This window comes from Salvelinus alpinus, chromosome 8, assembly GCF_045679555.1.
Source record: "Salvelinus alpinus chromosome 8, SLU_Salpinus.1, whole genome shotgun sequence".
Classification (NCBI taxonomy): Eukaryota; Metazoa; Chordata; class Actinopteri; order Salmoniformes; family Salmonidae; genus Salvelinus; species Salvelinus alpinus.
The window spans coordinates 31,959,570-32,216,132 of NC_092093.1; the positions used below are offsets into that span (position 1 = coordinate 31,959,570).

The following is a 256,563-nucleotide window of genomic DNA, read 5'->3' on the forward strand; positions in this document are numbered from 1 at the left end:
CACTTTAAATTCCCGAGCCTATATCTGGTCCCAATTTTCCCCTGCTCTCTGCCATATCAAGAACTCTCTCCTAATGCAATGCTGTCACTGACTGTTTCATGCAACAACATTTGAGTCTTTTGAGTCTTCAAACTATTCCCTGCTGCTCCAACCAGGGTGTGAGACAGCATAGAAAGGTTGAATCTATTCTTTCTCTCAACCCCAAAGCATTACATCACTGTCATACATGCTCAGGTGGATATTACGGTGCAAGGTTACCTATGGAAATTGCCAAGGCTTACAGTGTTCATATTTATGCAGGAAGTACTCAAGGAAATGAATGAAATCAGTCAGAGACTGGCCAAGGTTAACTACAAGGCAACGACCCCTGGGGAGTGTTTCAGTGAATATCTCACATTAATGATGAGGCCACAACTCCCAGGAGCACACTACCACAAACCCAAAACAGACCAAATCAAGAGGTGGGTCGGAAGAGTGGCCTAATAGGAAAAGCAAAGATTGGTGTTTAAAACAATAAACACCATAGATGTAGATGGACAACACACCTGGCCTAATCTGTTCTACACAGAGCCGCAGCACCCCAGTTGAGCATCATTTATCTGGTTCAAGGCCCTTAAATAAAGTATGTCATGAGAAAGAAATAAAGTGCTGATATACTGTAGCTGTTAAAAGAGCTCAGAGGGCTGGATTGAGAAGGTAAAATAGTGTGTTTGAGGAGTGTGGTGACTTTAGAGAACCCAACAGTTTGTCAGGGAGAAATGGATGGAAGCTGGGGGATTGGCTGACCATATTTTCTTACTCAGCAGCATGACCACAAAACAATATGATGAAAAATACTTCCCTTATATGACACGTCCGTCCACATTACTTCCCTGGAAATCGACAACAGTATTTCATAGAAAGAGGAACAAGCCTGCCATCTATGGGCAAGTCATAAATACATTTCTGCCTATAGATAACCACAACACTGGTGCAGTGGTCTAAGGCACTGCATCTCAGTGCTTGAGGCGTCACTACAGACACCCTGGTTTGATTCCAGGCTGTATCACAACCGGCTGTGATTGTGAGTCCCATAGGGAGGTGCACATTTGGCCCAGCGTCCTCCGGGTTTGGCCGGGGTAGGCCGTCATTGTAAATAAGAATTTGTTCTTAACTGACTTGCCTAGTTAAATAAAGGTTCAATTAAAAAAATTATATTGAAAAGAAATTGTAAAACATTACACAGAACTGTCAGACCATCTAACATTAGATTTCGAATCTTATTTTTTAAATGTGACATTTTCGGCCTGTAGATCTACTTCAAAAGGCATCATTGATCAAGTTTTTTTTAACAGCATCATATAGTTAAATGTTACTTTACAGAAACAGCAGTCACTAATGTTAGAACAACATTAATTCCACTTCAAAAACACACATACACATTGCACCATACTGTAACATGTAAATATATACTTTGGCAGGAAACCAGGAGTCCATGCATCTGCTGGACTTGGTAACAAAGATCTTTGTAACAGAGCCCATGGTAACATTCTTCATGTATTTGTCAAATCTGCAGTTTAAACACAGTCATATCAAAACAGTTTAGAAACAGGCAGTATAGAAAATGGCAAATCCTCAGTGGTCGGCTTACCTGTGTGATATTAGGTCCTAAATTGTAACTGAGTATTACACAATAGTCGTCATATATCAGAGTAACAATGATGTAACAATGATGCTCCAGAACCATAGCAGTTGGATATGTAACGCTGCCTATGTGTATTAAACTGATGTAAACAACATATGCCTCTCATGGAACATGTTTGGATATTTTCCCCTCAGCATATCTGATGAAATCATCACAAACCTTTTGGCTTTGATCACAAGAGGGGCTGTCACTTATTCCAAATCTGTTTTTATAATATAATCAAATAGTAAATACAATTTCTTATCTAGCCAGTGTTTACTTTATCTTAATAGGCTGGTATCCTCAATTGGGTCCATAAACAACATGATCCGACCAACTTTTGGAACAACGGTTTCCCCGATAAACACATACAAAGGCAAACGATCCCAGTGGAGGAGAAAGGGAGAGGTCCACACCACCCATAGCCACGGGAAGTAGGGGTTCTGAGGGTTCTGCAGCACCCCCTGAAAAATCATAATAAAACAAATATATTTCCCCCCCCCCAAAAGTAGTGCACTGGGCCTTTACTAGTCCTGTATTAGCGGCCCGATATAACCATCTGTAGTGCAGGCAAACATTTTGGTTGGCAATTTGGTTGGCAACCTCCAGAAATTATTCAAGCGTTGTCATATACAAAATTCGAAGAGCTTGTGTGTATGAAAAGTGTCCCAGATGGTAGCCCTGTGAAGTCCCTTTTAAAAAACGATGACAAACAGCCTTTGTAGTTGGCTAAGCTGTGCTCTCCTGGAAAATGTGGCATTATGGTAATGAAGGCAGAGTTTACTCTCCAGAGTTTTCATTGGCCCACGAAGTGAATGAATTACAGTCGAGCATGGACAGCTTTCTGAGTGGGACATTTTCTCCTGAACAGAGAGAGAAAAAAATCTACCATCAGGACTCATACACTTGTGTTGCGTAATGGAAACCCACTATAGGTTAGCTGTCATGCATGTGCCAGTGCCACATCATCCAAAGTGGGTCATAAAAATGTATGTAACAAAAAGTGTAAGTAGGCCAGCCCTCAGTATTATCATAATGTCTTCTGAGGAGAAACTGATGCAGCCATTTGAAATGAAACAGCACTTTAACAAGCCTATGTGACCCAAATAGCATGAAATACTGTATACCATCCTCTTATCTAACTTCCTGTCAACCCATCTCTATACATCTCTTCGACTACAGTAATAAGCAGGAGACGTGGACTGATCTGACTCTGATTTGATATAATTCCACTCTTACCCAATGTATCTTCTAAAGAGTTCACAGCCATCTTGTTAACTTTGAGACTGACTTGATCAGCTCTGAAGTTAAAGAACAACTTGTTAAAGAACAACTTATTCAGTCAGTAGGGGAGAGTGGGGTAAGTTGAGCCAAAGAGTTAGTTGAGCCACCCCTTTTTCCTAGGGAACCATACACAAAATGAATCATGTGGCCAAATACTTAGGAAGAGGTCATCATTTCATAGAGTCTGTGAAGGAGGAAACCCTATGGAGAAAATGGTAAAAGCAAGTGCGGTAAAAAAACAGATTTTCACAAAGTAAAACTAATTTGACCTAGGAGCTACAAAGATTGTTCAGCCTTGAAAACAGCCATCCCTGCCTTCCCGACCAGCCTAGACAGGTAGCTAACATAGCTTACTCATACACCTTATACACAAACAAACAAACAAACACACACACACTGTAATTCACACAGGTTCCACCTCTAACACCTCAGACCATGACATCAATCACATGTACTGCATCTTCACTACAATGACATGTCAAGTTACAGAGTTACACCCAACCATTGGCATGTTTAGTTACAGAGCAACACCCAACCAATGGCATGCTAAGTTACAGAGTTACAACCAACCAATGGCATATTAAATTGTTAAGTTACAGAGTTACACCCAACCAATGGCATGTTAAGTTACAGAGTTACATCCAACCAATGGCATGTTTCGTTACAGAGTGACACCTAACCAATGGCATGTTTAGTTACAGAGTAACACCCAGCCAATGGCATGTTTATTTACATAGTTACACCCAACCAATGGCATGTTTAGTTACAGAGTTACACCCAACCAATGGCATGTTCAGATACATAGTTACACCCAACCAACGGCATGTTTAGTTACAGAGTTACACCCAACCAATGGCATGTTTAGTTACAGAGTTACACCCAACCAATGGCATGTTAAGTTACAGAGTTAGACCCAACCAATGGTATGTTTAGTTACAGCGTTACATCCAACCAATGGCATGTTAAGTTACAGAGTTACACCCAACCAATGGCATGTTTAGTTACAGAGTTACACCCAACCAATGGCACGCTAATTTACAGAGTTACATCTAACCAATGGCATGTTTAGTTACAGAGTTACACCCAACCAATGGCATGTTAAGTTACAGAGTTACACCCAACCAATGGCATGGTAAGTTACAGAGTTACATCTAACCAATGGCATGTTTAGTTACAGAGTTACACCCAACCAATGGCATGGTAAGTTACAGAGTTAAACCCAACCAATGGCATGTTAAGTTACAGAGTTACACCCAACCAATGGCACGTTAAGTTACAGAGTTACACCCAACCAATGGCACGTTAAGTTACAGAGTTACAGCCAACCAATGGCATGTTTAGTTAGAGTTACACCCAACCAATGGCATGTTTAGTTACAGAGTTACACCCAACCAATGGCATGGTAAGTTACAGAGTTACACCCAACCAATGGCATGTTTAGTTACAGAGTTACACCCAACCAATGGCATGGTAAGTTACAGAGTTACACCCAACCAATGGCATGTTTAGTTACAGAGTTAGACCCAACCAATGGCATGTTTAGTTACAGCGTTACATCCAACCAATGGCATGTTAAGTTACAGAGTTACACCCAACCAATGGCATGTTAAGTTACACTTCAGACCATTCCATGACATCAGTCACATGTACTGCATCTTCACTACAATGACATGTCAAGTTACAGAGTTACACCCAACCAATGGCATGTTTAGTTACAAAGTTACACCTAACCAATGGCATGTTTAGTTAGAGTAACACCCAACCAATGGCATGTTAAGTTACAGAGTTACACCCAACCAATGGCATGGTAAGTTACAGAGTTACATCCAACCAATGGCATGTTTAGTTACAGAGTTACACCCAACCAATGACATGTTAAGTTACACTTCAGACCATTCCATGACATCAATCACATGTACTGCATTTTCACTACAATGACATTTCAAGTTACAGAGTTACATCCAACCATTGGCATTTTTAGTTACAGAGTTACACCCAACCAATGGCATGTTTAGTTACAGCGTTACACCCAACCAATGGCATGTTAAGTTACAGAGTTACACCCAACCATTGGAATGTTTAGTTACAGAGTTACACTCAACCAATGGCATGTACAGGAGGGGACTAAGCACGCACCCCTGAGAGTCCCCCGTTTTGAGGGTCAGCATGGCAGATGTGTTGTTGCCTACTGTGTTGTTGCCTACTATTGAATGCTGAGCTGTAGTCAATGAACAGCATTCTCACGTAGGTGTTCATTTTGCACAGGTGGGAAAGGGTAGTGTGGAGTGCAACAGAGATTGCATCATCTGTGGATCTGTTGAGGCTGTATGTGAATAGGAGTGGTCCAGGATTTCTGGGTTGACGGTGTTGATGTGATCCATGACCAGACTTTGAAAGTATTTCATGGCTACAGGTGTGAGTGCTATGGGACGATATGCATTTAGGCAGGTTACCTTGGTGTTCTTGAGCACAGGGACTATGGTGGTCTGCTTGAAACATATAGGTATTAAAGACTGGGTCAGGGAGAGGTTGAAAATGTCAGTGAAGACACTTGCCAGCTGGTCAGCGCATGCTCTGAGTACGTGTCCTGATAATCCATTTAGCCCTGCAGCCTTGTGAATGTTAACCTGTTTTACCCACATAAGCTACAGCGTGATCACACAGTCGTCCGGAACAGCTGGTGCTGTGTTACTTGCCTTGAAGCGAACATAGGTCCCGTGTGGCTCAGTTGGTAGAGCATGGCGCTTGCAACGCCAGGGTTGTGGGTTCATTCCCCACGGGGGGACCAGGATGAATATGTATGAACTTTCCAATTTGTAAGTTGCTCTGAATAAGAGCGTCTGCTAAATGACTTAAATGTAAATGTAAATAGAAGGAATTTAGCACGTTTGGTTGGCTCGCGTCACTGGGCAGTTTGGATATCCCTTTCTAATCAGTGATAGTTTGCAAGCCCTGTCACGTCCGACGAGCATCAGAGCCGGTGTAGTAGGATTTGATCTTAGTCCTGTTATGACGCTTTGCCTGTTAGATGGTTAGTCAGAGGGTTTAGCAGGATTTCTTATTGTCACGACTTCCGCCGAAGTCGGTCCCTCTCCTTGTTCGGGCGGTGTTCGGCGGTCGACGTCACCAACCTTCTAGCCATCACTGATCCATTTTTCATTTTCCACTGGTTTTGTCTTGTCTTCCTTCACACCCGGTTCCAATCTCATCAATTACATGTTGTGTATTTAACCCCTCATGTCCTTGTCGGAGATTGTTTGATTCTATGTATTGTGCAAGTCATGTGTTCGGTGTGCGACGGGTTTTGTACCCAAGTTTATTATTTTTTGTATATATTGGTTTTGGAGTTTTATGAGCACTTATTAAACGACTCCGTTTAAACCAAGTTCGTTCTCCTGCGCCTGATGTCCCTGTCACCAACACGCACCCTTTACACTTATAAGCTTTGTATGAGTCTCTGTGTAAAGGTGAACTAGAGATTTTCTTCCTGTAGTTGCACACTTGTAGAAATTAGATCAAATGGATTTCAGTTTTCCTGTATTAAAATCCCCAGTAGCATTTTCTTGTTTGCTTATGGACCTGTACAGCTCGTTGAGTGCAGTCTAAGTGCAAGCATCGGTTTGTGGTGGTAAATAGACAGCTACCAAACATATCGATGAAAACTCTCTTGGTAAATAGTGTGGTCTACAGTTTATCATGAGATACTCTATCTCAGGTGAGCAAAACCTAGAGACGTCCTTAATATTAGAGATTGAGCACCAGCTGCTGTTGACAAAGAGACACATCCCACCTCCCCTGATCTTACCGGAGGTTGTTATTCTGTCTTGCCGATGCACGGAAAAGCCCAGCTAACTATATATTATCCATGTTCTTGTTCAGCCACAATTCAGTGAAACATAGGATATTACAGTTTTTAATGTCCCGTTTATAGGATAGTCTGAAATGGAGCTCATCCAGTATATTCACCAGTGATTGCACGTTTGCCAATAGAACGGAGTTTAAAGGCGGGTTATCCACTCATCAGGTATCCCGCTCGCCGCCCTCTTTTAACGAATGACGTGGACTTGGGCCTGGTCCAGGAAGAGCAGTATGTCCTTCGCTTCCGACTCATTGAAGGAGAAATCCTTGTCCAGATCGAAGTGAGTACTCGCTGTTCTAGTGTCCAGAAGTATTTTTCAGTCATAGGAAACGATGGCAGAAACATTATGTACAGGAAAATATCAAATCAATGCAAAAAAACACTAAATAGCACAATTAGACTGGAGCCCGTAAAACGGCGGCAAACCCCTTCAGCGCCATCCAGTGTTCATATTGTTTAACATACAGTATGTCAATGTTCTAAAAAGAGTGCCCCAAAGGACACTGTTAAGGTCCTAAGTTATTTGCAAGACAACTACTGGTATTATTTAGTCACGGTACACATGTTTCACTCAAAACCCTGCATTTCCTCTTCTCTCTCTCAGTCTGTCTGTCAGTTTGTCTGTCTCTCTCCCTCTCTCTTCCTCTTTCAGAGCTCAGGGGACACAGAGAGCTTAGTGACCTGGCAAGCAGCCAGTTGAGAGCCAACTGAGCTTCAGTCTCAAGCCTGAAGAGGACACTGGGTAAAAACAACTCTGTTTATACTGTTTACACTGTGCAGGCCTTGGTCAAATGCATTAAGGGAATGTACCACCACTTACAGGCAAGACTGCCATGACGCTCCAACTTAACAGAAACTGTGCCAACACTTCTAATGCATTTCAGCTATGTAGTATGATTTTATACATTTAGTAGGTACCCTCATCCCATCATTGACCCTCCTCTCCACCACTCCACCATCTAAACCTCTCTCTGTCCCCCATCCTAACCTCTACCTCTCCCTTACTCCACGTTCATCCCTCTCTTTCTCCTATCCCCCACCCCACTCTCTACCTCGCTCCTCAGGTTTTCTGTGAAAAAATACTACACAGAATGCTCACATCTGAGAGTTGGCAGTGGCAGTGTCATCTACAGCCACTAGACGGCAGTTTTCATTGTGTCATATAAACCAAGAGCAAGAGTGTAGACATGAAGCCAAGGTAAGGGTTATAGCTATGGCTAAGGTAAGGGTTCAGCTAGGGTGTAGACATGAAGCTAGGATTAGGGTTAGGGCTAACCCAGGATGTGGACATAAAGCTAAGGTCAGGATTAGGGCTAACCCAGGATGTGGACATAAAGCTAAGGTCAGGGTTAGGGCTAACCCAGGATGTGGACATAAAGCTAAGGTCAGGGTTAGGGCTAACCCAGGATGTGGACATAAAGCTAAGGTCAGGGTTAGGGCTAACCCAGGATGTGGACATAAAGCTAAGGTCAGGGTTAGGGCTAACCCAGGATGTGGACATAAAGCTAAGGTCAGGGTTAGGGCTAACCCAGGATGTGGACATAAAGCTAAGGTCAGGGTTAGGGCTAACCCAGGATGTGGACATAAAGCTAAGGTCAGGGTTAGGGCTGACCCAGGATGTGGACATAAAGCTAAGGTCAGGGTTAGGGCTAACCCAGGATGTGGACATAAAGCTAAGGTCAGGGTTAGGGCTAACCCAGGATGTGGACATAAAGCTAAGGTCAGGGTTAGGGCTGACCCAGGATGTGGACATAAAGCTAAGGTCAGGGTTAGGGCTGACCCAGGATGTGGACATAAAGCTAAGGTAAGGGTTAGGGCTAACCCAGGATGTGGACATAAAGCTAAGGTCAGGGTTAGGGCTGACCCAGGATGTGGACATAAAGCTAAGGTAAGGGTTAGGGCTGACCCAGGATGTGGACATAAAGCTAAGGTAAGGGTTAGGGCTAACCCAGGATGTGGACATAAAGCTAAGGTCAGGGTTAGGGCTGACCCAGGATGTGGACATAAAGCTAAGGTAAGGGTTAGGGCTAAGGTTAATGAATAGTAAGTTAAAATGTTGTTGACAATGAACATCTACTGAACATCTTCAAACTATTAATTTAGGACTATCCAAATAAAGTGATAACGTTCACGTTTGTTGTAAACTAGAGTTGTCGTCCAGCTGACTGAACCCAGACCACTCTCAAAACTTTTCAGAGAGTGAATTGAAGGTACCTGCTTGGATGAGTTATACAGCGAAGCTGCGGACAGCAGGGATGTACTGCTTCTCTGTAAAACCCTCACTGGCCTCCTCACAGAGGTACTGACATACCACCTACAGAGGACACACACACAGGAATTCAACACCACAGTCAACTCACACACAGCCACTGACAAACACAGAGTGGCACTATCCAGAGGAATGTGTAAGTGCAGTGCTGCTTTGTAGACACCCAGTAGTAACACTATAATATGACAATGCTCTGGTTATAGAGCTCCCTCTACTGGAGACTGAGCATGAAACAAGTTCATATTTCACAATATAGGCAAGACAGTTTGCCACTGTGAAATGCATTTGAAGCTTTTCGTACCTCTATCAATGTCCACAATACTGCTCAATCATCAGGTCACTACAAGTCTCTTGAGCGCTTTGAGTGAAATGTAAGAAAGATGTTATAAAGCTATTAGAAAGCTATCAGGAAGTATCATGCTCAGATAGAAACATTACATTATTGCTAGACAGAGGGCCAGTGTACCTGGTAGTGTTAAAGGAATGGTTCCAGCAAGCCATTGAAGAAGGAAAGTAGGGGCTGACCTCTGTCTGTCATCACTATGTCCTGCTGCAGCATCTGAACAGCACCAGTCTTCACCAGCAGGTAACACGGCACCTCAAAGTCCTGCAGGGATATTCCCATAGGCTGTTGACAACATGTAAACTATACTTGAAAAGATAATTACATATGCGCAATGAACACTTGTCTTCTCTCAAATACATCGTTACAGTTGTTGATTAGCTAGCTAGCAAATTAGACATGACATCAGTCAACACACCTCAAAACAAGACATGCGTCAATAATACCCAAGATAGAATGAGCTGAAACGAGACACCTATGATTCCCCACATGGCAGCTTCTTGTCATTGTTGCTAGCTATCTGACTGTTCAGAATCATAACGCACGCCTTCCAGTCACCATATATTACACAAAAATCATCACTCTGCATCTAAGTATTTCCTGGACAGTGTCCACAGGACAGAGGATGAAAGAGACAGTTTGAAAAACACACATTCAAAACCTCAGCCATGCACCCTATTGGGACGACATAAAAGCAGCTATATTGAGTGGAAACAAACTGGGACTATACATTTATTTCAACCCTAATCAAATATTTCTAGTAAGTTTCTTCGGGTCCATGAAAAGCGCTATATAAAACCTGTGTATTATTACAAATGAGAGCAACAGCCAGGCACTCACCCTTCTTGAAGGAGGCTGCAGTGTGCATGGCCACAGCCAGCACGGTGGGCCGTAGGAACACGTGGGAGACCTGGTTCCTGTAGGAGGCACAGGAGAGCACGCTGACGGCCCGGTTAAAGAGAGACTCTTCTGGGGTCACCGGGCCCTGGGGCTCCCCCACCACCAGACTATCCAGGCCCCCTGAGACACACAGCAAGCTCCTATGAAGAGCCAGGCTGGACGACACCACCTTAGTTGTGGGAGCATGGTCTGGAGGAGAGAGAGAAAAGACAAAGACAACGAGAGACAGATAGACAACAGAAAAGGGAGTCAGACAATGTAACAAGGTGACATGAGGCCCAGCAGTGAGCTCCGTCTGGACAGGCACGCCAAGGGTGTCTAACTGAGACGATCCTACAGACACAACATCTTGTCACAACACCAGTGACTCATTAAGGATGGCAGGTGACATCCCCAAAGCAATGACAAGGGACTCATCTGAGGCCTTGAAGGGCCATGAGAGCACCATCTGGCTCTGGTTAGCAAGCCGAGAGGTTCACACTGAGCTAATTATATATTTTGACATCAAAGGGAACTGGATATCAAACATCATATTGCATCAGGAGCAATGGGTGTAATAAATCATATGAGTCCAATCAAAGTCAGTGAGTGAACTGAGTTTCTGAACATTCAGATGGCTCATGAAACACTTTTGTCCGGGAAAGACTTCAGCAAGGAAATTAAGATTCATTCCCTGGCTAAATTCCAATACGACCATATTGCAATCAATCCCCTGATTACATATCTTGGGTTTTTGCGGGGCAGTTTTTTTAAAAAGATAATTACATTGCCTTTGATTACATTCTAAAGCAATGTGTATGACATTCACTTGCTGCCTGGAGTGGCACCAGATGTGCTGCATTTATATTTAGGCTAAGTTGTGCTGAGGCTACATCAATAACAAAACACTAAGCAACAGCAACAAGGAGCTTACTGTATCATTTGAGGTCAACTGGAGAGTTAAAGCCAGAAGCACAATAAACGTGGAGTTAAGAGTGCCTTTGGCTGGGTTTGGATCCTACCAGACCAGTCCAGGAAGGCACCATAGGACAGGGCCAGGTTCTGCAGGAGGAGAGAGGCCAGTCCAGACGCACTATCCTGTAGGCCGTGTCGTTCACAAACTACTGGGTCTCCTCCAAGGGCTTCATAGGGATGTGTCTGTAACAGGATAGGACTCAGTTAGGAGGACCAGTGGTTACTGAGGAACATGACAAACCAACTCAAATTAAACAGGGTCTCAATTCAACAACAAAAAATGACAAAAACTGAGAGAAAAATACACTTAAGTGATAGTGGAGAGAGTTATCAGTTATCGAAAGTTATGAGTGTAAGGTTTGTCCGACATAGCCCGTGATATGGGTCCGCTAATACAGGACTATTAAAGGCCCAGTGCACTACTTTTGTGAAATATATATTTTTTTACAAAATATAGTCACAGTCAAAAGTTTGGACACACCTACTCATATACAGGTTTTTATTTATTTTTACTATTTTCCACATTGTAGAATAATAGTGAAGACATTACAACTATGAGATAACACATATGGAATCATGTAGTAACCAAAAAAGTGTAAAACAAATCAAAATATATTATATATTTGTGATACTTCAAAGTAGCCACCATTTGCCTTGATGAGGGCTTTGCACACTCTTGGCATTATCTCAATCAGATTCATGAGGTAGTCACCTGGAATGCATTTAAATTAACAGGTGTGCCTTGTTAAAAGTTCATTCGTGGAATTTCTTTCCTTCTTAATGTGTTTGAGCCAATCAGTTGTGTTGTGACAAGGTAGTGGTGGTATACAGAAGATAGCCCTATTTGGTAAAAGACTAAGTCCATATTATGGCAAAAACAGCTCAAATACGCAAAGAGAAACAACAGTCCATCATTACTGTGAGACATGAAGGTCAGTCAATACAGAACACTTCAAGAACTTTCAACGTTTCTTCAAGTACAGTCGCAAAAACCATCAAGCGCTATGATGAAACTGGCTCTCATATGGACCACCACCACAGGAAAGGAAGACCCAGAGTTACCTCTGCTGCAGAGGATAGGTTCATTAGAGTTAACTGCACCTTAGATTGCAGCCCAAATAAATGCTTCACAGAGTTCAAAGAACAGACACATCTCAACATCAACTGTTCAGAGGAGACTGCGTGAGTCAGGTCTTCATAGTTAAATTGCTGCATAGAAACCACTACTAAAGGACACCAATCAGAAGAAAAGACTTGCTTGGGCCAAGAAACATGAGCAATGGACATTAGAGCGGTGGACATCTGTCCTTCGGTCTGATGAGTCCAAATTTGAGATACTTGGTTCCAACCGCCATGTCTTTGTGAGATGCAGAGTAGGTGAGAGGAAGATCTCCGCATGTGTGGTTCCCACCGTGAAGCATGGAGGAGGAGGTGTGATGTTGTGGGGGTGACACTGTCAGTGATTTATTTAGAATTCAAGGCACACTTAACCAGCATGGCTACCACAGCATTCTGCAGCGATACGCCATCCCATCTGGTTTGCGCTTAGTAGGACTATAATTTGTTTTGTCAACAGGACAATGACCCAACACACCTCCAGGCTGTGTAAGGGCTATTTGACCAAGAAGGAGAGTGATGGAGTGCTGCATCATATGACCTGGCCTCCACAGTCACCTGACCTCAACCCAATTGAGATGGTTTGAGATGAGTTGGACCGCGGAGTAAATGAAAAGCAGCCACCAAGTGCTCAGCATATGTCGGAACTCCTTCAAGACTGTTGGAAAAGCATTCCAGGTGAAGCTGGTTGAGAGAATGCCAACAGTGTGCAAAGCTGTCATCAAAGCAAAGGATGGCTACTTTGAAGAATCAAAAATAAATTTTATTTGTGTAACACTTTTTTGGTTACATAGTTTTGATGTCTTCACTATTATTCTACACAATGTGGAAAATAGTACAAAATTAAGAACAACCCTTGAATGAGTAGGTGTGTCCAAACTTTTGACTGGTACTGTATATATTTCCTTTTCTATTCGGATTTTTCAGGGGGTGCTGTAGCACCCTCAGCACCCATACTTCCCGCGGCTATGATGACAGGCAGGACAAGGTCATAGGTGTACAGAATGTAGGACATCAACAGGAAGTCCATGTAACTACAGTGACTGGGGAGCAGCACCACAGGATGCTCCTGGATGGCCTGTTTGAGCTGAAGAAATGAAGAATGTGTGGATATGAATTAACTTTATTAACAGGGAAAATAGTTAATATCCCACATGCCCCATAATCCTTAATGTACTACTTTGCATTACATTCATAACAGACCTCAGACTCAGAATAGTTGCATTAATACATGTTAATACAGACATGTTGCAAGATCGTTTTGAAGTCCTTGCTAAGGGTGAAGGCAAAGAAGTGGACGGTGCTGATCTGGAGCCGGTAGGCCATCTCCTCCAGAATGACACAGGACTCTTCCTGGATGATGTCAGGGGCTTCGCCAGACTCTTGTGACACCTGGGCATGATCATCAACCACAATTTTAGTCTACATGTGTAGATGACAAAATGTGTTGATCAAAGTGTGCAGGAATGTAACTTTGTATTGCTTTGCATGCAGGGTCATACTTGACCTTATCACTAAGGGTTAATTCCATCCCTTCAGTGTTTAAACCAGTTTGACCACCAATGACTAATGTCTTGACAACTTTCTCTGAAACTGCCTTTGGGGTTAGGCAATGCATGTATTATAAGGTCAAGTATGAGGTCAAGTATGCCTACCAACTATGCCTACCAACTATTAATAATACATGCATTGCCTAACCCCAAAGCCAGTTTCAGAGAAAGTTGTCAAGACATTAGTCATTGGTGGTCAAACTGGTTTAAACACTGAAGGGATGGAATGAACCCTTGAGTGATAAGGTCAAGTATGACCCTGCATGCAAAGCAATACAAAGTTACATTCCTGCACACTTTGATCAACACATTTTGTCATCTACACATGTCGACTAAAATTGTGGATCAGAGGGGTCGAGATGTCACTGTGGTGTGAGGCTCAATAGAAACACTGAGATTTTAACACTTCACAACCTATAACAACCATGACAACCTTTGCACATGCGGCCGATGGTATTAATTACCTACCTGATTAATCACATAGCGTAGTTTATCAGAATAGACGATATTCTTGAGCATGTTTGCATTGCAGGGAGTGAGTCCCTTGTAAAGAACCGGTGAATATTTCAAGTCGTTGGAGTTCCTCCTCTCTTCCAAAATGTCTTCATAGTCATCTCTCTTTTTTAGCGTCGGTTCCCTTTGCTGTAACGTTAAAAACACAATGGCAGCTAAATATGTTCTCAAGTCCGATCCAAGAGTTGAACGAGCACAAGATGGCGCGCGCGAGCAAGATGAAACATTGCGCGAGCAAACGCAATCGAGAGAAGAAAATGGGCACGCGAGCAGACGGGTCCAGCGAGTGCACGGGTCAGTCAAGAGCGCACATTAAACTTAAGAGCTTCATTGTCACAGATCAAAAATAAAACGTTCTCAATTGATCAAATTGCTCTCTCAAGTCTTGGCACCTTTGGGTTTGGATTTCAGGCTGATGGAGGTTTAGTTTACCGTGGATGGGTGTCTAGAAACCTTCGATTGGTCACTTTCACTGGAATGATGGATGAACTTAAAAAATGCCTACCATTGGCCAGTCCAGTGTTCGCCAGTCCATTGGCCAGTCCAGTCTGTTTGCTATGCACTGCAGAAGTTTCTGTTTAGCTAAGTGTTGCCATGTTCGTAGTTTTTCAGTCAAATTGGGCTACTTTGAAAAAGATGTCCCAGGTGAACAGGTATTGGCCACGGGTTGCGCTATTTCTAAATTGCTATGAATGTATATATATATATATACACTACCATTCAAAAGTTAGTTGACACATAGAAATGTCCTTGTTTTTGAAAGAAAAGCACATTTTTTGTCCAATAAAATAAAATAGATCAGAAATACAGTGTAGATATTGTTAATGTTTTAAATGACTATTGTAGCTGGAACCGGCTGATTTTTAATGGAATATCTACATAGGCGTACAGAGGCCCATTATCAGCAACCATCACTCCTGTGTTCAAATGGCACGTTGTGTTAGCTAATCCAAGTTTATCATTTTAAAAGGCTAATGGATCATTAGAAAACTTTTGCAATTATGTTAGCACAGCTGAAAACTGTTGTACCGATTAAAGAAGCAATACAACTGGCCTTCTTTGGACTAGCTGAGTATCTGGAGCATCAGCATTTGTGGGTTCAATTACAGGCTCAAAATGGCCAGAAACAAAGACCTTTCTTCTGAAACTTGTCAGTCTATTCTTGTTCTGAGAAATGAAGGCTATTCCATGCGAGAAATTCCAAGAAACTGAAGATCTTGTACAACGCTGTGTACTACTCCCTTCACAGAACAGCGCAAACTGGCCCTAACCAGAATAGAAAGAGGAGTGGGAGGCCCCGGTGCACAACTGAGCAAGAGGACAAGTACATTAGAGTGTCTAGTTGAGAAACACATGCCTCACAAGTCCTCAACTGGCAGCTCCATTAAATAGTACCCGCAAAACACCAGTCTCAACGTCAACAGTGAAGAGGCGACTCCGGGATGCTGGGCTTCTAGGCAGAGATCCTCTGTCCAGTGTCTATGTTCTTTTTCCCATCTTAAACTTTTATTTTTATTGGCCAGTCTGAGGTATGGCTTTTTCTTTGCAACTCTGCCTAGAAGGCCACCATCCCAGAGTGGCCTCTTCGCTTTTGATGTTAAGATTGGTGTTTTGCTCTGATAGGTTGGATAAATAAAACCGTCCAATGTGAAGAATTGAAAACAGTGATGAAGAGTTGCATTTTTGTTGCATTTCTAGGAGTTTTGCAGAGTTCATATGAAGATACAGATTGGATAATTGATGTCCACGCCTCAATCAACATAACCCCAGGAAGACTACAGAAAAAGATACTGACGAGCACATTCATATCCCATCACAGTTACTCATTTATTAATTTTAAAAAAGGAAAAAAAATACATTGCTTTTTGCTTTTCTTTTACACTGTATAATATGAAAACAATGCCAAGTACAACGCATTTCATATACAAACCACTTAGAAGTACAAAACGTTTACATTGTAGGAGAGATGAGAACTAAAGAACATACACATGAACAGAATTCTAGAAAAAGAAGCACAGCTTTTTGTGGACACATACTGTGGACATAGATGCCACAGTGTCCTAAAGGACCAGTTGACATTCCCCATGAGGTTTGGTGGTGCACCCGGCCTAGTTCTCTGGTAGTGTGGCAGTGAGGGCAACAGGCACCCCAGGGCATGAGATGCGTGCCTGCCTTTAGAAGAGAGATGCCCCACAGACACTGCAACATCTCCTCCCCCCACATGCCATAGTCAGGGTGGGTACAGTAAACATGGGAAAAATAAAAAGATTCAAATGCAAACGTAATCTGACAGTAGTGACTTTCTAGCACCATTTTTTGGTTCTTTTTTGGGGGTTCACATTCAGAAGCAGGCTACCATGTTGGGGAGGGGAAACCCATGCCAAACACACTAATATACAACACTTAGAGAGGATAAACTACTATCTGCATTTACTACTAAGGTTCTTTTGATATTATGGTCTGCAACTGCAGTGTTTTTTTTGTGCCATTTCCATAGTGATTGCTGAGAGGCTACATGGACCCCATTTTGTTTGCCTTTGGGGTTTCGTTACACCTCACACTTCCCTATACTGTAGTTGCCGTCACAAGCACTAATTCCGTTTTATATGAATGTCTTCATAAAAGGGACGGTTCTGTAATTGACAACATTCACTTGGAGACACTTAACTCAAAATGGGGTCCACTTAACCCAAAATGGGGTCCAATAACTCAATACATGCTGGAATACAAAATGGCTCTAGCCAATGATCAGTCCAGCCTAACAGCTGTCAACATTTCATGTACATTTCCCATCCATTTTATTTACCCTGGGAATGGTCACCTCCACGTTTTAGCTATGGACATACTTTAGTTTCATCAGACAGTCTGCTCTACATCATATCAACATGTTTAATGTACAAGGCAATGGTTCTGTTCAGAAAACACCATTAACACAGCTAAATAACCCCAATATTAGATTTAAAGACTATTAAAAAATGCCAGTACTATATTTGGTGTTTTTACAAAGAGAAAATATTGCGAAAGCAGTACAAATCATTTTCACCAATAGTGTACCACAGTGCTTCAACACAGACTCTGAGCAGAATGTTCTTCTAATGGCAATAGCTTTGGTATCCTTAATCCAAAAACATATTACCATTTTGGATTAAGGGCACATTACTTTGAAGCAACACTTTTAGTAGCAGAAAGAGATCAAGATGTTCACAAAATTATAATTAAAGAATATAATACAAAACTCCTAACTGCATCTAATGCAGATTTATGATATACCTGTACGTGAACTCAAACATAATGAGGACATGGTCAAATCTAAATGTGGGATAATAAGCCCGCCTAGTATCTACAATTCCATAAAGATTCCCTCTGACAAATCACAAATGCACTGCTTAACCCTCTTCATTCATTTTGTCATCTGACATGGCATGTTAATATGCTTTAGCCCCATAAAATGATTTAACGTGTCACATAAAGATAAACGATATACTGTGGTGAAATTAATCTGATGCTGTAATGCTAACTCAAACTCTAGGGGGCAAACTGTTATTGTACTGTAATAGGTTGTTTGAAAGGCTTCCGTATAGCACTGTTGTGCATTGTTTTACTATATACAGATAGAGTTTTAAGTTAACTAGTTAGCTTAGAATACATGCTTGGGAGACAGTCGTATTTACAGTTTCCTTACATATCATGCAAACTTGACCCTCTGGTGGTCTGTCAATACAATACTTTTAACTGATTTAAAATACCTTTAACAATACCTGTTCATTCAAACATCACATGAGCATACACCCTCTTAATAAATATTTCAATAGTGTAGTAAAAGTCAATGCATTAAACAATAAATACTTTGAAAGAAGATACTATCTGCTGTATGTAGATAGTTTGACAACATACACATGGCAATGTTACATCTCAATGTCACAGTGGTTTGGCTTCACTTCGACCCAAGTTTTGTCCTCTAGCGACAGAATTTTGTGTTTGATAAGATACAGTTTGTCCTCTGATTTGTCCCTTATACTGATTTGTCCTTTATACTGATCTGACCACCTTTACTCTCTTATTGAAAGTGAGGCTGGGGTGAATTCCATTTCATTTTCATGATATGGAATTTATAGGGTATAAAATCCCCAATACGTCATTTTCAATTGACCAGAATTGAAACTGAATTTACTCCAGCTCTGGCAAGGCTTTGTAAAGTTGAAAAGACAATACAGTATATCACCAATAATATGTCTGAGAAAATCTATTAATCTCTATATATGAGTTAGATAGGCTGACGTTCCGTTTCCTCTAAAGAAATAGGAGTATACAAACTCTCTATGAACTAACCTGAGAGAAGAAGATGAATACAGTAGAGACATTGTACTGTAGGGCATCTCATGACTCTACCCTAGTATGGGATTTTGTTTCAGAGATGCACTTAATTAAAGCACCCGGTGGCATTTTGACTGTAAACACAGAATCTGATTGTACGGATTGAGATTAAATTAAGACTTGGAAAATTATAAAAAACAATATAATTGATGTACAAAAGTCCCTTGTATATAAGATTCCCTCTAAGGGTGATATTTGATCATAGGCATTGAACAGCATAAGATATATAGTAGAACTAAGGGGGGGGGGGTGGAGCAGGAGGAATCCATGTTAACATTGGTGGGACTGTGCCTAGACACCTTGGGAGGCTACTGCTGCTTAATATTCTTTGGCACCTCCATTCCTGTTAGTAGGGTGACCTGCGAAGGACAAACAGTTCCAAATGAGATCATGACAGATTAAACTGCTGACTCGAGGTCCAGGATTTGAACCACAGAGCTCATTAACTCAGCATGATGTATATTTGCTGGTTAGTAACAATTGAAAAATATATATGTGTACAGCCTATGTAGTTTAGCATATCCTCAATCTGGAGATGAATTTCATTTATAAAATAAGCCGATAATCCTTGAATTTCGAGACAAAACTATCTGAATGAATTTCTGAAATCTAATCAGCTCTGTCTGACTATCAGTGCTCACCTGGACATTTCTGTTGATGCTGACAGCAGGCATGAAGACTCCCTCCAGGTTCTCAAAGGCCACGGGGCCATGCTGCTCTTTGTTGATGAAGAACGTTAGAGTGTACTTGTTCAGATCCAGCAGGATGCCCACAGTGGCTCCCTTAGAGATTCCCCCCTCGGCCCTGCAGAACACACACACACAGAGAGTCTAGGCCTAATGTACTATATCAAAACAGATCACACAGGCCCTTTGAGAGTGGTCTGGGATCTCTGATGGGTAGAGGGATCCCAATGAGTCCAAATACAGTTTGGAGCAAATGGCTTTGAGCGGATAATTGTTTTCTCTATTCAAGACATTAGATTTGACCTAATTGCTAAATCTTTCGTGTTTGTATGTAGGCTATGTGTGAATTGATGTACAGTAAATCCCTAATATATTCGGAATACTTGTAGTCCAACAAATATATGAAAACATTCCCAAGCTTCTCCTTCAGGGTGTATATCTTTTCTCCATTCCAATGGAATAAAGAAAACAACCTTAGGCACTAAGTCAATAAACGCATCCATATCCAAACATCTGAAACACTTTGGCAGTGCAAAGCCGTATGTAAATAGTTACACTCAAACCAGTCAACTCATTGGAAACCGCAAAAGCCAGCAGTGTTTTTGTTTTTGAGAGTGAGCAGCTCAAACAACAAAATGGTGGACGTGTGAAAGTGTGCCCCCAGTCAAACAGCTATGTCACAAAGCTAACTGTAACGGCTTTCGTTGGTGGAAGGAGAGGAGGACCAAAATGCAGCGTGGTACGTATCCATAATATAATTTAATCAAAAATGAATACAAAATGAACAATAGAATGAAAACCGACACAGTCCCGTATGGTGCAAACACTGAAACGGAAAATAACTACCCACAACCCATAGTGGGAAAACAGGCTACCTAAGTATGATTCTCAATCAGAGACAACGATCGACACCTGCCTCTGATTGAGAACCATACTAGGCCAAACACATAGAAATATAACGTACAGAACAAAACATAGAAAAACAACATAGAATGCCCACCCCAACTCACGCCCTGACCAAACTAAAATAAAGACATAAAAAAGGAACTAAGGTCAGAACGTGACACTAACTGGGCTCTACAGGGGCTTCCAGAGAAATCCGCTAGGCTAAAGAAACAAACAAGCAGGATTGCGGCACGATCAGCCTTTGATGATTACCTGACATACAGTACATGTATCGTTGGCACTTTAATGAGGGAAATGAGTGAGTCATTGTGGTTGATAGGCTCCAACGTAACAGCTGACAGGAAGATAAATAATGAGGTTGGAGAAACAAAAAGATGATGTGCTATGAAAGACAAAAACAGGGAAACTCTTTAATCAGCGACTGAAAATAGTAACTACTACTGTATTATTGGTTTAACGAGGAAGGAGGATTCTGCTCTGGATATTCATGTCCCTGGGGCTACTGTAGGTTGCTAAGCCTGTGGCCTCTTTGTCTTTGAATCTATGTATAATATTACTCTATGTTACCCTGTGTAAAATTCAATCAAAACGGATATTCACAAAACATAAGAGGACTGCCCTGAGAATAATCTCTTCCATTTCCAACTAACTGCCTGTCACACCCTGATCTCTTTCACCTGTCTTTGTGCTTGTCTCCACCCCCCTCCAGGTGTCGCCCATTTCCCCCATTACCCCCTGTGTATGTATACCTGTGTTCTCTGTTTGTCTGTTGACAGTTCGTCTTGTCTCGTCAAGCCTACCAGCGGTTTTTCCTGTACTCCTGTTTTCGCTCTAGTCCCTGTTTTCTAGTTTTCCTGGTTTTGACCATTCTGCCTGCCCTGAACCTGCCTGCTGTTCTGTACCTTGTGACACTGCCCTGGATTACTGACCTCTGCCTACCCTGAGCCTGCCTGTTGTTCTGTACCTTTCGGACTCTGCTCTGGATTACTGACCTCTGCCTGTCCTTGACCTGTCATTTGCCTGCCCCCCTGTTTTTGTAATAAACTTTTGTCACTTCAAACTGTCTGCAACTGGGTCTTATCCTGAGGTCTGATACTGCCTGCCAAGTATTGTAAGTGCGTACGTGTTTTAGTCCTGACAGCATGACACACAAAGCACATGATGGCTATTTCTAAACTCTGAAGCTGCGGAGGAGTAGGAGTCAGCCTTCCTCCCCAGAGATGTCCCACCTACCTGTTGGTGTGGGAGTTGTTGTGCATGAACCAGCTGCGGTTGTTGTCCACGTACATGGCCCAGGCCTTATCATCCTTCCCCAGCATCATGTCCTTCATCGTGTTGATCCTCGCCACCCCGAACGCAGGGTCCGGGTGGTTGTCATAGCGATCCACCCTGAGCTCCCAGTAATGGACCCCCTTGGAGAAAGCGGCTGTCCCCAGGACCACACGGTCATCGTAGCTGTTGCAGCTCACTGTACGGTTCTCATTGGTCAACATGATGTCCCTGTGAGCCGAGGTGGGGTCGAAGGTGAACCAGGCCACTGCAGGAGAGACAAAGTAGAGCAGTAGGAGGAGTCAGGGCAAGATAAGAGCATTTCCAGGTCTCTAGGGCATGGCTGTCTTGAGTGAACCTCATTGGAGGATGGAGCCCCATAAGAGCATGAAACATGATGCCATTATAGAACGGCACGGTCAGCTAGGACCCCATGCTGGGCTGTATACTGTGAGATGACACATGAAATATTCACAGAGCACCACAAAAAAATTCTACTTCTCATTTAAAAGTCAAGCACTGGATTAATTTTCATTCAGCAGCTCCTTGCCCATAAGGCACTGCTGTGTCAAACCATTGCAGTGTATTGCCTTAATTAGCCCCATTCCTCAAAGAGGCACTGCTATGTTAGAATAAACAGTTAACTGGCACACGACAGGCACTCACTAAGGCCTCCACATGCAGAGATCCATTGTTATTGCAGCTGGCAGAGCCAGAGCTGGAGCCGCCTGTACTCTGCTCAGTCTAAATTCTCTCCTTGTCCCGCTGCTCTGTCAGCTCAATCAATGGCATCAACAACCTATCCTCTCTCCCTCTCCCTGTCCATCCCTCCACTCCCCATCCCAGTAATGGGAGGACAGGGAGAAGGAGGAGAGGGAGAGAGGATAGGCAGTTTATGCCATTGATTGAGTGCAAGGCTGGGATGGGGAGTGGAGGGATGGACGGGGAGAGCACGGCAATGCGTTGACAGCTGGCAGGCTAGAGTAATCACAGTCTGGCACTCTGTCGCTGTGATACTTTGCTAAACTGCGAGACCACTTCCACAGTCTGTCAGCCCTATATCAGAACTGGACATCTCTTTAGTGGAGCTCCTTCAGCTCTGGCTCTGGCATGGTGTTTACTGCTCTAAACCTGGAGGTTTCTGGGGGCCCAGAGCTGACTAGTACCACCACACCCAGCCAGGACAGTGACAGATTGCACCAGTCACCAGTTCTAATCCACCATTGCTGTGGAATAGAACTCCGTAGTTAAGGACACAAACAAGAGCGTTGATGGGAGGGCGAGGCTTTGTCGGCAAACAGCAGGCCTGGATGTCCCAGAGGACTAGCTCGGCTCAGGAGCGGTGAATAAAGAGTATCATTCTGTACCCCGGGCACTAATTAAGCCTGGTGTCCCCTGGTCCCCAGTTGGATGGGGCGGGGGGTTCTTCTCTTCCTTCCCTTTCATGTCTACAGTTAGGTCAACACAAAGTGACAGAATACAGAACACCCACCATCAGATGTCTTCAGCACCACAGTCTTGCTATAGGGCCCCACCCCGGTGGAGTTGTAGGCCTTGACTCTGGCGTTGTAGGAGCTGTTGAAGTGGAGGCCGTCCACAGTGCACACGGTCTCCTTCCCTACATACACCTCCTGGGACACAGAGACATACAGTACAGCACAGGACCATCTGGCGTTAGTTAGAGCTCTGACTGCAGCATGTGCACTATGAATAATAAAATACGTGGCAGAAGCGACAACTGTTATCTATAGGAAACGGGTAGGACACCCTACTGCACATAGAATTACAGTGGAACTGTATTACGCATATTGAAATGTGCCTGGCTAAATAAAACACAGCTCATGCAAACCTTTCATTGCATAATGAGCATCAAACGTTTACATTCTTTGACTTAATCTACTGTTAAAACACCCGAGCGTGAAGTGCTCCATCCTAGTGTCAGACTACATGGAGCGTCGGACATGATGACACGTTCTCTAATGTGTGAAGTGAAGGATTATCTGACCCTGTATTGACCCCCGTTGCCGTCGTCGAGCTCCAGGATGTAGCCTTCGATGGGGTTGCTAGGGGGCACAGTGACCCTCCAGGCCAGGGTGGCACTGTTGTTGCGGGTGCAGCACTTCTCCAGCTGCAGCAGGGGGGCCGGGGGCACCGTGGCAGACTCCACTTGAATAGAAACGGATGGCAGGAACATCACAGAGGAGTTAACATCTATCTCTGCATGGATTGGTTGTGGTTGATAGTTGTTGTTGTTGTCAGGCAGGTGAGAATATTGTAAGGGAAGAGTGCGGTAAAACATGCATGGGAGGAGAGCACTCTATCCCCTTAACGTGGTGGGCTGGTGTGGGCTGGCAGGTCTCAAGGAGGAAAAGGGGATTTGGATGATCATATAGCAACTCTGAAATACCTCCTGCGCTCTCCGTCTCTTTCAATCCACCTGCATGCATTTGTTTCAATAATGGAGTCTCCTGAATATCTGAAACATGATATTGGACATGGGTTGATGTGTGGTGCTTGACTTAGTTTGCAACATAGTGGAACTGATCAACTACTGTGCTTTCTCAGGGGAATGCTGGTTACATTTCCCATGGTTTCAAATCTCATTTGGTTTTATATGACGTTGTATTTGGAGCAGACTAAGTTGGTAACTGTGTATGGGAAAATCGTGTCTGCTTCAGTAGACAGATATGGAAAAGTGTTGGAGCGAAATGAAATACATCCTATTTATATGAAAAATATATCATGGTATTCTAGGACATTGCCAGGGGATATACTGTGCACTATAAATCTTCCTCAGGTTTAGTCAAGCACAATATTTAAATAGACTAATGAAAAAATTGCTGTGGACACATAGTATGTTTGAATCAGATACTCAGAATATTGAACTTGCTCACATCAACTAAGCATTTGGAGTGTGAAACATGGAGACCTTTTTGGTCAGTTTTGCTAAAGCATTTCTACCACTTCACCAAACTATAAAGCACAGAATGAGTACAGGTGATGCATATCACAAGAGACAAGTGTGTCTACTTAACTGCTGAACAGCCATACAAAAATACATTACAGGCACACTTGAAAGATGAGTCCACTGCAAGACTATCTAACAATGTAACAATATACTGTATGAAAATGTGTACGAATAGACTCACACTACGCAAACAGTAGCAAGTATATGAATATGACTTAGAAATGAACACATATTGGTTACCTTTGCTCTGGACAAAGTCCAGCTGTAGTATGGTCTGCAGCAGGGGGTCTGTGTTCAGGGTCAGGTCAAACTCAGGGCCCACCTTGGGCTCCAAAGCCCCTTTGACCCACTGGTCCTGAGACGACGTCACACGTTTGATCAGCGCATCTGAGATCTACATAGAGACACACAGCAGGGGAGAACCGCTTCAAACCAGCTACAACTCCAATAAAAGGTTCAGCTACAGTGTAATATACTATTACAAAGTGCAACATGGTTTTAACAGACTTTTTATGGTGTCTCTGAGGCTTTGTGCTTCTTGAAAAATGCCAGCTGGAAATGTGCTGCATTAAGGTATAGCCAACCCTGTAGGTTACCAGCTTTTGTAAGGATTTATATAAGCTTTTATGATACAGAGCACAGATTTTGTTCAGGGGTTATAAGAAACTGTACAATCAATATCGTCATAAACATTTCAAGGGGGGAGGGAAGCACCAATTTACAGAAGAGAGTCTTTCATCTCTATTTCGTCTTATTCAGACCGTTCTTTTTTTTTAAAAGAGGAGAATCAATGGCTTCCAGCTAATGGTAAGGGGAACTGAAGACGACAAGTCAACGTTTAACTCGATAAGGGTGTCACATATCAATGTTAACCATTATCAGGTTAACCTTTATCAGCGCAAGTCAACGAGTATTGGTTTGGGATGACCTATTTATTACCTATTAAGTATCAATATCTTCATTCACATTTAGCCAACAACACATTTTAATCAACATCTTGCTACAAGCTTATCATATACACTCTGAATCAATATTTATTAGTATAGTAAAATATATAAGCGGTTCTTTCAAAGGTCTTGATGTTAAGAATTTTTATGGCTAGAGTTTTCTAATGATCTTTAAATTATTTGTTTTCAACCCGTTTTAGGAAAAATATTTGGGGAAAATAGTTGTTGGCCTTAGCATTTAGCAGTAGGAAACAAGGACATCTGAGGGGAATGTGAGGGAAGTCTCCTCTGTGTGAGGCAAGCAGGCTAGCCTCATCCACAGCCTGTCACGCCCTGATCTGTTTCACCTCTCTTTGTGATTGTCTCCACCCTCCAGGTGTCGCCCGTTTTGTTCTTCTAACCTACCAGCGGTTTCCCCCTTGCTCCTGCCTTGTCTATATTCCTGTTTTCTACTTTTCCCAGTTTTGTCCTTTCTGCCTGCCCTGACCCTGAGCCTGCCTGCCCTTCTGTACCTTTGCCCCACTACTCTGGATTACCGACCTCTGCCTGACCCCGAGCCTGCCTGCCGTCTTGTAACTTTGCCTGCCCGTGTTCGAATTAATAAACTTTTGTTACTTCGACATTGTCTGCACCTGGGTCTTACCTTCAAACATGATACAGTCTACTAGCAGAGCTCTAGCCCCATTCATCCATACACCACTACTGTACCTGCAGGAAGCCACTGGGGTCGTTCTCTTTGATCACCTCCAGACAGTACTCCATCATTCCCGTGGTCTGACGCAGCTTCATAGTGCAGTGTGTGATCTGGTCACGCACCACCTGAACACAGGAGAAGCCAGGAGGACACAGACGGGCACCCTTTAATGTAATATTAATACTAGGCAGGCATTTCACACACACATACAGACACACACACATGCACACGTACACACACATACACACACACACACTCGCGCGCGTGTTTTTCCTTTTGGCTAAACACAAAGCACTGGGGAAAATGGATTTGGGTGGGTGTCAAAGCCCTTCATTCACAGCTAATTGAAATTCAGTGGACTGTCAACATTTTATGAGCCTTTGTTTGGGCAGACCACTTATACTTGCTCATGTGTTTAACTTATCTTTGCATTTCTGTGAAAAAGTATGGATTTTTGTGTTTATAAGATTATAAATGAAAAGGTCAGAAAAGGTTGATTAATTGGAAGGTATTTAATCACTCTATCAAATTAAGCCTTAGAATTCAAAACTAATGTAAGAAATAATTAGATTAAGCCACTGACACATTCAGGCCATTAGCCTATCATTAATTCAATATTCATAAACCTGTCAACCGGTTTCATTATTTAAATAAATCCATGAAAAATATTAAAAATTAAATAAGCATAAAATGAACATTCCTGAATGGTAGACAGAATAAAATAACCCCAAAATATAAACAGACCAGAGGACAGTCATGTCTATCAAATCATAATTAATATACATTTAGGTAAATCAAATCATATATAACAACTCAGATTGAATTTACTATATAATCCTTACATCACGCAACATTAAAACAATGCCACTCCAGCGGTCTATGGATTATGCCTGGACTAGACTGTCACGAGTCACAAAAATGACTCTCTCCCTGGGAATGTGTAGTGTGGCGAAAGAGACCACTGATAAAAATACTGCTGACAGATTAATGGCTCGGATGAAATTAATTAGAGTAGAAAATGACGTTCACCGGCACACAAACACAACACTCCAGACTATTGAACAGGGGGAAACAAATGCCCTCCAGTTGGGATTGCATGATAAAAAAAACATTGTCCTGTAGATGACATAAAGTAGTTATTCTCAACAGATTACGGTCACAACTGTTCCTAAAAAAGGATTTCATTAAACAAAGCTGACAATCCAGGATCTCTTGGTTGAGAGTTGAGGAAAGACTGACTGCATCGCTTCTTTTTTTAATAAGAAACAATAATGTCTTTTGTTTGCATAGTCAATTTACACACAGCACCGACACACACACCACCAGACGTCTTTTCACAGTCCCCAGGTCCAGAACAAATTCAAGGAAACGTACAGTATTATACAGAGCCGTGATTGCATGTAACTCCCTTCCATCTCACTAGTGAACAGCAAACCTGGTTTAAAAAAACTAATAAAGCAACACCTCACAACGCCTTTCCCCATGTGACCTACTTTTTGTGTGTATGTACTGACATGTATGTGTAACTGATAGATACACACACACGCACACTACATGTTCATGTTCTTAAATGTATGTGAGTTGGATTTTGTCTTTAATGTATTTTTCTTTTGTGTCAGACCCCGGTATGACTAGCTGTCGCCATTGGCATTGGCTAATGGTGATCCTAAAAAATGTCATAAATCCAAGTTAATCACCAACCATCTATCTCCACCATACTGTGGGAGATAAGATGGTATTGATACCGAATGCTGTCAAGACAATTACTCTTTACTGGCGTTACCATGTGGTAGTGTACTAAACTCCAAAAAGCTCTTATTTTCCCATTGTAATCTTCTGAAAAGGACACATCAGTTTGACATCCTTCATCATAGTGAAATGAAGAGACCTTTTTTCTGCTGTGTGATGCTGCAACAGTCCTAGCTGCTCTTCAGCTTCAGCCCTGCTAAACACAACAGCTGTCCTCTGGAGCCCCAATCCCCAAGCCTGCACATTGAGCCTGGGCTTGGATCCATGTGACCCACTAAGAACTTAACACCAGCCAGCCTGCAGGCCCAGGCCCTCCGCTGAGGCTTCAGGGGGAGAAGAGAGGACAGGGAGGCAGAGAGGACAGAAATCTGCGTCCAGATGCACCTCGACCTGGGCCAAGACAAGTTCACAACCTTGGATACCCTTTGTGACATGAAAGAGCTGCCAGCTGAGGTACTTAGGGTTGTAATATGAATCATTTGTATCTATTGATCATCTGTGTTAAGTATGCAAAGTATGGTTAACATATCTGATGCAGAGAGTGTACTGTGATTATTGTTATCAATAAACCATGGCCCTGCTGTGTTTGTCCGCCCATCTGAATCCTGCCACCTGTATGTTACAGTCAACATGACCTTGTCCCCAGGATAATGGTGCACATACAATCTGAGCTTGGGAAGAAGTGTCTGGGGCAGTCAACATGACGTTGTTATCCATTAGCCGTCGCAGCGTCCATCCTTCTGACCCACCTTGAGCTTGTACTCCCTCTCCTTGGTGACCTTGGTGAGGAGCTTGGCTTTCTGCCTCGTCAGAGCCTCAATCAGGGCGTCACACTGAGCCACCAAGCAGGCCTCGAACTCCACCCCGTTCTCCTGCGAGGGACACAACACAACACAACGCTCAATAAAAGAACAGGGAGGTACAGGAAGGTACAGGGTGCTAGGGCCAGGCACAGGGGGGACAGGGGGGGGGCAAGGACACTAGCGGACTACATATGATAACACCACAGTGATTGCTGCTAAATCTTCCATCATCACTACTGCATATCAATAATTTACCTAAGCGCAGATGAGATAGTGAATTCTATTCTAGCTACACTCTGCACCTCAGTTTAAGGATGAGGAAAATGGTTAAAGACTCTAACTCTACTGAGCTGAGCAGAGCTGGGATTTTACTCAAATACAATCCCCTCAACCCCAGAATAAGAGTCTTAATACACAGCATTGCTGCGACTGATAAGACATGGCAGTGCAGTAAGTGTATAAAAGCTGTGATAGGCTGGGGCAGTCCATGTGCACAGCAGCCCTTTCCTACTTTTGCTCTTAGCGTGGTCACAAACAGATACTTTTGTTCCCACCGGGCGATAAGAAGTGCTTTAAATGTAGTGCCAGTGTTCGTTGCAGAATAAAAAGAGTCCAGAATGTGACATTGTATGATTCTGGAGCATCCTTCCTCTTTCTTTTTAGTATTTCGTTAAAGCTGACAGGCACAGGTAAGTAGGTTATGGGGAAAACAGGTTAAATTGATATTTCTATACATGTTGATATTCTCATTTGATCTACCAGACACGTAATCAAAAAGAGAATGTTACCTGTATCTGCTGAAGCATGTTCTTCAACTGCATCAGGAATTCCTTGGCATCCTTGGCTTTATCTGACACACCATTCAAAGCTTGGGAGAGTTGACACTGTGAATGAAAAACTGGCAATTATTAATCCAAAACTAATCAAAACACTCTCCATGTCACTTCTCTAACATGTTATGATTAAAGCCAATTGTCCCAGAAATATACAGTATGGGCAGTAATTTATACTAATTAACCCCGTACTTAAGCCCAACCACACAGCAACGACCTCTGAGGTCATAGTAATCAAGGAGATTACAAATTCAAACGAGGGCCTCAAAACCATGTTTAGAGGTCAAACCTTTCAGTAGATCTGCTCTGAGCTGAGGCTCATGGACCATGAGTGAAGGGTAATCATGGTGTACACCAACCCTGCTGTGATCAATCTGGCCCGGATCCACACCTCCCTCTTCCCACCTCCCTCCCGCTCCTCCCACCTGCCCCTATTCCTCTGGGTTTCTCTATCAGTCTCAGTCAGGGCTTCTCTGGGGCTGGGCCTCTATGGGCTGCGTGCGTCGGGTTCAGGAGGGACACAAATCAAGCCAGCCCTCCACGGTTCATTCATGTGCCATCTGGCCCAGCAAGCTGTCTGTCCGCGCCGCTAACAAGGGGATGAGTGATTCCGCTCCCCTGTGTGGTTTCTTTCCACCAGGGCCCCAGCCACAGCTCCAGACAAGACAAGGGGGCCGGCCCAGTGTTTATCGGCTCAGCCCTTTTTCTCTCTGTGACACTGTGTCAGGGTGACCTCAAGGGGTCAGGGGGAGGGGGCTGGTGGCCCTCCTATGGGGAGAGAGCCTGTCACTTGACAACCTCCTGCATATCACCAATTCATGTCCTTTCACTGGGTTGTGCTCGTTTATCCTAACAGTGTATAATGTGAGAGTTTGATTCAATATGGACCAGAAGGATGCTACTGCTTAACATGAAAACATTATCAAGGGACCCATATCGTCAAGGTTTTATCAGTCTTGTCATGAGCCCCCCTTGTAAGATGTAGTTATTCTTTATGAGCTAATATTAAACTTCAGTGTAATTAGGATCGGGATGCTGCCCTCGTGTGGCTCAGAACTGGCAATGACCTCATTAGTGGTGGTGGAATACAGCACCAGCCCCTTCCCTGTCACTAAGGATGACAGGTCAGTTATAGCAGGAGAAACCTGTTAGAGTAATATCCCACTGGGCAGAGTCGTCAATTCAACGTCTATTCCACGTTGGTTCGACGCAACTTCGTTGAAATGACGTGAAAAAAGCGTTGATTCAACCCGTGTGTGGTCAGTGGGAAGGGTCATAAGATGAAAGGTGAGGCTCTATTTAAATGACTCATTTTAAAAAGTACCCTTCATTGTAAATGTATTTCCTCCAGACAAATAGGAAGAGGCATCCTTTTTCCTGTCAGCAGCATTCTTCCTCTGAAGGAGCCTCAGTAAAGTCATCGGAGAGAGAACACTTAAGTAATGTGCGTGACATTCAAGAGCAGAGGGTTTCAAGTAGGGGGGAAGGTGTGTTATCAATTTCTAACGCAGTGTTTGGGGATCGGAGTAAGACAATACATAGCTGCAGTGTTGATCTGCGGTGTTGACCTTGATTCCAAATGGGTCCTCAGGGACACGCCAGGAGGACTGGGTCATATTCAGGAAGCCCCACCGCCTCCACCTCTTTCTCTTTCCCCTCTTTTTCCTCCATCTCCTCCGTCCTCTCCTCCCTCACTCAGCAGCTGTGTCATTAGCGCTCCACATCTGGATGAGAGCAGAACCAATCTCCCTCCCCGGCTCAGCCTCACACAAATCCTCTGGCCGTGTGGCACACTGCTCCACCACTGATATTTTACAACATGGCCACAACAGCCATCACAGCCCAGCATGGCCAGCACAGCCCCATCACAGACCAGCACAGCATGGCCAGCACAGCCCCATCACAGACCAGCCCAGCATGGCCAGCACAGCCCCATCACAGACCAGCACAGCATGGCCAGCACAGCCCCATCACAGACCAGCACAGCATGGCCAGCACAGCCCCATCACAGACCAGCACAGCCAGTACAGCCAGTACAGTCCTGCTACACCAAGCCTCTTGTTTCATTTGAAGCATAGCATCAGAGAGATTGCACACGCTGCCAGGCAAATTAAGAACAACCCAAATAAAGCATTAAATCAGAGCACACACAATATTTACCAGTTTAGGAACATCTCCAGAGGATGATTCAATCGAAAATGTAGTAAAAGTAATATTGCCTTAACAATTGATCAAATATTGATAGGATTTGCTACATTAATATATTGCGTGTATGAATATGCAGAATATGGACACATTTCATGATATTAAAAACCAGTACAAATTACATTTGCAAGGAATAATTAATTATTTCTTTTTTCATACTAAGTGACAGTGTTACAATCATTGATAAACGCAAAGTATAACATCTATTTGAGATATCACATATTGTAAAGCTCGTTACATACATTTCAAAAGGTAGAGTCATGTTATCCATTAGGCCTCATTTTCAGCAACAGTCTGGTAACTTGCCTCCATGTATCCATGGTAACCCTTGAGGTATGCGCACAAAGCACTACACAAAGGTCTTGTCCAAGCACTCATTCTTGCCTCTAAAAATAGCTCAAAATGATTCTCCTGTTTCTATGCCTTTGGTTACAGTAGTTGCACACATATAGTATACTCATCTTTTATGCCTGGCTACCCCATCACCAAACATTTATTCAACACAACATGGACCAAGTCTTGTGCACTGGGTACTGTACAGCTAGAGTAATGCACAGCACATATATTCAATGGGATGGGAGATACTGCACTGTACTTAACCTACATTCTGGAGCCAATGCCGTTGCAGGGTCTGGGAGAGGGGCTCTGTATGCCTGAGGTAGCAGAACAACCCGTCATTAGCTACAGTACCATTAGCTACATTAGCTACAGTACCATCTGAATCAGCCAGCTGACCCGGCCAGACTCTGTGCTCTTACTTGGCTAGCCCTTTCCTGTACTGTACTGTACTGTACAAGCTGGGGGCATCCTCTCCTATATGAATCTCTTTCAATGGTCAAAACCAAAGACTTCTGTATCTATTCTTATCCACCTAACCGCACTGGAATGTAGCCCCATCCTCCATTATCCAATAGTACTCTACAAATGCGTTGATCAGATTCTATCCATGACTATGACATTGGTCCATAATTAGGTTGATGTAGTTCAAATGTAGGCCTTCCCAATATGTCATCCTTTCTCTTATTGACAAGATAACAACCCCATTTCACAAAATGCGGAATTGAAAAGAGAGGAACCATGGTTTCTTTCATCTCCTAAAAGGTTCTTTGTGGTCATGTATAATGTGCAGTATTTGGGAATTCAGGACAAAACTAAAGGACCTGAGTCAGTTGTAGTGCTGAGTGATTAGTGCTTTTTGAGGTCAGTTCGGTTTCGGTATTATAATTTAAAAAATAATAAAGTTTTTTCAATTTCGGATTCAATAGAAAATTTTTTACATTAAATGCACTATGCATTATGTGGGTTGAATGCTGTAACAACACAGAATACAACATTTAATCCAATTCCGTGATGGTAGAGACTGCCCATTTACTGCTTATCACTTATTAACCATCATCTATTCACATGACTTTACTTCTGTTGTTGTGTATATTACATTTGTTTTATTTGATGACTTTATTATTTCATTCCATGTCATCATCTGATCTCTATAGCGCTGCTGCCTGTGCTGTCTGACAAAATCACTATTTTAGAAGTTCTTCAAAGTAAATAAGGCATACTTTTATGACTGCTGAATACCAACTATCAATCACTTGTGTATTTTCAGGTAGAGATACAGTAGGTCGCGAAGCAACTGCTCTCTATCACTCTTAATCATCTTCTGTCTCTTTACTGATGTCGGTCAATAAGTTGTTAAAACATTTTTTTAAATACTGACATTTCGGTTAATTGCTCAGTAGTAGTCGGTTGGGCCCTTCACTGGACTTGGCAGGGCCCAATTGCTCATGCCTGCTGCAGCCTGGTGAGCAATGCCCTGGCCTTGTGTACACATGTGCAGAGTTTGGTACCAATGTGTGGGGGCTTTAAATATACTATACACTGAATCTGGGTGTTTCTGCTTGGCTGCCCACAGGACATCCATAGGAAACTTCACTACCGTGACTTTTCATCCAATCCCTTATCTGAGGCTTATCTGCTAGTAAATACATATTCATGATGTATTCCCAGCAAGCATTTTTGTCACTCACTCACACTGCCACTGTTAAAGGGGAGACAAATGTCATTGATACCCTAAGGCAGTCCCTTGTTTTCCGTTTGTTCCATTTGACATACTGTAAATAACATAAACACAACTTGACATTACTTTCAAATGTTTGTAAAAGCATCCAAGGAGGAATATAAGATTGACTACTGAAGGTCCAGCAAAAAACGAATGGGGGCTCTCATTCCCTGTGGACGTGGGTCAGCACACACAGGCGTCTCAATTATCAGTACCATTATCAGGATCTCTGCAGCATGGAGGATGACAATTGCCTCTGAGACACAATCTATCTGTGGTCATAAAACAATCCTCGGAGGAGTAGCCGTTCTCTCTCTCTCTCTCTCCTTTCAACACTGCAATCTCCAAGCCCTCCTACCCTAACTAACAGACTGGTTGTTGAATCTGTTCAACTGAGTTTTCTGTCAGCTCCTAGAAGAGGACAGTTGATAGGAAAGCATGTCAGAGCTTGAGGGTGGATCTGGAGCTGTGGATGGGAAGGAATGTGAGTAATAGGTTTGTATTAGTCCCCAGTGTCACAACAAAATCCAATCCAAATGACATAGATAGCTGCCTGGTGCAGTAGAATCATTCAAGGGGAGGCATGCAGAGTAGACCCAAACCAACATCTACAGTGAAGAGGGATAGTGTAGCTTCAAGAGGACTCAGAGATAATTTGCCATAATAGTAGGCCAATACATTCATGTCCTTTTCATCACCTAATGTCTCCCTCCATCTCTCCCTCCCTCTCTCCCTCCCTCTCTCTCTCTCCCTCTCTCTCTCCCTCTCTCACACACACACACTCCCTCCAACCTGAGCAGAGCTCACTTGACCATCCCATTCTTGTCAATACAGATTGTTGGCCATAAAATACAGCACAAAATGGACAGCATGCTGGAGTGTATTCGATCTCACTCAACTCCAGGAAATATATTAACTAAGCACTTCTGCATTTGGTATTTATAGGGCTCATCACTTATAAACACCGCTTCACACTTACAGTATGTGATTTTCATGGTCCATTTGTGGGACAGTAGGCTAGTGTGATAAAGGTGAACTGTATTCATAACAACCCTTATCAGTGAGTGGGAAGGAAGCATGCTGTTTGATGGGAAGAATACCGCAGAACTCTCCAAATCACACAAAATCTACAATTAGTGACCCAATTTAATTGGTGAATTTGGGTGTGATAGATCAATGTGCATCTCTACTATCTATCAAAGTGTTAGTCTGCCTATAGGCATCCTATGCCTCTTCACCATGTAGTGGGCGCTGAGGAAACCATGGGGCATATTCGCAAATTCAAATGGCAAACCCAGAGCTGTTGGCAGGAACAATCTGGGATAGAAACTGGAGAACAGTGACCTGACACTGGTGAGTCAGGCTATTGGGCGGATTTGTTTTCTTTCTCTGTGATTAGGCTATACAGTGTTGCTGCCTGGTTACTGTAAGTAAAGGCTACCACTGATGCACTCAGTTGGAGTGATTTAAATGGCACTGATGACATGTGATGATGTGATGCTGCAGAGCAGCTTATTATGATGCTGGCCAAGGCCATCCCCACCGCCTTCATCCTTACCTTGTGCTGTTTCCACATGGCAGCTAAAGGTTTTAAATCATGACTCCCGTGCTTGCCACCCTCAAGACACTTCATACACACTGGAGTCTTGCAGTTGACGCAGTACATGCTAAAGTTCTCCATGTCATGGTCTGCACACGTTCCTTGTTTGCGTATGGTGCCGGCGGGCATCTGCTGGCTTCCAGCCGCGGGCGATTGGGTCGGTGGCAGTAATCGATGTTTGGCCAGCGGTCCACGGGAAGGGTGGCATCGCTGCTGGCATGGTGTGCAGTAAAACACGTCGCACTGTTCGCACATCACAGTGGCATCGACAGGGTTGCGGTCACACAGCTGACATTTCACGTTGGCAGAGCGGCTCTGCTGATAACGAGACACGATCGCCTCCAGTAGCCAGTTACGTGGGAAGCCCCTCAGTCCCCGCTCATCCAGAGAGACACTACGGTGACAGAGAGGACACGTTATGGAGCAGTGGCGGTGCACCAGAGTCGGAGGAAACACCCGTATCCCATTTGGAGACTTGAGGCACGGCGTGTATGATCCATAGCCGCTGTCCGTTTCACTATACATGCTCATTTTGTCCATATCCAAATAATCGTAGTCCGAGTTCCCGGAGGCACGGTTTTGCGGAGGTGTTTCGCCTTCTGGGGTCTGTACAATGATATTTCGGGCACACGCCAAACACACATTGTGTGAGCAAGGTAAAAGAATAGGATCCTTGAAAAGAGAGCCGCAAACGGGGCATTTTAATTCTTCATCCATCGTGTCTTCTATAAAACGCTCCTCACACAGTACACAAGAGCAGCGATCAATGAAAACAGACCAGCACTATATGACACGAACAGCTCCCTCGACTGGTTTACGCAGGCGCGCGCGAGGGGGGGTTGTTGGCGTTGTAGTCCGAGTGGATGGGTTCTGAAAACGCATCTCCACAATAACAAGTTCACTTTGAACAAAAAACTACAAGACCCGTAATCCAAGTGAGCAGCCGTGAAAAGTATTGTGGAACCAAGTCACACCTTGGTGATAAATCTGTTATTAACCAGTATCTAACCCAAAGGGTAGCAGTGGCACCTGCCCTGCACATTTCCGAGGCTATTGAATGTGCAATGCATATGTTGGTGGCGATTTTATTTTATTTAGAGTTTCAACCTAATCTTTTAATGAAATTCAAGATGCATGTTCTGAATTAATAAAATTGCCAATTTTCCCAGAACGTTTCCCTTTTCTCACTGACATACATACGGACAGAACTACACTATATATGCAAAAGTATGAGGACACCCCTTCAAATTAGTGGATTTGGCTATTTCAACCACACCCGTTGCTGATAGGTGTATAAAATCGAGCACAGGTCATGCAATCTCCATAGACAAAATTTGGCAGTGGAATTGTCACGGCCGTCGTAAGAAGTAGACCAAAGCGCAGCGTGGTGAGCGTACATATTCCTTTTATTTAGGATGACGCCGACAAAAACAATAAACAATACAAAAACAACCGTGAAGCTTAAGGCTATAGTGCCACAAACAAAGACAACTTCCCACACTGAAAGGAGGGAAAGGGATACCTAAGTATGGTTCCCAATCAGAGACAACGATAGATAGCTGTCCCTGATTGAGAACCATACCCGGCCAAAACATAGAAATACAAAATCATAGAAAACAAAAACATAGAATGCCCACCCCAAATCACACCCTGACCAAACCAAATAGAGACATAAAAAGACTCTCTAAGGTCAGGACGTGACAAGAATGGCCTTAGTGAAGAGCTCAGTGACTTTCAACGTGGCACCATCATAGGATGTCACCTTTCCAACAAGTCAGTTCGTCCAATTTCTGCCCTGCTAGAGCTGCACCGGGCAACTGTAAGTGCTGTTATTGTGAAATGGAAACATCTAGGAGAGACAACGGCTCAGCCGCAAGGTGGTAGGACACACAAGCTCACAGAATGGGACCACTGAGTGCTGAAGCGCGTACCACATAAAAATAGTCTGTTCTCCATTGCAACACTCACTCCCGAGTTCCAAACTGCCTCTGGAAGCAACGTCAGCACAAGAACTGTCCGAGCAGCCGCTCACAAGCAGTGGAAACACGTTCTCTGGAGTGATGAATCAGGCTTCACCATCTGGCAGTCCAATGGACGAATATGGGTTTGGCAGATGCCAGGAGAACGCTGCCTGCCCCAATGCATAGTGCCAACTGTAAAGTGTGGTGGATGAGGAATAATGGTCTGGGACTGTTTTTTAAGGTTAGGGTCCCTTACTTCCAGTGAAGGGAAATCTTAATGCTACAGCATACAATTACATTCTAGACGATTCTGTGCAAGTGTTTGGTGAAGACCCTTTCCTGTTTCAGCATGACAATGCCCCCATGCTCAAAGCGAAGTCCAAACAGAAATGGTTTGTCGAGATTGGTGTGGAAGAACTTGACTGGCCTGCAAAGAGCCCTGAACTCAACCCCATCGAACACCTTTGGGATGAATTGGAACTCCGACTGCAAGCCAGGCCTAATCGTCCAACATCAGTAGCCGAACTCACTAGTACTCTTGTGTCTGAATGGAAGCAAGTCCCCGCAACAATGTTCCAACATCTAGTGGAAAGCCTTCCCAGAAGAGTGGAGGCTGTTATAGCAGCAAGGGGTGACCAACTCCGTATTAATGCCCATGATATTGGAATGAGATGTTCGACAAGTAGGTGTCCACATACTTCATGTACTGTATATCTATCCATGACTCACATGCTTTGCATACGAACCCGTTGTTCTTGCCAGATTGGTTGGCATTACTGTGTCACTGTCATTGAAATGTGCAACTGTCAGGCATAATTAACCAGTCAGGACAATATAATGTGTCCTCTGGCCCTAACATGTGCATTGCAGCAGTTACATCCATTGTTGCAGTTTATAAATCAATTGGTCTCAGATTACCTGAGATCCAATCAAAGGGCTGTCATATTAGGATTCTAATTGCTTCATACAATGGGAAAAACATCACAACATGAACAATTCATAATTAATGCTTTGTATGACACAAACCCAAATTAGACAATCAAAAAAAGACTAGCTATCTTTAATTTCATGATTTCAAGAGTAATCTTTGATTCCAATTATGCAGGAAATATGGTAGCTGTCACAACTCTCTCCCCAAAAATGTCAATCATATCCATAGCAGTTATTTCAAATGGAAAATAATTGTCTCTCGAAATGCTTCATCACACAGAATATGATTTATCACCTTGCCTACTATGTGAGTTTGTTACAATAAGTTTCACTGATTCATTTGGTTTGCTCAAAATGAACCACTTGTCACGATCGTCGAAATAACATTTGGACCAAGGCGCAGCATGATATGGGTCCCACATATTTTTATTTTTGAAACGCACAAACCAATAAAAAAACAGCAAACTATACGTGAAGCTATGGAGTGCTCACAGGCAACTACACATAAACAAGATCCCACAAAACACAGTGGGGAAATGGCTGCCTAAATATGATCCCCAATCAGAGACAACGATACATGGCTGCCTCTGATTGGGAACCATACCAGGCCAACATAGAAATAAAACAACCTTGATTACCCACCCTAGTCACATCCCGACCTAACCAAAATAGAGAATAAAAAGGCTCTCTATGGTCAGGGCGTGACACCACTCAGCAAGTGGCTGAAGAGCGTCCTTGAAGATTCTGCACTCTTCGTGTCCTTTCCCCAAAACACATGTAAATATTGGACGATAAATTGTGCCTTCCTGTATTATACTTACAGTTGAAGTCGGAAGTTTACATACACTTAGGTTGGAGTCATTAAAACTCATTTTTCAACCACTCCACAAATTCTTGTGAACAAACTATAGTTTTGGCAAGTCGGTTAGGACATCTACTTTGTGCATGACACAAGTCATTTTCCCAACAATTGTTTACAGACAGATTATTTCACTTATAATACACTCTATCACAATTCCAGTGGGTCGGAAGTTTACATGCACTAAGTTGACTGTGCCTTTAAACAGCTTGGAAAATTCCATAAAATGATGTCATGGCTTTAGAAGCTTCTGATAGGCTAATTGCCATCATTTGAGTCAATTGGAGGTGTACCTGTGGATGTATTTCAAGGCCTACCTTCAAACTCAGTGCCTCTTTGCTTGACATCATGGGAAAACCAAAAAAAATCAGCCAAGACCTCAGAAAATAAATTGTAGACCTTGACAAGTCTGGTTCATCCTTGGGAGCAATCTCCAAACGCCTGAAGGTACCACGTCCATCTGTACAAACAATAGTGCGCAAGTATAAACACCATGGGATCACGCAGCCGTCATACCGCTCAGGAAGGAGACGCGTTCTGTCTCCTAGAGATGAACGTACTTTGGTGCGAGAAGTGCAAATCAATCCCAGAACAACAGCAAAGGACCTTGTGAAGATGCTGGAGGAAACAGATACAAAAGTAGGTATATTCACAGTAAAAACGAGTCCTACATCGACATAGCCTGAAAGGCCGCTCAGCAAGGAAGAAGCCACTGCTCCAAAACCGCCATAAAAAAGCCAGACTACGGTTTGCAACTGCACATGGGGACAAAGATCGCACTTTTTGGAGAAATGTCCTCTGGTCTTATGAAACAAAAATAGAACTGTTTGGCCATAATCACCATCGTTATGTTTGGAGGAAAAAGGGGGAGGTTTGCAAGCCGAAGAACACCATCCCAACCGTGAAGCACGGGGGTGGCAGCATCATGTTGTGGGGGTGCTTTGCTGCAGGAGGGACTGGTGCATTTCACAAAATAGATGGCATCATGAGGCAGGAAAATTATGTGGATATATTGAAGCAACATCTCAAGACATCAGTCAGGAAGTTAAAGCTTGGTCGTAAATGGGTCTTCCAAATGGACAATGACCCCAAGCACACTTCCAAAGTTGTGGCAAAATGGCTTAAGGACAACAAAGTCTAGGTATTGGAGTGACCATCACAAAGCCCTGACCTCAATCCTACAGAAAATTTGTGGGCAGAACTGAAAAAGTATGCAAACAAGGAGGCTTACAAATCTGACTCAGTTACACCAGCTGTCAGGAGGAATGGGCCAAAATTCACCCAACTTATTGTGGGAAGGTTGTGGAAGGCTACCCGAAACATTTGACCCAAGTTAAACAATTTAACGGCAATGCTACCAAATACGAATTGAGTATATGTAAACTTCTGACCCACTGAATGTAATGAAATAAATAAAAGCTGAAATAAATAATTCTCTCTACTATTATTCTGACATTTCACATTCGTAAAATAAAGTGGTGATCCTAACTGACATAAGACAGGGAATTTTTACTAAGATTAATTGTCAGGAATTGTGAAAAACTGAGTTTAAATGTATTTGGCTAAGGTGTATGTAAACTTCTGACTTCAACTGTATATGTTCTTATTCTTATATTTGATTATTTCTTATTGTTGTTGCATTGTCGAGTAGGAACCTGCAAGTAAGCATTTCGTTGGACAATGAATACCATGCGTATCCCATACATACGACTGATAAAACTTGAAACCTTTCTCAGAACTGCAGTTAGAAGATTTTAAGGGGTGGGGTCAGGTTATCCCCAAAAGCAAGCTTCACTCCCATAGCCTAATCCCAGCATGTAGTTCAAGGCAGGGCACAAATTTCAACCAATTGAAATATTTTAAATATCCAATCCATTACCTATTTTGAAAATCATGAGATTTGCAAAGCCTAGGTCCAAAGCTATATTATAAAGTCTAAATCCTTTTTCACCATTTGGCTCAATAATCCTTACAATTTCTATTTTTTTGCAGAAATCAAAACAGTATATATAAACTAATGGTTTTTTCAATAAACTGGACAAAATTGTTATAATGCATTCCCTTTTTATTTTGTGAGAGAATTTGTGTGATACCAGTGTTTTTCAGAGGCGCATTTGTACAAATCAATAACATTGTCAATGCATTAGGATAAAACATTAAATCAGTCATCCTATTGCAGTTAGCCTACTATTCATAATGCTATATCATCAAGCATAGAAAAAATAAGGGAAATTCAAAATTACAAACTATCTCGATGTAATTTTCTTCAACATCATATTAAAACAGAAAGAAGCATCACTGAATAGCCTATACGACAGAAGTAATAGATTTCATAAATTCTGGCCAAAGATTTGAAGTTCAACAGTGTCATCAAAGTGCTGTTCACACCAGGTAATCATCCACCCACTAGACCTGAGACATAGTACTATCAGGATTGACACGAATGGTCCGTCCACTCTTTCTCAAGTCTTGTAACTGCTTAGCAGGTTTCCCCACTCCTTCCTCAAACCTCTTCTCCACCACAGGGAGTACAGTATCGTGAAGGAAGGACGCATTTTGTAGAATGAAAGCTTTCTTCTCTGCCTCCTGTTCACACCGCAGGCTGTAATCAACGTGCTGTACAGCCACAAGAATGATCTCCCTCAGGCTCTCCAGCAGCACCATGTGCAACTCTGGGAAGTAGAGCTTCAGCCCCTCCTCTAGGAAAGCCATCATCTGTTTGGTGAAGGCCACGAGGGTGTAGCTGAGGTTGACCCAGCAGTCGTCTCCTGTATACTGACTGAAGCTGCTCATGCCGCAGCTGCACATTTCCTCCTTCAGCTTGGTCAGTGCCTCTGGAGTCATCAGGTTCATCTTCCTCCACATCTCCTCAGAGTTGCGGTGCTTGGTGGCCTCAATGATGATCTCCTTGTAGCTTTGCAGGGCTGACTTGATGTCTTTAACCAAGAGGGACTGCAGTGTGAAGGTGAGGTCCAGGCCAATCTCACTGAGCTGCTTGCAGTGCTCCTTGGCCACCTTGACACACTCAGCTGCAGTGGAGAGGCTCTCTTTGCTGTCAAACACCTGCCCACTGAATGCATCCACAAACATCTTCATGGATGACCGGGACCAGACCACAAATGCAGAGTAGCAGCCTGTGTTACCGGCAAAGTCCATCTCAAATTCTTTGGCAGTCTCCAGCAAGCTAGTGAAGAAGATGTTGCAAAGCTTGTGTATGTAGAGCAGAGTAGCCCCCTCAATGCGCAGCTGGCGGATGGCGGTCTGCACAGCAGCGGCTCGGTTCTTAAGGAAGAGCTCACAGGCTTTGGTGGGCTGCCCCAGCCGGATTAACTGAGACACGGCCCGACGGGTCGCTTTGGGTCCTCCGCGGAGGGAACGGTCAGGAGAAAGCTCAAACACCAGCACCTCCGTCAGCTGTCGGACACGCTCATCCACCTTCACCCTGAGGTTTTTCACCCTCAGGTTGACAGGCTGGTCCTTCAGGTAGTCATTCAGCTTGTCCAGGAGGTCCACGCCACCTTCAAAGTCCCGCTGGGCAATGCACACGTCCAGGTCCTCGGGAAGCTCCTGGATCCACTCCAAGCTCAGATCCACTGCCTCCTCTGAGTCAAAAGGGTTGGCCTCTTTGTCATCAAAAGGGTTGGTCGAAACCGAGGCTTCTGGTCTCACAGGTGAGTTGGGAACCTCTACCTCTTCCTTCTTGTGTTTTTCTTTTGTCACTTTGTTTTTCTTGGTCTCATCAAGGATCTCCAGCCACTCCTTTTTAATCTTGCTGTTCTCTGCCTGAAATATGCGGCTTTCGGGGAACATCAGGATTTTGAACATGTCCTTCATTGGGGGGTGGTCCTTCACGTTGACAATGGCAAAGTTCTCCAGATCATACAGTGCATTGTATTTGTACTTCACTGTACCATGGCGATTCGCTAACCAGGTGGCAATGAGAAGGCAGTCATTCATCAGGAAGGCATGCACTTTTTGAAGTTGTGCCATGTTGTCCACATCATATTCAACCAGGTCGCCATTGTACACTAAAAACCTGCCTGGGGTGTCCATAATGTTTTTGCACCCCTCCACTTTCTCAAGCAGTGTAGTCAGTGTTCTCTGTTTCACTTCCTCTGTGTCTTTAGGGAATGCTGCCAGCATCTCCTTCGCAGTTTCATCCTTATCTGTTGAGAGCAAAGACTGGGTAATGCTCTCCATTATACTTTTCTGCTCTGTCAAAATATGACTCAGTTGGTACATCTCACTCTCCAAGTATGAAATCTCTTTGGCAGTTTCGATGAACTGTCTGTAATTCTTGTAGACATTTTTCTTCAGGTTTTGAGCCGTTTCATCTGCCAGTGTCTGTATTTTTTGACGATGTTCCTGCAAATCTCTGTCGCCATCAGATTGTTGTGAGAGATGCTTGACATAATTCTGCGGGTCGAAATTAGCTGATTCTAATTGCTTGCGCAGTCTGTTCGCCTGCTCTGCCATCTCCCAGGTTACTGGGTGTCTTCTTCTGATTAAAAAAAAGGTGTCTTTTTCTGATTAATATACATAAATATGTGATGTTTTTTAGCTGCTGCGCTGACAGGAAATATGTTAACACCCAAAACACAGACAGAACAACTTCTTTGCCCAAAACGTCACGAGACGGAAATTAGGTGGCCAATAGAAGGTCTATGGTTTAAAAAATAAATGTAAAATAAAATAAATAAAATAAATTGTGCGCTTAGTCATTTAAGTTATAGTCATATTGAGAGATAAAAATTACAGTCAACATTTGTATTTTATAAATGTTCTTTCATTTCAGCGTATTTATATAAAATCCCGAGTAACTATTTAGTTGGACAACATTTATTCGCGAGTGCCACTGTGGCGGAATAACGTATCCCAGAGTTCCCAACAGTACCATAGAATGAAGGATACCACCGTAAACTAGGAAAGCACTTACACAGGAAGTATTTTGAAAAAGAGCGAAAACATTTTTTCTGTAGTATTGCCCGTTAACTAGCTAAATAATTACAGAAATGAATCTACATTTAACTTAAGCTGAATATTGAGATACTCTTACGTAGATATAGCTATATGACAATCAAATTGATTAGACCGCGATGACAGTCATCTGATGGTTGCTAAAGTTAGAGCTATCCAGCGCCAAATCATATGATTGGGTTTTGGTGCGTTCATTAGCCTACTGGCTAACGTTAGCTATTTAGCTAGTCAACGTTACAACACAAGCTATCTAATTTAGCTATCTTATATCCATCTAACTTGAATTATATGTTCATTCATCAGTAGTTGAACATGGACGAAGATTTCCTGCTTGCCATTCAGCTGCAAGAGCAATTTAATTCCGAGGCATCCACAAATTCAACAAATGATGACAACAGCTATGGCCAAACCACCAAAAAACGGAAAGTTGAGTCTAGCAGCGATGTCATCCCCTATCCACGTCCATCTATTGCTCCAGAGAAACCCATGTCAATCGTGGATGAGTCGTGGGAGACGCTTGACCCAAGCCCAGATGTGAGGGCGATGTTCCTGGAGTTCAATGACACGTTCTTCTGGGGAAAGCTCAGTGGTGTTGAAGTCAAATGGAGCCCCCGAATGACACTGTAAGTCATTGTTGTATCAATCATCAGATATGATTCACGTGTTTCTGATTGGAGCTCTTACATTAGAACATGTTGCCCATTCACTATCCGTGTATAACTCGAACTGTGATTGTTTTCTTGTGGTTAGAGTATTCCCTTATGTTATATTATTCAATGTATTTTGTCCCCTCATAAAATCTTAAATTGTAGGTGTGCAGGTGTGTGCTCTTATGAAGGACGAGGTGGACTGTGTTCTATTCGACTCAGTGAACCTTTACTGAAACTCAGACCCCGTCGGGATCTTGTACAGGTACTTTGACTAACAAACCTGAACCTTCTCAGATTGATAACAATTGTATAAGATTTAACACATGCAAAGTGGCTGTGGTGGCATTTATTCAGTATAGCATAACATGAAAAATACTCTGTTATTTATTCCAGACACTTCTGCATGAGATGATCCATGCACTGCTCTTCGTGACTCTAAACAACAGGGATCGTGATGGGCATGGACCTGAGTTCTGCAAGCACATGGACAGAATCAACCAAGCTACTGGCACTAAAATCACAGTAGGTTCTTCTCTGTGTCCAGTCAAAGTGTACTTGGTGTTGATATGCATCTGACTTCTGAATCAACGGTGTTCCACCAGGTCTATCACACATTCCACGATGAAGTGGATCTCTACCGTCAGCACTGGTGGCGCTGTGATGGGCCCTGTCGAACTCGCAGGCCTTACTTTGGATACGTGAAGAGGGCAATGAACCGTGCCCCCTCAGCCCAAGACACATGGTGGGGGGACCACCTGCGTTCCTGTGGGGGGACTTATACCAAGGTCAAGGAGCCGGAGGGTTATGGAAAGAAAGGCAAGAAGACAGACACCAGCCAAGGCAAGACAGACACCAGCAAAGACAAGAAGCCTACAGACAAGCCCACAAGCAACAGCAAGCCTTCCAGTACAGCTATTGCAGGTAATACATGTCTCTTTCTCGTTTGATGAATGCTGAGAGCAGTAATATAATTTATAATTCAAAATATGGCTTAGTGAATGTGTCTTGGTGAATCTACATTTTATTTCCAATGTTTTTGTCTCAGGCTCTGGTTTACAGGACATAAGGAATATCATCCCATTCAGTGGCAAAGGCTTTCTGCTTGGAGGGAGTTCGCAGCCATCGTCATTTCAACTCAAGAAACCTATTGTCAACAGTCCCACAACACCCTTCACTACTCCTGTGTCCCCCAGGCTTGTGCTGTCACCTCCAGCTCAGGCGACGGCAAAAGGAATTGACTCGCCTGGACGGCCAGGTCTGAGCTGCCCACAGAAGAAGGGGAGCACAAGCACCACAACTTCCATAGCAGGGGGAGCACACGGTCCATTCAGAGGACTGAAACCCCATGTTAAAAAATCTGTCAGCAACACCAAGGCATTTGTCAACATCAGTGGCTCACCTGTTAGGATTTACAAATCCAACACCACTGTGTCCAAGCCACAAAGTGACTCCTCAGACACTTTCAAGACCAAAACAGAGCAAAGGTCTGTCCAAGACCTCTTTAACGCCAGTGGCTGGAAGTCTGGAAGTGCAGCTAGTTCTAGTACCTCCACTGCCTCAAAACCTCCAGATGAGACTAAAAGTGCATTTTCAACTGTGGGTGGTTTGAACTTTGGACAACCAGCCAAAGCTGTCAGTTCCTCAGACACCAGACAACTGGATAGCCATTTCTCTGGTGTTGCGGCCACATCAAAACCTGCCGTGTCCCTCGAGCCTCACCCCTCAAAATATTTCAAAGGCCCTAAAAAGCCTAGTGGAGTCAACATTCCAGTTTCTAGGAAGAGGCCTTGGGAAGACCGCACCTCTGCTCACATCTTTGACTTCTTTCAGCAGACAATTGGTGAGTCATCACCATCCACGTCAAGGAGTACAAGGGAGGACATTGCCATGCCGACAACCCCAGCAGCCCATCCTGCAGTTCAGAACAACTCTGCCAGCTCTGCAAGCCTTACTGTGAACGTCAGCTGCCCTGTATGCCAAGCCATGGTGCAAGAGTCAAAAATCAATGGACATTTAGATTCCTGTCTCTTGTGAGAACTGAAATGTGAGGAGAATGCCCTGCAGCTGTTTTATATTGCACAACCTCTAACAGGTCTAAGCATAGGTTAAGTTGTATAGTTTGTTTCCCTGAATTCAAAGCCGGTTTTGCTAATAAGTTGAAATATCATTTGTATCTCATGTAGTACTGCTGTAATTAGAGATAAAGTTTTCCAGTTTGCATCTCCTACATCATGTAAAACCCTCTGAAAAACCCTGTTGGTTTAAGTCTTAAAGAAGAACATCTGGACTGCACCGGGTTGTTACGTTTATGGTAGTTTGCAGAGTGACTTGTGCCTTAGTAGATCCATGTAAATATTTCCAAAAACGTTGATCAATTGTGAAATGCTACCTCAGATAACCATGTTTAAGAAAATGTTCCAAATGTTTTAGCATTGGTCTTCGCTCATGAATAATTTATTTCATTGGTGCCACTTTGACTTGATGGGTCAAGGCGATGTTGCCATTGCATAGGCAATTTGCTGCGGTCTTGAATTTGGAAAGTGTCTTCCTGGTATGCTGATCGGGCAGTATTGAATTTCACACGTGCTTGCTATTCACTTCTCTAGGCCTTAGAATTCGTCACATTCGACAGGGTCAAGTATTTTACAAGGGCATGTGCTGACTCATGTCATCGATAATAGTTTAATGCCTTGTTCAATGGAAAGCACTAATGTGAATTTCTCTTAAGCCTCTGTAAATTATCCGTAGTAGTAGTGTGTAGCCAACCAGTAACAAGGCTGTTATTGAAGATATTTAGTGTTTTAGTTGTCTTGTTTTTAAATTGTCATTGGTAATACCATCATTGAAATAGTATTAATGTATTTGCAGATTATTTTCTGCATGTGTGCTGCTGATATAAATGTTAAATTGAATGTTGGATTTGTTTTGTTTCTGATGAAGTAAGACCAACGTTCATGTTTTAATTGGAATGTTTATGAAGGGAAAATTAAATGTTCTTACATACCTTCTATGTGTCTTTTGACTGAATGAGTCCTCCTTCCTCAATGGCAGACTAATAGAAATCAATAAGATGGTCTCAAATACCATTTCATCATATAAATATACTAATTCAATTAACTGAAAAATGACATAATTCTCAGACACATACTTCAATGCCCTTACATGCTTAGACACATTTGAATAGAATTCCTGCCCTCCCAGGGGCATAGAGCATTGTTGAGAATCCTCTTTTGATTCACATTCAAAGAGTACAGGAAGGTGTTATGGGGACGTAACTAGACCGGGCCAAGAGAGCAATGACAGTTTCTGAAAAGAAAAACTGCTTGTGCAATATAATACCAATAGTGCTATTTTTGTCTGTGGTCTTACATGTACAAAGGAAGGTTTTCCCTGAATGATTTCTGGTTCATTCTGGAATAAAATCAAGGCATATGTTATTTGGGGAAGGATGATGCAGGGGCAGTGGGGTGAGATATGTCATGGCAGAGGGGCAGAGAGGGAGGGCAGTAGAGTTCAAGGCACAACAATGAGGCAGGCAGCTGTGTCACAACTTCTGCTCATCCTGACCTGCTAGATTCTGAGGACATCCCAGATGATTAGCACAGTGAAAAATAGCATACAATGCATTTTAGTGAGAAGACACACAAATGAGAAGCTCTAAGATAAGTTGCACCTGTTTCCTCTAGCCTGTTTTTAAAGCACATGTCCACAGGGGTAAATTCATAATCCGTTCATCTTGAGTGCACTGCAGTCAAAAGTCACCAACACTTAGGAAGGCCTAATGGGGTAGTCACTCAATAACTGTCCTTGTCTTGACTGTGCAGTGTATCATCAAAAACACATTGTGAGTACATTTCAACTCGTATTGACGCACTGCCAATTCATAGAGTATAAAATAATGTTTTTTAAGTAAGGGAATAAATTGATCATTTCGTTTTTCACATTTACAATTACACATAATTTGTTGAGACCTTGCTTCTTCAATGACATCTGCCCTAGTATAGGCCACATGTGCCTCTGTTGGGTGGGCTTTGTCTCTTTGTTGAGGGGCTGTTAATGAAACAGGACCATGGTTGGAAATCCCACCATCTGTCCTTCATACTGAAAACCTTTGTTCTGCAGACACATGTCATGAAGACCTCAGCCTAAGTAATGCCTTTTGAACTATTCTCAGCCGTATTCATGTAGCATATGTCATGTTTGTTTCTTTGCGAAGTGTGCCATTATACTAAACAACATTATATCAATGCACTTGTATCCCACAATTGGAGAATTGCAAGAAAATAAGCTTGATAACTTTCATTTGATAAAATATGAAATTATGGCTATTAGGTGGTTCCTCATTATCATTGGTTACGTTTACACAGGCAGTCCAATTCTGAACTTTTTCACAAATTGGCCTTTTGCCCAATCACAACAGATCTTTTCACAGCAGGTGTTTTTCAGAGCTGATCTGATTGGTCAAAATACCAATTAGTGAAAACAAATATCAGAATTGGACTGTCTGTGTGAATCCAGCCAATTGTCTTATAAATAAATCAAATCCTCACACTGTAGAGCTGAATTAGATAGGAGCGTCTCTAACACCCCCCCCCCCCCCCAAAAAAAAAAAAATACTGGTGAAGGTTGTAAATATTCAACCACACTTTCCTGTCCGTCACCGTGGGTGACGCCCAATCCAACTAGAATGTGTTAAAGGGACAGGAAGTGCGAGCCAGAGCCATAAAGGAGATTACGGCTGTTGGCGTCAACGAATAATTCTACTGTTGCATGGTGCTCGTCGGAGAGGCGAATTTCTTTACCGAATGTGGTTATTTATAACCACTAAAACTTCTTCCCACTAAAGTATTGAATTTAAGGTAAAGGTATAACGATGAACGGTAAATCGGCAAACGGCACAGCGGGCGGAACACTGGCCTTCATTGAGGGGCTACCCCCACTGCCGAAGAGCCTGAGCGGCTTGCTGAATTCAAGCGGCGGGTCTTGGAGAGAGATGGAAAGGATGTATGCAAAGAAAACCATGATCCAAGACGACCTTAGTCGTGGGCGAAACAATTCCGACAATCTGCTTGCGAATAAACCGGCCAACCTTGATGCGGCTTTAGCACTCCTCCGAAAAGAAATGGTAAGTGGAGGGGATGTGATTTCTGATTGCAAACAGGATCGTGATGGGTTGTTTTCAATCTCATTTTACAAGGCAGAATGGTGAAATCACGAGAACAGCTGTTCTGACAGTCACGAAATTACTCCAAATGACTTCATTAATTCATGGTCTAATTAGTACCGTAATTTTTATAGTCAGCTGAAAGATGTAAACAGAAATTTTACACTAGCAGTTTCTAATTTCTGTGATAAGATTTGCAACACTGTAGCCAATACTCAACGGTGGCAGGACCACGATGAAACATGATACATTGTTGTTGCTTGTAGGATTTGATGCCAGTTTGGGTTTCTTTGATAGCCTACAGTCTATACTAAATTTGTGAATTTGATTTGTGAACAGATGTTTCTTTGAGTAGCTATTTGAAGGCTTACAAATCGAAATGAAATCCTCACTGTAGGCTTGTCTTATGATTAATATTTTATCCCATAAAATATTGATTGAGTGGAGAGAAACAAATATTTCTAGCTGAAGGCAGGAAGTAGCCCTTGATCATGACTGTTCCATTACACTACCCAACTCACTGGATGAAGCTATCTTCTGTAGGGTGGGAGCCGCGACGCTCGGTCTGAACATTAACAGGCATCACTTGCAGTACGGTTTTGGAAGCATAAGGACTTTCTCATTTATAATATGAAGGAGCTATTATCGGCGAAACATAATACAAAAAATGTTGCATTGATACATAACTTTATAGGGGTAGTGTTCCCACACGGCCATATTTTATGCTACAGCACTTGTTTACGAAAACAGATTGAATACAGAGTTAACTACCTTCTAATTAGCTATCTGCGTCTAATTGGCTGTCTGCAGAAGACAGAAGCCATACACATGTTGTCACTGAAATACTGTCTGCTGCAACTGTTAAAATCGGTTAAGTGAGCAGTAAGTGTGTATTTTGCACTTGGGAAATTATTTAGATGTATTATGAAAGTAGGGGGATTTATGTTTCAAGAACTAAACTACAATTGGCAACTGATTCACCTTTTGGATGATGGAGTTGGCTTCCTGAGCCAATTCGCCCTTTAAACAGAACATTTAGATGCATAGACTGCACCTTTACTCCTTAGTTGTTGGGTAGAGAAGAAGCAATGTTAGGCTCCTTTAGTCCAATATTGGGCTCGGCATGAAGTACCATCTGCTCTTTTGTCTAATCTCTAAAGTTTAGGTGAGCACTTAAAATAATCCTGGTTTAATTTTGTATTTTCCAGGTGGGGTTGCGTCAGCAGGATATGTCTTTGCTGTGTCAGCTCTGGTCCCTTCACGAGTCAATCCAGGAGTACAAGGGCAGCTGCCATGACCTCAGCGCCGGGCACGGGATAGAGAATGGCTACTTTGATGAAGATGATGAATACTACCAGGAGACGAGCACAACACCAACTGACCAACCGGAGGGAAGTGAGGCGACGTCTCCCAAAAACGGGACTAGCAAGGACTCCTGGCTAGGAGACTCTTTCCACATCACCATCTGAGAGACTCATGAGCTGATCTGCTTGACTCCACACATTTGAGGCAATATGCTTTTTTTAATAAAGAGCTGTGCCATGCATTGTTTTGCTGGCTTATAGTACTTTTTCCGCAGACCTTTTCATACAAATATATAAACAAAGGTTCATTATTTATTATAAATTATAATATGGTCTTTTTTTTCCTCATTACTATGGACATTTTTAGTTGAGTTTTTTTTTAATGATTCGTTGTGAGTACTTCCAAGCTCTGTCAACACAATGTTTACAGGGTTGAATTCCCAGAGACTGGGAAGGTCTTAATAAACAAAAGGGATGGGATTCCTGTCCCTGCAATCAGTGCGGGAGGAAATGAACTTTTAGATGGCATGTAGTGGCAATGTTGACTGTTATGGATTTGTGGACTGGGTGGAGTAGGCTGGAGAAAAGTATAGAAATGTGAAAAAGTATTAAAATGCTGGAAACGCTTACTTCTGGAATGGTTTATACCGGGGTAAGTAAGCATGTGCTTCTTCGAAGCCCTATGGTGTGCTTAATTTCATATTGTGCTGTGGCTCTCCATACCTTTTCAGTTAACAGTTCTTCAGTTATCACCATCGTAACCATTGTTTTCATTTAACAAATCAATACAGGGTACTCATGAATTCATATATTGACCCCACTAGGACATGCATTTAGTGCACGTATGGCAATTGTGTCCATTACGGTGTTCCATAGCCAACTGACACCAAGTCTGCACTCTCAACATTTAGCTGCGTAGACTGCTCATCAAAATAATATAGGCTAGGAAGTCCATTCTAGAAGTGAAATTTAGCTTTTGTATCCAGACTTTTTGTTGTGTAAACTGGTCCACAATTCATGTGTTTGTGGTACGCAAACCAAAGAGTACAATTGACACACCTGGGCTGAATTGTAATGGGTTTTAGGAATGATATTGTGCAATGTTCTTCTAGATGCTCCTAGTCAGTTTTATTTTTCTTCAGTGTTACACAATATAATGAATGTTTTGTAGTACAGGAGGTTGATCTGTTTAGACATGTGTTTTCTTGACTATGATTAATGCCATTTGACAATATACACACCAGCGGATGACTGGAGGTCAGATACAGCAGGCTTTCAAAATGGGGAGTTAAAAGAAAATATCCTTGGTAACTATGCCTCAATGTGTTATGTACTAAATTTTCTACCTCCAGCTTCACCGAAAATGTATATATTACTGCCACCAGCCCCACATTGAAAGTCAGTATTACAGGATAGCATCTCTTATTTTTCTGCATCACACTAAACAGAAATCTCCACACTTAGTGCCTTTTGTGCCTTTAGGTCTCCAACCTTGGCTATTGCTGTTATCTGTCCCTTCATCTCACAGCACTTTTCTCAATCTGGTCATGTCTTTCGGACGGTCTGATGGCACACGTGGTGCATAGTATGCTGTAACTCCAGCACAGTTACTTGTTCAATTCCCACCGTAAAAGGAAACAAGGTTTCTTCACCAGCGTCAATAATCCAGAGTAATACAGATGTGAAATGTATACAACTGCATCCCGATGAGATTCGGTTTCATGTGGCGATATCCAGATGAACAATGTTTTTGTGCATCTGCATTGCTTACTGTTTGGGGTTTTAGGCTGGGCTTCTGTATAGCACTTGGTGACATCTGCTGATGTAAAAAGGGCTTTATAAATACATTTGATTGGTCTTGATTTCATCCAATCAGAAATCTGTTCTTTTACCACAGTCATTTCAAGGAGTTAGCGCTGAATCAGAATCTACAGAGAGCCAATATAGGCCTCAAGCCAAGGAAATTAAACTTCAATCTTAGCAAACATTTTACGATCAAAGTGTGAAGAACATTGATGTGTTTTAAGTTTAGATTTGCTTCTCTACTCAATGATTTCAGTCCATATTTTGAATGAAAAAAGTCAAGATGAATGAATCTGTTATCTACGTAATATGAATTTCATCTATGATGTATATTTGATTGTTCCCTCTGACAGAACTCAAAGACAATATTTGAAGGTTATGTTTTGTTTCAATCCATTCCTCATATTTGTTATTTTTCAGTGAATGACCATACTACTGTTTTTGGAAATTTGGTTTTATGTGATAGTTATACGTATGGATTTAATAAAATGACTTTACTCAGATTTGTCTGTTATTCCTGCATGAAACTGTTATTCACAGGCAACTGAACACAATTGTCTACTTTGTAGCTCTAAAATGAGCTTTGGCTTTACAGGTCAGCATGCACCACTTGATAGGGTATTGATCAAATGCCACCTTTGGCACCAACAGAACATTGCATCATTGCACTTTAGAGTGACTTTGGATAGTTTATTATAGCTGCCATAGAGACATTCTTCTTTGACTATGTTTAGAGAATTGTGCGCAATTTCAACACTATTGCTGTTTGACAGTTTAAAGAATGATTGTCTTGTTCAAAATAAGCACCAATTAATGTATATGAAGTGTGACATGTAACTAGACATCTACTGTATATGTACTGCTGAAGATAACAGTGTTTCTATCTCATAGTGAAAACTGAGAAGCAAAGCTTCTGGAATGTCCTGCTCAGATAAAGTAGCGAGCTATTGCACAATCTGGCTCTGCAAGTGTTTTCTTATTAGGTCAAGGCTCCGTAGACAAATCATGTGAACAACACTGGTGGACCCTCAGATAGTTTCCCTGTTACTGTATCTTCTCACAGGCAGTGAGCGTCAACCGTCGTTGTCATATACCAAGTAACCCAGCTGGGCAGTTAATATCAGGGCAGAACTAATCTCCTCTCCACACACTCAGACTTATGTGTGTTCCTCAGAGTACAGTATGGGCTGCATGTATTCAGATGAGAAGTGCCCTTTTGGAATGCAGCCTGTACTGAACACGACTCTGTGCTGTGCTGTGCTGGGCTGAGCATCTGTTGAGGAGATTGTGGTGGATTAACATAATCTTCATTGAAAGTAAATCCAAGGTACAGTATGCGTGACTCTGCCACACAAGCACTGGGCTATGTGCAACCGGGCTGTGTCAACACTCAGACCACAAACACACTACTCACCTCAAAGCTTAATCAATTAATGGGAAAAAAACAATTAAATTCCCTTGGTTTTACAAACTCCAGAAAACACTCAAGTATAAACCATGTAACTAGTACAGTTTAGGAGTTTTCAGATGAAGTAGTATACACCATTCATTTTTCACATAGGGGATTTTACAAACACTTAAAATAAGGGCTGTGTTTTGTGTAGGATCATAATAATGGAGCACACTTCTTATTGCTTATTTCACATTTCTAGCATTGGGCTGCAATAGAATTAAGAATGGAGTCAATGGAACGGCATCAAACACATGGAGGCTATGTGTTTGATATATTTGATACCATTCCACTAATTCCGCTTAAGCCATTACCACGAGCTGTCCTCCTTTTGTTTTTGCCTTTAGTAACCTTCTGTTTTATGTTACCATATCATACTAATTTGAGTGTCCCGGATTTAGATTTACTATGTTATGTCTAGTCTATGAGACCAAGTTGATTAAGCATAACAATTTGGGTTAAGGGCCTTGCTCAAGGGCCCATCGGCAGAGTTTTCACCAAGTCGGCTCAGGGATTCAAACCAGCGACCTTTCGGTTACTGGCCCAACGCTCTTAATTGCTAGGCTACCTACCGTCCTTGGTTAACTTGTCTAGAGCTCACAGCTTGGCTTTGGCACAGAACAGTCAGCTCTGCTTCAGTGATCCTGTCTGACTTTTACTCTCTGAGCCCTGGACCTGGCTGGAATTATCATCATGAGCTTACACTGAGCTCTTGTTCATCTCCTTCACTGACATAGAGAATTATAAATCACACATGATCTATTCTTCATGACATCTTTTGTCCCTATGAATCAAATGTTATTTCCCTTTAAGGGCACATTTATACACTGGTCTCAAAATTGTAATGCCTCTGATGTGATTCTTGTTATACTAATCTGATTATCCAGACTCATGATCAATCACTTCACCAGAGGGGTATACTGCAAAGCAGGATCAATAAGCTAGCTAACGTTGACAAGCAACCAGAAATTACTATTGATTACTATTCATTAACAAAGCTAAACTTAGATACACTATATGACCAAAAGAATGTGGACAGCTGCTAAGTATGTGGACAGCTGCTTGTCGAACATCTCATTCCAAAATCATTGGCATTAATATGGAGTTGGTCTTCCTTTTGCTGCTATAACAGCCTCCACTCCACGCTTTCCACTAGCTGTTGGAACATTGCTGCGGGAATTGCTTCCATTCAGACACAAGAGCGTTAGTGAGGTCGGGCACTGATGTTGGGCGGTTAGGCCTGGCTCGCAGTTGGCGTTCCAATTAATCCCAAAGGTGTTTGATGGGGTTGAGGTCAGGACTCTGTGCAGATCAGTCAAGTTCTTTCACACCGATCTTGACAAACCATTTTTATATGGACCTCGCTTTGAGCATGGGGGCATTGTCATGCTGAAACAGGAAAGGGCGTTCTCCAAACTGTTGCCACAACGTTAGAAGCACATAATCATCTAGAATGTCATTGTATGCTGTAGCATTAAGATTTCCCTTCACTGGAACTAAGGGGCCTAGCCCGAACCATGAAAAACAGCCCCAGACCATTATTCCTCCTCCACCAAACTCTACAATTGGCACTATGCATTGGGGCAGGTAGACTTCCCCTGGCATCCGCCAAACCCAGATTCGTCCGTCGTACAGCCAGATTGTGAAGCGTGATTCATCACTCCGGAGAACGCTTTTCCACTGCTCCAGAGTCCAATGGCGGCGAGCTTTACACCACTCCAGCCGACACTTGGCTTTGCACATGGTGATCTTAGGCTTGTGTGCGGCTGCTCGGCCATGGAAACCCATTCCATGAAGCTCTCGACGACCAGTTCTTGTGCTGACGTTGCATCCAGAGGCAGTTTGGAACTCAGTAGTGAGTGTTGCAACCAAGGACAAACAATTTTTACTCGTTACGCGCTTCAGTCCTCGGCGGTCCCGTTCTGTGAGCTTGTGTGGCCTACCACTTCAAAGCTGAGCCGTTGTTGCTCCTATATGTTTCCACTTCAGAATAACAGCACTTACAGTTGAACGGGGCAGCTCTAGCAGGGCAGTAATTTGACGAACTGACTTGTTGGAAAGGTGGCATCCTGTGATGGTGCCGCGTTGAAAGTCACTGAGCTCATCAGTAAGGCCATTCTGCGGCCAATGTCTGAAGATTGTCTATGGAGATTGCATGCCTGTATGGTAGATGTTATACACCTGTCAGAAATGGGTGTGACTGAAATAGCAAAATCTACTAATTTGAAAGGGTGTCCACATACTTTTGCATATATCATGTACATGTTATTTTTTTTAATCAATTAGACCAAACCCATTTTAATCTTATCTTAAAAAATATACAGTACCAGTCAAAAGTTTGGACACACCTACTCATTCAAGGGTTTTTCTTTATTTTAATATTTTTTATACATTGTAGAATAATAGTGAAGACATCAAAACTATGAAATAACACATATGGAATCATGTAGTAACCAAAAAAAGTGTTAAACAAATCTAAATATATTTTATAATCGAGATTCTTCAAAGTAGCCACCCTTTTGTGGAATTTCTTTCCTTCTTAATGTGTTTGAGCCAATCAGTTGTGTTGTAAAAAGGTAAGGGTGGTATACAGAAGATAGCCCTATTTTGTAAAAGACCAAGTACATATTATGGCAAGAACAGCTCAAGTAGACAAAGAGAAACAACAGTCCATTATTACGTTAAGACATGAAGGTCAATCAATCCGGAAAATTTGAAGAACTTTGAACGTTTCTTCAAGTGCAGATGCAAAAACCATCAAGCACTATGATGAAACTGGCTCTCATGAGAACTGCCACAGGAAAGGAAGACCCAGAGTTACCTCTGCTGCAAAGGATAAGTTCATTAGAGTTAACTGCACCTCAGATTGCATCCCAAATAAATGCTTCACAGAGCTCAAGCAACAGACACACCTCAACATGAACTGTTCAGAGGAGGCTGCATGAATTAGGCCTTCATGGTCGAATTGCACCAAAGAAACCACTACTAAAGGACACCAATAAGAAGAAGAGAATTGCTTGGGCCAAGAAACACGTGCAATGGACATTAGACCGGTGGAAATCTGTCCTTTGGTCTGATGATTCCAAATTTGAGATTGTTGGTTCCAACTGCCGTGTCTTTGTGAGACGCAGAGTAGGTGAACAGATAATCTCTGCATGTGTGGTTCCACCATGAAGCATGGAGGATGAAGTGTGATGGTGTGGGGGTGCTTTGCTGGTGAAATTGTCCGTGATTTATTTAGAATTCAAGGCACACAACCAGCATGGCTACCACAGCATTCTGCAGCGATACGCCATCTCATCTGGTTTGCGCTTATTGGGACTATCATTTGTTTTTCAACAGGACAATCACCCAACACACCTTCAGGCTGTGTAAGGGCCATTTGACCAAATACGAGAGTGATGGAATGCTACATCAGATGACCTGGCCTCCACAATCACCCGACCTCAAACCAATTAAGATGGTTTGGGATGAGTTGGACAGCAGAGGGAATGAAAAGCAGCCAACAAGTGCTCAGTATATGTGGGAACTCCTTCAAGACTGTAAGAAAAGCATTTCAGATTAAGCTGGTTGAGAGAATACCAAGAGTGTGCAAAGCTGTCATCAAGGCAAAGTGTGGCTACTTTGAATAATTTGTTTAACACTTTTTTGGTTACTACATGATTCCATATGTGTTATATCATAGTTTGTATGTCTTCACAATTATTCTACAATGTAGAAAATAGTAAAAATAAAGAAAAACCCTTGAATGGGTAGGTGTGTCAAAACTTTTGACTGCTACTGTATACTGTATATGCCACCACCAAGCTGCCACCACCAAGCTTCACTGTAGGGATGGTGCCAGGTTTCCTCCACATGTGATGCTTGGCATTCAGGCCAAGATTCAGAGAATCTTGTTTCTCATGGACTGAGAGACTTTAGGAGCCTTTTGGCAAACTCCAAGAGGGCTGTCATGTGCCTTTTACTGAGGAGTGGCTTCCATCTGGAAGGTTCACCCATCTCCAGAGGAACTATAGAGCTATGTCAGAGTGACCAACGGGTTCTTGGTCACCTCCCTGACCACAATTCTCCCCCGATTGCTCAGTTTGGCCGGGCAACTAGCTCTAGAAAGAGTCTTGGTGGTTCTACACTCCATCCATTTAAGAATGATGGGGGCCATTGTGTTCTTGGGGACCTTCAATGCTGCAGACATTTTTTGGTACCCTTCCCCAGATCTGTGCATCGACAGAATATTGTCTCGGAGCTCAACAGACAATTCCTTCGACCTCATGGCTTGGTTTTTGCTCTGACATGCACTGTCAACTGTGGAACCATATATAGACAGATGTATGCCTTTCCAAATCATGTCCAATCAATTGAATTTACCACAGGTGGACTCCAATCAAGTTGTAGACACATTTCAAAGATATTCAATGGAAACAGGATGCACCTGAGCTCAATTTCGAGTCTCATAGCAAAGGGTCTGAATACTTACAGTTGAAGTCGGAAGTTTACATACACCTTTTTCACAATTCCTGACATTTATCCTCGTAAAAATTTCCTGTCTTAGGTCAGTTAGGATCACCACTTTATTTTAAGAATGTGAAATGTCCGAATAATAGTAGAGAGAATGATTTATTTCAGCTTTTATTTATTTCATCACATTCCCAGTGTGTCAGAAGTTTACATACACTCAATTAGTATTTGGTAGCATTGCCTTTACCTTTCTTAACTTGGGTCAAACGTTTAGGGTAGCCTTCCAAAAGCTTCCCAAAATAAGTTGGGTGAATTTTGGCCCATTCCTCCTGACAGAGCTGGTGTAACTGAGTCAGGTTTGTAGGCCTCCTTGCTCGCACACGGTTTTTCAGTTCTGCCCACAAATTTTCTATAGGATTGAAGTCAGGGCTTTGTGATGGCCACTCCAATACCTTGACTTTGTTGTCCTTAAGCCATTTTGCCACAACTTTGGAAGTATGCTTGGGGTCATTGTCCATTTGGAAGACCCATTTGCAACCACGCTTTAACTTCCTGACTGATGTCTTGAGATGTTGCTTCAATATATCCACATAATTTTCCTGCCTCATGATGCCATCTATTTTGTGAAATGCACCAGTCCCTCCTGCAGCAAAGCACCCCCACAACATGATGCTGCCACCCCCGTGCTTCACGGTTGGGATGGTGTTCTTCGGCTTGCAAGCCTCCCCCTTTTTCCTCCAAACATAACGATGGTGATTATGGCCAAACAGTTCTATTTTTGTTTCATAAGACCAGAGGACATTTCTCCAAAAAGTGCGATCTTTGTCCCCATGTGCAGTTGCAAACCGTAGTCTGGCTTTTTTATGGCGGTTTTGGAGCAGTGGCTTCTTCCTTGCTGAGAGGCCTTTCAGGTTATGTCGATGTAGGACTCGTTTAACTGTGGATATAGATACTTTTGTACTTGTTTCCTCCAGCATCTTCACAAGGTCCTTTGCTGTTGTTCTGGGATTGATTTGCACTTCTCGCACCAAGGTACGTTCATCTCTAGGAGACAGAATGCGTCTCCTTCCTGAGCGGTATGACGGCTGTGTGGACCCATAGTGTTTAAACTTGCGTACTATTGTTTGTACAGATGAACGTGGTACCTTCAGGCGATTGGAGATTGCTCCCAAGGATGAACCAGACTTGTCAAGGTCTACAATTTATTTTCTGAGGTCTTGGCTGACTTCTTTTGAATTTCCCATGATGCCAAGCAAAGAGGCACTGAGTTTGAAGGTAGGCCTTGAAATACATCCACAGGTACACCTCCAATTGACTCAAATGATGGCAATTAGCCTATCAGAAGCTTCTAAAGCCATGACATCATTTTCTGGAATTTTCCAAGCTGTTAAAGGCATAGTAGTGTATGTAAACGTCTGACCCACTGGAATTGTGATAGAGTGAATTATAAGTGAAATAATCTGACTGTAAACAATTGTTGGGAAAATGACTTGTGTCATGCACGAAGTAGATGTCCTAACCAACTTGCCAAAACTATAGTTTGTTAACAAGAAACTGGTGGAGTGGTTGAAAAATGAGTTTTAATGATTCCAACCTAAGTGTATGTAAACGTCCAACTTCTACTGTATGTAAATGTATTTCTCTTTTAATTTGTAGTAAATTCGCAAAATGTCTAAAAACCTGATTTCTCTTTGTCATTATGGGGTTTTGTGTGTACATTTATGAGGTTATTTTATTTTTTAAATCCATTTTAGAATAAGGCTGCAACATAACAAAATGTGGAAAAAGTCAAGGGGTCTGAATACTTTCCGAATGCACTGTACAGTGGGGAGAACAAGTATTTGATACACTGCCGATTTTCCAGGTTTTCCTACTTACAAAGCATGTAGAGGTCTGTCATTTTTATCATAGGTACACTTCAACTGTGAGAGACGGAATCTAAAACAAAAATCCAGAAAATCACATTGTATGATTTTTAAGTCATTAATTTGCATTTTATTGCATGACACAAGTATTTGATACATCAGAAAAGCATAACTTAATATTTGGTACAGAAACCTTTGTTTGCAATTACAGAGATCATACGTTTCCTGTAGTTCTTGACCAGGTTTGCACACACTGCAGCAGGGATTTTGGCCCACTCCTCCATACAGACCTCTCCAGATCCATCAGGTTTCGGGGCTGTCGCTGGGCAATACGGACTTTCAGCTCCCTCCAAAGATTTTCTATTGGGTTCAGGTCTGGAGACTGGCTAGGCCACTCCAGGACCTTGAGATGCTTCTTACGGAGCCACTCCTTAGTTGCCCTGGCTGTGTGTTTCGGGTCGTTGTCATGCTGGAAGACCCAGCCACGACCCATCTTCAATGCTCTTACTGAGGGAAGGAGGTTGTTGGCCAAGATCTCGCGATACATGGCCCCATCCATCCTCCCCTCAATACGGTGCAGTCGTCCTGTCCCCTTTGCAGAAAAGCATCCCCAAAGAATGATGTTTCCACCTCCATGCTTCAAGGTTGGGATGGTGTTCTTGGGGTTGTACTCATCCTTCTTCTTCCTCCAAACACGGCGAGTGGAGTTGGACCAAAAAGCTCTATTTTTGTCTCATCAGACCACATGACCTTCTCCCATTCCTCCTCTGGATCATCCAGATGGTCATTGGCAAACTTCCGACGGGCCTGGACATGCGCTGGCTTGAGCAGGGGGACCTTGCGTGCGTTGCAGGATTTTAATCCATGACGGCGTAGTGTGTTACTAATGGTTTTCTTTGAGACTGTGGTCCCAGCTCTCTTCAGGTCATTGACCAGGTCCTGCCGTGTAGTTCTGGGTTGATCCCTCACCTTCCTCATGATCATTGATGCCCCACAAGGTGAGATCTTGCATGGAGCCCCAGACCGAGGGTGATTGACCGTCATCTTGAACTTCTTCCATCTTCTAATAATTGCGCCAACAGTTGTTGCCTTCTCACCAAGCTGCTTGTCTATTGTCCTGTAGCCCATCCCAGCCTTGTGAAGGTCTACAATTTTATCCCTGATGTCCTTACACAGCTCTCTGGTCTTGGCCATTGTGGAGAGGTTGGAGTCTGTTTGAGTGTGTGAACAGGTGTCTTTTATACAGGTAACGAGTTCAAACAGGTGCAGTTAATACAGGTACTGAGTGGAGAACAGGAGGGCTTCTTAAAGAAAAACTAACAGGTCTGTGAGAGCCGGAATTCTTACTGGTTGGTAGGTTATCAAATACTTATGTCATGCAATAAAATGCTTAAAAATCATACAATGTGATTTTCTGTATTTTTGTTTTAGATTCCTTCTCTCACAGTTGAAGTGTACCTATGATAAAAATTACAGACCTCTACATGCTTTGTAAGTGGAACACTTTGACTTTCTCAATTACCAACACTGAGCTAGGTATGTGTATTTTATTTGGAAGGATTATTACAGGGGTTTAAAACCAGTTTTGACATGTCCTTAAGGCACATCGGTGAGTTTCACAAGCAGTGGAATCTTTCAAAGCATGGATCTACAATTACCCGCGACCACCTGAGGCCTTTCATAACACGTTCCCACTGTTTGAAAGCACTGGGCTGGGTCAGCACGCAAGGCTTAAGGAGATCTCTGTTTATTGGTTTTAACAGTATGTGCCCTGAGAACATGTGGGGATGAATCTCTGTTCTAGCACTGCAGGCTGCAGGTTGTTAGCTTCTACTTGACATGCCTTCTTGATTGGATAAGATACTGATACTCAGTATTTATTCAGGATACACTTTTTAATCTTCTCTCCTCTCATTCCACATGTGCTTGAAAGGCAAGCGGTCTAAAAACAATGACTGTTTGTCATCCTGGACCATTCAGCCTGACAGATGCTCAGATCCAGTTGAGGTATCAAGGTAAAGATACCAAACAAAACATTCCAAGGCAAAGTTCACTCAACAATGTAAAGTCCTGTTACAACTTGTGAGCACACCATGCATCTTAGCATTACATTTGAACCCGAGTTATGGCAGGAATGAGAAACATGTATTTAAAAATATATATATCACTGTAAAAAAAGGAAGAGAGAAACAACAAATGAGACCTGCTGGAAAAATCAGTGCGTTATCAAAAATATACTTTTATTCACACTGACTTTAGGCTCTGTCTGCATACAACAACAGCATTTCCAGTGGACAGATTTGTGTGCTTTATACAGTTAAGAAATACTAACAAAGCAGCTGGCTTTGGTCAGGAAATATGCAGACTGATATCTGGCTATGCACTACATAACCGATTAGAAGGTCTCAAGGGGCCTTAGCACATAAAGCCAGCCTCTGTGAGCATGTGTGTCAAATGCTTATCATTCCACGGTTCCTAGTCTTAATCATACAGGCTTGATCACCAAGAGAGTATTGCTCTTTTTTACAGCTTAAATTCAAAACAATTTAAGACAATAAATGTGATTACTGTAAAGCCCATCAATGCAAGTTCTTTCTGTAACACACACACACACACCTGTTCCATACCAAAGTATGTTTTGCTTATACACAGCTTGTGGTTTTTGCTTACACAGCTTGTGGTTTTTGGCATTGCATGGAATTAAGAATACATTCACTATGTGCTACCTTGCTTTCTATAATGGTAGATATTTTCACATATAGCCTCAGGAATGTCCCGTGTCCTCAGTAACTCCAATCCCAACAGAGAGGTTGTTGTCAGGTCCACAGTGTCAGTATTTGCCTAGAAATGTTTGGACAGTGACACAGTTTTGTTGTTTTGGCTCTGTACTCCAGCACTTTGGATTTGAAATTATACATTGACTATGAGGTTAAAGTGCAGTTTAGGCTATCAGGTTTTTTTATTTGATTATTATAAATGTTTTGGGTGAACCGTTTAGAAATTACACCACTTTTTGTACATAGTCCCTCCCTTTTAGGGAACCAATGTATTTGGACAAATTCACTTATATGTGTATCAGCAGTTTAGTATTTGGTACAATATTCCAAGCACTCAATGACTAACTACATCTAGCTTGTGACTCTACAAACTTGTTGGATGCATTTGCAGTTTGTTTTGGTTGTGCTTCAATAGAAATTAATGGTAAATAATGTATTGTGTCATTTTGGAGTCACTTTTATTGTAAAAAATAATAGAATATGTTTCTAAACACTTCTACATTAATGTGGATGCTACCATGATTACAGATAATCCTGAATGAATCGTAAATCATGATTATTGAGAAAGTTAGAGGCATAAATATCATACCCCCCAAAAAAATGCTAACCTGCCCTGTTATTGTAATGGTCAGAGGTTAGCATGTCTTGGGGGGTATGATATTTGTTCTTCTGTAACTCTCATTCATCATTATTTACGATTAATTACAATGAAGATTATCCATAATCATGGTAGCATCCACATTAATGTAGAACTGTTCCAAAACATATTCTATTCTTATTTACAATAAAAGTGACTCCAAAATGACACAATACGTTATTTACCATTCATTTCTATTAGGCACAAAATAATCTGAAACACAACCAAAACAAACTGCAAATGTATCCAACAAGTTGGTAGTCACAAGCTTGATGTAGTCATATCATGCTAGGAATATGGGAACTACTAAAGTTTTGAATACCTTAATACACATAAGTGAATTTGTCCAAATACTTTTGGTTTCCTAAAATGGGGGCACAATGTACAAAAAGTTATGCAATTTCTGAACGGTTCAACTGATATGAATGAATATGGCCTCAAATTAAAGCCGACAGTCTTAACTTTAAAGGCCCAATGCAACTATTTTTTATAACAAGATCAAATAATTTCTGGGTAACAATTAGGTACCTTACTGTATTAGTTTTCCATCAAAATTAACAAAAATAGTTTTTTTTAGCAAACAAATATTTATCAAGCAGGAATTTTGCTAGACCTATCTGGGAGTGGTCTGAGTAGGGAAGAGAAAACTGAAAACTAGCTGTTATTGGCAGATATGTTTGGAATTCTTTGTTGTTGGTTTATTAACCAATTACCACCTGCTGATGTCACCAGGCAAGCCAAAGCTCCCGCTCATGCAAACCTGCTGATTTAGAAGGTCATGTGTAGATTTTTATTTTCAACCAGAAACAAATCAGGAAATAACACTGATAAAATTGTTTACATTATTACAGTGTCAGTTTCATCAGCTGTTGTACAATATGATACAAAACAGGGGGAAAAAAATCATTTTTCACTGCACTGGGCCTTTAACATCAGTCATTGTATAATTTAAAATCCAAAGTGTTGTAAAAAAAACTGTCACTGTCCAAATACTTTTGGAAATCACTGTATATCACTAGGCACACTCCACACAGCACTGCCAGTTTCTCCTCACCACTCTGGTCCAGGGTATAATAGGTGCCATTGTAACAGTGTGTTCTTCAGGACTGGCCTGAAACAGGTCACTGGAACGGCAGGAAGTCCTGTATGCTCCATGGAAGCGTCTGCAACGCCTGGGCTACGCACGTTTCTAACAGCAGACCCACACACACAGCCATCAGGGAGAGCCTTCTGCTGCAGTTTAGAATGACTGGAAAAGAGAGAAAATGATCACATTTTGCAAGAACACAAACATGACAATATGCAGGAAAAGTACTTCTTCTGAACATCTTTGAAATCATGGTAAACTCCTACTTGCTGTAGAATAGAAAAACATTTATACGAATGAGATTAAAGCCCTATTCGCACGGGACTAGTATTACTAGAGAACGTTGATTATATAATTATTACCCCAGAATGTCCGTTATTCGAGAGGACGATTCGGACGGGATTAGTTCTTTCAAAACTGCAGCCTGTAATTCTTAATTTTTTTCAATATATTGACAGTTATGATGGAAACCTGGAGTTTTTTTCCTAGGTGTGAAGATATTTCAATAGGTCCAGGCCATAACAGGGCTACACTGATAACTTGAGCTTGGTTCCCGAGTTTCTAAACCATACCAGCCATCATTGGTATAGTGTCGCCATAATATTTGAATTGAGGAAGTGTGATCATAATCATTCGGATATTTTAGCGATCCGCAGTAGATGTCCTAAATGCCCCCCAGCCTTCAGACGTGAGCTAAACAGTGCACATGCACTTGAGATGCGTTTTATGGATGAAAAAGTAAATTTATAATTTCAAAAAGTTTAGGTCAGTTGTATGCTGCATTGCCATCTATTAACAGCAAGGGTTACATTTAATAGGCACAATATTTTTTAACTGATGCATTTGGTAGTATTCAATTCATGCGCCCAAAACATCGGAAAGTATTCAGACCCGTTGACTTTTTCCACATTTTGTTGTTACAGCCTTAAATCTAAAATGGATTAAAAAAAAAAATTTAATCCTCAGCAATCTACACACAATACCCCATAATGACAAAGCAAAAACAGGGTTATAGACATTTTTGCTAATTTATTACAAATAAAAAACGGAAATACCTTATTTACACAAGTATTCAGACCCTTTGCTATGATTTTATTTTAAATTGTATTTTTGTTTATTTATTTATCTAGGCAAGCCAGTTAAGAACAAATTCTTATTTACAATGACGGCCTACGCCGGCCAAACCCTAACGACGCTGGGACAATTGTGCGCCGTCCTATGGGACTCCCAATCACGGCCGGTTGTGATACAGCCTGGAATCGAACCAGGGTCTGCAGTGATGCCTCTAGCACTGAGATGCAGTGCCTTAGACCGCTGCGCCACTCGGGAGCTATGAGACTCGAAATTGAGCTTAGGTGCATCCTATTTCCATTGATCATCCTTGAGATGTTTCTACAACTTGATTGGAGTCCACCTGTGGTAAATTCAATAGATTGGACATGACTTGGAAAGGCACACACATGTCTATATAAAAAGGTCCCACAGTTGACAGTGCATGTCAGAGCAAAAACCAAGCCATGAGGTCGAAGGAATTGTCCGTAGAGCTCAGACAGGATTGTGTCGAGGCACAGATCATTCTTATATGGAAGAAGTTTGGAACCACGAAAACTCTTTCTGGAGCTGGCCACTCAGCCAAACTGAGCAATCGGTCAATCTGACAGAGCTCTAGAGTTTCTCGGTGGAGATGGGAGAACCTTCCAGAAGGACAACCATTTCTGCAGCACTCCACCATTCAGACCTTTATGGTAGAGTGGCCAGATGGAAGCCACTCCTCAGTAAAAGGCATGACAGCCTGCTTGGAGTTTGCCAAAAGGCATCTAAAGACTTTCAGACCTTGAGAAACAAGATTCTCTGGTCTGATGAAACCAAGATTGAACTCTTTGGAATACCAAGGGTCACGTCTGGAGGAAACCTGGCACCATCCCTACGGTGAAGCATGGGTGGCAGCATCATGCTGTGGGAATGTTTTTCAGCGGCACGGACTGGGAGACTAGTCAGGATCGAGGGGAAGATGAATGGAGCAAAGTACAGAGAAATCATTGATGAAGAGAGCTCTGGAGCGCTCAGGACCTCAGACTGGGGCGAAGGTTCACCTTCCAACAGGACAACAACCCTAAGCACACATCCAAGACAACACAGGACTGACTTCGGGACAAGTCTCTGAATGTCCTTGAATGGCCCAGCCAAAGCCCGGACTTGAACACAATCGAACATCTTTGGAGAGACCTGAAAATAGCTGTGCCGCAACGCTCCCTATCCAAACTGATAGAGCGTGAGAGAATCTGCAGAGAAGAAATGGGAGAAACTCCCCAAATACAGGTGTGCCAAGCTTGTAGCGTCATACCCAAGAAGTCAAGGCTGTAATAACTGCCAAAGGTGCTTCAACAAAGTACTGAGTAAAGAGTCTGAATAGTTATGTAAATGTGATATTTCAGTTTATTTTTTATAAATTAGCAAAAAATTATAAAAACCTGTTTTTGCTTGTCATTGGGATATTGTGTGTAGATTGATGATGAGGGAAAAAAACTATTGAATCAATTTTAGAAAAAGGCTGTAACCTAACAAAATGTGGAAAAAGTCAAGGGGTCTGAATACTTTCTGAAGGCATTGTACATAAAAGCATTCACTGTGAAAGTTGATACATGTAAGCCGTTCATATATAAAAACTATGTGCAGCACTTTGTTCAATTTATCGAATCAGTTATTGTTTTCTTGCTCAAACTGTGAGCAACACCTGTCAAACTCAGACATTACTCTCAAAACACAGGAATGTCTATTCACAAGGGACTAGTATTTTCAAAGGACTTTGGAGTTTGCCAAAAGAATAGTAGGTTATTCTGGCTGGAATTGTTACTCTCCTGCCATCCCAAAATTACTGACATGGCAGATTTGGACGGGACTAAAATGACAGACGTGGTGTTTTGTGCTCGTGCACACAATTACATTACCCAACGTCCCCCAGTAAAACGAATCCCATACAAATAGGGTTTAATGATTAAATCAACTTATCAAATCCATTGCAGAAATACTTCCATTTAATCATTATTGTCAGGAAACTGAATAACCCATCAGTGCAATAAACAGATACAAAAATCCAATAGGCCATTATCCTGTGAAATGTGACAAATCACAGCGGCACACAGAGACAAATGCTTGCCATGCACGGCTGATTGTTTAACAAAAAAAAAAAGCATAATGCAAGAGTAAGCCAGTTAATTAATGGATTAGCTTTGGACAGTTTTGGAACTATTTATAAACTGCCTATTTTAGTAACTCTAGGGAACAACTGAATTCATGTTCTAACATAGATTCAAGCTAGGAGTAAGAGCTGCCATCTGCTGGTGCACACTAGTGCTCCTAGCCTCCCAATCAATACCATGTGAGCTGTCCATTTACCCTTTAATTGAAAATGTGGTATCTATGGTGATTTATGTACACTATATATACAAAAGTATGTGGACACCCCTTCAAATTAGTGGATTTGACTATTTCAGCTACACCCGTTTCTGATAGGTGTATAAAATTGAGCACATGGCCATGCTATCTCCATAGACAAACATTGGCAGTAGAATGGCCTTACTGAGGAGATCAGTGACTTTCAACGTGGCACCGTCATAGGACGCCACCTTTTCAACAAGTTAGTTCGTCAAATTTCTGCCCTGCTAGAGCTGCCCCAGTCAACTGTACGTGCTGTTATTGTGAAGTGGAAACGTCTAGGAGCAACAACGGCTCAGCCACGAAGTGGTATGCCACACAAGCTCACAGAACAGGATTGCTGAGTGCTGAAGCGCGTAACATCTTTGTCCTCAGTTGCAACACTCACTACCGAGTTCCAAACTGCCTCTGGAAGCAATGTCAGCACGAGAACTGTTCATGGGGGGATTCATGAAATGGGTTTCCATGGCCGACAAGCCTAAAATCACCATGCAGAATGCCAAGCGTCGGCTGGAGTGGTGTAAAGCTCGCTGCCATTGGACTCTGGAGCAGTGGAAATGCGTTCTCTGGAGTGATGAATCTCGCTTCACCATCTGGCAGTCCGACGGATGAATCTGGGTTTGTCAGATGCCAGGAGAACGCTACCTGCCCCAATGCATAGTGCCAACTGTACAGTTTGGTGGAGGAGGAATACTGGTCTGGGGCTGTTTTTCATGGTTCGGGCCCTTTAGTTCCAGTGAAGGGAAATCTTAAAGCTACAGCATATAATGACATTCTAGATGATTCTGTGCTTCCAACTTTGTGGCAACAGTTTGGGTAAGGCCCTTTCCTGTTACAGCATGATAATGCCCCCGTGTACAAAGCGAGGACCATAGAGAAATGGTTTGACGATATCGGTGTGGAAGAACTTGACTGAGCCCTGACCTCAACACCATCGAACACCTTTGGGATGAATTGGGACGCCGACTGCGAGCCAGGCCTAATCTCCCAGCATCAGTGCCCGACCTCACTAATACTCTTGTGGCTGAATGGAAGCAAGTCCCTGCAGACAATATTCACACATCTAGTGGAAAGCCTTCCCAGAAAAGAGGAGGCTGTTATAGCAGCAAAAGGGGGGACCAACTCCATATTAATGCCCATGATATTGGAATGAGATGTTCGACGAGCAGGTGTCCACATACTTTTGGTCATGTCGTGTATGAAATAGGTTATATTCTAGTATCAATAATGAGAAATAAGAACTTTTCAACCAATTTTCCCTCCAAATCCCTCGCTGAATTGTCAAGAACAGAGATGGAGCTAAATGTGAGTGACTAATGGGAGCTTTGCAACACTGATGGAGGAATTGTTTAATGTACCTCTTATGGCTTGAGAGTTGGACGTGAGCACAAACAGCTTGATGAGGCTGAAGCAGAGTGGGGAGTAGTCATGCTCCCATATGACTGCAGGGATGAGCAGGACTTTGCCATAGCTGGACAGCAGGAGGGCTTTCAGCAGTAAGCTCAGTTCAAAGTCAAAGCCAAGCAACCACTGCACCAGCCACAGGAAGGACAGCACTCCGACAGAGAACGCACCCAATTCTGTGGACAAATGAACATGAAATCAGCACCAACCATCAGAAGGCTGTCATTTGTATGGAATGAATGTGTAAAGAAAGCAGGATTTGTCACTTCCCCTACACTTGGAAACATTGTTATAACATTGCTATTAACATTGTCATATGCATGTTTGCTAATAAAATGCATGAGTTGTAGTAATAATAATAATAATGTGGCTGTTATTTTTCCATGCTTTATATACCCACCAAGAGCTGCCACCCCAAACATGCCATAGAAATCCCATTCCTTGGTGTATCTAATGATGTCTGCAGGGTCATTGCTCTGTTCAGATCCCTGAAGTTGTGACCACCTCAGGTAGGCCTCACACAGCAGGCAAAACACACACAGCTTCCAGTGAATCTGTGGAAGAAACCATCAACAAGACATGGCATCATTTCTTGAGTCTCTGTCTGCAGAGTAAATGCAAATGCAATGCAATGTAGATTAAGCTGTATACATTGTCTAAAGCGTGCACTGTACTCTGACTCTAGTGAATAGCTTTTCAGTGTCTTACTGTACTTACGTTCAATGTAGTGTTGAACAGAATGTGTCTGAATGCTTGAGTTTTGCATAAAATGGCATCAATCAGAATAATGACGGGATCATATTCAATATACTTGTCTACAGGCTTTTGGCAGGATCCCTGAAAGAAATAGAGACAGACCACAAGCACTGACTTGCCTAGTTAAATAAAGGTTAAATTAAACATTTAAAAAGCATTTCTCCAGCTTTTATGGCTAAACTAGATATCTAGCTTACTGTTTTCTCTGTTATAAGGGTAGAGACCCAACCACTAACACTTACTCTATATACATTTCAGCTAGCTATCCATCATCAGGCATCATAACTTGAATAGAAACAGAGCAGAGAAACCCAGCTAGCTAAGTTACACAGCTGGCAGTCACAGGTCCCTTTGGATAATTTCTAGCTAAGCTTAGCATCACCAGTTAGCTAGCTAATATCTTCACCAATAAATCAACATGAGCCAGCTAGTCAACTCACACATATGGTTATCTTCAAGATCCCATTTTTGTAATCTCTGTGAAGCTCGTGCGCGTCCTTATTGCATTCAACACATGTAAACCGCTTTGCCATTCTGTTTTATGTTGGTAACGATATAGAAACCGGCTTGAAAAACCTGACTTCCTGGATTTGTGCGTGATTGGTTGGGAGTTGTAGTCGTTTGCAGTTTGACTGGTAGTTCAGTTCACGATGGGGAGTAGGAACACGGGAACTACATTACCAAAGCTCCAGCGCTCCTCACCTACACATCAAACACAACATGGCACCTGCTGGTAGTGTTGTTGTGGTAGCTCTCTCACTTCTGTACTTATCCCGTGCTATATTTTCCACGGAATACCTCTCTACACTCACTTTCTTCAATAGCGAACTGCACAAACATGGTTGCAGCTCTCCGTCAGAGTGGGAGGAATACACAACGGATTGCGGTAAGCGGTCTTTTAACACAGTTTTGCCACGTCCTCGTAACTCGCTGTGTAGGCAGCTAGCTAAACTAACCAAACCTATTCTTCCGCACCCGTTGACAGGAAGTTACATAGTAAGCGAGAGAGAACTCGTTCTCTCGTAGAGGTTAGGATTTGATTGTAAAGGTCAGGGTGGAATCAGACCCCGCAACTAATCTTTCAAGACTAACAGAAAGTATTTCGACAAGGTCCCCAGTTTCCCCGAATAATGCAGTGCTATGATATCCTTATGTATCTAAGTTTTTAACACGATGCCAGCAAGTACACGCCTTTCCTGAGCGTGAACGTAACCCAGAGCGCACCTCAAAGCTCGCGCTGACTCATTCATTGTCTTGCTGGAACAGGTTATGTATTGGAATGTGCATTGTAGCGAAAGAAAATCAAATTGATTTGCAAATTAATAAAAAAACATCCAGCTGAATGAATGAGATCATCCTATGGGTTTCCCACTGAAGTGTCACAACTTGTTTAGGCTTTTATGACTCAAATCAACAATACAGGATTAGTATTTGATGAGCAGTCCCTTCATTGCAGGTAGAAGCCTTGAATCCTGCCAATGTTTGATCCTTATACACTCAGGGCCAGTTTATTGGGTACACCACCCTGTTCACAAAAATGGTTCGCTCCTACAGTGTCACGTGGCCATGGCTTGCTATATAAAGCAGGCATCGAGGCATTGAGTTACTGTTTGATTCAACGTTAGACTGGGCAGAACGAGTGACTTAAGTGACTTTGAGCATGGTATGATCATCGGTGCCAGGTGCCCTGGTTCCAGTATCTCAGAAACGGACGACACACATGACAGTGTCTAGAGTTTACCAAAAATGGTGCGACAAACAAAAAACATTCAGCTGGTGGCAGTCCTGTGGGTGAAAACGGCTCGTTGAAGGAGAATGGCCAAGATTGGAGCAAGCTAACAGGCGGGCCACAAACAGGCAAATAACAGTACGACAGTGGTGTGAAAATCGGCATCTCGGAACGCACAACTCGTTGGTCCTTGTCACGTTTGGGCTATTGCAGTAGACGACCACACCGGGTTCCACTCCTATCAGCTAAAAACAAGAAGAAGCAGCTCCTGGGCGATCACCAACATTGGACAAATGAGGAATGGAAAAACATATGCTCTGGTCCGACGAATCCCGGTTCTTGTTGCGTCATGCTGATGGAGTCAGGATTTGGCCTAAGCAGCATGAGTCCATGGCCCCATTCTGCCTGGTGTCAACGGTACAGGCTAGTGCTGGTGGTGTAATTGTGTGGGGAATGTTTCCTGGCAAACGTTAGGTCGCTTGATACCAATTGAGCAACATTTCCATGCAGTCTGTTTTAGAGGCAAAAGGGGGTCCGACCCACTAATAGATGGCTGTACCTAATAAACTAGTGTGTGTGTGTGTTTTTATACACACACACAGACACAGACACACACACAGACACACACACAGACACACACAGTCAGCAAAAATAAGAAACGTCACTTTTTCAGGACCCTGTCTTTCAAAGATAATTTGTAAAATCCAAATAACTTCACAGATCTTCATTGTAAAGGGTTTAAACACTGTTTCCCATGCTTGTTCAGTGAACCATAAACAATTAATGAACATGCACCTGTGGAACGGTCGTTAAGACACTAACATCTTACAGACGGTAGGCAATTAAGGTCACAGTTATGAAAACTTAGGACACTAAAGAGGACTTTCTACTGACTCTGAAAAACACCAAAAGAAAGATGCCCAGGGTCCCTGCTCATCTGCATGAACGTGCCTTAGGCATGCAACAAGGAGGCATGAGGACTGCAGATGTGGCCAGGGCAATAAATTGCAATGTCCATACTGTGAGACGCCTAAGACAGCGCTATAGGGAGACAGGACGGACAGCTGATCGTCCTCGCAGTGGCAGACCACGTGTAACAACACCTGCACAGGATCGGTACATCTGAACATCAGATCAGTGCTCAGACTGTCCGCGATAGGCTGAGAGAGGCTTGACTGGGGGCTTGTAGGCCTGTTGTAAAGGCAGGTTCTCACCAGGCATCACTGGCAATGCAACGCGAATACGACTATCACCCCTGGTGAGACAAAACCACGACTCGTCAGTGAAGAGCACTTTTTGCCAGTCCTGTCTGGTTCAGCGACGGTGGGTTTGTTCCCATAGGTGACGTTGTTGCCTGTGATGTCTGGTGAGGACCTGCCTTACAAGAGGCCTACAAGCCCTCAGTCCAGCCTCTCAGCCTATTGTGGACAGTCTGAGCACTGATGGAGGAATTGTGCGTTCTTGGTGTAACTCGGGCAGTTATTGTTGCCATCATGTATATGTCCCGCAGATGTGATGTTCAGATGTACCGATCCTGTGCAGGGGTTATTACACGTGGTCTGCCACTGCGAAGACGATCAGCTGTCCGTCCTGTCTCCCTGTAGCTCTGTCTTAGGTGTCTCACAGTACGGACATTGCAATTTATTGCCCTGGCCACATCTGCAGTCCTCATGCCTCCTTGCAGCATTCCTAAGGCACGTTCACGCAGATGAGCAGGGACCCTGGGCATCTTTCTTTTGGTGTTTTCAGAGTCCGTAGAAAGGCCTCTTTTTAGTGTCCTAAGTTTTCTTAACTGTGACCTTAATTGCCAACCGTCTGTAAGCTGTTAGTGTCTTAACAACTGTTCCACAGGTACATGTTCATTAATTGTTTATCGTTCATTGAACAAGAATGCGAAACAGTGTTTAAACCCTTTACAATAAAGATCTGTGAAGTTATTTTGATTTTTATGAGTTATCTTTGAAAGATAGGGTCTTGAAAAAGGGACGTTTCCTTTTTTTCCTGAGTTTGTGTGTGTGTGTCACCATAATGACCAAGTTGGCAGCAGTCTGGGTGCTTTGTTGTCTGATGCTGTATATTTCCCTACAGAGTCCTTTATTCTACAGTTGGAGGACCCAGACTGTGAGGAAGGAAGCAACCCACCATGCGAGTCTGTCTTCTCTCTCAACGCAGAGAAAATCCTGGTGAGATGCACCAAATTCACTGAGATCTCAGTGCTTTTGCCTGGGCATTTCTGTTTGACTGACTCATTGTAGTGGAGTAACTACCGTTGTCTTCATTCAAACAGAGACAAGCCAAGTTGTTCATAGAGCAGAAGCGATTCCCTTTTGCAGTGGACAACCACAACACAAATGAGGAGCTTGGTAAGAAGTTATTCCTGAAAGAGTTTGGTTTGTGGAGTGTTAGCTATACATTGCTTGACTCTCATTATTCATTTCATTGCAGCTATAGGATATGTTCTTATTGGCAATGGCCTGTACGATGAAGCCATCAAACACTTCTCCTTGTTACTACAGGTTGGTTAACATTCATAGATGCATGAATTACAACACTCATCTTTATACATGTCTTGGTCTGGCCTTCTTGACAGTTGGAATAATGCATCTTTTTTGTTTAGATAAATATATTAATAGTAGAGAGACAGACGTACAGACTTCATCGTCCCCCACGATTAAATCGTGGAGGGGACTGTCGATTTGTCTCCGTTCGTCACACTCAAACTCTGACAGCGCTGGCGCGATTTTGACTAAACTTGGGTGAATGATGCGTCTTGCCGTAGAGATCCTGCATTTACTAAATTACACTGATTGGCCATATGGTGGCGCTATAACAAGCGATTGAAAATGCAAACTTTGAAAGGTCACGCCCCTCACCCCGTTTGAGCTAAAGTCATGAAATTCAGTACGTAGGTCCCTCTCCTCACAAGGAACAAATGCGCCTCAGGGACCCATAAGTCCCGCCATGATGGCTTTTCCACCATTTTGAATTTTTTAAACACTTAAAACAGTACTCTCCTAGCAAAGAATGACCAATCCGCACAAAACTTGTTATGTGGCATCTAAGGACAAAGTTCTCTCAATGCAATATTTTCCAGACTAGTACCTAAAATAACATTGACCAATGAACATTCACGTGGGCGTGGTCTGGCACATAAATGCATATAAATCAGTCACAGATAATCATACTGTAACAACATTTGGTACACATGTTGCAAACACTGTCAAGACACAACATATGCAAGAACATTCATATCGACGAGAACATTCATGGCACTATAACGGGCACATGTTTTGTTACTGTCAGTGTAGTCTGCTTTGAATTGTTGCCACTAATTGCATCATTCGTGGGGGACGACATGTTTACTGTTGCGTTGTTTACGTTACAATACTTCCCCTCGTTTCTCCCTGCTTTGAATATGTTGTGCGGTTTGCAATGGAGGACATATCAGTGTGTGTTGTCCTCTACTAGGGGGATCCAGAGGTAGTCAGTGCCATCTACGGGAGAGGGATAGCATACGGGAAAAAGAGTCTGCAGGTAAGTGATCACAGCGGCATGATACTAGTTCACAGAATGTTGATACCAGCAGTTTTATTCACAGCAAATGTTTTCAGTATGACACATCATAAATAAAAATCTAATCTGCAATGCTCAGCAGTTAGCATATGTGCTTGTCAGTGGATGTGATTGATGAAGGCTGCGAGTGGCCTTTTTCTTTTTTTTGTCCTGGTGTGTCCAATAGGGGTCACACTGTCTCTTCTTTTCTCCTTCTATGGAAGGACATCAAGAATGCAGACTTGGCGCTGTTCGAGTTGAGCCGAGTCATCACTCTGGAGCCCAACCGCCCTGAGGTATACGAACAGCGGGCAGAGGTGAGGATAATGTTAGGCCTGTTAATGCTTCATGGGTCAACCCACTGTTTGTGTTATACCTGTTAGGGTATTGGTTTTCATTGGTGTTTACTATCATGCTTGAATTGCATGTCTGTTTTAAAATGGAGCAAGTTTCTGTGTCACCCCATGCAAAATGGTTACAAATGAGTGAGGGTGGTATTATTCTCTCAAGCAGGCTTAAAAAAAAAAAAATCTTACACGGGAGGCAACTACTGTTGTATTAATGCTATGCCTTGAAGTAGTCTAGTTACTAGACCATTAGACCATTTGGATTTCATGTGTGTCAAGTTTTACTTGAATAATATACTTGCAGATCCTTTCTCCGCTTGGAAGGATCAGTGAGGCTCTGAGTGATCTCTCCAAAGCCATCCAGCTCCAGCCCTCCGCCCGCCTCTACAGACACAGAGGAACTCTGCTCTTTATCGCCGAGGTCAGACTGACAAACCATGATCTGTATATGGGGCCTCTGATTGCTGGTGTTGATATATATAAAGTTTCCATAGTTGGTTTTCTGATTTTGTTTTTCCCCGAATAGGATTATGTGGCAGCTATGGAGGATTTTCAACAGTCTTTGGATCTGAAGAAAAACCAGCCCATTGCCATGCTATACAAAGGTCTAACATTCTTCCACAGAGGAATGCTAAAGGTATAGACATTTTTGTAGAAAACCATAGTTGCTCAACTTTGAGTACTGCCAGTGTAACCCGTTTTTGGTTAAATCACTGCATGTTTACGACACAATCTTGTCCCCCCATTCAGGAAGCCATTGAAACATTCAAGGAGGCCCTGAAATTAAAATCTGACTTCATAGATGCGTACAAAAGTCTCGGACAGGCCTACAGGTACATTGGGGAGGCTCTATGACCTGCTTTGGTTTCAACCTGGTCTGTTCACATCGTGGTCAGGAAAAGGACAGGGCCTTAGTACTCATGGGCCAATGCAGTGAGTGATCCCTGTGTCCTGTCTGTAGGGAGCTTGGAGACTTTGAGGCAGCTATGGAGAGCTTCCAGAAAGCCCTGATGCTCAACCAGAACCACATCCAGTCTCTGCAGCTGAGAGGCATGATGCTGTACCACCACGGCAGTCTCCAGGAGGCAGTCGGCAACTTCAAGGTAATGGACGTGTCGCACAGCTTCTTTCTCCGGACACGATATCAGTCTACCAATTACAGTACAGCTGAACTAGTTATTCTGCGTCTACCCTCTTATGATAACAGACTGCTTTACTGTGCGCTGTATGTGCAATAGTACTGGCTAGGATGGGGCTGGCCTGCCATTCAAATGATTCTCATTTGCATCAGTTTTTCTAAGCATGCTGTCTAGAGAGAACCCCCTCGGATCAATACTTGTCCCACTCCCTTTATAACATCAATCCAGCCGTTACAAGCGTTTCTGCTAATGCTTTGTTTTCACTGTGGCATCAGGCGGTTGATGGCATCGCAGTCTAACGAGCAGCAGTGCCGTACCCCTGATCAGACTCGTGTCACGTAGGCCACACTTTGACTGTCGTCATCATTCCATATCCTCTCTCTGTCCCCAAGATAGCATTTGGCAGTGTAAACGCCCTGCTTATTTGCATACTGTCCCATCAGCAGCCCCGCTGTGGCGACTCAGTAGGCCTCACGCGTTACTATGATGGTTACTGTTACCTCCCCCAACACATCACCTTACATGACCGTGTCATGTGCTTCCTAGGCTGCCTGTGGAGAATGTGTTTTGGTGGGGTCATGACTCACCGTGCTAGAGCTGTTAGCCTCAGGCTGTTCACACAGTCAACACCGAAAGGTTAAGTGACTGCAGTGACATCCACTTTGAGTCAGAGTTATGCATGTATGAATTTGAGGTTCCCTCCCTCCGTTTTTTTAATTCTTACACCTATGTGTGTCATTGGACTTGATGTGTAACACTTCCGTGTTGTGTTTTTCAGAGGTGTCTACAGTTGGAGCCCTACAACGAGGTATGTCAGTACATGAAGGGTCTGAGCCACGTGTCCATGGGGCAGTTCTATGAAGGAATCAAGGCTCAGACTAAAGTCATGTTGAATGACCCTCTGCTGGGCCAGAAGGCAAGCTCGGAATATCTCAAAGTGAAATACCTCCGAGGTGAGCGTAGCATTAGTGACCTTAGCTGACTAAACACCACAGTGAAGGAAGTTTCTGATGAACCAACAGAGTGGAGAAGAGACCAGGCTTTCTGGAATTCAGCTAAAATCGATTCACCCAAGGTCAATTCTTAAAAAAAAAAAAATGAAAATCTTACTATGTACCTATGTTTGTCCTCTGTAGTTGCGTGCCTTTCTTTGCTGAAATTCATACTTTTTCTGTAAACGTTAATCAAATACAACCACCGACTGTTTCCTTGTTGAGATTCAATGGCCGCATGTGCACTGAGTTGCCATTTTAGAGCAACAGCAATGAGCAAACAGTCGGCGGTTGTATTTGATTGTTTATTGAAAAAGTGTGGATTTCAGCAAACGAAGGTAGGCACGCAACTACGGAGGACAAACATGGGTACAAGGTAAGCATTTCATAATTGAAATGTAAGTATTGACCTTGTGAGTCGATGTAGTCTAAGCTGAATTCCACAAAGCCTGGTCTCTGCTCCACTCCATTGGTGGAGTTCATCAGAAACTTCCTTCACCGAGGAGTTTAGTCAGCTATAGTGACCTCTGAACTAAAATTTCAACCTGAAGCGGAATGTTGTGTCTTTGATCATTTCTTGCCTATGAAGAAATGGTTAGAATTTTCCTCATGTCATTTCCCCCCACAGAATACTCTCGCTACTTGCACTCACATCTCGACAAACCTGTGGCAGAATATAATGTTGATCAGGATCTTCCAGGAAACTTCAAAAACCACTGGGCAAAACACCTTCCTTTCCTTATAGAGGACTATGAGGAGCAGCCAGGACTGCAGCCTCATATTAAGTGAGTTTAAAGGGATAGAACCTGCTGCTGACTGAACATAGTTCAGTATTTTCTGTCAGGTATAATAGTAGTATAGGCTAACTGATGGGTAATGGAGCAGGCTCATTTATAGTAGATGACTTTGACCTACTGAGTGTTTGTGCTATTCAACCCATTTGTAACCTGCCCAACTGATCTTGTTTTGTGCCTTGCCGTTGTAGGGATGTTCTACCTCAGAACTTTGAAAGCTACAACACTGAAGTTCAGAAGCTCATTTGCGCTGCTGATCACCTTGGTGCCCTTATGCAATACGACACACCAGGATTTCTTCCCAATCGCAGAATACACAGAGGTGGGTGAGATACTGAGCACATTTGAGTTCAGCCTCAAATCTGTTGTACATTCTTGGCTGAAATCAGATGAAGTAATTTTGTCAGTTTCAATGTGACTATTAGCCCTGAACAACATGTCCTTTGTTAAAAACAATGTGCATGCTGGAACTCATTTCAAGATAACAAACTATTGTACATGTTGGTCTTTCTCGAATACATATTGTCTCACCCCATCCTATGGCTTTAATCCAGTAGCTCCATAACAGTATATTTCCAAGTTCTGAAATTGAATGTGTGCTGTGTTTCAACTCAATAGCCATGGGCCTAGCAACCCTGGAGGTCATGCAGGCTATGCAGCGCACCTGGAGCAATTCAAAGGTGCGAGTCAACGGCAAAACCAGGCAGATGCAGTGGAGAGACATGTTCGATATTGCCGTCAAATGGAGGAGGTGAGGCTTGGGTGTGAGATTGTTTTATAGTCACTTTTTTAAACAAAATGTTATTACCACAATGGGCATCTGCAGTATCAATTACCACCCTGTCTACTGTTTCTGTATTGTCAGTCTGAGGTTTGGTACATGTTTCAAGTCATTGTGGTATTCTGTCCCTGTGAAGGATCGCTGATCCAGACCAGCCTGTTCTGTGGCTGGACCAGATGCCTGCCAGAAGTCTCAGCCGAGGGTTCAATAACCATATCAACCTCATCAGGTAACCTAAAGGAAAATGACATCAAATCGTCTCAAAGATAGTCGCTGTGTAAATCTGACACACAACTGTTGAGTCAAGTTGTATTTTTAGATAATCCTTTTGATTATGTGGTTTACCTGTTTTGTTTGTTTCCACAGAGGACAAATCATCAACATAAGATACTTGGCCTACTTTGAAAACATACTCAATTTCATCAAAGACAGAATATTGGTTTACCACAGGTGTGCCTTTTTAAAGAAAATACAGATTGTTTATTAGAGAAATATTTTCTACATGGTGATATACAGTGCATTCGGAAAGTATTCAGACCCCTTGACTTTTTCCACATTTAGTTACGTTACAGCCTTATTCTGAAATTGATTAAATTGTTTTCCTCATCAATCTACACACAAAACCCCATAATGACAAAGCAAATGTATACAAAATAAACGTATACAGACCCTTTACTCAGTACTTTATTGAAGCACCTTTGCCAGCGATTACAGCCGCAAGTCTTCTTTGGTATGACACTGCAAGCTTGGAACACCTGTATTTGGGTGGTTTCTCCCATTATTCTCTGCAGATCCTCTCAAGCTCTGTCAGGTTGGATGGAGAGCGTTGCTGCACAGATATTTTCATGTATCTCCAGAGATGATCGATTGGGTTCAAGTCCGGGCTCTGGCTGGGCCTCTCAAGGACATTCAGAGACTTGTCCCGAAGCCACTCCTGCATTGTCTTGGCTGTGTGCTTGGGGTCCGCAGGGATGGTGCCAGGTTTCCTCCAGACGTGACGCTTGGCATTCAGGCCAAAGAGTTCAATCTTGTTTTCATCAGACCAGATAATTTTGTTTCTCATGGTCTGAAAGTTCTTTAGTTGCCTTTTGGCAAACTCCCAGCGGGAGTCCCAAACTCCTTTTACTGAGGTGTGGCTTCCGTATAGCCACTCTACTATTAAGGCCTGATTGGTGTAGTGCCGCAGAGATGGTTGTCCTTCTGGAAGGATCGCCCATCTCCACAAAGGAACTCTGGAGCTCTGTCAGAGTGACCATCAGGTTCTTGGTCACCTCCCTGATCAAGGCCCTTCTCCCCCGATTGCTCAGTTTGGCCAGGTGCCAGCTCTAGGAAGAGTCTTGGTGGTTACAAAGGTATTCTATTTAAGAATGATGGACGCCACTTTGTTCTTGGGGACCTTCAATGCTGCAGAAATAGTTTGGTACCCATCCCCAGATCTGTGCATCGACACAATCCAGTCTCAGTGCACTACAGTCAATTCTTTGGCCTTGTGGCTTGGTTTTTGCAATAACATGCGCTGTCAACTGTGGGACCTTAAGCAGACAGGTGTGTGCCTTTCCAAATCGTGTCAATTGAATTTACGACAGGTGGACTCCAGTCAAGTTGTAGAAACATCTCAAGGATGATCAATGGCAGCAGGATGCACCTGAACTCAATTTTGAGTCTCATAGCAAAGGGTCTGAATACTTATGTAAATAAGGTATTTGTTCCTTTTTTTTCCTATTTTTTTTTTTGGCAAACATTTCGAAACCTGTTTTTCGCTTTGTCATTATGGGGTATTGTGTGTAGATTTATGGGGGGGAATAATATAATCCATTTTAGAATAAGGCTGTAATTTAACAAAATGTGGAAAAAGGGAAAGGGTCTGAATACTTTCCAAATGCACTGTATGTTGACTTACTGATGCGTTGTCCTCAGGGCATACAACCCAAGAGGCCTACTGGAAGTCAGACAAGCACTGGAAAATGTGAACACGGTGGAAGACCTTATCCCCATAATGAAGGTAATAAGAACACAGGGTTAGACATACAGGGGAGGTTTAGGAAACCCTCCGGGCCTGTCGATAATACCCGTCAGTGGCCCGCTTGGGCTAGTGATTTCTGTTGTTGTAATAATGCTATTTTTAATCTAAGCTATATAATTGATTCAAACAACTAAATTCCCGAAGCTGTTAGTTTGTTGATTATTTATCACATGCACGTTGCACACGCACAGCCTAGATAATTTGTCAGGCAGAGAGAGTGCGCAGCTCTCAAACAGCTGGTTGTTTGGTGGAGCAGCTCACCAAAGACCGACAGTGATACAGTAGGGGTAGGAAAGATGTTCCAAGTTATATCTAGCTCACCAGTAAACGCTAAGGCAAGATTTTTGAAGTTCAAAGTCTTGGTTGAATATTTGCGATGCACAATGCAGGCATCATTGAATATCCGACCATGAAAATCAGACATTTCCTCAAGGCTATTTGGACCTTTAAAAGTCCTTGATGTTATTGCCGTTTTAGAGGTTCTGCTGCTCCAATAGCAATATACTTATTCCGTGATTTCATTTTTGATCGGTTTTTAAGAGAGATGTTGCCGCTTTTGTTTGTTTCAATTGACGGGTGTTGCGCTAGTCTGTTGCCTTTTGTTAAGGTAAAGCCGAGCATTATGAGCAAGAGAGACAACGTCAAATGTTGGCGACAACTTGGTTTTCCATACAAAGCGTTCAATTACAAAGGGTACTAGTTTTTATATCGCTTTCTCGTTTTAAAACATGATACAATAACCCCTCAATAACTCTTCTCAAATGGCGAGACCAAGTAAAGCTACCACACGGACAGACTTTATTAGTGTGTTTGTGTCAGGATAATTTATTGGGGCATGCTGTATTTAGTCAGTCAATGCCCACATTATTTTTACATATTTTAGAATGTAAACATAATGTGAATGTCAATGTATAATTCCATTGGGTAGGGATATTAAAAATGCATTATTCATCAAGTGGTAATGCATACTTATTTTGTATAATGTGGTTTTTGTTGGGGGTGGGGCTGGGATCTATAGACTAACAACAATGAAATGTAAAATGTAGGTCCTTGAATTTGGCTTGCCAGTATGAACTGTGTATACGGCTACTTGCTTAGCCTGCAAATTAAATCTAAAATCACTTGCTATTGAAATTATGGGAGCATCATTCACTTTCCTGTCAGATCTTGACTCTGGACAGTATTTTTTTTCATTTGCGTCAGTAGTTTTCAGTTGGCGCTGTCCTGGTGAGCCACTGGCAAATTTACTTGAATGTCGAGCCCTGGAACAACACCCTGATAAGAAAATATTGACTCCTCAAATTCGTATGATAGTGTTTTCGGTTTGAGGCCTGATGTATTCATGGGAATAGCATCTAGGAACTACTGAGTGGTGTGTGTGTGTGTGATATCATGTACATCAGAGTTGAGATCTAGGTCAACTTGGCATGTGTTTCAACGCTGATAGAATGTCTATGCTGCTGTTTTGCCTTTCTATCCTGAAGCAGTTTAACAGTAAAACAAGAGATGGCTTCACAGTTAACTCCAAGGTGCCCAGTCTAAAAGACCCTGGCAAAGAATATGACGGCTTCACAATCACCATAACGGGAGACAGGTCAGTTTATTTGGTTCTAATACATGAGTAAAGAACTGAGCTCTTGACATTATAGTCTACCTCCATTAGTGGTTTACCTAAGATTTTCCAATCAAATGGAAATTTGAGAATTTTCCCCATCATGGTACATCATTTAATGTTCAAAAAATGGCAGGGTTTGGTATTGCAACTTGGGTTAGTTGAAAGCAGTTAAATACATGTAACTGCCAACATAATGGAAACATTTGAGTAAATGAGGGATACAAAGTATATTGAAAGCCGGTGGTTCCACACAGCTGTGGTTCCTGAGTTAATTAAGCAATTAACATGATTAGGGTCATGTATAAAAATGCTTGTCAGGCCATTTATTTTGGCTACCATGACTATGCCCCCATAGGATGACAATGCCCCCATCCACAGGGCACGAGTGGTCGCTGAATGGTTAGACAAGCATGTAAATGATGGAAACCATAATCCATGGCCGTTTCAGTCACCAGATCTCAACCCAATTGAACACTAATGGGAGATTCTGGAGTGACGCCTGAGACTGCGTTTTCCACCACCATCAACAAAACACCAAATTATGGAATTCCTTGTGGAAGAATGGTGTCGCATCCTTCCAATAGAGTTCCAGACACTTGTAGAGTCTATGCTAAGGTGCTGTGAAGCTGTTCACCGGCTCGTGGTGGCCCAATGCCCTATGTAGACGCTTTGTTGGTGTTTCCTTTATTTTGGCAGTTAAATGTTATTCATTGAAGCACAGGTTTGTTCATTTGAATTCACAGCTCAGATGTTTCTGTCAGGGAACTTTTAACAAATGTTCTAGGTCTGTTTGTTGACATTGCATTCCAGTTACATTATGTTGTAGAAAAAACTAATCCTTTCCTTGCTAAAACCATGTTGAACAGGGAAATAAAATCTAACTTTCCCAAAAGCCCCGGAACCAGACAATCAGTCCATTTGGGGTTGCAGAACAAAAACACCAGAAACTGCAAGAGGCAAGAGCTGCAGTGAGAAACATATTGTATAGGATTCCTCAAGTGTGGAATATTATCCCAAAAATAAATGGTTTCGTTTGAGAAATGAAATATAAACAGCCTAGCCCCTACGGTGTAGGCCGTCATTGTAAATACATTTTTTGTTCTTTACTGACTTGCCTATTTAAATCATTTGAACCGATATGAATTCTTTGTCATTCAGCTCAAACTTTCTAAGACATTTTGAAATGAAAGTCTTGAAATACTATGATTCAGCTTCTCCTCAGCTCTAACCCTGTAGCTTTCACTAAAGTGCACCTTGTTGTCTGTCCCTTGATGAATGTCGATGTACAGTACCACGGCGGTTGTACAGACCATGTTACACACCACATTGTTTGTTCAGACGGTGTGTATTTGTGTGACCTTAGAGTGGGCAACATGCTGTTCTCAGTGGAGACCCAGACCACAGAGGAGCGCACTCAGCAGTACCAGTCTGAGATTGAGTCCATCTACAAAGACCTGACTGCCAAGGGCAAGGCTCTCATGCTGTCCACTGAACTTGGGGTATGCTCTCTCTCTCTCGATCACTTGTTTTCCATTCCCTCTTTTCTTTTGTCTGACTGTCAGTGTTGGCTTCCAGTTGTGAAATGAATTGCCATCTCAACAATTCGATCCATAATGTTGCTCTACTATCTGATGTAAATCCAAAATTGTCCTTTTGTCGTGTTGATAGATTCACTCTCTACCACAGTGGACAGTTTTGCATGAGGCTACCTAACCTGTTCATTATTCCGTTCCTTATTAAACTTAGTAGATTCCTCGCAAGTTAACTGAATTTTAACAAACTTCAGATATGACTTAATCATGACGGCCCACATACAGTATCAATATCAGTTTCCCATGGTTGTATAATGATATTACCTCTAAGTGGACCCTGTAGTATGAATTGGTTTTGTTTTCTCTCTTTCAGGATGCAGATGCAGTGTGTAATTTAATTCTCTCGCTGGTTTACTACTTCTGTAATCTTATGCCCCTCTCCAGAGGGTCTAGGTAAGGTGTTATCCAAGTCATATTTTCTGCTGTAACCATCAAGACATGATGTAACGACACAGTTTTCAGTTTGGTTCTGTCTGAATTGTGATTTTACTTTGAAAGGTTTTTTTAGTTATGAAATCAGTCTAAATTCTCTATATTTTGTCCCCATTTCCCTTTACAGTGTTGTGGCATACTCTGTTGTCATGGGAGCACTGATGGCCAGTGGGAAGGAGGTGATAGGCAGAATCCCCAAAGGGAAGGTAATACTGCTGAATAGTTTTGCTCTACTTTACACCACATCATTATAATACATTACATTTTCCAGTGGTGGAAAATGGGTTATTCATAATCATGTATACTATATGTATTTATCAATGAGCCTGTTTTTAAGCATTTTCCTTGTTTATGATTTTTTTTAAATTCCTCCAGTTGGTTGATTTTGAAGCCATGACAACACACAGTCCTGACAGCTTTAGTAAAACAGCAAAAAACTGGATGAATTTAAAGAGGTGAGTAGCTCGGCATATCCACTTGCATCACCTTTAAACACATAAGTTGGCCAATTATTTATTTCAATGTGTATTGATAACCATATACAGTACCAGTCAAAAGTTTGGACACACTTACTCATTTTCTTTATTTTTACTATTTTCTACATTGTAGAATAATAGTGAAGACATCAAAACTATGAAATAGCATATATGGAATCATGTAGTCACCAAAAAGGTGTTAAACAAATCAAAATGTATGTTATATTTTAGATTCTTCAAAGTAGCCACCCTTTCCCTTGATGACAACTTTGCACTCTCTTGGCATTCTCTCAACCAGCTTCATAAGGCATGCTTTTCCAACGGTCTTGAAGGAGTTCCCACATATGTTGAGCACTTGTTGGCTGCTTTTCCTTCACTCCGCGGTCCAACTCATCCCAAACAATCTCAATTGGGTTGAGGTTGGGGGATTGTGGAGGCCAGGTCATCTGGGGGCGGCAGGTGGTTAGAGCATTGGGCCAGTAACCGAAAGGTTGCTGGATCGAATCCCCGAGCTGCCAAGGTAAAAAAAAAAAATCTGTTCTGCCCCTGAACAAGGCAGTTCCCCGGTAGGGCTGTCGGTAGGCCTTCATTGTAAATAGGAATTTGTTCTTAACTGACTTGCCTAGTTAAATAAATAAAAATCTGATGCAGCACTCCATCTCTCTCCTTCTTGGTCAAATAGCCCTTACACAGCTTGTTGTCCTGTTGAAAAACAAATGATAGTCCCACTAAGCTCAAACCAGATGGGATGGCGTATCGCTGTGGTTGCCATGCTGGTTAAGTGTGCCTTGAATTCTAAATAAATCACTGACCGTGTCACCAGCAAAGCACCATCACACCACCACCTCCATGCTTCACGGTGAGAACCACACATGCGGAAATCATCCGTTCAGCTACTCTGCATCTCAAAGACACAACGGTTGGAACCAGAAATCTCAAATTTGGACTCATCAGACCAAAGGGCAGATTTCCACCAGTCCATTGCTCGTGTTTCTTGGCCCAAGCAAGTCTCCTCTTATTATTGGTGTCCTTTAGTAGTGTTTTTTTTGCAGTAATTTGACCATGAAGGCCTGATTCACACAGTCTCCTCAGTTGAGGACAGTTGATGTTGAGATGTGTCTGTTACTTGAACTCTGTGACGCATTTATTTGAGCTGCAATTTCTGATGCTGGTAACTCTAATGAACTGATCCTCTGCAGCAGAGGTAACCCTGGGTCTTCCTTTCCTGTGGCGGTCCTCATGAGAGCCAGTTTCATCATAGCGCTTCATGGTTTTTGCATCTGTACTTGAAGAAACTTTCAAAGTTCTTGAAATGTTCCGGATTGACTGACCTTCATGTCTTAACGTAATGTACTGTTCTCTTTGCTTATTTGAGCTGTTCTTGCCATAATATGGACTTGGTATTTTACCAAATAGGGCTGTCTTCTATATACCACCCCTACCTTGTCACAACACAACTGATTGGCTCAAACACATTAAGAAGGAAATACATTTCACAAATGAACTTTTAACAAGGCCCACCTGTTAATTGAAATGCATTCCTGCTAACTACCTCATGAAGCTGGTTGAGAAAATGCAAAGCTGTCAAGGCAAAGGATGGCTACTTTGAAGAATTTCAAATATATTTGGATTTTGCTTACTACATGATTCCATATGTGTTATTTCATAGTCTTCACTATTATTCTGCAATGTAGAAAATAGTAAAAATGAAGAAAAACGCTGGAATGAGTAGGTGTGTCCAAACTTTTGACTGGTACTGTGTGTATATATTTATTTTTTTATATTTATTTTCTTAGCCTACCAGTGTGGTACCAGAGTCTTCCGTCAGTAGCAGGAACCTTCCCAACGACTAGAACCATGATTGAGGTCCTCAACACGGACTCCACATCGCACTGTCCAAAGAAGTCCTAACACCACTTCTTCTGATGAGAACAAGGGCCTGTCTGTCTGCTCATAGTCTCTGGCCAAGCTCAACCCCCAAAGCACAACGTCTGTCTAAACATGATTCAGAGCAACTACATGTTGTTCAGGTATGGCCCTATGTATGCAATACCAGCAAAACCCTAGGGTCTAGTATGTAAAAGCTACGAAATGTAATTAATTACATTAATTTGAATGAGGTAATCTCTCGATCGTGATTGGCACAATTCTGTTTTTAACAACCCTCGCAGCTATTCAGTTTATAAGCAGAGAAAGATGTTAACTTAACTTAACTTCAGGGCTATGCAGTTCCACTTGGGATACTTGAACATTTAGAAAAGTGAAGCAATCTTTTTATTTAGTCTTGTTGATATTGGACAGTGTTACTCTGTGCCATTGCCATTTTCTGGAATTGTTTTTAACTTGACCCAAAAAGGGCACGAGGAAGGGTTGGTTTCAGGTTGTGTCCAACTTGTTTTGGGTTTATTTTGAGACATCTGTGATTTTCATTGTTGCTTTTCTTTTTTCTGTAAAATGTTTGTAAATAATTTGACCATGGTCTTATAGACACAACATTAGAACAAACGTTCAGGGATACATTTTGGGGATTTTGTTCAATTGCTCTGAAGAACCTCATGTCAGGACAAGCTTTGGTTTTCAGTTTATGTTCCCCACTTACCCTTTTACTGTTAATGACAGGATAGAATATGCATTGCTTGCATGGGTCCTTATTGAATGAGCTCCAGAAGATCACATCCAACAACAGAGAAAACTGCTTAATTGACTTTTTTTGGCAGAACTACTGTTATAATGTTTCCATATCAATGATTGTGCTGAATTGCTGGGATTTTTTAAATTTTATTTTAGCACTGGGTGAATTGGCTATGTTTATTAAAGCTCAAATGTGGATTTTTAAGCGAGCAATATGTCCCATCTTGAAGTTTTAAACTTGAAGGAATGACATCTGGAGATTTTGGGGAATTGGTATGTTCAATACAATTGGTTGACAAATGAGTGGTTTGTTTCTTATTTCAAGTCAACCAGAGGTGATAATTATATGTTTATTTACAGTTATGCCACATCACCCACAAAGATGTTTAATTAATGAGCTTGCTAAACCTTTCCAACACACCTTACTTGTACTTCATGATTCAGGTCAGCAGATGTCGCACAAGTGCTCCTAAATACTGTAAACCACCATCCCTTAGCCAAGTCATGTGGTGTTCGATAAGCAAGGATATGGTTTGCTTGCTTGCTGCACAGTAGCAGTTAAACACTAGTGATTCTGCTCTGCTGAAGGTGCCTGACCGGGTCTGAACATGGCTGAAGATATCAGTGAGGCAGAGGATACTCTTATTTATGGTTTAAAAGCCTTGAATACTATGGGAAGAATCCTACTTGAAAATGGCAAGCAAGAAGCAGCAGGTACAGTATATAACGTTACTACCAGTATTTCTGTAGCTATCTTGTTCCATTACCTAGCTAACTGTCACATGTAACCTACGCAAAATTGTAAAGTGAGCCAAGAGCAGCAGACTATAAATAGCTATTAATATTGACAGTGTGGTGTCTGTAAGCACTAGAGTGAATTCTGCTACCATCATTTTTTTTTTTTTTATCCCCCTGAAATCATCTGATACATTACATGTAGCCTACAGGGCATGTTCTTTTAAGTAGGAGAGTGTGTTGGGGATTAATAATTGAACAATAGGGAACTAAGCCCTGTCATGCATTTGCCAACACTGACATTTTCACAATCGGCTGGCTACATTGTTACTTTGTCATTCCTCAGGTTCCATTGAAGATTTTGTCCCAAATAAAATTACAACTTTATTTGGACTAATGACTTGTGCTGCCAACTTCTACAACAGGTGGGTGCATTTTAGAGATGTGATGCCAACCTCTACAACAGGTGGGTGCATTTTAGAGACGTTGTGGTACCAACTTCTACAACAGGTGGGTGCATTTTAGAGACGTTGTGGTACCAACTTCTACAACAGGTGGGTGCATTTTAGAGACGTTGTGGTACCAACTTCTACAACAGGTGGGTGCATTTTAGAGACGTTGTGGTACCAACTTCTACAACAGGTGGGTGCATTTTAGAGACGTTCGGCCTACTTTATTTTCTTTTCCTCATTTGTTTTGCTGACATACTGAGGGTTGGGGTCATTTTGGTTCAATTCTGCTGAATCATTTTGTTAACATTTGTTAGTATTGGTGTGAAGAAGAGGATCGATGCTGAAGACCTGTGGAAGAAGTCTTATCAGTGAGTTTGAAGATCAAGTATCAAACTGTGTGACCTCAAATCTGCAAACAAATGTTATTTTAGATGAAACTGACACCTCTCTTTGACAGACACCTCTCTCTCCCAATATTTCACCAGCCATGCCAAGGTGCAAGAGCAAGTAGAGGAGCTCCTGCAGTTGGAGGTTAGTCTTCCAGTCTGCACAATGGTCCATTGTTACCTGTGGTTGAGGTGTACCCTTGGAAAGACTTGAGAGATGAGGGTGTGTGTGTGTGTGTGTGTGTGCTTTTGCTCCTGAAGGAGGAATGGGATGCCTTTCTGGACCGCATAGACACTGAGCTGAAGACAAGTGACAAACGGCTCACAGGAGGACCAACTTCACAGAATCTGAGTGCTGATACACCCCTCACAGATGCCAGGAGTGGAGAGTGAGTCAGCATAGATAGATACTGAACAATAATATAAACGCAACATGCAATAATTTCAAAGGTTTTACTGAATTACAGTTCAAATAAGGAAATCAGTCAATTTAAATTAATGAATTACGCCCTAATCTATGGATTTCACATGAATGGGAGTACAGATATGCATCTATTGGTCACAGATAACTTTAAAAAGGATAGGGGCATGGATCAGAACCAGTCAGTATCTGGTGTGACCACCATTTGCTTCATGCAGCATGACAAATCTCCTTCGCATAGAGTTGATCAGGCTGTTGATTGTGGCCTGTGGAATGTTATCTCACTCCTCTTAAATGCCTGGCTGTGCGAAGTTGCTGGATATTGGTGGGAACTGGAACACGTTGTTGTACACGATCCAGAGCATCCCAAACGTGCTCAATGGGTGTCTGGTGAGTATGCAGACCATGGAAGAACTGAGACATTTTCAGCTTCCAGGAATTGTGTACAGATCCTTACGACACAGGGCTGTGCATTTTACTGAAACATGAGGTGATGGTGGCGGATAAATGGCCCGACACTGGGCCTCAGGATCTCGTTACGGTATCTCTGTGTATTCAAATTGCCATTGATAAAATGCAATTGTGTTCATTGTCCATAGCTTATGCCTGCCCATACCATAACCCCACCAACACCATGGGGCACTCTGTTCACAACGTGACATCAGCAAACTGCTCGCCCACACAACACCATACACATGGTCTGCGGTTGTGAGGTTGGTTAGACGTACTGCCAAATTCTCTAAAATGACAAGTCACCTCGACTTATGGTAGAGAAATGATCATTCAATTCTCTGGCAACAGCTCTGGTGGACATTCCTGCAGTTAGCATGCCAATTTCACGATCCCTCGAAACATGAGACTATGGCATTGTGTTGTGTGACAAAACTGCACATTTTTAGTGGCCTTTTATTGTCCTCAGCACAATGTGCACCTGTGTAATGATCATGCTGTTTAATACGCTGCTTGATATGCCACACCTGTCAGGTAGATGGATTATCTTGGTGAAGGAGAAATGCCCACTAACAGGGATGTAAACAAGAAATAAGAGAAATGAGCTTTATGTGCGTATGACATTTTTTGGGGATATTTTATTTCAGCTCATGAAGCACGGGGACAACACTTTACATGTTGCGTTTATATTTTTGTGAAGTGTATTTAAAAAAATTAAAAAAATCTCCGAAGAACTAGGAGAAAGTTACAGAGAAAATCGTGTCTGCTATTTAGACAGAAATTACCCAAACAGACCCTATGTTGTTGTGTTGTGCAGGAATGTGACTCTGGGACTGTACTTTGGGAAAGGGGAGAATCTGCTGCTGGTCCTGATCCGACACTTTGGATGACTACCGTGACGCGAGCACGTGGCTGAGCTTGCGACCCAACAGGTCAGTCAATCTGAGAGGAGCGTATCTCCTATCATCTCTCAGTGCTTCTGACTTCATGTAACATCACCTACCATCTTTCAGTGCCCTTAACTTGTAACGTCCTCTAGCAGCCTAGTGTCAGTGCCCCTATTGTACTATGTATCTTCAGTAGGGATGGGCACGAGTACTCAAATATTTTTGACTACTCGATTCAAGGTTTGTATTTGATTTTTAATAATCAAATACAAGTACTCAATGTAGAAATGCAACTATTTAGCAGGTTGAATTGATAAGCACTGACAAAATGTCAATCTCTAAGATGATTATTGTTTGTGGAGTATGTAAAATGCAGTGAAAACATTTTACATTTAGTTTTCAGTTGTGTAAAGCATAGCACAAACTTATTTTGCATTTCAGACCCATTTTATATGCTAACAAGCGAGTACTTGAGTACATAAAATGATTTGCACAAGAGCACTGGAAACACAGACATTCTTTCAAATGCCAATCCTTCATTTTCAGGGACTTCTAGATTCTCAGTCAGCTCGGGTACTGGTGGTCTCTTTTGGCTGTCGGGAAGGTGCTCAGATTTGGCTAGATCAGACGGGCTGCAAGTACGACATGCTGCTTGACCCAGAGAGGAAGGTAAGAGGTGTGCTGCCACTATAGAAGGTCACTCAGGGTTGATCATGACCTATTGACCTCTGGTAGCTGAATGTAAAGCTTTTATGTACTCAGTATTATGCCAATGTTTAGACAACTGGATACATATTCTCTGTTTCAGATTTACAAGGCATTTGGCCTGGGATCTTCCTATTCAAATGTGATGAATTTCGACTCCTTGCTTCAATATGCAGAGTATGTTGTGTTAGGCCAAGAGTTTCCTGACATCCCACCACGTTTCCTGGAAGACTTCTATCAGGTATTTCAGATTTTTCAACACCGATACCGATTTATTGGAGGACAAAAAAAGTCGATACCGATTAATCGGACGATTTTTAAAATGTATTTGTAATAATGACAATTACAACAATACTGAATGAACACTTATTTTAACTTAATATAATACATCAATAAAATCAATTTAGCCTCAAATAAATAATGAAACATGTTCAATTTGGTTTAAATAATGCAAAAACAAAGTGTTGGAGAAGAAAGTAAAAGTGCAATATGTGCCATGTAAGAAAGCTAACGTTTAAGTTCCTTGCTCAGAACATGAGAACATATGAAAGCTGGTGGTTCCTTTTAACATGAGTCTTCAATATTCCCAGGTAAGAAGTTTTAGGTTGTAGTTATTATAGGAATTATAGGACTATTTCTCTCTACCATTTGTATTTCATATACCTTTGACTATTGGATGTTCTTATAGGCACTTTAGTATTGACAGTGTAACAGTATAGCTTCAGTCCCTCTCCTCGCTCCTACCTTGGCTCGAACCAGGAACACATCGACAACAGCCACCCTCGAAGCAGCGTTACCCATGCCGAGCAAGGGGAACAACTACTCCAAGTCTCAGAGCGAGTGACGTTTGAAACGCTATTAGCGTGCACCCCGCTAACTAGCTAGCCATTTCACATCGGTTACACCAGCCTAATCTCAGGAGTTGATAAGCTTGAATTCATAAACAGCAGAGCTGCTGGCAAAACGCACGAAAGTGCTGTTTGAATGAATGCTTACGAGCCTGCTGGTGCCCACCATCGCTCAGTCAGACTGCTCTATCAAATCATAGACTTAATTATAACATAATAACTCACAAATACGAGCCTTAGGTCATTAATATGGTCGAATCCGGAAACTATCATCTCGAAAACAAAACATTTATTCTTTCAGTGAAATACGGAACCGTTCCGTATTTTATCTAACGGGTGGCATCCATCAGTCTAAATATTCCTGTTGCATTGCACAACCTTCAATGTTATGTCATAATTGATTTTAAGAAAGGCATTGATGTTTATGGTTAGGTACACGTTGGAGCAACGACAGTCCTTTTTCGCGAATGCGCACTGCATCGATTATATGCAACGCAGGACACGCTAGATAAACTAGTAATATCATCAACCATGTGTAGTTATAACTAGTGGTTATGATTGATTGATTGATTGTTTTTTATAAGATAAGTTTAATGCTAGCTAGCAATTTACCTTGGCTTCTTACTGCATTCGCGTAACAGGCAGGCTCCTCGTGAGGCAGGTGGTTAGAGCGTTGGACTAGTTAACCGTAAGGTTGCAAGATTGAATCCCTGAGCTGACAAGGTAAAAATCTGTCGTTCTGCCCCTGAACAAGGCAGTTAACCCACCGTTCCTAGGCCGTCATTGAAAATAAGAATGTGTTCTTAACTGACTTGCCTAGTTAAATAAAGGTGTAAAAATAAAAATACATGAAATAAAATTCGGCAAAATCGGCATGCAAAATTACCGATTTCCGATTGTTATGAAAACTTGAAATCGGCCCTAATTAATCGCCCATTCCGATTAATCGGTCGACCTCTAATTCAGATATCTAACTGAACATATTTAATCCTACTTAAGATACGACCTACAGTAGCTATACATTAAACACACAAAATATTTCCTCTTTCCTTTTAGAAAAGTATCCATACAATGCCCAATTATTTTGGGATAGGTTTGTATAATCCATGTCCTCATTCTAACTCAGTTTTTGATATGATTTCAGATGGGCGGGGACTTTGTCCTGGATGAAGGCGGGACAGTGCTCTTCTCTCATCCCTGCAAGAATCCAATGGACAGGCCTGAAGTAGCACAGATGGTGGCTACCATCTCATCTGTTGGCCGTCCTACCAGCTTCTAATGTAGTAGTGACTCACTCCATCTGAGTAGACATGGCATTGACCCCTCAGAGGAAGCGCACCACCTTGGCTTATGTGGATGAAGACACTGATCACACTCATGACCTCATGAAGAGCAGTGTCTGATGGCAACTCACAAGTCAATGACAACCTCCCTTCCTGCTGAGGGATCAGTGCTGTGCTATTGCTATTATTCCTGACTGAATTCTAAGATTGTAGATTCTAATGTTTACTGACATTTTATTTAAATTAATTCAGAACTTAATTATGATTTTTAAGAATAATCATTAACTGAGTAAAAATAATCCAGATCTTGATCATGTGAAAAAAAGGAGCCTTTTCAAATATTTTATTGCACAATATTTGTACTAGAACTATGCTGTTCTTGGGTTTACACTAACTGTGAAAAAGTACAGTAATAAATGGTATACTTTTAATCATGATACCTTTAATAAATATATTGATAATAAAAACAATTGTGTGAGTCTTCGATCCAAAGTATTCAGCCAAAGAGACTGGCTTAGCTTACTGTGAGTAATGAGTTCCGTATGTTTCTTTTTTCAGTGTGGACTAATATGAGCACCATCTGTCTAACTTGTGTACAGTATATTGTGAACAGTATGTTAAATGTGTTGTGGATTATTATTCAACAATAGCACCATCAGCTAGTAAACTAACATTTTCTTTGTAGATCCCTATTGCTTTAAAAAGATTTTACATGAAATATATAAGATGCATAACTACTCACGATAGACTATCCACTCAAAGTTGTCGTCAAGCCTGGCTGGATTTGTTTTTCTGAAATTTCTGATACTTTTAAAGAAAAAGGATCAGGCATCAAACTCACAGAGGTAATACATGTTCCTGTCACAATAGTTGTCCCACCAATCCCCATCATCTGACGCCATGGCCACACAGTTCTCCCGCTTGCCTCCGTCCGGCTGGCTGGAGAGGAAGTGCTTGCGCCACTGGAAGTAGGTGACTCGTGTGTTGTCCTCAAACAGGTAGAGTCCCTCAGAGCGCAGGTCATTGATGCCCAGCCACACAGGCCAGTTCCCTGGCTGGAAGAAAGCCTTGACGTAGTCTGCCAGGGCTTCCTGCTCCTTCCTGTCCTGAGGCATGGCCATCCTGCCGCCCCGCTCCATGCACTTCTGAGCTGCACCTGGGTACGTCTCATATGTGCGGTAGATCAGATAGCACTTATATCCCACCCGCCGGCCCTTCTGACATCCTAGGAAGTGGAGGAAACATTTCACCTTTCCTTTTTCATGATTTTGTCATTGTTTTTCAGTATTCCATTGTAAAACATTTGAACTAAACAGAGGAAAAGGGAGGTATGTGAAGACATACCCTCCAAGCGGCCAATCTCTTTGCGGTTCTCCTTGGTGAGGAGGGATATCTGTTGCATGGTGTCCTGTACCTCCCCAATGGTGCCATCCAGCTGGGACACTCTGTCCACCAGCTGGGTCACCTTCACGTCCAGTGTATAGTGGCCCACATTCAGCCTGTGGATGGCCTGATCCATCGCTGACAGCCTGGACACTGTGTAAGAGAAGACCTCACAAGATGTTAATGTCTGACAACTCAGCAATAATTTGTACAGTGTGTAGCATATACTTTTGATGATTTTGTGCAGACGTACAAATATAGTTGTATGTGTTGTCAAAGTCTGAGACAGGACTGGTTGGCTCTGGCTCCTCCGGTACATCTCCTCTTGCCTGTTTCCCCTGAGTCTCTGGAATCTGAAGGAAACCGTTAAGAGTAAACCGTGGAATCGATACTCCTGCTCCTTTGATGATTGTCTTTATAATGGTGGGGCTGTTATACTTATTCCACAAAAGGACACGAGTTAAAAGTACATAAAACCAGTCTAGGGGTTTCCATGTAATTATGACAATATCATGAAGATGTTACAGTACTCTATTTGTGTTCATGTGCAGGGTGCTGCTGTACCTCAACTGATTTGATGTCTTAGCTCAAAATGTGCAAGTGAATACTCACCTCAGTTGGTGTTGCATCGACAGGACCTCCAACTTTGGTGTCGCCGTCCGGAGCACTCAAGCTGAGTGAACACATACACACGACGGTGACTAGGACAGCTGCTATTCCCATTTTCCTCTGTAATAACGTTGTTTTTCCTCAGTATCCCTCCTCTGTCCTGCCCTCACTTTTTCAATCTCACTCCCTCCACACTCTGTCATTCTGACTTGTCCTGAGCGCACCACCCCAACAACAGGAAATCTCTTTGTTTTTCCTATCACCTCCCACTTCCACACTTTGTATTAAGTGTACTTTTACAGAGAAGGACCTTTGGTGGCACACATGTTCCTACAGTCCACATTTAATGGTCTTATTAGGGCTAACCTGCGAGGCTTTGCCAATGGAAATAAATCATAGAGGCAGGGTTGTGGTGATTAAATTGCAGGGAAAATGAGAGTCAATGTATTTGCTGAAGCCATGGCAGACATGAGGAACGCCAGTTAAAATGCCACACAAATCAGTTTACATTCCACAGGCCCCAGGACTTGGATATGAGCTAGCTAGGTCTACTAGCATGTGGCTACAGCCAGACACTGAAAGGGCTGGGTGTGTGGCTTAACTGAAATGTTCAGATTGCTGTGAGAGAATAACTCAGTACAATACAAAAATAGGATTTGCAGTATCCTCCGTATGCATGTCTTTGACAGTATATACTTCTGATTGGAGGAACTTGACCAACAGAGATATAAAGTACCTATAGGTCTGATGCTTTGCTGGTTTTACATCTCGATTTCATCAGGGCAAGGGAAGTTCTGTTGAAACGTTTGCCCTTTGCAATAATTGATAGTTCACAGTTCGTTCTCTATTTGTGGATTTAGAGATTTTCTCAACTGAACCCACAAGTTTTCTGCTGCCACATGGTGGACTGATATTGTCACTGTGTCTAAAAATAACTTCATCCCTGAACAATGACCTGGTTCCATTTCATTTATTTGCTTTGAATCTGTCTTTTCAAAATGCATGAGTGCAATATAGCATATTATGATACAATGAATATAGTTTACATACAAAATTCAGTAAAATAGTACTCTCGTATTGTAAAATGGTTGTAGATCTACATTGCAAGTGGTATAAATCACTTAACATGCTGGCTTACCTAAACATACCAATTTGAGTGCTTCTCATTAGTGTACACTACTGTAATGCTTAGCACTAATACAAGGTCTGAGTAATAAAGGTAGAGAAACAGTTGGAAGGTGGGGGTTCTGGCAGTGGGGAAACAAAAGCACGCATGTAGTGAGATATGCCATAACAAGCCATTTAAGATAAATAGACATGGTCAGTTCAATAGTTGGCTTTCCTTAATACATGTATTAAAATGGTCATCACAAGGGTCCTTCTAGTGTTGAGTTGATCCAGTCACTCAAGTTATGTTGCTTGAAGCTGCTGTTACCAGTTGTCAAGAAAGTCAAATCCGGTCTTCAGGAGGTTACTGCTGGTATTAAACTGGTAGGAGAAAATAGGAAATCTCAATTAGAACTGAGCACACAACTTGAAGTAAATGTACTATGTAACATGTTAGTTCAATGTTGTTAGTAGAGTAATTAGACTGTTAATACACAGGTAAATCCTGTTGCCAATTTTTCTGGATCAAAATATCTTTGATCAGTTTTAACATTTACATTTTAGTCATTCAGCAGACGCTCACAATAGGTTGTTCCAGAAACTCACCTGAGCGAAGGTGGGACTGGTGGCCAGTTGCGACTCAGTCTGAGCAGCAGCCTTTTCCTCTCTGTCTCTGGCAGTGTTGCCTGAGCGGGCAGGGGACTTGGTGGACAGCCCCGGGGATTTGTTGGCCAGCCCTGAAGTGAAGACTTCCTCCACTGTGTTGCTGACTGAGGGGAGGGTGCTCTGAGCACGCTCCCAGCCAGCCACTGTGGATGACACACTGATAGGAGCAGGGGTAGGGGTCACGCTCATAGGGGTCACACTTATGGCTGTTAGGGGGGGCACACTGATGGGTACAGGGGGAGGAGGCGCAGGCGGCCTGGTGGCTCGCTGCTTGGTTACTCGTGGTGGAGGTGGAGTCTCCTCTGTCTCCTTGGGGGTGGGCTCCTGACGGAGATAAGAGGGCAGTGGCTTCTCCCCCTTCTCCAGGGACTTGATTTGGCTGGGGGTTAGTGAGTGGAAGTCTGCCTGTTCACCCTCCAGCCTGGATCTTTCAGCACTGATCTTCCAGAAGGAGGAGGACTCCTCTTTCCTACCCAGGCCGAGGCTCTCGCCATTGGACACCTTGCTGCTCTGGGTCACCTTGCTCAGCTGGCTGCTCTGGGTGACTTTGCTTGGCTTGTAATCAGCTGTCGAAGAGGAGATGCCCTGCACAGATTCACCTGTTGTCAGGTTGAAGTCCAACTGGCTCTGTAAAATGAGGGGAGATGATGTGTTGACAGAAAATAAAATGTGTAGTCCTACATCAATTTAAGGTAATCTTGTGAATGATAGAAGAAAACATGAAGGACAGTCATACGCACCTTGGTCTCCCAGGAGAATGGGGAAGAGTGCTCATCTTGCCAAGTTATGTCCTGAAATTGAACACAAAAACAGATGTTTTCGTAAAAGTGTGATGATTCGTGATAAACCACTACTCTTCACACGCAGAAACAGTCTGCCAGTCAGATTACTGGATTGTAGGACTGTACTACCTGGCTGTCTGAATATTTTGATAATCCAGCGAATTGAGTGCAAAACATAAATGTCTATTTCCCCAGCTTTGTCAAAATCAGACAGCGCATGGTATCGTATAAATAATTATTCCCATGGGGATGGCAAAGACCATGATGAAAAATGCCATCTGATCCAACTCGCTCTCTTGCATTGTGTTGTTGGTGTGACGTTTACCACCAGCCCAAATATTCGTCGTGGCTAGTTAGCATGCTACTTTAGCCATTTTAACTAGCTGGAATCGTGCAAGAAAACGTAGCTAATTCTCTAAAATTAATATATGTGGCTACCAATGCAAATGGGGTAAAAGTCCATACCTCGTCACCAAAATGGACTATTTTCTGTCCTGTCTGAATGAGTAATTTAGGATAACAAATTACTTCTTCTCGGTCAACCCTATGCATAGCATATCGAGCACGAATATGGGGGTCCATCATTCCATTGTCGATTGCGCTGTCTTGTTCATTCGGTGTCATTTTCTCCCAATCGGATCCATGTCTCTCCTTAATGTTCTCCCTTTCTTGCATTATTTTCCTGGCCATGGAGTTGATGGATGAGAAATACTCCAACTTTTTCTGCTCCATCCTATGGACATCGGCCCCTTCCATCGACGCCGCAGTCATTTTTTCTACCAGCTGTACAGTACTCTCTGTGGGCGTTGAAATGGAGCAGTCATTGATGACGTTTGCATGTAAACATCATTTCACGGATGTGCAAGCGCCATCTGGCGCCAGAAATAAACAATGCCTTATGTGCATTTTAGGAGAGGAAGTAGTTTCTCAAAATCATTCATCGCAACAAACAGTGGATCATTTAAAGCTACACCAAAGACAGATTTAGAAACTCTGTGGCTGAATTGCAGTTCAGCCATTTCGCTCTGTAGAAATGTTTGTTCTACGGTAGTCCATAAGGAATATTAGCGACATCTAGTGTCCAGTTGGGCTAGTTCTACGGTAGGAATAAATAACACAATGGAAAAAGTGTAACAGCGCAACTTCAAAGGCTGATGATGGACTGTCTAGTATTCATTTTGTAGTGCTCTGAGAATACAAAAAGAGCATAGATGACTTGTGATTCTAACCCCATTTCATTTGGCTGTCTTTTGTTCCTCCAGACATTTGTTGTGCTCTAAATTCAAATATATGTTTTCACGATGACTCATGGAAGGTCATACCACGTGACGTCTTCTTTCGTGTGTTGAGTTTATCATGTGATTCACCTAGTTCCTGTAAGACTACCCGAGGACTTCTGCTGTATGATGTCGGACATAGTGCTCTAGAGTCTAGTTTATAATACTGGATACAAAGCATGGACTCGCCGTGCAATTGTAACAAGGCTGCGCCTTGGAAAATCGTTGTAACGTTACTTGTGTCGATCACAACGGTCCTGGTTACATTTCCCTCGGATACAACGGGCTCTGATGTCAGCCAGTGGTACCAAGACCTCTGCAGGTAAGGCACTGCTCGCTCTCATGGCAATAAACAAGAGCGTATAAAGCTTCTTAGCAAATGGAAAGTGTATTTAGCAACAAACGCAGCTTATACAGTGCATTTAGAGTGATACAGTACAATTATACAATGGTTCCGTATGTATGTAGGGTATGTCTGTCTCCATTGCCAGCAGCTCCTCATCTGTTGTAACCCTAGTCACGAAATGTGGCGATGTCTTCAATTGTGTAGGCAACACCACGCACGTCTGACACGAATGTTGAATACAATTATATTTTAACTTTGTCTATTGTCTGTGGTGATGGTCCTTCAGCTAGTCGAAATTAGACACATATCCATAGGATATGATTATTAAACTAACTTCAAAACGCTGGTGTATTTATGTGGCAATCAAGATGTTTTGCTCATGACCGAAGGTAGGTGCGTAAGAGGTACATGCACGCGATGCATGCATACTAACAGGTGTTAACATTGGTTTGTGCATGTGCCAAGTGATAAAATATCCACATGAAAATATTGTTTACCCGACTTTTTAGAGCGCCAGTAGGCCTACTGAACTTGACATTTCTGTCTCAAATGTCGAGCAGCTGAAGGACAACCGGTAGAGTAAGTTCAAATGTAATTGTATTCAACATTCTATCTTGTAAGGCTCATTCCCACGATGTTGCAGTGTATTGTTTGACTGTATCTAAGATCCAATTGGTATTAAAAGTCTGATTTATTAGGCAAGCGTAGTTCCTGGTCCAGTTTTGACAAGGCAGTTTGGATAGAAAGGTGGTGTGTCTAGTCAGTTGGCTGATCAGGGTATTATGAGACACTTTGTATGTATTTTGTATTGTGTAGTGAGTGATAAGTGGTTGTCTAGCCTGGCTATCTTGAAATGAATGCACTAGCTGTGGGTCCCTCTGGATGGGAGCAAAATGACTAAATTGTGATGTAAATGTAGTGCTATGTATTTTATTTGTTGTGTTTTGATTTCTGTTTGGACCCCAGGAAGAGTCCCCCCCCCCCCATATTTTGAGGACACATAGACAACTAAACAGTAAAATGTGTGCTTTATTGTAAGCTTTGAGATTGTGTGAATGTTTACAAATGAATTTCTACATGTGATTTTTTTTTTCTTCTTTTTTTTCTCTCCACTTTTGCTCAAGTTACAAATGGGAGGCTATAGACCGGGACAGCAAAGTGAAATACACACTGAAGCTCTGTGATTCCTCACCTAACACAGGATGTGGAGCCGGTAGTGCTGTCTGTGCCCGCAACCTCACCAGTCAAAAGAATCAGTCAGTGGGTGAGTATATTTAGGAACAGGAGTTTTCCCAGATAAGGTGATCTGGTCAGGACCAACTGGGAACAGGCCTTTGTAGCTCATTAGAAGGCTCCAGAGTTTTTCCTGGTCTGGTAACTTATGCTGCGGGAAAACTCTTGGCCCTAAGCAAGGCTCTACATGATACATTTTCCAAACTGGAAAAAGGAAGGCACACCAGACAACATTTAGGAGCACCAGAAAAAAAACTCTATTTTTTCCTGCTAATGACTGTCCTATCATTCTTAATTGTCGTCAGTTGTTACCTTGATGATGTAGAACGCATCACTAGAGATTGAGCAAGACATTAGAATAAAAACAACATTTAATAATTATTCAAAAGCAAACATATTTACATAGGTGATTAAAACATAACCTTTATTGTACTTAAAAGTGCAACTATAAACTGTTATCCATTACTGCATTCAGCTAATATAACTAATAATCATAAAACTAACAATACAAAACAGTGTAATAATATTAATGTTGTAACAAGGAAACATGCTGACAGAACTTATACTTGGATAACTAAATAAATGTTTAATCTCCCCTCAGAAAAACGAATCAACTTGCTTTTAGGGTTAGGGTTTAGAGTAGGGATGTCCCAAGGATCCCGGATAGCACTAACCCTCTTCCCGTATAGTGTCCACGATGGTACCAATAATGTTTTTGCAGGACTCTTTCCATATGTCGGGTTGATTTGTAATCCATCATTTTTCTGGGTGGGTAACATGGGCCCGAATTTCGTAAAAGCCATCTCCATTTTGGCAATGCAGTAAACTGTGTTAAATTGAATTTCTATCTCAATTAGCTCTGCCTGTTTACCGGCTTGGGCTGCCACCTGTTTCATGTCAAATACGGCTGCCTGGTAGTGTAGTTGCTCCCGCCAAAATTGGTCGCACTTTAACGGACTGGCCCAAAGTCTAGTACAGGACTCTGCTTCTGTCAGGAGGATGTGCTGATGGTTCATTAAGTGAGGTTGGCATCTGATGAGCTGCCCTGCTGACAAGGCACAATGTTTTTCTGATGGAAAATAGATCACTGTAGGAGATGTTGCTGTCAGGACACAGTAAGGGTCACCATTAGCAACATGAACACCTTGTAAGGATGGGCCTTAAAGGCTTCCAGTCAGATGCCAGTCAAGTCATAATGTCCTTTGATTCAGTTTATTTGTTTCAGTAATGTGTCGGTTTAATGCTGTTCCACGAAGACACAATTTGTGATAAAGGACCAAGTTTGCTTAATGATTATATGTCAAGAGTAAGCTCTGGTCAGTGAAACAACTTAAAACGTAGGCTACCTTTTACTGGGAGTTTATCTGTCATCCTCAATGATGACAGAAGCTTGGCTTTTCCTGTAGTATTTGTAATGAATGTGATAAAATCCTCAAACTGAAAACACAGGAGCCTTATCCTCAGCTTTTGCTGTAAACAGAGGAAGCACTGATATCAAACTAATTGAATCACACAGCTTGGTACTTAGCCTTGCTTCACTTTAGTGCTGATGTTGCTAAGCGTTTCAGAGAAGTGGTTTTGCTCGTCAAATATAGGCTAGCTGTTTCAGCTATAAATCTTTGGTGGTTTACATGGACTCATACATTTTTTTTAAAGCTCAAAGGAACCCGTATGAATGAATGTACATTGTAAGAAGACCATGTCAGAGAACAGGGCTACTGGGCTAGACTATTCCAAAACATGATGACTTTACGTCCCGGCCTGGGGCACTTGGTCATGACCTTCGCTCAGTGACAAATCAGAGTTAGGTCACTTTCAGGAAGAAATAGTTGGGTCGTGTGACCTCATGATTAAAGTCTACATGAGATAAATGCCTGCAGCTGGTATGACACAATGGTCTCAACTCGACAATCTCTCAGTGTGAGAGTAGGACAGGAAGGGGCTCTTGTGACAGATCTAATGCTGATAACTACTGTAGCGACTAACCTGTCTTTTGTGTAGGAATAATCAGAGGTTAAAGGGGAACCCAAGCAGCTGCCTGTTCACATGACTGTGACTTCATGCTATGGAACACAGAATCACTGATAAGCATGGAACAGACAATTCGCATGCTTAGAAATCCTCTCACACAGCTTTGCTCTGAATTCCACCAGGTTGCTTCCATGCAGGCAATTGACCTTGCATAATATGCGTTGGAGTGGAGTGGCCTTTTTTTATTCATTATTTGGAAGCATTAAACTTTCCGGCTAAAATAATACATGTCATAAAAATATTTGTTAAATATCCTGAATCAAAAATTTATGCAAATAATACATTACCTGATGAAGTTGCTTTAGAAAGGGGTACGAGACAGGGATGTCCTCTCTCTCCCTTCTTGCACTGGCAATTGAACCGCTTGCAGAAAGAATTAGACAGGACCCAAGCTTAACATGTATCAGTATTGGTAAGCATGAATATAAACAAAACTTATTTGCGGACAATCTCCTGATATACGTGACTAATATTGTAAAGTCAATGCCTCCCCTTGTTAAATAATTTTCGGAATAGTCTAAAATATCAGGATATAAAATGTACGTGATTAAAAAATATACACTGCTCAAAAAAATAAAGGGAACACTTAAACAACACCATGTAACTCCAAGTCAATCACACTTCTGTGAAATCAAACTGTCCACTTAGGAAGCAACACTGATTGACAATAAGTTTCACTTGCTGTTATGCAAATGGAATAGACAACAGGTGGAAATTATAGGCAATTAGCAAAACACCCCCAATAAAGGAGTGGTTCTGCAGGTGGTGACCACAGACCACTTCTCAGTTCCTATGCTTCCTGGCTGATGTTTTGGTCACTTTTGAATGCTGGCGGTGCTTTCACTCTAGTGGTAGCATGAGACGGAGTCTACAACCCACACAAGTGGCTCAGGTAGTGCAGCTCATCCAGGATGGCACATCAATGCGAGCTGTGGCAAGAAGGTTTGCTGTGTCTGTCAGCATAGTGTCCAGAGCATGGAGGCGCTACCAGGAGACAGGCCAGTACATCAGGAGACGTGGAGGAGGCCGTAGGGGGGCAAGAACCCAGCAGCAGGACCGCTACCTCCGCCTTTGTGCAAGGAGGAGCACTGCCAGAGCCCTGCAAAATGACCTCCAGCAGGCCACAAATGTGCATGTGTCTGCTCAAACGGTCAGAAACAGACTCCATGAGGGTGGTATGAGGGCCCGACGTCCACAGGTGGGGGTTGTGCTTACAGCCCAACACCGTGCAGGACGTTTTGCATTTGCCAGAGAACACCAAGATTGGCAAATTCGCCACTGGCGCCCTGTGCTCTTCACAGATGAAAGCAGGTTCACACTGAGCACATGTGACAGAGTCTGGAGATGCCGTGGAGAACGTTCTGCTGCCTGCAACATCCTCCAGCATGACCGGTTTGGCGGTGGGTCAGTCATGGTGTGGGGTGGCATTTCTTTGGGGGGCCGCACAGCCCTCCATGTGCTCGCCAGAGGTAGCCTGACTGACATTAGGTACCGAGATGAGATCCTCAGACCCCTTGTGAGACCATATGCTGGTGCGGTTGGCCCTGGGTTCCTCCTAATGAAAGACAATGCTAGACCTCATGTGGCTGGAGTGTGTCAGCAGTTCCTGCAAGAGGAAGGCATTGATGCTATGGACTGGCCCGCCCGTTCCCCAGACCTGAATCCAATTGAGCACATCTGGGACATCATGTCTCGCTCCATCCACCAACGCCACGTTGCACCACAGACTGTCCAGGAGTTGGCGGATGCTTTAGTCCAGGTCTGGGAGGAGATCCCTCAGGAGACCATCCGTCACCTCATCAGGAGCATGTAGGGAGGTCATACAGGCACATGGAGGCCACACACACTACTGAGCCTCATTTTGACTTGTTTTAAGGACATTACATCAAAGTTGGATCAGCCTGTAGTGTGGTTTTCCACTTTAATTTTGAGTGTGACTCCAAATCCAGACCTCCATGGGTTGATAAATTTGATTTCCATTGATAATTTTTGTGTGATTTTGTTGGCAGCACATTCAACTATGTAAAGAAAAAAGTATTTAATAAGAATATTTCATTCATTCAGATCTAGGATGTGTTATTTTAGTGTTCCCTTTATTTTTTTGAGCAGTATATATATATATATATATATATGAAAAATAATTACTCATGACCTACAGCAATACTTTAAGTGGATCACAAAAAATATGAAATGCATAGGATGCTTAATAAGTGACAACAAACAACCAAATTTATAACAATGACTTTATCCCATTACTCAACAACACGAAAGCAGATCTAATTAAATGGAATAACCTCCCGATAAATCTTACAGGTAGAACAAATCTCTTTTAGAATGGCATGGCTCACAAAGTTTTTATATTTATTACCCCATGAAGACTAGTTGGCAGAAGAGAAGAAGGGACAAAGAAGGGACAAAGTGGGACAAAATAAGGACAGAAGAAAAGGGAAAGGGGACATTAAGGTGAAGCAGTCCTCTAAAGACACAAAAGACAATAATACAAGAAACAACACTTCTATTGCCTCTCCCTCTACGATACGCACTTCCGGTTTGGTTTGGAGCGAGTAGTTGCATTCCGCTTTGCTCCACAGGTAGTATTACAGGTAGTATTACATTTCATTTCATTACAGTACAACAGTTTGATTTGTTTGATCTTAGCTGGCTACATAGCCGTCTTTGTATCCAAGATAATTGTGTAGTCTAGAGTAATTGTCGAGGTTACCTAGCCAGTTAGAGGTTACCTAGCCAGCTACACTTTCAAACAAAGTCAACAACGCAGCCACTGCTAGCTAGCCTATTTCACCAGCCAGCAGTACTATATCATTTTAGTCAATAAGATTTTTTGCAACGTAAGCTTAACTTTCTGAACATTCGAGACGTGGAGTCCACTTGTCATTCCAATCTCCTTTGCATTAGCGTAGCCTCTTCTGTAGCCTGTCAACTATGTGTCTGTCTATCCCTGTTCTCTCCTCTCTGCACAGACCATACAAACGCTTCACACCGCGTGGCCGCTGCTACTCTAACCTGGTGGTCCCAGCGCGCACGACCCACGTGGAGTTCCAGGTCTCAGGCAGCCTCTGGAACTGCCGATCTGCGGCCAACAAGGCAGAGTTCATCTCAGCCTATGCTTCCCTCCAGTCCCTCGACTTCTTGGCACTGACGGAAACATGGATTACCACTGATAACACTGCTACTCCTACTGCTCTCTCCTCGTCTGCCCACGTGTTCTCGCACACCCCGAGAGCTTCTGGTCAGCGGGGTGGTGGCACTGGGATCCTCATCTCTCCCAAGTGGACATTCTCTCTTTCTCCCCTGACCCATCTGTCTATCGCCTCCTTTGAATTCCATGCTGTCACAGTTACCAGCCCTTTCAAGCTTAACATCCTTATCATTTATCGCCCTCCAGGTTCCCTTGGAGAGTTCATCAATGAGCTTGACGCCCTGATAAGTTCCTTTCCTGAGGATGGCTCACCTCTCACAGTTCTGGGTGACTTTAACCTCCCCACGTCTACCTTTGACTCATTCCTCTCTGCCTCCTTCTTTCCACTCCTCTCCTCTTTTGACCTCACCCTCTCACCTTCCCCCCCTACTCACAAGGCAGGCAATACGCTTGACCTCATCTTTACTAGATGCTGTTCTTCCACTAATCTCATTGCAACTCCCCTCCAAGTCTCCGACCACTACCTTGTATCCTTTTCCCTCTCGCTCTCATCCAACACTTCCCACACTGCCCCTACTCGGATGGTATCGCGCCGTCCCAACCTTCGCTCTCTCTCCCCCGCTACTCTCTCCTCTTCCATCCTATCATCTCTTCCCTCTGCTCAAACCTTCTCCAACCTATCTCCTGATTCTGCCTCCTCAACCCTCCTCTCCTCCCTTTCTGCATCCTTTGACTCTCTATGTCCCCTATCCTCCAGGCCGGCTCGGTCCTCCCCTCCTGCTCCGTGGCTCGACGACTCATTGCGAGCTCACAGAACAGGGCTCCGGGCAGCCGAGCGGAAATGGAGGAAAACTCGCCTCCCTGCGGACCTGGCATCCTTTCACTCCCTCCTCTCTACATTCTCCTCTTCTGTCTCTGCTGCTAAAGCCAATTTCTACCACTCTAAATTCCAAGCATCTGCCTCTAACCCTAGGAAGCTCTTTGCCACCTTCTCCTCCCTCCTGAATCCTCCTCCCCTCCTCCCCCTCCTCCCTCTCTGCTGATGACTTCGTCAACCATTTTGAAAAGAAGGTCGACGACATCCGATCCTCGTTTGCTAAGTCAAACGACACCGCTGGTTCTGCTCACACTGCCCTACCCTGTGCTTTGACCTCTTTCTCCCCTCTCTCTCCAGATGAAATCTCGCGTCTTGTGACGGCCGGCCGCCCAACAACCTGCCCGCTTGACCCTATCCCCTCCTCTCTTCTCCAGACCATTTCCGGAGACCTTCTCCCTTACCTCACCTCGCTCATCAACTCATCCTTGACCGCTGGCTACGTCCCTTCCGTCTTCAAGAGAGCGAGAGTTGCACCCCTTCTGAAAAAACCTACACTCGATCCCTCCGATGTCAACAACTACAGACCAGTATCCCTTCTTTCTTTTCTCTCCAAAACTCTTGAACGTGCCGTCCTTGGCCAGCTCTCCTGCTATCTCTCTCAGAATGACCTTCTTGATCCAAATCAGTCAGGTTTCAAGACTAGTCATTCAACTGAGACTGCTCTTCTCTGTGTCACGGAGGCGCTCCGCACTGCTAAAGCTAACTCTCTCTCCTCTGCTCTCATCCTTCTAGACCTATCGGCTGCCTTTGATACTGTGAACCATCAGATCCTCCTCTCCACCCTCTCCGAGCTGGGCATCTCCGGCGCGGCCCACGCTTGGATTGCGTCCTACCTGACAGGTCGCTCCTACCAGGTGGCGTGGCGAGAATCTGTCTCCGCACCACGTGCTCTCACCACTGGTGTCCCCCAGGGCTCTGTTCTAGGCCCTCTCCTATTCTCGCTATACACCAAGTCACTTGGCTCTGTCATATCCTCACATGGTCTCTCCTATCATTGCTATGCAGACGACACACAATTAATCTTCTCCTTTCCCCCCTCTGATAACCAGGTGGTGAATCGCATCTCTGCATGTCTGGCAGACATATCAGTGTGGATGACGGATCACCACCTCAAGCTGAACCTCGGCAAGACGGAGCTGCTCTTCCTCCCGGGGAAGGACTGCCCGTTCCATGATCTCGCCATCACGGTTGACAACTCCATTGTGTCCTCCTCCCAGAGTGCTAAGAACCTTGGCGTGATCCTGGACAACACCCTGTCGTTCTCAACTAACATCAAGGCGGTGACCCGTTCCTGTAGGTTCATGCTCTACAACATTCGCAGAGTACGACCCTGCCTCACGCAGGAAGCGGCGCAGGTCCTAATCCAGGCACTTGTCATCTCCCGTCTGGATTACTGCAACTCGCTGTTGGCTGGGCTCCCTGCCTGTGCCATTAAACCCCTACAACTCATCCAGAACGCCGCAGCCCGTCTGGTGTTCAACTTTCCCAAGTTCTCTCACGTCACCCCGCTCCTCCGCTCTCTCCACTGGCTTCCAGTTGAAGCTCGCATCCGTTACAAGACCATGGTGCTTGCCTACGGAGCTGTGAGGGGAACGGCACCTCCGTACCTTCAGGCTCTGATCAGGCCCTACACCCAAACAAGGGCACTGCGTTCATCCACCTCTGGCCTGCTCGCCTCCCTACCTCTGAGGAAGTACAGTTCCCGCTCAGCCCAGTCAAAACTGTTCGCTGCTCTGGCACCCCAATGGTGGAACAAACTCCCTCACGACGCCAGGTCAGCGGAGTCAATCACCACCTTCCGGAGACACCTGAAACCCCACCTCTTTAAGGAATACCTAGGATAGGATAAAGTAATCCTTCTAACCCCCCCCCCCCTTAAAAGAGTTAGATGCACTATTGTAAAGTGGTTGTTCCACTGGATATCATAAGGTGAATGCACCAATTTGTAAGTCGCTCTGGATAAGAGCGTCTGCTAAATGACTTAAATGTAAATGTAAATGTAAGACATTCTTTTAAAAAGTATACTCATCCATAACAAACTTCAAATGGGCAAATAAAACTCAAATAATAAATAGGAAAGTTTTGCAAGTGCCTAAATCTGAGGGTGGTTTTAACCTTGCAGATTTAGAATTGTATCAATTCGCCGCCCAAGGCTTTTACTTGTGATTTATTGTTAAATGCACTAAAGAGTAACAATGGGTATGTATTGATGATGCGCATGCTCATCCCCAGAATCTTTTCGCGTGTAGATTTTCAAAGAGTGGAGCTAAGATAATTAACAACTTCATAGTTAACAACATGGAAGAAAATGAAACAGATTCTACAAGAACCAATATCACTCCCTAAAAACACACCCCTATAGAACAGTCCTTGGATAGCTTTTATGAATTTACCGATAAATTGGCCCACATGGAAAACTAAAGGTATAGAAACCGTAAATTACATGGTAATAGGAAATACAATTTCCATGACAGGTTTAAAAATACATTTTGGACTGTCCAATGTAGACATTTTCAAGTATATGCAACTTAAAGCTGCAATATGCAACTTTTTGGGCAGCTTGACCAAATTCACATAGAAATGTGAGTTATTGATCTGTCATTGTAATTGAAAGCAACTCTAAAAAGCAGTAGATCTGTTCTATGTGCGCTATTTCTATGCTCCCCATTCTTAAGTTTCTTTTTTGAGTCTTTTACTTTCGGTTTTGAACACCAGCTATATTTCACAGTGCTTTAGATGGTACAATGATTCTCTACACTATACTTGCTGGTTTTGTCACAAACTGAAAGGGGAACTATTAGAATTTTAGCAACAAGGAAATGGTGGAGCGATTTCTGCATATTACACCTTTAAATGTTGTAAATCATGATTTCGGCCTGATAGCTTTTGGACATCAGAGCAATGTTGAGGGAATCCTATTTGACTCCGATAAAGATACTCCTATCATACGTAAGATTAACAAAACCTTTCAGAGAGCCTATCCAACTGACAATCTCTTAGGAAAAAAATATAAACTATTAGAATCAAGACTTAAAAAGAACTGATATAGGCACAAGATGGAGGGAGTGTTGGAACATAACTAATGTAATTACAGTTAACGAAAATGTACTCTTAATCCAGTATAAACTAATGTATAGAATGTATTATACAAATTCTACAGCACAACGGCAGAGTCGTGTCTTAAGTGTAAAACTAACAATGACTCATAACATTCCCAGAAGGCATGAATTATTAAAGTCCAAAAGTTATGGGCGGAGTTAGAAAGTTGGCTGCCAGAAGTTTTACAATGCAAGTTTACTTTTAATCCCTCTAACTGAATATTTTAAGACATGGCATATGAGGGTGCAGTGAGATATCCAATGGGGTAGACCATACTTTTCTCGTCAAGGATTTTGAAAATAATTCTACTTCAAAAAACTGTAAATCAAATTATCTTTCATCACTACAACAGTGGATTAATCAAATGTAGTTGTATTTAAATATTGAAAGCTGTGGGCTATGGAGGAAAATAGAACAATGCAATTTATGGGCATATGACATAGTGCTAGAGCTACAGGAAAGTTCCAGGGGAAGGATGAGATGGAGTGTGGTTGTGAGATACGTGATGTGTATGCTTGCGGAGGGAACATGTGGGTTTGAGCAGGTGTGATGTCATTGAGATTTGTATCCGTCTGTTCATTGTCTTTTGTTTATGTATGGTTGTTATGGTTTGAGAAAATAATATAAGTAAAATTGAACAAAAAATAATCTTCCAGGTCACCTAGTAATTTATGTTACTGGGTCAGCTGAGTGGCAATTTGTCAGCTCTGGGCTCTGCTGAATAGCTTTAGTGTATGACACTGCAGATATCTGATTATATATGAGCGATAAAGTATGGTGCAGTAAGGGGATTAAAATGGAACTTGTGAGTGTGACAGTGTTCACTAACACAGAGGTGGATACAGTCACTGCAATCAAATTACAGTACAATCAATAAAAGCTAATAGCGGTGTCTGTTTATTCAGTGCTATCTGGGACAAACGGTAGAACATGTTTAAATAGACTAGTGATGGTTACATACAGCTTTGCAGTTGGTGCTGCACCCTAAACCTCATCACCTATCCCTGAGAAGGAGTTTTCTGCTGTGAAAAGCAGTTAGTCCTTGCTGTATTCTGCCCCTGGGAAACAAAGTGCAGCCAATGTGGTTAGAGGGGAATAACTGGTTATAACTGGTCATAAAGTTTGTTCTCTCTCCAGTTGGAGTTTAGCTGTAACTGTATGTATGGAGCCTGCCCAGGGGCTGGGCTGTTGGCAGACCAGACAGAGATAGGCAGTGTTGTCCAGTGGGTCATATTCCCATGCTGTTTATCTCTCTGGACTGTACACGGCCAGACAGCTAAGCAGAAAAATGTCCTCGACTACTTAACCTTCCTGACCCTGTGCCGTAAAGCTTTGACCCCACCACTGTAGGGACTGTGGGAGTTGGTGGAGGCTTCAGATTCATTTGAAATCTGTATTAATCATCCGCTAGAAACCACTGGGAAAGTTCTGGGTTTTGGTGAACTGTTTGTTTTGTAGGTAGTGCAGTGTTCAGTATAGCCTACCGAAATAAACCCATAAACAATTATATTACTTCTTTTAGCATTTGCATGTTTAAAAAGGCATGCGTTTCTCACTCATCCACTTCTATTTTCAGGTGAACTGTCCTTGAAGAAGGCGACTGAGAGCAGCGTGATAGATTTCAACAGCACTGAGAAGTGCCCAGGCAGTAGTGGGACTAATGTCCAGAGCAGCATCAGTTTCCAGTGTGGGAAGACTATGGTAAGTCACCTAGTCGCACCTGTCATTACAAATGAAGAGTAGTCATGGAAATGATACGTATTGAAGGCTGCTTATGAATTTCCTGTCAAATCACACTTGTGGGTTTAGGTTGAGAAGGATTTTACCGCAAAGCATGTCTGTTTGTCAGTCTGATGGTGAAATGAAACTACAAATATTGTGGTGGTCTCTTTATTGAACATTTTTAAGATCTCTCTAGAAACAGAAGCGTGAATGAAACATGATATTAAATAGCATATAGTGATGTAATATCTTTAGAATTAGTACCTGGCCTGCCTGTTGATAAGCAGTGTTGTGTAACCATGTGATTGCGGTATTGACAGTGATCATGGCTGGAATGGTAGCTTTGCAACTGAACAAGTACAATTATCATGGTAGTCCAGTTCCTCTAGTAGTGACTTCCTTGTATGTCATCACATGTATTGTAGCAGAGAGGAGATGAAACTAACTGTCATGTCATATGTCAACTAAAACTATGTTTTTGCTCTTACCCCCCCAGGGAACACCAGAGTTTGTAACTGTGGCCCAGTGTGTTCATTACTTTGAATGGAGAACATATGCAGCCTGCAAAAAGAATAAATACAAGCCTGATAAAGAGGTATGTCTGAATAGTGAAGTGCAGCTGACACAACAGGATGTGTGTGTGTGTGTGTGTGTCACCTCTCAGTGGTCTGTATGCAGGCAGGCGCGCGTGGCAGTGTGTGAGGCCGCAGTGTGGGGGGAGGTGAGTCTGTGACAGGCACATTCTCCAGTGGAAAACTCCCTCGCTGTCTCTTGTCTATTTTTATTTATTATTTAACCTTTATTTAACTAGGCAAGTCAGTTAAGAACACATTCTTATTTACAATGACAGCCTAGGAGCAGTGGGTTAACTGCCTTGTTCAGGGGAAGAACGACAGATTTTTACCTTGTCAGTTCGGGGATTCGATCTAGCAACCTTTCGGTTACTGGCCCAATGCTCTAACCACTAGGCTACCTTTAGAGAAAAAAAAGAATAAAGAAATGTGTTTTCATTTAAATATCAACTCATTCCACTATTATATTGTACTTCAGTTACAGTATGTGCCAAAACACACAAACTCTTCCTGTCATGTTGTAATTCTACCTTTTTAACTCTGTGTCTAGGTCCCCTGCTATGTCTTTGACACGGATGGGAAAAAGCATGATCTGAACCCACTCATCAAACTCACAGATGGTTACCTGGTGGATGACTCCGATGATGAAGTTGACTTTTATATTAACATATGCAGAAGCCTAAGTATGTTTCTTTAATAGTATTAATTTTCTTATGATTAATTGAAGATGTTAGTGCCATTGGTTTTTCTTATTGCTTCGTATTGTGGCAAAAATGGCTCTGCTTCCTCCCCAGACCGTCCAGAGAGCCACTGCCCCGCGGGCTCTGCTGCCTGCCTGACCACCAGCAAGGGCTCCTTCAGCATGGGCCTACCCACTACCCAGCTAGAGCTGGCCTCCAGTGACAGGTATAGCCATGCTAATGCTAACCTGTCCATCCACAAAGACCATGCTAACCGCTAGCTAGCATCCTCGGTCTCTAGTCTACCTCAAGCTTGATAATTGCTGAGCGACCTTCATGCTGACCGGTTATCGACCGGCCCCAGAGCTGCATTGCCTTTCTGAATGGCTGATTTCTCTCTTTTTCTCACCGTGCCAGATTGGAGCTGCGATACGAGGAAGCCTCGGACACCATGCCGGACTTCTGCAGCGGCCACACCCCTGCTGTCACCATCACCTTCATCTGCCCCTCACGCAGGCAGGAGGTAAGAGAGACCTGGGTGTCTGTCCCATGGGATTATCCATTGATCAAACCATACTATTCATCATACTACAGAATTAACACATGGAATAGTGGTAATTCATCAAATAGAAGTATGCTCCACATGTCAACCTACACATTAACCCTTTGTATTAAAGTACAATATCTCTTTAATTTTTGTTGTGTGTGTGTGACCTTTGACATTGCCATTACAGGGTACTGACCCCAAGATGACAGCCAAGTCCAACTGCAGGTATGAGGTAGAGTGGGTGACGGAGTATGCTTGCCACAGAGACTACCTAGAGAGTCACAACTGCACCCTGACCAGCAAGCAGCACGACATCAACATAGACCTCACCCACCTCACTCTTGGCTGTGAGTCCGCCCAGCACCACACACAGGCTTTGAGAAACATTTGACAATGCAATGCTATGTGTAATCATGTGACCTTTCTAATTCTCACTGACTCTGGCTAATTCAGTTCACAGTTGAAGCCAGTTCCTCTAACAGTGAATGATAACGTGTTGAGATACACATAACTAATATCATTGTGTCACGTTCTGTGTGTGTAGCTACAGACGACCCCTATATGGCTGAGGCCAAGAGCAGCGATGGGAAGGACAACTATTTCTACTACCTGAATGTGTGCGGGGAAATCAAGGCAGGAGAGTGCGGTGGCGACCCGCACTATGTGTCCGCTTGCCAAGTCAAAGCAACGGGAGATCAAAGCAAAAAGATAGCTGGGAGATACCACAATCAAACACTAAGGTTGTTTAATAGGAATACATATTTTCTCTTCATCTCTCTCCATCTCAGCTTGTCTCTCCTTCTCTTTGTAATTTGTAACATTAATGTTTTGTTTCGCTCTATTCCAGGTACTCCGATGGCGACCTGACACTGATCTATCCAGATGGGAGCAGGTGCAGCTCTGGCTTTCAGCGCATGACCATCATCAACTTTGAGTGCAACAAAACAGCAGGTGAGCATAACCCATAGCATGTCTAAGGAGAAAACAAGGCCCTTTTTTAAATGAACAATACTTTCTTCTGTAGAGGTCACTCGCCTAAGTCTTATCCATCACATTCTCATTATTCCTCTTCCTCATTTCTTCATTTGTGTGATTCACAGGAAACGACGGCAGAGGCTCGCCTGTGTTCGCTGGTGAAACAGACTGCACCTATTACTTTGACTGGCAGACGGCTTCCGCCTGTGTCAAGGAGGAGGAGGATCTACTCTGCAGGGTCAGCCAGTATAAACACTATGACCTGTCCCCCTTAACACGCTACCCTGGTAAGATGGAGTCCTGGATCATCTCTATTCACAGAGAGATGTTGCATGGGCTATAGCAGACATAGTACTGAAACCTTGAGTTGAACATCATTATTTATGAATGTAAATGCCCAGGACCTGACTTCCAATTTTACACTTGAAGTGAAAGTGATCCGAGCCCTAACACATTTAAATATGGAGGTTAAACCACGTAACATTCTGTTCTTGGTGTTATCTGTCTTTCAGAGTCGGCCCAGAACTGGGAGGCTGTGGACGCCAACGCCCCCAAGTCAGCCAAAATGCGTTTCTACGTCAACGTGTGTCACAAAGTCCTCCAGCAGGGGGCCACCAGTACATGCCCTGAGGATGCTGCCATCTGCGCCGTGGGTAAGTCTGGAGAAGATCTGGGTCTGTTTTCATAAAGCATCTCAGAGTTGGAGTGCTGATCTAGGATCAGTTTAGCCATTTCAATGATGAAAGAACAGGGGGACCTGATCAGTTCTCCTACTCTGAGACGCCAATCCATACACAGCAATCTATCAAATATGAGAAACAAAATTATTTGTTGTCCTTAACATGTATTCCATCCTCTCTTTTAGGAAAAGACAAAGTTATCAGCTTGGGCAAATTCCTCACCTCCCCGACAAAAAGAAATGACAGCAACGACATACGCCTGGTCTACACAGAGGGAGATGAATGCAGGAAGAACATGAAAATGAAGAGCATCGTGATTCTGAAATGCAAGCCAGGTGAGTGTTAGATAGACTTGTAAGTTAGCTGCAGAGTTGAAGGTGAACAAGGAAGTGCCTGAAAGGGGAGCTAGCTAGCGTTCAGTCTACTTGTTCAACTTTCTTTGTGTGTCCCCTCTCCCTCCTGTCCTCCTATCCAGGTGATCTAGAGAGTGCCCCCATCATGCGAAGCGTGTCCAGTGATGGCTGTGTGTATGAGTTTGAGTGGTACACGGCTGCAGCCTGTGTCATGTCCAGGACAGTGGGGGACAACTGCAAGGTGGAAGACCCCCAAGCTGGTAGGTCACACGGACCCACTGGACCCAGATGCCTACCAGCGATGGAGATATGATACACTATTGGCTGTTTAATGCAATAATACTACTGATTCTCTTTTGTCTTCGCTCTACAGGATTCTCATTTGACCTGTCCCCCTTGTCTAAACCTGGAGGAGGCTTTTACAATATGTCCAATGGAGATTATGACTACTTCATTAACGTCTGTGGCTCTGTCACTGCAGCCAAATGCCCTCTGAAAGCCGGGGCCTGTCAGGTGGACCAGAGGCATGTTTTATCATACTAAATAAATCGTTATGAATATAGAGGAGGTGGACATGCCCACTAACAGTAGTAGGAAAAGCTTGTATCTGGGCTTTGTAAATGTGCTTTAGAGTTCCGACTAATGTTTGAGGTGGACTGAATGTTTTAGCTTCTGTTCTTCTGTTTGGTGTGTCTCTCTGCTACAGTGGCTCTAACTCATGGAGCCTGGGGGCGTTTAACTCTCAGCTGTCCTACTATGACGGGATGATCAAGCTGTCCTACAGCAACGGCTCTCGGTACAACAACGTGCAGCACACACTGCGCTCCACCATGATCTCATTCCTCTGTGACCGAGAGGCCGGCGCCGGCAAGCCTGAGTTTCAGGTACTGATTGGGTCCTGTCATGTGCTGCTGACGGAGCTCATCCAATCGCTAATAAGTAGCTCCTCGTATGGTTCACCTATGCTGTGATTCAACTGTAAAATCATTTACCATGAATATTCCACTTTCATAACCATATTGATCCTCACAGGCCGAGGACAAGTACACCTATAACTTCAGGTGGTATACGTCCTACGCCTGTCCAGAGCGGCCACATGAGTGTGTGGTGACAGACCCCAACACACTGGACCAGTATGACCTGTCCAGGTGAGACCCCTGCACAAGGATATGTTATGACTACAGCTGGGAATTTTCCCGAACCACAAAGCTTGATCTGGAAAAACTCCAGGTATAGACAGTAACCACGTTTACATGCACACTAATTGCACACGAATATCCCGTTATTATTCGGGTTACTCAAGTATTCTGTTTTTGAGTTGACGCATCTAATCATCATCATCCCATTTACAGTAACCCGAAAAAGCTTGTATCCTGGTTATGAGAAACCTGGATAAGATGCCTGGGATATGCTATCTTAAACGGGATACTGTGGCATGTAAACATCTTATCCTGTTTACTGTTGTTTTTCGCGGTCTGCGTAGGCTCAGTTTTGCATAGTATGGGTGTTGTGTGATGTTTTAATCTGATTGTCAAACAAATAACTTAAAGTAGGCTACCTGCGCAGTTACTGTATATCCACCATAATAATTGATTTTTCTGATACTCCGTACTGGACCGTATAGCCTACTGGCTACTTTCCCCCTTAATTTAAGAACGTTTCTGCTTATAATTTCCGACATTTGGTAGGCCATATTATATTTTCCTACTTTTGGTAAGCCATTTGTTTGTCAACTATACTGCCCTACCAAGCAAAAAGACAGTAACTGCTCATTTGGTCGAAAATGAGTTAGTCATTTTTGCTACATTAAATACATGCTTAATCACGTGGACAAGTATCCTGCCTCGTATTGTGTTTTGGAGAAAATGCGGGTCATGTTAACAGTAACTGCATAAAGTTACTGTGAAACCAAGGTAAATAAAAGCAGTTTTTCTCAGTTCCACGCTACTGCCTTTTTGCTTGGTAGGGCAGTATAGTTAGTTAGTTAGATATATGCAGCTTCTCTTCTGTCATAACTTGTTCCCCCAGAAGACTAAATAAAGGTGTGCTCACCAGAATAACGTCTTACATTGAAAAAATGAATATCGTGCGTGGAACTGAGAAAAACTGCTTTTATTTACCTTGGTTTCACAGTAACTTTATGCAGTTACTGTTAACATGACCCGCATTTTCTCCAAAACACAATACGAGGCAGGATACTTGTCCACGTGATTAAGCAAGTCATTTTTGCTACATTAAATACAAACTCATTTTCAACCAAATGAGCAGTTACTGCCTTTTTGCTTGGTAGGGCAGTATAGTTGACAAACAAATTAGTGATCTAGTTAACACCGGTCTGTTTCGTTTAGGGACCGCGGAGGAAACGCAACAACTCCAAAACAGATTGTTTTGTTGTGCAAAAGATTGTTCCTGTGCAAAATGTCCAAATGTCATCATTTTGACCGGTTTTAAGGAAATGAAAAGCTGAGAAAACAAAACACTTTTCTGATAACCTGAAATTTTATCTTGGCTGCATATTTTATGTGTTTTGAAATACTGTCTGCTTGCATAAGTGTCAAAGATAACACGTTATATGTGCATTCACATTTTCTCCATTCCTGTTCCCTGAAATATTTCAGTTACTGTTCCATTTAATCCATATGAACTTAAATGAGGAACATTCTGTTTATTCATGAATACAGGGATACTCGTGAGTGGGATATCAAAGGTGCATGTAAACCGCTTATCCCGAATAAGACCTTAAGCGGGATATGAGTTACTATTCGGAATACTGTGTGCATGTAAACGTGGTCAATGACTACGGCTTAGAATTTGTACTGGTCAGGTCATGAAAAACTCCCAGTCCTAGTTAAGTCCGATGAAGGCAGACATTAAGCAATATTTGAGGAATAATTAGTGTAACCCTCCTCTCTGTCCTCTCCCAGTCTCTCCCGGTCTAGTGGAGGGAGGAACTGGCAGGCCATGGACCTGTCTGACCCTAACAACCTGAGGAAGTACTACATCAACGTTTGTCGTCCTCTGAACCCCGTGCAGGGCTGTGACCGCCAAGCCTCTGTCTGCCAGATGAAATACCAGCCTCAGCAGGTTAGTGTCAGAGCTGTGGGATATCCTGTAGGATGAGTTTTACACACTAGGATGTGTGCTAAACATTGTTTGGGTCATGGAACGTCAGTTTCACAATTTCTGACAATAGCTCATTAATAAACAGTATTAAAAAGTTTAGAGACTATTCCTAAAAAATGATTACAATTTTAGTTGTTGATATAAATTGAAGGTATGGTTGGTAGTATCCCTCTTCTGGTTCTGGTAGCCATCCACTGTGGGTCTGTCTTAGTACTGGACTGTAGCTCGACGTGACTGGACTTTCTCTGTGTTGTTGTCATCAGGGCATTCTGTCTGAAACAGTTTCTGTCACTAATATGGGCCTGGCTAAGAGAGGTCCAGCAATCGAGGAGAAGGACCGCCTGCTGCTGGAGTACACAGACGGCTCCGAGTGCATCTCAGACGGCCTGAAACTCACCTACACCACACGTATCCACCTGGTCTGCTCCAGAGGATTTGTGGTAAGTGGAATGGCATATTTTATAGGGCCCTGTGTCAAAAAGAAATCAGATTTTGTTTAATCTTTATGTCATTATGTCTGCCTAGGATTGTAACACTGAGATGTGCCTGTCTTATTCTGTATTTGCAGTCGTCCGGCCCTCGTTTCCTCAATTATGGGAACTGTACTGCCAACTTCATGTGGGAGACCAGGGCAGCTTGTGCCATCAGTACTGCGGATGACCAGAACATGGTGAGCTGTTACATTCCACATCAACTGGAAGCATTATAGTGTTTGTCATGATGTCTAACCTAACATAGCAGGTGTAAAAGAAACGCCTGAGTGGGGTTTCTTTCTTACTAGTAACTGTCGGGGGAGGTTCTCTTCACTGTTCAACCAATCCAGTAAATGTGGAGGAGGAGTTAAGATGGAGTTTCGCTTTGTTAAGTCCAAAAGCGGAAGTCGCGTCACAGGCTCTCTTTCTCTTTCCCCTGAAATGGGCGCATGATGTCTGTAAAGACCTGTTAGATTGGCTGAGGTCTCATCAATCATTTTTCTTGATGGTTCTATTGTATGGCAGACCTGCTCTGTGAGGGATCCCAACACTGGCTTTGAGTTCAATCTGCTTCCTCTGACCTCCGAGACTGGCTACAAGGCTGAAGGCAATGGGAAAACCTTTGTGGTAAGTCACAGTCAAGCACTCTGTGTTGTGGCCTCAGGTCATAGCAGAAATTGTGAATAATGTGCATTTTCCATTCCATTTCCCCGGGCTAGCCCTGGCACCTACTTCCTGAGGCGAATTTCCTGTCTCCTACCGGAGACAAGACCTACATGCCTATATGCCTGACCTATATGACACTGCCCCTCCCCCCAGGTGAATATCTGTGGCGAGGTGGCAGAGTGTGGGAAGGACCAGGGGAAGCCTGTAGCTGGCTGTGAGCTGGACAATGGCCTGGTTGTTGGTCCTGTGGGAGTGGAGAGATCTCTACAGTACTCTACTGATGGCCTGCTCACACTCACATACAAAGGAGACATGAACAAGCCTACAGGTACATTCAATGGATCCAACCATCACTCACTAAGTGCTAACCCTGGGGCTCAATTAGCATTGCTGGAAATGGAAGTCTGAACAAAATGCATGTTGTGACACTAAAGTCAGGTTATGAATGTTTTAGTCTGAGCACTAACTTGTTTCCTCCCTCTCCCCCCCAGGCACCAGGGACACCTTCACCATTAGTTTTGTTTGTGACCAGGACGCCCACCTCGGCACTCTGAAACTGGTCCGAGAGGAGCTCAGCTCGTCCACACTCGTCACACACGATGTCTTATTTGAGTTTTACACAGCCCTGGCATGCATCCCTGCCCCTGTGGACTGTCGTGTCACTGGTAGGAACAAAACTGTTAAGGCAGCAGTTCCCAAACTAGGGGTCGCGAACCCATGTGGGGTCGCCTGATATGAAAATGGATTTACGGGAGAATTTCCAAAATCCCCCACAAAAAACATATTTTGTTAAAAATGGATCGTCTTTGTATCTCACAATCATTGTAATGTGGTTAACCTTCAAAATCTAATATTTGTTTTTTGTATTGAAATCCAAAATATACAATTCCACCATAGAGAGCCCTTAAATGGTGGGAAAAGACCGCACTTAACCGTTGCACTTGAATCAGAATGATTCAAGTGCAAAGTCAAGTGGGGCCTCTCAAGCTGTCATGTGACCGAATGCTGCAGACAATGGCTTCACGGGTCACTACAGAGGACTTTTGGTTCCTGACTCAAAGGGAATTATACCCTGCCTCCTCCCACAGAGTGTTAAAACCCATGGTACCCTTCGCCAGCTCATATCTGTGTGAAGCTGAATTCAGATCTCTGGTCTGCATTAAAACCAAATATCAATCCAGTTTGGATGTGACAGCAGAGATGAGGTGCGCACTGTTGACCATACCCCCTGACTTTGAGAAGCTCTGACGCGACATGCATCAAGCACACCCATCTCATTAGTGGTGGTGAGATAATGGTGCTTTCAAGACATCTAGGTCAAATCATGACATCAGTGATCTTCAGGTCGGAACTTTAGAAAAAGGCACGAGTTCCCGAGTTGGAATTCCGAGTTAGATGACCGTTCAAAACGATATTTCCCAGTCGGAGCTTGTTTTTTCCGAGTTGTCTTGAATGCTCGGAAGTCTGAGATTTCCTAGTTCCCAGTTGTTTTGAACGCGGCATTAGAGACATGTTAGACTAATTTGCAATTGACTGTCATAGCCCCACATTAAATGTACTGTATGTGATAGTGAGGTGAGAAGACAATCAGAAATACTGTTATAATTTTTTGCAATTGACTGCCATAGACCCACATTAAATGTACTGTATGTGATAGTGAGGTGAGAAGACAATCAGAAATACTGTTATAATTTTTTGCAATTGACTGCCATAGACCCAAATAAAAAAGTGAACATTGGCTGTTAGTGACATATTTCTTTCACATGGTTGGGATAGCGAGAATTTTGAGAACCCCTGTATTAATCTCTTCAAAACGGTATAGATGTCTTCAGTATGGCTCTAACGTGGCATATCACTTTATTCACTTTATCAAACTCTGGTCATAGAAATGGGTCTTCATATTAATTGAAAGATATTGTTCAGCTTCTCATCCTGGATTCACAGAGTGATTGTTGTTCTACTCTTTCAGATTCCCACGGTAACGTGTATGACCTGAGTCACCTGAGCAGAGACAGTGAAGACAGTCCCTGGGTGGCCATCGACACGTCTGAGCAGGCCAAGAAACGCCGCTTCTTCATCAACGTGTGTAGACCTCTGCCTCCAGTCCAGGGATGCCCCGGTGAGTCGCATGCAATTAGCCTATGTGAAGGCCAGGCAATGAGTCATCGCTTGGCCTTTATGAGGATAAAAAGGGTTCTGTTCCATCAGTCAATCAGTATTAATTGATGTTCAGCTTTTGCGTTTGACTACATGCATGTGTACAGTATAGAAGAGTGTTTTAAGTGTTTCAGTCAGACTGTATACAAACATATGAGTGTTGTCTTTTTATACGTTTGTACCACAAAGGAGTCGATTAGTTTGTCTCTCCGTGTGTGAGGTACTGTCAGTGTTAATGCCGTCCTTCGCTAACTGTCCTCGTCCATCTGCAGATGGTCTCCTGGGTGCATGTGGCACCATGGATGGTAAAGGTGTAAACCTGGGCTACGTCCAGTCCAGCCCCCAGGTGGCCTCTGACGGCTCCATCAGCATCGTCTATCTCAACGGGGACCGCTGTGACAAAGGCCACCACTCCACACGTATCATCTTCCAGTGTGACGACAACCCTGTGAGTGACCTACACTTGCTCTCTATGGGAATGCTCTCACATCTTATGGCCGTAGAGTGGCAAGAATCTGTATGAAATGTTACTTATTGATGTTACTGATCCCATTTACCATATATTTTCTCTCCTAATCTCTACGGTACCCGTCAAAAGTTTGGACACACCTACTCATTCTAGGGTTTTTCTTTATTTTTACTATTTTCTACATTGTAGAAAAATAGTGAAGACATCATAACTATGAAATTAACACATGGAATCATGTAGTAACCAAATAAGTGTTAAAACAAATCAAAATATATTTGCCTTGATGACAGCCATCCTTTGCCTTGATGACAGCTTTGCACACTCGGCATTCTCTCAACCAGCTTCACCTGGAATGCTTTTCCAACAGTCTTGAAGGAGTTCCCACTTATGCTGAGCACTTGTTGGCTGCTTTTCCATCACTCTGCAGTCCAACTCATCCCAAACCATCTCATTTGGGTTGAGGTCCGGTGAATGTGGAGACCAGGTTATCTGATGCAGCACTCCATCACTCTCCTTGGTCAAATAGCCCTTACACAGCCTGGAGGTGTGTTGGGTCATTGTCCTGGTGAAAAACAAATGATAGTCCTACTAAGCGCAAAGCAGATGGGACGGCGTATCGCTGCAGAATGCTATTGTAGCCATGCTGGTTAAGTGCCTTGAATTCTAAATAAATCACTGACAGTGTCACCAGCAAAGCACCATCACACCACTTCCTCCATGCTTCACGGTGGGGAACCACACATGCGGAGATCATCCATTCACCTACAGTACTCTGCGTCTCACAAAGACACAAAGGTTGGAACCAAAAATCTCAAATTTGGACGCATCAGATCAAAAGACAGATTTCTACCGGTTTAATGTCCACTGCTCGTGTTTCTTGGCCCAAGTAAGTCTTTTATTCTCATTGGTGTTCTTTAGTAGTGGTTTCTTTGTAGCAATTCGACCACAAAGGCCTGATTTCACGCAGACTCCTCTGAACAGTTGATGTTGAGATGTGTCTGTTCCTTGAACTCTGTGAAGCATTTATTTGGGCTGCAATTTCTGAAGCTGGTAACTCTAATGAACTTATTCTCTGCAGCAGAGGACTCTGGGTCTTCCATTCCTGTGGAGGTCCTCATGAGAGCCAGTTTCATCGTAGTGCTTGATGGTTTTTGCGACTGCTCTTGAAGAAATTTTCAAAGTTCTTGAAATGTTCCGGATTGACTGACCATGTCTTAAAGTAATGATGGACTGTCGTTTCCCTTTGGTCTTTTACCAAATAGGGCTATCTTCTGTATACCACCCCTACCTTGTCACAACACAACTGATTGGCTCAAACGCATTAAGAAGGAAAGCAATTCCACAAAAAAACACTTTTTCTTTGGTTACTACATGATTCCATGTTTTATTTCAGTGTTGATGTCTTTACTATTATTCCACAATGTAGAAAATAGTAAGAATAAAGAAAAACCCTTGAATGAGTAGGTGTGTCCGAACTTTTGTCTGGTACAGTATATTTTTCATGTTTGGTTCATTTACCAACAGGGCTCTCCTGTATTTGACCGCCAAGACGGCTGTGAGTATGTGTTCATCTGGAGAACCTCCGAGGCGTGTTCTCTCACCAGCGCTCAGGGTATGTTTTGGAGGAGGAGGCTGCCGTGTTTAGTGTCGTGGCTCTGACTAAGACTGATACGTCTCTCCACCAGTGTCACCATCGTGCTTAAGGTAACTCTCCTCTCCCTGACTCCTGCAGGTGAAAACTGTAAAGTCAAGGACCCCAGAAGTGGCTACATGTTTGACATGAGTTCCCTGTCAGGGAAGGACTACATGGTGAAGAGTGGCCAGTACCAGTACCACTTCTCTGTCTGCGGGGGGCTTAAGAGAGGGATCTGCACACACAAAGACACAGGAAGTGACCAGGTGTCAGCCTGTCAGGTGAAAGACAGCACCCACAGAATCGCTGGTATGTAAATCTGTCAAAATATCTTGAGTTGGTTCAACTTCTTTATAAAGCTTTGATGTTCTTTTGGTAGTAATTGATAAAACCTCTGAGAAACAGCTGGTTGATTATTCATCACAGGGATGGCCTCACAGACTCTGAGCTATGTTGGAGATCAGATCGTCCTCAACTACACTGGTGGGGAGACATGCCACAAGATCTACCAGAGATCCACAGAGATCTACTTCTCCTGTCATCCTAAAATGAACCCTGTGAGTCAAAGTGAAGCTAAAGAGCAAACGTGTAATATGACATCTATGCTCGTCCCAAAGTGTTTGTGAATGTGGGAGTTACTGGGTTGTTGTGGTGTTTCTGCATGTAGGGGGTGCCAGAGTTCATCAAGGAGACTGCGGAGTGCACCTACCTGTTTACCTGGCGTACTGCTCTCGCCTGTATCCCAGTCAAGACTACCAGCTGCTCCTACCAGTATGGATAGTTCTATTCTGGGAGCTCTCTTCCCAACACAACCTTCTCTTCCTCCCAGACAATGACTAGTTTCCCCTTTGCCAGTTATTTCCGACTGACTGTTCGGTATTTTTCCCCACACAGAGATTCTAATGGCAACTCGTACGACCTCTCCTCTCTGGCCCTGGACTCCAGAAACTGGGTGGTGGAGCCCAGCACTGGGCAGCAGGAGCGTTACTACATCAACGTCTGCAAGTCTCTGGTGCAACAGGGGGGTAAGTGCCTATCCTCAACACCAGCATCCTTTATATGAAGGACACTGGTGGTTCCTGTGTAGTTTTAATTTCCCCATTTGTGTGAACAAACATCAACCTTCTCGTAAAGTCTTCAGTCACAGTTTGAATGTGGTGCAATTATGCTCGCCTTCTGAACCATGGGATACATATTTCTCTCCTCGTGTTGTAGGCTCCTGGAAGTGTCCGTCCAACGCAGCGTCCTGTCTGAAGAGCGGGGAGCACTATGTGAGTCTGGGAGAGGCCGAGTCGGCGCCACAGTGGGACCAGAACATCCTGGTACTCAAGTACACCAACGGAGAGATGTGTCCTGGTGGACAGAGGAATAAGAGTACCATTGTACGCTTCAAATGTGACCGGGACAAAGTGGTAAGGGATCATAGACATCAGACACACACACGTAACACAGGCTGAGTAGACTGAACATGTTTCTCCTGTCCCAGGACTCAAGGCCTACACTGATAACGGCCATAGAGGAGTGTGTCTACACCTTTGTGTGGTTCACTGCAGCCGCCTGCCCCCTCAACAGCAGCCAGCACGGAGACTGCATAGTCACCAATCCAGTCACCGGTGAGTCCCACTCCAACACTGAAAATTGAAAGGGGTCTGCCTACACTAGGCCATGTTACCATTCTGAAAAGGTATTTGCATTAAGTATGATTAACATGGGAAAATACCACCGTTCTCGTAGGATCTCAGTGCAGTCAGGCACGCCACTGCAAAGAGTTAGTGAGCAACTCCTCCATGTGCTTTTGTTTTGATACCTGTCTGTACTGTGCTGCCCTCCTGAACCCAGGCCACCTCTTTGACCTGAACGGACTAAGCCAGGAGGGAGGCTACACTTTGTACGACAACCTGGACCCTAGGAAGATGTTCCGGCTCAACGTGTGTGGGGAAGTAGCCAACGCAGGCTGTGAACCAGACACAGGTACAACAATGTTATATCTCACAAGCTCTGGTTTGGCTATGAAATCTCTGCCCCTTACTGGTAAAAGCTTGATTCCCACAGCAATCATTTAACAGTCCTGCCAATGTCAGCTGGCCAGCAATGATGAGGTCACTGAGCCATGGACCAGACACGGGTCACAAGACAGCTGTTTAAAGATTAAACCCACTTTTCAAGAAGATGGTGGTTTATGCAGCTGGGTTATGTAATGGTCTTTGGCTCTGCATAAAATGTAGTCCCTATTGTCTTGAAATGTATCAATGAAGATGGTCACTTATGGTCGTTTTGATGTGTGTGCAGGTGTGTGTATCAAGGAGACCAAGAGTGCTCTGAGTGGCGGGCGGGCCAACAGGAAGCTGTCATACCTGGACCAGGTGGTGGAACTGACCTATGAGGGCGGGGCTGTGTGTGCCGCCAACCCCGCCCTCACACACAAGAGCATCATCAGCTTTGTGTGCAAGGCCCACGGTGAGGCCAGCACGGGGCCGGTACTGGTGGACTCGGACAAGAACACGTGCACACACTTCTTCTCCTGGCACACGCCCTTGGTGTGTGAACACCAGGTAATGACCGGTGGCGCTTCCCAATTCCAAAACAACCCATAGCCTCCTACCCCTTAAACTTAGTAGATCTGAAAGAATTGGATAGATGTAACCGTTATGGCAATTTGCCTTTTGATACGGTAGCTGGAATTTCTTCAATCGTGCTTACCTGTCATGCTATACAGATCAGGCAACCAGTGAGTCCTTGTAGACTCATTTCAAACAAGTCAGTATGCTGCTTGATAAAGTAGCAGTGTGGTAGACATCAGATAGAGGCCCCATCTACTGTAACTGATTACTGAGGCTAACTAACTGTCTGTGTTGACTAACTAAACTAAGTAGTTAAGGTGCTATTTACGTAAATGACTATACTGTTAGTTACCACTATGAGGTGGAAGAGAAAAGGCTACGTGAATACGTCATGTTTAGTCTGCTGAATGGTAGACCTTTAGAGATTACTTGTATGTTGAGTTTAACCTGACATATAGAGGTGTACAAATCTTAACAGCTGTCAATTTTGCATTAGAATTGGTTTATTGTGATAGGTGTATTATATATGTACATTTTTGTAATAGCGACTTTAATATGTAAACATCAACTTTGCTGCCTGAGGTATGCCTTTTGTCTTTGCTAGACCCCTCGTCTGTCTCACTTTCGTAATGTGTTCCCTAGGTCAAGTGTTCAGTCCTGAACGGCTCTACCCTAATCGACCTAACCCCTCTGATCCACGTGACGGGCTACTACACAGCCACCAACGAGGACCTGGTGGACAAGGACCAGTCCCCTGACTTCTACATCAACATCTGCCAGCCCCTAAACCCCATCCCTGGGGTCACATGTCCCCCAGGGGCCGCTGTCTGCATGGACCCTGAACAAGGGCCCCCCATAGTGAGTCGACAAACACAGAAACGCATGCACACACAGACACACACACACAGACAGACACACAGACAGACAGCAGAAATGAACACTCATCAATAGTATTCCCTCTGTGTTTACAAACCAACATGTTCAATTATACATTTCCCTGTGTCTCTCTCTTGCTAACAGGACATTGGTCGAATCACCTCTGTCCCGGAGTTCAACAGCGTGACCAATGATGTGTCAATCATCTTCAACAGCACCACCGCCTGCCCCTCTGACCCCACCCAGAACTACACCTCCACCATCATTTTCACCTGCCAGAGGGGCCTGGAGCTGGTCAGTACCACGTCAGTGGCACAGATTACATGTCTGTATATTAGAGACCTCTCATTGTCTTGTTTTCTCACTGATGGCTCTTGTTGAAAGAGTTTTCCTCTAAAATTAGGTTTGGCGTCTTGGAAAGCTTGTGCATGTTTAGTCTTTGTGGTATTAAAGCCTCTCCTGTCCCCCCCAGGGCTCGCCCCAGATGATCAGGAAGCACAAGTGTATGTATGTGTTTGAGTGGGCCACTCCCGTGGTCTGTTCTGACGCCACGCAGACCAAAGGCTGCACCTTGACAGACTCACAGCTGCAGTTCACCTTTGACCTCTCACCCCTCTCTGGGGAGATTCAGGTGGGTTGACCTTTTATATATGCGACCTCTTACCCTCAACATGTCTACATGTTCTGTTATACTTAGTTATACGTGTCATCTATGCATTAACACATGTATTCAGTGGAAAGTAGTCCTTCTTTTTCATGATGCCTTTTCATCCATTGTCTTTCTCTTCCAGGTGCCTGTCGGCTCAAAGACCTATAAGATCAATGTGTGTGGGGAGGTGGCAGACCCCAGCTGTAAGCACAGTGCAGTGTGTGTGCAGTCGCCGGGCGGATCAGCGTTCTCCTATGGCATCAGCCAGGCCATGACTATGGACTACAAACACGAGGAGCAGGCTGTCATCATGCAGTACGGAGGAGGAGACGTCTGCCCTCCAGGTTAGACAGGCTATCCTCAGTCCCACACCCTGGTGTCTATGGGCAAGTCAAATGACAACCTTCATGCCACATATATTGCACAATGTTTGTCCAGTGTAGCAGTGGCTTATAGGGAATAGGGTGTCACATAAGAGTGCAGCCTGTGATGCTTTGATGAAGTGTTTATCAGCCTGTTGTTGTGCTGTATCTCAAAGTGAAGCTCGTTTGGGCCTTATGGTTTCCATTTCTCGATTTCAGTGACTGAGAATGAGGTTTGCGTCTTTCCCTTCAACTTCCTGAAGACGTCATATACGGTGTGTACAACCGAGGGCAGGGTGGACGGGAGACAATGGTGTGCCACCACCAGTGACTTTGACAAGGACAAGAAATGGGGATTCTGCGTTCACGGTAATGACTGTGTTGAAATGTGTGTAAAAGGAAACTATTTTGAGTGTGTTTCTCCTAGGGGCTCTGGGCTTAGCTGTGCTCAACTCTGCTGTGTGTGTCGTGTCTCAGTGACAGGGAAGAGGCAGTCGTCCATCCTGTTCACATGTGACCAGTCAGCCGGCCATGGCACCCCACAGCTGCTGAGTGAGACAGGGGGCTGCGCTGCCACCTTCCAGTGGAAAACCACGGCTGTGTGCCCACCGAAGAAGATGGAGTGTAAGCTGGTGAACCAGCACCAGACCTTCAACCTGCGCACTCTCTCCTCTCTCACCGAGCCGTGGAAGTTCAGCCACAACAAAACAGCGTATGTTTAGCTTTTCCCTACTGCTTCTCTTTCTCTCTCCTTCTCTCCCTTTCTCCCTTATTTCTTCCTCTCCCTCTGTACCACTTGACGAGGATTGAACATGCACAGTAGTGGTTAGGCGCTAGAAAACATTTAGCTATCTCCAGGTACTACATCAACCTGTGCCAGGGGATCCATGGGGGCCTGCCAGACTGCCCCGAGGGCGCCACGGTGTGCCGGAAAACCAGCGATGGGAAGACCCAGACCCTGGGCCTCGTCTACACCCAGAAGATGGCAGTCTCTGGTGGGTTTTACAGACTTACTTACTTCAAGATGTCATGTTTTGTGTAATGAACTGAAACTTCGTACGTTCTTCTTAGGTTTGTGTGTTTTGTTAAGGATCCCAGTAATATTAGTCCTGGTAGACTTATCCACTTTAAGGAACCCAGTAATATTAGTCCTGGTAGACTTATCCCCTATAAGGAACCCAGTAATATTAGTCCTGGTAGACTTATCCCCTTTAAGGAACCCAGTAATATTAGTCCTGGTAGACGTATCCCCTTTAACCAACCCTCCTTTTCCCAGATAAGAAGATCCTAGTGAGCTACGCTATGGGAGACACTGTGTGTGGGAACGGCCTCCAGGCCAAGACAGTGGTCCAGCTGACATGTGGTCCTAATATAGGCCAGCCCAAGCTGCTGAGGTGAGTGAGCTGTGAGTAGTTAGCCTGGGAGAGCTTCCTCTCTTGTAGCCCTGTCCCAGATCTCTTTGTGACTTATATAACCAACTTGTATTGTTGTTGGCTATTCAGCACAAACAGATCTGGGACCAGGTTACCTATCCGACAGGGGAAAGCCAACTGGCCTCCAGCCAGCAAAAATATGTGGCCCTGTGGGTAAAATAAACCTCTATCCAACTGAATAACACTAGGAAAAGTTACTGAATGTTCAAGTTGAAGAGGTAGATCTAACTCCTTCCGAGTTGAAAATTGACCACTTAAACATCAGTTTCAAGTCTGGAACGTCATATTTATTTTTCTAGTTAAACTTTTCCATCTCTCACGGTTTCATTTGTCACTCTTTGACGGATGCTTGTTAACTCTCACTGTACCACACACACACACTCTGTGTCTCTGTCTGTTTGTGCGTAGTGTGGATGATGCCTCGTGTGAATTCGTGCTGGGCTGGGAGACGCGTGCAGCATGCGCTGTTCAACAACATGAGGTGGTGATGGTCAATGGAACCATCAAAGTCCCCGATACAGGGGCCAACTTCAGCCTGGGGGCCCTCTACCACAGGTGACACCTCTCATCACCAACACAGTTCAATCAACCCACTTTGTCACAACAATCCAGGCCATTTATCACATTCACCCTTCAGATCCACTAATGAGGATATTGACATGCAGTAACCATCATACAGCCAGAGTTAAACCATTAACTCTGACCATCTTATGTTGAAACATGTTATGAGTCAAGTTAATGTGCTGGGCCAAAAACCTGTTTTTCTTCAGGTCATTGAGGTTATATATTGCAAAACAAGCTTCTTTGCGTCCTATCGGTATCATATAACAACCTCACTTGCTAAATTAATGCAAACTCAAGTCGGGAGTGCCTGTGACTGGATTCACATTAGGATTTCCTAAACCCAGACAGAGCAAGATCACAGGTCAAAGCCTCTTATATCAGATAGTCAAATGATGCTCCGAACTGCATGAACGCCTATCACAACAACAGTGGGCCTCCTCGGACGCAGTTGAACCTCTCTACAGTTGCACCAGGGAACAGAAAACAAACATTTAGCAATGTACTAGAGGGAAGATGAAATAAGCCTTTTTATAAATGTACTCAGACCAGGTTTTTTGTCCCCCTGTCCACTCTGTAGGCTCTTCCAGGCCTCTGGGGACATCCGTGCCAACGGGGACAAGTACATCTATGACATCCAGCTGTCAGGCATCACCAACAGCTCCTTCTCCAAGTGTCTGGGGGCCAACATTTGCCAGGTGAAGATCAATGGAGACCACAGGAGGAAGATCGGCTTCTCCAGCAAGGCCAAGTACTACATCAAAGGTAAAAGATATACGTGCCAGACACAGGTTTACTCCAAAGTGGTCTGGGCTTTTGGGTAATACATTGTGAGTGGGTTTGGGGAATAGGTTTGAATGTCCTCACTGTCTCACCTTGCGCTTATTAAAGATTAAACGGATTTCAACATCACTCACAAGATACAGTACTTGGCAATCAAGTAATGATACTTACATTGATGTCAATGACTCAACGAGCTCACTCCATTAAGCTGCTTGTGATTGACGGATGGACTCTCTCTACTCAGATGGTAATCTGGACGTGCTGGTCCCATCTGAGTCTGTGTGTGGGCGGGACAAGTCCACGACGGTGTCGTCGGCCATCTTGTTCCACTGTAACCCCTCAGCAGGAGAGGGCATCCCAGAGTTCCTGTTGGAGACGGATGGATGCCAGTACCTCTTTACCTGGCACACCGCCACTGTTTGTGGTCTAGTGTGAGTTAACAACTCTTTACACACGGACATCAGGGTAGTGTTCAGTTGTCTCGATACGGAGGAAAGTGCTTTGAAACAGAGGAAGTACTACCTAAAGTTGTCCTATAAAAATGCTACGATTTTCATCTTCCACTTTAAAGCGCTTTCTTCCATTCATTTAATTGGACTTTGAATTTGAATGAAAGGTGCTGTATAAAGTAAAGAGGTGTGACGTTTTGTCTGGTGTGCCATACAGAACCTCCGTGTCCAAGAAGACTAACGACGATGGAGGGCAGGACAGTACGGGCTTGTCTGGAAGGAGACGGGCAGTCCTGAGCATGCTATTGGTTGTGCTGGCCATCTGTCTGCTGGTTCTGCTACTGCACAAACGAGAGCGGAGGTAAGAGATACCTACCATTCTTTTCCTCCCCACAGCTTTGTACTGTTATTACAGAATCTATATGTTTGAAAACAAAATATAGAAAAAGCTACACTAATCTTTTCCTAAATCTCCAATGTTCTGTTTCCAGGGAGCTGGTGATGCAGAAAATCACTGGATGTTGTAGGAGAGGAAATCCTGTCTCTTATAAATACTCAAAGGTATGCATGTTAATAAATACTATAGTACACCAATCAAACCAACATAGCTATGTGCTTCCATAGATGTAGAATCCTGATGTATGGTCTATGGGAGCTACACTAGGGTGTCGGGGGGGGAAAAGTTGTTTTACCACCTGCTACACTGGAAGCTAGCATGAGCCACTTTATCCTATTGTTCTCAGGCGTTAGTTGCACTTCGAAATCTTGACAATGGAACCGAAGCATAAGTTAGAGCAGTACGAGCCTCTTGATAAGCCGGCGCATGCTCTGCAAACGTATACACATCCGGGGTAGCTCCTATGTTAAATCACAGTATGCTATAGATTCTCTTTCAATTCAATGTTTATTATTTCACAGCCATTGATTCTATGTCAATGTACAGTCGTGGCCAAAAGTTTTGAGAATGACACAAATATTAATTTCCACAATGTGCTGCTTCAATGTCTTTAGATATTTTTTGTCAGATGTTACTGTGGAATACTGAAGTATAATTACAAGCATTTCATAAGTGTCAAAGGCTTTTATTGACAATTACATGAAGTTGATGCAAAGAGTCAATATTTGCAGTGTTGACCCTTCTTTTTCAAGACCTCTGCAATCCGCCCTGGCATGCTGTCAATTAACTTCTGGGCCACATCCTGACTGATGGCAGCCCATTCTTGCATAATCCATGCTTGGAGTTTGTCAGAATTTGTGGGGTTTTGTTTGTCCATCTGGCTCTTGAGGAGTGACCACAAGTTCTCAATGGGATTAAGGTCTGGGGAGTTTCCTGGCCATGGACCCAAAATATCGATGTTTTGTTCCCCGAGCCACTTAGTTATCACTTTTGCTTTATGGCGAGGTGCTCCATCATGCTGGAAAAGGCATTGTTCGTCACCAAACTGTTCCTGGATGGTTGGGAGAAGTTGCTCTCGGAGGATGTGTTGGTACCATTCTTTATTCATGGCTGTGTTCTTAGGCAAAATTGTGAGTGAGCCCACTCCCTTGGCTGAGAAGCAACCCCACACATGAATGGTCTCAGGATGCTTTACTGTTGGCATGACACAGGACTGATGGTAGTGCTCACCTTGTCTTTTCTGGACAAGCTTTTTTCCGGATGCCCCAAACAATCAGAAAGGGGAATAATCAGAGAAAATGACTTTACCCCAGTCCTCAGCAGTCCAATCCCTGTACCTTTTGCAGAATATCAGTCTTTCCCTGATGTTTTTCCTGGAGATAACTGGCTTCTTTGCTGCCCTTCTTGACACCAGGCCATCCTCCAAAAGTCTTCGCCTCACTGTGTGTGCAGAAGCACTCACACCTGCCTGCTGCCATTCCTGAGCAAGCTCTGTACTGGTGGTGCCCCGATCCCGCAGCTGAATCAACTTTAGGAGACGGTCCTGGGGCTTGCTGGACTTTCTTGGGTGCCCTGAAGCCTTCTTCACAACATTTGAACCACTCTCCTTGAAGTTCTTGATGATCCGATCAAATCAAAATCAAATCAAATGTATTTATATAGCCCTTCATACATCAGCTGATATCTCAAAGTGCTGTACAGAAACCCAGCCTAAAACCCCAAACAGCTAGAAATGCAGGTGTAGAAGCACAGTGGCTAGGAAAAACTCCCTAGAAAGATCAAAACCTAGGAAGAAACCGAGGTGAGGAACCAGGCTATGAGGGGTGGCCAGTCCTCACCTGGCTGTGCCGGGTGGAGATTATAGCAGAACATGGCCAAGATGTTCATAAATGACCAGCGTAGTCAAATAATAATCACAGTAGTTGTCAAGGGTGCAACAGGTCAGCACCTCAGGAGTAAATGTCAGTTGGCTTTTCATAGCTGATCATTGAGAGTATCTCTACCGCTCCTGCTGTCTCTAGAGCGTTGAAAATAGCAGGTCTGGGACAGGTAGCATGTCCAGTGAACAGGTCAGTGTTCCATAGCCACAGGCAAAACAGTTGAAACTGGAGCAGCAGCACGGCCAGGTGGACTGGGGACAGCAAGGAGTCATCATGCCAGGTAGTCCTGGGGCATGGTCCTAGGGCTCAGGTCCTCCGAGAGAGAGAAAGAGAGAATTAGAGAGAGCATACTTAAATTCACACTGGACACCGGATAAGACAGGAGAAATACTCCAGATATAACAGACTGACCCTAGCCCCCCGACACATAAACTAATGCAGCATAAATACTGGAGGCTGAGACAGGAGGGGCCAGGAGACACTGTGGCCCCATCCGATGATACCCCCAGACAGGGCCAAACAGGCAGGATATAACCCCACCCACTTTGCCAAAGCACAGCCCCCACACCACTAGAGGGATATCTTCAACCACCAACTTACCATCCTGAGACAAGGCCGAGTATAGCCCACAAAGATCTCCGCCACGCCACAACCCAAGGGGAGGCGCCAACCCAGACAGGAAGACCACGTCAGTGACTCATCCCACTCGAGTGACGCACCCCTCCTAGGGACGGCATGGAAGAGCACCAGTAAGCCAGTGACTCAGCCCCTGTAATAGGGTTAGAGGCAGAGAATCCCAGTGGAGAGAGGGGAACCGGCCAGGCAGAGACAGCAAGGGCGGTTCGTTGCTCCAGAGCCTTTCCGTTCACCTTCACACTCCTGGACCAGACTACACTCAATCATATGACCTACTGAAGAGATGAGTCTTCAATAAAGACTTAAAGGTTGAGACCAAGTCTGCGTCTCTCACATGGGTAGGCAGACCATTCCATAAAAATTTAGCTCTATAGGAGAAAGCCCTGCCTCCAGCTGTTTGCTTAGAAATTCTAGGGACAATTAGGAGGCCTGCGTCTTGTGACCGTAGCGTACGTGTAGGTATGTACGGTAGGACCAAATCAGAGAAATAGGTAGGAGCAAGCCCATGTAATGCTTTGTAGGTCAGCAGTAAAACCTTGAAATTAGCCCTTGCCTTAACAGGAAGCCAGTGTAGGGAGGCTAGCACTGGAGTAATATGATCACATTTTTTGGTTCTAGTCAGGATTCTAGCAGCCGTATTTAGCACTAACTGAAGTTTATTTAGTGCTTTATCCGGGTAGCTGGAAAGTAGAGCATTGCAGTAGTCTAACCTAGAAGTGATAAAAGCATGGATGAATTTTTCTGCATCATTTTTGGAGCGAAAATTTCAGAATTTTACAATGTTACGTAGATGGAAAAAAGCTGTCCTTGAAACAGTCTTGATATGTTCGTCAAAAGAGAGATCAGGGTCCAGAGTAACGCCGAGGTTCTTCACAGTTTTATTTGAGACGACTGTACAACCATCAAGATTAATCGTCAGATTCAACAGAAGATCTCTTTATTCCTTGGGACCTAGAACAAGCATATCTGTTTTGTCTGAGTTTAAAGTAGAACATTTGCAGCCATCCACTTCCTTATGTCTGAAACACAGGCTTCCAGCGAGGGCAATTTTAGGGCTTCACCATGTTTCATCGAAATGTACAGCTGTGTGTCATCCGCATAGCAGTGAAAGTTAACATTATGTTTTCGAATGACCTTCCCAAGAGGTAAAATATATAGTGAAAACAATAGTGGTCCTAAAACGGAACCTTGAGGAACACCAACATTTACAGTTGATTTGTCAGAGGACAAACCATCCAGAGACGAACTGATATCTTTCCGACAGATAAGATCTAAACCAGGACAGAACTTGTCCTTGTAGACCAATTTGGGTTTCCAATCTCTCCAAAAGAATGTGGTGATCGATGGTATCAAAAGCAGCACTAAGGTCTCGATAAATGGTTGATTTAGGTGCAATCTTACTGGCAGCAATATCCTTGCCTGTGAAGCCCTTTTTGTGCAAAGCAATGATGACGGCACGTGTTTCCTTGCAGGTAACCATGGTTGACAGAGGAAGAACAATGATTCCAAGCACCACCCTCCTTATGTAGCTTCCAGTTTGTTATTTGAACTAAATCAGCATGACAGAGTGATCTCCAGCCTTGTCCTTGTCAACACTCACACCTGTGTTAACCTCTCTAGGGTACGTGAGACGGTAGCGTCCCACCTCTTCAACAGCTAGTGAAACTGCAGGGCGCCAAATTCAAAACAACAGAAATCCCATAATTAAAATTCCTCAAACATACATGTATTTTACACCATTTTAAAGATACACTTGTTGTAAGTCCAGCCACAGTGTCCGATTTTCAATAAGGCTTTACGACGAAAGCAAACCAAACGATTATGTTAGGTGAGTGCCTATTCACAAAATAACACAGCCATTTTTCCAGCCAAAGAGAGGATTCACAAAAAGCAGAAATATAGATAAAATTAATCACTAACCTTTGATGATCTTCATCAGATGACACTCATAGGACTTCATGTTACACAATACATGTGTGTTTTGTTCGGTAAAGTTCATATTTATATCCAAAAATCTGAGTTTACATTGGCGCGTTACGTTCAGAAGTTCCAAAACATCCGGTGATTTTGCAGAGAGCCACATCCATTTACAGAAATACTCATTATAAATGTTGATGAAAATACAAGTGTTATGCATGGAATTTTAGATGCATTTCTCCATCTGTATCCGGTCCTCTGGCAGTCTCTATGGGGGTACCACAGGGTTCAATTCTCGGGCCGACTCTTTTCTCTGTATACATCAATGATGTTGCTCTTGCTGCGGGCGATTCCCTGATCCACCTCTACGCAGACGACACCATTCTATATACTTCCGGCCCTTCCTTGGACACTGTGCTATCTAACCTCCAAACGAGCTTCAATGCCATACAACACTCCTTCCGTGGCCTCCAACTGCTCTTAAACGCTAGTAAAACCAAATGCATGCTTTTCAACCGTTCGCTGCCTGCACCCGCACGCCCGACTAGCATCACCACCCTGGACGGTTCCGACCTAGAATATGTGGACATCTATAAGTACCTAGGTGTCTGGCTAGACTGCAAACTCTCCTTCCAGACTCATATCAAACATCTCCAATCCAAAATCAAATCAAGAATCGGCTTTCTATTCCGCAACAAAGCCTCCTTCACTCACGCCGCCAAACTTACCCTAGTAAAACTGACTATCCTACCGATCCTCGACTTCGGCGATGTCATCTACAAAATAGCTTCCAACACTCTACTCAGCAAACTGGATGCAGTTTATCACAGTGCCATTCGTTTTGTTACTAAAGCACCTTATACGACCCACCACTGCGACCTGTATGCCCTAGTCGGCTGGCCCTCGCTACATGTTCGTCGTCAGACCCACTGGCTCCAGGTCATCTACAAGGCTATGCTAGGTAAAGTGCCGCCTTATCTCAGTTCACTGGTCACGATGGCTACACCCACCCGCAGCACGCGCTCCAGCAGGTGTATCTCACTGATCATCCCTAAAGCTAAAACCTCATTTGGACGCCTTTCCTTCCAGTTCTCTGCTGCCTGCGACTGGAACGAATTGCAAAAATCTCTGAAGTTGGAGACTTTTATCTCCCTCAACAACTTTAAAAATCTGCTATCCGAGCAGCTAACCGATCGCTGCAGCTGTACATAGTCCATCTGTAAACTACCCACCCAATTTACCTACCTCACCCCCCATACTGCTTTTATTTATTTACTTTTCTGCTCTTTTGCACACCAGTATCTCTTCTTGCACATGATCATTTGATGATTTATCACTCCAGTGTTAATCTGCTAAATTGTAATTATTCGATTTATTGCCTACCTCATGCCTTTTGCACACATTGTATATAGATTCTCTTTTTTTTTTCTACCATGTTATTGACTTGTTTATTGTTTACTCCATGTGTAACTCTGTGTTGTCTGTTCACACTGCTATGCTTTATCTTGGCCAGGTCGCAGTTGCAAATGAGAACTTGTTCTCAACTAGCCTACCTGGTTAAATAAAGGTGAAATAAAAATAAATAAAATAAAAAAATGCAACCGCTGTCAGATTTCAAAAAAGCTTTATGGAAAAAGCAAACCATACAATAATCTGAGGTCGGTGCTCAGAGCCCAATCAAGACACAAATATATCCGCCATATTGTGCAGTCAACAGAAGTCAGAAATAACATTATAAACATTCACTTACCTTTGATTATCTTCATCAGAATGCACTCCCAGGAATCCCAGTTCTACAATAAATGTTTGTTTTGTTCAATAATGTCCATCATTTATGTCCAAATTCCTCCTTGTTGTTCTAGTGTTCAGTACACTTTCCAAACTCACGACGCGCAGGCAAGTCCAGCGGAAAGTACGGACAAAAAGTTATATTACAGTCCGTTAAAAACATGACAAACAAAGTACTGAATCAATCTTTAGGATGTTTTTAACATAATTCTTCAATAATGTTCCAACCGGAGAATTCATTTGTCTACAGAAGTGCGATGGAACAGAGCTCGCTCTCACATGAACGCGCATGGTCAGCGCATGTTCAGGTCAGGGTAGACCTTACTCAATCCCCTCTCATTCGGCCCCACTTCACAGTAGAAGCATCAGACAAGGTTTTAAAGACTGTTGACATCTAGTGAAAGCCTTAGCAACATTACCAATATCCCACTGTATCTTCAATTGGAGCTGAGTTGAAAAAACACCAACCTCAGATTTCCCACCTCCTGGTTGGATTTTTTCTCAGGTTTTTGCCTGCCATATCAGTTCTGTTATACTCACAGACATCATTCAAACAGTTTTAGAAACTTCAGAGCGTTTTCTATACAAATCTACTAATAATATGCAAATTCTAGCTTTTATGGCTTTGTAGCAGGCCGTTTACTCTGGGCATGTTTTTCATCCGGACGTGAAAATACTGTCCCCTACCACAAAGAAGTTAACGAGAGAATCACTGACATGATGGCAGCTGGTCCTTTTGTGGCAGGGCTAAAATGCAGTGGAAATGTTTTTTGGGGATTTAGGTCATTTGCATGGCAAAGAGGGACTTTACAATTAATTGCAATTCATCTGATCACTCTTCATAACATTCTGGAGTATATGCAAATTGCCATCATACAAACTGAGGCAGCAGACTTTGTGAAAATTAATATTTGTGTCATTCTCAAAACGTTTGGCCACGACTGTAGGTGTTGGTGTGGTGAGTTCCCAGTGCTAAATCTCACACCTGTCTGTCTTGTCTGTCCCTGCAGGTGAACATGGATGATGAGGGAGGGGAGGATGAGATGGAGTGGCTGATGGAGGAGATTGAGGCCCCAGCCATGTCCTCCCGCCTGGGGAAGGAGCACCAGGAGAACGGCCACATCACCACCAAGCCCGTCAATGCCGACGCCCTACGCTCCTTTTCCCTGGAAGAGCAGGAGGACAGCGAGGAGGAGGTCTTGTCCGTCCCCGGGGTTTGCGTCCTCGGTGGCCGGACCACCCTGCGGCCCTCAGGATCCAGGACCCGATCCTCTGGGCCCCTCCGCAGCGCCCTGTTGGAGGAAGAGAGTGACGAGGACCTGGTGGGGCTCCTGGGGGACGGACACAGGAGGGGTATGGCCAAGCCTCGCCGTGACAACAGACCCCCCCACAGGAAACAACAAAACCCCCAGGATGACAGCGATGAGGACCTGCTGACAGTGTGAGGGACTCTCCATCCTCCCCCTGTCCACCTAAACTATTATCTCTCTTCTCTCCTCTTCTCTCCTCTCTCTTTGAATGTCTCCACACAACGATGACAACGCAAGGGAGCAGAAACCCTTAGAGGCGTGTTTTTTTTCTAAGGGAAACGATGCAGAATGTCTTTTTGGCTGTTTTACAGTTTTAAAGAGCAAATTTGTTTTTGTCCCCTCTTCGAAAGAAAGTTGATGCCTTCCTGATGACAAATGGTGTTTTCATCAAATAATTGTTTTTGGACCATTTTGATTTAGTTAATGTACATAGGTAATGTTATACAGTGCCTTCAGAAAGTATTCATGCCCCTTGACTTATTCCACATTGTGTTGTTACAGCCTGAATTCAAAATGGATTAAAAACACACAATACCCCATAATGATCAAGTGAAAACATGTTTTTCGAAATTTTAGCACATTTTTGGAAAATGAAATGCATACTGTAATTGGACAGAGAAATGTGCAATACGGAGTTTTATTGGACAAATTTAAAAAGATTGATGTTTCGGCCTTCAATGGCCTTCTTCAGAAGAATCACAAAGGGAATGTAATATGGAAAATGAAATACAGAAATATACTATTTCCATAAGTATTCACCCCAGGTTTTCCTCTAGGATTTTGCCTGTACTTAGCTCTATTCCATTTATTTGTATCCTAAAAAACTCCATAGTCCTTGCCGATGATAAGCATACCCATAACATGATGCAGCCACCACCAGGCTTGAAAATGTGAAGTGGTACTCCCTGATGTGTTGGATTTGCCACAAGAATTACGCTTTGTATTTAGGACATAAAGTACATTTCTTTGCCACATTCTTCCCGTTTTACTTTAGTGCCTTATTGTAAACAGGATGCATGTTTTGGAATATTTGTATTCTGTACAGGCTTCCTTCTTTTCACTCTGTCATTTAGGTTAGTATTGTGGAGTAACTTACAATGTTGATTCCTCCTCAGTTTTCTCATTTCACAGCCATTCAACTTGGTTTTAGTCACCATTGGCTTCATAGTGAAATCCCTGAGTGGTTTCCTTCCTCTCCATCAACTGAGTTAGGAAGGATGTCTTTATCTTTGTAGTGACTGGGTGGATTGATACACCATCCCAACTGTAATTAATAACTTCACCATGCTCAACGGGATATTCAATGTCTGCTGTTTTGTTTTATTTTTACCCATCTACCAGCAGGTGCCCTTCTTTGTGAGGCATTGGAAAACATCCCTGGTCTTTGTGGTTCAATCTGTGTTTGAAATTCACTGCTCGACTGAGGGACCTTACAATTATCTGTATGTGTGGGGTACAGTCATGTTCAGCACTGTTTTTGCACACAGTGAGTCCATGCAATTTATTATGTGACTTGTTAAGCTCATTTTTACTCCTGAACTTATTTAGGTTTGCCATAACAAAGGGGTTGAAAACGTATTGACTCAAAACATTTCCGCTTGTCATGTTTAATTCATTTGTAAACATTTCTAAAAACATAATTCCACTTTGACATAATTGGGTATTGTATGTAGGCCAGTGACACAAAGTCTCAATTTAATCCATTTTAAATTCAGGCTGTAACACAACAGAATGTGGAAAAAGTCAAGGGGTGTGAATACTTTCTGAAGACACTATGCATATATGGATTAAAATTGTCACTTGCATTTTCCAGAGAATCACTTATTCACATTTTAAATTAATTTTGTGGACTGATTTTCACGTTGAATCTCTATACTTCTAACCTTGCAAAGTTTGGGCATGAAAAACCTCTTAAGTTATTGGGTGAAAAAGGGACTGGAAACTGTGGTGCTCATGAATCATAGCATTGGTTAATGGGATTCTTAGGTTGTATTATTCAGAGTTCCTCAAATCATTATGGGGTTTTGTACTTGCGCACCAAATACACATCACAGGCACAGCTAGTTGCTGTATCTGTTAAGTGCTAAACATTAATTCTGCTTCTAGAGCAGGGATATTCAACTCTTACCCTATGAAGTCCAGAGCCTGTGTTTTCTCTTCTACCCACCTGGTCTAAATTAGTCACTGATTTGAGGGGAACAATGAAAAAATTCAGTGGATCTAGCTTCAAGGTCCAGAGTTGAGTTTGAGGGTTCTAGATGTTGCCTTGTCAAAGTCATGACCTAAGTTTATTTGAAAAGGGAAGTTTTCTGTCGACCTAAAACTCCCCTTTTTTTGTCAAACTGCATGTGCTATCCCTCATAAATGGAAGTAAGGAAAGCTGTAGTGCCATAATTAAATGTATTCGTGAGCTTGAGATCCCCTTTCAGTCTTGCTCAGCAGTATCTATCCCATGCAGTCTCTCTACTGCAGGGGTGTCAAACTCATTCCATGGAGGGCCTAGTGTCTGTGGGTTTTTCCTTTCAATAAAGACCTAGACAACCAGGTGAGGGGAGTTCTTTACTAATTAGTGACCTTAATTATCAAGTACAAGGGAGACAGTGAAAGTCCGTAGGCACTCGGGCCCTCCATGGAATGGGGTTACAGCAGCAATCACAGTGTGAGTATTTTTCTGGGAAAATACAGCGAGCTACGATGTATTGGGACACATTTTTTGTTGTTTTAGCTCTGTACTCCAGCACGTTTAGAAGTTATAGCACATAGTCCCCCCATTTTAGGGGACCAAAAATATTGGGACATATTCACTTGTGTGTTTAGTCTTTAGTCCCATATTCCTAGCACACGATGACTACATCAAGCTTGTGGCTCTACAAACTTGTTGGATGCGTTTGCTGTTTGTTTTGGTTGTGTTTCAGATTATTTTGTGCCCAATAGAAATTAATGGTAAATAATGTATTGTGTATTTTGGAGTCACTTTTATTGTAAATAAGAGTAGAATATGTTTCTAAACACTTCTACATTTAATGTGGATACTACCATGATTATTGAGAGTCTTGACGGGATTGTGAATAATGACAAACTATACCCCTAAAAATGCTAACCTTCCCTGTTATTGTAATGGTGAGAGGTTAGCATGTCTTGGGGGTATGGTATTTGGGAAAATACCCTCAAATTAAAGCTGACAGTCTGCACTTTAACCTCATAGTCATTGTATAATTTCAAATTCAAATCCCAATACTTTTGGAGCTCACTGTATGGATTATTTGAAATGAATTTAGCATTTATCAGATGGCATGCATACACACACACACACACCAGTACACAAACCACATGTACACAGGCAGTCACTAATTCTACTCTCATGTATCTTTAGTTGGGACCATGTCTCATAAATGTCAGTGGTACAGAACAGTAATGACAAAATGCTTTTGAAGTGGAACTCACCTCACTAACAAGTCTGACTATATGAGTCTTTGACAAAGTTCTCTCTCTTGGACTGGACTTCAAGTCAGACTTCAAGATGGAGAGTTTATTTGTAATGCCAGTGTTTTATCACTAGCGTTGAAGCTAATATTCACACCGTAGCAAGCGGCCGGCCACATAGCGATCTTATCCAAAAAATGATGGTTCACTTTTCAGGGTATTAAGGTTTGTACACGTTATTAATAGGAGAAAAGTTTTGCCGAGGTGGTCCTCCCCGCAGCAGAAGATATTTTTCATGGTTTTTATTTTATTTTTTTTTTTAATCACATTTTGTATTTATCTTCATGTTTCCACACCTCCAAGATCATGAATTGAATTTGTGACATGACTGCACAAGGGTACTTTGATATGGGGAAAGAGCACTTGCTACTGTACCTTCTCTGGAGTGATAGAAAGTCATCCTGTGTGGTAGTGATGCAATGAGTAATGCTTGTTGCATCATGTCTAGCTCTGCTGTAAGCACCAAAGCACGTCTGCTTGGTTCATTCATTTGGGTACGAAACATGGGAAGGGGCTCCTTGAGCTCCATTCTGATGAGGTGATTTTGTTCTTGTATGTTATGTTCTCAAATGTGCTTTTACTGCATTTTGTCTGTTTTTCAAATGTAAAAAAAATATTGCGTTATTTTAATAAAAAAGAGATCAGCTGTCCGACAGTTTAAAGAGTAACATCATTTATCACTTCCAGGATTGTGGAGATTTTTTGAAGGTCAACCGTTTTACCGCAACACATTGATGCATGTATTAAACAGGACCTCAGAAGTCTCTGTACTGTACACCAGTACTGTTTGTTTCTAAGTGACTACACGTTTTCCTATTGTAATAAATCACTGAGGCCTCGCATGGCAAACTTGAGGTGGGCATACATTGCTGTAAGACCAATCATTATTTTGACCCTGTTGCTTCTAAAACTCCCCAAGACCAGGTAAAAAGCTGATGGATATCCTTTGTGGTTTGTGATGGACCATCAGTGAATATGTAATTGGATTGGGAACTTTACCAAAGACCAAAAGCTAATCATTCTGAAATTATGTTCAAAGTTCCCCATGTCTGCAGCCTGCACGGTCACTGGTAGGTTGAAGGTCAACTTCTCTGTTGGACCCTTGATGTCTTCACACGGTTAAAAACCCTGCACATGTCCTTCTGCAGTCACAAATGTCTTTGAGACCGAAATAACTGCTACCATGTACTCATACACTTTTGATGACATCTTAGAGGAGGCGGGCAAGTTCGGCCGATCGCAGAAGCGTATCTTTGCCCTGCTATGCATGGTCTCCATGCCATGGGCCGGTGTCTACGTAGGCATTGTGTTCCAAGGGTTCACCCCAGAGCACTGGTGCCGAGACTCAGCGGTGAGTCAGATCCGGAAGAGCTGTAGCTGGAACCTGATGGACACTAGAAAGATCACGGTCCCGGTGGTCAAAACCTCAGGAGTGTTGGTCCACAGCCAGTGTGAGCAGTATGAACTGGACTGGAACGCTACGGGTCTGACCTGTGACAACCCAGAGTCTGACCTCACTGACGCTCACCGCAGCAAAGCTCCCATGACCTCCTGCAAGGAAGGATGGGAGTATGACTACAAGGGGAGACAGTCCTTTGTGACAGAGGTGAGAACTTCATGAAATATTCCTGAAAATGTTCAAGACATTTCATTTCAATTGGATGTCAGAACAAAGAACAGATTAAAGATGGCAGTAAATGACAAGGTATTTGTTCATTTCAGTTTGACTTGGTGTGTGCTGATGCCTGGGTGGTGGACATGTACCAGGCTACACTCAACGTGGGCTTCTTCATAGGGAGCATAGCCATTGGATACCTAGCTGACAGGTAAGGAAGTCTATGTGGGTGGTCAGACAGAAGATCCCACCAGTGCAGATGTCTTACTGACTTTTAGAATGACTTAAAAACAGCAAAGTGAAGGAAAATGGACTTGCTAAAAGAGTGAACCCTGAATGAAAGAAGTAAACTTCTGAAATACTGTATGTGCGGAGATGGAAACATGAAATTTGAATTTACATCCCCGTATGTACCTTCTTCTCTTTCATTTTAGATTTGGCAGAAAGACGAGCTTCTTGGTGTCCAACCTCTTGAATGGGATTTTTGGAATTCTTGTAGCATGGTCTCCAAATTGGGTATCCATGCTGGTCTTCCGAGCATTATATGGCTTTGGTGTCAAGGGAGGCTGGGTGGCTGGATATGTTCTGAGTAAGACAACATTACTTACTTAAACAATGTCTAAAATTGTAATTTTACATTTCAAGTTGTAGTTTTGCTCTTGTGGAGATAATATTTCAGTTTCATGTCAGAAGCTACCTCACTTTCCCTATGTATTCTCGGGGTCCTGTCCTCATGCCCTGCTTCTTTACCCTCTCCTCAGTCACTGAGCTGGTAGGAGTAGAGTACAGGAGGACTGTGGGAGTCGTCTACCAGATGTTCTTCAGTGTTGGAATTCTCATCCTGCCCCTCATCTCCTACTTCATCACAGACTGGCGCTGGTTGCAGGTGGTCATCACTGCACCTTATATCCTCTTCCTGTCCTACTACTGGTAAGACCTGGAACTGCCTCATACTGTAGATATTCAGGTAGATTTAAGTTTATGTTTCATGTCTTCAAGCTTTTTATAATGAGTTTTTTGTTCTGGCTTCCAGGTTTATCCCGGAGTCTCCGAGATGGCTTCTCTCTCAGCACAATGCAAAGAAAGCTGTGGAGATCACTGAGGCAATAGCGAAAGAAAACAAGAAAACCCTCTCCAAGAACATTGAGGTGAGAAATTACGGCTGAAATGAGTAACTGAAATGTAGTTTAAAATGACTCACATTTGGCAATTGTATCTTACAGATACTCAAAGATGCCATTGCTTGATAAAGTAGATTGTATTGTAACTTACATAATACTACTGTACTTACAGACGATGAGAGACGACAATGCCGATACCTCAACCGCCTCGTTCATGGACCTAATCAGAACTCCAAAAATGAGAAAACACACCTTCATCCTTAGTTTCAACTGGTAAAATCTATTCGACAAACAGCAAGAACATTACTGGAACTTTAATAGCCTTATTAGTCACAGCTCACAACTATAATATTTCCTTTACAGCCACCGTAGACCCCTCAGTAAATAACTGGTGTCTTTCTTCCAGGTTCACTAGTGCTGTCGTCTACCAGGGTCTTATCATGCGTCTAGGAATCCTGGGAGGAAATGTCTACATTGACTTTCTGATCTCTGGTCTGGTGGAATTCCCTGCTGCCTTCCTCATCCTCTTTACCATCGATCGTATCGGACGGCGTCTTCCCTTTGCCACAGCCAACATTGTAGCTGGAGCAGCCTGCTTCATTACTGCTATGATCCCTGAGAGTGAGTCTATGATAACATCGATGTCAAATGGCAATGACCTGCCTGGTTGAATTTGTATTACGCTTTTCTCTCATTTTTCTTTCTCGCACATACAGACATGTTCTGGTTCAAAACAGCGGTGGCCTGCATAGGCCGGTTGGGCATCACCATGGCTTTTGAGATGGTGGTGTTTGTGAACACTGAATTGTACCCTACGTTTGTCAGGTAAGGGTAACCCGCAGGGCTTTTGAAGGCTGTCAATTCAGGAAGTAAACTTAAATAACAATTCAAAATTTGAAAAACGGCATCCATTTTCAATGACTTGTCAATGAACTGAGGAATAGAAGCTATTTATTTTTTCTATTAAATCCCTTCCTGAATACTGACATTACGTATAACAGAAAGTTTTGTGTAAAGCTGAAATTCCAGACAGTGACAATTGTTTCCATCCTCAGGAACCTGGGTGTGTCTGTGTGCTCCACTCTGTGTGACATCGGAGGCATCGTGGCCCCGTTCCTTCTCTACAGACTGGCTGCCATCTGGCTGGAGCTGCCACTCATCATCTTTGGTACCTAATTACAATGTTATAAGATGATTATACACATGCGTTAGTAATATTTTAACACAGCAATGCTGTAAGAAGTTGAATCATGTACTGTACCAGTATCTCAATATCTTGAGCTTGAAACTAATACTTTTGGCTAATGTAGCCTCAAGCACAGCTGTTTAGGGAATGTTTTCTAGATACAAGCAGGCAGTAATATGCTGATGGTGATTTCTTTGTGTTGTACAACACAGGGGCCCTTGCATTTCTGGCTGGAGCTTTGGTCTTGCTGTTGCCTGAGACCAGAGGTGTGCCACTTCCTGACACCATCGATGACATTGAGTTTCCAGAAAAGTGAGATTTCTACCCATCAGTTTCTATTATTTCTACAAGTGAATGTGTTGAAACATCATGCTTTCAAACAGTAAGGTTAACATTTCAATAAAATGTCAGCGCTGAACAATCTATTCATTGTGTATGTATGTGTTCCTCTTACCGTCTCAGATGCAAAGAAAAAGCTCTGAGGAGGAAAGAGATGATAATGCTGTTACCCACCGCCACCGCCGTGATGACCAACAAAGAAACTGAGACTGTCTGATTCCTTCCTGGGAACTTCACATTTTTGTGATGAAAGTATGAGAAAGTAGTGATGAGCAGTATTTTATTATTTTATGTTAAAATGACCTGTTTGTTTCATTTGTTGTCTCTAATACGAAATAATGATTGTATGTGTTGGCGAAATATTGTAACTTATTTAGATTTCTTTCACCTTTACCATGTTTCCTGGTTTTACTTATCCGTTAGTTACAGTATGATTTTCCTCTCAGATCATGCGCTTTGTGCCATGTTTTTTTATTTTTATCATGTGTTTAAAGTAATTTACAGATTTTTTTGTTGTCGTTTTTGCCCAAGCTTTTTTATAAATGTTGGTAGTATTGTCGTCATATACAGTGCATTCAGAAAGTATTCAGACCCCTTCCCTTTTTCCACATTTTGTTACATTACAGCCTTATTCTAAAATGGATTAAATACACATGTTTCCTTAACAATCTACACACAATACCCCATGATGACAAAGCGGAAAAATAACAGAAATACCTTATTTTCATAAGTATTCAGACCCTTTGCTATGAGACTCGAAAGGTGCATCCTGCTTCCATTGATCCTCCTTGAGATGATTCTACAACTTGATTGGAGTCCACCTGTGGTAAATTCAATTGATTGGACATGATTTGGAAAGGCACACACCTGTCTATATAAGGTCCCACAGTTGACAGTGCGTGTCAGAGCAAAATCCAAGACATGAGGTCGAAGGAATTGTCTGATGTGCTCCGAGACAGGATTGTGTCGAGGCACAGATCTGGGGAAGGGTATCAAAACATTTCTGCAACATTGATGGTCCTTACGAACACATGGCCTCCATCATTCTTAAATGGAAGAAGTTTTGAACCACCAAGACTCTTCCAAGAGCTGGCCTCCTCGCCAAACTGAGCAATCGGGGGAGAAGGGCCTTGGTCAGGGAGGTGACCAAGATCCCGATGGTCACTCTGACAGAGCTCCAGAGTTCCTCTGTGGAGATGGGAGAACCTTCCAGAAGAACAACAGTCTCTGCAGCACTCCACCAATCAGGCCTTTATGGTAGAGTGGCCAGACGGAAGCCACACCTCAGTAAAAGGCACATGACAGCCAGCTGGGAGTTTGCCAAAAGGCACCTAAAGACTCTCAGACCATGAGAAACAAGATTCTCTGGTCTGATGAAAACAAGATTGAACTCTTTGGCCTGAATGCCACGCGTCACGTCTGTAGGAAACCTGGCACCATCCCTATGGTGAAGCATGGTGGTGGCAGTATCATGTTGTGGGGATGTTTTTCAGCGTCGAGGCAAAGATGAACGGAGAAAAGTACAGAAAGATCCTTGATGAAAACCTGCTCCAGAGCGCTCAGAACCTCAGACTGGGGTGAAGGTTCACCTTCCAACAGGTCAACGACCCTAAGCACATAGCCAAGACAACTCAAGAGTGACTTCGGGTCAAGTCTCTCAATGTCCTTGAGTGGCCCAGCCAGAGCCTGGATGTGAACCCGATCGAACATCTCTGGAGAGACCTAAAAATAGCTGTCTAGCGACGCTTCCCATCCATCCTGGCAAAGAGAGAAGATCTGCAGAGAAGAATGGGAGAAACTCCCCAAATACAGGCGTGCCAAGCTTATATCGTCATACCCAAGAAGACGTGAGGCTGTAATCGCTACCAAAGTTTCTTCAACATAGTACGGATTAAAGGCTCTGAATACTTATGTAAATGTGATATTTCATATATTCTTTTTGTTTTATACATTTGCAAACATTTCTAAAAACCTGTTTTTGCTTTGTCATTCGGGGGTTTTGGGTGTAGATAATAATTTCTTCATTTAATCCATTTTAGAATAAGGCTGTAATGTATCAAAATGTGAAAAAAGGGAAGGGGTCTGATACATTCTGAATGCACTGTAACAGTGAGTGTATTTTTGACAGTTACTTACATGCCATTCTATAAAAGTGGATGGATTGTGTTGTTTCTGTGAATTTACATTATGCTGTGTGAGCAGAGAATATTAAAGATGTGTATCTTTACTGATGGTAACTCTAATACTATTGTCACGTTCGTCATAAGGAGTAGACCAAGATGCAGCGTGGTATGTTTCCATCCTTTATTATGGAATAGCAAACCTTTAAAGAACAAAACAACAAAACGAACAAAGGAAATGTGACGCTATAATATTGCTCACAGGCAACTAAACATAGACAAGATCCCACAAAGCACAATGGGGAAAATGGCTACCTAAATATGATCCCCAATCAGAGACAACGATAAACAGCTGCCTCTGATTGGGAACCATACTAGGCCAACATAGAAATATAATTCACCTAGATAACCCACCCTTAAATCACACCCCGACCTAACCAACATAGAGAATAAAAGCTCTCTATGGTCTGGGCGTGACAACTATTTAAAAGGTTACACACCCCTACCCCTCCACACACACGTGACAATTATTTTATTTTATTATCTTGCAGGAGTATACCCAGAATTCCACAGTGTCCAATTTGCACAATAACCACCCAACTTAGTGTCAGGATTTCAAAAGTGGTGAGTGAAGGAGTCAGGCGCAGAGAGCAGGGTAGTTCAAAAAGGACGTGGATTTAATATTCCAAAATACCAGAGACACGGTCACGCCACACACACAAGGGCGCATAAAGTCCCAGTCCAAACAAACAGGACTAAACTGAATAGGAACAGACACCACAAGAATGAACGAAACACCACAAACAGAAAAACAAGCCCGCACAAAAGTCGGCGGGCCAACTGGGTTTAAATAGCCCACAATCAAATCTAAACACGAAACAGGTGCAACAAATCAGACACAACTAAATGAAACAGAAAAGGGGATCGGTGGCAGCTAGTAGGCCGGCGACGACGACCGCCGAGCGCCGCCCGAACGGGAAGAGGCACCATCTTCGGCGGGATTCGTGACACTTAGAATAAACTATCTTCCAAGTTCACTTTTTGAGAGTAAAGTATTTGCATAATAAAAGTACACTCTGTGACAGAGCATACTATAAAAATGTCAAACTATTTTTATTGCGAAAATAAATCTAAGAGTTCGCAAGGGCTCTTTCTTAGTGAAACAGTAAGAATGTGTCTTATATACAGATATGCTACACAGTGGAATTGCATAACTTCAGCCATCTCTAGCTCTTCAGCCAGACAATGGCAGCCAGCTCTTTTAAGGGTAACATGCTGACTCAGTTGGCGATTCAGTGCATCGTTGGTCAATCTCTCGATTGGACTCTTGATCTGATCTGTGATTTTGAAACCCCGGCACAGATCCCACTGCAGTCTCACATGTAGTGTCTCTGCTTCTGACACCTAACTGTGGTCGTTGTCCAAAGTGCGTCTTTTCTCTGGTGTGTACTGTCTTTGCCTTTTTCTGGGGTCTATGTGAGCATTGTGTTCTAGGGGTTCACCCCAGAGCATTGGTGCTGGGACTCAGGGTTGAGTCAGATTCAGCAGAGTTGTGGCTGGAACCTGATGGACACTAGAAAGATCACGGTCCCGGTGGTCAAAACCTCAGGAGTGTTGGTCCACAGCCAGTGTGAGCAGTATGAACTGGACTGGAACGCTACAGGTCTGACCTGTGACAACTCAGAGTCTGACCTCACTGACGCCCTCCGCAGCAAAGCTCCCATGACCTCCTGCAAGGAAGGATGGGAGTATGACTACAAGGCGAGGCAGTCCTTTGTGACTGAGGTGAGAACTTTACTCACTCAGTGAGATTACGATTTTCTGATTAGACAATAACTTGTATTGTTATGCAACTCTGAACAATTGAATGTGTTAAGACATTCAAATGGCAGTAAATTATAAGGTATTTGTTCATTTCAGTTTGACCTGGTGTGTAATGATGCCTGGGTGAAGTACCAAGCTACATTCAGCTTCTTGATGTTCAACCTCTTGAATGGGGTTGCTTGAATACTTGTAGCAGTGGCTCCAAACTATACTGACCAAAAATATAAACAGAGCAATTTCAAAGATTTTCTTGAGTTACAGTTCATATAAAGAAATCAGTCAATTGAAATAAATTCATTAGGCCCTAATCTATGGATTTCACATGACTGGGCAGGGGCACAGCCATGGGGTGGGGCCCACTTGGAAGCCAGACCCACCCACTGGAGAGGCAGGCCCAGCCAATCAGAATGAGTTTCTCCACACAAAAGTGCTTTATTACAGACAGAAATACTCCTCAGCACCCCCGTACTGCCAAATTCTCTAATATTACAGTGGAGACAGCTTCTGGTAGAGAAATTAATGTTAAATTCTCTGGAAACAGCTCCCAATGGACATTCCTGCAGTCAGCATGCCAATTGCACGCTCCCTCAAAACTTGAGACATCTGTGGTATTGTGTTGCGTGTCAAAACTGCACATTTTAGAGTGGCTTTTTATTTCCCCCAGCACAAGGTGCACCTGTGTAATGATCATGCTGTTTAATCAGCTTCTTGACATGCCACACCTGTCAGGTAGACGGGTTATCTTGGCAAAGGAGAAATGCTCACTAACAGGGATGTAAACAAATGTGTGCACAAAATTTGAGAGAAATAAGCTTTTTGTGCATATGGAACATTTCTGGGATCTTTTATTTCAGTTCATGAAACATGGGACCTGCAATTTACATGTTGCATTTATATTTTTGTTCAGTGTATATATCCATGCTTGTATTTTGCACAATCTTTGGCTTTGCTGTCAAGGGAGGCTGGATGTCTGGATATGTGCTTAGTATGAAAAACACAATTTGTCCCACAAAAGTTACTGCACGCAGGCATAACATTAAGTCGCTTTGGATAAAAGTGTCTGCTAAATGGCATATATTATATATTGTAAAAGTTAATAGATTAACTACAGAGTATATGATTAACAGAGTAAATAATTAACAGCAAATTAGTCTATATGTTTTAGCAAATATTAAGTTATATTTTATTTCTTATACAACATTCAACTGAGGAGGATGGTTAAATTACAGTATGTTTTAGTTATAACTCTTGCTTGATTAAAGTTACTTGCTTTACTATACAGTAAGTGTCTTTCCTGTCTCCTCAGTCACTGAGCTGGTGGGAGTTGAGTAGAGAAGGATGGTGGGTGTGCTTTTACAGATGTTCTTCAGTGTGGGCATTTTCATCCTGACCCTCATTGCCTACCTCATCACTGACTGTCACTGGCTACAGATGGCCTTCACTGTGCCATACTTAATTTTTCTGTCCTACTTCTGGTAGAAGATAGATATCGTTAAGGCCTGCTGTCCATGGGCAGTGCCCTACTTTACTGCATGCTTCTAAAATACTAATGTTGAGCATCCTGCTTCATCACAGCTATGATCCCAGATAGTAAGTGTGCAATATCTGAGAGAAAGCCTGATATAAAATGGTAATACCGCCACGTAGCACTCCCATCTGTTGGCATGAAATGCTTTGAAAGGCTGGTCATGGCTCACATCAACACCATCATCCCAGAAACCATAGACCCACTCCAATTCACATACCGCGCCAACAGGTCCACAGATGGCTCAATCTCTATTGCACTTCACACTACCATTTCCCACCTGGACAAAAGAAATACCTACGTGAGATTGCTCTTCATTGACTATAGCTCAGCGTTAAACTCCATAGTGCCCTCCAAGCTCATCACTTAGCTAAGGACTCTGGGACTGAACACCTCCCTCTGCAACTGGATCCTGGACTTCCTAACGGGCCGCCCCCAGGTGGTAAGGGTAGGCAACAGCACATCTGCCACGCTGATCCTCAACATGGGTGCCCCTCACGTGTACGTGCTCAGTCCCCTGTACTCCCTGTTCACCCACGACTGCATGGCCATGCACGACTCCAACACCATTATTAAGTTTGCCGACAACATAACGGTGGTTGACCTGATCACTGACGATGGTGAGACAGCAAATAGGGAAGAGGTCAGAGACCTGGCAGTGTGGTGCCAGGACAACAACCTTTCCCTCAACGTCAGCAAGACAAAGGAGCTGATCGTGGACTTCAGGAAACAGAGGGCTGAGCACGCCTCCCATTCACATCAACAGGGCTGTAGTGGAGCAGGTTGAGAGCTTCAAGTTCCTCGGTGTCCACATCACTAAAGACCTATCATGGTATCAACACAGTCGTGAAGAGTGCACGACAATGCCTCTTCCCTCAGAAGGCTGAAACAATTTTTCATGGCCCCTCAGGTGTGCGTGCTCAGTCCCGTCCTGTACTCCTCTGTTCACCCACAACTGCGTGGCTGCTCACCACTCCAACACCATCACTCTCGTGAAGAAAATTTAGAAATACAGGGGGAGGAGATCGGGGTGCCTTGTGAGAATTTGTCCGCGGGTGGGTTACCCACCTCTACTATCTGTTCTATTGGCCAACGTGCAATCACTGGAAAATAAAGTGGATGATCTCCGTTCGAGACTATCCTACCAACGGATTAATCTAGAGAGCAGAACACTTGAAAAATTAAAGGAGAGCTGCACACTAGGATCTCAGATGCAATAATTTAATAACCAACGTTTCGACAGACAAGCTGTCTTCATTACACCCTGACGAAGACAGCTTGCCTGTCGAAACGTTGGTTATTAATTTATTGCATCTGAGCTCCTAGAGTGTGCGGCTCTCCTTTAAATTTTCAAGTATCCTACCAACTAGACATTAAAAACGGTAATTTCTTATGTTTCACCGAGTCGTGGCTGAACAACAACATGGATAATATATAGTTGACTGGGTTTTCCGTGTATCGGCAGGACAGAACAGCTACGTCCGGTAAGACGAGGGGTGGGGGTGTCTATTTGTCTATAACAGCTGGTGCACAATGTCTAATATTAAGGAAGTCTCGAGGTATTGCTCACCTGAGGTAGAGTACCTCACGATAAGCTGTAGGCTACACTATCTACCAAGAGAGTTTTCATCTATATTTTTCATAGCCGTCTATTTACCACCACAAACCGATGCTGGCACAAAGACAACACTCAACGAGATGTATAAGGCCATAAGCAAGCAAGAAATGCTCATCTAGAACCGGCGCTCCTAGTGGACGGGGACTTTAATGCAGGCAAACTTAAATCCGTTTTACCTCATTTCTACCAGCATGTCACATGTGCAACCAGAGGGGAAAAAACTCTAGACCACCTTTACTCCACACAGAGATGCATACAAAGCTCTCCCTCACCTTCAATTTGGCAAATCTGACCATAATTATGTCCTCCTGATTCCTGCTTACAAGCAAAAACTAAAGCAGGAAGTACCAATGACTCGCTCAATACGGAAGTGGTCAGATGACACGGATGCTACGCTACAGGACTGTTTTGCTAGCACATACTAGAATATGTTCCGGGATTCATCCGATGGCATTGAGGAGTATACCACCTCAGTCACCGGTTTCATCAATAAGTGCATCGATGACGTTGTCCCCATAGTGACCGTACGTACATATCCCAACCATAAGCCGTGGATTACAGGCAACATCCGCACCGAGCTAAAGTCTAGATCCTGGACTTCCTGACGGGCCGCCCCCAGTTGGTAAGGGTAGGCAACAACACATCTGCCACGCTGCTCCTCAACACAGGGGCCCCTCAGGGGTGCGTGCTTAGTCCCCTCCTGTACTTCTTGTTCACCCACGACTGTGGTGCCAAGCACGACTCCAACACTATCATTAAGTTTGCTGACGACACAACAGTGGTAGGCCTGATCACCGAAAACAATGAGACAGCCTAAAAGGAGGAGGTCAGAGACCTGGCAGTGTGGTGCCAGGACAACAACATCTCCCTCTACATCAGCAAGACAAAGGAGCTGATCATGGACTACAGGAAAAGGAGGGCTGAACCACGCCCCCATTCACATCGACAGGGCTGTAGAGGAAGCGGGTCGAGAGTTTCAAGGTGTCCACATCACCAAAAAACTATCATGGTCCAAACACACCAAGACAGTCATCAAGAGGACGCAACACCTTTTCCCTCTCAGGAGACTGAAAAGATTTGGCATGGGTCCCCAGATCCTCAAAAAAGTTCTACAGCTGCACCATCGAGAGCATTCTGACCGGTTGCATCACCACCTGGTATGGCAACTGATCGGCGTCCGACCGTAAGGCGCCACAGAGGGTAGTGTGTATGGCCCAGTACATCACTACTGCCGAACTCCCTGCAAACCAGGACCTCTATACCAAGCGTGTCAGAGGAAGGCCCTAAAAATGTCAAAGACTCCAGACACCCAAGTCACAGACTGTTCTTTCTGCTACCGCACGGCAAGTGTTATCGGAGCGCCAAGTCTGGGACCAAAAGGCACCTGAACAGCTTTTACCCCCTAGCCGTACGACTGCTGAACAATTAATCAAATGGCAACCCAGACGATTTACATTGACCTCCTTTTATTATTTATTTCTTTATCGTAGCCCTTTCCTGCAGCCAAATGACCTAGTGGCCTCATGGGTGGAATGTTATTAATATTTTTCATAATTTCATAATTAATAAACATAATTTTATTAATGTCGCAAATCTGGTGTTTCTATGTTAAACGGTTTTGTTATATTTCAGTGTTCTGTGATGTATACAAAGTGTAATATTGGGATGCAAACTCAAAATGTAATACATTTTAATTCTATATCTGACATGCTACAGGTGTCTTCTTGTCACATCTGTTCCTGCCAAGCCCTCTAGTGCTCATCCAGTGTCTCCTTGACCTGCTGCCACTCCTCCAGTGCTCTCTCCCTCTCCCTCTGTGTGTGTGTGTGTGTGTGATTGTGTGGGCAGAGACAGGTATGCTGGAGTCAGAGCAGATCCCCACGAGCTGCAACCTGTTCCATAATCAAGATCTCTACAAATACTCAATCCTGCCACTTCCACACTGCCAGATCGTAATCTCTGCTCAGTCAGTCCATGTTTCTAGCCGTTTGTTCCTGTTGTCCCTGTTTTCCCTTACCTGACGCTGTTTTCCTCTCCGCTACAGTTCTGCCTGCTCTGACTCTGGTCCCTGTCTCTAGTCCGACTTCTCGTCAGTCCTGCTACTCTGTCCTGGATTCCCCACTCTACGCTCCCTTGGATTCCCCTCCAGACCTGCTTAGCCTGTCCCCACACCTCTCGCTCCAGCCTCAGCCTCAGCACCTGGTTTCCAGCAACCCGCCCGAGCTTCCTATGGCCTGCACTCCGTCTTCCCTGGTGTTTCAATAAATACCTTGGCTACCTCATCCCAGTCTCTTCGTCTGAGTCTGCTCTTGGGTTCACCTGTTCCGCTCCACGTGACACTTATTCTTTTAAGCCCATAACCATGTGTTAGAGGTGTATATTTTTGTTTCAAAGTAGATTTGTTTAAGACTACCAAGAAACTCTCTGTGTGACCCTGACTTATCCCACTACAGTAAAAGGTTAATTGTTTTGCACTTACTCCCTTGCACTGGCTCTATGCACACTCTCACACACTACACTAACACTCTAACACACACACACACATGCATATTGATGCTTCACACTCTCACACATGCTACACACACTCCCTTTCACACTTCACATTCAGTGCTGCTACTCTGTTTATTATCTATCTTGATTGCCTAGTCACTTTTACCCCTACCCACCTATACATACTGTATTACCTCAACTACCTCGTACACCTGCACATTGACTCGTTACTGGTACTCCTTGTATATAGCCTCGTTATTGTTTTTATTGTGTAACAATTTCCTTATTATTTGACAAATATTTGTCTTACTTTTTAACTCTGCATTGTTGGGAATGGGCTCGTAAGTAAGAATTTTACTGTGTAGTCTACACCTGTGGTATTCAGCGATTGTGACCAATAAAATTTGATTTGATTTAATACAGTACCCCATCTTATTTAATGTGCAGAGTGCATACGATACATCATGTCTCTCTCTAACAGGTTACTTCTGGGTCATGGGTCAAGACAGTTGTGGCCCGCATAGGCCGGTTGGGCATCACCATGGCTTTTGAGATGGTGATGTTTGTGAACTGTGAATTATACCACACCGTTGTCAGGTAAGTGTAACCAGGGGGACATACAAAACGAAGAGGTAGCATCTCAAAATGGAGAACTAATAACTAAGATAGGACAAAATGTATGGAAATTGCTTGGAAATACTACAATTGTTTCTTTCTTCAGGAACCTCGTTGTGTCAGTGTGCTCCACTCTGTGTGACATCGGAGGCATCGTGGCCCTGTTCCTTCTCTACAGACTGGCTGCCATCTGGCTGGAGCTGCCACTCATCATCTTTGGTACCTGATTAAAACACGAATTAACCTGTTATAAGATGCTTATACACCTGAGTCCATTGCTGGGTGAAACTCAATGTGTTCATATGTTGTATTGTACGTACCACATAGGGGCGATAGCGTTCATAGCTGGAGGCCAGAGGTGTTCCACTTCCTGAGACCATTGATGACATTGAGTTCCCAAACAGGTGAGATTACTTCAACATTGTTCAAACTAAACTAAGTTGCATTGTAGAAAGTTATATGGGGAATATTAATGAATTTACATATTCCATTGGTGATCAGAAACAAAGAAAACCACCTGAAGAGTCGACAGCTGACAAATCTCTTGCCCACTAACATGACAACCAACACAGAATCCACAATCATCTGATTGGTCTTCCTCCTATACCGTATTTATGAATCTATGTAGCATAGCCTATATCCTACAATATGTTTGTTGCATTTGTTGTTTCCAAAAACATGATGTGAATCCTATTGTTTTGTTGTTGCGATATTGGTATTTAAATATATGTATCACTATACATACCGGGCAATCTCCTCATTAAAGTATGTGTTTTGAGAGAAACTTTTCTCATTCTTAAATTGCAACTGTCTCAAGTTATCCCAAATGTTAATATACCCCAGTTTTGTTAATGTTATAAACTTTTATTTTTGACTGACCTGACAGAACTTAATAAAGAGGTTTCCCATTCAAGATCCCAATTGCACACAATGTCAGCTGTTTTGTTAAAAAAAATTAACATGTGGCCGAACACCATTGCTGTCTTCCAGGCTAGAACATATTTGCATTGCTTAACAATTGAATTATTTTGTTTTCTTAACAAAAATAATGATCCTTGCAATTTCTGACAAAATCACTTACCACAAGTATTTAATTTGTACTTTCAATTCTTAACAAAACTAGATTTGTGGCTCAAATTACACATTTCTCCAGATTATGGAGAGTAGGGAGTTAAGAATGAATCTTCATCTGACTGTTAATCCAATCCGTAAACTTTGATACTCTGGCGTACACCCCTGGCTTCAAGGCGTTGGCACAGCCCAGACCCCAGGATGTCACTCCCTGGAGGACAAAGCTGTTCTGGGCATGACACACCAGAGGGCCACCACTGTCACCCTGGAAGAGGTCAAAAACATAATCACCACCATTATCATCATCACTCTAAAACAGTTACGTTTAAAATCACTGTGGAAACTGCAGTTTACAACCAACCACACAGTCCTCACTGATATTGAATGACTACTAGTTGTTGCTGAGCATGTATACCTGACAGCTGTCTGTTCCCCCTTCAATGTTCCCAGCACACATCTCATGGTCCTTGACTCTGTTGTTCAGGTAGGCAGGACGATTACACACTTTATTTTCTATAACAGGGAAGCCCGTCTCCTTGAGGATCCCATCTCCACCAGTTCCTACAAACACAAAGATCAATGTTTCATGTCAGAAAATATAGAAAATAATTGCTACATTTGCAACAACAAAGTAATGGAGTCCTGAACAGAAGAATTACTTAATTCTGTCTAATGTTATGAGAAATCACAAGGGTAAAAAACATGCATGACTCTTGAACCTTGTGTCTCTCCCCATCCTGTCACATAGCACTCTGTTCCAGGTGGTACCACGTAATCCTTCTCGGGTAAGCATGCTGGTAAAACCTTGTCATTTATGAGTGCAGGGCTGCAACCAATCACACAAGTGTTTTTACAGCCTCTGACTTCCAAACAGCAAGACAAATGTGATACACTTGATAGAGTTTTTCTGGCCTCACGTTTCTAGCTTCAGCAGTGCAATGTCTGTCCTGTCAGGTCCCAGGATCAGTTTCTCCAGATTACGCTCCTGCTTGGTCGCTTCATTTCCTCTCTCTGTGTGGGTTCCCATGAACACCTTGTAGGCAGATGGCCTCTTTGATCTGATACGCACAAACATAGAAAGACAAACTTTTATTTAATCCATAATTAGGGCCTCACAGTAAACATGACTAAAAAGTAATGCTCTTCTTCTGTTGTGTAAGAGGCTATCACTCAGCCACTACTACACAGTATATGTACAGCTGCTCTTCTTGTTGGTATACATTTATTGAGTAATAAACCTCAAGACAACTGAGTTAATACGGGCTGTTCTCTCACCTCTCCAGGCAGTGGGCAGCGGTGAGGACCCATTGAGGGGCGATAAGAGTTCCCCCACAGAAATGAACACCAGTGCTTTAGGAGGACAGACAGAAGAGTGAAGAAGTTAGTTCTCCAAGAGAAATATTGTTTTATCTGTCTGGATGGAAATATCAATGCATTAATACAATTCATGAAAGGGAATGGGATGCTATCCTCCATACTTGGTCCTCAGGCTGATCTGCCAGGGCCATGAGTGGGGTTTGGACACACAGCCTCCAACGATGCGACCAAAACACCTCTTGGGTTTTGTAACCGGCTGCCCACATTTCAAGCCAGCTGAAGAGCAAAAAGAGAGTTTTATTTGTGCATTCTACCATGTAGACAGTAACCAAATTGATCTGGATGTAACACGTTTGTTTCAGCACAGCCATATGTATAATGATTAACAGAAACTGTATCTCAATGTAGGCCACATACCGCATTCTGGGATTTGGCAGTAGTCCCATTTTTTGCTTCTGTCTGTGGTGTAGCACCATGGTCCATTCACGTCATTGTCAGGGTTTCTGCAATTCTAACAGTGAAAAAAGACGCTAAATAAATTGAAGTACATCTTCCTAAATGTCTCCTCTATCATATGCAGTACTTCCACAGTATTGTTTGACATTATTTAAAGGCCCAATGCAGCTGTTCTTATCTCAATATCAAATAACTTCTGGGTAACAATTAAGTACCTTACTGTGATTGTTTTCAATTAAAATGGTCAAAAAGGGCCTTAAATACAGTACATCTAGCAAGAAAATGCCATGGACTTACGTTGGACTCCAGGCCTTTGTCAGGGTGGGATTCAGGGTTGAAACTGGCATGCTGATGGGGGCTTTGGGAGCTCCACCTCTGACATGTGACACCCAACATGGTCATAGAAGCAGGACCCCTGTATGTCCCCCCATTGCCCACCTTGCAATCTGAACGTCAACAGAAAACGATATCAGTATATAATATAATCAATTCCTCCCCTGAACATTGACAATGTAGGATGAATGAATGAAATGATTAAAGGATGACCAGCTGAGGGTGTCTGAGAGGGTGCTGGTTTGGGCTGATCGGGTTTGTCAGGTTTGTCAGGCTTGTCAGGCTTGTCAGGCTTGTCAGGTTTGTCAGGCTTAGAAGTAGGCTTGGGAGCTGTTGGGCATTTCTCCACAGCGCAGAACTCCCAACGAACCGAGGGGTCAGTGGTGTAGCACCATGGAGCACGGTCGCCATCAGGGTTCCTACACAGGTTTCTTCTCAAATCGCTGTGAAACATAGGTAAAAGACATGTCATCTAATGTCCTCAGACACTGAATAATGACATATTACTTTGTTTGGCTTAAAATTGGGGTTGGGAATTGCCAGGGATCTCACGATACAATATTGTCATCATACTTACACTACCGGTCTAACGTTTTAGAACACCTACTCATTCAAGGGTTTTTCTTTAATTTGACAATTTTCTACATTGTAGAATAATAGTGAAGACATCAAAACTATGAAATAACACATATGGAATCATGTAGTAACCAAAAAAGTGCTCAAAAAATCCAAATATATTTGAGATTCTTGAAATAGCCACCCTTTGCCTTGATGACAGCTTTGCACACTCTTGGCATTCTCTCAACCGGCTTCATGAGGTAGTCACCTGGAATGCATTTCTATTAGCAGGTGTGCCTTGTTAAAAGTTAATTTGTGGAATTTCTTTCCTTCTTAATGTGTTTGGTCTTTTACCAAATAGGGCTATCTTCTGTATACCAACCCTACCTTGTCATAACACAAGGTAGGGATGGTATACAGAAGAAAATCCTATTTGGTAAAAGACCAAGTCCATATTATGGCAAGAACAGCTCAAATAAGCAAAGAGAAACGACATTCCATCATTACTTTAAGACATGAAGGTCAGTCAATATGGAACATTTCAAGAGCTTTGAAAGTTTCTTCAAGTGCAGTCACAAAAACCATCAAGCGCTATGATGAAACTGGCTCTCATGAGGACCGCCACAGGAATGGAAGACCCAGAGTTACCTCTTCTGCAGAGGATAAGTTCGTTAGAGGTACCAGCCTCAGAAATTGCGGCCCAAATAAATGCTTCACAGACTTCAAGTAACAGACACATCTCAACATCAACTGTTCAGAGGAGACTGTGTGAATCAGGCCTTCATGGTCAAATTGCTGCAAAGAAACCACTCCTAAAGGACACCAATAAGAAGAAGAGACTTGCTTGGGCCAAGAAACACGAGCAATGGACATTAGACTGGTGGAAATTTGTCCTTTGGTCTAGAGTCCAAATTGGAGATTTTTGGTTCCAACCGCCGTGTCTTTGTGAACGGATGATCTTCGCATGTGTATTTCCCACAGTAAAGCATGGAGGAGGAGGTGTTATGGTGTGGGGGTGCTTTGCTGGTAACACTGCCTGGGATTTATTTAAAATCACAGGCAGTGTTATCCGCAGTGTTAACTACTTTATTTAGAACCACAGGCACACTTAACCAGCATGGCTACCACAGCATTCTGCAGCAATACGCCATCCCATCTGGGCTTAGTGGGACTACCATTTGTTTTTCAACAGAAAAATGACCCAACACACCTCCAGGCTGTGTAAGGGCTATTTTACCAAGAAGGAGAGTGATGGAGTGCTGCATCAGATGACCTTGCCTCCACAATCCCCCGAACTCAACCCAATTGACATGGTTTGGGATGAGTCGGACCACAGAGTGAAGGAAAAGCAGCCAACAAGTGCTCAGGATATGTGGGAACTCCTTCAAGACTGTAGGAAAAGCATTCCAGGTGAAGCTGGTTAAGAGAATGCCAAGAGTGTTCAAATCGGTCATCGAGGCAAAGGGTGGTTATTTGAAAAATCTCAAATCTATTTTGTTTAACACTTTTTTGGTTACTACATGATTCCATATGTGTTATTTCATAGTTTTGATGTCTTCACTATTATTGTACAATGCAGGAAATAGTAAATATAAAGAAAAACCCTTGAATGAGTAGGTGAACTTTTGACCGGTAGTGTAGGTGCCAATACCATATGTAATACAATTCTTGCGATTCTCACGATTCTATATGTATTGCGATTCGATACTGCAATTCTATTGCGATTCGATGTTCCAAACATATTGCTCACCATGTCTGCTGCAGAGGGACAAGAGAGAGCCATTACAAAACGATCAGTCATGGAAATAAAAGTGCTGAAAACATGTTGGCTCACCAGTTAAAAAGAAAATCAATCTAGAGAAGGAGAAATACCTGAGGTTTTGCACAGGTACAGCCAACTACCGCTAGTTAAGTTAATGGGATACTTTGAGATTTTGGCAATGAGGTCATGAGGGCAATGAGGTTTTATGTATCTGCGTGCAGTTGCCCCCCAAAATATGCAGTTGAAGTCGGAAGTTTACATACACTTAGGTTGGAGTCATTAAAACTTGTTTTTCAACCACTCCACAAATTTCTTGTTAACAAACTATAGTTTTCGCAAGTCGGTTAGGACATCTACTTTCTGCATGACACAAGTACATTTTCAAACAATTGTCCAACAATTTCACTTATAATTCACTATATCACAATTCCAATGGGTCAGAAGTTAACATACACTAAGAAGACAGTGCCTTTAAACAGCTTGGAAAATTCCAGAAAATTATGTCAGAGCTTCTGATAGGCTAATTGACATTGTGAAGTGAGGTCAATTGGAGGTGAGGTCAATTGGAGGTGTACCTGTGGATGTATTTCAAGGCCTACCTTCAAACTCAGTGCCTCTTTGCTTGACATGGGAAAATCAAAAGAAATCAGCCTCAGTAAAAAAATTGTAGACCTCCACAAGTCTGGTTCATCCTTGGGAGCCATTTCCAAACGCCTGAAGGTACCATGTTCATCTGTACAAACAATAGTACGCAGGTATAGACACCATGGGACCACGCAGCCGTCATACCACTCAGGAAGGAGACACGTTCTGTCTCCTAGAGATGAGTGTACTTTGGTGCGAAAAGTGCAAATCAATTCCAGAACAACAGCAAAGGACCTTGTGAAGATGCTGGAGGAAACAGGTACAAAAGTATCTATATCCACAGTAAAACGAGGCCTATATCGACATAACCTGAAAGGCCGCTCAGCAAGAAAGAAGCCACTGCTCCAAAACTGCAATAAAAATCTGCACAGCGGGACAAAGATCGTACTTTTTGGAGAAATGTTCTCTGGTCTGATGAAACAAAAATAGAACTGTTTGGCCATAATGACCATCGTTATGTTTGGAGGAAAAAGGGGGAGGCTTGTAAGCCGAAGAACACCATCCCAACCGTGAAGCACGGGGGTGGCAGCATCATGTTGTGGGGGTGCTTTGCTGCAGGAGGGACTGGTGCACTTCACAAAATAGATGGCATCACAATGATATGGATATATTGAAGCAACATCTCAAGACATCAGTCAGGAAGTTAAAGCTTGGTCGCAAATGGGTCTTCCAAATGGACAATGACCCCAAGCATACTTCCAAAGTTATGGCTTACGGACAACAAAGTCAAGGTATTGGAGTGGCCATCACAAAGCCCTGACCTCAACCCTACAGAAAATTTGTGAGCAGAACTGAAAAAGTGTGTGCAAGCAAGGAGGCCTACAAACCTGACTCAGTTACACCAGCTCTGTCAGGAGGAATGGGCCAAAATTGACCCAACTTATTGTGGGAAGCTTGTGGAAGGCTACCTGAAACGTTTGACCCAAGTTAAACAATTTAAAGGAAATGCTACCAAATACTAATTGAGTGTATGTAAACTTCTGACACACTGGGAATGTGATGAAAGAAATTAAAGCTGAAATAAATCATTCTCTCTCCTATTATTCTGACATTTCACATTCTTAAAATAAAGTGATTATCCTAACTGACCTAAGACAGAGAATTTTTAACAGGATTAAATGTCAGGAATTGTGAAAAACGGAGTTCAAATGTATTTGGCTAAGGTGTATGTAAACTTCCGACTTCAACTGTATGTACTGTGTATATACGTATATAATTACACACTTGATACTTGGAGTCATAGAATAAATATAATTGATTCCCCCCCCCCCCCCCCCCCATTTCTACTTTAAATGACCAGATAGTAGAATACAGAAATAAAGCTACAGATGATCTAGAGAGAGATTATATTTGACTATGCTCTAGGCCTCACGCTTTAGGGAAGTCCTGAGGTGTCTTCTTGTGACTGTGAGGTGTCATCGAGCTCCAGGACTGGCATTTCTTCCCACTGATGGTCTCTGTCACCATGCCACGATATTCACTCCCGCTGCCCACATAACAGTCTTCCTCAGCTGGAGCGGGAGCTGCGTCATCTGTACATCAAAAATTATATGAACCATGTTAACCAAATATGAATTTTGGTGAAAAATGTAGAATGTATGTATAGCAGTTTTAACACTTGGGAAAGCCCTATATAAATCCAATGCATTCACATCATCATCATCATCATCATCATCATCATCATCACACGACAGTGTAAAGTGACCTGGTCCAGGAACGTCTCCACAGCTAGGCACCTTGCAGTACTCCCAACGTGTCTCTGGGTCTGTAGTGTAGCACCAGGGCATCCTCTCATTGTCTGGGTTCCTGCAGTAGTTCAGGTCCAGGCCTCTGACAGGAACACAAACAACCACTCATATTGGTTAAGTCACAGTCAGTCTGTATCTTCAAGACATTAAAACACCGACAAATGCAATGCTCTGCTCTTGTTTGAGTAAAAACAAGTTGCCCAATCTCGTGGGTTGATCTTACTTGCATGGGTAGTTGTCTGGAGTTCTGTTGTGCTTTTGGGGCGTCTGAGCTGCCCAGACCTGACAGGCTTTCCCAGATGTTGTCACGGCAACAGTTCCCCTGTAGGCACCGCCGTCGCCTGTGCTACAGGTGAGCTCCTCCACCACCGTGGGAGGCTCAGAAGCTACGGGAGAAGGAGAGAGAAGGGAGAGTGAGGAAAACTCCCTGGGCGTTAGTGAACTCATATTTGAATTATTTTTATGTGAAAGAGCAGGGGGTCATGGGGAGGGTCCTGCTTTTTGCTCCATAAATGAGGCACTGTGCTTTTACCAGTATTTCCAGCATTATCCTGCAAGTGTTGCTGCAGGTAGAAAATCCTAGGAAATATTCTGTAATTGACACAAGCTGTCTTCAAACAATCAATCAACGTCTGGTTGTGATCGTGTGTTCGGGCGGGGTATCACCTGAGCCAGGAAAGGCGTAGCTTTGCGAATCTTGATCGCACAAAACCTATTATTTGGCAAGGGAATACTATTTGTAGATCAGTCGTTCTACACCTCACTTTGCTCAAGCTGATCTTCTCCAACAGACTCGGAAGTTGTAGCTACAAATTGGTCAATTAGGGGCAATTAAAGGGGAGAGTCAATGAAACCAAACATGGAAGTACAGTCTATATAAAAGTACAGTAAATGGAAAGACCAGAATATAGTGTGTAAATATCCTGCTGGGACACTCGCTGCATATGACAATAATATGCACTGAGTATACCAAACATTAGGAACACCTTCCTAATATTGAGTCTGGGCATGGACTTTACAAGGTGTCAAGTATTCCACAGGGATGTTGGCCCATGTTGACTCCAATACTTCCCACAGTTGTGTCAAGTTGGCTGGATGTCCTTTGGGTGGTGGACCATTCTTAAAACACACGGGAAACTGCTGAGCGTGAAAAACACAGCAGCGTTGCAGTTCTTGACACAAACCGGTGCGCCTGGCAGCTAATACCATACCCTGTTCAAAGGCACTTAAATATTTAGTCTTGCCAATTCACCCTCTGAATGGCACATATACACAATTCATGTCTCAAAAAGTAGCCTAAAACATTAGGCTTCTTTACTACAAACGAAAATGTTTGAAATCAAGACTGTGTTTGAAATCAAGAAATAGAAAAGCATCTCCATAATAACGGAGAAATTCACTGACACAAACGACCAATATGTGAACAAGTATTGTCAAATGAAATAGTGAATTTTGCTTTAAAATATTTTGGACTAATTGGATAATTAAGTTAAATGATTATGGTACACACACAACTATTTACTTGCACGTGGTGTGAGAAGTTGCTATATTGGCCTCTTGTGGTGAGATTATGAAAATGCGGGGTAGAAAAACAACTTGACCAAAAGGTAGACGGGAGACCAATGAGAGAAAAGACTAAAAGACATTAATGGGATGACAGTCACTAGTAGGGTCATGGTGGGCAGAGGGGACAGGGGAGAGAAAGAGGAGATAGGGTGAAAGCTCACTGCAGCGAGGGATGGAGCAGAAGTCCCAGCGTTTGGAGGGGCTGGTGGTGAAGCACCAGGGTCTGGGGTCCCCATCTGGGTTCCTACAGTAGTCCTCCTCCAGGTACTTCTCAGGAAGACTAGAGAGACAGGGAATGGGACACAGAAAGAGGTCAAGAGGGGCAGATGAAGGAGCACATGGTAAACAAATAACCTGTAGGTAACCTAGTGGTTAGAGCGTTGGGCCAGTAACTGAAAGGTTGCTGGATTGAATCCCTGAGTTGACAAGGTAAAACGCTGTCCTTCTGCATCTGAGCAAGGCAGTTAACCCACTGTTCCCCAGGCGCCGGAAGACTGGATGTCAATTATGGCAGCCCACCCGCACCTCTCTGATTCAGAGGGGTTGGGTTAAATGCAGAAGACACATTTCAGTTGAAGGCATTCAGTTGTACAACTGACTAGGTATCCCCCTTTCCCTATGGATCCAATATTAGATAGAGAGAGAGACAGTAAAGTCTCTTACGCGCTGGGACTGTAGCCGTGGTTGTGAGGTTTCTGCGCGTCCCAGCGCTGGCAGGTGTAGCCATTCTCAGTGGTAGAGATCTTTCCCCTGTAGTCCTCACCACTGCAGTGCATACATTCCTCTATGGGACAAACAACAGCACTTTAGAAATAAAACACTTCCAAATTACACCTACTGTATTAACAAAGTGATGTTATGGTGAGGAAAAGTGACTAAAAAAGCGAGTCAACTATTTGTTTAAAGATATATACACTGAATTGTCTCTATAGCAGAGCCCTTTTTGTTTCTTGGTAGGACTCTTTTGGGTTCCATGTATAACCCTCTGTGGAAAGGGTTCTACATGGAACCTAAAAGGGATCTACCTGGAACCAAAAAAAAGTGGTTCTTCAAAGGGTTCTCCTATGGGGACAGCCAAAGAACCCTTTTAGGTTCTAGATAGCACTTTTGTTTCTAAGAGTGTAATCTGCTTTTGGGATTGTAACTTTTATACCAACATGACATCAGCTATTTGATCATCTTATTGGCAGTGGGGAAATAACAAGATATTAAGGGTACCGCTGCAGTCCTGGACGTTGCAGGTCTCCCACCTGGTCTCAGGGTCTCTGGTGTAGCACCAGGGTCCTTTGCTGTCGCCATCTGGGTTTCTACAGAAGTTGGACTCCAGGTCGGCATTGGGGTGTGTTGAAGGGGTCATGCTGTAGGAATGATTCTGTGAATTTACTTCTGCTGCAAAGAAATCTAACCTCACAAGTTGCTTGTAGTCAATAATATGTAAATAAAATACTTTATAGGAATATGAGAAATGTTGTAGGTGTGTGTGAGCATACTTGGGGTTATGGGGGTATTTTGATGCCCATCTCTGGCATGTCTTCCCTGATTTTGTTTTGGACTTAGTTCCTCTGTAGTCCATACCGATTCCATTCACACACTCCATCAAGTACACTATAAAGACATAGAATAGCATGTCTCAACAGTAGTAGGTGGGTGGCTTGTTTAATAATCTTTGAGATTTTATTAGGCAAGTTCAGCAATGCACTAAACACCCCTCTTGGGTAATCAAAAAGCATCATCAGGCCTTTACTATCTGAGACGTTGTCATATATGGTCAGTATGTATTTGATATACCGTATGTACCTCCCACTGAAGGACTGATTGGACAGGGTTGTTTAGATAATCTGCATCACCTCTTCTGTTTGCTTACAGACACAGTCCAAACCTCTTACTGGACTCTCCACAGAGGTCAGCTAAATATTAACCGAAAATAATGTTGACTAATACAATCACATGAAACTCACAGTCCTACATTTAGATTCGAAAATGTGTAATCCATTATGCATTAATGATGATAGGAAGCCCTTTCAGGCCTAGCTACTTATCGAGAAAATCTCAAAAACTTTAGGACTTGCCTTTCTTTTCGTAGAGAGCTGTGCTGGTTCTTCTCAGAACATGCTCTGTTTTGGTGTTTGCTGGTATTGTCAAACATTCTTGATCCTTTTCAATGTATATAAAGGACCTGCCAAGAAACATTCAGAATGAAATCTGACTATGTAACTCATGTGTAAATCATTATCACTGTTCATGTAATGGCCATAAGCCTTAAGTTACCTGCAAGTGAAAGCTGTTTCAGCGTTACACTTGATGGCACATTCTAGGACCGTGCCTACTGAGTACTCCCTCTTCAATATAGACATAATCCGGGCGCCCTCTGTTTTTGCATATTCATCCAGGACACCCGCACTGACTAAATAGACAAACAGATAAGAAATAATGAGTAAGACTGAATTTGCTTACAATAGCTCTGTGATGCAAAGCTAAAACGCAATGGTTTCAGGGCTAAACTGCTGTTAAAGACCACTATAGAATGGAGGTTGCAACATGAAGGTATATTGACAGATTAGCCATTTGTGGAGTGGACATACACCACAGACAAAAAAACAAGTTATTTCAAAACCATTTACAACTAAGAGAAATACATAGACATGTTTGTGTAATGAACAGTGTTTTAACACAACATTGTTCCTATTACTCTTAAATACAGTGCAAAAAGTATTTACTCATTCTTCCACAGTAGCCTACTTATACTACAGCAGTAAATCTAGACCAATAAGGCACGAGAGGTTGTGGTATATGGCCAATATACCACAGCTAAGGGCTGTTCTTAAGTACGACGCATTGCAGAGTGCCTGGACACAGCCCTTAGCCGTGGTATATTTGCCATAATCCACAAACCCCAGAGGTGCCTTACTGCTATTATGAACTGGTTACCAACGTAATTAGAGCAGTAAAAATAAATGTTTTGTCATACCCGTGGTATACGTCTGATATACCACGGCTGTCAGCCAATCAGCATTCAGGGGTCGAACCACCCAGTTTATGAATAGTAATTAAACTGGTTGTGGTAGAATATGTACACATAGGATATACAGTATAAATGATGAGGGTGGCAGGTAGCCTAGCGTTTAAGAGGGTTGGACCAGTAACTGAAAAGTTGCTGGTTCGAATCCCTGAGCCGACGAGGTGAAAACTCTGTCGATGTGCACTTGAGCAAGGCACTTAACCTTAATTGCTCCTGTAAGTCGCTCCGTATAGCCAATCAGTATTCAGGACTCGAACCCCCCAGTTTATAAAGGCTAATAATGAGTTACAATACACTGTACAGTAGGCCGATCTGCGAGATTAATTACATAGTAAGAAGAAGAATACAGTTTTAAGGTTTGACAGAAGATAATCTTACAAAATTATTAGATTAAAGAACTAAGCACACCTGAAGTAAATTCATAAACACGGGAACCTAGCAAAAAACTTCAGTGTACAGATAGAACTCATTTGTGAATAAATGTTCAATTTGCAAGTATAAACACTGTGTGGGAGTCCTTCAGTTCACTTCAATTTAAAATGTGTAAAATGATGCCAGCTGTATCTTACCTGCAGAGAAAAGGACGCCTAGCAACACTGCTTTGTACAGGTCCATGATGCGGCACTGTCAAGCAGTGCATACAAACTCACCAGTGGGATACGTTTTGTGTCGTTTAAGCCATGTCAGTGAGACAAATAGATAGATTTCACTCATCAGTCAATCATTGGCCTAACAAGCACATGGAGCAGAGGTCAGGCTCTGTTTGTCAATTGGCTTTTATTCCATTCACATACATAGTACTGTCATGATGTACAGTAGGCTACAGCTCCTTTCAGCCTAACTGATGGTGAAATCTTTCATCCATAACTAATTTTTATACTGTATGAGGGATTTGTATTCTAATCAATGATGTTGTGTCACTCTGTATGTACAGCCACATCTCAAAACCCCTATTAGAAATCAAAGGCAGAGGTAGAAGTGTTTAGTGACATGTTTTAGTGCAACAATCAATAGGCTTATGCAATAAATTAAAGAATATTCAAATGTTTCAGGTGTTTTGTTTCAGAGCATTTCATTTTGATAACAAATTATCTGTGTATACTAGTTCTGTGTAAAATCGATATTGGTGGTTAATTATCAGCTAATAGAGACCAATGTCCTCTTTTGCAAACAGAACTTTACCAAACAACCTACTTTAGTAATTGAGTAATTCCCTGAATCGCCTCATTTCAGGTCCTTGCTATTCTTTTTGCAAAAATTACTGTAACGGCTCCCTCTCATTCATTCATTTTGCCTCAGATATGAGAGACAGGGAAGGTGAGCTGAGAGGGGTAATTATAGGTATATAATGATACCATACTATTAGTTGTAGGAATTGTATTTCACATTAGGCCTATTCTCCCTCTCAGGCAAACCTGTTCTTCCTCGATTAGGGTTCATTTTGGGATACACGTCACCTCGGCGGGAAGTGGGAACGACATTACATGGCTGCATGACAGATAGATACATCAATATTTTTGACTGCATCTGCATGTTAAAAAAAAACTATCGTTGTTGGCTAATAGCCAATGTCAGATAGCCTACCTTATTTGGCCATCTTAGAAGAATTCATATCAGAAAAAAACTTCTGAAACTTTTACCGCCGAAAGTGACATTGTTTGGCGCCATACTACAGGATTCATTCAACCGCTACTCCTTTGCAGTAAAGTTCTTGACTATATGCTTCTAGAGACAATGTATGCCTAGCCCTCCATAGCCATTAGCCTACATTTCTCAGTATACATTACTATTGTATACGACATTTTAAACGAATGAGTAATTTGTTAATTTAATGGTAGGCTAAACAAAACAACTCATATTTTCTCTCCTTGGAGGTTGATGTTTACAGTAACAGTAACCACTGGCGACGGATAAAACATGAGTGTAGCTTACTCTTGGGAGAGACACGCCAAAGCGAAGGGAACTATGTATTTTTATTTGATTTAAAGAAAAAGGTACGTTTTTATCTAACTAATAAAAATGAATTGCTGTTTCATGGAATGTATACTTTTCTACCAATAATCTCTTCAAAGACAACTCAACACGTTTATAAAAGTTAGAAACGTAATTTGCTTTTTTGTTGTTGATAAAGGTCTATCTATAATGCACATATAACGTTAATGTAGGATATTGTGCAAAACCTCACATGTGAGCTATTCAAGTAAAACCTTTCGCGTAATGTGGGGTAAATATCCCACACATGGATTCACCTGGTCAGTCTGGGTCATGGAAAGAGCAGGTGTTCCTAATAATTTGTTCACTCCGTCTATAAACAGTTTGTAGCTGTAACTTAATTCGATTTATATCACGTTTTCTAAATGAAAAAATGTTAGCTCAACATCAGAATCATTTTGTTAGAATGACTTAAGAAATGTAGCGCAAGTTATCCCACATTACCCTGTTAAGACCTTCCCTACATTTCTCTTTCCAACTTGCAGAGACCAGACATTACTCAAAAACATGCCATTGTTAACAGAAGGTGATAATCAAGAGTATTTCATGAAGCATCTCTGAATGTAATAATGTCAGCTGAAATCCCCATGGACAACAATAGCCTGAGAACATGGTCAGCAGGTGGATCGTTTGAGCCAGAGGCAGACCTGGGCCAGGTACCACGACAGGAGCCACATAACACTGGAACACATGACATGGATAACCAAAGGACCCACCTAAATCCTCATGCAGCTGAGCTGGGCTCTAGTTCCTTGTCTCCATCCCATTCACTGAGCCATGATGCTGTTCATAGAGAAAACCCACAGGAGGCTGCCTCAGACAGTAACTCATCACTACAAACTACACGACAACTAATGCTACAGAGAGCTCTCCAGCAGGTCAGTAGTGTATTTAAACCATACAGTGTAGCCTACTATTGTAGACATATTTGTTTCAAGTTTCGGTCTGAATTGCTTTTACTCACTGATTTGATGCATGCACTCTTGCTTACCAGTAGGTGGCAGTAACATACCAATTTACAGTTGTGTTCAAAACTACTTGAATTGAGGGTATTTTACCCACTTAAACTCATTTTACTTGCTGCACTCTACTTGAAGCAGCGTTATTGATCAATGTGTACATGTAGCACAGTAACCTTCATTCACACTGGCACTCTCATGTGAACTGCTTCCCTGCGCTGTTGGCTATCAGTTTAATATAGCACTAATCATACAAATAATCACACACATACACTGTCAATGCTGCTGTACAATTCAACTGCTCAACCAAGATCACTATTTACTTTATTAACCTACTTATAAATAACAGTCATGGTTGACAGCACATTAATTTACATTTTAGTCATTTAGCAGACGCTCTTATACGGAGCGACTTACAGGAGCAATTAAGGTTAAGTGCCTTGCTCAAGTGCACATCGACAGAGTTTTCAACTCTTCGGCTCAGGGATTCGAACCAGCAACTTTTCAGTTACTGGTCCAACCCTCTTAAACGCTAGGCTACCTGACACCCTGATCATTTATACTGTATATCCTATGTGTACATATTCTACCACAACCAGTTGTATTACTATTTATAAACTGGGTGGTTCGACCCCTGAATGCTGATTGGCTGACAGCCGTGGTATATCAGACGTATACCACGGGTATGAGAAAACATTTATTTTTACTGCTCTAATTATGTCGGTAATGAGTTGTTAATAGCAAAAAGGCACCTCGTGCTGTATCCTGTTCATGTGACGAATAAACGTTAATTTATGTTGTGGTATTACATAATGATGCTGAAGCTGTCAACAGACCCTGCTGTTTGTTGAGTGTTGTCTATGTCTGCATCGGTGAAGGGCCCAGGGCAACAGGAGCAGCTAGTTCAACAGCAGGTGGAGCAGCTACACAGAGTTGTACAGGAGCAGAGCAGACTCCTGTCCCTCATGGGGCCAGGTGGGTACTGACTGACTGAGCTCAACTTAAAACAACCACCATCAAATAGCAAATACAAATGAATTCAGTGGAGAGGCATGAAATATGTTTACAAAGTAGTATTTTGTTAGAAAGTGCAAAGTTAATTTAGTACATTTAACTGTATTTGATGATCTTGAAAATAGATTTAGTCCAAAGGGACTTTCCGAAGTGTTGATAGTTTAGAGATTATCATTTGTTTTTGAGGTTACTAAGAAGATCATGTCAGCTCCAAGGCAGTGGTTGCTTAAGATTTGTTCAATACACAGAGGCAATAACACAATGCTCTGTTGGGTAATTTAAGAAATTACATGTCATTTCATCTTGTAGCAGCACTAATCTTTTCAGGCTAAACAGGTTTTTCTGAACTAATGAACAGCCAGAGGTGTGTATAAGGACCGTCGCATAATCTCCAGTGATAAATCAGAGACATGTAAAGCACATAAAGCTGCTATGCATTCATGTCCACTTACATTTACTTTCTTCAAAAAGCTCTTTACACAAAAGACCCAATGAGGTTAAAGTGCAATGTACCATGACATTTAGCTGCGTTTTCACTTTACCTTTGTTTTCATCCTGAAAAAGCCAGTGAGAAATGACTTATCGGCCTAGTGCAGTCAAAAACAGGATTTTCCTGTGTTTTATATATATTTCCACACTATGAGGTTGGAATAGTACTGTGAAATTGTGCAAATTATGATATAATGTCCTTTTAGTGTAAGAGCTGTTTGAAAATCATTTCAGCCTGTGTTGGTGTGATGGAGTTTTGGCCTGCCTGGTAACAAAACTCTACCAATAACAGCTAGTTTTCAATTTTCCACTCCCCACTCTATACGCTTCAATACATTTTTTTTATACCTTTATTTATTTATGAGGTCCTAAATCTAGCATGAAGTGCATCCTTGTAGCTGTGTGGGCTAATATTGTCAAATGTTTGTCTTGGGGTAAGTTGAGTGTGTTTTCTTCCCAGGTGTAATGCAAGGCATTATCACTGGGATATGAGGTAACAACAGGGCCTGGCCTATGTTAAAAGTGTCAATAAATGTACAAAGTGTTTGTTAGTTGTTAAGCCTGTGTTAAAAGATGCTTAAAATAATTAAAAGACAAAAAGTGATTGTGTTAAATTGTGTTTGGGGAAGTAAAGATAGACATGGTTTTAAAAAGGTAGTGGTAATATTTCATTCAGTACAGAAGTTTGTAGGTGGCTTAACTTAACCTATCCCGTGGCTCAACTTAACCCATAACGGGTAAGTTGTGCCAAGAGACCACTTTTTTTGGACAAGCTATGTTTTCAAAACTGTAATGTTTACATGAATTCTGATTATTTCCAGGGATACACAACATCCTGAAATATATATAGATGTCTTTGTTATAAAGAATACTATTTTTCCCTTGACGGAGTGATGCTGAATGTAAAAATTGTCTCAACTTACCCCACTCTCCCCTATCATTTGAATACTGTGTGAACATTTATTGCTTTTGTGGTCATATTAGTTCATGAGACCCCCATATTTGGGCCGTCGGACTCACTTCGCCGATGATGTCTTAGGGATTATTTGGAAGGTCCATGTCCCTAGAGTTGTAAAATGTGTGAAAGCAGTGGACCAATGGTAGCTTTCTGTGTGTTAGCACTCTTCCTTTCATCCCTCCATTCCATTCATGTTTCCCATAGGGATTTTACCCAATGACAAACAAGTCAGTATACAGCATGTTATTGCTCCCTTATACCCTTCAATCATATAGCATCGGAAAGCTTAGATTCACAGCTATCCATCAGACACGTTTTCGGAATGTTCGGGTCAGCAGAACTTTGACCTTTGACCTCCAGGTTACATAGAATTACCTGTATAAATTGCTTCAAAATGTAAACCCTGATACATTTTAAACTTGCCAAACTGTTTGACAAGTGGTTCTGAATGGTCATGAAATTACCTTTCAAATTATATATTATATAACCAACTCTGAAAGCACCAGCTACAACTAGTATTTCCAAAATCGTCCATATTGTGCCATTGACATTAGAATTTTGGAAGCTTAGCCATAGAAGTCCATGTAATGGGGCAACTATGTTTTTGGATTGTAACTTTGGTGATAGAAGCACGAAATTGCACACACAGCTAGAACAGGGTTTTATAAAGATTTCTTGATACAGGGCCATCACAGAATTCACGCATTAACCCCACAGAAGCCTTTTTCCAATATGGCCACCAAACAAGTCAATGGGATCTTAGTGGACAATTTCACATGACCATACCTGTATGAAATATAATTGTAGTGTGCCTAAAAATGTATTGAAATGTTCATAGTGATGTATAATACACAAGCAGATGAGCCAGATGTGCCAGATATATACATTTGTTAAATTATTAATTTGTTAAATGTGCCCTAAAAGCTGTCTGAATCACAGATTTTTACAAGGATTTGAGATGACAATAATTATACTATGTTATCCTATTACCTGTTTTCATAAATCAGAAGACTAGAAACTTGCCGCATATATTACAATGTAAAATTCCATAGGAATGCCAATATGTTTTCACCAGATGATTAGAGCAGCAAAGCATTAAACGTAGTTACTCTAAATGAAGATGTATTCTTACTATGGGGTCATAGCAGATTGGTCTGCTACTAGAATACTAAAAGTAATAATTGGCCTCAACAAGCCCAACATTGGATTTTGTTACATTGTAATGGAATGTACGAGGCCGGTTTAAAGTCCTCATAATGAAAACAGTTACTAGGATAACATTGTATATACTTTTAAGCAGCTCATTTCCATGACTATTTACATTTACATATCCATTTTGCATGTTTGAAGATGATTGATCATAACATCTTCAGAAATCAGCAATTCAGACAGCTTTTTGGGCACATTTTTACCGCATTTCTGTGAATTATTTATCTTTATATATTTGGCACTCCTGGCTCATGTGGTTGTGTATTCTACATCACTATGAACATTTTGGGGCATACTACAATTATATTTCATACAGGTATGGTCATGTGAAATTGTCCAATAAGATCCCATTGACTTGTTTGGCAGCCGTATTGGGAATAAGACTTCTGTGGGGTTAAGGCTTTGTTTCTACACATATTTATAAAACCCTGTCCTAGCTGTGTGTGCAATTTGGTGACTCTATCAGAAAAGCTACCATTAGTCCACTGCTATCACACATTTTCCAACTCAAGGGACATAGACCTTCTAAAAAGGTCTATGTCCCGAGACATCACCAGCCCAAGTCCGAACGACCAGGAATACGACTTTCCCAAGCGGATCCTTTGTCCGAACCACCCAGGGCATTTGAACTGATTCCAGAGGCTGACCCAAAACAACGCTGCCGGAGAAGAGGCAGGCGGAGCGGTCCTCTGGTCAGACTTCGGAGGCGCGCACACCAACCACCGCTTCCGAGTATATTACTTGCTAATGTCCAGTCTCTAGATAAAAAGGTAGATGAAATTAGGGCAAGGGTTGCTTTCCAGAGAGACATCAAGGATTGTAACATACTCTGTTTCACGGAAACATGGCTCTCTCGGGATATACTGTCAGAGTCAGTACAGCCACCTGGATTCTTTGTGCGTCACTCGGACAGGAAGAAGAAGGGTGGGGGTGTATATCTCATGGTGTAATCGTAACAACATACAGGAACTCAAGTCCTTTCGTTCACATGACCTAGAATTCCTCACAATCAAATGCCTACCGTATTATATCCCAAAGAAATTCTCCCCGGTTATTGTCACAGCCATGTATATCCCCCTCAAGCCGATACCCCGACGGCCCTCAAGGAACTTCACTGGACTTTATTCAAACAGGAAACAATATATCCTGAGGCTGCATTTATTGTAGCTGGGGATTTTAACAAGGCATATTAGAGAACAAGACTACCTAAATTCTATCAGCATATTGAATGTCGCACTCACGCAGGTAAAACACTGGATCCCTGCTGCTCTAACTTCCGCGAGGCATACAAAGCCCTCCCTTGCCCTCCTTTTGGCAAATCTGACCACGGCTCCATTTTGCTCCTCCCTTCCTATAGGCAGAAACTCAAACAGGATACCCATGCTAAGGGCTATTCATCGCTGGTCTGACCAATCGGAATCCACGCTTCAAGATTGTTTTGATCACGCGGTCTGGGACATGTTCCTGTTAGCCTCAGAGAGTAATATCGACGTATATGCTGATTCTGTGAGTGAGTTTATAAGGAAGTGTAAGACAAACTAAACACCTTTGCCCGCTTTGAGGATAATACAGTGCCACCGACGTAGCCCGCTACCAAGGACTGTGGGCTCTCCTTCTCCGTGGCCGACGTGAGTAAGACATTTAAATGTGTTGACCCTCGCAAGGCTGCCGGCCCAGATGGCATCCCGAGCCGCGTCCTCAGAGCATGCGCAGACCAGATGGCTGGTGTGTTTACAGACAATTTCAATCTCTCCCTATCCCAGTCTGCTGTCCCCACATGCTTCAAAATGGCCACCATTGTTCCTGTACCCAAGAAGGCAAAGGTAACTGAACTAAATGACTATCACCCGGTAGCACTCACTTCTGTCATCGTTAAGTGCTTTGAGAGACTAGTCAAGGATCATATCACCTCCACCTTACCTGTCACCCTAGACCCACTTCAATTTGCTTACCGCCCCAATAGGTCCACAGACGATGCAATCGCCATCACACTGCACACTGCCCTATCCCATCTGGACAAGAGGAATACCTATGTAAGAATGCTGTTAATTGACTATAGCTCAGCATTCAACACCATAGTACCCTCCAAGCTCATCATTAAGCTTGAGGCCCTGGGTCTCAAGCCTGCCCTGTGCAATTGGGTCCTGGACTTCCTGATGGGCCACCCCCAGGTGGTGAAGGTAGGGAACACACCTCCACTTCGCTGATCCTTAACACTGGGGCGCCACAAGGGTGTGTGCTCAGCCCCCTCCTGTACTCCCTGTTCACCCATGACTGTGTGGCCATGCACCCCTCCAACTCAATCATCAAGTTTGCAGACAACACAACAGTAGTGGGCTTGATTACCAACAACGACGAGACAGCCTACAGGGAGGAGGTGAGGGTGTCAGGAAAACAACCTCTCACTCAACGTCAACAAAACGAAGGAGATGATTGTGGACTTCAGGAAACAGCAGAGGTAGCACCCCCCTATCCACATTGACAGGGCAGCAGTGGAGAAGGTGGAATGTTTTAAGTTCCTCGGCATACACATCACATACAAACTGAAATGGTCCACCCACACAGACAGTGTGGTGAAGAAGGCGCAACAGCACCTCTTCAACCTCAGGAGGCTGAAGAAATTGTCACCTAAAACAAGCACAAACTTTTACAGATGCACAATTTAGAGCATCCTGTCGGGCTGTATCACAGCCTGGTACGGCAACTGCACCGCCCACAAAGGCTCTCCAGAGGGTGGTGCGGTCTGCACAACACATCAGCGGGGGTCCTGCCCTCCAGGACACCTACAGCACCCGATGTCACAGGAAGGACAAAAAGATCATCAAGGACAACAACCGCCCGAGCCACTGCCTGTTCACCCCGCTACCATCCAGAAGGCGAGTTCAGAACATGTGCATCAAAGCTAGGACCTAGAGACTGAAAAACAGCTTCTATCTCAAGGACATCAGACTGTTAAACAGCCATCATTAACACAGAGAGGCTGCTGCCTACATACAGACTTGAAATCATTGGCCACTTTAATAAATTGATCACTAGTCACTTTAGTAATGCCACTTTAATAATGTTTACATATCTTGCATCACTCATCTCATATGTATATACTGTATTTTATACCACCTTGCCAATGCCGCTCTGTCATTACTCATCTATATATTGATGTATTCTTAATCCATTCCTTTACTTAGATTTGTGTGTATTAGGTAGCTGTTGTGGAATTGTTAGATTACTTGTTAGATATTGCTGCACTGTCGGAACTTGAAGCACAAGCAATAACATCTGCTAACCATGTGTATGTGACCAATACAATTTGATTTGATTGATTTGATTTAAGCAAAACTGTTCAAAATTAACGTTAAGCATACCTGTCTGTACAGATTTTTTGTGATCATTTGTAAATCAAATCAAATCAAATCAAATTTTATTAGTCACATACACATGGTTAGCAGATGTTAATGCGAGTGTAGCGAAATGCTTGTGCTTCTAGTTCCGACAATGCAGTAATAACCAACAGTAACTGACTATACAGTACTGTAGATCTGGAATAAAATCACAGTTTGTCCTGCAGTGGGGGAGAGGTCACCTTTTGTTCATCTGTGACTGTGGAACCATTGGATCTTCTATTGCTCAATAGAAAGGGACAGCTATTTGACATGTACACATCTGTATACTCTGAGTAGCAGAAACAGTACACCAGTGGGTCCAGCAAACAGTCAATGTAGGATAAAACCATGAGACCGTCATAGATCTGAACCGCTATGGTCTCAGCATTGTGTTGATCCTTGATTCTGACAATCAACAGATCTATCCTAGCTATGGTACAAGGCAGGAAACACACAGAGAAGACCAGCACAACTGAGGTGACCAGAAACACTACTCGATGCAGCTTGGCCTTATTCACTACCGTCTTCTTTTTGAGTGTGTTGACATTGTGGACCGTGCAGTAGACCAACACAAAGAAATGGATGAGAATCTGGGTGATAAACAACCTCTCTCAAAGTGTCAGTGACGTCCTCAACCAGAGTGTCATTTTTACACACATAACTGTTACAGCACTCAAAGGTCTTCAGCATGGTTGGGATAGTCAGGGGGAGCAGCAGTAGCCAGACGATGACAGAGATATGAGGAGACCTTTTTAAAGTCTTGGCAAAGATAATTTTCCAAGGATGAACCACATTGAAGTAACGATCGATGGAGATCACAGTCAAGAAGGCGATACTGGCCCCCCGGTTCAAAATCAACATGAAGAGCATGGCCTTACAGACCAGCTTGTTCTCACTTCGGCTTAGTCCGTGCTGGAAGTGATAGGCTTTGGCTGGCAAGCGTATCACCAGCAGAAGATCTGCCACCACAATATTGAAGTGGAAGATGCTGTTGGTTTTCCAGAATTTGAAGAGGAAGATGTAGCGCACTGACAGGTTGAGAGGCAAGGCCAGAGTGAATTCCACAATCATCACTTTAGAGAAGACTGTGTATATCATCTGATTCCCCACGTTGCAGTGATCGACCTCAGTGTTTGAGGATGTGTTCTGAAGATGGACCGCATCCATTGTTCTTCAGCCAGAATTACAGAACTCTGCAAGATCAGCCTATTCGCCTTTTGAATAAAGATAAATAATGTTTCTCTTTCTGTGTCCGCCACAAGAGCATGAATAAAAATGTAAGGAATCTACGTGCAAAACTCATATCCACAGGAACAGAAAAACAGGTGATGTAGCTTGAGGGTTTATCTATACGAACAGAAGTGTGCATGAATCTTTATCTTGGCTTGATCTAAAAACAATGATGACACGGCACGCCTCATAAAGACTATAGACAGTGTGACAGGCTGGCCGATACCTCGTCATCTAAAGGCATAAAAGAGGAACTGAGAAATAAAGTTAAAAAGTACTTCATTTATTTTTTTAAACTGCAGACTAACAAATGAAACACACATGGCTGGTGGCTATAACAAATGTCTCTTCCACACAGTCAGGAAACACACCTTGTTAAGAAAGGCCCTGATTACACGTTGAAGGCCGCTGTGCTGATAAGCCCATCCCACCAATTAGGCAATTGTAACGGGTGTCCTCCTCCTCTTCAGACGAAGAGGAGGAGTAGGGATTGGACCAAAGTGCAGCGTGATATTTGGACATGATGAAGTTTATTAAAGTACTGACGAAAACCGAAAACACTTCAACAAACTACAAAATAAGAAAACGACGTAGACAGACCTGAACATGGAACTTACATAAATGCACGAAGAACTCACGAACAGGAACGGACTACATCAAACGAACAAACAAACCGAAACAGTCCCGTGTGGTGCAACATACAGACACAGAAGACAATCACCCACAAACAAACAGTGTGAACAGCCAACCTATATATGGTTCTCAATCAGAGGAAACGTCAAACACCTGTCTCTGATTGAGAACCATATAAGGCTAATTACAAGTGACCTAAACATAGAAACACAAAACATAGAATGCCCACCAACTCACGCCCTGACCAACTAAACACATACAAAAATAACATAAAACAGGTCAGGAACGTGACAGAACCCCCCCTCAAGGTGCGAACTCCGGACGCACCACCAAAAGTCTAGGGGAGGGTCTGGGTGGGCATCTGTCCATGGTGGCGGCTCAGGCTCTGGGCGTGGTTCCCATCCCACCATAGTCAATCCCCGCTTTCGTATCCCCCTCTCAATGACCACCCTCCAAATAAACCCACCTAAATTAAGGGGCATCACCAGGATAAGGGGCATCACCAGGATAAGGGGCATCACCAGGATAAGGGGCATCACCAGGATAAGGGGCATCACCAGGATAAGGGGCAGCTCCGGACTGAGGGACGGCAGCTCCGGACTGAGGGACGGCAGCTCCGGACTGAGGGACGGCAGCTCCGGACTGAGGGACGGCAGCTCCGGACTGAGGGACGGCAGCTCCGGACTGAGGGACGGCAGCTCCGGACTGGCTGACGGCTCTGGCTGGTCATGGCTCGCTGACGGCTCTGGCTGGTCATGGCTCGCTGACGGCTCTGGCTGGTCATGGCTCGCTGACGGCTCTGGCTGGTCATGGCTCGCTGACGGCTCTGGCTGGTCATGGCTCGCTGACGGCTCTGGCTGGTCATGGCTCGCTGACGGCTCTGGCTGGTCATGGCTCGCTGACGGCTCTGGCTGGTCATGGCTCGCTGACGGCTCTGGCTGGTCATGGCTCGCTGACGGCTCTGGCTGGTCATGGCTCGCTGACGGCTCTGGCTGGTCATGGCTCGCTGACGGCTCTGGCTGGTCATGGCTCGCTGAAGGCTCTGGCTGATCCGGTCTGGCGGAAGGCTCTGGCTGATCCGGTCTGGCGGAAGGCTCTGGCTGATCCGGTCTGGCGGAAGGCTCTGGCTGATCCGGTCTGGCGGAAGGCTCTGGCTGATCCGGTCTGGCGGAAGGCTCTGGCGGATCCGGTCTGGCGGAAGGCTCTGGCGGCTCCTGTCTGGCGGACGGCTCTAGCGGCTCCTGTCTGGCGGACGGCTCTGTAGGCTCATGGCAGACGGGCGGCTTTGAAGGCTCAATACAGACGGGCAGTTCATGCGGCGCTTGGCAGACGGACAGTTCAGACGGCGTAGGGCAGACGGGCAGTTCAGGCGCCGTTGGGCAGACGGGCAGTTCAGGCGCCGCTTGGCAGACGGGCAGTTCAGGCGCCGCTGGGCAGACAGCAGACTCTGGCCGGCTGAGACGCACTATAGGCCTGGTGCGTGGTGCCGGAACTGGAGGTACCGGGCTAAGGACACGCACCTTCAGGCTAGTGCGGGGAACAACAACAGGGCACACTGGACTCTCAAGGCGTACTATAGGCCTGGTGCGTGGTGCCGGAACTGGTGGTACCGGGCTGAGGGCACGCACATCAGGGCGAGTACGGGGAGAAGGAACAGTGCGTACAGGGCTCTGGAGACGCACAGGAGGCTTGGTGCGTGGTGCCGGAACTGGTGGTACCGGACTGGAGACACGCACCACAGGGAGAGTGCGTGGAGGAGTAACAGGACGCACAGGGCTCTGGAGACGCACAGGAGGCTTTGTGCGTGCTGTAGGCACTGTCTTAACCAGACGGCTAGCACGCTCCTCAGGACGAGTATGGAGAGCTGTTCCCGGTGACATTAACTCACCAACACGTTCATTCGGACGGATGCCGTGCCTCATGCACCAAACCAGTACATCCCTCATAACTCTCTCCTCCAATTTCTCCATTAACTCCTTTACTGTCTCTTCGTCACTCACCTCCAAATCCGCCCTCACCGGCTCCTTACGGTAAGCAGGAGAAGTTGGCTCACGTCTCCCGACTGACCCAACTAAACTACCCGAGAGCCCCCCCCAAATACATTTTTGGGTTTAACTTACGGGCTTCCAGCCTTGTTTCCGTGCTGCCTCCTCATATCGCCGCCTCTCTGCTTTCGCTGCCTCCAGCTCAGCTTTGGGGCGGCGATATTCTCCTGGTTGAGCCCAGGGTCCTTTTCCGTCCAATATTTCCTCCCAAGTCCACGAGTCCTGCGATCGCTGTTGCGCTCTCTCACGCCGCTTGATCCATGGTTGGTGGGTGATTCTGTAACGGGTGTCCTCCTCCTCTTCAGACGAAGAGGAGGAGTATGGATTGGACCAAAGTGCAGCGTGATATTTGGACATGATGAAGTTTATTAAAGTACTGACGAAAACCGAAAACACTTCAACAAACTACAAAATAAGAAAACGACGTAGACAGACCTGAACATGGAACTTACATAAATGCACGAAGAACTCACGAACAGGAACGGACTACATCAAACGAACAAACAAACCGAAACAGTCCCGTGTGGTGCAACATACACAGACACAGAAGACAATCACCCACAAACAAACAGTGTGAACAGCCAACCGATATATGGTTCTCAATCAGAGGAAACGTCAAACACCTGTCTCTGATTGAGAACCATATAAGGCTAATTACAAGTGACCTAAACATAGAAACACAAAACATAGAATGCCCACCAACTCACGCCCTGACCAACTAAACACATACAAAAATAACATAAAACAGGTCAGGAACGTGACAGCAATACAATGAGCAATGCACTACTACAGGACATGTTTGGAGATGATAGAAAGCGCAGGTTATGGATTAAATAAATCGATACAGAAAAAAACCACTGCATCACAATAATTTATAGTTTAAAATGGCAATAAATACTTTGAATCCATATATTTAAAAATAGTCATTTAGTCCATAGTGAAGGCTCTCCTTCACACATAGTTTCTAAGGAAACGTGATTATCCGATGAAATGACCAATGTAGATATTTCATAAAAATAGCAGATGTCAATGCCCTGCCTTAAACTGTCAAGGAACGTAACCTAAAGATTTCATTTAAGTGCATTTACTTACAGAGTTAAAGGCACCGGGCCAAGTTACTTTAAGTTTTTACGTTATTTTTTATATAAAGAAAAATTGCTGTGTTGACTAGAGGAGCTCTTGGGGGATGCTTCCTTGTAACAACAAGACCTAGTATTTTCCTCCGGGTCTCTTAGGAATTTTACCTTTTAAATCCTCCACCTAAAGTCCCTCTCTGTTTCTCATCGGCAGGACTGCTGTTATCCCCCTCTCTCTCTGCCCAGTGGCTGGGCCTGATGCCTGCTCTGGCTGCTGGAGTGGATACCTCTGGTCTCTCTGCCAACCCACAGAGGTCCAATCAGAGATCAAACGTTTATGTTTCACCTCCCTCAGGAGATGGATGGCTGCCCAAAACGGGTCCTGTTCTGACACATTCCCTCCATGGTAAGAAGTATGGATGACCACGTCGTGGTCTGTTTTTGTTGTAACTACTGCAGTATATGGTATGATAACAGAAGCTCGGAAAATATTTTGATCAACTTCTAATAATTAAGTTGTAAAGGGGGGAAGAAATAAAACTCTCAAACTATAAAAAAGTATATACATTGGCCTCATCAAGAGTAGTAGTAGTACTGTAGTAACAAATAAATAAACATAACTTAAGAGGAATATTTATTTGACCCAGACAATTAGCAACAACAGAGTCATTATGAGTGGTTTAACATGACGACATCACTGGTTAAAGAAACCAGATGACGATATATGACGATAACATAAACAAGTAGTGAATCATAGTCTGATTTAGCTAACTAACATGAATGTCTCATCATGAGAACAAACAGTCTTAATGCAGTCATAAAACAGTAATTAATTTCCTATTTTTTTGTATTTAGTAAGTATTTTACCTACTATGCTGCGTTACATTGTTGCTGCGTTTTGGATTTGAGTTGTTTCCTGCTGAGTTTGTGCTTTCATCTATTTTTAGACAGGGACAATAAGTTGTCAGGTCGAGGCTTTTGAACTTAGTGCTGCTTAAGCAGTACACATTTGGGTCCACTAGACAAACCATGTAGGACAAAACCATGAGACCGTCAAAGACGGCTATATCTTCTGCTCTGGGTAAATTCTCAACTCTCACAATCAACAGAACCATTGTAGCTATGGTACAAGGCAGGAAATAGAAAGAGAAGACCAAGACAACTGAGGTGACCAGAAACACTGCTCGACACAGCTTGGTCCTATCCCCTGCTTCTTTTTGAGTGTGTTGACATTGTGGGCCGTGCAGTAGACCAACACAAAGAAAGGGATGAGAATCTGGGCGAAAAACACAACCTCTCTCAAAGTGTCAGTGACGTCCTCGACCAGTGTCATTTTACGCCCATAACTGTTACAGCACTCAAAGGTCTTCAGCATGGTTGGGATATTCAGGGGGAGCAGCAGTAGCTAGATGATGACAGAGATATGAGGAACTTTTTGAAGAACTTAAGGAAGTTATTTTTTCCAGGATGAACTACATTAAAGTAAGGATCAACTGAAATCCCAGTCAGGAAGGCAATATTGGCACCTCAATTCAGAAACAGCATGAACAACATGGCTTTGCAAGTTCCACCCTCTGTACTCCGCCACTCCCCTTCATGTTGTTGCTGTTAGATTTCCAGAACTTCATTTTGAATATAAAAGATAAAGCACTGAGGTTGAGCGGTAGAGCCAGGAAGAATTCCACAACCATCACAGAGGGGTAGAAAATAACACAGTGGTAGATTCTCTGCTGTGCAGTTCTTACTCGGCTGATCGTCATCCACAGTACGCATTGTCAAAAGCGGTCCTCTTTACAGTCAGAGTGTCAGAGGAAGGAACAGTCCTCCTGTCACGTTCATTTAGAGATGGATTGGACCAAGGTGCAGCGTGGTAGGCGTACATTTTACTTTTATTTAAATTACACCGAAAAAACCACCAAAATACAAAAACGAACGTAAACCTACATGCAGTGCAGAAAGCAACTATACATAGACAAGATCCCACAAACTAAAGATGGAAAAAAGGCTGCCTAAGTATGATCCCCATTCAGAGACAACGATAGACCGCTGCCTCTGATTGTGTCACGTCCTGACCTTAGTTCTTTTTTGTGTCTCTATTTTAGTTTGGTCAGGGCGTGAGTTAGGGTGGGCAGTCTATGTTCTTTTTTCTAGGTTGTTTGTTTTCTATGTGTTTGGCCTGGTGTGGTTCCCAATCAGAGGCAGCTGTTTATCGTTGTCTCTGATTGGGAGCCATATTTAGGTAGCCTGTTTTCCATTGTGTGTTGTGGGTGATTGTGTTAGTGTTTGTTTCACATTTCAGGACTGTTTCGGTTTTCGTTATCATTCACTTTGTTATTTTTGTATTTTGTCGTGTTCAGTTTATTAAAATATCATGGACACTTACCACGCTGCGTATTGGTCCGATCCTTCATACTCCTCGTCTGAAGAGGAGGAAAATCGTTACTGATTGGGAACCATACCCGGCCAACAAAGAAATAGAAAAACTAGAATGCCCATCCAAATCACACCCCGACCTAACCAAATAGAGAAATTAAAAGGCTCTCTAAGGTCAGGGCGTGACCTCTCTAAGGTCAGGGCGCCCCCCCCCCCCCCCTCTCTAAGGTGCGGACTCCAGCAAAACCTGACTCCATGGGGGAGGGTCCGGGTGGGCATCTAGCCTCGGTGGCGGCTCCGGTTCGGGACGTAGACCCCGCTCCGCTCGCTGATCCCTCCGCTTCCGTGGAACCGGACCGTGGGTCGTCGCTGGGGACTCCGGACCGTAGATCGTCGCCGGGGACTCCGGACCGTAGATCGTCGTCGGGGACTCCGGACCGTAGATCGTCGATGGAGACTCCGGACCGTAGATCGTCGCCGGGGGCTCCGGACTGGGAAACCTCGCAGGAGGCTCTGGACTGGGAACCGCCGCTGGAGGCTCTAGGCTGCAGACTGTCGCTGAAGGCTCTGGACCGCAGACCGTCGCTGGAGGCTCTCCGGACTGCCGACCGTCGCTGGAGGCTCTGGACTGCCGACCGTCGCTGGAGACTCAGGACTGCAGACCGTCGCTGGAGACTCAGGACTGCAGACCGTCGCTGGAGACTCAGGACTGCCGACCGTCGCTGGAGGCTTCGGGCCATGGATCATCACTGGAGACTCCGGGCCATGGATCATCACTGGAGGCTTCGGCCATGGATCATCACTGGAGGCTTCGGGCCATGGATCATCACTGGAGGCTTCGTACGTGAAAACGGTAAAGGAGATGCAGCGATTTTTAGGGTTTGCCAATTGCTACCGGAGATTTATCCGGGGTTTTGGCCAGGTGGCTGCTCCCATTACCTCACTGCTGAAGGGAGGTCCTGTACGTCTGAAGTGGTCGGTTGAGGCGGACAGGGCTTTTGGGCAGCTGAGGCTGGGATCAGAGCCGTGCTCTCTCGGCGCTCAGGCACGCCACCGAAGCTCCGCCCCTGTGCTTTCTTCTCGAAGAAGCTCAGCCCGGCGGAGCGGAACTATGATGTGGGGGACCGGGAGCTGTTGGCTGTGGTTAAGGCTTTGAAGGCGTGGAGACATTGGCTTGAGGGGGCTAAACACCCTTTCCTCATCTGGACTGACCACTGCAACCTGGAGTACATCCGGGCAGCTAGGAGACTGAATCCTCGTCAGGCAAGGTGGGCCATGTTCTTTACCCGTTTTGTGTTTACCCTGTCCTACCGACCAGGTTCCCAGAATGTAAGGCAGACGCACTGTCCCGGCTGTATGACACAGAGGAGCGGCCCATGGATCAGACTCCCATGCTCCCGGCCTCCTGCCTGGTAGAGCCGGTCGTGTGGGAGCTGGACGCGGACATTGAGCGGGCGTTGCGTACTGAGCCCGTTCCACTCCAGTGTCCCGTCAGGCTTCCGTACGTTCCGTCTGCTGTCCGTGACCAGTTGATCTATTGGGCCCACACATCACCCTCCTCTGGTCATCTGGGGATCGGTCGGACGGTGCGCTGTCTGTCTGGGAAGTACTGGTGGCCCACCTTGGCTCGGGATGTGAGGGTTTATGTTTCCTCCTGCTCGGTGTGCGCCCAGTGTAAGGCTCCTAGACACCTGCCCAGAGGTAAGCTACATCCCTTACCCGTTCCACAACAGCCTTGGTCACACCTGTCGGTTGATTTTCTAACGGATCTTCCTCCCTCACAGGGGAACACCACAATCTTGGTCGTTGTGGATCGTTTCTCTAAGTCCTGTCGTCTCCTCCCTCTGCCCGGTCTCCCTACGGCCCTACAAATTGCGGAGGCCCTGTTTACACACGTCTTCCGGCACTACGGGGTGCCTGAGGATATAGTGTCTGATCGGGGTCCCCAGTTCACTTCGAGAGTCTGGAGGGCGTTCATGGAACGTTTGGGGGTCTCGATCAGCCTTACCTCGGGTTTCCACCACGAGAGTAATGGGCAGGTGGAGAGAGTGAACCAGGATGTGGGCAGGTTTCTGCCGGGGGAGTGGGTTGCGTTCGTGCCCTGGGCAGAGATGGCCAGAACTCACTCCACCACTCCTCCACTAACCTTTCTCCCTTTCAGTGTGTATTGAGAGCCGGTTCTGGCACCGTGGCATCAGAGTCAGACCGACTAGTGGTTCAGACGAGCGGAGGAGACCTGGGAAGCCGCCCATGGTCACCTCCAGCAGGCCGCGCTGCGCCAAAAGACCAGCGCGGACCGCCACCGCAGTGAGGCCCCGGTGTTCGCACCAGGGGACAGGGTCTGGCTCTCGACCCGAAACCTGCCCCTCCGCCTGCCCTGCCGGAAGCTGGGCCCGCGGTTTGTGGGGCCATTCAAAGTCCTGAGGAGAGTGAACGAGGTATGTTACAGGTTACAGCTTCCCCCCGATTACCATGTTAACCCCTCGTTCCATGTGTCTCTCCTCAGGCCAGTGGTGACTGGTCCACTCCAAGAGTCTGAGGTTCCTCCGACTCCTGGAGTGTGTCTCTCCACTGGCCTGAGGAGTGTGTCTCTCCTCAGGCCAGTGGTGGCTGGTCCACTCCAGGAGTCGGAGGTTCCTCCGCCCCCTCTGGACATCGAGGGGGCCCTGGCGTACTCCGTCCATCCCATCCTGGATTCTAGGCGTCGGGCGGGGGGCCTTCAGTACCTCGTGGAGTGGGAGGGGTACGGTCCGGAGGAGAGGTGCTGGGTTCCGGTGGCTGATGTATTAGACCCTGAACTACTGCGTGAGGTCCACCCTCGCCGGCCGGATCACCCTGCGCCTCGCCCTCCGGGTCGTCCCCGAGGCCGCTGTCGACACACCACTGGAGCCGCGCGTCAGGGGGGGTACTGTTCGGGCGGCGGTCGACATCACCGGCTTTCTAGCCATCGCCGCTCCATTTTTCATGTATCCATTTGTTTTGTCTTGTTCCATTCACACCTGGTTTTCATTCCCCAATCAATCCATATGTATTTATTCCTCTGTTCCCCATCATGTCTTTGTGTAAGATTGTTTGTGTTTCGTGTATTTTGGAATTGTGGATATTGTTCCGCGCATTACTTTTTGTCTATGTTCCGTGTTTGGGCACATTTTATGTTACTTTGTGCTGTCATTTTGGACCGGAATAAAAAGTGCGCCTGTTCAATACACTCTGCTCTCATGCACCTGACTTCGCCTCCAATACACACTCCTAACATTCTCTCTACTATTATTCTGACAATTCACATTGTTAAAATAAAGTGGTGATCCTAACTGACCTAAGACAGGGACATTTTACTAGGATTAAATGTATTTGGCTAAGGTGTATGTAAACTTCCGACTTCAACTGTATCTGTGTATGAGAAGTGGCCTTTTTTCTATGCTACATACTGTATATCCTTCTAACTCCCTGGGGAATTCCTATATGGAGTAAGTACATTAAGTGCACAACACCTCCAATGTAGTTGAGGTTGTCATAAATAACATGTTTGATTGATTAAACACACAGAGAGCTGAAATGTAAAGCTACAGGCAAGTTTTAGCTGGTCGTAGAATATCTCAGAGGAGCTGGGAATGTTAAAAATGCTACAAAAGGGTTGTGATATTTTCAAGAAGCAGATTGTATTCTAGGGAATTGGATATATTTACTAGCAGAAAAAAACAGTGCATGTTGTTTTTACCACATTTCCCCCATAAAAATATATACTACCGTTGAAAGTTTGAGGTCACTTAGAAATGTCCTTGTTTTTGAAAGAAAATCATAATTTTCTGTTCATTAAAATAACATCAAATTGATCAGAAATACAGTGTAGACATTGTTAATGTTGTAAATGACTATTGTAGCTGGAAATGGCAGATATTTTATGGAATATCTACATAGGCCCTACACCCAAACAAGGGCACTGCGTTCATCCACCTCTGGCCTGCTTGCCTCCCTACCTCTGAGGAAGTACAGTTCCCGCTCAGCCCAGTCAAAACTGTTCGCTGCTCTGGCACCCCAATGGTGGAACAAACTCCCTCACGACGCCAGGTCAGCGGAGTCAATCACCACCTTCCGGAGACACCTGAAACCCCACCTCTTTAAGGAATACCTAGGATAGGATAAAGTAATCCTTCTAACCCCCCCCCCCTTAAAAGAGTTAGATGCACTATTGTAAAGTGGTTGTTCCACTGGATATCATAAGGTGAATGCACCAATTTGTAAGTCGCTCTGGATAAGAGCGTCTGCTAAATGACTTAAATGTAAATGTAAATGTAAATAGGCGTACAGAGGCCCATTATCAGCAATCATCAATCCTGTGTTCCAATGGCACGTTGTGTTAGCTAATCCAAGTTTATCATTTTAAAAGGCTAATTGATCATTAGAAAACACTTTTGCAATTATGTTAGCACAGCTGAAAATTGTTGTTCTGATTAAGGAAGCAATAAAACTGGCCTTTAGACTAGTTGAGTTTCTAGAGCATCAGCATTTGTGGGTTCGATTACAGGCTCAAAATGGCCAGAAACAAATAACTTTCTTCAGACACAAAGAACTTTCTTCTGAAACTCGTCAGTCTATTCTTGTTCTGAGAAATGAAGGCTATTCCATGCGAGAAATTCCAAGAAACTGAAGATCTCGTACAACGCTGTGTACTACTCCCTTCACAGAACAGCGCAAACTGGCTCTAACCAGAATAGAAAGAGGAGTGGGAGGCCCCGGTGCACAACTGAGCAAGAGGACAAGTACATTAGAGTGTCTAGTTTGAGAAACAGACTCCTCACAAGTCCTCAACTGGCAGCTTCATTAAATAGTACCCGCAAAACACCAGTCTCAATGTCAACAGTGAAGAGGCGACTCCGGGATGCTGGCCTTCTAGGCAGAGATCCTCTGTCCAGTGTTCGTTTACCCATGTTAATAATTTATTTTTATTGGCAAGTCTGAGATATGTATTTTTCTTTGCAACTCTGCCTAGAAGGCCAGCATCCCGGAGTCGCCTCTTCACTGTTGACGTTGAGACTGGAGTTTTGCGGGTACTATTTAATGAAGCTGCCAGTTGAGGCATATTATTTTAATGGACAAAAATGTGCTTTTCTTTCAAAAACAAGGACATTTCTAACTGACCCCAAACTTTTGAGCTGTGAGCTGGAGTTTGGCATGTTATTTTTGGCGTGTTATTTTTTTGGTGTGCAACCCACAAACCTTAAACTCATTCTGCAGTTTAGTATTAGGTTCTAATTACCAGAGTAAGAACTCGACGGACACTATGAAAGCTTAAACCAAATGTATTCTTCCCAAAGGATCGAACATCTGAATTAACAAAAACATATTCACACAAGCACTGATATTTAACCCTTTCTCCTCTGCTGAGTCTCCTCCTACACATCTGAACAGCCATTACATCTCTGTTGCTAGACAGAACCTTAGTGATATCTGTTCTTCCTCACTTCATCTGACCTGACCTCTACCCCAAAGTGCTCACTAGTCCCCAACTCACGGCTGTCATGGTGACTGGTACCAGACTGTGTCTGTCCTCCTCCCATAGGATCCCTGATGGCTAACGATAACATATCCTGACATAATGTAAATGTTATACATTCCCCTTTCTCCCTCAGTGGCATGAATAAGTACATTTCAAGAAATCAGAACCCAACACTATCCAGTTCAGATAAGTCTGAGATGACAGACTGATTTTCCAGGGTATTTTTTTCAAAGCCAAATGAAGGACATTACCTATTTCAACCTATTCTAAGTTTTTCCAATCATATTGCAAATACATTATCAGTTGCTTTTTGATAGATCGTCATGATTATAGAAAAACAGGAGTCAATTATTAACTTATTTAAATATCCAGGAGTGTTTTGTCAAAACTGGATCCAGAGCTGGTTAACAGGAACTAGTTACAGAACTCCAGTATAATTATCACAACCCTTTAAAGTACGAAGGCAATTAGAATTGTTGCTTGGTTCTGTTTCTCTTCATTTTACACTGTATTCAGTTGAGTACATGAATCCTCATTTACATAACAAGTTTACCCAGAAGTCAGTACTGAACTTTGTCCATCTTTTCTTTTTTATTAATACAGAATTTAAATTGTGTTGATATGTGATTCACCTTATCATGTGAATTATAGAGAGCATTCTTCCAAATAAAGATGGAAGAGAGCAGAGGAACCTCTCTCCTATCAAAGAGGAAGCTGCAGAGCAGGGGGAAGACAAAGAAGTCTGTACTGTCAGCCCATTTGGGACACGTAGACAGCCACCCAGAAACCCAGAGGACAGGTACTGAAATGATATTTCTATTCAACATGTATCACCTTTCGAATCAAATCAAAAATCTAATTTTATTGGTCACGTACACATATTTTACTGTCAGCTAATGATAGTGAAGAATCCACAAGTGAGTTGTGGTCATTTGATATTCCATACCATTTTTCTATTGAAGACCCATTAGGCCTGCTGTCAAAGAGAGAGAGAAAACCTTTCAGGAATTTGTGGAGGAACAGCTGAAAGTTGATGAATATGCACAGCAAAACAACAAGCAGGTATGGAGAGCATAGAGGATTTGCATATGGCCTACTTTCAGAGTAGTTCATGCCCTGACCATTATACATAATCTATTCATTACACTTTGTACTCATGTCATCTAAAATAAGTTATCTACTGTATCTAAGCAGCTGGTCCCTTTTCAGGACAGCAGGGAGGCCAGGAGAGTTGCAGAGAGGAGATACTTCCTGAAGAAAGGGAAGGGCGTGTCCAGGATAGAGAGGGGTAAGGACAGTGTGCAGCAGAAGACCTGGCGAAGGGCCTCCCTCTCCCTCAGCCAGCAGCCCAGGAAGGTGAGTTGTGGCAGCCAGCAGAGACGCTCATCAGCCCCCTCCCTGCAGCTCAGTGACAGGACCGGACACAGGGTCAAGCCTTTACTGATCTCCCAGAGGAGCTGCCCTGCTCTGACTGAGTCCTGGGAAAAGACAACAGGACCTGCCACACGAGAGAGAGACAACAGAGTTAATCAAACGGCCAGACAGGAGAGGACACCAAAGCCCACAGAAAATACTCAAAGCAAGGCCACTGAAAACACTGCATCTAGTGTTGATACTAGAGAGAGGAGAGATCTGTTGGGCATTACAACATCCTGTAAACGGCTTGTGAGATCGCCGTGTTTGACCTCCGTGGAGCTAAGTGATGAGGTGGTGTCACAGAATCATGTGTATGCTGCTATGAGGGACCTTGTCCATAAACAACTTGAGGTGAAGGAGCCACATTTGGCATTGCAGCCTTTTGATAGTACTACACAGCCAAACAACATGGGCCAACCTAAGGTCAAACCTCAGGCAGTAAATGTTGGCTTCAAGACAGTCAACGACCACATAGTTAGAGTCACTGACAATGGGCCGGTCTCATCAGGGACTGCGGATGGGAAAAATGTCACACACTCCAATTTCACCAATATTTCAAAATCTCAAAGCGGGTCTACAGCAGTGATGTCTCTCCTATCTCTGAGTAGTTCTAACAGTGACGAGGACGAGGACAACCCTAACTCTCAGTGCCACCAGCAGCCCACCCTCCCGTCTCCCCCACGGCTCGGACACAAGGACCAGAACCTGGACCTGTCCGATGGTGACTACGCCAGCGATGCCCCCAGTGAGGCTGGGGATAGCCTGCCCTCCAGACCTTTTCCCACCCACGGACCCACTCTCCACCACCACCACCCATCTAGCTCCTGCTCCAGCAGTGACAGTGACACAGAGCTCCGGGACATAAACTGGCACAAGACAGAATCACGTCCATTGTACCCACAGTCTGCAAGGAAAACAAGCACAGAGAGAGCCCTGCCACTGGGGAGCAGCAGCAGCAGGGGAACAGACATAAAGTCAAAACGTCCCTCCTCTGCAGAGCTCAAACCCAGCATGGTCCCTAAAGTAACATCTAGAACTAAAGAGACCGTGAAGAGCAGACATCACCAGGGGTCCAAGCGGGGTGAGTGTACTGTTTATTTTGACTCGACTAGCTGCTATAATGAACTGCTATAATGAAGAACACAGACATGAATCATGTAATAATGTATACCAGTTTACATGCTACATGACATGTTATTCTTTGAAGAGGTCTTCTCTCTACTAACAGTCACTTTAACCTCCTTCAAGCAAATCAGACCGTGTCAAAGCCACACAGCAGTAATCTATTTGGAATAAAAGCAGAAGATAATCATGATTTGTTGGACAAGATGAAAACGGAACAAGAGAGAGCAATGGAACTCCTCAGGTAAAATGTACAGGGACAGTTTGGTTAGTTTTCATAATGTGATGCCCCGGAAAATGTGTCTGTGCCGTATCTGATTGTGATGACGTGCTGGAGAAATGAAACACAAATTATGTAAAAACCACTGATGATATATGATCCACGAGATTATAAAGAATTTGAGCACTTCTGGAATTGCAATATCAGAAACCTATCATGTTCTTCCTCAGAAATTTAGTTTTTTCTTTCATTTCCACTGAAATGTGGGTTTTACACAGAAAGAGAATGGACCAAATAGAGTGCTGTGACAGAGATGGCCACCACAGCAGTTATGGATCCCCATTCGCCCATACAGAAGGCCAGGTGTTGAAGAATCAACCGTTTTCTCCTAAACTAGACGTTGGTGATGGTCAGGTAAAGTCATTATGTGACTGATCTTAATAGACCTTAGTAAAACAAATTTGTCCATCAGAATCTCATAAAGCCTTGAGGCCTAAAACAACCTACTATATGTCACCCAGCTGGTATCGATATAACGTAATATGTGAGTGAGTAATGAATGTCCGTGAGGTGCACATAAGTCGCGGAGCGTCATAGGAGTCAGGTGCATTCTGTCTCAGCGCCTATCAGTTTCCTACTGACCAACATTAACATGGAACAGAGCGATGCATTTCCTGTCTCAAAAGGTGTGAATAAGACAGTGTTACCTTTTTATGACTGAATCAAACGCATCCCCTTTGCTTGTCCTGACCTGATGATACCGATGAAGGATCTTAATTTAATCACTCTTTTGTTGCTGCGAATTTTCCTGCGCCGCAAGAAATGCAGATGAGCTTTGTGATTTCCATAAATTCACTGAAAACCCGCTCTAACGCACGGTTATATTAACAGTATTGCACTTTCATGTAGCCTACTTTTGTCCAGCTAATAGCCTAACTACCCATCAAGCAACATTATGGACTAAACGTACAAAAAACATGCAGGATTATTTTTGCTACAACAATACTGGTCAAATTAAGATCCCACATCTGTAACAGTTTATAACCTACAGCTTTATAAACAAACACCCAACACCCAACGAACACCCAACATCCAAACTGTGAACATGAGTCAAATGTCCACCATATTGGTTGGTTTGTCTCACTTTCATCCAGGGTGTGTGTGTGTGTTTGTGCGTGGGTGTCTTCATGTCTGTGCGTGTGTGTGTGTGCGTGCATGCGTGTGAACTCAGGATCTCAGGCAGCAGATTCTAGCTCTTCAGGAGCAGTTCTCTAAGAGGGAGTCCCACTGGTCCCAGGCTCATCATCTGCTGCAGAACCAGGTGGAAGCCCTGACCAGAGAGAATGTGGAGCTGCGTGACAAGCTCAGTGCTCCTGAACACAGCCACCAAGAGGCAGAGAGGAGTCCTGACAGAGTCACTGCATCTCACATAGGGGCAGAGAGCGCTGTAAGAAGACATACTGTACCTGAGTAATAACCCATGAGTAACCCATGAACCCTGAGTAATAACCCATTACTAACACATTCCATACTTTAAGTCAGTTAATACAATAACTTGTAACACTTCTCTTATCTACTAATGACGTCAATACTTTCTGACCTCATCAGTGTTCTGTGTCCAAAAATTATCAGTCATCAGTGGTACCAAGGTGTCAGTAGCGCTCATTGTCTATCAGTATATAATCCATATGCCCAGGTGTCTGAGGATATTCATAGAGCTACTAGTCAGAGGATAAGGGAGAGGAGATCTTCAAGTTGTTCCAGTCACAGTGGAAACCCAGCCAGAAGGTCAACAGTTGGCAGTTTTCCAGCTGCAAAGTCCAAGGTGCAGGTACTGTATACAGTATCGCTACAGACCATATGAAAGCCATGAGGCTCGCAGTTTTATCCTAACAGGAAATAGCTTTTGGGCTGTATTTCTAAGAGATTTAACTGTATATTTGAGCAGAAATCATTTGAAAAGTTTACAGAAACCAACCGACAGCTCCCCTCTGTGCTCATAATTTTCCATTGATCAAACAGAGCTGGTTTACTTCCTGCTCAACTGATCTAAGATCAGCCCTTTCTACCTCACTCAGTCCTAACTAGGGTTGCAACATTCTGGGAACTTTCAATAAATGTCCTAGTTTTCCAGAAATCCGGAATCATCCAACCGGGATTTCAGGGAAAACCAAGGAATTTATTGAAAGTTCACAGAATTTTGCAACACTAGTCCTAAACTTTTCAATTATGAAGAACAGTTCACAACATTCCCTGAAGTAACTACACTAATACAGTAGATAGAGAGGCATCAGCCAGAATAGTGGATGTTATAATATGTCTATAATATGGATATTTGTTCCTCAGATTCCTGAACAAAGAAAATTGTCACATATGGTTTCTGAACCAGCTCCTTCAGTCGTCCACAGCAGAAGTGCTACTCCTGCATTCAACAAACCACCTGTCCAGAAGAGTGCAGCTTACAGTAAAATGGACACAGTCAGTATGAATCTTACAATCAGTCTGGCAAACAATCAAGTAATGCATTCTGTTTAAAACAAACATAGAAACCTGAAGGCAATTGATTTTTGTACAGTACTATATATTCCATGTGATTCAGATCAACCTGACATTGTATTCTCAGCTCATTTACCATTTTAGAGGTATATGTTGTATTTTATCTCAAGTTTTGTCAGAGATAGACGTCTCTGTCTGACTGCAGTCAACTTGTTAGGCTAAATGTAATAAGTATCAAGTATAAAATGTGTTCTGAAGTGGTCTTTAAGCACCCCACTAATAATTTATAGCGATTTACAATGGGCCGTGTCAGATTAGTGACCCTGCCCATTATTAATTATTTATACTGTGTAATGAATATACTCATTGGCAATTCTAAGAAACTTAACTGTTAAAACCTGATTTTACTTTTCAATAGTTTTTCCTTCTTCATAATGTATGAACACTTTTGCAGGTTCAATAATAGATGGAACAAGCACAGTTAAAATGCAATTTCATCCAAACTGGACAAAAGGTTGTCTTTAAAACTGCATGTGACACTTTCATAGGTCATCACGGCCAGCTAAACATATTGCATATTGCAAACGACAATGTCTAATGTCCCTTATTAACAATTTAGACCAACGGATGTTCTCTTCCTCATAAGAAGCATGAAAGAGGGGGCTAGTGTTTATAATTATCATGTGACTTGATTCTTTTTTTAGCCTTATCACAACTATCCCACCAATGCTCAAAGCACAAGGGATTGGGGACCTGCCTCCTTAAGTAAGTACTCTAGTCTGTTCTGTGCTTACTATACATTCAATCAATTGATTTGGCAATGATGTTAATTTCATTCACAACAGGCCTTTCATCAAATTCAGTCAGTTTTGAGGACACCCATCACACAAATGGCTGTCTCTTAAAGCAGCGTGAGAGCAACAGAGATCAGGTACATATGTCTGTAACATGGTACTTAGACAGCATCAGTCGATTGTAACACTGCTACATGTAACAAACAACCACTATGAAATAGCCCACTAATTCTCGCTGTCCTCAGGGTTTGGGTCGGTCAGTGGAAAAGGAGACGGATGCGAAAGGTCGACAGAGCAGGAGCGCCACACCATCAGTCAGCAAATACTCCAGCTCAGAGTCAGAACACAGGGTAATGAAGCCTAGCAGAGGTTCTGATGTGTATAGTAATCTACTAAAGTTACTGAAATAACCAGTTCTACATAGGTAGATTGTTATTTTGCTCACTTCAAACATTTTAGTAATTTAGCAGACGCTTTTATCCAGAGACCAACGGATGTTCGGCTGCTTGGCCATGGAAACCCATTTGCTCCTTTCATACAGGAGCAATTTGGGTTAAGCGCCTTGCTCAAGGGAACTCTTACTACATTTGCACACACTGTAGAGTACATTGATTTTTCTGCTGTGTTATTGACTGTACGTTTGTTTATCCCATGTGTAACTCTGTGTTGTAGTTTTTGTCGCACTGCTTTGCTTTATCTTGGCCAGGTCACAGTTGTAAATGAGAACATGTTCTCAAATGGCCTACCTGGTTAAATAAAGGTGAAATAAAAAATATTAAAATCGTAAGATTTTTCACCTATTGTAGCCGGCTCGGGGATTCGAACCAGCGACCTTTCGGTTACTGTCCCAAAACTCTTAACTGCTAGGCTACCTTTTTGGATGGCTGTGTTTCTGAGATACTATAGTTCCTTGCCAAGGTCTTGGGCAATCTTGGACAGCTTTAACAATCCCTAATTTGTTATTACAGGAACCACGTTTGAATCCAGGAGCGATGAGTGGTAACTCCACCCACACAACACACAAGGGCATAAACAATGACGTGTGTGAAGAAATACACTATCCAGATGGTAAGGTAGGAAAATTCCCCTATGTTGTTATTTCTTTGAACAAGTACTTGTATGAAGTATATCATTTTCTGCCCTTTCATTGAAGTTTCATTTCAGCAATTCCAAAGTATCCCACTAACAGAGTTAACACTCATAGTGAAACAATAATAATGCACCAACATGCCATGATATTGCTCTGATACACAGATAGAACAACTTTTTTCCAATGGCTGGCGTGTATTTACATTCCGCAATGGAACTAGAAAAGAGATCACTGCTGACCAGAAGTCAGTAACTGTCACATTCTTCAATGGAGATGTCAAACACATACTGGCAGATGGGAAAGTGGTGAGTAATGTGTCGTACTGGGGACTATGCCAGTATTTAAACTGTAACTAATGCCTTAAAGCTGGAATCCTTAATTGGTGAAACTGCCATGTCCATTTGGGATATTACAACAACAAAGAAATTACTGCAAACAACAAAGAAATCCCCTCGGACATCATTGCACGCGTAATAGAACAGCAGAATATGTCATGCAGTTTTTTACTTCGTTGCCGGACGCTCCTCTTCTTCATTTCATTAACAAAATAAAAACAATAACAAAGGCGCTGGGGGGGGGATTTTTTATAACTCCATTGTTTCTCTTTGATAGGTGTACTACTATGCTGATGCACAGACAACTCACACCACATACCCAACTGGTTTGGAGGTCCTGCAATTTCCAAACAAGCAGATGGGTAATATTTTTAACAAAGCTCTAATCTGATATACACTACATGGCCAAAGGTATGTGGACAACGCTTCAAATGAGTGGATTCGGCTATTTCAGCCACACCCGTTGCTGACAGGTGTATAAAATCGAGCACACAACCATGCAATCTCCATAGACAAACAGTGACAGTAGAATGGCCCCTACTGAAGACCTCAGCGATTTTCAACGTGGCACCATCATAGGATGCCACCTTTCCAACAAGTCAGTTCGTCAAATTTCTGCCCTGCTAGAGCAGCCCAAATCGTCTGCCTCAGAGAGCAACATCAGCACAAGAACTGTTCATCGGGAGCTTTGTGAAATGGGTTTCCATGGCCAAGCAGCCGAACACAAGCCTAAGATAACCATGCGCAATGCCAAGTGTCGGCTGGAATGGTGTAATGCTCGCCACAATTGGACTCTGGAGCATTGGAAACACTTTCTCTGGAGTGATGAATCACGCTTCACCATCTGGCAGTCCGACGGACAAATCTGGGTTTGGCGGATGCCAGGACAACATTACCAGCCAGAATGCATAGTGCCAACTTTAAAGTTAGGTGGAGGAGGAATAATGGTGGGGCTGTATTTCATGGTTCGGGCTAGGCCCCTTAGTCCCACTGAAGGAAAATCTTAACGCTACACCATACAATGACAATCTAGACCAGGTATTCCCAAACCAGGGGTACGCGCAATGCAGTCGGGGCTACGCCAAATAAAAATGTGATTCACATATTATTTATTTTAATGTTTTTATAATTTTGTAACTTTTTTTTTTCTTCACATTTTCAAACAGTCCATTTATATTTTCCAACGAGGCTATACATTTGGGTGAGGTTTTTTCTCGCCTGAGTAGTCTCGTTTCACTGGCAAAAATTAAAAATAAACCATCTAGTGTTCAGCGAAATAACAACACAATGTCAAATACAGGTAGCCTAGTCAAATAATTAACATCCAATCACATTAACAGTTACTCTCTCGCGGAAATTCCACTAACGGTCCGTATGTAGCAAAACGTAGCTGCTGCTCGTGTTGGTATCTGTACTGATGGCGCAAAAGCCATGACAGGGAGACATAGTGGAGTGGTAACGCACGTGCAAGCAGTTGCTCCCGACGCCACTTGGGTACATTGCAGCTTCCACCGAGAGGCTATTGCTGCAAAGGGAATGCCTGACAGCTTGAAAGACGTTTTGGACACTACAGTGAAAATGGTTAACTTTGTTAAAGCAAGGCCCCTGAACTCTCGTGTATTTTCTGCACTATGCAATGATGGGCAGCGACCATGTAACGCTTTCACAACATACAGAAAGTACGCTGGTTATCAAGAGGCAAAGTATTAATACGTTTTTTTTTATTGAGAGACGAGCTTAAAGTTTTCTTTACTGACCAAAATGTTCACTTGTCTGACCGCTTGCATGATGACGAGTTTCTCACACGACTGGCCTATCTGGGTGATGTTTTTTCTCGCCTGAATGATCTGAATTTAGGATTACAGGGACTCTTCGCAACTATATTCAATGTGCATGACAAAATTGAGGCTATGATTAAGAAGTTGGAGCTCTTCTCTGTCTGCATTAACAAGGACAACACACAGGTCTTTCCATCATTGTATGATTTCTTTGTGTGCAAATAAACCCAAGCTTACGGACAATGTCAAATGTGATATAGCGAAGGTACTTTCCTGAAACGGATGACACAAACAACTGGATTCGTTATTCCTTTCATGCCCTGCCTCCAGTCCACTTACCGATATCTGAACAAAAGAGCCTCATCGAAATTGCAACAAGCAGTTCTGTGAAAATGTTATTTAATCAAAAGCCACTGCCAGATTTCTGGATTGGGCTGAGCTCAAAGTATCCTGCCTTGGCAAATCGCGCTGTTAAGACACTGATGTCCTTTGCAACCACGTACCTATGTGAGAGTGGACTCTCGGCCCTTGCTAGCATGAAAACTAAATACAGGCACAGACTGTGTGTGGAAAATTATTTAAGACTGAGACTCTCCAATACATCCCAACATTGCAGAGTTATGTGTAAGCACACCCTTCTTATTAACCTGTGGTGAGTTATTCACAATTTTCGATGAACAAATAAGGTTTTATATGTAAGATGGTTAAATAAAGAGCAATATTATTGATTATTATTATATTAATATTTGTGCCCTGGTCCTATATCAAATCAAATCAAATCAAATGTATTTATATAGCCCTTCTTACATCAGCTGATATCTCAAAGTGCTGTACAGAAACCCAGCCTAAAACCCCAAACAGCAAGCAATGCAGGTGTAGAAGCACAGTGGCTAGGAAAAACTCCCTAGAAAGGCCAAAACCTAGGAAGAAACCTTGAGAGGAACCAGGCTATGAGGGGTGGCCAGTCCTCTTCTGGCTGTGCCGGGTGGAGATTATAACAGAACATGGCCAAGATGTTCAAATGTTCATAAATGACCAGCATGGTCAAATAATAATAATCACAGTAGTTGTCAAGGGTGCAACAAGTCAGCACCTCAGGAGTAAATGTCAGTTGGCTTTTCATAGCCGATCATTGAGAGTATCTCTACCGCTCCTGCTGTCTCTAGAGAGTTGAAAACAGCAGGTCTGGGACAGGTAGCACGTCCGGTGAACAGGTCAGGGTTCCATAGCCACAGGCAGAACAGTTGAAACTGAAACAGCAAGGAGTCATCATGCCGGGTAGTCCTGAGGCATGGTCCTAGGGCTCAGGTCTTCCGAGAGAGAGAAAGAAAGAGAGAATTAGAGAGAGCGTACTTAAATTCACACAGGACACCGGATAAGACAGGAGAAGTACTCCAGATATAACAGAATGACCCTAGCCCCCCGACACATAAACTACTGCAGCATAAATACTGGAGGCTGAGACAGGAGGGGTCAGGAGACACTGTGGCCCCATCCGATGATACCCCCAGACAGGGCCAAACAGGCAGGATATAACCCCACCCACTTTGCCAAAGCACAGCCCCCACACCACTAGAGGGATATCTTCAACCACCAACTTACCATCCTGAGACAAGGCCGAGTATAGCCCACAAAGATCTCTGCCACGGCACGACCCAAGGGGGGGCGCCAATCCAGACAGGAATATCACTTCAGTGACTCAACCCACTCAAGTGACGCACCCCTCCTAGGGACGGCATGGAAGAGCACCAGTAAGCCATTGACTCAGCCCCTGTAATAGGGTTAGAGGCAGAGAATCCCAGTGGAGAGAGGGGAACCGGCCAGGCAGAGACAGCAAGGGCGGTTCGTTGCTCCAGAGCCTTTCCGTTCACCTTCACACTCCTGGGCCAGACTACACTCAATCATATGACCTACTGAAGAGATGAGTCTTCAGTAAAGACTTAAAGGTTGAGACCGAGTCTGCGTCTCTCACATGGGTAGGCAGATCATTCCATAAAAATGGAGCTCTATAGGAGAAAGCCCTGCCTCCAGCTGTTTGCTTAGAAATTCTAGGGACAATTAGGAGGCCTGCGTCTTGTGACCGTAGCGTACGTGTAGGTGTGTACGGCAGGACCAAATAAGAGCTCTTTGTCTCTTCCCACGAGCCGGGTTGTGACAAAAACTCACACTCATTCTTATGTTTAATAAATGTATCGTATAGTGTGTGTGTGGCAGGTTTACAATGATGGCAAAAAACAATATTTGAGAGTGCGCTGACCCTGCTGCTAGAGGGGGTACGCAGCTGGAGGTTGAATGTTTGAAGGGGTATGGGACTATAAAAAGTTTGGGAAACACTTTTCTAGACAATTCTGTGCTTCCAACATTGCGGCAACAGTTTGGGGTTAGGCGCTTTCCGGTTTCAGCATGACAATGCCCCCGTGCACAAAGCGAGGTCCATACAGAAATGGTTTGTCGAAATCGATGTGGAAGAACATGACTGGCCTGCACAGAGCCCTGACCTCAACCCCATCGAACACCTTTAGGATTAATTGGAACACTGACTGCCTGCCAGGCCTAATAGCCCAACATCAGTGCCCGACGTCACTAATGCTCTTGTGGCTGAATGGAAGCAAGTCCCTGCAACAATGTTCCAACATCTAGTGGAAAGCCTTCCCAGAAGAGTGGAGGCTGTTATAGCAGCAAAGGGGGCTCCATATTAATGCCCATGATTTTGGAATGAGATGTTCAACAAGCAGGTGTCCACATACATTTGGCCATGTAGTGTATATTTTCAGGGTGACCAGGCATAGACACAGATAACAAAAAATGTATTCATGTTGTCTGTAGAGAAACACCACCCTGATGGAAAGAGGGAGATCGTCTTCCCAGATCAGACGATAAAGTACCTCTATCCTGACGGCAGAGAGGAGAGCATCTTCCCAGATGGAACAGTGGTCAAGCTCTCAGAGTAAGATACACATACAGTACTTGGCTCTATTTTATGAAGGGTAAAAGTCTTAACAAATGCTGCATTTTTATATGTTGTGTGTGTGTGTGTGTGTGTGTGTGTGTGTGTGTGTGTGTGTGTGTGTGTGTGTGTGTGTGTGTGTGTGTGTGTGTGTGTGTGTGTGTGTGTGTGTGTGTTCTGAAACTGTAGAAGTGGAGAGAAAACAGTGGAGTTCAACAATGGCCAAAGAGAGATCCATACGTCCCAGTACAAGCGGAGGGAATATCCTGATGGAACATTGAAGACGGTGTATTCTAATGGAAGGCAAGAGACCAAGTTCCCCTCGGGCAGAGTACGCATTAAGGACAAGGATGGCATTGTCATAATAGACAAGAAATGAAGAACATAAGTTTTATGTTTTTCAAGCCTTTATACCAAATAAGCAATGCTCCATTGTGTTTGACTGTAGCTATTTTCCTGTGGCATATTTGATCATTTTCTAAGTGCTTGTGTTTAAACAGACATTTTTAAATTGTGTATGTTTATTATTCATAAATCATTGTACACTAAATAAGTACTACTAATCAATACAATACATTTGTGTTGAAACTATTTTGTAGAGATCTTTGAATGTCCATACTGCTCTCTTGAAGGAATATATTTCTTATTTTTGCATGGCAATGTCATAGCCTTCTTGACCTCTTCATTTGTGTCAGCAGGATTCTTATGTTGCACAGAATGACAGATTATTCATGAGGTCCCCACATATCCCTTGCCTCTCAAACAACAAGACTGACATGTAGGTTAGGGCTAATAACTTACTGACCTGGGCCCGGTTTCCTGCTGAGGAGTATTTCTGTCTGTAATAAAGCCCTTTTGTGGGGAAAAACTCATTCTGATTGGCGACTGGCTCTTCAGTGGGTGGGACCCCTGCCCAGGCATGTGAAATCCATAGATTAGGGCCTAATTAATTAATTTAAACTGACTGATTTCCTTATATGTATGTATCTCAGTAAAATCTTTGAAATTGTTGCATGTTGCATGTTGCGTTTGTATTTTTGTTCAGTATAGATACAAAATAGGTTATTTTGAAATTGTGGACAAATTACAAGGTTTCTTTTCCATATAATGTGTGTTTATACTGTATACTTTCGTGTTTTTACACATTAATGTTTAGGCTGTGCTAATAATAAATTATTCCAAAAGCTTAATTCCAAAAAATGTTCAGTTGCTCAGTTAGTTTGACAAGTGGCACTCACTAAGTAGAGGAGGTCCCCAAAACAAAGACCCAAAATCCTTTTTCTCTTTGCATCTATCCAACTCATCTTCCGTCCCTCTCTTCTGTTTGTGGCTAAAACCTGACGCTAGCTGGCTGATGAGCTTGTGAACCTCGTGGACTGCAGTCTTAACGTTGAGCTTGTCCCACGACGCCTTCAGTGTGACCTCATTAAAAGGAAACGTCAGTATGAAGTCTCCCACACGGAGTGGTGGGGTGCTCTTATCTTGGCTTTTAGGGTCCCATGGGAATTTAGGAGTCTTGTACTTTTGAATGTGAATGGCAGGTAGCTTACAGCAGCCCCCGGCTGGTTGCCTTGAGGCCTGCCATGGGCTAACAAATGTTGACAGGTTTCTGTCATCAAACTCTGACTCTACGTCTGTAACCTCAGACCACTGGATGGCCTCTGTCATCTGTGAGAGCACTGGATGTGTCTTTCTGTTTCCAGTTACAGCTGCAGTCTTTGAATGTGGGATGAGTATTGGATTCAGAGCCGAGCCCTTGGTGTTGCTTATGGAATTCCTTGCAGAGCGGATCCGGTTCATCTCAACTGATGGAAAGTATCTCATACTGTCAGAAAACGTAGAATGGATGCTGTGACTTTTCTTCTTTGCTGGGTGGTGCTCACACCTAGACTTGGGGAGCAACATTGGGGACTGCAGAGACTGGCTGCCTAGATAGCACGGGCGTTTGTACTTCTGTTTGAGATATCCTCTCTGTCTAACGCTGTCCATGGACTTGTAGTTCATCAGATCAACCAGATCATTGAGAAGTACTTTCTTGACTGTCATGTCTACTTGGCAGTCGATGGTGAGAGCAGGGCTGTAGTTAACCTCTAGTAGCCATGGCTTATATTTGGCATCAATTAGGATGTCAAACCCAAAGAGCTCAACACTGTTGGGACTGGAAGGTACGGATGGGGCTATGGTGAGCAAAGTTAGTGTGACAATGTTGTTGATCTTTTGCCAGAGGAACAGTTCATTGATACCTTGGCTATGAAGATAGCAGCGGAATTTACTCATAGTCCACTTACATCCTTGTCCCACTCTCTCTTTGTCTGTTGTGTAGAAGGGGCCAAACTTATTAATGCTCGTGTTGGTCAGGTGAGAATAAAGGTTGTCCAAAGATGTCAAATTGTATTTCTCAGTCGCAAAGCGTACCAATCCCTCCTGATGCATGTAGATGGTGAGGGGCTGAAAACTTTTCACACAAACATAGATCCGAAGGTCAAATTTGTATCCTGAGATGAGGAGAGGATTGCTGATGTATCTCTGAACGATCACTGAGGAGTCATACACCAAGTCTCTGATGTCCTCAAAGATAAAGACGCCCCTGCCTCTTGATAGATCCACTGGCTTGCAGATCCAATACCACGACCTGCCTCCATTCTTCAAACGGTGCTTGGTGTACTCTGCCAGAAACCTGGTGTAATCATTGGGGAGGATGAAAGTTGTCGGGCTGAAGTTGTAAAGACCCGAGCCGAACGTCCCTCTCATTCTCTTCAGGTTTCTGGCCAGGCAATCCTTACGGGTGATGCCCACAGTCTTGGGGTGATGGTTGAGTCTCTGCCATGGCAGTATGTTCTCATAGTCTGAGTTGTGGAAGGCTGAGGTCCGCCAGTAGAGGTTCCAGTCTCCCTCCTCATGCTCCTGCTCGTCATACTCCTCCCAGCCTCTCTCCAGCAGCACCTCTCTCACCAGCTCTGGGGCTCCCTCGTGTAGCCGGAACACCAGGGGTGTGGGGCCACACAACCCTGCGGCCATACCAGGTAAGCAACAGTCTGATCCTTCACTAAAAAACAACAGTACCATTATATTGATGAGGTTACAAAATGAGTCAGTTTATTCCTAACTTGGAAGGTAAACTGTTGCCATCAGACCACTCCCTTACACTCCCTTATTATTTCTTAGAAATTGCTCTTTGCTTGTAAGATATTTGTGAATACATTTGAATTGAAAACAATCATTGCAATTCAAATCATTTTGTTCCTATGCAATCAAACCTAGGCTGTAAACTTCTAGTCTGGGGGCCAGTCTCTGTAACATCCAACTCTTTGTACTCCGTGCTTGGTACCAGTCTCTGTAACATTCCACTCCTACTCCGTGCCATGCGCCAATAGAAGACAATAGCTAAACAGACTGGCAGTGGCAACCAACCAGGCTAGCAGGCTTCACACATGGGCGTTAGAATTCAACATATGATTAATGAACCTCGATTACCGTCACACATCTCACTGAAATTGTCCAATATCGTATTTACATTCTACCTACCTTGATGAGAGATCTCTTCTTTTTAAACACAGGCACATCTCGCCCGGTCCCGAGCTTTCTTCAGTTCTGCGAGTGTTATTAAGACCTCCACGCCTGCCGGTCATCCGTGTTGCTAGGTGAACCCACTGCCGCGCGAAAGAGTGTAGCCTAGTCATGTGGTTCGAGCAGGACAGGTGGAGGTCAGTTTTTCATGATTCAATGTAGCCTACAGTAACAATGGATGTGACTTCAATTCGATTTGAAGTCAATTAGCCGACATTTGAAGACATAGTCAACGATTTTTACCGAAAAAAAGTTTTTACCACTTTTACTGGTGAATACTGAAGACATGAAGTTCAAGTTGTTGTTTTTGCTACCCACATTCATACCGAAATACTTTGGTAGCTGGTAACATCAGTTAATAGGCAGTAATACACTATTTAAACCTTGTAAAAAGAACCATGTTGACCCCGCTACCAACATAAGGGACCGCTATACATATAACCTATACTTGACATACTAAAAATTGTATGTATATTTCTCATAATTTTCACAGCATACATATCTATTTACATGAGAGCTGTAATTCCACATTGTCTATTTAATACAGTCAAGATTTGTAGACTTCTACTACGTCTTGTAGTTTCTGTGGTCAGGTCAATGTTATATCCCTCTACAGTTTGGACTTAATTTCCCCCTCTGTGTAGAATTTTTTCTCTGTTTGAATTCCACCCCACCATGATTTCCAGAGAGGAAGTTTCTGAGCGCATAAAACACTACAAATCCCACTGACTCCCATAGTCGATAGTTAGCAAATGCTACCTCCTTCTGGTCATAAAAAAGAACTCCATAGAATGCTGAAAAATGGAAAGAAAGCTTACATTTTTTGTTCCATCTGAACAGCCGGTAAAAGTTATAACATTGGTGCCTCAGTGAACTATGGACAGGTCAGTAACCTTGTCTGAAAACTGTTAGCTTCCAGAATAAATGCACAGCACAGTTTTTTTGTTTGTTTGTTTTTAGCTCAGAGGGCTAACAGTCTTGAGGCATGTGGGTGACCTGGATTCAATACCTAGTTGGTCACACATTATTAAAGGTTAGGCAATCATGACTACAGGAGAAGGGTAACTCACCCTTGATTTGTGTCTGCCATACAGCATCTGCATTGCCCCAGAGAGCAGGAAACACAAATAACACAGGCAGCTATTCTGGGTGAGGCCTCCAGAACAGACCCAAGATAAGGGCTGCGTGTCACTGAAGCTGGAAGAGAGTTACACTAATACCGTAAGTAGAAGTGGATCATCAAAGTGATTGTTGATATGTTAAAATGTATCGTCTGGTGTTTACATTGTCCCCCCTTACCAAATGAAATAATGCTTCTCTTCCAATGTATTGTGACAGATTCCCAAAAAGTATAGAGAATAGGGAAGTTGTGGCACCAAAGCAAATCATTACATAGCCAACAAAATGTATCCCCAAAGCACATGTGGCATAACTCTAAAAGCTACATAATGTGGTCAGATACAGGGTTTTTCCTGAACAAAACAAATGTCTTAGTTTTAGTGATTTTAAAATATGTTTTAATTACTATTGTCAGCTTTAAGGAATATGTTTCGTAAATGTGCGTACTAACTTACACCAGTGTAGTCCGCAGTAAGGAAACCCACCTCCAGATCAATGTATGAGGTCAAAAGGAGGAGAAAAACTTGTCTCTTATCTCAAAGTTGTTTGAATGTGTCAAGTTATACAGTACATAAGGGCGCTTTGTTGCCCTTAGAGTCCAGTTTATTTTTGCTGTTTATGTTATCCAGGAATGCAGCCACCGGAATCATTGCCAGAAGATTAACACCAGCAGAATATACAGTAGATATTTCTGCTGTGATGTTTGTATAGCGCGAGAGGAGGGGATTGTTTCAGTGATTGACATATGATTGATATGGTTACAGTGGGGTAAACATAAGGTATGTCCTCCTATGATTACATTTTTACAGGGCAGCTCACATAGGCAGCAGCCTGACAGAGTGTTCACAGACTTGTCATCAGGTCTGGTGGAGTTTATAATTACTGCGCTAGAGCTTCCAGTACTGGACACTCCACAGAGCTGAGCTTCACCTTGAGTTACATTCACTGTAAGGAGAGAGAGACAGGTCACATTTCTGTGAGACACAATAAGAAAGGATATGAAGCTGAATCTCTGTTACTTCCCCGGTTTCTGTGTTGTTGTGGGTTTGTATGTATATGTATGTATTTCAGGAAATGGCTTCCTGGATTCCCCCAAGCAGCTGATTGGTCAGGCCCATTGCAGATTGGAGCTGACCCTGACCTCTCCTCGGGGGATACAGCTGTCTGCAATTACAGACTCCTTCTCCAGCTGTATAAAAGCCTGTGTTCCTTTGCTCAGAAAAAGAGCTTCTGGGTATGCCCCAGTATTGTTTGTTGCGCAGACAGAGCTTGTTGGTGTGTTCTGTGTTGGTTGTTGGTATGTTCTGTGTTGGTTGTTGGTATGTTCTGTGTTGGTTGTTGCTCAGATAGGTTTTGTTAAGTATTTTGTAGTCGCTGCTTCTGAGGTATGTGTGTGCCAATAGGACGCAGTGTTTTTGATTATTGGAATTGTCTACTTACATTTGTATTATTCTGTTTAATTTGTTCCCAAAGGGGAAGGCACCTTGGGAGTGCTTAGGCAAGAGGCATGTGGGCATACATATACCCATAGTATGTACTCTGTCTATGCACACTAGGTAAGACCTGGGTGGACCATCCCCCCCTGTATTTTGGGTAGTGCGCCAGCTGGTTCTAGTTAGGTAAGTTGTGGGTAGGTAAGGTAGGAGAAGGGGCTCTTTAACTTTTACTTTCTTTGCTTTGGTTCCGTCCAGGGCCTTTTTCCCTGAAGGAATAAATTGTGAAGGAATAAATTCCCTGTTAATGGTATAATTCTGTCTGTCATCCTGACCCGCACCTACAGTCACATACCTCTTTCACTCCACGGGGAGTTGAGTGTAGCAGGGTGTTGCGTTCCCCCCTCCAAGAGCCGTGCGTAACAATCTCTTTATGGGAAGTTGATTATTTGTCTGCTGTTTTATGGTAAGCCATCATATAACATTTATGAACACTGCACAGGTAGTTAAAATGTTTAGTTATCTGTGCTTGTATCTTGGCCAAATATAAGGGATGACATCAGATTTCCCCATACAGAAGACAACTGGTACAAGAGGGGAAAATATCCCAAAGTAGTGATTGACTACATCCTGACTTTTTGTTTTGTGTTCTTCTGCCTACAGGTTGCCTGTAGTGGTGAGATATGTGATGGCAGCAGACCACAGTGGCGATCCTCCCAAACAAATTATCACTGAGACTGGGATCAGGCTCACCCTGAAAGAAAACAGCTCAGTAAGCAGCTGCTCTTTGCAAAACAAAGATATTTAGTATTTATTAGATTGAATTGACATACTGTATGCCTGGGCTCACTGAGAGCAAGATCATCATACCATTATGGAAAGAAGCTTCCAACTGTATAGATCACATTGCTGCAACAATAGTCCATTTGCAGCCCAAGTCGTATAAGGCTTGGTGTGAGAAACAGAGGACAGGATAATGCACGAATAGGCAATGCTGACTGATGCAACTCCCATCCCCTCTGAGTTCAAACTATTCTGAAAAATCTAACATCCTTTGGGATTTACTAACAGAATATATTTACTATAAATGCAATCCTATGAATAAAAAAACAACCTGTTGGTCTCAGTAGTTCCAGATGTACTACTGACTAACCACCTGCAAAGACTCTGACATATGATATAATTGATTATGGGATATTTACCTGCAGGCTCTAGAGACTTCCAGTTGCTGTGAACATCAGCAGTAATCCACAAGAAACAACACATACATTGTTCATATTTCTTCCCATTTTCCTCAAAAAGAAGGATCAGTTAATGACAGAAACACTAAGAATCTATGAAATCCTCTATATCCAGACACATTTGCAGACACTTGAAGATCGATCCTTTGGACTGGAACAGACATATACTTACAGCCCAGTGCTAACATTAAATATCTGCTCGGTAATAAATAGTTTTGTATCGATAGTGTTCTCACTTGGTGTAGGGCTAATCTATTCACCATATTCCACTGAAAAACAAAGTGTCACTGAGCAGCAGAACTCCCATAAGGGTGTATAGCTTGGTATTCACACAGAGAAAACGGCTACAAGCGAATGCTATTACATATCCCACAGCCTCCCATAGGCGATAGTTGGCAAATGCTGCCTCCTTCTGGCCATGGAAGAGAACACCATAGAGTGCTGAAAAATATATAGAGTATTTAATCAAGCTCAAATAATTCATTGTGCCTTGCTTGTAATGTGTTATGTTTCTATGGAAGGATCTGAATGCAAAAATATAGTAACTAACTCACCATTGGTTTGTGTCTGCCACACAGCGTCTGCCATGCCCCAGAGGGCAGGAAACACAAAGAACACTGGCAGCTGGTCTGGTTGAGGCCTCCAGAGCAACAGACCCAGGATACAGGTAAACTGGGTGATTGTGGCTGCCAGAGGAAAATTACAGTATTTATATGGCCGGTGATGAGTCTTATAGTATTGATATTGTTCAAGAGAGATCTCACTAAACTATTTAACTTGATTCTTACCCAAAGCGAAAAGAGCTACCCGTCCAGAATATTGTGACAGACGCCCAAATGCGTAGGAAAACAGGGAACTTGTGGCACCAAAGCAAATCATTACATATCCAACAAAATGTAGTCCCAAAGCGCAGGTCACATATTCCTACGAGAAGTCAACAGAATCACTTCAGTACCCTACAGTATCTATAAAGAATATCGGATTGTTATTAGACGTACTGTACCTTGGTGTACTCCCCATTGAGAAAACCCAACTCCAGACCAATGTAGGCAGTGACTGGGATCAAAAACACCTGACGCCTATTGTTTAGCTGTTTAAACGTGGCCAAGAAAGTGCTGCAGAATGGCTCCTTGTTGCTTCTAAACTCAAGTGTCATATCTCGGTCAATGTTATCCAGAAACACAGCCACTAAGAGCATGGCCAGCACACCTACGCCTGCAAAAACCAAGACGCAACTTGATTAAAACTGCATTATGAAACACTGTATGTTGGCTTGGCTATCGTAAGTTGTTTAGCTGATGTACTGCTGTCATTGGGAAGTAGGCTCACCAACATAGCAGCCCATCAGAGTGTGCACTAATCTCTCCGGTGGTCTGGTGGAGTTGCCTGGGGCCAAGCTGATGTTGCCACAGCTACCCACTCCACAGAACTGTAGATCACTCTCACTGATGTTGACTGGAGAGAAATACAGTAGCAAACACAATGAAACACAATTTGTAGCGAGAAAAGGCGCAACTCACTGACACAGCATTTCAATGCAACATAGAATGTGTGAGTCGATAGTGTAAATGAGTCAATATTGTGAATTACATACAAGATGTAGCTTAGTAGATAAGGTATGCCATGCCACGTTTTGCCTCTTTACAGTGGAAGTCCATTATTGTCACACTGACCTGAGGTTGAGTCTTACCCGAAGACAATGGAGGACATTAGATTTCCCCAGACTGCTGAAGACTGGTACAGCAGAAACAAGATCCCAAAGTACTGGGTTATCACATCTTGGTTCTTCTTTTTGTCCTTTTCCGCTTGTTTTCTACCATTTATGGTAAAATAGGTGCTTGTAGCTGACCATAAAGGAGATTCCCCTAATCCAAGGATTATTGAAGTAGGGAGCAGGGTTTCCCTAAGAGAGACAAGGCAGCACAGTATAATACAGTACAGTGAGCAATCAGTAGACTAGATAGAGGGGTTGTGTGTCCTATTGGGGTGCATGGGAATTTCAGTTTAGGCTCACGCAATGGACACTAAGGCATTTCAGATTAACCTTTACATGATTTACTATGTGGGCGATTTACTATGTGGGCACATGGAGGAGAAGGTGTAATGATGTGGGGGTGCTCTCCTGGTGACACTGTGATTTATTTAGAATTCAAGGCACACTTAACCAGCATGGCTACCACAGCATTCTGCAGCGATACACCATCCCATCTGGTTTGCTATAATTTGTTTTTCAACAGGACAATGACCCAACACACCTCCAGGCTGTGTAAGGGCTATTTGACCAAGAAGGAGAGTGATGGAGTGCTGCATCAGAAGTCCTGGCCTCCACAATCACCCGACCTCAACCCAATTTAGATGGCTTGGGATGAGTTGGACCGCAAAGTGAAGGAAAAGCACCCAACAAGTGCTCAGCATAGGTGGCAACTCCTTCAAGACTGTTGGAAAAGCATTCCAGATGAAGCTGGTTGAGAGAATGCCAAGAGTGTGCAAAGCTGTCAACCACGCAAAGGGTGGCTACTTCGAAGAATCTCAAATATATTTTGATTTGTTTACACTTTTTTGCTCACTACATGATTCCATATGTGTTATTTTATAGTTTGATGTCTTCACTATTATAGTACAATGTAGAAAATAGTAAAAATAAAGAAACATTTGAATGAGTAGGTGTTCTAAAACTTTTGACAATGTACTATATGTTTTGTCAGTAACCATTTCTCTTATCTGTTCAATAAATCTCAGCACTGTCTCTCTAAAGATGACTGCTGAGCTCAGTTGTGTTGTCATGTAACTCTAGTAACATATCTTGTTATCAGGTTTTATTATAGGTCAAGAGCCTATAATTTTGTAACAAGCTAGGAATGTGTAGGTGTGGACATTTTGTCACAAAGCAAAGCCACATCATACATAACATAGTATTACATATTTTTCAGTAATAGCTTTACCATCCTGGATAGAAGTTTCCAACTGTGTACACAACATTGCATCCCATCGCAGCAACAATGGTCCATTTGCAGCCCATGTATTTTATAACCAAGGGGGCAACAAACATGGAGGACAGAATGATGGAGGCAAACTGCACACTTGCTGAGGCCACACCTACTCCTTCTTCAGTGTTCAAACTGCTCTGTAACGTAGTAGTAAAAGACAAGGAACAAAGTTTATTCATACAGCTTTTATGAACAACAGTTATGGAACCCCCAGTAATAGTTATGACATTGACTGGGATAGGCCTATTTGTTTAACACATAAAGCTTTACGAAGCATTTGAAGACATTGTCTACATAAGTGAATGTCATAAACAATAACAAATTAGAGATTCCAACCATACTAATAAAATAACAGATGAGGCTCATATATTGATCTGGTTTGGGGTATATGCACGCCTCAATGTAATTCTACCAATACTTACCTGTTGATTCCGAAGGCTTACAGTTGCTGTAAACAACAGCAAGAATCCAAAGGATACAACCAGGACATTTTACATACTTTGGCCCATTTTCTCTATGGTTATGCTTGTCGATATTCAACAGTGGTTGTGAGTCAGGGGGTCAATACAGCAGTTCATGATGTGCAATCTAATATAAGCTCAGAGTAGCTACACTTTGGCCCTGAAGTACGTCAATTAGTCATTTATGAACTTAATTGTTCTGCAATACGCAACTAATTGAATCATGTCGTTGATGCAATGTTTTTATTGGTGGGTTTTGTAAAACCATTTTTAAATCAGCTCTATGCCTTAATAAAGCAATGTGGTAAGTCAGACATATGATTAAAATGAGTGCCTTGTCACAGTTTGATGTCCCAAGTGTGGCTTTTCATTGGAGTTGTATTAAGAAATACCCCTACAATGAACACAGTGATAAATACAGGAGCATGTATCACTGTAAAAAATAGCAGTAGTGAGAGATTAAAGAAGTAATTGTACATTCATTCCCTTTTGTATTTCCAGACACCATCAAAAGCAAAGCACACCATAAGTCTTTCACTGAAAGGTAAATCAGTTGTTTTTATTGAACATTTGCTTGTGGTTGAAGAAGCACAGAGCCACCCTGAGTAGCCTCATTGTAAGCCAAAAACAATTATGTAAGGGAAGTTTCATTATTCGTGATGACCCTGCTGTGCTCTACCACTCGTATTGTTGCCACAAAGACTTTGGACTACAGAACAACTGGTTATTAAATCGTTTTAACTCCATGGTAGATTCAAGTTTGTAATCTGCTTCATTAGTGACTCAGTACTGTATTCCACTCTCAGTTACAGTTTAGCATAACACGATGTAATTTGAATTCAACATAGCAGCCATGACATAAAAATAAAAATACATTTTTAAAATCTGAATTGTACAGGGATTCTGCATAAAAAGTGCAACCAGAGAAAATTAATACACATAATTCAGGGTCAAGATGTTGTGAGAATAATACATTTATAGAGATCCACAAAACCTCTCATTTTGTCACACTAGAAAAGTCTCCCATTGGGGTTGGCATATGACAGTGGCAGAATGGTGATCTCCAGATCTCTCTCACTAGGTGTCATTCCCTCACATACTGTACATAACAAATCCACGTCTTGTCTACAAGCTGGTCTGATTGAGGATGTGATGTCCCTTTGCTGAGAAGTCTGTGTCGTATATTCCCTCCTCCACTGGAAGAGTAGGATTCTTGCGTTCTTGGAACTCCACCCACAAATAGGTTACCATGGAGAGGATCAGAACTCCCAGGAGGATGTAGAGCTTGATGTCCAAACAGATGAAGGTACTGTAGGCGAAGGCTATAACGAATCCCAGGGATTCCCACATACGGTAGTTAGCGAATGCTGCCTCTTTTTGTCTGGGGAAGAGAACCCCGTACAGTGCTGCAAACAAGAACAAAACCCTTGTTACCTCAGTCCTGGACAAAATGTTTGATGTACCTAACATGTAATACATAAATGATAGCTCAACTCACAGTTGGTTTGTGTCTGCCACACAGCATCTGCCAGGCCCCAGAGGGCAGGAAACACAAAGAACACTGGCAGCTGGTCTGGGTGAGGCTTCCAGAACAACAGAGCCAGGATACAGGAAAAGTTGGTCACTGCAGCTGTAAGAGAGGTGAGTAGTGAGTGATTTTGACTTTACATATGAGTTCTGCAGATGTAGGATCTAAATTATAATCCACATGTCCTGTTGCTGCAGGATTATGTTCCTGCTGTAGCAAACTGGCAAAAAATTAAGATCCACATCTGTATACCAATGAAAAGGTTAATGTCTTTATTGGAAAGCTCTTCTTACCCACGCAAAACAGTGGGGCTCTTCCAGTGTATTCTGCCAACCTCCCAAACATAAAGGAACATAACGAATTTGCGGCTCCAAAACATATCATCGCATATCCAACATAATGGATTCCTAATGCACAGGTCACATAGTTCTGCAATGGAAACACACCAAAGGAAGGTCACACGCATTACTTTTAGTCACTCTTACGTTGATTAAGAATTCTTCCATGTTAGATTCCTAGTGGCAGAGTATGAACCATATGTCTTGTCGTCACCTCACCTTTGTGTATTCACCGGAGAGGAAACTCTGTTCAAAGCCACTGTACATGGTCAAAGGGATGAGAATGACGAGTCTCTTGTCCTTCAGGAGTGTGAATGTGGCCAGGAAGGTGCTCCAGAATGGTTCCCTGTTGTCCCTGAACTCCCGGGCCTGATCTCTGTCTATGTTATCCAGAAATACTGCCACTATGATCATGGCCAGCACACCCACTCCTGAAACACAACAGTTGCACACATTGAACATAGTCGCAGCAGAACATTTCACTAGCATCAACCTACAACACTGAGGAACAATAATAAGTTCTTACCAATATAGCAGCCGACTAGCGTCCAAACCAATTGTTGTGCTGGCTTTTTGGTCGTGGAGTTTGAATTGATATCAGCACACACACCTGCACCACAATATTGTAGAGCTTCCTCGGAGATGTTAGCTAGGAGGACATAAAGATATTATGACAGATAGTACCATAGAGGATGGTTGGGCAAGAACAAGTGTCATAAATGTAGACTACACATGATTGACTTTAGCCTACAGTTAGCCTTTAACTTAAAAATGTTACTACTTTCACAAACAAGTTGCATTTGTTCTGTGTGCGCATGTGTACGTAAGTGTGTGTATGTGTGCACTTCCTTCTTACTTATATTTGTATCTGAACCGAATATCAACGACGACATGAGGTTTCCCCATACAGCCGAAGACTGGAATATCAGGAAGAATATGCCAAAGTACTTATTGATAACATCCGCTGCCTTCTTGTTTTCTTTAGGGGCCTGCAGGTTGCCGCTGATGGTGAGAAGGGTACACTTGGCAGACCAGAGTGGAGACCCTCCCATACCCAGGATCACAGAGGTGGGGATCAGAGTATACCTGAAAGAGGACAGATTGATATGGTTAGCATCAGACACCCTGCCTACTGTTTGTAAGCTTAAATCTCTACTGACAGACCAGGAAGCATAGCAGACCAGGGTAGGATTCATACAATGTGTGTAAACAACTTTGCCAATGGACACTACTCTCATATGATTTGTTTCATTAACTCACATTAGAGTAATAATCCCAACTCTACTTGGTAATAACAAGTTAATACACACAGTCACATTCACCCTCACTCACACACTCATTACTGACGCCACACACTTATACCCACATGCACACACGCCCTCACTCCTACGCTGCGTCTAAAATCGATATATTACGACCATTATGCTGCTGTTCATTGATTATTCATTGTCATTACTCATTACCATTAGTATCTATCTATTTATCCTGCTACTGGTCACTATTACTCCTGTTTACCATTAGTATACTACCATAAGTATATTATATACTGAACAAAAATATAAATGCAACATGTAAAGTGTTAGTCCTATGTTTAATGAGCTAAAATAAGAGATTCCATATGAAATTCATAGATTAGGGCCTCATTTATTTATTTCAATTGACTGATTTGCTTATATGAACTGTAACTCAGTAAAATCATTGAAAATGTTGCATGTTGCTTTTAAGTTTTTGCTCAGTACTAAGAGAAAATTGAAAAACAGCTTCTATCTTAAGGCCATCAGACTGTTAAATAGCTATCACTAACCGGCCTCCACCCATTACCCTGCCCATAACATAGTCAATGTCACTAGCCAGCTACCACCCAGATACTCATCCCTGCATTTTAGAGGCTGCTGCCCTATGTACATACAGTTGAAGTCGGAAGTTTACATACACTTAGGTTGGAGTCATTAAAAATTGTTTTGAAACCACTCCACAAATTTCTTGTTAGCAAACTATAGTTCTGGCAAGTCGGGTAGGACATCTACTTTGTGCATGACACAAGTAATTTTTCCAACAATTGTTTACAGACAGATTATTTCACATATAATTCACTGTATCACAATTCCAGTGGGTCAGCAGTTTACATACACTAAGTTGACTGTGCCTTTAAACAGCTTGTAAAATTCCAGAAAATTATGTCATGGCTTTAGAAGCTTCTGATAAGCTAATTGACATCATTTGAGTCAATTGGAGGTGTACCTGTGGATGTATTTCAAGGCCTACCTTCAAACTCAGTGCCTCTTTGCTTGGCATCATGGGAAAATCAAAAGAAATCAGCCAAGAACTCAGAAATAAAATTGTAGACCTCCACAAGTCTGGTTCATCCTTGGGAGCAATTTCCAAATGCCTGAAGGTACCACGTTCATCTGTACAAATAATAGTACGCAAGTATAAACACCATGGGACCACGCAGCCGGCATACCTCTCAGGAGGGAGACGCGTTCTGTCTCCTAGAGATGAACGTACTTTTGTGTGAAAAGTGCAAATCAATCCCAGAACAACAGCAAAGGACCTTGTGAAGATGCTGGAGGAAACCGGTAAAAAGTATCTATATCCACAGTAAAACGAGGCCTAAATCGACATAACCTGAAAGGCCGCTCAGCAAGGAAGAAGCCACTGCTCCAAAACTGCCATAAAAAAAGCCAGACTACATTTTGCAACTGCACATGGGGACAAAGATCGTACTTTTTGGAGAAATGTCCTCTGGTCTGATGAAACAAAAATAGTTCTGTTTGGCCATAATGACCATCGTTATGTTTAGAGGAAAAAGGGGGAGGCTTGCAAGCCAAAGAACACCATCCCAACCGTGAAGCACGGGGGTGGCAGCATCATGTTGTGGGGTTGCTTTGCTGCAGGAGGGACTGGTGCACTTCACAAAATAGATGGCATCATGAGGTTGGAAAATTATGTGGATATATATTGAGCTAACATCTCAAGACATCAGTCAGGAAGTTAAAGTTTGGTCGCAAATGGGTCTTCCAAATGGACAATGACCCCAAACATACTTCCAAAGTTGTGGCAAAATGACTTAAGGACAACAAAGTCAAGGTATTGGAGTAGCCATCACAAAGCCCTGACCTCAATCCCATAGAACATTTTTGGGCAGAACTGAAAAAGCGTGTGCGAGCAAGGAGGCCAACTCTGTCAGGAGGAATGGGCCAAAATTCACCCAACTTATTGTGGGAAGCTTGTGGAAGGCTACCCAAAATGTTTGACCCAAGTTAAACAATTTAAAGGCAATGCTACCAAATACTAATTGAGTATATAGAAAACTTCTGACCCACTGGGAATGTGATGAATGAAATAAAAGCTGAAATAAATCATTCTCTCTACTATTATTCTGACATTTCACATTCTTAAAATAAAGTGGTGATCCTAACTGACCTAAAACAGGGAATTTTTACGAGGATTAAATGTCAGGAATTGTGAAAAACTGAGTTTTTAAATGTATTTGGCTAAGGTGTATGTAAACTTCTGACTTCAACTGTGGAGATGGAACACTGGTCACTTTAATAATGTTTACATACTGTTCCACTTCATATGTATATACTGTATTCTAGTCAAGGCCATCCTATTTAACTATTGCTGTACATATACTATTATATCCACGTATTCTTCAGTTATACTACATATTCTATCCACACACTGTACATAATGTCTATACAAACCATCACATATATATATGTATATATACTGTATGTACATATACAGTGGGGAGAACAAGTATTTGATACACTGACAATTTTGCAGGTTTTCCTACTTACAAAGCATGTAGAGGTCTGTAATTTTTATCATAGGTACACTTCAACTGTGAGAGAAGGAATCTAAAACAAAAATCCAGAAAATCACATTGTATGATTTTTAATTAATTAATTTGCATTTTATTGCATGACATAAGTATTTGATACATCAGAAAAGCAGAACTGAATATTTGGTACAGAAACCTTAGTTTGCAATTACAGAGATCATACGTTTCCTGTAGTTCTTGACCAGGTTTGCACACACTGCAGCAGGGATTTTGGCCCACTCCTCCATACAGACCTTCTCCAGATCCTTCAGGTTTCGGGGCTGTCGCTGGGCAATACGGACTTTCGGCTCCCTCCAAAGATTTTCTATTGGGTTCAGGTCTGGAGACTGGCTAGGCCACTCCAGGACCTTGAGATGCTTCTTACGGAGCCACTCCTTAGTTGCCCTGGCTGTGTGTTTCGGGTCGTTGTCATGCTGGAAGACCCAGCCACGACCCATCTTCAATGCTCTTACTGAGGGAAGGAGGTTGTTGGTCAAGATCTCGCGATACATGGCCCCGTCCATCCTCCCTTCAATACGGTGCAGTCGTCCTGTCCCCTTTGCAGAAAAGCATCCCCAAAGAATGATGTTTCCACCTCCATGCTTCACGGTTGGGATGGTGTTCTTGGGGTTGTACTCATCCTTCTATTCCTCCAAACACGGCGAGTGGAGTTTATAGCAAAAAGCTCTATTTTTGTCTCATCAGACCACATGACCTTCTCCCATTCCTCCTCTGGATCATCCAGATGGTCATTGGCAAACTTCAGACGGGCCTGGACATGCGCTGGCTTGAGCAGGGGGACCTTGCGTGCGCTGCAGGATTTTAATCCATGACGGCGTAGTGTGTTACTAATGGTTTTCTTTGAGACTGTGGTCCCAGCTCTCTTCAGGTCATTGACCAGGTCCTGCCGTGTAGTTCTGGGCTGATCCCTCACATTCCTCATGATCATTGATGCCCCACGAGGTGAGATCTTGCATGGAGCCCCAGACCGAGGGTGATTGACCGTCATCTTGAACTTCTTCCATTTTCTAATAATTGTGCCAACAGTTGTTGCCTTCTCACCAAGCTGCTTGGCTATTGTCCTGTAGCCCATCCCAGCCTTGTACAGGTCTACAATTTATCCCTGATGTCCTTACACAGCTCTCTGGTCTTGGCCATTGTGGAGAGGTTGGAGTCTGTTTGATTGAGTGTGTGGACAGGTGTCTTTTATACAGGTAACGAGTTCAAACAGGTGCAGTTAATACAGGTAATGAGTGGAGAACAGGAGGGCTTCTTAAAGAAAAACTAACAGGTCTGTGAGAGCCGGAATTCTTACTGGTTGGTAGGTGATCAAATACTTATGTCATGCAATAAAATGCAAATTAATTACTTAAAAATCATACAATGTGATTTTCTGGATTTTTGTTTTAGATTCCGTCTCTCACAGTTGAAGTGTACCTATGATAAAAATGACAGACCTCTACATGCTTTGTAAGTAGGAAAACCTGCAAAATCGGCAGTGTATCAAATACTTGTTCTCCCCACTGTATATTGATACTCCGGACTAGTACTAATATTTCTATATTTCTTCATTCCATTCTTTTACTTTTAGATTTGTGTGTGTTGTCTTTTGTTAGATATTACTGCACTGTTGGAGCTAGGAACACCATCATTTCACTACACCCACAATAACATCTGCTAAGCATGTGTATGCGACTAATAACACTAGATTTGATATTCCTGCTACCAGTCACTTTTCAGCTCTGTTTACATGTACACTGAGTGTATAAAACATAAGGAACACTTTCCTAATATTGAGTTGCACCCCCTTTTGCCCTCAGAAAAGCCTCAAATCGTCAGGGCATGGACTCTACAAGGTATTGAAAGCGTTCCACAGGGATGCTGGCCCATGCTGACTCCAATACTTCCCATAGTTGTGTCAAGTTGGCTGGATGTCCTTTGGGTGGTGGACCATTCTTGATACACACAGGAAACTGTTGAGCATGAAAAACCCAGCAGCGTTGCAGTTCTTGACACACTCAAACCGGTGCAACTGGCACCTACTACCATACCCCGTTCAAAGGTACTTAAATCTTTTGTCTTGCCCATTCACCCTCTGACTGGCACACATACACAATCTTTGTCTCAATTGTCTCAAGGCTGGTTAAATAAGGATTTTTAAGTCTCCTCCCCTTCATCTACACCAGGTATTCCCAAACTGGGGTACAGGGTAACATCCAATCATATTAACTGTTACTCTCTCGCGGGAATTCCACTAACGGTCCGTAGGTAGCCAAACGTAGCTGCTGCTCTTGTTGGTATCTGTACTGATGGCGCAAAAGCCACGACAGGGAGACATAGTGGAATGTTAATGTGCGTGCAAGCAGTTGCTCCCGACGCCACTTGGGTACACTGCCACTTGGGTACACTGCCAGATTTCTGGATTGGGCTGCGCTCAAAGTATCCTGCCTTGGCAAATCGCGCTGTTAAGACACTGTTACTCTTTGCAACCACGTATTGTACCTATGTGAGAGTGGATTCTCGGCCCGCACTAGCATGAAAACTAAATACAGGCACAGACTGTGTGGAAAATGATTTAAGACTGAGACTCTCTCCAATACAACCCAACATTGCAGAGTTATGTGCATCCTTTCAAGCACAACCTTCTCATTAACCTGTGATGAGTTATTCACAATTTTCTATGAACAAATAAGGTTTTATATGTAAAATGGTTAAATAAAGAGCAAAATTATTGATTATTATTATATTATTATTTGTGCCCTGGTCCTATAAGAGCTCTTTGTCACTTCCCACGAGCCGGGTTGTGACAAAAACTCACACTCATTCTTATGTTTAATAAATGTATCGTATAGTGTGTGTATGGCAGGTTTACAATGATGGCAAAAAACAACATTTGAGAGTGCGCTGACCCTGCTGCCAGAGGGAGTACGCAGCTGAAGGTTGAATGTTTGAAGGGGTACGGGACTATAATAAGTTTGGGAACCACTGATCTACACTGATTGAAGTGGATTTAACAAGTGACATCAATAAGGAATCATAGCTTTCACCTGAATTCACCTGGTAAGTCCTAATGTTTTGTACACTCAGTGTATATCTTACTACCAGTCACTTTTTATGTATAAACGTACCCCTGCATATTGAATAAGGTACTGGCACAGTACTTGCATTCTCGTTCTTCTTCAAATTATATTGTACTTGTGTGTTTTTAATTTTATTTTCTATTTATATTATTATTAGCGTATTGTTGGGAAAGAGCTCTCAAGTAAGAATTTCACTATACTGTTTTACACCTGCTGTACCCTGTGCTAATAAACTTTTAAACGTGAAACCAACTTTACTCTTTGGGGTACTAGGGAGGTACATGCGTCAATCATGAAGAAGAAACACAGCTTGTTGAAAGCTGTAACAGTAAAGGTCTGAAGAGGATTTAGACAGTTTTGCGTTACCATCCTGGATAGAGGTTTCCAATTGAATAGGTCACATAGCAGCCCATGCCGGCAACAATAGTCCATTTGCAGCCCAGGTTTTTGATGAGAATGGGTGGCAGGAACATGGAGGACAGGATGATGGAAGCATAGATAACACTGAGAGATGTCACCCCCATCCCGTCCTCTGCATTCAGACTGCTCTGTAACACAGGAAAGAGATGGTGCCATCAATTTTCCAGAGCCAGAAATTCAAGTGTTGAATTTCATTGAAGCAATTCGATTGGACCAATCATCCAAGATCTATAGTATGTTGAGTTTCCTACCTGTAAACTCTGAAGTCCTCCGTATGCTGTGAACAGAGATAAAAATCCAATGGATACAACCAGAACATTTTTCATATTTCGGTCTATCATGTCTGAAACTTGGAAAACCTTAAGGTTTAGGCTCTAAGTATACTCCAGATTACAGCTTCACCAGATGGTTGTCAGGAATTGTCAAGGCAAGGTGTCATGCTAACCACTGCGGCTGATATAGTTAAGCCTGCTGAGTAAAGGACAAAGTTCATCCCAGTCTATAAAATGTTCGATATGTGGAGTGCTTTGATGACGAGCTCTTATCAATAGGTATTCTTATCCATCATTAACGGACAGTATGGGACGCTTTCTTAGCTCCTCTCTATTTTCACAATTTCCTACACCACTTTATCAGTATCAGTAGTTTAGACATGTTGGATCAGATATGGCAGACATTAGTAAAGCTAATGACCGCTGACTCTTTGTCCTAGCATATTAGCAACTGTGTTTTACAGTTGAAAATTGAACTTCAATGTTTCAATTTAAATCCCAATGTTTGGGATTGAGCCCAACTCCTGGATTTAGGGTGCCCATTATATCTTAATTATTCATTTGTCAATATGTTTTGTTTACTTTGTTCTGTTTCACTCTCAAGCATACTGATAGTTACCCAGTTTAGTTCAGCTGTGTGTGAGGAATGCATTCCACTCAGAAGAGATACCAGGGTGCAAAGGTTTACTGCCTGTTATGGGAAAGGCTTTTTATGGTACAATGACACAGACATTGAATCCTCTTCCTTATAGTTTTTATAACACTATAGCACGGAATCAAAAGTGTTCTACCAGGAACCAAAAACGGTTCTTCAAAGGGTTCTCCTATGGGGACAGCCGAATAACCCTTTTAGGTTCTAGATAGCACGTTTCTTTCCAAGAGTGTGGATTCAGCTGCGGGCCGATGGTCGGGTGGCCAGGACATAATTACATATCATTTGTCGACAGGAAATTGACAGCAAGAAGCCCAAACAGATATAATATTTGAATAAAGCATAATAATTTCAAACCTTGATTACATTTGTATACAATCACGTCTCTCTATTATGAGTGGGAATACTTGGGAACAGATTTCCAAAATTAAAATCACTTGGAGCTGATTTCCTGCTGTTTTTACAGTCTTTTATGTCCAGTCTTTTATGAGGAGGTGCAACTCAATATTAGGAAGGTGTTGCTAATGTTTGTAATACACAGGTGATTATATCTCATTAATGGACAATGGACTTTTTCCATTTCATCTCCCCAAAGAAAATATGTTTTCCCTATCAAATTAGATTGAAGGGTGTTAACTTTATCACTAACATTGACAGAGGTATCTATTTGGAGAAAATACAAAATTATAAAATGTATGGCCACATTATTTATCAGGATTTGAATTTGATCAGACATTGTGAGGTTATCACTGTGTGAAAGTACTGTCTTTTGAACACATATACTTACTATTGTGATATTGTGTCATTCACATGATCGGACTTCTGCACAGTAATATTCAGCCTGAGGCTTGGGCATATCATCATGGATCCATCTTCTGTGAAATCAGCTTATCACTTTGATGATATAATCAGATAAGGTTTATCGTTTATACTGAGGAAAAACATTAGTTCGCCGCTCCACCCTACAATAAAGATATCATTGACCTTTTGTCAGCAACAAAAGAGTGATCTAATTAAGATCCTACATCTGTACTCCTCCCATAACCCAGAGATAGCAAAATAATTCACTGGAAAGTCCTTTGAGACTCATGCACACTGAGAGAGTTCATTTTAGCCCAGTCTCATTCCAGGTTGGGGCAGTCCGACACCATAACAGGCTGTGTTGAATCTAGGTGCTTTTTTAAATACTGTAGCGAAACTCGCTATACAAACCATGTTACAATTCCCACCAAATGGGTTAACCCTATTGGCGCGATGCGTAAGGTGTTTGCCTTTCACACTAACTACCTGGGTTCGCTTCACTGCCTTGCCGTTTGCTAAAATATAAAATGACCACTACATTAATTAAAGTACTATTACTGTATGTATACAAGCTGGTAAAGATGACCAACAGAGGGCACTAGACATCACATTAGGCATCCCTTGAAGTCAGTTTTATATCTGAAAAATCTGCCAGATATAGATGAATGAGAATGATATTGCAAAAATCATATTCAAAGTTATGTTTAAAATCTAGTCTAGTTATTGCTGTATCACAATTTGATCAAAAAGATGAATGCCCATTTGCATGCCAGAATTCATAGAATGCAATTATCTTTTCAATTGGATATTTCCTACAATACCTACAATCAAAATAATAATATAATGTTATTTGTCACATGCTCTTAATACTACTGATGTAGACTTTACCGTGAAATGCTTTCTTACGAGCCCTTCCTAACGATGCAAAATACACAAGAATGGAGCTACAGTGCCTTCGGAAAGTATTCAGACTTTTTCCACATTTTTTAAATATAATTTTTTCCTCAGCAATCTACACACAATACCCCATAATGACAAAGCGAAAACAGGTTTTTAGAAATGTTGGCAAATTTAGACAAAATTAAAAACAAATACCTTATTTACATATGTATTCAGACCCTTTTCTATGAGACATGAAATTGAGCTCCGATGTATCCTGTTTCCATTGATCATCCTTGAGATGTTTCTACAACTTGACTGGAGTCCACCTGTGGTAGATTCAATTGATTGGACATGATTTTGAAAGGCACACACCTGTCTATATAAGGTCCAAGAGTTGACAGTGCATGTCAGAGCAAAAACCAAGCCATGAGGTCGAAGGAATTGTCTGTAGAGCTCCGAGACAGGATTATGTCGAGGCACAGATCTGGGGAAGGGTATCAAAACATTTCTGCAACATTGAAGGTCCCCCTTGGTCAGGGAGGTAACCAAGAACCCGATGGTCACTCTGACAGAGCTCTAGAGTTTCTCTGTGGAGATGGGAGAACCTCCCAGAAGGACAACCATCTCTGGAGCACTCCACCAATCAGACTGTTATGGTAGAGTAGCCAGACGGAACCCACTCCTCAGTAAAAGGCACATGACAGCCCACTTGGAGTTTGCCAAAAAGCACCTAAAGACTCTGACTATGAGAAACAAGATTATCTGGTCTGATGAAACCAAGATTGAACTCTTTGGGTTGAATGCCAAGCATCACGTCTGGAGGAAACCTGGTACCATCCCTACGGTGAAGCATGGTGGTGGCAGCATCATGCTGTGGTGATGTTTTTCAGCGAGAGGGACTGGGAGACTAGTGAGGATCGAGGCAAAGATGAATGGAGCAAAGTACAGAGAGATCCTTGATGAAACCTGCTCCAGAGCGCTCAGGACCTCAGACTGGGGCAAAGGTTCACCTTCCAATAGGACAATGACCCTAAGCACACAGCCAAGACAACGCATTAGTGGCTTCGGGACAAGTCTCTGAATGTCCTTGAGTGGCCCAGCTAGAGCCCGGACTTGAAACCGATCAAACATCTCTGGGGAGATCTGAAAATAGCTGTGCAGTAACAATCCCCATCCAACCTGACAGAGCTTGAGAGGATCTGCAGAGAGTATTGGGAGAAACTCCCCAAATACAGGTGTGCCAAGCTTGCAGTGTCATACCCGAGAAGACTCAACGCTGTAATCGCTGCCAAAGGTGCTTCAACAAAGTACTGAGTAAAGGGTCTGAATATTATATAAATGTGATTTTTATTTTTTTATTATACATTTGCAAACATTTCTAAAAACCTGTTTTTACTTAGTCATTATGGGGTATTGTGTGTAGATTGATGAAGGGGAAAAAAATATTTCATCTATTTTAGAATGAGGCTGTAACGTAACAAAGTGTGGAAAAAGTCAAGGGGTCTGAATACTTTCCGAAACCACTGTGTACAGGGAGTACCAGTATCAGATCAATGTGAAGTCTGCTGTATGCCAGTCTAGAATAATGTTTGATGACAATCAGGATGGCCAAGATATTATAGTTTATTGACTCCTCTCTGGATACTTTTCAGAGTCATCCATTGTCAGTGGTTGTCGGTATCTGATTGGCTATAGAGTTCATTGCTGCATCTTGTCAAAAGCTATTCTGTCAGCAGCCACATGAACTATCCGCCTGACATTGGAATGCCAGGAGGATTTAGTTAATGTGCCTCTCTCTCATACACAGTGTAGTATATCTCCCAGACCAGAAGTGCTGTTAAATTCTGCATTCTCAGAATCCCCAAAAGGCTTTGGTGGAATCATAAATATCTCGCTCTCGCTTTCACTCTCATATTCCTATCCAGCAGGTACAGAACTGAAATCACATTAAGAAGTCTATTCAGACTGAGTTTAGTCTATAGCTCCAGGTGCTACCTTAAGCATAGATTTACCACAAACTTCTGTCATCATACTAGAATGAAGTCTGTCCTGTTTGAGCCAAAAGTAGAGATGAGAAGAGAGGAGAGAAGATGAGAAGGGAGGAGAAGAGAGCAGAGGAGATGAGAAGAGAGGAGCCAGACAGGTCTGCTTTAGAAGTATACCTGACCCAGGCCTCTCCCAGGAGTGGCAGCATGGAGCTCAGGCTCTGACTCAGTCTGCTCTGCTACTCTCTGGCCAGATGTTTTCTGCTCTGCAGTGCAGCCGGCATCCTCTATCTCCTCTCTCCTCCTCCGTCCTCAGTGGGGGACACATTCTGCGGCACACGCCAGGGGACCCAGGCTCTCCCAGCACAGCCGGGCCTTCCAGCCCAAACAGCCCAGCTAACATAGCGTCAACCCAAGCAAAGGACTCCCTGACGTAGAGTCACACAGAGGTCATCGCCTCTTAGCACTGTTGTTTCAGCCCCCTCAGAGAGACAGACAGTCTGGAAGGCCGTGTTTATCTACTTCACCACGTGTTTATTGGCTGTCGGAGAGTACCCTGGAGCCTGTCTGTCTTTTCACTGGGTGTTTCATTAAAGTAGCCTAAACCGAATCTGCTACGGAGCTTCCAGCTCATTCAAGTGGAACTCCAGACCAGACACATACATACCTGTCTGCAATGTAAATGCGTTACCTCAGGGGCAGGACGTGTGCTACTCATGGCCACCACCAGGGGGCTCGGTTGGGCGGTAAAACTTGAGCCAGCAGTGCTGTGCACTGTGTGTCGCTCATAAACACCTGTTCCCACAGTCAGTGTCTGTAAAAAATTGTTTTTCCTTTATCCATGTTGCATGTGATTACTTTTGGCTGAGCTATAATTCAGTCCAGGCCTGATATACAACGTATGATAAAGTATTAAGGCTATGCCTACTCATTAGGGAGTTTTCCAAACTCTGTCCTCAGGACCCCAAGGGGTGCACTGCAGGATAAGCCACAGCTTTACCTCCTGATTTACATTAGGTGGTTACAGGCTGGAGACACATGGGATGGATAAGGAACACTGGTTCAGTGAAGCTAGCTTATCTTCAAGCACCTTCCTATCTGTGGGTTATTCTCACTAGCAGAGTCAGGCAGGCTGAGCCTTTATGGGAAACAGACCCAGTTTACCCCTCTCTCCTACATCTTGCACTCTCCCCAAATCCCCTATGGAATCCCAGACATGCACACTCTGGACTGGAGTTCTAATCTCCCTTGGGAAGCTGCAACACTTTCGCCAAACTCGGCAAACTTAGTGACTAGTGTACTCTAAGATCAATACTTCTCACTGGTGGCTCATTATTATGAAAGTAGTAGTCTATGACTGAGCGGAACACCCCCTCTTACTGTGACCTCGCGTCTCAGGGCTTTGTATTTTCATTCAAACACTTCAGACCTGGTATGAGTCAGTCTATCAATGCACTACTTATTGACTCTCTGTCTGAATGTTACAAATGCTTGAGCCACAATAGAAATGTTAGCCTACTGGGATTTCTCTGAATTTTGCTTCACTTATTGAGGTTTTGTAACATCTTATGAGTTATTTTCGATTTGCCCTGGATTACATGGTTAATATGTAATTTCATAAGGATGAGAAGCAGCTAACAATGACAATTGTAGTCACTGTCCTTGTTGTGGTTATGGCATGGTTACTTATGAGTCATTCTAGTATTGTCTTGACATCCTATATGACTAAGACTATAGTACTATTGGGGTCTTTCCTGAAGCTCAGCACTATGAATGGAGTAGACTGAGATCACCTATTTTACTCTGACTTAAGGTACATGTATGAGCTAGAACCGTGTATCAGAGAGGGTGGTCATCCCTGCAGTGCAGTGTGACATGCAACCGGTTGACATGCTAACAGACGTTAGTGTATTTAAAAACCTGCATGCTTAGCCTAGCTCCCCCAGCCACCACATGACACTACGGGAGCTGTGTTTGTGTGTGTGTGTGCGCGTGCGTGCGTGCGTCCGTGTTTATTCTGCTGTTGACTGTGACAGGCGTGAGTCACTCTGACTTCCCATTGTTAACTGTTTGCTGATGTCAATGCAGGATCTATGGGGCATTTTATGTTGCTGCCCCAGCACAATGCAGAATGGCAGATAGATGCTGACACCACCTCAAAATGGCTTTATTTAGCAAAAGCGACATAGAGCCTCTGACGTGTGTGTGTGCCCCACAACAACAGAAATGAGGGAAATAGATCATAAAAGAGAGGGAGGGAGCACAAAAACGTTAAACAAATAGTCTGTAGAATAGTCTAGCATCACTGGCTTTCAGTTAGTTTGTATGTTTCTATATTTGACCCTGGTACCCCTGATGCAGGTCTCCGTAGACTGTATTTACACTGACCTGCAGCCTACTGATCTTTTTCCCACTTTGGACCAATCACATCAGATCTTTTCACATCAGATATTTTTCAGAGCTGATCTGATTGGTCAAAGACCAAATGATGAAAAACAGAGCATAATTGGGCTGCCTGTTTAAACGCAGACATGGAGACATACCTCTGCATGTATTTCCACTATCTTGGGACATCACTAAAGGCTTAACACTCTAACACATGCAAATGGGTTGTGCTATCGCATCAGAGAATACCCTGCTCATCCTTGAGCCTATAAAACCGGCTTGGCCACCCAACCACTGCCTTTTCCCTCCTCAGTCAAATTGTGCCAAGAGAGATACAGTGCCATCTTGCAAATCTGGAGACCACCACCACCCCAAACAAACAGATGAGACACCAACAACTAGGTCTGGTGGAAACTCTCCTAAGCTTTGACCAATGGACAATCTCTGTCTGAATGCTTGCGGATTCTTGTGCAATGCAGCACTTGAACCCTCAGGGTGGAACCGTTCATCACTGGTTGTAGTGAAGATGAGGAGAGGCTTGAGACAGCAGTTTGAAGAGAGGGGGAGCATGAGAGGAATGAGGGGGGAATATAGGCGTCCAAGTAGGGGGTGTCAATGATAGGATTGCCTGGCTGATGCCGGGAAGAATAAGGGACGTCAAGGTCGGCCGTAAAGAGAGAGAGTGAGAGTTCCCTTCTGCAAAACTACCATGAATTATTCAGCTTCTCTTTTGTCTCCTACTCCTCTCCTCAGCGCTCTACTGGAGCGGCCCTGACAAGTTTATTCCATCTCTGCCTCAGTCTGTGGAGTGGGTTGTGTTGCCTGCCTGCATGCCTGCCCGCCTTCCCAGCTAACAATTGTTGGGAAAGAAAATGTTTTTGTAATGTTACCTGTAATGTTCCCCTAATGTTTGAGTGTCCAATTTTCCGTTAGTTAAGGAAACATTCTATCTATGTTAGCAGAAATATTCTGAGGACCTTTTCAGCATGTTTTGGTGTTAAAGTGAGGTGAGCATTCCCTTAATGTCAAGCAGAACTAATCTAGAACGTGGTTACAATGTTCTCAGATTATACAACATTATGTTCTAGATGTGTTTTATGGGACATTGCAAGAACATTGATGTGTAGTCTTAGGAGACTATTCCATCACCAGGTTCTCAGAATAGAAGATATTAATGTTCTAGACACATTCCATGAGAACACTCCTGTGTCCAGTTTTCTGAGGGTTAGATCTTTTTGTCTGTTGGCAAGGTTAGGGATACTCACACACAATGTTTTCAACTTACATATTTGACACACATGATTACGTTGTGCATGTTCATTTATACAGTAATTATTATTCGAAATGTCCATACCTGGGATTTGAACTCGCAACCTCTCGGTTCAAGGCAATCAGATCTTCCCGCTATGCCACCATGTCTGTGTCAGTTATCAGTTCATTTGACTATTCTTGATTTGAGGGCTTTCTGTATGCCCTGAAGATATCCTTTATTGGGACAGTGGTTAGGGTGTTTGTCAATGGTGTAGGTGGCCTGGGTTCGAGACCTGCAAGGGGAGGCACCCTACTCTCACATTCTTAGCAATATAGTATATATTAATGTCAACAGTTACAACACACTTATCTGATCTAATTAAAATGTGTTTCTCATAGAAATATGAGAATTGGTAGAATTCTAGATAGCTGAGCATCTCAAAGAGTATTTCTGAAATCCACTACACATATACCATGTAGAACAAAGATGTGTCTGTGATCAGGAATCACATCAGCTCTAGTCATTGCATTTATATCTGTAACATTCCTAGTTTGTTGTCGAAACCTGGCCCAGGTGGTAGTGTTGCTTCTGATAGAAACATACCCAGAACATGGTTGCCATATTCTTAGAATATCAGAAATGTGTATATTTGCAGTAGCATGTCTGTACTTTATCAAAATTGCCATTCAAGCAATGATGATGCCAGTTATACCAAAACAATACACAACACAGAATTCCATCTCCTAGTTTTTATGTGGAAAATAGACTAATTGCAACATAATCACTTGGGATCAATGTTATTACTTACAGCAATATAGTATAGTAATAAATTACATTTATGAGTAACGAAGTAATATAACGAGTTATTGTCTTCAAATATTGTAATATTATTACAGTTACTTTTTCGAGTAACTCGCATTACTTTCAGAAGCAAATCTCTACGGGCCAGTTATATACATGTATATATTTTTTAAGTCTTGTCTCATGCTTACGGAATTTATGCTGTAGGCTAACCCGTTTCCAATAGGCTATCGTAAAGCCTAAAATCGAAGAAAGATGGCAGCTGTGTTGTTACCCCTCTTAACATTTTCCTTGCGGAAATGCTCAAACCCAGGCCGCCAGCACCAATAATAACCACTGTCTCAATAAGGGATATCTCTAGGGCATGTGCTTATTAGGCCAGTATAGTTAGGCCCCGTCCGGAAGAAACCCTAAACCCTCCTCCCATAGGCAACCACGTTCTGTGTATGTTTGGTGGGACATTGCTGGATTATTCTCCTAACCCACAGAAAACTGGACACATTAATGTTCTTGCAACGTTCCCATGAAATATGTCTAGAATATTAAGTTCTGAGAACATGATGACCACATTCTGGGTAAGTTCTATTTGATGTTAAGGGAATGGTCTCTCAGAAGCATTCCTTGCACATCACGGGAACATTATTATGAAAATGTTAGTTAACGACCTAATGAGACTCTTAAGGGAATGTTCTCTAAAGTTGTGGGAACATTTGTTGTTAGCTGGGTTCACACCACTTCACACTGCTCAAAATGGCCAGTTACTTAGATTGGCAAATTACAAACCCTGACACTTCCTTGCAGAAGACGGTGGGAATTGCATGTTCTTCAAAAGCTCTTTTATTCCAAGGACCTGGAGAAGAAGCACTGTAGCAGCTTCGGAGACTGAGGTATTGTTGTTAAATGGCCCAATGCAGTAAAGATTCATTTTTTCATGTGTTTTATATCATATTGTACAACAACTGATGAAACTAACACTTTAAAAGTGTTTACAAATGTAATCAGTGTTATTTCCTGATAGTTGATGGTTGAAAATACAATCTACACAGGACCCTCTAAATCAGCAGGTTTACATGGGAAGGAGTTTCGGCTTTCCATGGTGACATCACCATGCGGTAAATTGGCTAACAGACCAATAAAGAGACTTCAAAACCTCTCTGCCAATAACAGCTAGTTTTCAGTTTTCTCCTCCCCACTCAGACCACTCCCAGACAGTCCTAGCAAAATTCTTGCTTGAGAAATAGTTGTTTGGTAAAAAGCTATTTTTGTCTATTTGAATGAAAATCTATTACAGTAAGGTACTGTTACCCAGAAATTATTTGATATCGATATAAAAATGCCTGCATTTGGCTTTTAAGATGCATCCCTTGAAAAGGGGGCCTTGGATATGATTAGGGGCATGAATTTTTTCTGGCCATGTTACCTGACCGGGAACAACACTGGGCTATAGTTATATCCTATGAGAGACGACTCCTCACAAATATCTACCAAAACAACTGTGACTCAGCCCAAAGTCAATATTTTGCCCATGCCAAATGTTACCTGAACTACAGGTCTTACCTGTATCAGGTTCACAAAGTCAACAATGACAGACTTAAGGTGTGTGCATTTCATATCCACATGAGGTCATTCAGTAGTTGCATTGTGCAAATAATCATTCTCAACATTCTATCATCACCACAAAGGAATGTGCAAGTATCAATGTAAGAATAGTGTTGTGATGAATCAATGAATGAATGAATTGGATTAATCTGCTTCCTGTCATTTCTATCCCATGTAGGAGGATGAGACACACCGCTTTTGACACATTGTCTAGCCTTCTAATTTCTTTCTGCTTTGCAAATTAATTTGTAGCTTGGCATTCCAATGAGATGGCAGATAATGAATTATGCCCACACAACCCTCAGGCCTGTCTGTCAGACAGTATCAGACTGATCTCTCGTCTTTGTACAGGTAAAGATCTGACATCTGCCGCTCGCTGCAGAGTGCAGGGGGGGTCCCGTGCTGGATCTAAAAGGCTGGGATGGTTCATTCCTTGGCTGCCGGACAATGCCAGAGAGGAATGCCAGTATTCCCCCTGTACCTAAGGCCTAGATGGGCAGCGCTTTGTGAAGCTTGGCATGGTAGGCCGCTGTGTGGGAATCCATCACCAGGCAGTCTACCGCTGTCATTATGAGACGATAAAGCTGTATACCTCTATACTATAATATTTACCTCTGATGTTTAGCTTTCCTCTCTTCACAGTTTGTCTCCTGCATCCTGAAATAAAGCTATTCCTGTATGTACAGTGGCTTGCGAAAGTATTCACCCCCTTGGCATTTTTCCTATTTTGTTGCCTTACAACCTGGAATTAAAATAGATTTTTGGGGGGTTTGTATCATTTGATTTACACAACATGCCTACTTGGAAGATGCAAAATATTTTTTATTGTGAAACAAACAAGAAATAAGGAAAAAAACAGAAACTTGAGCGTGCATAACTATTCCCAAAGTCAATACTTTGTAGAGCCACCTTTTGCAGCAATTCCAGCTGCAAGTCTCTTGGGGTATGTCTCTATAAGCTTGGCACATCTAGCCACTGGGATTTTTGCCCATTCTTTAAGGCAAAACTGCTCCAGCTCCTTCAAGTTGGATGGGTTTCGCTGGTGTACAGCTATCTTTAAGTCATACCACAGATACTCAATTCGATTGAGATCTGGGCTTTGACTAGGCCATTCCAAGACATTTAAATGTTTCACCTTAAACCACTTGAGGGTTGCTTTAGCAGTATGCTTAGGGTCATTGTCCTGCTGGAAGGTGAACCTCCATCCTAGTCTCAAATCTCTGGAAGACTGAAACAGGTTTCCCTCAAGAATTTCCCTGTATTTAGCACCATCCATCATTCCTTCAATTCTGACCAGTTTCCCATTCTCTGCCAATTAAAAACATCCCCACAGCATGATGCTGCCACCACCATGCTTCACTGTGGGCGATAAGAGGTGTTGGGTTTGCTCCAGACATAGTATTTTCCTTGATGGCCAAAAAGCTCAATTTTAGTCTCATCTGACCAGAGTACCTTCTTCCATATGTTTGGGGAGTCTCCCACATGCCTTTTGGCAAACATCAAACATGTTTGCTTATTTTTTTCTTTAAGCAATGGCTTTTTTCTGGCCACTCTTCCATAAAGCCCAGCTCTGTGGAGTGTACAGTTTAAAGTGGTCCTATGGACAGATACTCCAATCTCAGCTGTGGAGCTTTGCAGCTCCTTCAGGAGTATCTTTGGTCTCTTTGTTGCCTCTCTGATTAATGCCCTCCTTGCCTGGTCTGTGAGTTTTGGTGGGCGGCCCTCTCTTGGCAGGTTTGTTGTTGTGCCATATTCTTTCAATTTTTTAATAATGGATTTAACGGTGCTCCGTGGGATGTTCAAAGTTTCTGATATTTTTTTATAACCCAACCCTGATCTGTACTTCTCCACAACTTTGTCCCTGACCTGTTTAGAGAGCTCCTTGGTCTTCATGGTGCTGCTTGCTTGGTGGTGCCCCTTGCTTAGTGGCGTTGCAGACTCTGGGGCCTTTTAGAACAGGTGTATGTATACTGAGATCATGTGACAGATCATGTGACACTTAGATTGCACACAGGCAGACTTTATTTAACTTATGTGACTTCTGAAGGTCTGGGATACAGCAACTGAAGAACTGGGAAAGCTGGGATACAGCAACTGAAGAACTGGGAAAGCTGGGATACAGCAACTGAAGAACTGGGAAAGCTGGGATACAGCAACTGAAGAACTGGGAAAGCTGGGATACAGCAACTGAAGAACTGGGAAAGCTGGGATACAGCAACTGAAGAACTGGGAAAGCTGGGATACAGCAACTGAAGAACTGGGAAAGCTGGAATACAGCAACTGAAGAACTGGGAAAGCTGGGATACAGCAACTGAAGAACTGGGAAAGCTGGAATACAGCAACTGAAGAACTGGGAAAGCTGGGATACAGCAACTGAAGAACTGGGAAAGCTGGAATAGAGCAAACCCAATGGTACAGTTACAGTGCCTTCGGAAATTATTCAGACCCCTTGACTTTTTCACATTTTGCTAGGTTACAGCCTTATTCTAAAATGTATTTAAAAAAACAATTATTATCAGTCTACACACAATACCCCATAATGACAAAGCAAAAACAGTTTTTTAGAAATGTTTGCTAATTTATAAAAAGTAAACTGAAATATCACATTTACATCAGTATTCAGACCCTTTACTCAGTACTTTGTTGAAGCACCTTTGGCGGTGATTACAGCCTCGAGTCTTCTTGGGTATGACGCTACAAGCTTGGCACACCTGTATTTGTGGAGTTCCTCCCATTATTCTCTGCAGATCCTCTCAAGCTCTGTCAGGTTGGATGGGGAGCATTGCTGCACAGCTATTTTCAGGTCTCTCCAGCGATGTTCGATCAGGTTTATGTCTGGGCTCTGGCTGGGCCATTCAAGGACATTCACAGACTTGTCCCGAAGCCACTCCTGCTTCGTCCTGGCTGTGTGCTTCGGGTCATTGTCCTGTTGGAAGGTGAACCTTCGCCCCAGTCTGAGGTCCTGAGAGCTCTGGAGCAGTTCAAAAAAAAAATAATCAAGGATCTCTCTGTACTTTGCTCTGTTCATCTTTGCCTCAATCCTGACTAGTCTCCCAGTCCCTGCCGCTGAAAAACATCCCCACAGCATGATTCTGCCATCACCATGCTTCACCATAGGGATGGTGCCAGGTTTCCTCCAGACATGACGATTGGCATTCAGGCCAAAGAGTTCAATCTTGGTTTCATCAGACCAGAGAACTCTACCATAAAGGCCTGAGTGGTGGAGTGCTGCAGAGATGGTTGTCCTTCTGGAAGGTTCTCCAATCTCCACAGAGGAACTCTGGAGCTCTGTCAGAGTGACCATCGGGTTCTTGGTCACCCCACTGACCAAGGCCCTTCTCCCCAGATTGCTCAGTTTGGCCGGGCGGCCAGCTCTAGGAAGAGTCTTGGTGGTTCCAAACTTCTTTCATTTAAGAATGATGGAGGCCACTGTGTTCTTGGGGACCTTCAATTCTGCAGAAATGTTTTGGTACCCTTCCCCAGATCTGTGCCTCGACACAATTCTGTCTCGGAGCTCTACAGACAATTCCTTCGACCTCATGCCTTGGTTTTTGCTCTCACATGCACTGTCAACTCTTGGACCTTATATAGACAGGTGCGTGCCTTTCCAAATCATGTCCAATCAATAGACTTGACCCGGGTGGACTCCAATCAAGTTGTAGACACACCTCAAGGATGATCAATGGAAACAGGATGCACCTGAGCTCAATTTCGAGTCTCATAGCAAAAGGTCTGAATACTTATGTTAAATAAGGTATTTCTAAAAACCTGTTTTCGATTTGTCATTATGGGGTATTGTGTGTACATTGCTGAGGATTTTTAAAAATGTAATCCATCTGAGAATAAGGCTGTAACGTAACAAAATGTGGAAAAAGTCAAGGGGCCGTAATACTTTCCGAAGGCACTGTATATTTGTGAGAACGGTTCGGTCTTTCCAAAGTGCATGTCATAAAATTTGTTTTACAGCGGAATGGTTTCTCACAAATAGCCATAGCATCTCTCCCCTTTCCTTTGTGTGTTTACAAATCTGTTTTCAATGGTTATTCCCTGATAGATTCGGTAGTCACAGACTACCAGACTAAGTAATCATGTGACTAAACTAAATAAAATAAAAAATAAACTACACTATGAAACAAACATTCTTTAAATTATATAAAGAATGATAGTAAAAAGCTTTGGGGCACCTTAAATAAAAATTTTGGGAAAAAAGCCAACTCGGCTCCTTCATTCATTGAATCAGATGGCTCATTCAACAAAAAGCACACTCATTTTGCAAACTACTTTAATGACTTTTTCATTGGCAAGATAAGTAAACTTAGGGATGACATGCCAGCAACAAACGCTGACACTACACATCCAAGTATATCGGACCAAATTTTGAAAGACAAGAATTGTACTTTTGAATTCTGCAAAGTCAGTGTGGAAGAAGTGACAAAAATTATTGTTGTCCATCAACAATGACAGGCCACCGGGGTCTGACAATCTGGATGGAAAATTACTGAGGATAATAGCAGACGATATTGCCACTCCTATTTGCCACATCTTCAATTTAAGCCTACTAGAGAGCGTGTGCTCTCAGGCCTGGAGGGAAGCTAAAATCATTCTGCTACCCAAGAATAGTAAAGCCCCCTTTACTGGCTCAAATAGCCGACCAATCAGCCTGTTACCAACCCTTAGTAAACTTCTGGAAAAAATAGTGTTTGACCAGATACAATGCTATTTTACAGTAAACAAATTGACAACAGAATTTCAGCATGCTTATAGGGAAGGACACTCAACAAGCACCACACTTACACAAATGACTGATGAATGGCTGAGAGAAATTGATGATAAAATTATTGTGGGTGCTGTCTTGTTAGACTTTAGTGCAGCTTTTGACATTATTGATCATAGTCTGCTGCTGGAAAACTTGTGTGTTATGGCTTTACACCCCCTGTTATAATGTGGATAAAGAGTTACTTATCTAACAGAACACAAAGGGTGTTATTTAATGGAAGCCTTTTAGATATAATCCAGTTAGAATCAGAAATTCCCCAGGGTAGCTGTTTAGGCCCCTTGCTTTTTTCAATTTTTACTAACGACATGCCACTGACTTTGAGTAAAGCCAGAGTGTCTATGTATGCGGATGACTCAACACTATACACATCAGCTACAACAGCGACTGAAATGACTGCAACACTCAACAAAGAGCTGCAGTTAGTTTCAGAGTGGGTGGCAAGGAATAAGTTAGCCCTAAATATTTCTAAAACTAAAAGCATTGTATTTGGAACAAAACACTCACTAAACCCTACACCTCAACTAAACATTGTAATAAATAACGTGGAAATTGAGCAATTTGAGATGACTAAACTGCTTGGAGTAACCCTAGACTGTAAACTGTCATGCTCAAAACATATTGATGCAATAGTAGCTAAGATGGGGAGAAGTCTGTCTATAATAAAGCGATGCTCTGCCTTAACAACACTATCAACAAGGCAGGTCCTACAGGCCCTAGTTTTGTCGCACCTTGACTACTGTTCAGTCGTGTGGTCAGGTGCCACAAAAAATAACTTTTGCAAAAGGAAAATTGCAGTTGGCTCAGAACAGGGCAGCACGGCTAGCCCTTGGATGTACACAGAGAGCTAAAATTAATAATATGCATGTCAATCTCTCTTGGGTGAAAGTGGAGGAGAGATTGACTTCATCACTACTTGTATTTATGAGAGGTATTGACATGTTGAATGCATCGAACTGTCTATCTAAACTACTGGCACACAGCTTGGACACCCATGCATACCCCACAAGACATGCCACAAGAGGTCTCTTCACAGTCCCCAAGTCCAGAACAGACTATGGGAGGCACGAAGCACTACATAGAGCCATGACTACATGGAACTCTATTCCACTGACGCAAGCAGTAAAATTTGATTTTAAAAAACACCTTATGGAACAGCGGGGACTGTGAAGCAACACAAACATTGGCACAGACACTTGCACACACACACACACACACACACACACACACACACACACACACACACACACACACACACACACACACACGATAACATACGCAATATACATGCACATAGTATTAGTATAGTATTAATATTAGTACTGTAGATATGTGGTAGTGGTGGAGTAGGGGCCTGAGGGCACACAGTGTGTTGTGAAATCTGTGAATGTATTGTAATGTTTTAAAAATTTTATAAACTGTCTTCATTTTGCTGGACCCCAGGAAGAGTAGCTTCTGCATAATAAATACAAATACAAATACCACTGTCAAACACGTTTCGTGTATGTCTTACATAAGATTTTACACTGAAAATCTATAAATCACAGTGCTTAGTGTGATAATAGCTTTGTTCTGATCATGTCAGTGGGCTATGGCTGCTCTTTGATTATCTCTGGGGCTGAATGAGGTGCAGCTTCCTCCATGTGAAGCCATCGCCACGAAAACAGCGTTTTGTGGCAGTGAAGCTTCTCAGGGAGGAGAGGCAGGTGGGCACTGGCTACCCATAGCCCACCACTTCTGTCTCCATTTAATCAGCATGGAGAAAGGAGGTCTTAAAAGAAGACACTTCCCCCTGAAATCGTCCTGTGGGTCAGTGAACAAGAGAGAGAGCTGCCTGACGCATTGCCTGCCTGTAAAACCACGTTAATATCAAGCCCAGCTGTGAGGGAGGAGGGTTATGAGGAGCCAAGCGTCTGCAATTTGTCAAGGTTAGGAAATACAAATACCATACAATACAGTGCTCCCCTTTAGAGCCCATTTGTTTGCTAGCTTAAGGGAGGATGCATAGTTTTACTGCTGTGGTGTGTTCAATCATTGAGTGAGTGGGAAAGGTTTTCAAATGAAGCCTTTCCGCCCAATGGAAATGTGCTAGGACCTTATGGGAGAAATGGTGTGAGAAGAAAGTCTCACAAGCTGTGCTTTATTTGGCTAATGACCCATGTTGTACACCAAAGAGGTGGGCGGTTACTAATTGTCTCTTTAGTGGGGCAGTGAACAACATTAAGCAATATGAGAGCCTATAATAACAAATGAACCAAGCAGAAATGCGAAGGTGAAGACATTAAACATCTATTAATCCTTATTATAACCCTCCACTATTTCGTGAAGAATTCATCACTCCCACTCTGTACTAGTGGTTGAGACTTGCACTACCTACCGTTCACCGCCTTGTCTGCTACAGCCAGGCCTCTGAACAATGGAATGATTTATCACAGTGTTTGAGGCTGTGACTGTGACTCTCCCCACATCTCACCTCTGCATCCTGACTGAGTCACTGGCTTAAGAAACCAGGCAGCTGTTCCGTTTGGAGATCCTGCCAGGTCTGCTTTACATAATAACAGCATACGCTCTCTCAGGTCCGTCAGTGGAAAAGAACCAACTGGAGATCTTTAACCTTTTATTGCAGTGGGCTAAATCAGGGTCATTGAGTGATTATTGGTAGTCTTAAACAAATCTACGTTGAAACAAAAGTATACACCTCACACACATGGTTATTGGTTTAAAAAAAGAAGACACCTGTACCATGTCAGATACAGAGTTGAAATGTATTACATTTTTAGTTTGCATCCCAATATTACACTTTATATACAGTATCAGTCAAAAGTTTGGACACACCTACTCATTCAACAGTTTTTCTTTATTTGGACTATTTCTACATTGTAGATTAATAGTGAAGACATCAAAACTATGAAATAACACATATGGAATCATGTAAAAAGCAAAAAAGTGTTAAACAAATAAAAATATATTTTATATTTGAGATTCTTCAAAGTAGCCACCCCTTGCCTTGATGACAGCTTTGCACACTCTTGGCATTCTCTCAATCAGCTTCATAAGGTAGTCAGCAGGAATGCATTTCAATTAACAGGTGTGCCTTGTTAAAAGTTCATTTGTGGAATTTCTTTCCTTCTTAATGCGTTTGAGCCAATCAGTTGTGTTGTGACAATGTAAGGGTGATATACAGAAGATAGTCCTATTTGGTAAAAGACCAAGTCCATATTATGGCAAAAACAGCTCAAATAAGCAAAGAGAAACGACAGTCCATCATTACTATAAGACATGCAGGTCAGTCAATCCAAAAACGTTGAAACTTTCTTCTAGTGCAGTCGCAAAAACCATCAAGCGCTTTGATGAAACTGGCTCTCATGAGAACCGCCACAGGAAAGGAATACCCAGAGTTACCTCTGCTGCAGAAGACATGTTCATTAGAGTTACCAACCTCAGATATTGCAGGCCAAATAAACGGATCCCAGACACATCTCAACATCAACTGTTCAGAGGAGACTGCGTGAATCAGGCCTTCATGGTCAAATTGCTGCAAAGAAACCACTACTTAAGGACACCAATAACAAGAAGAGACTTGTTTGGGCCAAGAAACATGAGCAATGAACATTAGACTAGTGGAAATCTGTTGTTTGGTCTGATGAGTCCAAATACACTGTATCTGGACTCACTGTAGTATCTCTCAATCATGTGTATTTGTCACGGTCGTCATAATGAGGAGACCAAGGCGCAGCGTGGTAAACGAACATAACTCTTTAATAAAAGAGAGAACACTGAACAGAACTAAAAATAAATAAATAAAACGTGGAGCAATATGGCTAGTGCAGAACAGGCAACTAAACATAGAATAACAACCCACAAAATACCCAAGGAATATGGCTACCTAAATATGGTCCCCAATCAGAGACAACGATAAACAGCTGCCTCTGATTGAGAACCAATCTAGGCAACCATAGACATATAAACACCTAGACTAGATAACCCCTAGACAATCCAAAAACTAAACAAACCACCCTTGTCACACCATGACCTAACCAAATAATAAATAAAACAAAGATAACTAAGGTCAGGGCGTGACAGTATTACTTACTATAAATTGCTGTAGTATACCGTAGAATACTATAATAAATACTACAGTATTATCCACACAAAACAATACAGTCTGCAAAAACACCATATATTTTGTTATAGAAGAGAGCAAAAGCGCATAACTATGTGTTCAGACGCTAGTCCTATCTACAGGTTATGGAAAACTTGCTATTTTAGTATTTCCCCAGTCGGTTTACTGAAGGAGAAAGCCTCCACTTCTATTTGAAAGATAATAAAACTAAACTCTATAGTAAATACTACAGTCATGTATGCAAAAACACGACAGTAAGTATTACAGTATACTACAGTCTGCAAAAACACTACAGTAAATCCTTCAGTGAATGCACCAATTTGTAAGTCGCTCTGGATAAGAGCGTCTGCTAAATGACTTAAATGTAAATGTAAATGTACAGTCCGCAAAAACACTACAGTATACTAAAGTCCACAAAACACTACATTAATTACTATAGTATATACTACAGTTTTTTTTTACTACAGTATTTATACTATAGTTAACTGTAAATGCTACTGTATATTACATTATACTACAGTGCATACTACAGTAAAGTCAGCAAAAACCCTACAGTGAATAATATAGTATATTATAATTATACCATAGTATTTTTTATGTGGGAGTGGTCTGACATTGACTTTTATGTCCTGCTTGATAACATTTAGTGAGAATTATTTGTACATTTTCTCATACTGTAATAATAGGTAATTGCCTTCTTTGCCTTGTCCAGTTGTTATTGTTTCCCATCACATTTTTTTAATCGATTTCATAGAGCTAAACAGCTCACATTCTGCTAATGATCATTGGGAGCACTAATCCCCTCTATTTGCATTTGTGGAGAGTAAGAAGTTAAAGTCAGATAAGGCTTTACTATAGTGAACAAAAAAATGTACACAACATGCAACAATTTCTTAATTTTACTGAGTTAAAGTTCATATAAGGAAATTGGTGAATTGAAATAAATTCATTAGGCCCTTATCTATGGATTTCACATGACTGGGAGTACAGATATGCATCTGTTGGTCATAGATGTGGATGCATAGTTTTACTGCTGTGGTGTGTTCAATCATTGAGTGAGTGGGAAAGGTTTTCAAATGAAGCCTTTCCGCCCAATGGAAATGTGCTAGGACCTTATGGGAGAAATGGTGTGAGAAGAAAAAAGGTAGGGCCGTGGATCAGTATCTGGTGTGACCCCCATTGCAGTGTGACACGTCTCCTTCGCTTAGAGTGGATCAGGCTGTTGATTGTGGCCTGTGGAATGTTGTACCACTCCTCTTCAATGGCTGTGTTACTGGATATTAGCGGGAAATGGAACACGCTGTCGTACACGTTGATCCAGAGCATCCCACACATGCTCAATGGGTGACATGTATAGTGAGTATGCAGGCCATGGAAGAACTGGAATATTTTCAGCTTCCAGGAATTGTGTACAGATCCTTGCAACATGGGGCCGTGCATTATCATGCTGAAATATGAGGTGATGGCAGCGGATGAATGGCACGACAATGGGCTCCAGGATCTCATCACGGTATCTCTGTGCATTCAAACTGCCATCTATAAAATGCAATTGTATTTGTTGTCCGTAGCTAATGAGACACCCTGGAGACACCCTGGACCCAAACTGTTACAGACCTATATCCATCCTGCCCTGCCTATCTAAGGTCTTCGAAAGCCAAGTTAATAAACAGATCACTGACCATCTCGAATCCCACCGTACCTTCTCCGCTGTGCAATCCGGTTTCCGAGCTGGTCACGGGTGCACCTCAGCCACGCTCAAGGTACTAAACGATATCATAACCGCCATCGATAAAAGACAGTACTGTGCAGCCGTCTTCATCGACCTGGCCAAGGCTTTCGACTCTGTCAATCACCATATTCTTATCGGCAGACTCAGTAGCCTCGGTTTTTCTGATGACTGCCTTGCCTGGTTCACCAACTACTTTGCAGACAGAGTTCAGTGTGTCAAATCGGAGGGCATGTTGTCTGGTCCTCTGGCAGTCTCTATGGGGGTACCACAGGGTTCAATTCTCGGGCCGACTCTTTTCTCTGTATATATCAATGATGTTGCTCTTGCTGCGGGCGATTCCCTGATCCACCTCTACGCAGACGACACCATTCTGTATACTTCTGGCCCTTTCTTGGACACTGTGCTATCTAACCTCCAAACGAGCTTCAATGCCATACAACACTCCTTCCGTGGCCTCCAACTGCTCTTAAACGCTAGTAAAACCAAATGCATGCTTTTCAACCGTTTGCTGCCTGCACCCGCCCGCCCGACTAGCATCACCACCCTGGATGGTTCTGACCTAGAATATGTGGACATCTATAAATACCTAGGTGTCTGGCTAGACTGTAAACTCTCCTTCAAGACTCATATTAAACATCTCCAATCCAAAATCAAATCTAGAATCGGCTTTCTATTTCGCAACAAAGCCTCCTTCACTCACGCCGCAAAACTTACCCTCGTAAAACTGACTTTCCTACCGATCCTCGACTTCGGCGATGTCATCTACAAAATAGCTTACAATACTCTACTCAGCAAACTAGATGCAGTTTATCATAGTGCCATTCGTTTTGTTACTAAAACACCTTATACCACCCACCACTGCGACCTGTATGCTCTAGTCGGCTGGCCCTCACTACATATTCGTCGCCAGACCCACTGGCTCCAGGTCATCTATAAGTCCATGCTAGGTAAACCTCCGCCTTATCTCAGTTCACTGGTCACGATAACAACACCCACCCGTAGCACGCGCTCCAGCAGGTATATCTCACTGATCATCCCCAAAGCCAACACCTCATTTGGCCGCCTTTCCTTCCAGTTCTCTGCTGCCTGTGACTGGAACGAATTGCAAAAATCGCTGAAGTTGGAGACTTTTATTTCCCTCACCAACTTTAAACATCTGCTATCTGAGCAACTAACCGATCGCTGCAGCTGTACATAGTCCATCTGTAAATAGCCCACCCAATTTACCTACCTCATCCCCATACTGTTTTTATTTATTTATTTATCTCTACTTGCACATGATCATCTGATGATTTATCACTCCAGTGTTAATCTGCTAAATTGTAATTATTCGCTCCTATGGCCTATTTATTGCCTACCTCCTCATGCCTTTGGCACACAATGAATATAGACTCTTTTTTTCCTACTGTGTTATTGACTTGTTTATTGTTTACTCCATGTGTAACTCTGTGTTGTTGTCTGTTCACACTGCTATGCTTTATCTTGGCCAGGTCGCAGTTGTAAATAAGAACTTGTTCTCAACTAGCCTACCTGGTTAAATAAAGGTGAAATAAAATAAATAAAATGAAAATGCTTGCCCATGCCATAATTCCACTGCCATCATGGGGCACTCATTTCACAACATTGACATCAGCAAACCATTCACCCACACGACGCCATTCACGTGGTCTGCAGTTGTGAGGCCAGTTAGACATACTGCCAAATTCTCAAAAACAACATTAGAGGCGGCTTATGGTAGAGAAATTAACATTAAATTCTCTGGCAACAGCTCAGGTGGACATTCCTCTGTTAAGCATGCCAATTGCACTCTCTCTCAAAACTTGAGACATTTGTTGTATTGTGTTCTGTGACAAAACTGCACATTTTAGAGTGGCCTTTTATTGTCCCAAGCACAAGGTGCACCTGTGTAATGATCATGATGTTTAATCAGCTTCTTGATATGCCACACCTGTCAGGTGGATGGATTATCTTGGCAAAGGAGATATGCTCACTAACCAGAGAAACACATTTGTGCTCGAAAGTTGAGAGAAATTTCTGGGATCTTTTATTTCAGTTTATGAAACATGGGACCACCACTTTACATGTTGCGTTTATATTTTTGTTCAGGATACATGAAGTGACAGAGACCCATTCCTCACATCTCTGGTCTTAACTGTACTGTACCACCTATCTAATACCAGGCATACTGGGTAGTAATGTCGCTTCCAGATGACTGCCCTCCCTTACTCTACAAATGGAACAGGACGCGACAAACCATATGTGATACTCAGTCCCTCTACTCCTCCTCCTGTAAAGAATGTGAAATGTGTGGGTAGCACTGGCAGACACTGAGGTGAAAACAGCTCACTGCTAATGAGTCTCTTTGGGTTTCTGTTCTATGGTTTACAGATGGTAGGGGTAGCTCAGCAAGACAAAACAAAGATGTTTCACTTGGTTTCTTGTTTTGTTTCCCATTTTAGAGTTATTGTGTGTGTGTGTGTGTGTGTGTGTGTGTGTGTGTGTGTGTGTGTGTGTGTGTGTGTGTGTGTGTGTGTGTGTGTGTGTGTGTGTGTGTGTGTGTGTGTGTGTGTGTGTGTGTGTGTGTGTGTGTGTGTGTGTACACTCCATGTTCCCTATGACCTCTCCTTGTGAGCTATGGGATCACATGGCTGTTTCAATGTCATTTTATGCAATGTAATGAATTCCATTCTTCCTCTCCCATGACAGAGTGATGTTTAGTACACTGAACAGGAACAGAGACATTGTTCTCAGCCTTTATCAGATAGTTAGCTACTTCAAAACAAACAGTAGTACATATGTCATATTGACCAAAAACAGAGTAGCCAAAATGTAATTTATCATTCAAAAGTATGAATGTGTCTTTTAAAAATGTTCAAAGATATTATCTTGCTTGTACTGGCAAACTTGATGTAAAGAAGTGACATTTTATTTTAATTATGTGAATGTGTCTAAATACCATATAAAATACCATTGAATTTTAGGTAAGGGGTTCATTGTAACAAATGTTACAGTTAACCCCCATTACAAACCTGAGTCTAATGTGAGTCTAATCTGTATGATCTGAGTCTAATCTGAGTAATCTGAGTCTAATCTGAGTCATCTGAGTCTAATCTGAGTCATCTGAGTCTAATCTGAGTAATCTGATTCTTGTGAAGAAATACAACAATAATTATTGTCATCAACTGTACCGATCAAAGGACCTATTCGTACTGATAAAAATTCTATACAGTATGCTGAACAAAAATATAAATGCAACATGCAACAGTTTCAAAGATTTTACTCAGGATCTCGCTACGGTATCTCTAATATATGGGGAATGTTCCGCACGTCAATAATCAAAAAACAGAGGGAGCAAGAATATTTATAATTCGGCCTGAACAAAAAAAAGTGTAAATAAATCCCCAAATAATTAATGGATTCAAGCTAAACTTTCTTGGCATGTAGATACATTAACTAAGCATTAACACATTGAGCACTTTTCTAAGTTATTTCTAATTTGAGTTATTTAGTTGTTACTTTGGGCCCATGTTACTTTCTTCCAATTCGCCCTTAGTCATAACTCTAGGTTTATGTTTCTGCTCACAAAAACACTAACTACTGCGGAGGACAACATTTTCATTAATGAATGTGGGTGTTTTGCAGCTTCCCTCTGACACAACCAGAACATCTAGACTGAGGCTACACTCTTTCATCTGTATTTCCATGGTGATGTCATATGAACATAACCCCCCAGCAATTTGGAAGTTAAGTTGTAAAGTTCTCATAACAAATTGCTGTGGGGTTATGTTCATATGACATCACCATGGAAATACAGATGAAAGAGTGTAGCCTCAGTCTGCTATTCTAAAGGCCATATGCAAGAGCTGGCTGTGGGAATTACTGTCCTTCGGACCTTTAAGGAGATGTTATCTCAATATTATAAAGCTCAGTTATTGTACCAGCAGTAATGTAACTGAGATGTTCTGGTTGTGTCAGAGGGAAGCTGCAAAACACCCACACTGACATAGAAAATTAATTACCAAATAATCCATTTTACCAATCACTTTACCATTTTTGATTATAATTGAATCTGTCATATTCAAATGATTTAATCTGGAACAATAGTACTGTGTGCTGCTGTGTATCTATCTACACAATGGAGCAGGAACAGAACTGTACAGCAAGATGGCCTCTCATTGGTTGCCTTCCCTACTGGACCAATAGGAGTAATGAGGCCTGTGACGGCTTCATCAATATGCACCGTCTTATCTATCTTTATTAGCAGTTTGGCTTTACCATGGATTCATTCTTTGTGGTCCTTGATTGATGTCATATTGTCCAGTGTGGTGCCAAGGAGACAATCTTTATGTGGCAGTTGTGGAGACAGATCTTCCTTCCTCTGGGCTCAAAGCTTCCTATAATGGCAAGGCTAGCTTCCTGCAACATGAACCGGGCTTTAAATGTGGTGAGTCTTTCAAAGCACAAGCCTCATCTCTTAAACATTATAAATTAATTTAGGTCCCACTTTTTAAATATCAATTCTTGGGCATGTAATTGAGTAAAAGTATTAACCAAACGCAGGCTATAACCAACAGCTGTTGATGATAAACCTACAGTAAATTCAGAACGACTGAATACTGTATGTGCGGAAGTATATGCTAAACTGAATAAGTTTTGTCTGACACAGAACAGAAGTTAAAACCACAGCAGGAAACCATATTACCAGATAACTCATTCTCTTCCTGTCTGGGTTGATACTATTTCTACCTCAGTGGCCACAGAATACAGCACAGCGTGTTAATGCTACTGTATAGTGTTTCAACATGATTTAAAAGATGACAGTGGGAATAGGTACACCTAGAACATAAGTCTTTTTGATGTTTTAAAGAGCTTCTATGTTGTTGTACCTTGAAATAGTTGTATAAAGAGTTGCTTCAATGCAAGTGTTTCTCCAAACTCCTCTCCTCGCTCCATGTTTCTTGCCAGTTTTTAAAACTTATTTCAATGATTTGTATTTCCCACTGACTAAAGACCATTACATAATTACCTGACTCCTCCGCACAACACTTGCACCATGGCAACAATAACAAACTCCAAATGCATACCCACACTTCCAGCAGGTTTATGAGGACATTTGGTTGACTGGAATACTCTGTATAATTACGTTGGAGGTTTTTTTCATTGCATAGTTGTGTACTTTATGCATTTTCTTTGTCAAAATGACAACTCATAGGCATATATTGACCTGACTGACCTGTACCTTGCTCGAATGTTCGGCATACATATTTTTAAAATATACTTTACATGTACAATGACAGCACCTCTGAAATACCACGCATTCCTGAGACCTATAGGGCATCAGCTGGCCTGGTGACACAGAGGTTAATACAGAGGCAGAGATTTATAGAGCCTTGTCAACAGTCACCATTTGCATCATCAAACTCCAAACTCCAAACCAAACTCTGCCAGAGCAAATGTTTATACAGCTTTGTCTGACTGGACACCTTGCCTGGAGCCAATCCAACTGAGCCTCTTTGGTGTATAACAGGATTGATGGCACAGGGTTGAGTGAGAGTTCCCAAAGGACACTGACACTGTAAATGCCATTATATTGATGGTTCTGCAGCTGATGAATATATTGGCCACTCCAAGGTGGGCTCCCGAGTGGCGCAGCGGTCAAAACCACTGCATCAGGGGCGTCAGGTAGCCTAGTGGTTAAAGTGTTGGGCCAGTAACCGAAAGGTTGCTGGATTGAATCCCCGAGCTTACAAGGTACAAATCTGTCCTGCCCCTGAACAGGACAGTTAACTCACTGTTCCCCGTTAGGCCGTCATTGTAAATAAGAATTTGTTCTTAACTGACTTGCCTAGTTAAATAAAGGTTACATTAAAATACAGTAAAAAAAGGTCACACCTTGATTGTCACCTTCCTCTTGACTCTGACTCTCAGTGTACATTTGTCTTCTAGTCATCTTATGTACAGTTGAACTCTAATAAAGTCAAGACAGCCTCGCTTGAACCTTGAGTGTGTTTGTTTGGTAGGCTGATCTCAAATGTGAAATTCAGCATGACTGAGAGTTTCCTTCTCCAGAGATGCAATTCATTTTACACTGTGTTTTCAAATAACAAAAATCTTGCCACTGTTACACTTTTCCAAGACATCTGCACTACCTTTGGGAACATGGAGGAGTCATAACTCAATCAGCAGAATATGTCTGATGTCGTGATGACACATAATTTAGACACTGTTCAGTACCATGGTGACATAGATAAACATGTTCTTTGCCTTTGTCAATTTCAGGTTAGCTATTCATTTGAAGATATTTTGCAGACATAACATGTCCTTTTTATCTACTGTAATAGCTACAGTATCATTTTCCAAGTTTCCCCCCACAAATGTATCCCTCTGTTGGCCAGTCCAAGAGTTACATTTCCCTTTCCTTCTAAACAGGAAACATCTGCAGTGGTGTGAAATGTGGACGTTAGGGATAAGTCTGATTTAATTGTGAACATTTAAATTCCATTATGATGTGAACTGTCTCCCCTGATACATATATAAAAAGGTGGGAGGTGAAATCACACCTCTGCAAACAGAGCAATGCTAACAAAAGCAATCGTCATCTTAGTAAAATGGCACGAAGCAAAAACAGGTAAAAACAGAAATGGATAAAGATGGACCAAACCAAAGTCATCTTCATTCTACATGTCCAACCAAATGTAGCTGAATGATCTTGTCTTTATTTACTATGTTTTGTCTGATGGAATGATTGGTGCAATGACTGCAATCAGATTTTCTCTGAGTAACAATAACAAACTATCTTAGTAGACAGAAAATATCCCTTTATCCTGATTTCTACACTATCCCCTGGCCCTGGTATAAGAATCCTTTGTCTTTATGCTTTGTAGGATGGACTAGAATCTACACAGCCATATAGTGCCCAGTCCTGTATGCCCATATAGCATGCAGGCAGCAACGTAGTGACGTAATGTAGTGACGCAAATGGGCTTATATTGCGCCAGTGGCCACAGTAGCCCTGCCTGCCTCATTGACTTGACTGCTGCACAGGACTGCACAGCTGCGCTCGTCAGGTCTAACGTGATGCTGTCAGACTGTGCATGGTCCTTCCATCTTTGCATGAGCACAGGAGCGAAAGCTACGCCAAGTAGGCCACACAGACAGAGCCATATGAGCCAATGCTCTGCTCAGCCCTGTTTTTATGATCCCATACAACACAACATTCTTCTGTCTGACTGACAATTACAGCACACACTATTGCAAGAGGTTGTTATTTTATATGCTGACAATTCCAAAGCATTTAGTCTTGAGTCAGAATCAAAATCTGTCGGTAGCAATAAAATGAGTATAAATGATGAGGCGATCACCATTTGATCCTTTAGTTAGTGGCATGCCTATAACATGTCACAGTGAATTCTTCTGAGATCCAAAACCAACCTGTCTCAGTGGGTGTGGTTACAGGATGATGACATTGCCATGGCAGTGTGACAATCAACATTTACATTTTAGTCATTTAGCAGACGCTCTTATCCAGAGCAACTTACAGTAGAGAGTGCATAAATGTTCATTTGTACTGGTCCCCCATGGGAATTGAACCCACAACCCTAGTGCCATGCTCTACCAACTGAGCCACACAGGACCAATCAACACCTGCTGACTCAGATCTGTTTTGGGGACAAGGAGAGAAACAGATAACATACATAGGCCTACTGTCATGAAATATTAGATAACATACAGGTAACTGACAAACTAAATGAAACACTTGAGTAAATATGGGATACAAAGTATATTGAAGCAGGTGCTTCCACACAGGTGTGGTTCCTGAGTTAATTAAGCAATTAACATCCCATCATGCTTAGGGTCATGTATCAAAATACCCAGTTGCCCATTATTTTGGCTACCATGACTAGTAGAAAAGATGTCAGTGACTTTGAAAAAGGGGTCTTAAAGGAGCATAGGGGGTTTAAAGGCTGTGTGTGTGTGTGTGTGTGTCACCAGATCTCAACCCAATTGAACACTAAAGGGAGATTCTGGACTGGCGCCTGAGACTGCGTTTTCCACCACCATCAACAAAACACCAAATTATGGAATTTCTCATGGAAGAACAGTGTCACATCCCACCAATAGAGTTCCAGACACTTATACAATCTATGCCAAGGTGCATTGAAGCTGTTCTGGTGGCTCAATGCCCTATTAAGACAGTTACCTGTGGCATTATAATTAGATGACAATTGATATGTAATAGCTTAATTATTATTTATTGAACTGTGGTTTATTTATTTAACCTTTATTTAACT

The 256,563-nt window shown here is 42.9% G+C and overlaps 15 protein-coding genes, 1 long non-coding RNA gene and 4 pseudogenes across 22 annotated transcripts; 8 read left to right on the plus strand and 12 right to left on the minus strand.

The window, feature by feature from the left end:
* Positions 1 to 9,033: 9,033 nt before the first annotated feature.
* On the minus strand, positions 9,034 to 14,986 carry LOC139582287 (dihydroxyacetone phosphate acyltransferase-like; annotated as a pseudogene).
* Positions 14,987 to 16,253: 1,267 nt separating this feature from the next.
* On the minus strand, positions 16,254 to 36,346 carry LOC139582957 (E3 ubiquitin-protein ligase TRIM9-like). Of its 2 annotated transcripts, XM_071413482.1 has the most exons (11): positions 35,503 to 36,346; positions 29,636 to 29,731; positions 28,794 to 28,916; positions 26,310 to 26,420; positions 24,895 to 25,048; positions 24,094 to 24,162; positions 23,692 to 23,852; positions 23,179 to 23,317; positions 21,651 to 21,954; positions 19,467 to 19,629; positions 16,254 to 19,184 (listed from the first exon to the last, which is right to left on the minus strand). In XM_071413482.1, exons 1-11 carry the CDS (start codon positions 36,259 to 36,261, stop codon positions 19,134 to 19,136), a joined length of 2,130 nt encoding a protein of 709 aa, XP_071269583.1. In that variant the 5' UTR covers positions 36,262 to 36,346; the 3' UTR covers positions 16,254 to 19,133. The 2 variants fall into 2 exon arrangements, with proteins under 2 accessions (XP_071269583.1, XP_071269582.1); XM_071413481.1 differs by lacking the exon at positions 24,094 to 24,162.
* A 4,995-nt stretch (positions 36,347 to 41,341) lies between these two features.
* LOC139582958 (exocyst complex component 8-like) lies at positions 41,342 to 43,934 on the minus strand. The gene has a single exon (XM_071413483.1). The coding sequence runs from the start codon at positions 43,768 to 43,770 to the stop codon at positions 41,701 to 41,703; it is 2,070 nt and encodes a 689-aa protein (XP_071269584.1). The 5' UTR covers positions 43,771 to 43,934; the 3' UTR covers positions 41,342 to 41,700.
* A 290-nt stretch (positions 43,935 to 44,224) lies between these two features.
* Positions 44,225 to 47,929, plus strand: LOC139582960 (DNA-dependent metalloprotease SPRTN-like). Its single transcript, XM_071413484.1, has 6 exons — positions 44,225 to 44,456; positions 44,575 to 44,894; positions 45,084 to 45,183; positions 45,315 to 45,443; positions 45,524 to 45,842; positions 45,967 to 47,929. The coding sequence occupies exons 2-6, from the start codon at positions 44,584 to 44,586 to the stop codon at positions 46,953 to 46,955; spliced, it is 1,848 nt and encodes a 615-aa protein (XP_071269585.1). The 5' UTR covers positions 44,225 to 44,456; positions 44,575 to 44,583; the 3' UTR covers positions 46,956 to 47,929.
* Positions 47,930 to 49,429: 1,500 nt separating this feature from the next.
* LOC139582961 (protein FAM89A-like) lies at positions 49,430 to 53,693 on the plus strand. The gene is made up of 2 exons (XM_071413485.1): positions 49,430 to 50,046; positions 51,294 to 53,693. Exons 1-2 carry the CDS (start codon positions 49,795 to 49,797, stop codon positions 51,552 to 51,554), a joined length of 513 nt encoding a protein of 170 aa, XP_071269586.1. The 5' UTR covers positions 49,430 to 49,794; the 3' UTR covers positions 51,555 to 53,693.
* Positions 53,694 to 63,181: 9,488 nt separating this feature from the next.
* LOC139582967 (protein ARV1-like) lies at positions 63,182 to 71,637 on the minus strand. The gene is made up of 5 exons (XM_071413497.1): positions 71,499 to 71,637; positions 71,020 to 71,139; positions 70,703 to 70,856; positions 70,257 to 70,478; positions 63,182 to 65,625 (listed from the first exon to the last, which is right to left on the minus strand). Exons 1-5 carry the CDS (start codon positions 71,589 to 71,591, stop codon positions 65,498 to 65,500), a joined length of 717 nt encoding a protein of 238 aa, XP_071269598.1. The 5' UTR covers positions 71,592 to 71,637; the 3' UTR covers positions 63,182 to 65,497.
* Positions 71,638 to 71,778: 141 nt separating this feature from the next.
* On the plus strand, positions 71,779 to 89,464 carry LOC139582963 (tetratricopeptide repeat protein 13-like). 2 transcript variants are annotated; one of them, XM_071413488.1, is made up of 23 exons: positions 71,779 to 71,944; positions 74,876 to 74,970; positions 75,075 to 75,150; positions 75,233 to 75,303; positions 76,256 to 76,321; positions 76,564 to 76,656; positions 76,991 to 77,107; positions 77,213 to 77,323; positions 77,437 to 77,519; positions 77,648 to 77,789; positions 78,604 to 78,778; positions 79,446 to 79,602; positions 79,803 to 79,933; positions 80,230 to 80,362; positions 80,529 to 80,621; positions 80,759 to 80,842; positions 82,310 to 82,394; positions 83,900 to 84,009; positions 85,394 to 85,529; positions 85,936 to 86,015; positions 86,182 to 86,260; positions 86,430 to 86,509; positions 88,327 to 89,464. In XM_071413488.1, exons 1-23 carry the CDS (start codon positions 71,779 to 71,781, stop codon positions 88,439 to 88,441), a joined length of 2,478 nt encoding a protein of 825 aa, XP_071269589.1. In that variant the 3' UTR covers positions 88,442 to 89,464. The 2 variants fall into 2 exon arrangements, with proteins under 2 accessions (XP_071269589.1, XP_071269590.1); XM_071413489.1 differs by having other exon boundaries at positions 83,903 to 84,009.
* Positions 89,465 to 89,620: 156 nt separating this feature from the next.
* On the plus strand, positions 89,621 to 96,101 carry selenol (selenoprotein L). 3 transcript variants are annotated; one of them, XM_071413492.1, is made up of 9 exons: positions 89,621 to 89,875; positions 90,243 to 90,321; positions 90,663 to 90,716; positions 90,834 to 90,879; positions 90,996 to 91,123; positions 92,423 to 92,537; positions 93,039 to 93,161; positions 93,301 to 93,438; positions 95,190 to 96,101. In XM_071413492.1, exons 1-9 carry the CDS (start codon positions 89,770 to 89,772, stop codon positions 95,322 to 95,324), a joined length of 924 nt encoding a protein of 307 aa, XP_071269593.1. In that variant the 5' UTR covers positions 89,621 to 89,769; the 3' UTR covers positions 95,325 to 96,101. The 3 variants fall into 3 exon arrangements, with proteins under 3 accessions (XP_071269593.1, XP_071269594.1, XP_071269595.1); XM_071413493.1 differs by having other exon boundaries at positions 90,999 to 91,123; XM_071413494.1 differs by lacking the exon at positions 95,190 to 96,101 and adding an exon at positions 93,729 to 95,183.
* Positions 95,640 to 97,605, minus strand: LOC139582966 (C-type lectin domain family 11 member A-like). Its single transcript, XM_071413495.1, has 4 exons — positions 97,324 to 97,605; positions 96,965 to 97,064; positions 96,673 to 96,864; positions 95,640 to 96,553 (listed from the first exon to the last, which is right to left on the minus strand). Exons 1-4 carry the CDS (start codon positions 97,432 to 97,434, stop codon positions 96,153 to 96,155), a joined length of 804 nt encoding a protein of 267 aa, XP_071269596.1. The 5' UTR covers positions 97,435 to 97,605; the 3' UTR covers positions 95,640 to 96,152.
* Positions 97,606 to 98,275: 670 nt separating this feature from the next.
* On the minus strand, positions 98,276 to 100,725 carry LOC139582964 (uncharacterized protein C1orf198 homolog). Of its 2 annotated transcripts, none has more exons than XM_071413490.1 (4): positions 100,341 to 100,725; positions 99,834 to 99,884; positions 99,034 to 99,720; positions 98,276 to 98,808 (listed from the first exon to the last, which is right to left on the minus strand). In XM_071413490.1, the coding sequence occupies exons 1-4, from the start codon at positions 100,644 to 100,646 to the stop codon at positions 98,752 to 98,754; spliced, it is 1,101 nt and encodes a 366-aa protein (XP_071269591.1). In that variant the 5' UTR covers positions 100,647 to 100,725; the 3' UTR covers positions 98,276 to 98,751. The 2 variants fall into 2 exon arrangements, with proteins under 2 accessions (XP_071269591.1, XP_071269592.1); XM_071413491.1 differs by having other exon boundaries at positions 100,404 to 100,709.
* A 499-nt stretch (positions 100,726 to 101,224) lies between these two features.
* Positions 101,225 to 145,683, plus strand: igf2r (insulin-like growth factor 2 receptor). Its single transcript, XM_071413486.1, has 48 exons — positions 101,225 to 101,474; positions 102,623 to 102,762; positions 113,475 to 113,599; positions 114,117 to 114,215; positions 114,743 to 114,875; positions 114,987 to 115,098; positions 115,290 to 115,395; positions 115,607 to 115,766; positions 115,964 to 116,159; positions 116,267 to 116,370; positions 116,520 to 116,681; positions 116,907 to 117,047; positions 117,260 to 117,409; positions 117,550 to 117,687; positions 117,801 to 117,951; positions 118,134 to 118,311; positions 118,460 to 118,575; positions 120,352 to 120,511; positions 120,814 to 120,990; positions 121,119 to 121,220; positions 121,549 to 121,650; positions 121,843 to 122,017; positions 122,181 to 122,354; positions 123,659 to 123,808; positions 124,119 to 124,294; positions 125,840 to 125,927; positions 126,048 to 126,257; positions 126,375 to 126,505; positions 126,616 to 126,719; positions 126,843 to 126,973; positions 127,164 to 127,360; positions 127,435 to 127,561; positions 127,788 to 127,919; positions 128,238 to 128,500; positions 129,152 to 129,367; positions 129,530 to 129,679; positions 129,858 to 130,016; positions 130,177 to 130,378; positions 130,616 to 130,765; positions 130,874 to 131,108; positions 131,255 to 131,391; positions 131,673 to 131,790; positions 132,238 to 132,384; positions 132,971 to 133,155; positions 133,418 to 133,604; positions 133,840 to 133,983; positions 134,114 to 134,183; positions 141,251 to 145,683. Exons 1-48 carry the CDS (start codon positions 101,332 to 101,334, stop codon positions 141,683 to 141,685), a joined length of 7,488 nt encoding a protein of 2,495 aa, XP_071269587.1. The 5' UTR covers positions 101,225 to 101,331; the 3' UTR covers positions 141,686 to 145,683.
* A 326-nt stretch (positions 145,684 to 146,009) lies between these two features.
* slc22a2 (solute carrier family 22 member 2) lies at positions 146,010 to 151,318 on the plus strand. The gene is made up of 11 exons (XM_071413502.1): positions 146,010 to 146,639; positions 146,756 to 146,859; positions 147,083 to 147,237; positions 147,410 to 147,578; positions 147,682 to 147,796; positions 147,942 to 148,042; positions 148,176 to 148,390; positions 148,486 to 148,594; positions 148,825 to 148,937; positions 149,168 to 149,267; positions 149,418 to 151,318. The coding sequence occupies exons 1-11, from the start codon at positions 146,217 to 146,219 to the stop codon at positions 149,509 to 149,511; spliced, it is 1,698 nt and encodes a 565-aa protein (XP_071269603.1). The 5' UTR covers positions 146,010 to 146,216; the 3' UTR covers positions 149,512 to 151,318.
* Positions 151,319 to 160,559: 9,241 nt separating this feature from the next.
* plg (plasminogen) lies at positions 160,560 to 172,665 on the minus strand. The gene is made up of 19 exons (XM_071413499.1): positions 172,531 to 172,665; positions 171,211 to 171,346; positions 171,012 to 171,118; positions 170,433 to 170,547; positions 170,161 to 170,300; positions 169,606 to 169,726; positions 169,104 to 169,222; positions 167,600 to 167,762; positions 167,334 to 167,458; positions 167,001 to 167,160; positions 162,877 to 163,106; positions 162,628 to 162,776; positions 162,292 to 162,385; positions 162,036 to 162,150; positions 161,833 to 161,907; positions 161,475 to 161,615; positions 161,277 to 161,383; positions 160,973 to 161,118; positions 160,560 to 160,822 (listed from the first exon to the last, which is right to left on the minus strand). The coding sequence occupies exons 1-19, from the start codon at positions 172,574 to 172,576 to the stop codon at positions 160,658 to 160,660; spliced, it is 2,454 nt and encodes an 817-aa protein (XP_071269600.1). The 5' UTR covers positions 172,577 to 172,665; the 3' UTR covers positions 160,560 to 160,657.
* A 640-nt stretch (positions 172,666 to 173,305) lies between these two features.
* On the plus strand, positions 173,306 to 208,204 carry LOC139582968 (centromere protein J). 2 transcript variants are annotated; one of them, XM_071413498.1, is made up of 20 exons: positions 173,318 to 173,955; positions 174,439 to 174,831; positions 175,791 to 175,887; positions 187,161 to 187,352; positions 195,468 to 195,615; positions 195,779 to 195,878; positions 196,026 to 197,313; positions 197,481 to 197,598; positions 197,853 to 197,988; positions 198,806 to 199,021; positions 199,271 to 199,405; positions 199,921 to 200,052; positions 200,775 to 200,835; positions 200,916 to 201,001; positions 201,110 to 201,214; positions 201,833 to 201,937; positions 202,119 to 202,259; positions 202,567 to 202,651; positions 206,894 to 207,014; positions 207,204 to 208,204. In XM_071413498.1, exons 2-20 carry the CDS (start codon positions 174,523 to 174,525, stop codon positions 207,391 to 207,393), a joined length of 3,765 nt encoding a protein of 1,254 aa, XP_071269599.1. In that variant the 5' UTR covers positions 173,318 to 173,955; positions 174,439 to 174,522; the 3' UTR covers positions 207,394 to 208,204. The 2 variants fall into 2 exon arrangements, 1 of the variants encoding a protein (XP_071269599.1); XR_011676461.1 differs by lacking the exons at positions 206,894 to 207,014; positions 207,204 to 208,204 and having other exon boundaries at positions 173,306 to 173,955; positions 201,833 to 201,932.
* Positions 182,130 to 183,129, minus strand: LOC139583631 (12-(S)-hydroxy-5,8,10,14-eicosatetraenoic acid receptor-like; annotated as a pseudogene).
* Positions 187,810 to 188,637, minus strand: LOC139583635 (12-(S)-hydroxy-5,8,10,14-eicosatetraenoic acid receptor-like; annotated as a pseudogene).
* Position 208,205: 1 nt separating the features above from the next.
* Positions 208,206 to 210,053, minus strand: ttll2 (tubulin tyrosine ligase-like family, member 2). The gene has a single exon (XM_071413501.1). It carries the CDS (start codon positions 210,030 to 210,032, stop codon positions 208,230 to 208,232), a length of 1,803 nt encoding a protein of 600 aa, XP_071269602.1. The 5' UTR covers positions 210,033 to 210,053; the 3' UTR covers positions 208,206 to 208,229.
* Positions 210,054 to 213,648: 3,595 nt separating this feature from the next.
* LOC139582288 (protein unc-93 homolog A-like) lies at positions 213,649 to 216,032 on the minus strand (annotated as a pseudogene).
* Positions 216,033 to 218,360: 2,328 nt separating this feature from the next.
* On the minus strand, positions 218,361 to 227,499 carry LOC139582972 (protein unc-93 homolog A-like). Its single transcript, XM_071413503.1, has 8 exons — positions 227,269 to 227,499; positions 226,964 to 227,145; positions 220,545 to 220,774; positions 220,215 to 220,337; positions 219,908 to 220,119; positions 219,644 to 219,779; positions 219,321 to 219,452; positions 218,361 to 219,228 (listed from the first exon to the last, which is right to left on the minus strand). Exons 1-8 carry the CDS (start codon positions 227,356 to 227,358, stop codon positions 218,948 to 218,950), a joined length of 1,386 nt encoding a protein of 461 aa, XP_071269604.1. The 5' UTR covers positions 227,359 to 227,499; the 3' UTR covers positions 218,361 to 218,947.
* Positions 219,369 to 226,967, plus strand: LOC139582973 (uncharacterized). Its single transcript, XR_011676462.1, has 3 exons — positions 219,369 to 219,463; positions 220,674 to 220,797; positions 225,338 to 226,967. It is a non-coding gene; the product is annotated as an uncharacterized lncRNA (long non-coding RNA).
* Positions 227,500 to 256,563: the final 29,064 nt, after the last annotated feature.

Excerpts from the sequence above, each read along its gene's own strand:
- LOC139582957 (XM_071413482.1), bottom strand. The coding sequence starts at position 36,261 with ATGGATGAAGAATTAAAATGCCCCGTTTGCGGCTCTCTTTTCAAGGAT. Across the intron at positions 25,049-26,309 it reads ACCCCAGTGGCTTCCTGCAG|ATCTCAGATGCGCTGATCAA; the intron begins GTACAGTAGTGG and ends GTCTCTATGTAG. Across the intron at positions 19,185-19,466 it reads GCATCAACAGAAATGTCCAG|GTCACCCTACTAACAGGAAT; the intron begins GTGAGCACTGAT and ends TGTCCTTCGCAG.
- LOC139582958 (XM_071413483.1), bottom strand. The coding sequence starts at position 43,770 with ATGGCAGAGCAGGCGAACAGACTGCGCAAGCAATTAGAATCAGCTAAT.
- LOC139582960 (XM_071413484.1), top strand. The coding sequence starts at position 44,584 with ATGGACGAAGATTTCCTGCTTGCCATTCAGCTGCAAGAGCAATTTAAT. Across the intron at positions 44,895-45,083 it reads TGGAGCCCCCGAATGACACT|GTGTGCAGGTGTGTGCTCTT; the intron begins GTAAGTCATTGT and ends CTTAAATTGTAG. Across the intron at positions 45,184-45,314 it reads CCCGTCGGGATCTTGTACAG|ACACTTCTGCATGAGATGAT; the intron begins GTACTTTGACTA and ends TATTTATTCCAG.
- LOC139582961 (XM_071413485.1), top strand. The coding sequence starts at position 49,795 with ATGAACGGTAAATCGGCAAACGGCACAGCGGGCGGAACACTGGCCTTC. Across the intron at positions 50,047-51,293 it reads CACTCCTCCGAAAAGAAATG|GTGGGGTTGCGTCAGCAGGA; the intron begins GTAAGTGGAGGG and ends TGTATTTTCCAG.
- LOC139582967 (XM_071413497.1), bottom strand. The coding sequence starts at position 71,591 with ATGGCAAAGCGGTTTACATGTGTTGAATGCAATAAGGACGCGCACGAG. Across the intron at positions 70,857-71,019 it reads TGTTCAACACTACATTGAAC|ATTCACTGGAAGCTGTGTGT; the intron begins GTAAGTACAGTA and ends TTTCTTCCACAG. Across the intron at positions 70,479-70,702 it reads GTTTGGGGTGGCAGCTCTTG|AATTGGGTGCGTTCTCTGTC; the intron begins GTGGGTATATAA and ends ATTTGTCCACAG.
- LOC139582963 (XM_071413488.1), top strand. The coding sequence starts at position 71,779 with ATGGCACCTGCTGGTAGTGTTGTTGTGGTAGCTCTCTCACTTCTGTAC. Across the intron at positions 76,322-76,563 it reads ACGGGAAAAAGAGTCTGCAG|GACATCAAGAATGCAGACTT; the intron begins GTAAGTGATCAC and ends CTTCTATGGAAG. Across the intron at positions 80,363-80,528 it reads ATTGCCGTCAAATGGAGGAG|GATCGCTGATCCAGACCAGC; the intron begins GTGAGGCTTGGG and ends GTCCCTGTGAAG.
- LOC139582966 (XM_071413495.1), bottom strand. The coding sequence starts at position 97,434 with ATGGGAATAGCAGCTGTCCTAGTCACCGTCGTGTGTATGTGTTCACTC. Across the intron at positions 96,865-96,964 it reads CAACACATACAACTATATTT|TGTCCAGGCTGTCAGCGATG; the intron begins GTACGTCTGCAC and ends TCTCTTACACAG. Across the intron at positions 96,554-96,672 it reads AGAGATTGGCCGCTTGGAGG|GATGTCAGAAGGGCCGGCGG; the intron begins GTATGTCTTCAC and ends TCCACTTCCTAG.
- LOC139582964 (XM_071413490.1), bottom strand. The coding sequence starts at position 100,646 with ATGACTGCGGCGTCGATGGAAGGGGCCGATGTCCATAGGATGGAGCAG. Across the intron at positions 99,721-99,833 it reads CATTCTCCTGGGAGACCAAG|AGCCAGTTGGACTTCAACCT; the intron begins GTGCGTATGACT and ends CTCATTTTACAG. Across the intron at positions 98,809-99,033 it reads CCAGTCCCACCTTCGCTCAG|TTTAATACCAGCAGTAACCT; the intron begins GTGAGTTTCTGG and ends TTCTCCTACCAG.
- igf2r (XM_071413486.1), top strand. The coding sequence starts at position 101,332 with ATGGACTCGCCGTGCAATTGTAACAAGGCTGCGCCTTGGAAAATCGTT. Across the intron at positions 118,576-120,351 it reads GACCAGTATGACCTGTCCAG|TCTCTCCCGGTCTAGTGGAG; the intron begins GTGAGACCCCTG and ends GTCCTCTCCCAG. Across the intron at positions 122,018-122,180 it reads AGACATGAACAAGCCTACAG|GCACCAGGGACACCTTCACC; the intron begins GTACATTCAATG and ends TCTCCCCCCCAG.
- slc22a2 (XM_071413502.1), top strand. The coding sequence starts at position 146,217 with ATGTACTCATACACTTTTGATGACATCTTAGAGGAGGCGGGCAAGTTC. Across the intron at positions 147,797-147,941 it reads CCCTCTCCAAGAACATTGAG|ACGATGAGAGACGACAATGC; the intron begins GTGAGAAATTAC and ends CTGTACTTACAG. Across the intron at positions 148,391-148,485 it reads TACTGCTATGATCCCTGAGA|ACATGTTCTGGTTCAAAACA; the intron begins GTGAGTCTATGA and ends TCGCACATACAG.
- plg (XM_071413499.1), bottom strand. The coding sequence starts at position 172,576 with ATGGACCTGTACAAAGCAGTGTTGCTAGGCGTCCTTTTCTCTGCAG. Across the intron at positions 171,119-171,210 it reads GAAACAGCTTTCACTTGCAG|GTCCTTTATATACATTGAAA; the intron begins GTAACTTAAGGC and ends GTTTCTTGGCAG. Across the intron at positions 162,777-162,876 it reads CTCTCAGACACCCTCAGCTG|ATTGCAAGGTGGGCAATGGG; the intron begins GTCATCCTTTAA and ends GTTGACGTTCAG.
- LOC139582968 (XM_071413498.1), top strand. The coding sequence starts at position 174,523 with ATGTCAGCTGAAATCCCCATGGACAACAATAGCCTGAGAACATGGTCA. Across the intron at positions 195,616-195,778 it reads CCCAGAAACCCAGAGGACAG|ACCCATTAGGCCTGCTGTCA; the intron begins GTACTGAAATGA and ends TTTCTATTGAAG. Across the intron at positions 195,879-196,025 it reads CACAGCAAAACAACAAGCAG|GACAGCAGGGAGGCCAGGAG; the intron begins GTATGGAGAGCA and ends GTCCCTTTTCAG.
- ttll2 (XM_071413501.1), bottom strand. The coding sequence starts at position 210,032 with ATGGCCGCAGGGTTGTGTGGCCCCACACCCCTGGTGTTCCGGCTACAC.
- LOC139582972 (XM_071413503.1), bottom strand. The coding sequence starts at position 227,358 with ATGATAGACCGAAATATGAAAAATGTTCTGGTTGTATCCATTGGATTT. Across the intron at positions 227,146-227,268 it reads GAGGACTTCAGAGTTTACAG|AGCAGTCTGAATGCAGAGGA; the intron begins GTAGGAAACTCA and ends CCTGTGTTACAG. Across the intron at positions 220,120-220,214 it reads GCTAGTCGGCTGCTATATTG|GAGTGGGTGTGCTGGCCATG; the intron begins GTAAGAACTTAT and ends GTTGTGTTTCAG.